The 263,375-nt window shown below is 31.4% G+C and overlaps 10 protein-coding genes across 12 annotated transcripts; 8 read left to right on the plus strand and 2 right to left on the minus strand.

Moving 5' to 3' along the window:
• Positions 1-9,637: 9,637 nt before the first annotated feature.
• Positions 9,638-57,057, plus strand: LOC134687365 (WASH complex subunit 4-like). 2 transcript variants are annotated; one of them, XM_063547617.1, is made up of 36 exons: positions 9,638-9,728; positions 11,176-11,315; positions 11,574-11,739; positions 13,828-13,895; positions 14,820-14,902; positions 15,702-15,744; positions 16,420-16,523; positions 17,113-17,233; positions 17,589-17,706; positions 18,115-18,242; positions 18,841-19,001; positions 21,101-21,215; positions 21,943-22,068; positions 22,343-22,450; positions 22,779-22,869; positions 25,608-25,663; positions 26,355-26,434; positions 27,154-27,259; positions 28,958-29,071; positions 29,356-29,524; positions 30,738-30,892; positions 31,880-31,954; positions 32,678-32,782; positions 36,930-37,019; positions 37,724-37,768; positions 38,171-38,279; positions 38,890-39,043; positions 40,852-40,915; positions 41,410-41,493; positions 43,747-43,843; positions 44,258-44,352; positions 45,638-45,739; positions 46,206-46,299; positions 49,019-49,075; positions 49,623-49,640; positions 56,307-56,433. In XM_063547617.1, exons 1-35 carry the CDS (start codon positions 9,677-9,679, stop codon positions 49,625-49,627), a joined length of 3,480 nt encoding a protein of 1,159 aa, XP_063403687.1. In that variant the 5' UTR covers positions 9,638-9,676; the 3' UTR covers positions 49,628-49,640; positions 56,307-56,433. The 2 variants fall into 2 exon arrangements, with proteins under 2 accessions (XP_063403687.1, XP_063403678.1); XM_063547608.1 differs by lacking the exon at positions 49,623-49,640 and having other exon boundaries at positions 56,307-57,057.
• A 12,673-nt stretch (positions 57,058-69,730) lies between these two features.
• LOC134687375 (uncharacterized) lies at positions 69,731-95,125 on the minus strand. Its single transcript, XM_063547629.1, has 3 exons — positions 95,005-95,125; positions 74,835-76,418; positions 69,731-73,885 (listed from the first exon to the last, which is right to left on the minus strand). The coding sequence occupies exons 2-3, from the start codon at positions 76,407-76,409 to the stop codon at positions 71,864-71,866; spliced, it is 3,597 nt and encodes a 1,198-aa protein (XP_063403699.1). The 5' UTR covers positions 76,410-76,418; positions 95,005-95,125; the 3' UTR covers positions 69,731-71,863.
• LOC134687391 (plexin domain-containing protein 2-like) lies at positions 78,784-139,568 on the plus strand. 2 transcript variants are annotated; one of them, XM_063547652.1, is made up of 14 exons: positions 123,920-124,094; positions 125,232-125,332; positions 126,281-126,403; positions 126,922-126,991; positions 129,835-129,960; positions 130,673-130,726; positions 131,177-131,241; positions 131,759-131,843; positions 133,122-133,220; positions 134,440-134,582; positions 135,417-135,632; positions 137,364-137,400; positions 138,699-138,829; positions 139,369-139,568. In XM_063547652.1, the coding sequence occupies exons 1-14, from the start codon at positions 124,055-124,057 to the stop codon at positions 139,486-139,488; spliced, it is 1,410 nt and encodes a 469-aa protein (XP_063403722.1). In that variant the 5' UTR covers positions 123,920-124,054; the 3' UTR covers positions 139,489-139,568. The 2 variants fall into 2 exon arrangements, with proteins under 2 accessions (XP_063403730.1, XP_063403722.1); XM_063547660.1 differs by lacking the exons at positions 123,920-124,094; positions 125,232-125,332 and adding an exon at positions 78,784-79,309.
• LOC134687382 (uncharacterized) lies at positions 111,286-119,977 on the minus strand. The gene is made up of 2 exons (XM_063547642.1): positions 119,153-119,977; positions 111,286-113,174 (listed from the first exon to the last, which is right to left on the minus strand). Exons 1-2 carry the CDS (start codon positions 119,529-119,531, stop codon positions 111,622-111,624), a joined length of 1,932 nt encoding a protein of 643 aa, XP_063403712.1. The 5' UTR covers positions 119,532-119,977; the 3' UTR covers positions 111,286-111,621.
• A 3,733-nt stretch (positions 139,569-143,301) lies between the features above and the next one.
• On the plus strand, positions 143,302-158,718 carry LOC134687406 (plexin domain-containing protein 2-like). Its single transcript, XM_063547672.1, has 14 exons — positions 143,302-143,512; positions 144,211-144,311; positions 145,874-145,996; positions 146,316-146,385; positions 147,898-148,023; positions 148,516-148,569; positions 149,438-149,502; positions 151,047-151,131; positions 151,731-151,829; positions 152,358-152,500; positions 153,410-153,520; positions 154,671-154,707; positions 157,417-157,544; positions 157,914-158,718. The coding sequence occupies exons 1-14, from the start codon at positions 143,473-143,475 to the stop codon at positions 158,034-158,036; spliced, it is 1,305 nt and encodes a 434-aa protein (XP_063403742.1). The 5' UTR covers positions 143,302-143,472; the 3' UTR covers positions 158,037-158,718.
• Positions 158,719-163,815: 5,097 nt separating this feature from the next.
• LOC134687411 (plexin domain-containing protein 1-like) lies at positions 163,816-181,260 on the plus strand. Its single transcript, XM_063547688.1, has 14 exons — positions 163,816-164,126; positions 165,812-166,242; positions 166,948-167,070; positions 167,922-167,991; positions 168,602-168,727; positions 169,066-169,119; positions 170,835-170,899; positions 172,593-172,680; positions 173,364-173,456; positions 175,853-175,995; positions 176,655-176,759; positions 178,190-178,226; positions 178,515-178,645; positions 179,604-181,260. Exons 1-14 carry the CDS (start codon positions 164,066-164,068, stop codon positions 179,724-179,726), a joined length of 1,650 nt encoding a protein of 549 aa, XP_063403758.1. The 5' UTR covers positions 163,816-164,065; the 3' UTR covers positions 179,727-181,260.
• A 5,550-nt stretch (positions 181,261-186,810) lies between these two features.
• LOC134710560 (uncharacterized) lies at positions 186,811-198,815 on the plus strand. Its single transcript, XM_063570935.1, has 15 exons — positions 186,811-187,199; positions 188,004-188,110; positions 189,622-189,767; positions 190,433-190,541; positions 190,871-190,977; positions 191,273-191,379; positions 192,444-192,583; positions 193,159-193,326; positions 193,811-193,938; positions 194,750-194,892; positions 195,252-195,328; positions 195,861-195,987; positions 196,981-197,265; positions 197,559-197,762; positions 198,561-198,815. The coding sequence occupies exons 1-15, from the start codon at positions 186,947-186,949 to the stop codon at positions 198,767-198,769; spliced, it is 2,310 nt and encodes a 769-aa protein (XP_063427005.1). The 5' UTR covers positions 186,811-186,946; the 3' UTR covers positions 198,770-198,815.
• Positions 198,816-207,343: 8,528 nt separating this feature from the next.
• LOC134710568 (uncharacterized) lies at positions 207,344-224,321 on the plus strand. Its single transcript, XM_063570946.1, has 2 exons — positions 207,344-207,380; positions 223,404-224,321. Exons 1-2 carry the CDS (start codon positions 207,375-207,377, stop codon positions 223,788-223,790), a joined length of 393 nt encoding a protein of 130 aa, XP_063427016.1. The 5' UTR covers positions 207,344-207,374; the 3' UTR covers positions 223,791-224,321.
• Positions 224,322-231,819: 7,498 nt separating this feature from the next.
• LOC134697523 (uncharacterized) lies at positions 231,820-243,803 on the plus strand. The gene is made up of 11 exons (XM_063559837.1): positions 231,820-231,825; positions 232,360-232,480; positions 233,062-233,267; positions 233,494-233,683; positions 236,289-236,410; positions 236,967-237,134; positions 237,479-237,629; positions 238,988-239,148; positions 239,998-240,172; positions 241,145-241,367; positions 243,518-243,803. Exons 1-11 carry the CDS (start codon positions 231,820-231,822, stop codon positions 243,693-243,695), a joined length of 1,701 nt encoding a protein of 566 aa, XP_063415907.1. The 3' UTR covers positions 243,696-243,803.
• A 10,003-nt stretch (positions 243,804-253,806) lies between these two features.
• On the plus strand, positions 253,807-257,285 carry LOC134697622 (melanocyte-stimulating hormone receptor-like). The gene is made up of 2 exons (XM_063559939.1): positions 253,807-254,508; positions 257,085-257,285. The coding sequence occupies exons 1-2, from the start codon at positions 253,807-253,809 to the stop codon at positions 257,283-257,285; spliced, it is 903 nt and encodes a 300-aa protein (XP_063416009.1).
• The last annotated feature ends 6,090 nt before the right edge of the window (positions 257,286-263,375 follow it).

Genomic DNA, 263,375 nt, shown 5'->3' on the forward strand with positions numbered 1-263,375 from the left:
TAGCTTTTCGGAGACCAGCAAGTCTAAAAGACTTATTTGTAAAAGCTGCCGTCTCCTCAAATAAAAGCTGTTCAACTACAGGATGGTGCAAGTCGTGTGGTAACAAACGATGTCTGACTTGCCAACAATAGTGAATACTCAAACATTTACTTGCCAATCCACTGGGTCTATGTACACAATGTTTTGTAATGTAACTTGCAAAACCCAGAATGTTGTATACATTCTTCGGTGTCGATGTGGCATGCAGTATGTTGGCGAGACAGAACAGCCATTCAACAAACGCATGAATGGTCATCGTAGCGACTACACATGCAAGCCCGACCTCCCCGTAAGTCGTCATTTAAGATCACATGGGCACGCCCAAGCTGATCTTAAAAAACTTACCATCACTATCATAGATCACAACGAGGATTGGTCAAAGGCCGACAGACTTGCTCGGGAAAGTTTTTGGATAAGAAAGCTGAGGACAGTTTCCCCAGAGGGCATTAATGAAAAAACATAGAAGAGTCACTCATTTTTCCTACCATCACTAATGTCCTGCCATCACTTGTGGCCAGTTACTACGGCTTCCGTACTGGACCTTTACATTTTTCAGGAATTTTTGAATTATATTAGTTTTGATTACAGTTGGCAAGGATGTGTAAGTACGCAGCCACGTTCTTTTACTTAACCATAGTAAAAAAATATTACTCAATTTTCCTATCATCAAATTAATATATTTTTGGGATGTTTAAATATGCAGTCTCTGACGCAACTGCCCTACCGTTGTCATATTTTAGACATCATACCAGTTTAGATCGGTCAGGACTGTTTATTGGGACTGTATCTCCACGCAGTTGTAACATCTCAACTGCCAACCCCTTTGGGAATTTAGAGTTGTGCCAGTTCACATCGTAAATAACTTTTTTTTTAATTTTGGCATATTTTTGTAGTCTTTGCGGTGTGTTTGGAAATTTTAAAATTGTTCCAGCGTTTGCTTAAATTGTATAAATCAAGATTTTGATAGAGTCTTAATTTGAATTGACATGATTCATTTTTCATCGTGCAATTACCGAAGAAGGATATCTGTTATCCGAAATATCTAACATATTGTTCGTTTTATTGTGTTTTTGGTGATGTTTTATTCTTTTAGACTTGTTATATATTATATTATGTAGTGTACTGCATCATGTTTATACATCGCCCCGTAAGATTTATCGTTGACTATTTATTCAGTCATTTTATATATATATATATATATGACCATATCAATGATAACTCATGTTAGCACATAAGTGCTAACTACTGGGCTGCAATTGACTTTATATAAGTATTTTATTATCATATTGTCTACGTTTTATATATATGTTAGCGGCAATAGGTGAAATTAGGCATCAAGCTTAAATCCTAGGCAATAAGCTAACGCCTAGGCATTAAGTTATTGCCTGAAATTTTCAGGTATTAAGCTTATTTCCTGAAATTTTATGATGATTATTCATCCTATTGCCGAACAATATTTTAGGCGATAAGTTATCTCTGGAATTTATGCATATTTGGTGATTTATTCTTAATATAAAGTCGTTTCTTAATTATATTTCTAATATTACATGTATAAATACACATTCATTTAACAGATTGTCAAAAGTAAGTTTATTGTTAATTTGAACAGTTAAAAGACAGAAGTAACTCATACTTTTTCATGTTTTTGAGGTATTACAAAATATTTGAAATTAAAAAAAACCGATTGTATCCAATTAAAAAAGGGGGAGAGATTCTATAGAATAGTTATTATATTTATTTGAAAATTTGTGCACTTCACTAGCCGAGCTGGTTTGAACTGGACAAAAGTAGACAATATTAAGATATGAATTTTTTTTGCTCACGCCATGTTCCAAAGTTTTTTTATTGGATAAGTACATTTTCTTTGTTAACAGTTCCCCAAGTTGTGATAACAAAATGATTTCAACACAAAATTCTATCAAGTTTTCATATTTTTAAACTATTATTTGATGCGTTTTTATATACATTTTAAATAACATATTTAATTAGTGATTTTATTTACGGTCTCTAGTGGACAGTTGTCTTATTGGCAATCATACCACATCTTCTTTTTTATATTTAGGATGAAACTGGGCCCTGTAGTTTTGTATTGCTAAAATTAGATTATTTTTATCTATTGCAATAATAAAATAAAATATTTGAATTACTCAATATGTATATAAGAGATGCACGATTATATATTTAATTTTATCAACTATTTACAATTAGTTTGTTCAATTCTAATATAAAACGTAGGTACATTTTTTTACTTATGGTTTGTTTCAAAGAGTTTTAATGTACAATTACAATATCAAAATTATGTATAACTCTTAAATTTAAAATTATTTATTATTTTCTAATAATTAATCGGTTTTTAAATTAAAGTTGTTGATTAAATTTGATACAATATTTCATTTTTTTCTTTTGCTATATTTTTTACGCCAATACTTTGGACAACGGTTTGAACATCCTACCTAAGATAATCCTCAGATACTTGTAGCTACGATTTTCATGCTGAGACATGTCGTAAGTCGGTCTTAACTTTATCATGTTTTCTGTCCTAAGAATGTCTTTTATAACCGATCTTAGGACAGTTTCGATAAACAGACCCCATTTTCATAATGATATTATGTAACAAATATATATTTTTATTTAAATGTCTTTTATTTAGTAGCATTTATATGCTAGGCATTAAGCTTAATGGATGCAGAAAATTGAGAATGGAAATGGGGAATGTGTCAAAGAGACAACAACCCGACCAAATAAAACACAACAGCAGATTGAAGGTCAACAACAGGTCTTCAATGTAGCGAGAAATTCCCGCACCCGGAGGCGTCCTTCAGCTGGCCCCGAAACAGATACAGCCCGTAACAGAGAAGTGATCGAATTGGTGTTTCTTTATCGTCAAAATTAGCTACGTTATCGACAAACTAAATTGAGTAGTGACCGAACTTTTGGTACTTTAACGTTAAAAGATTGACAATGCTGACAAACTTTCATATGTCGATAATCAAGTTTAATACCGATAATATTGAAAATAATTCTAATAATATGAAACAAAATATTTCCAGGCATCATTTCGATTGGGCGAAAAGTAGTCATTTCTTAAAAGTCAATACAGAAAAAACAGGTTTATGGAAGGACGTCTTGATAGTATTATTTCCTTTACAATTCTACCCAAAACTTAAAGAAATATACTGGTAAACAATTAAAAAGGTGTTTGATAGGAATGATGTCCTTTATTATGTGTGATGGATTTGAATTCAATCAATAACTTTGAAATGTTTTCTCATATGTATACACAAAAGGGAGGACTGGTATTTGTACTTCTGTTAGAATATGTCTTCGTCCGTTTCGCATGCCAAATTTTTGTCTAGTACAGTTTAAACGGGAAAATTTTGATGAATTTTTTTTTAAATATGACAAAATAACTAGTAAAACTATTTCTTGCAATGGCACACACAGAGAATATTTTTTTAGTAAAAATCAGTAAAAATAATTTCTCCAAAATATACCATGGCCAAAACCTAAGGTTTTTAGCAGTGTACAAATAAAAATCGTCCTCAAAACTGCGCTTGCTGTCATTTTGATGGATCATGCAACATTTCACCTATTACCCATAAACAACATAGGTTCTCAATTACTATAAAAAAAAGTTCTATACGATAGTTTCAAATCAGAGCAAGCATATTAACTTCCTTATATACAGTCGAATATGTCTATAGGTTACACAAAGCTAGTTCTTAAAACGTTTGTACCAGGGAAAACATTTTTCTTTGACTCTTAAAACGGATTTCTTAACCATTCATTTATAATATTCCGTATTTCTGATTTTTTGTTCGATAACAAAATTATACGACTTTTTTTATGACTACGTGAACTTGTACCATTTATTTTTGCTGGTCTTTAGGAAGACAATTTACAATTTATTGTGAACGGAGGTACTTATACATAACCTTATAATTCTGTTTGGAAACAAAAATAAATTCCCAATATATAAATATACATGTATGAATATACATGTATTATATGCCGTGTACATGGTTGGATTTTGTAGATATAACTACCGCACAGAAAAAGTATCATGTATTTCGAGGCTTTCATACTCAAGGTTTTGAATTCTACCCTTGTTGAAAACCTGTGGAGTTCGCTACAGTTCCTTAAAACATCAAGTACTTTTTTTTGTAAATTAAGTGCCGTCTCCCTTAACATGCTAACATTTAAGTCATATCTTTTCATTTTCATATTTGTTTCCCTGTTTGTCTCTGTTGTCTTGATTGTTGGAACGATTAGTGGTATATCTAACAATATTTACGAAACCTTTCTGAGAATAATGAATATTTCTTCTCTGTCAGATATATATCATTACCAATGATAAAATGAAATGCCGTACATCACATCTTATAAAGGTTTAAATTTCAAATATTCGTCAATAACTTAAGATAAAGAGCAATTTTCAAATGTTAAAGGGTACATTTGTATTTTTTGCTTCGATTTGAAAGAAATTTATTTCAGTTTTTTTCTGTGACAAAGTACAAGCATAACCGTACGATTACCTATAGTTGTGAATGTTTGTGTCCTTTGGGTCTTTTTGTGGATAGTTGTCTCCTTGGCAATAATACCACATCTTCTTTTTTATATGTCGGTATTGCAACAATGTATGCTTGACATAATCCCAGGGACATAATAAATAGATAGGTATGAAAAAGAAAAAATATGGGGTATTCTGTATCAGACGAAAAAAAAACTATTACAGTGTTGAATCCCATAAATATTCACAGTGCAAGCAGTGTATAATAAGTAATCGGTGATTTCTAAAATTAAATGAACCTGGATAAATAATTCTTTATACTAGTAACAACTTTCATAGAAACAATGTATAAACTACAGCATGTACAGTGCAATTCGTTTTTGTTGTATGTAAACGTAAGCTATATTTGCCTTTTCATGGAAACGAAAGTATAGAGATTATAGACGATATAAAGAAAAAAACTTCGACCTAAACAATGAAAACTTACACATTGGACATGAAATATTTAGTCGATGAAGAAAATTAAATTATGTCACTTCTGAAATAAGTTTGTCGATAACGTAACTTATTCTGACTGTAAAGAAACGCGAATTCAATCACTTCTCTGTTACGGGCTGTATATACTAGTCCTAGAATTTAAGACTAATCCCTGACATCATTGAGGCAATAGACTTACTGCCTAGGCGTTAACTTATTGCCTAGGATTTAAGCTTTATGCCTAATTTCGTCAAGCATCTAGTGCAAGAAAGTTGGTACCGTTAATTTTTTTTTCACTTATTGCCGCTAACATATATATTGTTTGTGAATCAATGGTGGAATGGTAGTTTTGTATGGTTAAGCAGTGCCAAAATGGTAATGCCCCCTCCCCCTCCCGTTAATGATTTTTAAAATTCGTTTGTACAAAAATTGTTATTAGAATGAAAGGTTGTTTTGTGAGTGAAATGAAGGCATTTTTCTGCAAGTTATTTCCTACAAAAAGTTGTCCTGAAAATTAAGGACATGATATTAACATTAAAGGAGCACTAGCTACGATATATATAAAAAAATAAAGTATGATTTTTTTTTAGATTAATCATTAACTAAATCGGAATAATGAAATAATAATTTGCTTTTAGCAATCAATTTGCTTTAATTTTGTTGAAATAAGCGATTATACATAATTTTTGACTGATTCACTTGCAAGTAAATACGTCATCATCATTCTAACCGGTATTCATGTGAACTTCAATTTAACCCCCTAGCTAGAGACTGACAACGCATGCATTGTACGTGAACTGGTTATTTAAAGAAAAAAATGTCAACAATGAAAGTGAAACTACGGTAAATCATTTGATTACTAATTCGATCCACATAAATCATTCTTATACGGTTGAAAACAATGAGAAACTTATATTTCAAATCTAAAAATTCAAATCAAACAGACCTATAAAGATCCAATTGCACGTGCTGGTTTAACCTATTCATATCTTTATTTGTGTTTACATCGCTTATATGGTCATCTGAGGTCAAATCGATAGTTAATTAGATGGCATCTGGATTTAAATACACACGAAACGAACCTAAATATCATCTACCCCATGCTCTGTAAACTGTTTATTTTAAACGTTTGATAGATTGGATACATGTTTTACATTGTTATTAATCAAATATGAGAATTTGAGTCAAATTGGTGACCAAGAATTTGACAGCTAGTGCCCCTTTAAGAAAACATATAACACAGTTAAACCCGTGAACTTATAGTTTCTTTGTATGTCAAATTGAAATTATTTCAGATTAATGAATTAATTGTCAAACGATGCCTTCTTGTTCTTTAAGAACCAATTCTTTTCAACATTCATTGTCTATTCATGCAAAAGTTGTAATGAAGAAAAAGTCAACTTTCTTTACAATATCACACAATAGTGTGCAATAATTATAGAATTTGTCAGTTAACACAATTTTAATGATAATACGTGTTTATTATTTCGGTCAAGAGAAAAAAATCATCAGTCGATTAAGACCGAAGTTTTTATTAATCTAAAAGAAATTTTATTCTATTCATGCACAAGCAATAATAAATCTGTGCAAAATTGTATCAAATCTTTATAAAAGAAAAAACATTTCAACATTGCAATTAACCCTGAGATGTCTTTCGGTTATTTGTGTCTTTTGACTGCAGACTCATTGACATAAAACTGATGTATTTTTCTAAATCAGATTTATATAAAAAGTCTGAAATTGACATCATCAATATGTTTGAACTTGTTTATAGATAACCTATATATAACGTATACAGTTCACATTTAAAGACGATCGGGATTCCTATGGGAATTAAATGTCTTCCTTTATTGCCAACATGGGCATTTATTTAGCTTTATCCTGCAATTGGGTGTCTAACTATATACTGTATACTATACGCGAATCGCGTTTAATGAAAGCTAATTCAAATCCAGTTATAACTATATGGACGTATGTTAGTTATATATACGTCCTTGTTGTAACTAAAAATAAATAAATCTAACGGACTAATGCTGAGTTCACACGTAATTCGAATTCAATTCTTATTAACTAGTAACGTTAAGCACGTTATTGCGTCCATTCTGTGTATTCAACAAGTCCACACTTATAAACAGCTTTTCTATAAAATCATAACAGTTAAGACATGTAAAACTTATATCCATAGACTAGACAGGTAAATACTATTTCGAAAAAAAGTGCAAATTGTTTTTTCATACTTTACTTTAGTCTAAAATAAGGACAACATCATATTGACAAAACGTCAAAAATATGCTTGTCAGACGTAACAGACTATATTCATAATAACTTTAGCAGGGGTGTTTGTGTTCTTCAAAACAGTTTTATATCCACGAAAATTCGAATAAATGATATGCTTCATATATAAAGTATTACAATATTACTGAATATGCGTTCCTGTAACGATCAACGCTATTTTTTTTGGTAAAAAAAATAGTGGTCATTGTGGTCAGATTTTGGAAAATGTTAAGTTATCAAAATGTATAGGTTTTAAAATATAAGATTATATGATATTTCGTTTGTGTAAATTATGCTCACAAAAGTACATACATAGACCATATCAGAATCGAATTTTTGCAGCACTCACACTTTATATAAAAATGCAACAGCTTCTGGCAAAAGTCTTGCAAGATGTCCAATGCCGGATTTTGCCGCTTTTTACAAATAAATTGGCACTTGCGACGCTATTCATTGCAAAAATAGATTAGTTGCATGCTTCATAGTGCTTTTCCGTAATTGTGCTTACGTTAACTTTGCAAAACAGCTACATAGTTTTTAATAATTTGCGTAGTCAAAACGACTTCGTTTTCAAAGAAATGAAAAGTCTTGCAAGTTTGTCCACTGGACGATTTTCATCCGTTTTCGACGTTGTCTATTCGGGGTACGCTATTTATGGTGGATCATCTGTATATTCCTCAGACAGAATTTTCTTGATGGTCAGATACTATCAATAAGACCACAAAGTATATAAAAAAATCCGATGACTGGGGTTGTTCGTTTAGATGAGGTTCTTAAGTTGTGAGAAAGTTAGTATCATGGGAGGATAAAAAATCCTTTTTTTCAAATTTTCAAATTTGGGAAGCGTTAAACTTCTAATTTTTTTTTATTTCTCTGCAATAAGATTCATATGTATAGAACTTGAAAGTGAAAATGAAATTGGGCATAAAGCGTGCCATTGGCTATATACCTCTCCACATCATACAAAGCTTGTAAATATATGAGATGAATTATAATTAACCTTTTATTTCTGACAATCGTTTCATTTCTTAATCTAATTGTACCGCTATAAGAAATTGAATTTTATAAGCAAGACCCGTTTAACTTGTAATTCCCGACAAACTTTTTACAGTAAAGCAAAATATATATCTTCCTCCTTTTCGGATCTAAATGGTGCAACTTGTGTACAATTTGGAAATTAGTATGGCGTTCATTATCACTGAACTAGACTTTTGTTTAAGGGCCAGCTGAAGGACGCCTCCGGGTGCGGGAATTTCTCGCTACATTGAAGACCTTCTGCTGTTGTTTTTTCTATGGTCGGGTTGTTGTCTCTTTGACACATTCCATATTTCCATTCTCAATTTTAAACATTGCATTTTATTACGTTTTATGTCAATTGGTCTCTGGTAGAGAGTTGTCTTATTGGCAATCATCATACCGTATATATCTTTTCATTTCATATAGATTTATGCATTACCCAAAATTTATACGATATATTTTGTTGTTTTTTGCTATATAACCAGTGTAATTTTGGTTCATTTTTTTATATTTTTTTATATTTTTGTAAAAGGGAATTACAATGCGCGTCAAAGTCGCTTTACAGTACTGTCCAAACGACGTTAACTTTTAATTCGTATTGACAAAAACGTATTTCTAACTCGAATTGGGTAATTCGAATTAGCTAATTCGAATCAATTCGAATTAAAAAGGAGGAGTGTGTGAACGCGATTAGCGAATTCGATTCGCATTCGATTCGAATTCAATATGAATTAAATGTCCGTGTGAACGAGGTATTAGTGTAAAGACGTCATAAATTAACAGTCTGGGAAACACCCTTCTTCAATATAATGTACATTAGAGCAAATACAACATGAGGAAAACTAATTAGCAAAAAAAAAACCGGCTCAAGCACTCCTTAAAAGAGAATGACTTTTGTGCATGACTGATTATTAGTTTTCTGATTACTATTTTCGCATTAAATATGTTCGATCACACCATGTATGACATGTATATCACTGACAATACGACTGGAAATAAGTTTAACAAAACTGAGAATCGTGCAGATTGGAAAGGTTGTATTATAAAAGAAAATGCGATTCGTTGATTCAGGAACATATCATATATTAACATATATATACTATTCCCAGGTCAGTGATTTGAAAAATAAAAAAATATAAAAACATGGCCTCGTTTAAAAACAGAAACATAATAATTTATATCCGAATGAGGAAGTTTTTTGAACTGTTGTAGATAAATCAACAAAATTCTGACTTGTCAGTATGAAATGGGCTAAATTTGATACGAATGTATTTAAGTGTCGAAGTAATTTAGGGCCGTGTTTAGGCTGTAAAGGTTTTTAGCGTAACCGCTGATCATGTGATTCTGAGAAAATTCAAAATGTCGGTAGATGGAGGGTGGGAGTTTGATAAATTTGATGATGGTTCTTTGCGTTAGTATAGTATTTTATAATGATAAGTTGTCGATGCAGTTTAATCAAATATTCTAAAACACTTTACACTTACTAGCACGTATTTTAAGGTTTCTCAGAAGGACAATATTTTGACAAATATGGCTTTGTTTACACCTCAATGTTAGACCGATTCCTTCTGTCCTTATAATGCATATATTTCTTAATTTCCATTAGCTTTTTATTCATTTTGCTATTTGCTTTTTTTTAGTGCAATATAGAAGCAGAAAGCAGTGTCCATTCAAAAAAGGAGATTCACATACAATTTGTTTGCATTTCTTTTTTTCGCGGATTTTATACATTTTTTCAGTCACCTGTAATTCACTATTAGATAATGTTTATTCATATTTGTATGTGCCTCACTATGAACAATGATCTCTCTAAGCCTAGAAAATCTTTTATTAGCTTGCCCAGAATAAAAGTAGAACGTTACAAACATACCTGCCAACTTTTCAAAATGCCCATGGGGGTTTTGCATGCAAGATGGCTGTCATAGTCCTAAAAAACCTTCAAGGGGGTCTGCAAATGCTTTTTGATGATGTTTTTTTAGTTCTTCATACTTTTATAAGCCTAAAGTCATTGTAAAATTATTTGTTTTGTTTAAATTGTGGACAAAAGTGCTCTTTCAAAATTTCAATTTGGGAGCCTCCATGGGGGAAATCCCCCGCAAATAGTGACAGTTGGCAGGTATGAATAAATGTTTAAAAAGAGGATTATCTAGACTCAAAAAGGTTGATGATCATTGATTATATAAGAAACCCAAATATCTAATAGAATATATTAGTACAGGTGGCTGAATAACATTTAAGATCAGCGAAAATCAAGTACAAACAAATTGTATTCAAATATCCTGTTTTGAATGGACACTGCTTTCTCTCTTCATATTGCATTTTTTTTTAAACAGGAAAAATCAAAATCAATAAAATCAATAAAAAGTAAATGAACATTAATAAATATGTGCATTACAGGGACAGAAGAATTTAATGACTTTTGGATCTACCAGTAACCTGAATATTTACAAACCATTCATATAGAAAATATTAAAGGCTTATCATGATCTATAAAAAAGAGAGATGCATCATGTTTCAGTAAATTAAAAACTTCACCTTACTATGAGGTTCACTGTATATCTGTACAGCATCTCTACAAAATAAAACCAAAACACAAATCCACTCTGAAGTGAGAAAAACAAGAAAACACAAAAATCAATCATTCAGTGATTGTTTAAGAAAAGAGAGTATGTTTTCCCTAATAAAATGCTAAACCAACTAAAATAGTGACTGCACATGAGATAAAGAGTACTAGAGAGCTCATTAAAATATAAACACATTTTTTTTAATTTCACATAAAGTTCATGATTTTCTGGTAAAAAAGATGTGTTATTAAAATGTAAGTTTTATATTTCAAATAAATGTGATTGATGTTGCAGAAATTGTGGGAGAGGTGCAGCTGAAAAAGTATGGAAAATTTTTAGAAGATTATGCTACCCAACTGAGAGAAATAGAAGAGGCTTTGGATGATTCCATTGGTGATTCGTGGGATATGACCCTTGACCCAATCTCTCTACAGGTTTTACTTCTTGTTTTTAAGTTGTATAATTTATACATGTTATAGTTACATACAGAAAAGTTATGAAATTAGCAACAAAATCCACAAATATCTTGAATATTATTTAAAAAAAAACCACCATAAGAAATTAATTAAAAAAGTAAATACATCAGCATTTTATTTGTGTGTTTAAAAATATACATGTATCAATGCAATATTGTAATTGAAAAACGTATTAGTCTAAAAATCAGGGAACTAAAAGTGAGTGTATTTTTTCAGCTGTTGCCATATGAACAGACATCACTACTTCAGCTGATTAGGACAGACAACAAAATCTTCAACAAAATTATCACAGTATTTGCAGCATTATGTTGTGAGATGCAGTCACTGAAACATGAAGCAGAAAATAAGTTTTACGATGCATTGTTGTTCTATGGAGAAGGAGGTAACTCTACTACTCATATGATACATACAAACCATTTAATGAAAAAAATATTGCAAGTTTTGACTTTTCAATATAAAAATGCTATAATTGTTGAAACATTGTGTCATAATATATTATATAAAAAGAGCACATGTCTCTATCATTAGTTAGTTTTACACTGTAATTTAGAAAGTTGCAATGCTTTAATCATTGCCAAAATGTCAAAAAATAGATGTCACGAATACAGACAACAAGTAAGAAATCAACTTATTACCAATCAATCTTCAGTGATTCATATAGATTCTCACATGATTAAATTGCAAAATTATCATGGTGGAATTAAAACAGCGATTATTTTGTCTAAATTATTGTTTTCTCCAAAGAATATGAAATCTGTCTACCCCCATGTACCATTTCAGTTGTTTTTTTAATGAAATGATTAATATATCCTTTCTGTTTATTTGATTTTTTACATCAAAATAGAAATTTACCAATGTATATATGTATGTTTGAAGTCCAGGTGGAATAGATTTAACTTATGATGGCTTAACCATGCAGTATGATTTAAAGAAGGGGAATAGATTTAACTTATGATGACTTAACCATGAAGTATGATTTAAAGAAGGGGAATAGATTTAACTTATGATGGTTTAACCATGCAGTATGATTTAAGGAAGGGGAATAGATTTAACTTATGATGACTTAACCATTCAGTATGATTTAAAGAAGGGGAATAGATTTAACTTATGATGGTTTAACCATGCAGTATGATTTAAGGAAGGGGAATAGATTTAACTTATGATGACTTAACCATGCAGTATGATTTAAGGAAGGGAAATAGATTTAACTTATGATGGCTTAACCATGCAGTATGATTAAAAGAAGGGGAATAGATTAAACTTATGATGACTTAACCATGCATTATGATTTAAAGAAGGGGAATAGATTTAACTTATGATGACTTAACCATGCAGTATGATTTAAGGAAGGGGAATAGATTTAACTTATGATGACTTAACCATTCAGTATGATTTAAAGAAGGGGAATAGATTTAACTTATGATGGCTTAACCATGCAGTATGATTTAAAGAAGGGGAATAGATTTAACTTATGATGACTTAACCATGAAGTATGATTTAAAGAAGGGGAATAGATTTAACTTATGATGGTTTAACCATGCAGTATGATTTAAGGAAGGGGAATAGATTTAACTTATGATGACTTAACCATTCAGTATGATTTAAAGAAGGGGAATAGATTTAACTTATGATGGTTTAACCATGCAGTATGATTTAAGGAAGGGGAATAGATTTAACTTATGATGACTTAACCATGCAGTATGATTTAAGGAAGGGAAATAGATTTAACTTATGATGGCTTAACCATGCAGTATGATTAAAAGAAGGGGAATAGATTAAACTTATGATGACTTAACCATGCATTATGATTTAAAGAAGGGGAATAGATTTAACTTATGATGACTTAACCATGCAGTATGATTTAAGGAAGGGGAATAGATTTAACTTATGATGACTTAACCATTCAGTATGATTTAAAGAAGGGGAATAGATTTAACTTATGATGGCTTAACCATGCAGTATGATTTAAGGAAGGGGAATAGATTTAACTTATGATGACTTAACCATGCAGTATGATTTAAAGAAGGGGAATAGATTTGACTTATGATGGCTTAACCATGCAGTATGATTTAAAGAAGGGGAATAGATTTAACTTATGATGACTTAACCATGCAGTATGATTTAAGGAAGGGGAATAGATTTAACTTATGATGACCTAACCATGCCGTATGATTTAAGGAAGGGGAATAGATTTAACTTATGATGGCTTAACCATGCAGTATGATTTAAAGAAGGGGAATAGATTTAACTTATGATGACTTAACCATGCAGTATGATTTAAGGAAGGGGAATAGATTTAACTTATGATGGCTTAACCATGCAGTATGATTTAAAGAAGGGAATTGATTAAATAAAGTCTCCTGTCTTTGCAAGAATTTCTTCACCCAGACTAATGATATTTGACCGATTGGTGAACTACCAAAAACTAAAAGTCAAAGCACATATTAATAGCAGAAACTATATTTTGTAGAGCCAGATGAAGGATTACAAGATGGAGATGCACAAGTACAAATGGGAAAGATGATGTCACTTATACAGGTACTTTAAATTCTGTAATTGTGTGGCTCCAGGTAGTTGGGAACAAAATGATGTTTCCTGAATATAGATAATTCAGGGTTAATAATTTGTCGCACAATGTAACAAAGCATCCAATATTTAGAATTTTGTCTCTACTCATCAAACATCCATACTCTCACTGATCCAGACTTAGAGAAACTGTCCAATAGGTTATTGCAAGTAAATCTTCCATGACATTTAGTGATGTGATGTCATTATTTACAAAAATGAGTACTGTGGATTCATTTATTTTCGTGGGTATCAATTTTCGTGGATTACTAAAAACTTACATATTCGTGGATATTTGATTTCGTGGTTTCGCCACTCTCGGTATACAAAACCTATTGAAAATATGATATTCTTTGAACATTTGAATTCATGGTTCACCTGTACCCACGAAACTCATGAAAATTGGTATCCAACGAATAATGACGAATCCACAGTAGTATCCTTGACATGTATGTAAATTGAACATACCTAAAGGCATTCTCAATATGTGCTAAATTGTTTGTTTATATTTTGTACATTCTTGTACATGTAGCTTTGAGGCTGTTAGACAAACTTTGCACCTCACCTACTACATGTATATATATATAACTACCATGGTTAACAAAAGCTGTGTAACTTTGATAGCAGAGATTTGCAAAGGAACCAGTTTTTTGGTATAAAAAAGACCATGAGTACCTCTGTGTAAACTGGGAACAAACCATTAAATAGTAGTAACATTTCTGATATGCAATTTATTTTTGTGTAAAATAGAATTTGTTACAGGATTTAAAGATTCACAATTTTTTGCAATATCTCTTCAAGGATATTTTGTTTTTATACATATCTGTCTCCCATATATTGAATTATTTTTTCTTTTATATTTTTCTATGTGTTTAATTGATAATTTATATTTTATAGGAGCTGTCATGTTTTGTCACCAGAAGTTATGAAGTGGTTAAGAGTGTTGTACAACAGTTTTCATGTTTATACACAGCTTCAAGGTAAATTAAAGAAATAAATTGTTACTACTAGAGTTTCTCAAGGGTATGGAACACTGCATGTAACTTGATAAAATAAACTTATAGATTTTCACTTAAAAAGGTGTTTCTTTAACTTGCAATGAGTACTTATCCTTATGGGAAAGCAAATTATTTTTATAAAGACAGGTATTTGATAAAACTATGTGTTTAGTCAAGGCATATATTGTTTAGTTACGGCAGTCGTTGAGTAAAGACAGGATAACTGTACGTAAAATTGAGAAAGGAAATGGGGAATGTGTCAAAGCGACAACAACCTAACCATAGAGCAGACAACAGCTGAAGGCCACCAATGGGTCTTCAATGTAGCGAGAAACTCCCACACCTGTAGGCGTTCTTCAGCTGGTTGAAAGATTATGTCTTCATCATATGAAAATCAGGCACAATCCCTCCTGTAAGGGGTTTAGTATCATACTATCATAAAATATATTATAGTATATGAATGAAGAAGAAATCTGAACCTTAGAAAAACTGCATTTATATTTATTTTTTAGAATTAGATATATAAGCAATAGAATTAGCAAAAATTCCAGCCTATGTTGTATATTTCTTTCAATGACTTTTTTCATTATTTTTTTCATTTACGCTTACTCAATATTGCCTTTAACTCATATAAAAATAGATTTTTGTTTTCTATGAAATATGAATCCTATCTTTATTTTAATGCAAAAACTGCCTCCATTAAAACAGGTGATTTTTGTGTGTCTTTCATGTAATGACAATAGTAAATGATTATATCACACTTTGTTTTTACTAATTTTAGGTCAGGACCAAAGCTGATAAATGTAACTGACGTTCATTTTCAGGTATGTTAACTTCTATATATAAATACTGTGGACTCTGTGTTTATGGCATCCGTTCTTTACTTCTATGATGACTTAATGATTTGCCTAGCGCAAAAAGTGTAATAAAAGTCAAAAAAATTGACAGTTCAATAATGTGGTATGAATACAAATGAGACAACTATATGGAGTTCAAATGGCTTGGGTGAAAGCAGCTATGGATTACTGTTGTCTTAAAATAAATTCATTTATGCTATTTTACGAAATTTTCCTCTGATCTTACTGACTGATAATTTCCTTTCTCAGCACAGTAAAGTGATATGAAAAATTATCGCTAGAAACTAAGCATGCACATGCCATGGGTAAAATAGTGTGAAACAGATTATCATTGGTCATCTGCACTCATCTGCTTTTCTCACATTAGACTTTCCTGTTCAAGCGGGAAATCAATCTTGTTGAGATGATCAATGATAATCTATAATTACAAAAAGTTTTTTGTTACAAAATGTACAGCTTTTCAGAAAGAAATCATGTAATAGAGGTTAAGAAGATAATTTTTTTCTCTCAAAATTTAGTTAAGAGTCAGTAGGTAAAATCAATTAGACACTTCATATCTTGGAAATATTCTATTGTCATGATAGTACTACATGTACTAAATTTTTGATAATTCAGAACTCTTTCTTTTTTATCTAAATTAAGGTTGTGTATGAACATCTAGGTGATTTACTGACTGTATTAATAACATTGGATGAAATCATCAACAATCATGGCACCCTGACAGATCACTGGACTCTGTATAAAAGGTCTGGTTTATTTATTTTACTCAATATACAATGTATCAAAGTTAGGGACTTTGCTAAATTATAAAGATTATGCTTTATCCAAAAATATTACGTTCAGAAAAATTCAATGTAATTTAGCATTCTTAATAAAATTTTCATTAATCTTTCAAAAAAATAAACAAGCCTTGGTGTCTTATTGACATATCTTGTACATTTCAGAAAATACTGCATATCTTTAAGAATGTGATTCGGTCAATGAACATTGTTGTGTGCAATTTAATAAATTGCTACATACAAATGATGCTGTTAAAATAGACCAATTTCGAGTTACATGTTATTTTTTCCTTGTCATAGATATAAACAAGAAATATTGCTTTTAAGTTTCATGATGCAATGACAATGCATGTGTGATTTTAGAATATAAATGTTAACATTACATTTTGAACTGATATAAAACCTGAATTTGTTTCCATATTTGGTAGATAAAGATTTCAAAATTTATTTATGATCAATTGTAAACCAAATCTGTTATTTAATGAGGATCTGAGCTCTCTGCAAAAATTGTCTTTCATGTAAATTGGTAAAACACATGCATTTTCTATATATTCAGAATGTTAAAGTCAGTTCACCATGACCCTGGAAAGTTTGGTATACAGCCAGACAAAATGAGACCGTTTGAGAAGCTTATGATGCAGTTAGAAGGCCAGCTGTTAGATGGATTGATATTTCAAGTGAGTTTTTACTTTATATTTAAATGTGCTTGTTGCAGCTGTAAAAAGTCTTATAGTAGACGAACAAGGTATTTAGAGTTGAATGAGAGAGAAAAAACAGGCACAAAAAATGTTTGATTGTAAACAGACTCTGTCATACCATGGATAGGGGCAATGATTCTATAAAATATTTTATAATGATAAAAAAAATCAGAAAGTCAAATGAGAGCTACAATACTACTGTTTAGAAAAGAAAAAGGTTTATGACTTTAATTTCATTAACTTTAAAGAAAAAAGTAAGCTTTTTATCAATTTCTGTGTAAACATTCAATTTGAATGCGAAATTTGAATATCAATGTTATGTTTTCCTTTTTAGAATTGTGTTGAGCAGACATTTGATAGCCAGACTGTGTATGTTACTAAGAATCCGGTGTTTGCTGAAGAATTTGCTGCCAATATCAGAGAAATTTTACCAGATCTGGAACAGAGGATAGGTATAATTATTTGTAGAAAGCAGACTTTTATATCACCACAAACATTTTTGGGGGTTCCGTATAATTATTAATACTATGATGTTGATGTTGTTGTCAGTGTCCGAAGACATGTTTGGTTTCCAGACAATAACTTAAGTTAAAGTGAATGGACTTCTAAGAAATTTACAAGAAGGTTCAACACTACTAGAGGAAGTTTGGGATTGATTTTGGTGGTTATGGTACCAACAGTTTATGATATAGGAGCCAAACACAATCATTTTTGTAGTCTATAACAGTAGAGTGTTTTTGTTTCACATTAATAGATTAAACTCTTCAATGTGCATGACAATTACTCATAATAACAGTTGTCATGATCATGATTTATAAATGATGGAATATTTATCAGCAGTAAAATGTTATTTCTTTCAGGAGAAAACAATGAAATGGACCAGAGGTACAAGTTTGTTGGTCTGTGTGGACTGTATGTTCTTCACTTCCAGATTTTCAGAGTCATTGATAAAAAAGTTTTCAAATCAATGTGGGATGTTTACAAAAAGGTAAATGTGTTTTCTCTGTAACAAGATACTCATGGTATTCATGGTTGATTGTTAGGTCAGGGCTATTCTAGAAAAAAATGTATGGAGGGGGGTTAGAAGGCACATTGTATTAATAATTCATGGGTGATGGGTATCAGAGTAACTTTTCTCACTATAATGCACTATAATTCTCAATTACAATTGTATGGGTGGCGGGTGCTGACAAAAACTGCCTTCCAAGCGCCCCCCATACATTTTTTTCTGGAATAGCCCTCAGTCAATTCATACCTGTTTTGGCAGACAAATATGAAAAATAAACTATATGTTCAAAATGTTTATTTATTTGCATGAAGAAAATATAATTTCTCTCATTTTATTTCAATATGAAAATAACTTAAAACATTCCCTACACGTATCAATTCTTAGTAGAAATCCAGAAATTTAAGTATTTGTAGCTAATTGAAAAATTTAGTGAAAAGTCAGATTTTGTGTATGTCAATTGTTTTATTATCTGTCAAATTTATGTCTTGTTTTGTACAAAGTTCTATACTTTTGCAATGGTATGAATGCATGACATAACTTAAAAACTGAATTAAGATAAAATGATATATGATTTCAGATACCTTGTGTTCATTTAATGGGAAATATGGTATGGTTTCCTACCCAGTTCTTGTTAGAGAAGTTACCACAAATGCAGAAAGTTTTGGACAAGAAAGCCGAGATGGCTGTTACTTCAGGACAGTCAGCATGGTTACAGCAGAGAAATCAAATGCTTTCTAGGTAAATCAATATGAAAAAACTGAATGTTATGGAATAATTATTATGTATCTCCTGATTTTTTAGCTCACCTGGCCCGAAGGGCCAAGTGAGCTTTTCCCATCACTTTGCGTCCGTCGTCTGTCGTCGTCCGTCGTCGTTAACTTTTACAAAAATCTTCTCCTCTGAAACTACTGGACCAAATTTAACCAAACTTGGCCACAATCATCATTTGGGTATCTAGTTTAAAAATTGTGTCCGCTGACCGGCCCAATCAACCAAGATGGCCGCCATGGCTAAAAATAGAACATAGGGGTAAAATGCAGTTTTTGGCTTATAACTCAAAAACCAAAGCATTTAGAGCAAATCTGACATGGGGGTAAAAGTGTTTATCAGGTCAAGATCTATCTGCCCTGAAATTTTCAGATGAATCGGACAACCCATTGTTGGGTTGCTGCCCCTGAATTAGTAATTTTAAGGAAATTTTGCTGTTTTTTGGTTATTATCTTGAATATTATTATAGATAGAGATAAACTATAAACAGCAATAATGTTCAGCAAAGTAAGATTTACAAATAAGTCAACATGACCGAAATGGTCAGTTGACCCGTTTAGGAGTTATTGCCCTTTATAGTCAATTTTTTACCATTTTTCGTAAATCTTAGTTATGTTTTACAAAAATCTTCTCCTCTGAAACTGCTGGGCCAAATTTAACCAAACTTGGCCACAATCATCATTGGGGTATCTAGTTTAAAAATTGTGTCCGGTGACCCGCCCAACCAACCAAGATGGCCGCCATGGCTAAAAATAGAACATAGGGGTAAAATGCAGTTTTTGGCTTATAACTCAAAAACCAAAGCATTTAGAGCAAATCTGACGGTGTTAAATTGTTCATCAGGTAAAGATCTATCTGCCCTGAAATTTTGAGATGAATTCGACAACCCATTGTTGGGTTGCTGCCCCTCAATTGGTAATTTTAAGGAAATTTTACTGTTTTTGGTTATTATCTTGAATATTATTATAGATAGAGATAAACTGTAAACAGCAATAATGTTCAGCAAAGTAAGTTTTACAAGTAAGTCAACATGACCGAAATGGTCAGTTGACCCATTTAGGAGTTATTGCCCTTTATAGTCAATTTTTAACCATTTTTCATAAATCTTAGTAATCTTTTACAAAAATCTTCTCTGAAACAACTGGGCCAAATTTAACCAAACTTGGCCACAACTATCATTGAGGTATTAAGGTTAAAAAATGTTTTGCGTGACTGCTAACCAACCAAGATGGCTGCCACAGCTAAAAATAGAACATAGGGGTAAAATGCAGTTTTTGGCTCATAACTCAAAAACCAAAGCATTTAGAGCAAATCTGACTCGGTGTGAAATTGTTCATCAGGTAAAGATCTATCTGCCCTGAAATTTTCAGATGAATTCGACAACCCATTGTTGGGTTGCTGCCCCTGAATTAGTAATTTTGAGGAAATTTTGCTGTTTTTGGTTATTATCTTGAATATTATTATAGATAGAGATAAACTGTAAACAGCAATAATGTTCAGCAAAGTAAGATTTACAAATAAGTCAACATGACCGAAATGGTCAGTTGACCCGTTTAGGAGTTATTGCCCTTTATAGTCAATTTTTAACCATTTTTCGTAAATCTTAGTAATGTTTTACAAAAATCTTCTCCTCTGAAACTACTGGGCCAAGTTAATTATAGGTAGAGATAATTGTAAGCAGCTAGAATGTTCAGTTAATTAAGATGTACAAACACATCACCATCACCAAAACACAATTTTGTCATGAATCAATCTGTGTCCTTTGTTTAATATTCACATAGACCAAGGTGAGCGACACAGGCTCTTTAGAGCCTCTAGTTTAAATAATTTTTTGAGATACCAATACATATACATATTGTGTTGTGTTGAAGTTGTGAATATGATGCTATAATTTCTACAAAAAGAATGATATTTGGAAATTTACCAGGATGCTATATGAAATTTGTGGGGAGTACACTAAAAGTTGTTTGTTAACTTTATGTTTTTGAAATATCTCATAAAATCAAATAAACATTATATGCTTCTATTAATTGTTAATTAAATGTGTTTTTTTGTGTGTTACTTTACAGAGATGTGCAGAATTATCATACAACTGTATCAGCCTGGATGATAGAAATGGACTCCAATATTTCACAGAAATCTCTCATGGAAGATCTTAACAATAAATGTGTTCTCTTCATTCAGGTTAGTTTTTAGAATTGAATGTTGCCTGTAAAAACTAGCTCAGTACTTTGATAACAATTCAAAAGCAAAGTGGTTTCCCTAGTCAAATGTTCAATACAAAATTACAATTTATCAGGAAGATACCAAGAGGTAAAAGAATGTTAATTGTACCTAAAAAAAGGACATCTGGAACCAAAAATATTTGAGTTCTTTACAGACCTCACAAACTACTGTCTCCTCCAAGTTATAGAATTACATTCAATGAAAAACAAGGAACAGCATTTAGTTTAGATAGCCAATAGGCCTATTTACACCCCCTTTATCACTATAAGAAATCCATCATGACTGTTTTTATGAGAGAAACAATCTTCTTAATCATGTCACTCTATGAAAATACTTGTTAATGAGAGCTATGTCTGTTTTACCCCCTTATTAAACTGAATAATGGTACATTTATACATGTATAAACCAGTTTTCATGAAGAAAATTACAATTTTTTTTAAAATTATAAATTTCATAAATCAACCTATTTAATGTCAAATTTCGATATAAAGTTGCAGTCAAAATAATATGCTTAAAAAAGTCATTTCTTGCAACTGTTTTAAATTTGCATCAAAGGAAGTCGTTTTCGCTACAGCAAACTTAAAATAATTTTGCACTGTTTTTTAGTTTGTCTGATTTTGATACAGTTATTATACAATCATGTTAAAACTTGATATAGATAATGTACAATGGTGTTTATTTACAGGGTTTACTATATGCCAACAACATCAAACATCTTGTCAGAACTGTTATGAATCTACATGTAGCCTTACAGAAACCAATGACTAGAACTGCAGTTATCTCCCTTTGTAGACTGATAGAATTGTTAAAGGTATGATAAATTATCTATTACCAAGATATTATTTTCATTTTTCTTTGCCTTTCTAAAAGGTTTTAATTTTTCAACTTTTTGAGAATTTGTTTTTGATTACTATTCCATGATTTAATAATGTGCCAAAGGAGTACAGACATATTTTTTTTTAAAGTTTTTCATCTGTTTTGGAATAGATACTTTCTTTAGGCTTGTCTTTAAAAACAGTTGAAAATAATATTTTGTCATACATTTGCATTAATGATTGAAATAACTGAAAATTGACTATTTTCAGGCAATAGAACACACATTTCACAGGAGAACAATGTTGATATCAGATTATGTTAACCATATATCACAGCATTTAGGTTTCCTCCTTCTTTCATCCATATCAACAGCCAAGGTAAGGACAAAATCTTAAAAAAGGGGTTGTCAAAACTTTTACTGGAGAAAATGAAATAATTGACATTTACATATAGATAAAGTTTGCTGTCTACTTGTACAAGTTAAGTGGAAAATTGAATTAATGAAATTATTTACTACCCTATATATTAGTTTGAAAGTGTGCAAATATTCCCCGGAAAGATCCTTATTTTAAATCAAGAATTTGAAAATAATACATTGACATTTATATACTGATAAGTTTTATTATGAAAACAAATTATTTGAAATACTTCACTTTAATTTGTATTTTTTTTTACTTTGATTTATATTTGTTTCATTATTCTCAGAAAAGGATAACATCAGACAAGAGATATAGTGAGAGAAAACTAGATGTATTGTCTTCTTTAGTGTTAGCAGAAACAGCATTAAATGGGCCAGGTATTAATTTACTGTTATCATAGTCATTTTAAAACGTTTGTCTAATGCCTATTCATTATGTTCAACTATATAAAATTTGTTCACAGTTATGTCAGGGTTTTGTTTTATGAAAATGTTGGGTTTATATAAAAATGGACAGCAACCCATCACATCTATTTACAATCTTTAGCAATAACCTGAATACTATACAATTATTTCAAGCTCTAAGTAGCACTGAGTCTAAAATAAGTTGTTAATTAATAAAACACACTCAATGCGATTGGCTGTAAGATATGAAAAAAAACTACAGCAGAGATTCCTCAAAGGTCTCAATGGAAGAGAGTTTTGGACCAATCTCTTATCTGGGTCAGATCAACAACTTTAACATGAGTTCTTGTAAGATCAAAGTTAAATTATGTTCTTGAAAGGTAGGGTAATTAAGGAATAACAGTACTGTAGTTGAAGAGTTGCCACCGTCAATTGTAGATTTGACGGTTGCAAATGCAGTTTTACTGGCGACGCGGAGCGGAGACAGTAAAACGGAGATTTGCAACAGTCAAATCAAAATTGACGGTGGCAACTCTTCAACTACAGTACTGTTAATCCGATTCTAATGCATTACAAAAAGAAAAAAATCCGATAAAACTTAAAAAAATGTCTAAATTTGTCAAATAAAAAAAAAATCCGTGAAACTTCTTAAATAATTTTGGCACAAAGACGTCATGGCTAAACGTGACGTCATACAAACGAAAACTTACAAACTGGAGGTTATTTCGTTACCTGTTCGCTTCAAATTTGGATAAAATTACATTAAAACGGCAAATTCGAGGTAGGTGTTATTTTATTTTTAGCTCACCTGGTCCGGCGTCCGTCGTCGTTGTCCGTCGTCGTCGTCCTGCGTTAACTTTTACAAAAATCTTCTCCTCTGAAACTACTGGGCCAAATTTAACCAAACTTGGCCACAATCATCATTGGGGTATCTAGTTTAAAAATTGTGTCCGGTGACCCCGCCAACTAACCAAGATGGCCGCCATGGCTATAAATAGAACATAGGGGTAAAATGCAGTTTTTGGCTTATAACTCAAAAACCAAAGCATTTAGGGCAAATCTGACATGGGGGAAATATTGTTAATCAGTTGAAGATCTATCTGCCCCGAAATTTTCAGATGAATCTGACATTCTGTTGTTAGGTTGCTGCCCCTGAATTGGTAATTTTAAGGAAATTTTGTTGTTTTTGGTTATTATCTTGAATATTATTTCAGATAGAGATAAACTGTAAAAGGCAATAATGTTCAGCAAAGTAAGATCTACAAATAAGTCAGCATGACCAAAATGATCAGTTGACCACTTTAGGAGTTATTGCCCTTTATAGTCAATTTTTAACCATTTTTCGTAAATCTTAGTAATCTTTTAGAAAAATCTTCTCCTCTGAAACTGCTGGGCCAAATTATTTGAAACTTGGCCACAATCATCATTGGGGTATCTAGTTTAAAAATTGTGTCCCTCGACCCCGCCAACTAACCAAGATGACCGCCATGGCTATAAATAGAACATAGGGGTAAAATGCAGTTTTTGGCTTATAACTCAAAAACCAAAGCATTTAGAGCAAATCTGACATTGGGTAAAATTGTTAATCAGGTGAAGATCTATCTGCCCTGAAATTTTCAGATGAATTGGACAACCTGTTTTGGGGTTGCGGCCCCTGAATTGGTAATTTGAAGGAAATTTTGCTGTTTTTGGTTATTATATTGAATATTATTATAGATATAGGTAAACTGTAAACAGCAATAATGTTCAGCAAGGTCAGATTTACAAATAAGTCAACATGACCAAAATGGTCAGTTGACCTCTTTAGGAGTTATTGCCCTTTAAAGTCAATTTTTAACCATTTTTTCGTAAATTTTATATATCTTTTACTAAAATCTTCTTCTCTGAAACTGCTGTGCCAAATTGATCCAAACTTGGCCACAATCATCTTTGGGGTTTCTTGTTTAAAAAATGTGTGGCGTGACCTGGCCATCAAACCAAGATGGCCGCCACGGCTAAAAATAGAACATAGGGGTAAAATGCAGTTTTTGGCTTATAACTCAAAAACCAAATAATTTAGAGAAAATCTGACATGAAGTAAAATTGTTAATCAGGTCAAGATCTATCTGCCCTGAAATTTTCAGATGAATTGGACAACCTGTTTTTTGGGTTGCGGCCCCTGAATTGGTAATTTTAAGGAAATTTTGCTGTTTTTGGTTATTATATTGAATATTATTATAGATATAGGTAAACTGTAAACAGCAATAATGTTCAGCAAAGTAAGATCTACAAATAAGTCAACATGAACGAAATGGTCAATTGACCCCTGTAGGAGTTATTGACCTTTGTAGTCAATTTTCAATCTGCTTCCTTTGTTTAATATTCACATAGACCAAGGTGAGCGACACAGGCTCTTTAGAGCCTCTAGTTGATTATATAGTAGTAATCAAACATTTGTTTATTCATCAATTCAAAATGGCGGGTCTCTCCTTAGTTACGCCTGGTCAACTGTGGATTTGACGGCAACTGTTAGCCAATGAAAAAAATTGTTACATCCAAATTGTATTAGAATAAGAATTCTTGTGAATTGAGAGTTAATGAGCTGGTTCATTTTCAAAATCTGATTGAGGATATTCATGAAGTAAAAAGCTTTTTATTACCACAAAAATGCATTAAATATTGACCATTTTATGATAAGCAACCATCATTGAATATGACATCTCTTTTTAAAGGTACAAAAGAAAGAAGACTCATTCTGCAGTTAGCCTTAGCAGTTGGAAAAACCATGGTTTGTATTATATAGCACTTGTTAACATTGTATAAGGATGAATCATGATTTCAGGTAGAATTCAGAGACAAAAAGTCTAACCAAAAGTGAAATAAATATAGGAATATTAAGAGGTCAGCAGAGAGGTTTTGTCTGATTGATTTATAGCTTTTAATATAAAGGTATTTTCACCTATTGAATCTCAAAATAAATAATCTCATTATATCTTTACATTTTTGATCAATTTGTTGCTATCATTACAACATTTAATTGATATTGTTTTCAATTCTTATGTTGAAACATTATCAATCTAGGTATTTTAAATGATGTAAAATAAATAATCAGATTGTTTGTTTTAAATACATGTATTGGATTATTTTTAAAATGGAGATGTGAGTTGTTTGCCATTGGAAAAGAAGCCTTAATGTTTGGTCAGAAAATTTGTCTGACAGCTTGTCACTGATGGACCCCTGTAAAAGAACTTCTGTGAGGCATGTCAATAAATTGCACCAAACAAAGTACTACACTTTATCAAAGATTTATTCTATCTAGCATGACAGCCTATTTAATCATATAATAGATCCATACAGATGAACACTGCATGATTTAATTACCGAAGATTAACATGCAGGTGGACGCTTTTACTGTGTTGTTGAATTCTTGAAATATCAGTATTTTATTTGTGAATTGGAAATTCTCTTCTTTTGTGTAGAAAACCTTCAAAGATGATGAATTAAGTACAATGAATGGAACCTTAAGGAAGCTTGATGCTATATGTGATTTAAGAGAAAGGTAAAAAGTCTAGAAGACCATAAATTATAATGCTCTTGTATATTTTGGCACATTGCAATTGCCATTTGCATCAATTTACAAAAAATACAATTTTATACTCATGGGCCACAAGGTCATATTTCATTTTGGCCAAAATTCAATACTTTTTGAGCCGTTATTCAGAAACATAAATGAAGATAATAGTTTCAATGTGTGATGAAGCTCATATCAGAAATTTTGTAGAGTATCCTGTATAATTTAAGTTAGTGCATACTCATTTAAAAATTTGGTGTTTATATTGTTTTGTTACAAGTTTTAATATTTCATCAGGAAATAAATAAATAACATGTTCTATTATAGAGTAGGATGATTTAGTTTTAATGTTACCTACCAATATTGATATATCCGCAGAATAAGAAAGAAAAAAAAAGAAAATGTTTGATATAAATTATTTGAAAAGTCAATGTATTTTTGTTATAAAGAGAAGATATTACTACTGTGTATTCATTATTATTTGTTTGATACCGATTTTCGTGGGTACATATAAACTATGATTTCAAATGTTCAACAAACAACAAATTTTATATAGGTTTTGTATGCAGTGATTGGCAAAACCACGAAATCAATTACCCACTGAAATGCAAGTTTTCCTCAATCCATGAAAATTGATACCAACGAAAATAATAATTCCACAGTAATTTATTCCTACATTTAAAACTATAATCTTGTTTTTTTTTCAGTGTAAGAAAGGCTTGTGATTGCAGTTTTCTGTACTGGCATAGAGTAGTCTTTCCAATCTATCTGACAGACACGTTTGACAACCTTGTGGATCCTCATAGAATGCATGTATGTACATTATATTTATATATTAATACACTTTCTTACATTTAAAAAAAAGAAGATGTGGTATGGTAACCAATGAGACAACTCTTTACAAGAGACCAAAATGACACAGAAATTAACAACTATAGGTCACCGTACGACCTTCAACAATGAGCAAATCTCATTCTGCTAGTTAGCTATAAAAGCCCCCAAAATGACAATGTTAAACAATTCAAACGTTAAAACTAAAAAATGAACAAAAAAACAAATATTTAACACATAAACAACGATAACCACTGGATTATTTTTAAGAATTATAAATCTTTCTTTTGGAAGTTATGGTTATACAAATGTATCAGTTACATGTTTTTTTTATATTTATGAAAATTTTGTTTCATTTGTCACTATATTTGGTATTTATACAATACTATATATTTGTCAGTATATGGTTGTAGTCCAGTCAATCTAGCATAAATTTGACCCTAACCTGAAAGTAATTGCAACAGAAGATTTTAAAGTTTTAATCTTTAGCATTATACCCCAAATATACACAGAAAAAAGTCCCATAAAATATAACTTGAGGAAAACTAAAAAAATCACCATTTAAAATTCCTATGGAGATTTGCATTGAAAAGGGAAATAACTCTTGCAAAAAAGGCAGAAATATCAATAAAAATTGATACAAAATTATAACTTTACCGCTTCTATTTATCAGAATGTATTGATTCTTGATTTTTTAGCAATCTTTAGAGTATTACAAACAACTCTAAAGGTGTTTTCATATATTTTATCAAGCTATACTCTAGATTTCGTAATTTATAAGTTGACCATTTATTGAAATTTTTAACATGTCAAGGTAAAGAATCTCAAATTTAATAAAAATAATTAAGCATGTATTCTTCTTTTTGTGGTTTAAAGTTTCTTTAGATAAGTAAGTTGCTGAAAATATATAATATACAGATATAAACAATACCAAATTTTCACATTATTTTTTCAAAATGGTTACAAAGCTTCAAATTTGCAATTTCTTTAATGAAAAATTCATGAAAAAAATTTAACTACCCATAACATTTCGGTTTTGTACATTTCATGAGCAGAAGATTATACAATTTAGTCAAATACAAACTTATAACCCCATCAAAGTATCATATTATACATAAATTTAAAGAAAAACAACAAAAAACTGACCCAAAAAGACTAATTTTTGCAAGAGTCATCTCCCCTCCCAATGTTAATTTCCATAGGAAATTTAAAATGCTGATTTTGAGTTTTCCTCACGTTAGATTATATGGGACTTTTTTCTGTGTATATAAAAGGCATAATACTATAGATTAGAACTAAAACATTTTCTGTTGCAATTAGTTTGAGGTTAAATCTTAGTTTGACTGGACTATTGGTATTTCTACAATACTGTACTATATATTTATCAGTATATGTTTGGTATTTATATAATACTGTATTATATATTTGTCAGTATATGTTTGGTATTTATACAATACTGTATTATATATTTGTCAGTATATGTTTGGTATTTATACAATACTGTATATTTGTCAGTATATGTTTGGTATTTATACAATAATGTATTATATATTTGTCAGTATATGTTTGGTATTTATACTGTATTATATATTTGTCAGTATATGTTTGGTATTTATACAATACTGTATATTTGTCAGTATATGTTTGGTGCTTTATGAGACTGTATTATATATTTCTCAGTATATGTTTGGTGCTTTACGAGACTGTGTGCCTCCTATGGCAGCTGTAAAACACATTACTCCTACAGAACTGATGGGGAGGTTTGATAAAGAAGTCTATGGCAATCTGAAGGAGGTATTTTTATTTTATTTTATTCTCTCAAATGAATTTCTGTCATGTGTTGTAGCTTTACAAACAGTTTACACAGTATGCTTAAAGAGTTACAGATCATAAATTTATTTTGATTTTGTTACTTTTCAATTCTTTTTGTAAAATTGTACATTTTCTTATTCATCTTTTAAAACCAAATAAGATAAAAAAAAAATTGTGCACACAGTCATCTTGTTATTTGAAAAGAAAGAACATCAGTTTATGCTGTAAAACACTTAAAACTTTCTGTTCATGAATATTTATTTTAGTACCTGTTGGACCCTTTGTGTAGAGAGATAGAAACAGATTTACGATTACAGATACATGCACATCTTCAGCTTGACGACAGAAATCCTTTCAAAGTAGGCATGAAAGACATGTCACAATTACTGAAAGTCCGACCAATCAGATTCTTTGATAGATATATAAACATCAAAGGTAAATTATAACATGCTTTACATTATAGGTTTGAAGAAAACTAGACCTGTAAAAATATGACTTGTGTTACATTGGATTTCTTTAAGGTGATACCTTACACTACAGGGAGATAACTCTGTAAAATCAGCTAAATGTTTTAATTACGTCGTGTTGTAAGGGGGATATTAAGCATCTCAATGATCAAAATAACTGTTTGTCAAACTGCTTTATAACCAGTGTAAGTTTTCTGATAAAACAGTTGGTTCTATTTTTTTGAAATTTTGAAATACCTTATAAAAATTTTATGAAAATTAAAGGAGCCTAATTAATTTTAGTGAAGGTGTTGGGTACCACCTTGAGTGAATGAAAATAGCTCAGCTGCAGAGGTTGTTGTTGGGATACTGTTAAGTCAGAAGACTTAAGGTAGATTCATGGTATACCGCCATCTTGGATTGTGCAATTGCAGTTCAAAATAGGTCTAGGTATTTGCCCAATCTGCTAATTTTGAGACAATTTTCTCACAATTTTTTCAAAATTTTATCTCATAGATTTCTTTTTATGCACACAAATGTGTTATTTCATTAACTATCTAATAACCAAATTTAAGCTATTTTCAACGACTCATAGCTAGGAAAATAACATGTTGACCCACACTGTTTATTGTATTTTTAAAAAAAACATTGTTAAATCTTCATTAGGGCCAGGTATAAGAAAATTTTATATATAAATAAATAAACGTATGATCTACCTCAAGTAAGAAATAGACATAGACATAAACAGTAGGGCACTGTGTATAATATTGTTTTTGTTTGTCCAATTTCCAACTGCTTTTAATCTGATATGACTGAATCACTGTAGAATATAATAACAATCATTGAAGAATTGTGAAATATTAAGATGGTACCTAATACTACAGGGAGATAACTCTGTAAAATCAGCTTATGTTTTAATAACGTTGCGTTATAAACGGAATATTAAACTTCTCAATGATCAATATTAGTGTTTGTCAAACTGCTATATGACCAGTGTAATTTTTCTGATAAAATGGTTCGTTTTAAATACTTTTAAATTTTTATATTTTTGTCAAAGGGACAAAGTTAATACTATGTCAAAACTTTATGAAAATTAAATGAGCCAAATTAATTCTAGTGAAGGTGTTGGGTACCACCTTAAGTGCCAGAAAATTCAGCTTCCAATTTGAATGATTTTTGTTAAATATAAATTTTGTTAACAGGTTATGTAGAGCATTATTTGAACACAACATTTTACAATTTGACAACAGTAGCACTCCATGATTGGAAAACCTACGGTGAAATGAAACATATGGCAGAACAGAAGTATGGTCTGAAATTAATAGAGTCTCATCTACCTAGTCAAACATTGGAACAGGTAAATTACCACACCTACCTAGTCAAACATTGGAACAGGTAAATTACCACACCTACTTAGTCAAACATAGGAACAGGTAAATTACCACACCTACCTAGTCAAACATTGGAACAGGTAAATTGACCACACCTACCTAGTCAAACATTAGAACAGGTAAATTACCACATCTACCTAGTCAAACATTGGAACAGGTAAATTACTATATCTACCTATTGGAACAGGTAAATTACCACATCTACCCAGTCAAACATTGAAACAGGTAAATTACCACATCTACCTAGTCAAATATTGGAACAGGTAAATGTCTACATCTGGTATAATAAGTAACAGTTTAATTATGGAATAGGTAAATTACTTCATAACTATGGAATAACATGTAAAGATTAAGTCTTGGAATAGGTAAATAACATCTTTTCAATAGAGCAGTAGGACAAGAAAATCACTACATCTAATATAATCATTGGTATTATTAAAATTATCGAAATACACCTGTATACTCAAACCAGAGCTTGATCTGAAGCTAAGGCATTTTAATGAATGTACATAGTCAAATTACTATAGCATGCTGATAAAATGAATAAAATTAATAGCTGAATTCCATTTTTTTGGATACACATTGGAATATATAAATGAGCTCTTCATATAACATCTTAACATATAAATCAATTTTATGTCTTCAAATATTAGAATAAGTAAACCCTAACTTTAAATGCTTATGTTGTAACTAACTTGATATAACATTTTCATGTAAAGCATTGCTTTGCACTGCAATCATAATATTTCACAGTACAATGACTTATAACAGCCCATGCTAAACTTTTAAAGGGATGTACAATCGTCAAAACATTTCACTCATGAAAAAACATCTTCATTCCACCACACATTGGCAGACATTTCAGATATATGCATATATTTGGTTAAATCTTTTTTTTTTAAACTGTTAAATGGTCTTCGTAAAATTATTGACTTTGAATTGATTTGTTTCAGGGACTAGATGTTCTAGAGATTATGAGAAACATTCATGTATTTGTGTCAAAGTTTCTATATAATGTCAATAATCAGGTAAGTTTCATTTATATAATAAAATAAGAATAACTTCTATTGCATGGATAATAAAATAAGATATTATTTTGTTTTTAACCTCTTATAGATGAATATTTATTTACTGCTGTATACCATATGTCCACTCTTGAAAGTTAATAGTCATAGTTGTAATGGTTCTTGATTGTAAATAACTGAATAGGAATGCTAGAATGTATACTGAACTATGATAAATGCATTTATATGAATAAAATTGTTAATTGAAACATGGTTTGTACAACTAAAAGTACAAAGAAAAATAGATTATTGATTAAGAATTTTCTTGTAATAACCCTGGCTGATGCAAGAAGCCTTTATGTTGTAATTTGGATAATTTAATCAACCATGTGATTCCAAAACAATTGTTATAACCCTGCTTTTAAAAATGTGGTTATACCCCTGCTTTAAAAAATCTACTGTCTCATGAATATTTTTTGTCACATCTGTCTCAAGGATTACATCATAAAGATTTCTAAAAGTTGGATTTGAGTTGATATAAGTCAACTATATGGTGTGTGTTTTCAGATTCATCACTTAACAACTTCCTGTTTACCGAACTCTTCCATATTTTTACACTATTTGAATGATCTGGTTGCAGTGGTGGTATCATCAGTGAGCAGTAGCTTGCAGTTTCACTTGTTTCACTTGAATTGTTATGTCAGCTGTCTATACACTATTTATAAGTAATTGTGTTTACTTTTTCAGATATTTGTAGAAAAGTCCAGCAATAACAAACATCTAAATACTATCAACATTCGTCACATAGCCAACTCTATCAGAACTCACGGGACAGGAATTATGAACACTACAGTAAGTTTTACTGTACAAGCTTTATAGCAAATACGCACACTTATCTGAGGGATCATGTGTTTATCTAGGTAATAATATACAATTATGGCCTGCTGAGGTGGTGAATATCCAAAATGGTCACATGTTACATGGTTAGGATTATTCCACCAGGGCTTCTATATCCTTCTTATCCATTAACATTTATAGAATTTTATCAATGTAATATATATAATTTATGCTCAGATTTTCAAAACACAAAATGATGTTACACTTGTCAAGAAAATTACATAACTTTTGCAAGGTGCAGGAAACAAATATCTGTTCTCAAAATAGAAAGATGTCATTGTTAAAATAATCTTTGAAAAATTTTGAGTTATCTTCCTTATTTTAGAGTTGCTGTTAAATCAACTACAACCAATGCAATAATTAATTTTACTTCCCACTGATAAATTGCAGCAATCTTTACTGTTCAGTGCTTACAAGCACTTTGATTATTTTTTTAATTTTTAATTTTCTTTGCCATCTCATTTTTTTTTACTGAGGTACAAAAGCTGAACTATGCATTTACTGGGAAAGTATTGTATGAAAATTCTTATAATTGTATAAAATGAAATTTCTCACTCATATCTTATCTTTTGCAATACATTGCATTTTCAAATTATTATATTTAGGTTGTAAGTATTTAAATAGACTGCTGTCTTTTAAATTTGAAATAGTTCAAATTGAACAGGTAGAATTAGGTGTTTTGCATTTTTAGTGTTTTCTGAGCAAATTTGTTTTGAACCCTTAGTCTTTCTATATATTTTGTAAGGATTCAGTTTACTTGGTTTTTGTTATTCCCTTCATACATGAATTGACAACCATCTTGAAAACACAAATGAAAACCTCACAATAATAAAATTCTAACAAACTACAAAGCTTGATATCTATGAAGAAAATGTCACCTAAAAATACTTTTAAAACCACTAATGTGACGATGCTTTTTACAAGAAAGGTAAAGCATGAGGTAACACTGAATATAAATTTTATACATAATGAATATGACAGTTGTGTGTTTGAACTGTTATTTTTGCCATTTGATAAAGTACTTTCCACTTGTATGTTCTTAGAGAATTTAAGTTAATTTACGTTTAAGTGTTGTAGAAACTAACTTGATGTTATATGACCTGAATAAAGAATGAAGAACTGATATACTGATATGCTTATTTTTATTCATAAATACAAAATAGCAATGGAAATTGCATAAAGTAATGAAAATGCATGAACTGTTAACTTATACAGTCAATAAATTATAATGCTAAGCACTAAAACAATATTAAAAATCTTCACATGTAGTATTGAAGCACAAAATTTGATTCAATATGTAAAATGTTTTGAGCACTATTTCTATAAATATCAAAAAGTGTTTATCTGTAGTAACTACCAGACAATAGACGGCTGATGTAGACATTGACATCTGTTGAAGCCATTCTAGATGGTGTCAGACGTGGAAGTTGAAGTGTTGACTTCTTTGTCTGTTTTGTCTGTTGCCCTGCTGCAGAGTTCTTTGCCTGTTGGCTGTGACGCTTTATTCTGTTTAATCGCCTATTATAAGTACTCCAGTGCTTTCTCAACGGACTGTTAAAAGAAGCTGGCCCAAAAGCATTGGTTGGTTGTTCTGGGTCTGGCTTTACTTGTCTTTCACTAGTTTTTTCTTGCTTAACAAGGCCTGGTGAAGGTGTGTTACTTGTGCCTGGCTCTGTTTTGATGTTGGAAGCTGAATAAGAGCTGTCATCAACGGGTTCTTGTTTAATGTTGTCAGAAGTGGACTCATGGTCAGGCTCAGGCTTAATGTTTGGTTGTTGACCTAGATGTTGTCCAGTAATATTGTTGTTCTGGTCAGTGCTATCATTGCCAAAGTGCAGTATAAGGAAGTGACCAGTGGCTGATGTTCTGGTATGCTGGGTAACGTTTAGTCCCTCTGGTAAAGTGGTCAAGTAGTTCTGGACAGAGCTTTGGAATGACTGGAAATAAGACATGCTGGAACAGTTGTGGTATAATGATTTATGGTTTGTATCATGGATGAAACATTATTTATCACAAAGTTTCTGTATCAACAAAGCAATTGATTGGTCTAGGGGAAAATGTTTCAATATCACACAGAATCTTATTGGTCAGTTTTGTTAAACTAAATTTATTGGATCTAAGTTGGGCTTGGGTGTGTATTTGGCTTGATTAAACTTTGAAGTAATTATATTTGTTGATTGTTTTAATTAAATGTTATCTCAAAACGAAAAGCACTATTCATTATCCTTTTATGTTTTACTCATTAAATTATAAGCTTGGCCAAGATTACCACATTTTTTAATTGGAAGCTTATTTCAGCTTGTTAATGCTATTTTAGTCATTATTTCAATTACTCATCTTTGTTAAATAATTAATCTTTTGATTTTTTATTGTACTTGAGAATCAAGTTTTATTATTTGATGTTTAACTTCAAAGAAATGTTAAATATTTTGTTTTAGGACATATCTCAAATTTTGATGAGAAATGAAAAATTATCTAGATTAAAATATTTTGCTAAAACATTAAAGACAATATCATTTACTGTCAACTGTTTTTATTACTTCCTCAGAAGCAGCTACATGTATATAGAAAAAAACATGTCCTTATTCATATACAGAATTCTAAAAAGAAATGCAAGAACTTTAAAAAAAAAACCAAAAAAAACAGTTTAACCATGTCTAATTTTATGTGCCTGTACCAAGATCATTTTGAGAAGTTGTCTTATATCATTTATTACTGTTTTCATGATTTGGAGAATAAGGTCAAATGGCAGATCTTTGATTATATCAATGAAATTTATTTATTACTTTACAACTTCAAAGAGTTTAATATATATTTTGAAAACACTTGTCTATTGTTGAAGAGAAGTATGTTGGCCTCTGGATGTCTTTTGGATTATTTTTGTGATATGGTTGTTGTTTTACTGTCATATACCCAGTACTACTGTAAACTGAAATTTGTGACAGCAAAATCAATTTATATGAAGGCCAAGCTTAAAATATAATACAGTTATCTCCATTTTAATGCAACATGTTAAAATAAATTCCATTTTATTAATACTTTGGCTTAAACTGACATAAATTAATAAGTCTGTGAAACTGTTGCATTGTCTTTGCATCTAAACAATGTGACGCCATATGTATTTTCACAATGTCAAACATTGACACTAGACATATGTATCCTTTTTTAGGCTTCAGAATGGTTTCAATATTGACAAAATAAAGATTGTGGATCTAAATGTTATTTTCTTGTTTATTTTGTGAGAAATTACATTAAAAAAAGTTGAATTCAAAATGGTGGCTTTCTTTAAATTTGTCACAAACTGGTAGAACATGGAATGATCAATCTAACCTTTCAAACATTTGTTAACATCCAATATTATTTTTTATATTTTGTTTAACTTCTTTCTTTTTGGAGTGTGCAGTGACAAAACATTGACATTGCTTATCTCTTAAATATAGTTATATATTGTGGAGACTTATTACAAAAAGGGAATTTAGTATGATTGCCAATGAGACAACTCTCCACAAAAGGGCAAATGACACAGAAATAAACAGCTATAGGTCATCATACCTGCATCAACAATGAGCCATGCTCAAAGTCAGCTATAAAAGCCCCAAATGACAAATGTGAAAACTATCAGCCTAATTTATGTTCAAAATAATGAACCAAAAACAAATAAGTTACACAGCAACAAACAACAACAACTGAATTACAGCTCCTGACATGGGACAGGCAGTTTTAGAATGTGGCAGGTAATACTAGTTCAAAGGCACCAACACTCACCCGAAACTTGGGATAGTTGAATTGTACAATATAAAAACCAATTAAAAAAGACTAAATTCATCGGAGGAATAAAAATAGAAATACACCTAAAAAACACACAAGTGTACATGGTATGCTACTTAAATATCCCCAAACAAAAAGACACCAAGTACAGATCTGTTAAAGTTACTTGGACATTTTTTCATCTAGTATTGTCTTTTGTATTATCAACTAAAGAATTTAAATTTTGTCATGAGATCATTTGATAAGAAGAGATTGTAATTTTTCTTTTAATTTGAATTTGTAAATAATTTCATATTTTGCATGTCATTTTATCAAATTTTTATTTTTATTTCAGGTAAATTTTACATACCAGTTCCTGAGGAAAAAGTTTTTTATTTTTTCTCAGTTTCTGTTTGATGAACATGTTAAATCCAAACTAATAAAGGTACTAATTTCAAATTTCACTTAAGCAATTACATTGGAATCATAAAAAATATTTCTTGGTTTTTCTTGGGTTTCATCAAATTGTGTGTCGACAAATTCAAAGGTTCAACAAATAACAGATTTTCTATAGGTTTTGTATGCAGAGATTGGCAAAACCACAAATTCAATTATCCATAAAAAAGTTTTCCTCAATCCATAAAAAATGGTATCCACGAAAATAAAATAAACAACAGTATAGAGGGATATATATAACTGTGTGTAGGAAGTCCAAAAATACATTAGATTCTTTTATAATCATCACTGATCTATGCAATTATTGATCTTGATGCTGTTTGTTAATTAATGAATAAATTTTTCTTACCTAGCGATTTTCCAAATGATTATCAGTATGTACAATATTTTAACAAAAACATTGTTGTATTTCTTTGAAATAGTGAACTATCAAATCTATATGAAGGTAACTCTAGGTTTGAATTTTAACTTTGAACCATACGAGGGAGAAAAAGATAAACATTAAGTAGAAAAATATGAAATTTTTGGTTTTATCATAAGATAAAGATAAAAAAATATTTTTGAACATCCCTCTTAAACAGAATAATGGGCATGCATTATTAGGCTTCAATTTGCAAGAGATGTAGATATGTTTACCTATTGTTTGTTAGTACGGATATTATGTTAATACAGGTTTATGCAAATCATTTGTAGGACTGGAAATTTTTCAAAGAAAATCATCTACAGACAGATCAAAAGGTACAATAATTAAAGAAACAAAATGTAAATGTCTCAACTGAATTAGAACAGTGGAATTTAGTGTTATCTTGTCTATCCACTCTATTTTATCTTTGAAATATTTAAGGTTACAAGATATTGGTCATAAGAAACATAATTAATTTTTGAATTTATAACCAGAACAGGGAAAAATACTGATCCTTTTATTTTCCAATTCAGATCTTTTGCAGGGAGTCACAGTAAAATATATACAAAATCAAATAAGTGAACAAAATAGTGTCACAATATAGATTAAATTAGCAGTAAGAATTTTGTTTTTGAATTGCATCATATAACAGTAGCATCTGAAAAGAATTCAAGGTGAATTTATATCCTTTATTTCTTAGCTTCCAGATTTAAATTATTGTGACTTTTATTTTACAGTATCCATTTGAGAGAGCAGAGAAGTTTAATAAACAAATAAGAAACCTTGGTTTAACACCAGAAGGGGAAAGCTATTTAGATCAGTTCAGAACACTTATTACACAAATTGGTTAGTATGCTATAGGTACATGTATTACACAGTATTTGATCACCCTTTATCACTTCATTGTAAATGACTAGCAAATTTATTGATAGAATTGGAAAACTGTTTAGAACTAGTAATGTTGATTTCAAAAATGTCCTGTCAAACATTTTCATTCATCTTCAAGTCAAAGCATACATCTTATTGCTATTTAGAAATTTGTCCAGGTTGACTCGAAAATCAATCCTGCTTGAACTCATATATCAATCACTTTTCCATTGTGGAGTCAGATATTTTGTATTATGACATAACAATTTTACTGGAACCTTTGTGATGTCGAGAAATGGTGGACAAATAGCGATATGTTACTTATATTGTAAACACTTTACCAATTAAAAAACATATTAACATCTTTAATATGCATTTTTAAAAGAAAATGAGGTTAACCTGGCCTGATTTGTATGAAATATAAAATGTTGACCTCAACTAGGCAATAGCATGAAAAAGATATAACAAAGTTAAAATACAGAACTCAAAATTTATGAAATTTCTTTCAAAGTTAAAGAAGGGTTACACAAGAATGGGAAGTATCTGTTACTGTCACAGCAGTAATAAATAACTATGACTTTCTTTCAAGGAAATGCTATGGGTTACATTAGGATGATTAGATCTGGTGGTCTCCATTGTTGCAGTAATGCTATTAGATTTGTACCAGATTTAGAAGATATTGTAAACTTTGAAGAACTTTGTAAAGAAGAGGGATTGTCATTGGAATGTCAGACTGCTGCTAAGTAAATAAGCTATGTCTTAATAGAAGTATAACACTGTATAAATATCTTTTCAAATATGTGCACAAAATTTTCATGTTTTTATGCCCCACCTATGATAGTAGAGGGGCATTATTTTTTCTGGTCTGTGCGTCCGTCCTTCCTTCATACCGTCCGTTCTGGTTAAAGTTTTTGATGAAGTTGAAGTCCAATCAACTTGATACTTAGTACACATGTACCCTATGATATGATCTTTCTAATTTTAATGCCAAATTAGAGTTTTGACCCCAATTTTACGGTCCACTAAACATAGAAAATGATAGTGCGAGTGGGGCATCTGTGTATTATGGATACATTCTTGTTTAAAAGTGTATGTTGATATGTAATCTCAAACTAAATTGTTAAAACACACTTTTTTTCTAATTTAAAATAATGTTAATATTTGTTCAACTTATAATTGAGTACATTCAAAGTTGAATATTTACTTTATTTAGAATTGTATTGATATGTTTTCTTTTTGGCAATCCATACTCAAAATTTGGTTAATTCTTTGTCTACCTTGTGATGGCAAATGATTTTTATGCCCCACCTATGATTGTAGAGGGGCATTATGTTTTCTGGTTAGTGTGTCCGTCTGTTTGTTCGTCGTTCTTCTGTTCCGCTTCGGGTTTAAGTTTTTGATGAAGCTGAAGTCCAATCAACTTGAAACTTAATACACCTGTTCCTTATGATATGATCTTTCTAATTTTAAAGTCAAGTTAGACTTTTGACCCCAATTTCATGGTCCACTGAACATAGAAAATGAAAGTGTGAGTTTCAGGTTAAAGTTTTTTGTAAAGGTAGTTTTTGATGAAGCTGAAGTCCAATCAACTTGAAACTTGGTACACATGTTCCCTATGATATGATCTTTCAAAATTTAATGCCAAATCAGATTGTTCACCCAATTTCAAGGTACCGGTACATTGAACATGGAAAATGGAAAATGATAGTGCGAGTGGGGCATCCGTGTACCTTTGGCACATTCTTGTTTTTTTATGGTTAGATATATGAAGGAAAACGAAGATTACATAGGTGGTACTTATCTTATGTTGTAGATTGTTGGTATTTGGGGGGTAGGTGGTTGGTTATTTTGTGATTTTAAAAATAGATTAGTACCACAAAGATTGTTTGAAAATAAAGATTGATCTTTTAAATTAAAAAATACACAGTACTGAAATGTACTTTGAACAAACAGCAAAAACATTTTTTGATGTGTTAAAAAAACAAAGGCAAGCCAATTTCATTTAAAGTTTTTTTAGAAACATATGATATAAAAACAATAACAAGCCTAAGTTTGTGAGGTAACATTTTGAGTATTATTTTATGTAACAACAGCCTTTGAACTTCAAATGACAAAGAAATATAATTTTATAAGATCTTTTACATTGTTATTATAGTCTTCCAAATAAATCATAATTGATTTAATTTATATTAACAAATAATTATTTGTTTATTTCAATATATCTTAAACAAGAAAAATCTTAAAAACCATCATATTGCTATTGTAAATATTGTTACTATAATACAATTTTTAGATATTTAAAAAAGAAACACATAATGATTGTCATAAAAAAAAAATACAAAATTGAATTTACACATAAAATAATCAATATCCAGCCTTAAAAATCTTACTGATGAGACTATAAAAATAAACAACTTTTATATAATGTAAAAAACTTACTATTTGTTTCCTTATAATCAATAAGATGTGTTTGAATCTTATTTTGAAACATTATCATTTTAAATTGAGATATGTTTGAAATATTACTATTTTTTTCTTTTTTCTTTTTCAGGAATTTAGATAATGTTGTAAATAATCTAGTACAGAATTTTGCAGAAGGAACTGAATATTTTAAAGTAAGTGTTATGTATCTTTTTCTTAGAAAGATATTTAAAAATAATTTGTTCCTTTGCCATTTTTTCAAGTCATTGGTTTACTTTTGATTCATTTAGAGATTGAACCCATGACCTATTCATGAGACAAGTGCCCCTCCATGAGATAGTTAATTCAGTTGTATATATACATTCAATAAGACATCAACCCAAGAACAAAATGCAGCAAAACATCAATTGGGTAGCATACAGCCTACAACAATTGACATGAGTCTAAATGTTTTGTCAAGCTCCACATCATCTGAATTCTTGAAAATGTGTAAAAGAATATTTATCAGGGTTAAAACCTTTTATATAGTATTTTATATAATATTCTTCAAAAAAATCTTAAATGATAAAGTTTTTTTTTACATCTTCCAGTACCATCATTTTCTCTTAATAACTTTTGAAAGATTAAGTATGAGTGAGACACTTTCTAATCTATACTGATTTGAACCATGCCCTTATTTACCTTGCAGATGTTAGTAGATGTTTTTGCACCAGAATTCAGAAATACAAAGAACATGCATCTGAGAAACTTTTTTGTCATACTTCCGCCATTGGTAAGTCTTGTGCTATTTAGATCATTAGGTCAAAGATTATAAATTTTCAATCTGACATACCTTCCCAAGGAAAAATTTAGATATAAATATCCAGATAAAAAAGTTTGTTAGGTAGGCAGACAGATAGGAGGCTACAGTTTCCTCAGTGCAATTTCTAATGAACTGTTGAACCAATGCTTTTCAAATTATAATACGTTATCACAAATTTGCTTATTTTAAACATCCTTGTTACTGTGGATTCATTTATTTTTGTGAGTATCAATTTTCATGGATTGGTGAAAACATGAATATTCATGGCAGATATTTGATTTTGTGGTTTTGTCAATATCTGTCTTCAAAGCCTATTGAAAATATGTTGTTTGTTGAATATTTGAATTTGTGGTTCACCTATACCAACGAAACCCACGAAAATTGGTATGCAACGAATAATAATGAACCCACTTAATTTGAAACACAGAGCACATACAAGTACCATACTATTACATGTATTTACATTAACCCTTTCCTCCATAATGAGGCCTTTTGACGCCACCCCCTTTACTTCATAATGACGCTTTTTGATGCCTGTGTAGTACCTCAGTTGAAACGCTTTGAAAACAAAATGTCTGCATCAGACTTAAAAAAATTAGTATTCAATATATAAAGGATATTCATGAGAATATCAGAATTGAATTTCATTGATGAATATTAATTTTCACAATGCATTAATACTTTAAACCCGATGATTTTTTTTTATTAAAAAGATCTTATGCAAATCAAGTATGTATTATTCTTACAGTAAGAAAAAAAAATTTCATGGAGGAAAGGTGTTATTCATATATATGTCATGTACAAGTTGCGATTTTGTACAGGTTATAACATGTACAAAAATGTTGTACATGTTATAACTTGTATAATGCAAAAATACAAGTTATAACATGTACAAAATTACCTCATACATGTTATAAATTGTACAAAATATTGCTTAAAAATGGTTTTAACTTGTACAAAATTTAAGATAAATCTAAATGAAGTAAAATATACATTTAAATTCACCAATGCATAAAGAACAACAATAAAAAGGCCAGAATGTGTCTTTTTCCGTAGAGGACAATGATCACAAAGTTTCAGGAATATTTGTTTCATGACTTATATTGGCAAAATGTGTTTTCATGTAATTGTATGTTTTATGCAGTCCATCATGGCTTAAATAAGTGTGACACTATTTACTATTAGCTTGCATTTCCTAAATGACAATTACATTAAATACTAGTTCTAGTAACTAAATTCTTCCAAAAAATTTAAGAACAATAATTTTGGGTAATATTCCTCCCTCTCGTTGTATAGCATGCAAAGACTTAAACAATGTCTTATATGCTTACTCTGTAAAAGCAAGAGAGAGCTGAAATAGTTTTCATTGGACCACGCTTCATGATCAATGTCTTTGGATCTACTCTTCAACATTTTTGGCTTTCAGCATGTCACTTATGTAAATTTATAACTCATTTTTTTATAAACTATAAGATCATTGCATGAGGCGAATGTCATTTTGATGTTTTAAATATATATCCTCTACTTTGAAAACATGTTTTTGTGGCATTTGGAAGTTCTCCAAACATGGGCGGGTTGTTATCTTTTAGACACATACCCCATTTGCATTCCCAATTTTATTTGTAGACATCTATCCTAACTATCTTCTTATGTCTTTTAGTGTCAACTAGAATGAAAGTATTTTAATTTTGCCTTTAAAGTGGACACTCACAATTATAATTCATCAAATAAAGATCATAGACCATAGATAGACATAACAGGATCAAGAGACATGTTCTAAGATATATCATAAGATATGTTCTAAGATATATCATAAGATATGTCCTAAGATATATCTTATGACAGGTCTTAGGAATGCTTCGTAATACCGACCCCTGGCCATTAACTAAATCAAAAAAGGACATAACACACTAACATGAAGGAATAATAAAAAAAGTTATGAAAATATTTTTGAGGTTAATAACGTCTGTTACGATAATAGGAACATATCCTTATTTTTGATTTTGTACAAGTTAAAACCATTTTTAAGCAATATTTTGTACAGGTTATAACATGTACGAGGTACTTTTGTACATGTTATAAGTTGTATTTTTGCATTATACAAGTTATAACATGTACAATATTTTTGTACATGTTATAACCTGTACAAAATCGCAACTTGTACACGACATATACATACATGTATAACAAACAGTATGGTAAGATATTTAAGTCTTTTTTCAGACTGTTAACTTTGTTGAACATTCCATAAGTTGTAAAGAGAAAATGAACAGAAAGAACAAAGTAGGTGCTGCATTCACTGATGATGGACTTGCTATGGGTAAAGTATAGATAAAATTTATAGTTTCAATATATTTTTGAAATAAACAGATAAAATGCAGATACATTTATGTAATCAAGACACAAAATTTATGTCAGAGCTGTTTTGCAGATTATCACTTTTCAGAATATCATTATGAAAAGATATCAGTGTCTCTCTTAAGTAAAAGCATTCGCAATTCTATTATATCATAAATTGAACTAATTTGGTCTCTTTCTGTATAAAAAATTATCCAAAAAAAAAATTATTTTAATTTCTGTATTTCTGTTGTAAAAAACATTTTCTTTTTTTTCTTTTATGATGAACATTTGACACATTTGAGCAACATTCTTAATTCTTATGGAGAAAATTTATAAATTTTTGAATTTCATATCGAAATACAATCTTTAAGTTTTATGAATATACTATTTCCAGGTATTGCCTACATATTGAAGTTATTAGATCAGTATCATGAATTTGACTCTCTTCATTGGTTCCAATCTGTCAAAGATAGATTCAGGAAAGAAAAGGTACTTTTCATTTATTCTTAATTTTATACATATGTATTAAATGTGAGAATGCTGTATTGTGCGATTTCTATTCATATCCTACTATCTAAAACTAAAATATTCGAATTAGCTCTCGCAGCGATATAGCCTATTTGTGCTAATGTGGTGTACAGCAACCAACAATCAATCAATCTATCTAAAACTTCCTTTTTTTCAAATACATATAGCAATTGGCATCAATTGTGACATTAGTTCATAGTTCAACTTGTTGTTACTGATATCTAACTGGCTAATGTGTCTTGAAGATTCCAAAGATGCTAATTTGATAAAGGAGAAGGTTCAGTAAGACCCCATTTTGGCCCCAAAATATAGCAGTTTTAGAAAATTGTGAAAATGTAATCTTTATGCTATATTTTGGAAAGTAAAAGGCTTCTGCTACATAGATATGAGCTGTTTTTGACAATACATTGCACACATATCACGTTCTAGCATCATTAAGTCATGCTAAATTACTGAAATCCTCAAAATTGTAGCATTTTGGTTATTTTTTTGACAGTTTTCGTCTTAAATCAAAGTGGCTGCATTCGTGCTCATTCATAATATTGAAATGTAAGTTGTATTTGATGATAATACAAAACATATTTAAAGATTGAGGATGAACACGTATGTGGCCACTTTCATTTTTGACAAAAACCATCTGAAAAGTGATTTTTTTGGGCATATTTGATAGATTTTTCATATTTAACCTTGAATCAGAGCGTTTTTTAATGACTAAATCAGTTCAAATCTTTCACAAAAACTAATGGAATCAATTGAAATAGACACTTAAGTGTTTAAAAAGTGTCCAAAAACTTTCGTTAGATGAACTTGAAATTTGACGCCAAAATAGACCCTTTCCGTACCTACTCCTTTATGATTAAAGTTATATTGTTTGCTTCTGACACCCTACTAATCCTCTGTGGATGGACAGAAGGTCAGTAAAGAATCATGTAAAAATAATATCACATATAAGACTTTTCCTGCTAAGTTATATATAAAGATAAGCAATGAAATACAATAACATAAATCTATCACATTACCATTCATAGTTAACATGACATCATAAACCCCTTATGAAATGTATTGACCCCTTAGGGATCCATAGAGGTTCCTTCATGATGACTCCAACCAATCATAATGTTCTTATTATTTGGAGTTTCTACAATTATTCAGAATTTTAAAATTGAAGGGCTCAAACACTGTTTTAATTATATTGTTTGCTGGTTATATTTAAGAAGTATTTATAATTGATAACTTTTTGTTACAGGAACAAGTAGCGAAGCAGCAGCAGGCTATGTCAGGACGTCCTGATGAGAAACTGCAGCAGACTATGACACTAACAATCAAAAGATTAGACCAATATATACAGGTACAATCAGTATTGACTTATAAAAACTAAAAGTTTGAATGATTGATAGGTTGTTGTTAAATGCCACTTTCAAGACTTTTGTACTATTTCATGGCAGTCAGTTTTTATTGGTGGAGGAAGTCTGAGTCTCTGGAAAAAATCACTGACCTTTGGTAGTAATATTGAAAGTGGGTGTTTTTTTCTGGGATTGAAAAGGAAAAATATGGGCGAAACTTGAAAGGGGTAAAGTGTTAGTATAATGAGGAAAATGTGGTTAGTTATTTGATAGACTTTTAAAATAAATGCTGTCTCTTCTCATTCTACAAATTATTAAACTTTCAAGATCAGCAACTATATAAACATTACATTTTTCTACTTGAGCGAATAATAATAATATTTTTAAAAAATCAATGTTTATGTTTGTGTTACAGTACTTTTCGAATAGCAGTACCATTACACAGATTATCTTATTTTCTCTATATTTTAGGAGTATGATTTATTTTATTACTCACTCAGTAGCGCCAGAATATTCTTTAGAGCAGACAAGACTGCTGCAGAGGAAAGTGAAGAAAAAGAAAAAGGTAGGAACATTAGTATTATCAATTATATTTTTGGAAAAAGGGTATTGATAAATATCTGATTTTTAAATGAACTGTGTAGGGAATGAATATTTTTATCAATCTTTGATGGCAGAAAAAAAAATCATTGATTTTACATCAGAAATATGTTAGTATTTTGAATGTATGCGTTTTGTGAGCAGTTTGTCAAAACTATTCAAAATGCAAATAAAAAGTCAAGAATGTTATGCAATTTCTAAATCGTTATACAATCAATCTCAATACAATAGTTAAATAATCAAATAATCGGTGTTAAGAACACTTAAATAGTATAAATAAATATCAATAGCTTGCCAAATATAAATGTGGAAACCCCCTAGTTTAAAATAACATTGACATTAGACTCCAGAAAATGTCAGTCACAGATTTCACCGTTTTATGATGAAATAAATACTGGCAATCTGTTAATAAAATACAAATACGTACTTTAATAAGGTTCCGATAATTGATTACTAGATCTAAATAAATCCCCATTTTAGAATTAAAGCTTTGCTTTCCGAAAAACATCCGATCAGCTGGGCATTTAAATTTAAGCTTCCCAAGTTTGTTTTCCAAAGTTTTGGCTGACATCAAAACACGCCTTTTTAGCTCACCTGGCTCCAAGGGCCATGTGAGCTTATGCCATCAATTGGAGTCCGTCGTCGTCTGTCGTCGTAAACTATTTCAAGAATCTTCTCCTCTGAAACTACTAGGCCAAATACTTCCAAACTTTAACTGAATGTTCCTTAGGGTATCTAGTTTATAAATTGTATCTGAAGTTTTGATCTGTCAACAAACATGGTCACCATTGCTAAAAATAGAACATAGGGGTCAAATGCAGTTATTGGCTTATATCTCAAAAACAAAAGCATTTAGAGAAAATCTGACATGGGGGTAAAAATGTTCATTAGGTAAAGATCTTTCAGCCCTGAAATTTTCAAATGAATCAAACAACCCATTGTTGGGTTGCTGCCACTTAATTGGTAATTTAAAGGAAATTTTGCAGTTTTTGGTCATTATCTTGAATACTATTATAGATAAAGATAAACTGTAAACAGCAAAAATGATCAGCAAAGTAAGATCTACAAATAACTTAAATGACCAAAATTGTCAATTGACCCCTTAAGGGGTTATTGTCCTTTAATGACAATTTTTCACAATTTGTTCATCATATTTGCTAACTTTAAAAAATCTTCTTCTCTAAAACTACTCAACCAAATTCAACCAAACTTCAACTGAATGATCAGTAGGGTGTATAAAATAAAGTTTGTGTTTTATTATCTATTTTGTCAAAAAACATGGCCGTCATGGCTAAAAATAGAACACAGGGTAAAATGCAGTTTTTGGCTTATATCTCAAAAACTCCAGCATTTAGAGCAAATAAGACAAGAAGTTAAAGTATTTATTAGGTCAAGGTCTACCTGTCCTGAAATTTTCAGCCGAATTGGGTAACTGGTTTTTCAGGTATGATGCCCCTGAATTGATGATTTTAAAGAAATTTTGCAGTTTTTGGTTATTATCTTGAATATTATTATAGATACCAGATAAACTGTTAATAGCAAAAATGTTAAGCAAAGTAAGATCTACAAATAAGTCAATTTGACCAAAATTGTCAATTGACCCCTTAAGGAGTTATTGCCCTTTAAAGACTTTTTTTCACAATTTGTTCATCATGTTGACTTACTTTAAAAAATCTTCTCTTTTGAAACTGCTGTGTCAATTTCAGCCAAACTTAGGCTAAATGAATTTCAGAGTATCTAGTATAAATTTTATATTTTATTTCCTTGTATGTCAAGAAACATAGCTTACTATCGTTAAGAAGAAACCTATTCAAAAGGTTGGCATGAGAGTAACCCTTCTATTTAATGACTACACCTTACATGTATGAGGGATCAATTCCAAGTGATAAGATGCTTCGTTTTGTTGTAAAAACCACTTCTTTTTAAGGAGGGGGCTGGAAAAAAAGGAAAATGTTAAAAGAAAAATATATTTGTGTTACTTGGCGAAAAAAATAATAAAGTGGCGAAAGAGGTGGCGAAAAAAATAATTGGCCCAGGGGAAACCCTGCCTATGACTAAAATAGAACATAGGAGAAAATGATTTTTATTTTAAAAATAGGACGATTCAAAGAACATTTAAATAAATTGAAAAGCCAAAATAATCATTGATGAGAGATTTAACCAAAAAAATTAAGGTGAGCGATTTAGGCTCTTGAGAGCCTCTTGTTTCCTGTAAAACCAAATGACTCACGGAATTTCTCAATAGGAACTTAAAGTAACTTAACTACATGTAATACACAGACTAACGTAATCATTTCATATCAATTATCATACAATATTTACAACACACATTCAACCAAGTTATTCATGAAATATTTACCATTCAAGAAAGAATAACCCAAAACATTGGGGTTTATATAACCACCAGACAACGATCACGTACTGGAATACGATCACAACATCAGCAAAACTTTTTTTCTCACCTATATTTTTAAAAAATGTCAGATAAATGTTTGTGAATTAATTAATATGTAATATGTTTTAAAAAAAAGCAAAGGGCTGTATGTTTTCTTTATGAATATGTTTACATTCTCAAAGAATACATGATCCATAGTCTGTGACATTTTGATAAAAGACTAATTATTGATGTCATTTGTCTCAAGTTTCAATATTTAGTTTTTCCAGTGTTGTCCTTCTATTTACAGATGTATCTAGTAGTACTGCACCAGCAGATTCCTCCTCAACTACCCAAAGTTCAACAGGTATGCTTCAGAAAATAACAATCTTAAGATATTTCTTCATTTTACTTTCTTTATAAAAAAGAAGATGTGGTGTGATTGCCAATGAGACACATAATTCATTTAGATCTTTCTAGAACATATTATTGACAAAATAGAATTTAAGTATAAAGAACCAAAAAATATGGGTATAAACTTATGTCAATGAGAAAGCAAACACTTAAATCAGAAAAAAACTTTAGGAACAAATGGTCTTCAATGTGAGACCTGTGTGTATACCATAGGTCAAGGTCAGTTTCTACATCAATGCATTTATTAGAGTCCAGTCTCATGGTTCTTCTTTTTTTAAATGAACCTTGAATTTTTCTCAAAAATATTGTTGGAGAAAAAATGTTAACTTGCAACATTTCCTCCTGTGAAGTCAACTAAAGCTTGAAAGTCAAAATTTTGTAAAACTAAAACTAATCTTTTATTCATTTTTGTAAGAATAATAACTTTTCATACAATGGATATCTATCACATAGTGAAATAGACGAACAACAATATAAAAAAATAATATTACTTTTGAAAGCCTGACCATGAAGGACTAGTAAGTTTTATTTCTATTGTATGCATGTATATATTTTTATGCATTTATGTAGACTATTAAGCATTGTATCTCTTAGCTCTGCTTTTACCACTGTTATATTTAAATTACTAAAACAAATGCATGAAGATTACTAAACATTAATGTAACAATTGTTTAATATATGAATGCTTATATTGTACTTATACATACTGTAATGAGCTGTGTAGAGATTTAATTTGTGAGTTGCCTCTTTCACTGCATTAAAGGTCCTTCGAATTTTCATCCAAAGACATAGTGATATTATACAGTTGGTTTTAGTAATTATATCAGCTAACATTTTACGCTACCAAATGTTCTGCTATTAAATTTGAAATAGTTGCATGAATTACAAAACAGGCTTGATATACATATATCATGGTGAATAGTTTGTCTAGGTTGATTATCTGGATTATTGAATCTCATAGAATATTTGAATGCATAGTGTTTACCCCCAATACATTTGGATTTTGCTTTTATCTTAGATGTCACAAAGGAGTAGGCCCAAAAAGACCTTTTTTGGCCCCAATATATATATATTTTTTATAAATTTGTTAAAATAGAAACTTTAAGCTATTAATTGGAAAGTAGAATACTTCTGTTCAATAAATATAGTCGATACAATGCACATGCATCAGGTAGTAGTATCATACATTTGTGCAATATTGCTGAAATTGTACAGTTTTAGCATTTATGTTTATTTTATGACGGTTTTAGCCTAAAATTGAAGTGGGTCCATTCGTGTTCAGTCTTAATATCAAAATATATGTTGTATTTGATGATAATACATAACCTATATAAAGGTTAAGACTGTACACAAATGAAGCCATTTCCATTTTAACACTTTCCTTACTGAATTGTTTTTTTCCGCGACGTTGTGTGACCTGATCAAATTTCCGCGCGCAGTTTGCCTGGCCTGAATTAATTTGACGTGTGAATGGGAAAAAAATGACGCTTTAATAAAAACGTGTGTATCTTTGTTGTTTCTCATCAAATCGGTTTCAAACTCGATATTGTTACACTTAAGTATGAAAGGAGTGTTGCAATATAAATAAATTTACATGACAATACCTACTTTTGATTTTTTTTAACCTTTTGTGGAAAGAAAATGACGTTTGATTTGAGAAAATCTATTTTTTTTTGTGACCGGTTTATATTTTGCCTCCGATCTTCTAAATTAACAATACAAATGGTAATTAACAATTTCGAGTGTTCCTTTATCATAGTTTTATAGAAAAAATAACTCCAGAGTCAAAATTCTAGCTTATTAGTCAGAATAAATACGAATAAAAATGGTTTGACAAATTCCGGCGGCCATTTTTTTACCTGTACAATGCAATCACCAGATAGGAAGTTGTGTCCCTGGATAAGTTGGAGTTGTCTTTCTAAGCCGTATAAGAAAAGCAAAATGAGAATGTTAAATTAATGTATGCCTTTTTGTGCTTCTTTGTTACATTTGTTGTTTATGTAGAGATATTAAGATGATAACACAATATTGACTGTTGTACCCCTATTTTTGACATTTTTACTCTTTGAGTATGTTTGTTTTGTTCATGCATCGTTGACAATTTAATGGAATTTGATGCGACTGTCATATAAGTGAGAGGTTTAGCTAGCTATAAAACCAGGTTCAATCCACCATTTTCTACATTAGAAAATGCCTGTACCAAGTCAGGAATATGACAGTTGTTACCCATTCGTTTGATGTGTTTGGACTTTTGATTTTGCCTTTTGATTTTTGATTTTCCTTTTTGAATTTTCCTCGGAGTTCGGTAATTTTGTGTTTTTACTTTTTTCTTTGAATTTTTGCATGAATATTGATCTAAATTGACTATTGGGATCTTTTGTGGAATTTTTAATATTTTAATGGAGATATCTAATGATATTTTTTTCTGGTAAAATCAAAACTTTTGAGATTAATATGTGCTTTTTTTTTAATGTGCAAATATTTTTTTCTGTTTTTTTTTGTATCAAACCACTGAGTGCATGGAAATATTAATAAAATGTAAGATGACCTGACACACTTATCCATGTACATTTAACACTTTAATAATGTGTTGATAAATTAAGTGAGACATAATTAAATGTTGAAAGACAATCATGAACTTTCAAAAAATAAAATTACTTTGAAAAAGTCAATGATTTATTTTTAAAATTATTTATTATACGTGTCCTGACTCCATGGGATGCTAGAATTTCCACTGTCTTTGGTTTTTGTATTGTTCAATGATGAAAATAATTTAATGTTCCTTATTAAAAAAAAAAATTAAATGAAAATGTCAACTGTAACAACAAATATAAATTATGAATATCCTTTCAACAACTTATCTGTGAAAACCTTTTCAACAAATTATGTATATATAATATCTATTCAAATTAAAAATTGTAACAAAGTAACTGTTAATTTAAGAAGTTTAATTTTTGACTGAGTGGGAGACAGTGAAGCAATGGGGTAGGCAAAGTGGTTTTCTACATTCAACACAACCATATTTTCAAACCTTTTTTCCTGTGTACCTTTAATAGCTACCCTAGCCCAGCATATGTGACACCTTATCTTGTTTCCCAAAGTCTACTGGCAAACATAGTTAACCTACATGTGTTTGATCTATCTTGACATGGTAGATTTCACAATATGACATACACCATGTCTGACGCTACCAAAACCCAAAGTTTGATGGCCCATTTCTTTGTTTTAGAAGGCATGAATTGCTTGAATGCATCCCTCCCTTTGTAAGATATCATGAATCGTCACCTATCGTTTGGGGACATGTTGGTCTCTCATTTTTTGTCTGTTAAGGGGGTCTTAAATTTCTGAGTTTGTAAGATACATCATTATTAGTCTCCCATCTTTGCTCACCTCGCTGGTGCGTATCAGTGAAGTGAAGATACCTTATTATCTGCATTATTTCGTCCATTTCTTTGAAAAATTAGAGACCATGACTTATATTTTTAATAACTATAAACATGATAAAGCCTTCAAGTGTTGGGATTAATAAATTTCAGGATAAAAACAATATATGTACATTGTCAGAAAATATAACATTTCTGTCCTAAATTCTAAAGCTCATACAATTATGTTTTATTTTCCGTCAATGTACATTTATATTGAATATGAGAATAATTGCCTGTTAAAATAAAAACATAATTGTTATGGCTTTTTTACTCTAATATATGTGTGTGGCTCTGATCTGGCTGCGGTTTAACATCTTAAAATTGAGATTTATATATGATTTATGAAAACATTACCGGTTTTATGTTAATTATCAAATCATTGCAATATTACTTTGCTCTTTATGGGCCCTTTAATTAGAATAAAAATTTCTTATCTCTGGAATCAAAATATCCTATCTTTGGAATAAAATGTCTTATCTTATCTAATTATAACTATCAATTATTTGGTTGTCAGATAGAAACATCTGGAAAAAATATCCTTCTTTGGGTCTCATATGTTTTGTGGACCAGTTACTTCTGGGATAAATGGGGAAGACCTCTTTCAAATTTCAATATATAAAATTCTTGGTGCCATCAGTCATTGTTGGGGGACATCAGGGGCATTATTTACATCTGTCAGCTGTCATTATTTTCATCTGAAAGTTCGCTGACCCCTTCTCTTTCAACATCACTTCAGGAGTGATCATGAAATCATCACCGATGTCATTTTGAGGTCAATGCATTTCATACCGTTGACCAAGAAGATCTACTTCTCCCACCAAAAATCGCTCAAACTCGTTCTCAAAACTATCGGACATTTTTATGTCTCACAATGTTACAGACACGGTACAGACCATGAAACGACATTTTACTAATATTTACTATAATTTTGCGTCCTTGACATCGGCAAGTGAGAGAGGAATGTGATTGGATTGTTTTATTTAGAACTTCCATAAAAGGAGTGCGACCTTTTGCACTCGTGGGAAAAATACAATTACCGCGCCGACGGAAGTCGGATTATTAATTGATTTTATTCTCCGTGCAATTGTTAAAATCGTTTTATGTAATTTGTACCATAATGTTAATCAAAATATTCATGAAATTAAATTTAACTTTCCTTCCAAATAACCTTTTCTCGACGAAAAAAGTCACATGTTCGCATCACATGTTTTTGTACAAAATGGCGGCGGCTTATTTTGTATGTTGACGCTACCGATCTTTCATTGTATTGAAGTATATATAAGGTATCAAATTCAGTCAGAATTGGTATTCTTTAACTGTGATATACAAGCTTCCTGAAAACCTATATATGTATAGGTTAAACATAGCTTTACGGGAGGAAATGAGTTAAAAGACAAAAAAAATATGATTATCACGTGATTGTCTATGCCTGAAAGCATTGTTCGGCCTGGCTACGGGGATGCCTCAACACATTGTTCGGCCTGGCTACGGGGATGCCTCAACGCATTGTTCGCCTTGAAAGGGTTAATTAAACAAAACCATCTGAAAAATGATGTTTTATGGCATATTTGACAAATTTGTGTTATGTAAGCATCTTTAGTGACAAAATCAGCTCAAATCTTGTACATAAACTGATTAAATTGACTGAGGTAGACACTTAAGTGTTTAAAAAATTGTCTTTAAAAAAATATCAATTCTATCACTCAAACATGGTCAATTTTTACCTTGCAGCCTGAAGATATATTTAAAATGGCCTGTTTCCTGTGTCTTTTAAAAATGTAAAAAATCTTACTAAATTTTTTAACATGCTGAAAAGTAATGTTATTTATTTACATTTTTGTCTTTTTTATTTATTTATTCTTTAGGATAGGGGATGAGGAGGGCAATAGGTTATTTTCTAGAAAAAAAAGAGAGAAAAAAAGATATTTTTATTTATAAGTGCACACTTCTTATTTCAATTGCCTTGAAAGGAGTTTTAAACTAAACATTGGTGATAGCTTTCTTTATTATTATCAAAATCGTAAACGATTTTATTAATATTCTGCAGTAGTGTACAGCTGATGCAAATCAGTTCATCGGTGGGTAGCATATTAATGAGTTAGACATAGAATATAGATACAATATATCAGTTTAATAGAATAAACCTTTTACTAATTAATGGGTATCAATTGTGTATCAGTGAGCTTGTATATAGCTGCAATATATCAGTTTATTAGAATAGAGCTCTTACAAATTAATGAATATCCACTGTAGTATATAGCTGCAATCTGTCAGTGTAAAAGATAGAGCTAATGCAAATCTGATTATAATTTTAGTGCTAATGTAGTATATTTATAAACTTAGTCTTATAGTACATCTGTAAAGAGCTACAACAAAGCAGTAGAATAGAACTATATGCTTTGAATCTGAAAATAGGATGATATGTTTTTAAAGTTATACTATTTCAATTGTCCATTTTTTCAAATATTATTGTACTGAATAATTTAATATTCAGACATTTTGGCCACTGACTTCAGTTTCATTTTTGGAATTTGTATACAACATTTTAAGATAAAGTGACTATCTAGAAGTATGAGGATGCTTGCTGCATTGTCATATTTGAGAACACATTATTGCTGCTTTGTATTCATCTTAAATAGGGTAAAGGCAAAAACCAGCATTTTTAGTTGACATTAAAAACTATTACTTAAAAAGGATAATTACAGCAAAATTCTTTGAGTGTGTTGGTAAAGGTAGAATCTTTGGTTAGCTTGCTTGCTAACTGTACCGGGAAGTTATTTTTAGGTTAGGTATACTATCCTCCTTTTGGAGTAATCTTGTCCTACAAATAGATAGATTGGTTATGTGTTGGACAAGTCTACTCTTAAAGGAGGATAGTTTACCTTCCCAAATAATGAGTTCAAAGTTCAGCTAGCAAGCAAGCCAACCAAAGATCATTGCTTTTACCTACACAATCAATGCATTCTGCTGTAAAGGTCTGTTTTAATTTTGAATTTATAAGCTTTGGACGAAATAAATAATGAGATACCAGTCTCTAAGTGCTCTTGTTCTGTTTAATTAATAGGCTTTATTTCGACCATAACATATGGGATTGGGAAGTAAATTTAAAGATTAACAATTATTTGCAATACTCTTTCTTTGGCTGTTTCTGAATGTTTTAGTTCGGTAATATTTGCCATCTAAGTGCTTCAATATTGGCAAAATTAAATGTTACATTTTGTCTAAATTTCCTTAATTTTCGTAGAACAATTTAGTTTTGCTAAATGTAGGTTACCAGTCCATCAAGGATCATCAAGCAAAGTTGACTCGAGACAGGGTTATCAGTTGACTGGTTCAGATAAGGTGAACACTTGTCATACTGTATGTGTTATGAGCATTATTATATCACCAACAAAAGTATTGCGGTTGTCAATGCTGTTATGAAAATGATTCTATCTTGCTCAAAAATATTATGTAGATATAGGAAGATGTGGTGTGAGTGCCAATGAGACAACTCTCCATCCAAATAACAATTTAAAAATTAAACCATTATAGGTTAAAGTTATGTGTTTTTTTTTTCTTGTAATTATCCTGATCCTGATTATAATGAAATCCATTACATTTTGTTTATATTTTACTAGTAGAGTTTTCTATTATGACTTGAATCTGTTGAACTCCTCCTAAATGTAAGATTTTTTAAAATTTTTACTGATTTGAGTTTTATTTGATCACCCTTGTGCATGTCTAAATTCAATTATTTATTCTAATTTTATTTTACAGGTAGTGACCAGACAAACTCAGCTGGACCTCCACCACCGCCACCAGATGTTCCAGGCGTTTCAGCTCCTCCCCCACCTCCTCCTCCAGGTGGTGCACCACCACCACCTCCTCCTCCCCCTCCCCCTCCCCCACCACCACCCCCTCCACCACCACCACCAATGTAAAACATTTGGTGGAAATATAGACAATGAAAGGATTTTTAAAGGAGGAATACAGAGATTTCTGTCCTTTACTTTGGACAACTTTATACTGAAATTGTTCTTATTTACTAATGAGATTGATCTTATTTACTAATGAGATTGATCTTATTTACTAATGAGATTGATCTTATTTACTAATGAGATTGATCTTATTTACTTTGGACTAGAAATAGACTAACATTGTTCTATTAATACAAAAAAAATGTAGCCTATTTATTGCATAAGTCTCATTATTTGTCACAGATATTTTGTATTGTTATATAAAAAATTTTATTTATACAGTCAAACCTGCCATTAGATCAAACATTTGAATTTTAAACTGGTCTTGCCAGGCCACCTTACTATTGTCTTGTGTACTATTTTAAAACCTTATTGCAAAGGGCACAACCTCTATTTTAATGTCAGTTTAATTGTGTCTGGAAGGTGACCTCTATGAACAGGTTTGACTATTCACCTTATGGATGTATTTTATTGAACTTGAAGCTTGTTAAGTTATAACATATTTTATTTGTGTTATACTATATTGTTATTATATAAAAGTCCATACTATATTTAAAATTTGTTGTGTATTCTTGTGTCTCAACCTATAATGATATTAAAGATATTCCATTCTGCACACAATAACAAAATAAACTCGCCATAGATACCAGAATTAAAGTTTTGTATTTGTGTCAGACACACAATTCGTCTACAAAAGACTCATCAGTGATGCTTGAAAGAAAAAAAATTTAAAAAGGATTTGTACACACTGCAATAAGCAACGATGCATATTTTGAACACATATAACTCTTCCATAAGTTTTCCATTTAGCAACCTGACTTATCATTATTGCCTTTACCTTGTCTGGTCAGTTAGATCTTTCTTTTGTTTTAGAAAGTTTCGATGCCTCTCAATTCTTGAAAATTGTCCGTCTGGCATTATTGTTTCAATTTGCTAATATTGTTTTTCGTGTCATTTTACTTTCTTAAACATGGCTACTAATTTGTTCTTCGATTTGTTGCACATTTTGCTTTTCATAAGGCTTTTATAGCTAACCATACAGAAAGTTTTTATTTCACCATTGAAGATCGTGCTGTGATCTGCATATTGTTTTGTAATTTTTAGTTGCTGCCCTCATTAACTGAATCATACATTTTCTTACTGTTATATTATGTAACAAGTCCTATATTTGTCGAAATGTAATCTAATTGGCAAATATCTTGTCTGTTTTTGTATGTGCTACATTATAAATAGTATAATTAAATTATGTCATGACCCATATTTTTAATGACAGAAGACAGAATGTAAAATAAATACAAGGTAGATAAGGTTAAACAAGGGAACATATTAATCACGTGATATTAATTTTGTTGAATTACATTGTCATGTATTACTTAGCTAGGTAAATTGTTACCTGGCTTGAAATATTATCATTAGTTTTTATAATCAATCCTCTCAGCTCACCTGCTCCCTAGATCAACGACAAAGTTAAATCACAAAAGTACTGAACTTCGAGGAAAATTCAAAGCAGGATCATCCTAGCATTCAAATGGCAAAATCAAAATGCTCAAAAACATCAAATGAATGGACAAAATTTTCACCACCACTTGTCTGATATGAATATTTTCGAATATTTTCGAAAAAAAATCTTACTAACTCAGATTACAAAAAGATATTACATCCTGACTATGTGGTATGGGATTTGCTAATTGTTGTTGGCCATAAGGTGACATATATATCTATTAATTCTATTGTATACCTTTACTTTTTAGTTTTTACTGGCAGTTAAAACATTTTTCTAATTTTCTTGGTTATCTACCGTTGAGAATTTTTTTTCTCTTAAATTTGGTCTTATTATGCATTCACTTCTATTACAATATTGGCTACGACGGAATATAGAAACATATTCCCTTAAAATCTCCGATGAAATTTATATAGTTATTGAGTATACTGCAATAAAAGAGCACGAGATAAAACCAATCTATGAACATGTAGAATGGATGTACGACAATATGAAACTTTCTTCAAGATTAAGTACGAGTGTTAAGGTTCTTTTTATGCTTGGTCTATTCATAGACTACTCAATTTCTTCTCATCTGTCAAACACAAACCCGTGTAATCTTGTTGGATAAAACGTCAAAATTATACTCAGCCCTCAACAGATCACAGTAGGCTGTACATATTCATTTCTTAACATACAAACGTCCTGAATTTTACTGTTAGACATCTAGATATCAAGCAGAAGATCATATAGTAAGCCCATCTGACTCGGGGTTTTAGATCAGAAGATGTAAAGCCATCCAATTACTTTGTACTGTATCTGATGTGAAAAAACGTTCCTAGGAATTGCATTCAATACATCAGATTTATGGATATACCCTGATTTTAGAAAGTTATTCCTAGGTAGTTTTCTCTTATATGTTGTCAAAAATATAATTTTCTAAAATATTCTCTTAAATGCAATGGTGTCAGTAATGTACTACATGTGAACTTTTAATACAAGATAATAAATTCAACTGTACTTGGTGCTTACTTGTAGTGTTAACCAAGTAGAAAAAGGCTGGTTATGTTTACGAAAACAGATTTGTGCAATGATATTGTTCCACTTTGAAGTATATGATTAAATAGTCATAATATGACATTTTGCATATCAGATGTATGATCAGCCCTCGAGCCTTTTGCTCTTGAACTGATATCATAACCTAGATATGATTATACACCTGATATATAATATAATAATCTTGCAATGTACATCTTTTGCACTAGAATAAAATGTTTTGTACAGATTTAAATGTTTTAGTTTAGATACACTCTGAAAAAATGATCTAAAATATTTTTTTTAATTTTAACTATCGAAACTATAGTACAGTAAACGCGAATACACCGACATAATGAATAACAAATGACGAACAGTTTTGTTAAGAAATCTTTGATAGATGTATCTGGTACACAAAACAGTACGATTATGATATCAGAATATACAGACACTGTTAAACTATAGGTTTTTTCTTTTAAACGATATTCTTTTTACTTTTAACAAAACATGTAAATTACATATGCATATTGAAAATTGCATCTTTAACCATCATTATGAATACTACTAAATCACTGCTAATGTATTTATTACATAATGTTGTAAAAATTTATGAAGATTGAAGTTGGTCATATCTCGAAACAATTACTATTCTATCTACCTGGATAGACTTAACTTTCAAAATGATAACGTTATCATTTATTTGGCCTCCCGAACCGAGTCCTGAATTTTGGTATCGGCATAATCAATCGGATAATTGACAGATCAGTAAAATTTCTGATATACTAGTATACGACAGGTCTCTCGTCATAAAGAGAGATATCACTTTGAACGTATACTAGTAATTTAAGACACAACTGACTAGACTATTTGCCTTATTTCTGGGCTGTTTTCTGGAAAAATGACCTCGACGGTTGACTTCAAAAAAGGCTCAATGACGAATTAAGTAATTAAAGAAACATGTACCATGTTCATTTAAATAGATATATACTGCGGTAATAAGCAACTGGACGTGATATAGTATTCTTTTATTTGTAAAATATTGCTTGTACTGTGTAGTTATTTTTGGTAAAAAACCGATTTGACGTGGTCAAAACTTGTACATCACGACATTGTGTTATTGTGCTTTTGGAAATTGTTTTTCGTTTATGTTAATGTGCTTTACTTATATGCCTTTTTTATGACATTTTTTTTTATAGTGATTATGTCTGTTTGTTTTGTTCGCACATCGATATCAATATATTAGAAGTTTATGCGACTGTGTTACAAATCGGAGTTTTATAGCTAGCTATAAAATCAAGATGAATCCACCATTTTTTTCCTAAGAAAATGCCTGTTCCAAGTCGGGAATATGACAGTTGTTTGATGTTTTTGAGCTTTTAATTTTGTCATTTGATTAGGGGTTTTCCGTTTAAATTTTCCTCGGAGTTCGGTATTTTTTGTTATTATACGACCGCAAATTTTGAAAAATTTTTTTTACTTTGTTATAGGTTCTTTTATTCTTTGTTTTGTTATATTGCTAATGTCCTGTCATCTCTGTTCATCTGAAAGTTTTATACTACAGGCTCTTGTTCAATTTTAAAACCAAAACTAAAACTTAAACCTTTTATCTTGAACCGCCTGTGTGGTCTCGTGGTTGCGTCCTCGACTCGTATACAGGAGCTCTTTGGTTTCGATCTACGGCAGTGTCAAAACATTGGCATTGAAATTTGTATTTGTTATTCTCCAAAAGACACATGCCATTTAGGAGTAAGAGTAAATACTGATCAGCTTTGAATCCTCCTCCTCCTCTTCCTCCTCTTCCTACTCATCATCAGCAATCAGCATCATTATCATCTGGTGATATGTTCAACCCCGAAAATTCTGAACGTAGAATCGAAGAATTGCGAATATATGTATAAATAAGATTAACGAGATTGAAATATCGGTGACTTTCCGATTTGTATTTTCCCCGGAGTACGATATTTTTGTTAATTTACTGATTTGAACTCGTGTGGATGATTGTCTTTGCCTTACATTTTATAAAATTGATTTAATATGGTATTGTGGAATATATGTGTTGTAATCGCATTCTAATGATATTACCAAATTCGACTTATTGCCGGATATTAGCTTTAATTAGACACGTTATGATTGATGGAATGAATCAGAAATGATTATTGTTCAGGTTTTTGTTGCCAAATTAATAGTTTTCTATGTAGGTTTTTTGTTGAATGCCTTATGTCTATCCTTTTTTTCTTTAACCAGAGTGTGGTTAGTCTTTCTTCGACTTCTGTTTTCATTGCCACGAACCCCCTTCCCCCTTCTGGTCTATTCAGTTTCGTCTATGTTTTATCTGATACTGCTTAAACGTGAAAATTATGTTTCTAAAATTAAATTGTGAAAATAAAACACAATATAATTCTTCATTAATACATTTGTTTAACATTTATACACCTCTCAGAATTTACAGAAAATATACAGTATTTTCAGACTGCCTCTTGATTATTTTTTTGTATTTTATATTATTGTTTTCTTTGACAAACATCGGAATACAAATACTACTATACACATTAGTAATGTTTCTATGTGTATTGGTCTAATATGATTAGTAACTAGACATGATTGGGTTGTCATCAGCTTCATATGGACTCGTTCCGAAGACGGACACATTTATGTATGTTACAAATGTTATATCAATGCACTTCAACTTTGTACTTGTTTGGCTTTATAAATTTTATTTTATCTGAGCGTCACTGGTGAGTCTTATGTAGACGATAGGCTATGAATTATAATCATGGTACCTTTGATAACTTATGACATTTTTTACAAAATGTATATAGGTACTAGTACAAGTTACATTGAAATACAATAGAACCAGCAATTATCTGCTTTCGGTATCTATCGTATGTTTTTCGTAACGTTAACGTATAACAGTTCGGTAAATTCAGTCATATATATGTCGTGTACAAGTTGCGATTTTGTACAGGTTATAACATGTACAAAAATATGTACATTTTATAACTTGTATAATGCAAAAATACAAGTTATACCATGTACAAAAGTACATCATACATGTTATAACCTGTACAAAATATTGCTTAAAAATGGTTTTAACAAAGTTTAAGATTAATCTTAATTATCTTAATGAAGTAAAATATACATTTAACTTCACCAATGCATAAAGAAGAACAATAAATAGGCCAGAACAAGTTTTTTCCTTAGAGGACAATGGTCACAAAGTTTTAAAAATATATGTTTCATGACTTATGTTGGCAAAATGTGTTTTCGTGCAATTGTATGTTTTATGCATTCCATCGTGGCTTGAATAAGTGTGACACTATTTACAAAAAGCTTGCATTTTCTCAATGACAATGACATTATATACAAGTAACTATATTGTTAATTCTTCCAAAAATTTTAAGAACAGTGCCTAATAATTTTGGGTAATACGCCTCCCTATTGTTTTATAGCATGCAAAGACTATATGACTCTGTAAAAGCAAGAGAAAGCTGAAATAGTATCATTGGATCACGCTTCATTGTCAATATCTTTGGATCTACTCATCATAATTTTTGGCCTTTAGCACGACTTAAGTAAATTCATAACTCATTTTTTTTATAAACCGTAAGATCATTGCATGAGGCGAATGTCATTTTAATGTTTTAAATATGTATCCTCTACTTTGGAAGCATGTATTTGTGGCTTTTGGATGTTTTCTACTCCATAGGCGGGTTGTTGTTTTTTTTGGACACATACCCCATTTCCATTCCCAATTTTATTTGTAGACACATCTATCCTGGCTATTCTCATATGTAATTCAGTGTCAACTAGAATGACAGTATTTTATTATTTCCTTTAAAGTGGACACTCACAATTATAATTCATTAAATAAAGATATATTCATAGATAGTTATAAGAGGATCATAAGACATGTCCCTAGACATATATCTTATGACAGGTCTAAGGAAAGCTTTGTAATACCGACCCTGAACGTTACTTGTATCAAACTAGAGGCTCTAAAGAGCCTGTGTCGCTCACCTTAGTCTATGTGAATATTACCACAAAGGATGGATTCATGACAAAAGTGTGTTTTGGTGATGGTGATGTGTGAACTAGTAGTTTCAGTGCAAAATGTAAGTGAAAAACAATTTTTATGAAAATTGTTAAAATTTGACTATAAAGGACAATAACTCCTTAGGGGGTCAATTGACCATTTTGGTTATGTCGACTTATTTTTAGGTCTCACTTTACTGAACATTATTGCTGTTTACAGTTAACTCCATCTATAATAATATTCAAGATAATAATAAAAAACGGCAAAATTTCCTTAAAATTACCAATTCAGGGGCAGCAACCTAGCAATCTGTTATCCGATTCATCTGAAAATTCCTGGGCCGAACGATGTTGACCTGTTAAACAATTAAACCCCTGTCAGATTTGCTCTAAATGCTTTGGCTTTTGAGTTATAAGCAAAAAACTGCATTTTATCCCTATGTTCCATGGCGGCCATCTTGGTTGGTTGGCGGGGTCACAGCACACATTTTTCAAACTAGATACCCCAATGTTGATTGTGGCCAAGTTTGGTAAAATTTGGCCCAGTGGTTTCAGAGGAGAAGATTTTTGTAAAAGATAACTAAGATTTACGAAGAATAGTTAAAAATTGACTATAAAGGGTAATAACTCCTGTAGGAGTCACATGACCATTTTTGTCATGTTGACTTATTTGTAAATCTCACTTTGCTAAACATTAAATTATTGCTGTTAACAGTTTATCTCTATCTATAATAATATTCAAGATAATAACCAAAAGCAGCAAAACTTCCTTAAAATTACCAATTCTTGGGCAGCAACTTATAAACGTGTTGTCCGATTCATCTGAACATTTCAGGGCTGGTAGATCTTTAATTGAAAAACAATTTTTACCCATGTCAGATTTGCTCTAAATGCTTTGGTTTTTGAGTTATAAGCCCAAAATGCATTTTACCCCTATGTTCTTTTTTTAGCCATGGCGGTCAACTTGGTTGGTTGACTGGGTCACCCTACACATTTTTTTAAACTAGATACCCCAATGATGATTGTGGCCATGTTTGGTTAAATTTGGCCCAGTAGTTTCAGAGGAGAAGATTTTGTAAAAGTTAATGACGACGGATGCCAAGTGAGCTAAAAAGGACAAAACACAATAGCATGAAGGAATAATAAAAAAGTTATGAATTTCAAAATATTATTGAGGTTAATAACATCTGTTGCAAAAATAGAAACATATTCTTATTTTTCGATTTTGTACAAATTAAAAGCATTTTTAAGCAATATTTTGTACAGGTTATAACATGTGCGAGGTACTTTTGTACATATTATAACTTATATCTTTGCGTTATACAAGTTATAACATTGTACAATATTTTTGTACATGTTATAACCTGTACACGACATATACACCAACAGAATGGCTTCACAAGAGGATGAATGACAAACATCAGGAAATTGAAAATATATAAATAATAATGCAAAGCAAATAATACAATATATATACTGTTTTAATTTTTTTTAAACTTTGGTGATCGCATGTGACAGTGTGGCAACTTTATACTATTTCTGCAATTAAGGTCTGTCATCTGTTGTTTTCTTGTATTTTAAATAAAGAAGTTGAGGCTGGTGAGTTTTTTACTTAAAACTTTTAATACAACGATATATTTTGAAGTAAAAGCATATGAAATAAATATTATAAAATTGACATTTTAAACATTAGATGAATGATCAGCCATCTGGCTTTTGGCTCTTGGGCTGATTTCAGGAACTTGGGTTTGATCATACATCTGATATGAACCTCATTAGGTAATAATCTGAAAATGTTCATCTTTTGTGAAAAAATTATTGTGTAAGCGTAAAAGGCAAATGGTTAATACAGAGTAGTACACCAAATAATAAGTTATGTTTTGTACAGTTTCACACGTTATATATAGCATAGTACCGTTTTTTATTGAGAGATCTTTTGATTTCTGACTAAATTACAATCAAACGTTCAATAGATAAACTCCGAAGTAATACATGTAGTATACATTCTTTAACTTTTGACAAAACATGAAAATCACATATCCATACTATGAGATACACCTTTATGTATCCATTACATAATTTAATTAAATTTTTTTTAGGAAACATTGATGTAGTCACGTTTCACCACAATTACTATTTATATCTGTTAAATTGCTACCTAGGTATTCTTTGCCTTTATACTATTGATGTTTATAATTCGTTGTCTTATCCCGAACTTTTTGTATAGATCTAACTAATTGGTAAATTCATAGATCAGTCAACAATATTGACATCTAATAACATATACGATGAGTTTATTTACTACCACTGGATCGATGCCGCTGCTGGTGGATATTTATTTCCCCGAGGGTATCACCAGCCCAGTAGTCAGCACTTTTGTGCTGACATGAATTATCATTGATATGGTTATATTTATAAATTAACTGTTTATGAAATACTAAGGCTTTTCTACCTCAGGCATAGATTACCTTAGCTATATTTGGAAACAACTTTTAGGAATTTTGGTCCTCAATGCTCTTCAACTTCGTACTTTATTTGGCCTTTTTAACTTTTTTGGATTCGAGCGTCACTGATGAGTCTTTAGTAGACGAAACGCGCGTCTGCCGTTTATACAAAATTTAGTCCTGGTATCTATGATGAGTTTATAAACGAAAATAAACACGTCTTTCGTAAGAAAGATGCCATCTCCCTGATCATGAAATTAAAGATTAAACTGACTGGCCTATTTCGTGTCTGGATCTTTACTTGAAACTGACACAGAAAGGCGACTTCAAACTAGGATTTATGAGAAATAAAGTTTAATCAGGAAACGTGTGTCATTGGTACCGACATTGGTATACTTAAAATTGAGGATGGAAATGGGGAATGTGTCAAAGAAACAACAACCCGACCATAGAAAAAACAACAGCAGAAGGTCACCAACAGGTCTTCAATGTAGCGAGAAATTCCGCAACCGGAGTTTAGAAGCAATCTATCAGGTTCTGCTAACTGGTTAAAGTTATGATGTCCTGTAACTCATTAACCCAAATATCCCAGTAAACTTGAGAATAATCACACTAACACTAAAGGAGATTTTTCAACTCTTGACATTTTTAAATGAAAATAGACGGGTGACTTGAAACTATAATATACACGAATATGGCAAACGTAACGATTTCAGTTTCCCTTAACCTGTGGTAAAATACCCTCTGTTCTATCGTATTTTGTGAACATTTTTCATTTGATACGTTACATGCTCATAGCACACTTTACGGATTTACTTAACATGGATTTGCTCGTAACGCAAATATTAGTAGGTAGGCCTATGGTTTTGAGGAATAATAAATGATATTGATATTTCACGAATGTTACGGTCACAATCACAAAACGATGTGTATGTGTCTCATTTACAGCAGATTTCAGCGAGTATGAAGCTACAGGTAGATTCTTTTGTTAGCTTCCTTGTTAGCTCAACCATGAAATGATTATTACCTTAAAATTGGGAGGAGCATAGCACTAATTCATCATCCAATGAAAACACTCATATCAATGGCTTAATTGTTTATAATATGCATGTTTCATACTAACATGTTTACCTAAACAACTTTGCAAATTAAATTTTATTTCATAAAGAATGAAAAAATTCTTTGTATTACAATAAATTAGAAGCAGAGTTACGGTTTATGTTTTGTTCAAGGACAACATTTAGTGTTGATTCAATACTAAACAAATGGATATTTTATAGAAAATCCACAGCGTTCCCCTTGAACTCTCATATTTGGCAATTTGGTGTTTGATAGACGGAGGATTGCAAACAGTGCTAGCAATGATTTCCTTAAAACAAGTTATATGGAATTTTGGATCCTCAATGCTCTTCAACTTTGTATTTGTTTGGTTTATAACTATTTCGATATGAGCGTCACTGATGAGTCTTATGTAGACGAAACGCGCGTCTGGCGTACTAAATTATAATCCTGGTACCTTTGATAACTATTATAAGTTGCGCTTGACTTTTGTGACTTTAAAAAAAAATATTAAAGGTTCTTTAGGACTTTTTGTAAGCAATTAATGCTTTAGTCACATCATAGAAAATCAAGTGAGTAATCTATATCTTTGACTGTCCCTCTGGCATCTTTCGTCCCTCTTTTTATGCTAAAACTTGTATAACAAAAATACCTTCTCTAAAAAAACCTCTTGGTTTATTTGACACAAAATCCCGTTTAACTTTTAAATGCAATGAAACTATAAATAATAATGCTTGCTTGAGGTTTCCCCTTTAATTTGTATATGTTCAAAATAGCCCATCTTTATTATTCATTATGTTTGCTGTTTTTATACTATTGGAAGTTTGATAAATTCGTAATTCAAAGGCAACAGAAGGGGTCATAAACGCCGTAATTGTAACCATTGTAAAGTACATACACATACATGTAACAGGATTTATAAATGAACTGAGTAATTGATTGAAATAAAATTGGCAAATCAAACACACCTTCAACATGTTATCAATAAATTTTTAATTTAGATTGAAAACTTATTTTTAAACTGACTTGTAAAACTAGTTTTACAATGTTTATATTCTGTCACTAGTTCTGATTGGTCCTCTTTTTAATATTGACTCCACCCAAAGGCTTGTTTACCTTACCTAATAATCATTTCATGGTTGAGCTAGCAAGGAAGCTAACCAAAGAATCTACATGAAGCTTCATACTCGTTGGAATTTGCTGTAACTAGAGATATTTTCTAGTGTTGACTGAACCTGGATGTGCGTACCGAGTGATTCATTTATAGTAGGAGAAACATACCATGTGGATACAACAGCTGTTGCTCTGTGTCAATAAACTCATCATAGATACCAGGACTAAATTGTGTATATACGCCAGACGCGCGTTTCGTGTACAAAAGACTCATCAGTGACGCTCGAATCCTAAAAAGTTAAAAAGGCCAAATAAAGTACAAAGTTAAAGAGCATTGAGGACCAAAATTCCTAAAAGTTTTTCCAAATACAGCTAAGGTAATCTATGCCTGAGGTAGAAAAGCCTTAGTATTTAAAAAAAATTCAATATATACGCCAGACGCGCGTTTCGTCTACAAAAGAATCATCAGTGACGCTCGAATCCAAAATCGGTAACATACTGTAGCCGCTCATTTATTTCTTTTCATTTCAAAGCTTCGTTATACAGGTAATTGCTGTAAATCACCGCTACAACAACGCTTCAACAAATATGACTTATTTGTTCGTGTGAATTCACATTACTTTAAGACGTGTCACGGTACTTTTCTATTCCAAATTCATGTATTTAGTTTTGATGTTATTTTAATTATTCTCATCGGATTTTGTCTAATGCTTAGTTAGTTTCTGTGTGTGTTACATTTTAATGTTGTTTCGGTGTTCTCCCAGGTTTTTTTTTCTATCAATTTATGAGTTTCGAACAGCGATATACTACTGTTGCCTTTATTTAATAACATCAGAGATAAAATAAAAAACAAATAATGACCAAGGGGACATGTCTTAATACGTCTTTGTACTTTGAAATTAGCTGGAAGTTGAAACTCTTGGCATGTGTGTTTGATTTACTCACGAGCATAAAATCATTATGTTTTAGAATTCATCTAGAATGCGAACACATAAACGTCTTAACAAATAATTGCGAACGGTTCAATGAATATATGTAGTATTTCAAAACAAGCCATTCAGTGCTACACACACACTTTTGATAATCTATAACAGAGTCTATAAAATTTGATTCGATAGACTTTTTGCTGTCTTTCCCACATTTTTTCTTGTTATGTTATTAGTGTTTAGACAATTTGCTTTGATTGATAATATACTTTTCCTTTTATATGCATGTCATTTTTTTGTATGGAGCAGTTCTACACGAAAAGGTTGTATTTATACATTAAATTCACGTTCCGCTATAATGGTGTTGTCCCTTCATTGAACTTATATTAAATGAACATACAATTGGTCTGCGTCACAATTTGACTTATATCGAGAACGTTGAGGATTAAAATTAATGCCGATATATTTGATTTAGATTTCCCATACAGTCATTTCTTTTTTTGGTGGAAACATTTAAGAAACACACGCAACATAGTATTTACCACTTAATTGATACTATATCCCATGGCTTGTATTTGATATCATGATTTTCTTGCTACAGTGTTTCTGCTAAATACAAGAAGGAAAATATACAAATGGGTCATTCAAATACACTTTAAAGTTGAAAAATAATTTGAAAAAAAAAAACATTTATGAAAGGGAAAACGCAACAAATACATTATTCCTGCCACAAAACACTAAAAAAAATTGAAATTAATTGGTCGTTGTCGTATATTTGTGTTGCAGATGACCACGGACTACTTTTTTATGCTTTCATACTACTTTACCGAATGCAAAATGCAACCCAATGACGACGGAGTTTAGCATATATAAGCAGCGCCACAGTTAATACAAGAAAAGTGGATATTCTTTTTCAAACCTGGTCCATGTTACCCAATTATTAGTTTTTTATGTATAGTTTTAAAGTTGTTTGTCTGTTCTGGGTTTTTTTCTTTGGTCTAAGTGTTTGTTCGTCTTTCTTTGACTTTGGTTTTTACTAACCCCCCCTTGGTATCTCCTAAATTGTTTCTCACATATAAAGCTCAAATGCTAACCTGTTCACGATGTTTTTAAGAATAAAATTTTCAAAATAAAACACACAAAATAATTCTTTATTAAAACAATGAAAAAACATTTTGTACACTTCACATAATTATATACATTATTTGCAGACGGTTTCTCGAATATTTATTTATAGCAAATTTCTTCGACGGAAATTGAAATACGAAGTACAACTATACAGAAATGCAAACCAAAATTTTTTAGTTTGTTTTATTCTGATATTAATTTGTTGATTGACCGCTCTTTGCTTTACTCCAAGGATAAACATTTCATGAATATTCAAAACGACAAGTATGGGTAATTGATGGACGTGTAATATTTGAACCGATCACACTATTATGATTTGACTTCAATTAAATTTCGACCATGTAGGTTAAACACATAATGGTGTAAGATCTACCTATTTAGTTTTTAACCAAATGCCGAACTAATTTGAAACTTTATTTTTCTACCCTTGGGCATAAACACCGTAGCAAGATCGAAAAAAATGTTTGCTTTTGTGCTCTCCATTGCTTTATTAAATACATCTTCCAACTGTTTTCATTTGATCAACAGTTATGAATTTTGTATAGAGGAAAAAAGTAAAAATAACAAAAAATAATGAACTCCAAGGAAATTCAAAACGGAATGTCCTAATCAAATGGCAAAATCAAATGGAAACACTCCTCTGGTGTACTACAGTTTGAAACCTGGTATTCTTAATGGCATTGTTATATTATATCTATATAACATTAAATCACACTGATGCATGGAGAAGAATATAACATTTATGTACTATTATATTGTTCTAAACTTGGAAGAATGTTCAATCTAATTAAAATACAAGATATGTTAAATGAATAAAAAAGTAGGACATAGGAAAAATTATTGAAGCCAGAAGGTTTCTAAAGTAGCATAAACTTTCTTTCTCTTACATACCACCCCATTGTGATCTCAATTCTCATCAGTCGGACATATCTTATCAAACCGTTTGAAGAAAGATGTTGAACTTGTCCTACTCATCTGAAGAGGGGCGTTTGGTGTACAAACTTATAACGATATTTGATGTATCGATTAAATTATCATGTCGTAATGTTGCTAGTTAATGCTAGTTAATGTCATTAAACGCACAATAACCGTTTTCAAATTATAAAGAAGAGAATGTAAAAAGAAACCCATAGAAATGTGGTTAAAAATATATATATTTATGAAAATAAACTTCAATTTCTGCTTTAAAAAGAGTTACATGATCGTTAAAAACTGCATTCTATTTACAGATGATTTGCACAAAAATAATATGTCCCATTTAGTCGCTCATTTATTGAGTAATACTCATGCGGAATGACGAAATTCCTTACAGAACAAAAACATAACAATTAAACGTAGTGTATCTATATAATCATTCAAATAATAAAATATGTATAAATTTGATATGTAAATAACAAATTATTCGTATGGTTACTTATTTAGTAAGTGTCCATGGGAAATTTGTTGTTTCATATTAAACATATACAACTCGACTAGATAAGCACACACGAATTGTAAACACAACCTATCAATATATAATGCAATACAAATAATTTATACATGACTAGATTAGCACACTCGAATTAAATATTTCACAACCATAGCTTTCATTCCTCGTTTTCGTCCAAACATTATAGTCCCTCTCTCACACGCACCTAATGATTCCAAATAATATATTAAATGATTAGCACTATTTTACAATACGATAACTCTGATTGGAAATGTTTGAACACTGCACAGTTTAAAATATTTCTCAAAGCTTTATTCGATAACAATCGAGTTCCACATTCACAAAGAAAATCAATTTTAAAGATATATTTTGATTCTACATCACATTCTGGAAAAAGTAGTTGTTGAAAAAGGGAGAAACATAAACTCCTACACGTTTATGTTTTTGGTAACAATGATATTTACAAACAGAACAAACTAATTGTTTTTGGTGCTATGTTTTCAAATTTACACAAAATCCTGTCTTCAATTTTTTTCTTTGACATCTTGCAGGATCGTTTTGTAGCATTAAGGCACATATAAGATAACAGTTACTGCGATATTCCTTTTTTTAAGTTTGACTGCAGAATAAGTTATTTTTCTACAATCTCTAACACAATAATTATCCATAGATATCTATATAATTCACCAGTACATATTTGTAGATCTATAATTAATCCAGAGCCACCTCGTTAGAAAGAACTTTTACCCTAAAAAAGTAGGGTATTTTATTCTTGTTCACTTCATAGGTAATCCAACTTTTACCTTGTATCAACTGACCATTTGATTTATCACTCCACATACCTTCTGGAAAATATATCTTTATTTGATTTACATCTTCACACAGAACGGGTGCAACTAATATGTTATCTCCTACCAAGAACTCATCTGAAACTTTGAACGCTTCTTCATCGTCTGGAAATACCCACCATATTGGTCTTATTATCGGTAAACCAGCTTGGATTTCTCCCTTTAGCGATAAAACGGTCCCTGTGATATACAATTTGTGTACCTTTGTCATATTTTTGGCAATTTCTATAACTGATTGATCATATTCCCACGGCATTATACTGTATCGCATTGCTGGAAAGAAGGCTGATAACTGGATCCATTTTATATACAGATCCTTAGAGGGTAGTCTTCTCCTTTTATTCGAGCCATCTGGAAACAGATCCGAGACAACAAATGGATATCCTTTGATACCCAAAGCTAATGTTCTTTCTATCACACCAGTTAAACATAGTTTTTCCTTACGCATCGTGATTTTTGCTGGAACTGGTATAAGGTGTGGAATATTCTGCGAGTTTGACGTTCCTTGAATTATATCTGAATCTGAAGTTGAAACGACCGAAGAAAACATTTCAGAAAACTTTTCACGAAGTGTACTGGGATTAAGATTTGATGCATGAAACGACGGATTATATGGTATCCAATAGGGTTCCCCGTATATAACCGAAAAACTTTGAATATTGTATCGTTCTTTCAGCTGTCCTAATTTATATTTCATCCAATCACTTGCATCCGTTTCAGATACATCCAGCATTGCATTCATTTCATTTCGAAAATTTACAATTCCAGGGGCATGTTTTCCCGAATCTTTAATGAAATATCCTTTTTTAATGCCTTCTTTGAAATTGGAAGACAAAACATCAAAGTAAGGATTAATCTCTACTGAAAGTGAACAGTCCCTACTTGTAACTAATTCGCTTATATTGAAAATATTGTTTACTGTATTGTTATTAAAATCCAAATCCCCAAACCGTTTTTGCCACTGTCCAGCTATTTCAAACACGCTGCATTTCAAATTTTCATCTTTGAGTTTTTGCAGCATAGTTGTAATTTTTTCCTTGTCTATATCGATAGTACTATTGATTCGAGCCGACCATATTGGTTTTTCAAGAACTGATTTCGAAGGTAATATTTTGGGTAATTTACCCATTAGTGTTCTTGTATATTTGTAGGTTGTAACAGCATCTTTCCCACTGCAAATGGTGTAATTCAAGCGTGCGTTTTCTAACGTGTGACCTCCATAGAAATCACCTGAATATTTAGAAATCAGGCACATTTGACCCTTCCGTTTATTCCATTTAACTTCTAGGGGAACATCATTTGGAACAAATATAGCGGACCCTCCAGAGGAAATCCAGTGGTAATCAATCGCAGAACTAAACGTGCCAGCATCAAAATGTCTGGACATAGATGCACTAAATTCAAACGACTCGGACTTCAAAGGCCAAAAAGGGCTTGACTGATTACCTGGTCCGTACCATTGATCTGCTCCGAGATCAAAACAGTCGAATGGTATAAGATCATGCTTCAATTGTTCCCATGAGATGTTATAACAATTGACATCGGGTCTTTCAAAGTAAGATATTCGGAGAATGGCACCATGTTTCCATCTTAAACATGTATACGTGGCTTTTTCAGCCTCCGTATGACAATGGAACGGCAATTGCCACGTTGGCACATTAATACCTATCTTACCATTTAATCTGTGTGTATCTCCTGGGTTTGATAAATAAATTTCATGTGTTGCTGGGTCAAAAAATATTCGCTTGCCAATTTTCTCTATTTTACTAGATCTATGATGAAAATGCCATCCTACAATGACGATTGCCAATAGTGCAATAAATATGCAGATTACGCACAGATGAAGCTGGAACTTCTTCCAATTCGACAACGCTTTCTTCCACTTCTGAAAAAGTAATAATATGTGTATCATACATGGAATTATATAAATTTAAAAAACAAAACAAAACAAAAACAGGAATTTTGAAATAGAATTAAAAAAAATGAAAATTTATTTTGTTCGAACAGTTTTTGAATTGAAAACAAACCCACATCCTGCATATATTCACAAGATATTATAAAATATGTAGGTGTGGTATGATTGTCCCTGCGACAACTATCCAGCAAGTCCAAATGATGTATGTACTATTCAAAACCCGGACATAATGAAAGGTCAAACAATTGAAACAGGGAAGTCAATCGCTAGATTTATGACAAAACAATAGACGGGGGAAAATGGCAAACAACAATCAACGGAAACAACTGACTTAAAAGAGGCACAATTAGGGTGTTTTGCAATTAAACATGTAAATGAGCGCTCAACCTTATCTATAACCTGCGACAGTGTAGTAAAAGCATAATATAAGAACTGACATGACTAACCAAATTGGCACAAAGCTAAAACAAACCATTCAACTAAAGGACAAAAGACACAAAGAACCGATATAGATGTACTCGGAGTTCATACTGAAAAATAATCTGGCAGATATCATATTAACATGTCATTATGTGATTTAACTTTGTCTAAAATATTTGACATAGTCCTTCACGCTACTGCGAAAAAGAGTGTTCAAACTCACTTTGAGTTGTCGTCAGAAATAACTGATATTACCTACGGTCTTTTTCAAAAAATAATTTGGTTACTTGATATTAAATGCAAACGAGTTGATAGGTGTAATACATACTTTTTGGTGTAGGGTTGGTTCTCATGTTAACTGTTACCAAAAGCGTTGTGAAAAGATACCAACCTATACCAATTTATATCACTTAAATTATTCATATACATGTATATATCATTGGGATGTTTGAAAGATTTTTTTTCTATATTTGCCTTTTAAATATATGTATAATCTTACCGATTCTTTCATATCATAATCACATGAGTTATAATGTCGATGAATACTTTCAAGCTGGTGAAGTTTCTCACTAGTCAGAGCAATGGAATCTTTCCTGAGATGTGCAGAAAAGTTTTTATTTATTATATCACAGTCGTCGTCAAATATTAGACTTGGTCGCTTTGAAAAACTTCTCAATTCGCCATTTGAAAAGTCTTCATCTGAATTTGATCTTTCACAAGTACCATTTTGAAAGCTGACGCCGTTTTCCTTTTCCCGTTTAACGAATTGTCCTGTTTCAATTCCAGGTTTCGAGTTTCCATCTGTATAATTTTCATACTCATTGTCATCATATAATTCAGAATCCTGATTATAGAAATGTCTTGTTTCTAAACTTACTTTTCTCTTTTCAAGTTTATCTTTGAATTCATCATGAAGATAACCATAATTTAAATGTCCCGTCGGTTGTATATGTCTAACCATATGCGACTCAAAACTAGTTCGTCGTGTTGGTGTTTTTAGAATAGGTTTCGGAGATGCAGAGCCAACGTCTATTGTTAATGGTGATATTGTTTTATCATGTGGATCGGGAACATGTAAAAGACGGTGTTCAAAACTGACTTTTCTATTTGGATACTTCACAATAAGTTTATTCTTATCTTGAAATGTCTTAGCACCTGAAAAGTCTTCTTTTTCTATGGTATGTCTTTTCAGTCGTTTTGGTCCCTCCTCATAATATACATCTGGTGCAGCTTCAAGTGGTTTATATGTTGCCTCGTTTTCATATGTTGCCTCGTTTTCTTTTGACGTATTTTCTTTCTCCAAAGGATCAACTGCTGTTTTTGTTGGCGGAGGAGTGCCAATAAAGAAATTTGCTTGTTTTGACGAATCTTCCTCATTAACACTGTTGTTAATGTCAGCCTCTTTCTGAATTAAATCTAGTATATCATCATTATTTACATCTTCTGTTGAACTTTCTGTAGACAATAAACGTTCTATGAAAGTTGTATCATTCACCACACCTGAACGGCGAGATCTAGAAGGACGTCTAGGTACGTCGGAATTTACAAATTTTGTCTTTTGTAAAATTTCTTCTTCATCGGTTTCCAAACTTTCATCAGATGACTTCCTGTTATGATTTTCAGTATCGACATTGTTGCATTTATTTTCGGATTCCTTTGGTTCATCTATATGATTCACAGTATCTTGCGGTGATTCTAAATTCTCATCTGTATGGTTTGAACTGAAATCAGTTTTATTTCCGTTTCCATTTACACGTGTTGAGTGGTTCCCGACTGAATCAGCTGTAGTTTTATCCTCATTGTTGTTTACCTTATCTTCTTCTTGTACGAACTCTCGCTGATTGTCGTTATCGTCTGTGTTCACGTCTTGTTCTTCATTTTTGTCGCTTTTAAGTTCATCATCCTGTTCAAAGTCTCCATTCGTAGGGTCTATTCTATTGCCTAAACTATGTGTATCAATATTGCGAACATTGCGAAATCTCTTATCTACATTATCGAAACCTTCATCAGTATTGCACTTTGTATGTTTTTTCTCGTTACCGGAATCTATGTTTTCAAAACTTTCATTGTCCATGTTTTACTTCTGTAAATGAAAAAAATAAAAAATATTTAATAAATACCATTCACATGATACAGTTCATACGAATAAGGCACATTTATAACTTTATCTGTTATTTATTCGGTGGTTAGCAATTCGCCATTTCAGAAGCTAAAGGATTATTGTTGATTTTTTCAATGGTAGCACCCTGAAATGAAAAGTACATCATATTATTGGTTATGTTTATGTTTTTTTTTGTTATGACGGTGTTTGTCAATGACATCTGTTATGTATACGCTTTTGAAAATATTACCTAGAAGATCTGAAACGCAAATTAAGAAAAACGTAAATGCTTTACTTGTTGTTTTGTCATCAAATGGTTTATAGTTTTTGTTTTCCAAGATGTTTGTGAAGAGACATTTTGGTGAAGATTATTTCGGGAAAATGTGTTTAATTAATCATAGATATAAGAAGATGTCGTACGCGTGCCAATAAAACAACTCTCCATCCAAGTCACAATTTGTAAAAGTAAACCATCAAAGGTCAAAGTACGGTTATAAACACGGAGCCTTTGCTCACACCGAACAGCAAGCTATAGAGAGCCCAACAATGACTTGTGTAAAGCAGTTCGAACAGTAAAACCAATAACCTCATCTATTTAAAGAACGAGAAACAAGACACACTTATGAACCACATCCACAAACGACAGCTACTGCACATCAGGTTCCTGACTTAGCTAGACGAGTGCAAACAAATGCAGCGGAAGTCGAAAGCAACAAAGAATTAAAAATATGCAACAAAGTTATGTCTTTCTATATGTGTCGACAACTGATTGCTCCGCACATGGTGACTGCTAAACAAATACCTCATAGTTCTAATAACATAGATATCTAAAAGTAATTCCGCATACGAAAGGTACGTGTAATAGTTCTGTACGGATCAATATCAACCAAGTTTATCAAACGATCTGCAAAGGATAAATACAAGAAAGAAAATACAGATAACAGTGTCAAATTCTGTCGACAGAATAGATAAATACTAAATTCGCTAAATACAAAATTCGCGGGAAGGTTACAAGAACCCAATGTCAATTCAAGATTAATACACCAAACAATTAGCCTCTGTGGTAGCCCCGAAAGTACGCTGGAGATCTAGCTTTATTAAACAAAAGCATTGTATTAGCTTTTTTCATACCAATTCTGCATCAGGTTTAAAGAGGAACAAAGACTGTAGTAAGGTTAATATGATATGCCTTCTTACGTACGGTTACCATGTAAGCAATTTAGTGTGTTTTAGCATCAGTGTAAGTGTATATTTTCATAAAGGTATACTTCGAACTCATATTGTTCAGGTTATGAGTGAACCAGTTTTCACCAGATGTTAAGCAAACAACTATCAATCAATCTTATATAAATCTTGTATTCATCACGTTGCTTGCTTTAATTATTCCAGAACCTTCAATTATTTAGGACCCAGTTTGAATGTATGGGATATAGACATTTGCAGTCACCTGTGGTCGCATACGAGACGTTATATTTGATGCCTCCTCAGACCTGGAGAACAAGTACCCTTCTCTCTGCACATGAAAGAACACCTTGCAAAATCTCGGAGAGGTCCATATCTAGCTTTTTAAAATAACATTTCTTCACACATCCTTTTTAATGATAAATATTCCGCCTTCATTTCATTTTACCCGCCTTTTAGAACCTATGTATTAATAGGTTATTTGCATGAAATGTTTGCCACTGGGCATTTAACAACTGAAACATCTAAGATGAATTTCTACAGTAACATTGAAAAGTCGATGCTAACTTGTGTATTTATTTTATTTTTAGATGTGATTGAATTATTATTATTTTATTGACTTATTGATTCGTGTTTATTTTCATATTTTAATGTCTTTTTAATGTTATTAACCATATATTTGTAAAAACAATTAATTATTGTATAATGTGTATTGATTACAGTCCGAAAGTGTTCAGTTTCAAGTGACTAATTGATTTCATAAATGAAAGCAATTACATATTTTGATAATTAAACCGTGAAGTCAATGCTGTCAAGTTAATTGAATAACAAATAAAAAAAAGTATTAAGCTATTAAATTATGTTTCTGAATAGTACAACTAAGTTTGATTAAATTATCCCATTGGTTAAAACTAAAAAAGGTTCCTTAGAAGCCAAAATATATCTTTATTTTTTAAGTTTTTTATTCGTTTGACGATAAAGATAACAATTATATAGAATCCTTATTTGGTATAAATCTAATTTCAGAGAAAATGACGATCATTATAACAAGGATGAAATTACAAGCGTTATTTTATCCGATTAAAAGATTGTCTATAAATACGTATTTACAACAAGTTATTTGTTATTAATATGTGAATGTATCATGTTTATACAAAAACACCGATATGGATAACTAATATAAGATCATAAAATTTAAATGTTGAATTGTATTTCATATACGATTTATTTGTTAGAAATTGATTGAGCAACTGAACAATAAATTATTCATTTATTTATTGGTAGTCATGGAGTTATTGCATTAAGTCCCGAGGAGTCACGAATTCAGGTAAAAGTTTTATCTCGGCATAGACCGTTCACCTGTGTTAAACGTCTATTAGGTAGAAAGATCAATGGTTAAACAATTGGATTGATATATCAAAAATCATTTGTTCGATAAATTCGGAACTTAGTTCATAAGAAAAGATATATACTAGTTCAGAGAATCAAATGTTATGAAATAAGTTGTTTTTCAACAATTAACTAAGATTTATTAGTTTATAATGGAACATGAATGATCTGTGTGCACAAGAAACAGGATGTAAAATATTCAAGGAAACCTAAATGCATTGTCAGTATGGTCTTGGCACATTGTGAAGATTCCATATATAAAGAAAAAGATCTTGATGAAGATTTGGATTACGAAGACGAAGGTAGGTTTCAGCTTTTAAGTTATGAAAAGATTGTAAATCCATGTACATATTCATAGGACATATTATATCTTTAAATCCAGGTACACAATTTATGACGTGTTAATATTGTATTTAAAGTTCAATTAAGGATAGAGACTTTAACAAGGGATATCATATAAACATGATAAACAGCTGGACAAAATGTTGTATTATATTTTGAATGTCAATAGTTGTTTAAAAGTGGAAACAAACTCTATGGACATACATGAAGTCCAGAAAAGGAACTTTTCTTTTGCAAACAGGGCCCCTTATTCTCTTGTCAGTTAAAAGAAAGCAACACAATACTAACATTCAAGTTAATACAGTGAAATTTTAGAGACGTTATTACGTCAACTGTGAAGCAACCCTTGGTTTTAAGTGTTATACAGATACATTCCGATTGCAAAATATGCTTCCCTAAAATTTTTAGATAAAATAAAATTGAGAAAGGAAATGGTGAATGTGTCAAAGCGACAACAACCCGACCATAGAGCCAATTTTAATAACAGATTTTATATCAAAATACGAACGCATACTATTTATTTGTTTAAAGATCTAATCAATCAGTGAAGTTTGTATATTTAGACTTGAGGGGAAAGCTAACAGAAGGTTATATCGTAACTGTAACCACTGCCTACAAACAGAGCTAATCAAAGCAACATTGCTGAGAGGATCATGATGATAACACATTACAGCCTCAAAACCATGCCATCGTAATTGAAGGCGATAATAAGTGAAGATGAAGATATACCAGTACACATGTTGATCTGGTGCAATCAGATAATGATTGCTTTTCCTATCTATTTTAAACCACTTAATAACATAGTTGAATTAGTAAATAATAATATAAAAGAGAAAAACAATGTTAAGTTGTTTTTTAAATTTTTTCTTTACTTAAGCCATTGCTCTGTCGTGTACCGTTTCTTTTTCCTACCGAGGTGGTTTTAACTAACTGTAAAAAAATATGAAGGGCTATGAACATTTTCTATGCTGAGCGAGGAAGTACATAAACGCTGCGTATTTTCTGTTAGGATACAAGTATAATTTTAAAATCATACTTAAATGATAAAGTATTTACGACGTAGTTTTAAAAAACGCTTAACCATTTAAAAAGAGATACATTAGGTTCAGAAAATAAGTATATTTATATGTATGGTTTTCAGTCGAGGTAATACACCGTACGAATTATTGATAGCCCATATTTGAACAATACTGTGACGTATTAGCTCTTTACAGATAAGCATACTATTGTAATTCCAGTATTGCGTATGTTTATTCAGACGTTTCACTTAGGATTTAACTTTCCATATCACTATTTAAACAAATGTTTTGTTTAGATTTGTTTGCTATTAGTGTCAGTATCAGACATTAATACGTCTATTTTAAAATAAATACCCGTCTTCGATTTCAAACTATATAGATTTATCATGGTTTTAAACAAGTCTTTTAAAGCCTTATTGACTAATATATCTATTCAATGTATTATTCATTGATATTTTCATATATGTTTCATTTTGATTGAACCATTGTTGGAACAATGGAATAGAGACAAACATACTAAATAATTAAAACAAAGGTGCACGTGGTTTGGAGAGATAATAATCCAAAGAAAATAATAATAAAAATAGAAACTTGAAAGATGGTATACAATACAAAGCACCTGCCACAAGGAGATTAAAGATAAATATAAGGTTCACTGTTACTAACTAAGAGAACCAACTGTTTCGTTATAACTGTAATATTTACAATGTGAACATATTTTTAAAGATGTTTTTCCTTTCCTAAAGCAGGTAAAAATGGTTATTCTCTGTAAAACTGTTACAATTGTTGACATATACAACAACAAGACTGTAAAGAACTTGTTTCTTCATTTGAGAGAAATCAGGAAGTAAGGTATCTAGTGCTTCGGACGTACTCATTTGCCAATATCCTAAGTTCCGAACTATATATAGTATACGTTGATACGTTAATGTGGAAGTGGGTATCTGTTTGCTTCATTAATCAATTTACTGGCATATTGGTGTGTGTTTGCTTATATGCATAGGATAGAGATATAGCCGAGGGAGGGGGAATTCTCTCTAAGCATGTTTAACCTAGCCGAATATTTTGCGCCTGTTTCAAGACAGGAGTCGCTGGTCTATGTTAGTCTTATATGTTTTTAAATTTAGTTCATTTATATGTTTAGGAGTTTAATATGACTTCCATTTTCACGAAATTAGTACCAATTTTTGTTTAGTGACCAGCTGAAGTTTGCCTCTGGGTTCGGGATTTGTCGCTGTGTTGAAGACCCATTTGTGGACTTCGATTGAATTTTTTACCTTTTTGGTCGAGTTGTTGTATCTTTGACACATTCCCCATTTTCATTCTCTATTTAAAATACTCATTGTATCACGAGATTATTGTGTTCATATCGTTTCACTGTTTCAGTCTTTCATCTCTTTGTCTATCTTTCCCCATAACGCTGCATGTGTTCAAATGATTAAACAGTTTGAAAGCTAATACAAATTTGACTTTTTTTCCCGATCAGCCCACCTTCTGTTACTTTCATTAGATGAATTCGTACCAGTATAATGTTATGTGTACTATAAATCGCCCAGAGTAAGGAAAAGTAGCATACAAAATAATATTTTTCACAAAACATAACTTTCTTAAAAACAAGAGTGACGAACATTTCAGTGCTATTTAAAAAAAAATGTAGATGAAGCGGTAAGAATGAGATTACACATTCTAGCAAGGTACTTAAAACAGTTTAAAACATTGTTGAATTGTCGATACCATGCAGGTACCTCAATAGTACGATATTGAAACTGCAATATCTGATTGCATTTTATGCAAACCATTTAGATTGTTTCAGAGATAATAAAGTAATTAATTGGAAACTGTTTTGTCACAAATTATTACTAAATGTAGGATATGTATTTCATTTGACATAACTGGAGCAACGTATTGTTTATATATTACATCTCGATTTGTAATCCCGAGAGAAATATATGTACTATGCTCAATAGAAAATAAACTCATCATAGATACCAGGACTAAATTTTGTATATACGCCAGACGCGCGTTTCGTCTACATAAGACATCAGTGACGCTCGAATTCCAAAAAAGTTTAAAAGGCCAAAATAAAGTACGAAGTTGAAGAGCATTGAGGACCAACATTCCTAAAACTTTTGCCAAATACAGCTAAGGTCATTTATGCCTGAGGTAGAAAAGCCTTAGTTTTTCAAAAATTCTAAATTTCATCAACAGTTAATTATACAGACCAGTCTTGTAATGGTACAGAATAAAAACCCATGCGTTAATTTCAAAACCGTCAACAATTTGTTATAAGCAGCACACTGTATAGATTTAGTTTGTAGATTTTGAACATGCTCTCAATTAATATAATTCAAATTTTAGTGATGTATGGATTCAAATATTCTTACTTTCTTTTAGGACCATCACTTTTTATCTCCATGTGTAGTTTAATTTAAATATTTTGTTCATATAACTTGTTTTCTAAATTTTGCTTTCAAATTATTCAGATGGAAACGAGCTGTTTTTTGTTTATGTATCAAAAGTCGTCAATTAGATTTTTTTCATAATAAAGTTTTTTCGGTCTTGTTACAGATGACGAGCCTATGGGACTATGTTGTATGTCCGGCTGTCTGACAGGATGTTCGTTAGGACTACTGTTTATAGTAGTGCTTCCAGCTGGTACGTAAAATAAGCATAATAAAAAGTATAAACATTTAAATGCAGTTCACGTATTTTTAAACAATTTAAATAGAAGGACATGTGGACCAACGTCAATAGTACAGAAACCTAAATAAATAACAAGTTAACCAAACAGGATATTCAGAGGTCAAGATATGGTCTCAACAACAGACACACATTTGTAATGTAACTAAAGGAGATGTGATATAAACATTAATGTGACATCAACCGAACAACAATGAGTATCCTTTAATCACATTATGGTCTATAGTCAATACAGAGGATTTGAGACAGTTTAAAAAAGAAGACCAAATAATTCAATATATCCAAACTTCACATATTTGTAAGCACAATCGAGAAGGGAAAATATAAATTGTTATGAAATTATATTAACAATACCCGAGATCGATGAAAGCATTTTGATTTCTAGTGGTATATATATACAATTTCAATGGCGATATGATCAAAATAAAAAGGTTGTCAATTCCTGCCTGCTTGCAACAAATAATGTATGTATATATAGGTAAAGTTATTTTTAACAGATGTTATGTACTTTAAAGGTGCTGAACCAAAAACGTCCATTTGATTTGTTAGGCCAAATGTGAAATTATTGGTCCAAAAGGAAAACAGGAAACATAATTGTATTTGATTGTGAAATAAGAAACCAAGATGCATGAAATTAAAAAAAAACACATTCATCAATATACATATTTTGAAACTTTGTGATCGATGTTTGAAAGATAATTAGTTGATACATATATTCATGATATTGTTACTATAATTGATTTAATTTGTAGGTATACTGTTGTCGTTATACTCAATAAATAACAAGGACTATGGGGTACTATCAGCTGGTATAATACTGATTCTAGTACCAATGATATCTATACCAGTATTAATAGTGTTATATTATAATAGAAGGCGACTGCGAAAAATACGACGGTTTCGAAAGACTAGAATTGATTTGGTACCTGGTGTAAAAATGGTTGAAAACAACGAAACAGTCAATCACAGCCAAGTTATTTCAGCAATAGAGACGAAAACGAGATTTTAGGTCAACATAAAGGATGTTCAGAAAACTTGCTTTAAAAAATTAGTTGCAAACCTCAGGGAGAAAGAATTGGCGTGTTTCGTCACGAGTAATTGTGTATGTTCTAAACATAAACAAGCATTGCAATATAATTCAATATATCTTTTCTGAAAGTACCACACATGTATTTCGAGTAACATTTTTTTATCACTGTACTTTTTGAGTTTTATTTATATCTTTTTATTCTTTTTTGGGGGTTATGTTGCTTACATTTATTTTTCAAGATTTATTTTAAATTTCACATATTATGATCAAAATTGACTCCACATTATTTTGTTAACTTCTTGTTGTTTTTGAAGAGTCGCCATGCTGTTATATTTTGAAATACTATTTGGCACTATACTTGTCTACTAAAAATAATTCATTTTTACTTATTTTCATATGATATTTTATGTAGAGAATTGTTTTTTTTTCCCTTCTTGATATAAAAATATCCATTGAAATCCAAAATGAAACGATGTAGTGTTAAAAACTTCATTGTTACATGTATAATGTATTTACAATATATAACATATGTCAACGGTACTAAGTACGTTAAATTAAGATTAATAGCTTCAAGCACCAAGGTAAATTTAACTGAAATAGATTATTTTTATGCAAAACACGTTTAAAAGGTGAACGTCTCAAAACTTCAGTTTAAAGATAAGCTGCGCGATAAATAAAACATATTTCCCATAAGTGATGATGCTAATTCTTGTCAGAAGCAGAATGCACAGTCAGTTGTGTTTCTGGAGATCCCACATTGGAAGGAAGATTGCACAGAATTATTCTCCCTTTAAGAGGATGTCAGAAACAGAATACGCGGTTGTGTTTCTGGATATTCCATATTGGAAGGAAGATTGCACAGAATTATTCTACTTACAAGAGGATGTCAGAAACAGAATGCGCGGTTGTGTTTCTGGATATTCCATATTGGAAGGAAGATTGCACAGAATTATTCTACTTATAAGAGGATGTCAGAAACAGAATACGCGGTTGTGTTTCTGGATATTTCATATTGGAAGGAAGATTGCACAGAATTATTCTACTTATAAGAGGATGTCAGAAACAGAATGCGCGGTTGAGTTTCTGGATATTCCATATTGGAAGGAAGATTGCACAGAATTATTCTACTTATAAGAGATGCATGATTGTCTACTTCTTATCAGTGATTATATCTTTTCTTTCAAATAAGCGAGTTATCTGCATGGTAATTGATCGTCCTGAAATCTTGCTAGTGATAATACGACAACAATACAATTGCTCTGAAGTTCGTCTATAGACGATAGTTTCATGATAATTGTAAGAAACACAGATCGATCAGCCAATATAGTTATCACCTTGATATTCAAAAATTTTACATTCTTTTTGTTATTCTCATCGATTTTCCCGATTTTATTATTTGTTGAGAATGGTAAATGTCAACCAATTTTAACGAATTAAAGCATGTCGTATATTTGTATGATAGTTGTCCTTATCTTGCTTAGAGGATCTTCGATCTACTGTGCAGCATATTAAGCCATCGTTTTGCAGACAATTGACTAGAATCTGGAGTCACACTTAACAATTGTTGGCCTACATAAAGTATTTTTATATGAAATTAAATACTTTATAAAACATGTCATATTTTTACATATATATTCATGATTAAGTTTTGATGTTGACTTGTTTACTTTATTTATGATAAATGACATGTGTATGTATATAAAGAAAATTATAATATAATTATGTTAATTTGTTAAAAACAAATGTTTAAAATGTAAGCTACACAGTTTTTCTCAGAAATCAAACGGTTTATTGTAAGCAAGTTTTCTCCTTTGGTCTGATTTTTACCAAATTGTACGACTTCAATTGGGGGAAGATACTGATCGATTGCTGTTTAACGTCCAGCGGCAAATAAAATGCATATTAAGGGCGAGAACATGTTAATGCAATATGGTGGATATTTATTAGGAGCAGTTGTATTACACAACTAACACAAGAGTGATTTTAAAGAAACTAACTGTAAAACTCAGGTCACTACATTACGCTAGAAGTATGATATTTTTCGGTCCTCGTTCTTTAGCTTGTTCAGAGTCGAACCCTTTTAAATATTACTTATATTATTTTGTATATGTTGTGTACAAGTTGTAATGTTGTACAAATTATAATTTGTACAGATTACAAATCATAATTTGTACAGATTACAAATTATAATTTGTACAGATTTTTTGTAAGTTTATAAGCCAAGTGTCAAATCATGACATACAAAGGCCCCCATTTAAGAGTTTACACCCTCTTGGTAATGTTATTTGTGACCATAATTGTTAAATATGAATGCATAAATCACAATAACATTTATGTTTTACATTCTTTTAAAAGCATATAAAATAAGACTTCTGTTATGCATACAAAACATTTTACCGCTCTTCAACTGTGTTATTGTTGTATATGAAGGTCAACTTTCTTTATTCTGACAATAAGTTATTTGTTTTTACTTGGACTTAATTATAAACTTAATCATCTTTCTAAGTCAGATATTGCAGTAATTTATAGAAAATGAGGTCATTCAGTGTATATATTTTCTTTCATACGTGACAAATTTAAAAATATTATTTAAGAGCAATCATTGATCAAATAATTATTGACAAATTAAAAAATATATATAAAATCATTAAAACAAAATACTAAAGTTCAATGATATTCGTGACTTCATGTGTCTTATGTTACTCGGTGCACTATTTAAATGGGCCATCATATGTCCATGACATCTTGTATATTAATTTACAAACAGTTATGCAATAACGTTGAGTGTAGATTAATTGTATGCAACTTTTCATCCACGAAATTTTCGATCGGAACTCGTATTTGAACAATTAAATTCTGCGATGTCAAGATGACGATTTTCTCTCGACAGCAATCTAAATTAACTTTTAAACGCACATTTTGCATTATCGAGCTCCAAGGAATACATTGTATTTGAAATTCTTTGAGAGTAGTTTTTTCACCGATCATATTGGTAGTATAAAGAATAATTTAAAAGCTTTTTTTCTATAGCATTTCCTTCATGAAAAAGGGAAAAGCTTTTTCAATTCAGATTATGTAAAATCATCTAGTAGTTGGCTTTCTCCATTGGATATGTAAATATGCATGAATGCCTACTGTACGGAATGACACTTCAAATTCCAGTACAAATAATTCAAAAGGTATGAAAATTAACACAAGATTCAAATTAGTGGTTTCTTCCCTAATTATACAATTGTATACCGTGCAATACTAGTCAATAGTTTTTCCATGTTTTAAAGTGAACAAGTTGGTATTGATTTGTTATGAGAGCAGCTGGTCTGCTATTTGTTTATTAAAGATATAAATATTATGGATTGTTGTTTAAGTGATCAATTCTGTATTTGTTATATACTCATTAGACTGTGTTCGGGATGTGTGAACAATTTCTTATTTTTAGTTGATGTGTTAAATATTCTGACAATCAAAACGTCTTTGGAATAATTCCGAAGAAAAAACTTCATGTTGTCTATACACCTTAGAAAAAAGCATTTTAAATCTATTTATCATATGGGAAACTTATTTCACATAAATTTTCAATAATTTGTATTAATGCGTGTACGAGACATGAATGCATTTTGATCTGAAAGTTACATTGAATATGTTTATAAGTGATTTATTGAATGGTGCCAATGGATGAACATTTTTTTTTTACTTTGATTGTTCTCCTTCACAATGCAAATCTGATTATATAAATGTATATATAAATCTTAGTGAGAAACCATGTGTGTTTGGTTTTACTGATAATCAAATGATTTCAATATCTCAACTAAGTGATTTTTTTGTGAGTTGTAAACTTTGGTAAAAAAGAATACTGTTTTTACCAATTTGTACTTTTAGTTACATGTATGATTGTGTTATTCTTGTCTAAAAAAAATTTTCTACACGTAAAATATTAGGCAATTAAACATGTACAGCAGGATGCACCTTGTCGCTCGCTTGTTGTAATATACAGATTTCGTCAATTAATGCGCTGCACAATAAAAAAAAGTATGACGCATTTCATCTGGTAAACAATTAATAAATGTTAAAGAGGGGGGGAATTAAGAAGTTAAACTAACGAATAACTATAAAATTATGGTAACTAATGCATTGTCTGATTTAATTCTGATATTAAAATATTAAACATATTAAATAACATATTATCTAATGTTTGGCAATGCTATACTTTAGAGTGATTCAAAAAATACATTTTGAACTATTTTGTTTTGATGAAACAAGAATTTATTTTGATGTGATGTGCAAAAAGAAAAAAGAAAAAAAAAAGAAAAATGATATGGCCTTCCTCCTTTAAATGACATTCAATTTACACAGTATTTCAATTAAGGTTCCTTCTACGAATCTCTTTGATTCAAGTACTTTTGTTTTCTTTCAAAAAGGGTAAAAAGCACAAATAATTAATGGGATGATGCAATCTTTACTCATTGTTTTGCAAGTATGAATGTATGACTGATTGTAATTTGCGTGGGTTACTGCAATGTTTACTCCGTCTCGTTGTTTTTCACGTGGAAGTATGAATGTGTGGTTGATTAAGTTTGAAGCGCATGCTGCAAACTTAACTCTTTTCACAAGGACGTATATGGGTTTTATGGATGATTGTTATTAGCAATGGTATGCTGCAGTGTATACTTGTTGTGTTGCACGTGAAAGTATGAATGTTTGGCTGATTTTTATGTGCGTGAGATTCTGCACTCTTTATTCTTTGTTTTGCACATGACAGTATGAATGTTCGGTTGATTTCTAATTTACGTGTGATGTTGCAATCTTTACTCGGGTTTTTCTAATGAGGAAGTATGATGGTTATGATAATTGTAATTTGCGACGGATGCTGCAAACTTTATTTGTTTTGCAAGTGGAAGTATGAATGAATGTTTGGTTGATTTTAGTTTGCGTGAGATGCAATAAGGAAGCATGATGTATGGTCGATTGTAATTTGCATATATTTTCCTTGTTACATGCCTGCCAAGTTATTGTTATGTGGACGCTGAATTGTAGATTATATATGTCCATCCTGTTTAAAGCATGTTTGAATTTATTGATGAATAAAGTTATTCAAATTTGACAATACTTTTGTTATGCATATTAATTAAGTTGTTAGAAGATAAGAAGCGATGATATTTATCACAGTGATCGATATGTATTCCATCTAAATAAATCACAGAGTTAACGTGTACCTAAAATATTATTCAATCTCATCAATAAAAATAAAAACATTTACCAAATATTACTTTATACAAACAAATGTTACTTTTTGTACCTGTCAGCCTACACTAGATTTCAAACAATATTTTGTGTCATAAAACTATCTTATTTAAACAGACAACAAACACTTTCCATGTTTTCATGTTTTTGTGCACATGCACGTATTTATGGATATCAGACATTTACATAGATGCTATGTGTTAGGAAAAAACTACGCTCTCTGCAATTGAAGAAACCTTACAATATTTCTGTATTCGAGTGTTGAAGGTATATAACGGCCAAGCAAAATATTAGACCTTTTAAAGCATGCTTGCGTTGTCAAGTTGCAGTTTAATTTTTGACTAGTTAAACGAATTCATCCACTTCTAATTGATTTATTATATATTGTAATCGTCGTGTAGTATTTGCCGATGGACGTTAAATAACCGACAACTAATTAGTTAACTCTTAACTTAAATCTGCCACATATTTAGCTGTATGTCGTAAATGCATAAGGAGACTAGGTTTCATGTCAGAAATAGTCAGTTGTTGTCAGTCTCTGTTTTGTATGCTTATTGTTCATTAAGAAGATTATGTTGCTGGATTTATGCATTTGTTTTTATAGTTGAGTTCGAGTTTTCCTTTTGGTGTAATGTGCATTTCGTTATATTCAAAGCATTGCCATTGCTAAAAGCAATTTTTTACCATTAGAATTTTGTGGATTTTTTTTTTTATCAAACACAATTTTTGGACAAGTACTCTTTAATTTATGTTTTAGGGCCGTGCAATATCAGTTTCGAGGTTTTTTTTAATCGACTCTCGTAATTAATGCAGAATATAACAATGAGTGAACAATTCGGTTATTATTCAAGTTGTACATTATATTTTAATCGACATGACCTTTAAAACGAACACTTCAACGACACATTTTTGCTGTAGGACAAATCTTGTCAACAAAGCCCTATCTAATTATAATGATAATTGATAACATTATTTACAAAGAAAAAGGTGATGAAAATTAAAAAGGAAAACAAGCGTGTAGAAAAAAAATATTTAGCCACGATGGATCCGATGGATAGCCATGCAAATTTATTCTCAACTACTTTAACCTTATTTATCTGAAGAGTTGTGCAAAAGTTAATAATATTTTTAAAGTCTTTTGCATTAAGCAATATTTGTTCCAAATAACAAGAATTGATATTAAGAGATTTGTCAGCTCTTTGATCACAAATGGTAAATTAAATAAACGAACTATTTTGACAGACGGAATTTGAACTGAAAGAAACCACAAAAATTCGCAAAAGTGTAAATTTCAGTCCTCCTATGAAGTGAAACCTTTTCAAGGATTCACAAAGAACCCAACGATATCGCAATCAAAGCTGATGACAATCATCATCTCCATTAAGTTTTTTTTTAGCTTTTTTATTTGGTTTTTCCTTAAATATGTTAAAGGCATAAACAAAATAAGAACTAACTTCAAGATACAAAACACTGATATCAAATGATTCATAAGACCTTTTGAAGATACTGAATTAAAAGGACCAAAAATTGACCTGATCATATCTTCTCCATAGACATATCTTTACAGTGCTGTAAGGCATACTAAACATTTGGAAAGTTTGGTTGTTATGTTTAATCATTTGGTTGTAGTGTGTATTTTGCGTAAAAATTGGTCTCTTACGCTTATGGGCTCATTTCTAATATGCGATAAGCGTAAATGATGGTAGTTTTATCACAATGCAATGAAGCAGCAGTTGCTAAAAATAACAGCTGATGCGGTAAATTCGTTTATTTTGCTTGATATTATCTGTACAAATATTCATACTGCGGTATCCTTCTATAAACTATGTTTTTTTAGTTTTCCTTTGACGAAACATAATGTATTAGACAAACTAAAGATAGTCCAAGATATGTGTGAAAGTAAACGAAACGTCTGCGTAATGGAAAAGAAAGAATATTGTGTATTCATTTCATGACAAAATACCCACATGCACATGAAAAAACGAATACGTATCAAAGAAAAAGTTCCTATATATAGCTGTTTTTTTGGAAAAAATTTAAAGATGGGCCAGGATATGAGTGATCGTACACGAAACGTGTACGTAATAGAAGAGAAAGATAATACATATATTCAATTCATGACAAAATACCCACATGCACATGAGAAAAAAAAATAAAGGCAAAGGACCAGTGTTTATATACAACTGTAGCTGTTCTTCATCTTAAAGTCACAGTGAGGTCTAATGACAGCTGTTCTTCATCTTAAAGTCACAGTGAGGTCTAATGACAGCTGTTCTTCATCTTAAAGTCACAGTGAGGTCTAATGACAGCTGTTCTTTATCTCAAAGTCACAGTGAGGTCTAATGACAGCTGTTCTTCATCTCAAAGTCACAGTGAGGTCTAATGACAGCTGTTCTTCATCTCAAAGTCACAGTGATGTCTAATGACAGCCTGTTCCTCATCTTAAAGTCACAGTGATGTCTAATGACAGCCTGTTCCTCATCTTAAAGTCACAGTGAGGTCTAATGACAGCCTGTTTGAATCTTTGATTAAGTCACAGTGATGTCTAATGACAGCCTGCTTGAATCTTTGATTAAGTCACAGTGAGGTCTAATGACAGCCTGTTCTTCATCTCAAAGTCACAGTGATGTCTAATGACAGCCTGCTTGAATCTTTGATTAAGTCACAGTGAGGTCTAATGACAGCCTGTTTGAATCTTAAAGTCACAGTGATGTCTAATGACAGCCTGCTTGAATCTTTGATTAAGTCACAGTGAGGTCTAATGACAGCCTGTTCTTCATCTCAAAGTCACAGTGATGTCTAATGACAGCCTGCTTGAATCTTTGATTAAGTCACAGTGAGGTCTAATGACAGCCTGTTTGAATCTTAAAGTCACAGTGATGTCTAATGACAGCCTGCTTGAATCTTTGATTAAGTCACAGTGAGGTCTAATGACAGCCTGTTCTTCATCTCAAAGTCACAGTGATGTCTAATGACAGCCTGCTTGAATCTTTGATTAAGTCACAGTGAGGTCTAATGACAGCCTGTTTGAATCTTAAAGTCACAGTGATGTCTAATGACAGCCTGCTTGAATCTTTGATTAAGTCACAGTGAGGTCTAATGACAGCCCGCTTGAATCTTTGATTAAGTCACAGTGAGGTCTAATGACAGCCTGCTTGAATCTTTGATTAAGTCACAGTGAGGTCTAATGACAGCCTGTTTGAATCTTAAAGTCACAGTGATGTCTAATGACAGCCTGCTTGAATCTTTGATTAAGTCACAGTGAGGTCTAATGACAGCCCGCTTGAATCTTTGATTAAGTCACAGTGAGGTCTAATGACAGCCTGCTTGAATCTTTGATTAAGTCACAGTGAGGTCTAATGACAGCCTGTTTGAATCTTTGATTAATAAATGATAGATATAGCTGAGATATTTAAATCGGTATTATCCTTTCTTGTTACAACCTTGGACGCAGTTGCTCGTTTTATAGACAGGGGTAGAATGCTTTAAAACTTAAAGTCAATGTTCAGTAGAAAAGACTGGATTCATTTGAAAATTACTTTTATGATAAGAAATTAAATTCTTTAAAATCGAAAAAAAACCCAACATTAATCATTATGTTCTACACGTAAATGTAAGAACGCCAATATTTACACTTATTCTTTTATTTTTGGATATCAATATTTAGATCCCTACACACCTTTAACCTCCATTTTTATTATGCAGAATAAACTACCGTTAGAGTTTTCAAAACAGTAAAATATGTCTTTCTAAAGAACATTATGTCAAATTTAACAAGTATTTGTCAATAAAAAAACAGAGACGTGGTATGGAATCAACCCATTTACCTTATGCGCTAACTGTGTAATTGAAACCGTTTTGTTAAATGGTAGTAAAAAGTCTTTTTGGAGATGTCCTCGACATGTGTTTTTCCCACATGACATGTATGATGTACATGACTTAACAATACAATGAAGTTATATGATGGATTAAGTACTGACTGTAAACAATTCAAATGTCACTCGGATGTCAAAGACAACGGTTTTTTGATATATTATGTTGTCTTATCCAAGCATGTATTGGTATGTTTTAAATACATTCAAGTTTTTTAGGTGTACATTATTGTTTCAATTTCGAGGTACATTGAATGGGCATTTAAAAAAAGGCATACGACAGATAAGGGACAAGACAAAATCTGATGTGAAAGAAAGACGAAAAAATAACAGACAATAAAAACAGTTTTTGATCAATTTTTGATTGCCTCAAGATTATGAACAAATAACAGTACATATATGGAAAAGGGGCATAGTGCAGGAGTATGTATTTGTTTTCAATATAGTAATTGAATTACTAGTTGAACAACGCGAGTGTATTCTATTTCGAATCCTGCTTTCTATGATTTCTCGCCAAGGCTTGACTTGATTTCATAATGGAAACTGTCCGTTTAGTAGTATCTGTTTTGGGATTAATTATGATTTATTGTGACCATGTTCTGTAATTTTTTTTATTGATGTATTATATTGGGCTGATAAAACTATCTGCTCTATAACTATCGTTCGGCTTAGAACACGATTTGCTAAGTATGATTTTTTACTTATGAACATAAAACCGTTCTTACCACTGATGTTAGACTGGTAATCCCGAGGTTATCTCAGTGCTCCGGTGCTAATATGATTAATAACAAAATTTTCATTCTCTGTTGATGAATTACAAAATTATTAACTAAGGTTCAAAATGCCCCAGGCAAAGTTGCCTACATTTATTTCTGTCCCTTTTTGTTTCAAAGCTCTTCATGGTCTTTTATTTTGTTTGGGTTTTAGCTTTTCTGATGAATGTAAAACAGAAATGAGATTCGGACGCACACACTTCAAAAAGAAAGTTAATTCCATTTGCACTCTAAGCCTTGCTTGTGACATAGATATAAGAACAAAATACGTTTTACTTTGGTTTGCTGTTTAAATCTGAATCAAACGATATGGGTTGTATACGCCAATTATACAACAAACACACGACAGAAATACATATCCTGGATCTTGCATCAACGTGAATATCATTGAGAAATGACACAGGACAATCACTAACGAGGTGTCTGACATCTGACGGACAGACATTTTCTTATATGGCGTTGATTGTTAAGCTAAAATTTGGAGAAGAAAACCCAAATTCTTATTTAATCAACTAGAGGAATAAATGTGCATAAAAGAAAACCCTACAGCTACTAGATATAGTATCACGGTTATATTTCATAGCAAATATCCTTCTACCATCCATGTTCCATCAAATAAATAATGTGTTTGTTCTATATGATCGTATATATTGTTACTAGATTTATTTTGAAAAGACAGATATCGCAATTTGTTCATGTTCTCAACAAATCTGCTCCATCGAGAACGGCTAAATATAGGCCTTTCAAAATGGCCTGAGGTAAAACGATTAAGGTCAAAGCCGTCTCTGGGCGACTCTGCACGGAAATTATAGCATGAATCATGTTTTTTTAATGTTAGTTTTGTAAACTGAAAATTAATACAAAATTTTTGTATTATCAATCATGGTCAAAAACCGGCGTTTGCTACAAACCTTGCCGCACACTGTATAGCCAAATGTGAAGCTGCTAAAACTTGCCAATACGAAGTTTGATTGTTCCATGATAAGTCCGGATGAAATTAAATTAATTAAATATCAATCTTACCGTTAGGTGTTTTCATATCACTACCATCTTCATTAACATAAGATAAAGTTCTCAGATTTCCTCTCAAATTATGTCACAGACGTCTTATCGTGTACTAACTTTAACACTATCCCGTCCTATCAGATGTAAGAACATAAGATTGATGCACCTTTTACATTTGCCCTCAGGCAATGCGACAAGATTGTGTCAAATTCATATTGTCTTTATTATTGTTTATTAATTTCTTTTTTTGACAGAATAATTTGGACAAACTTGTCTTAAAAAAGGAAAGAAGTTAATTTTATCTACAAATGGAATTATTTTGGCTTTTGATATACTTTTTGTTGTTGCTCATTTGCATTTTAGGACTTGTGTCGTATTGCGATTCAAGTCCGTGAATTAATGACGGATATTAGTCATATTACAAACACATGTAACAATATTTCAAAGTTTCTTTTAACTGTTTAAGTTGTAAAACAAGACTTAGATTTTATAATGTATTGCCTAATACTAAAAAGTTAATATTAAGTTGTTGATTTGAAGACCAGCGGTGAATATTTCATTCATATCCAAGATGTAAATGTTAACAATTAAAACAATACAAATGTCCTTGCTACTTGATAAGAAAATTGTAAAGAGATTGGACACATACGGACAGTTGATGGAAGATGGGTTAATTTTGATCGAGTAATATAGCATTTAACAGACACCAAAGAGGGTTTTTCATTTTATAAAAAAAGGATCTCAAGGCAGTTGGTGTTGGATAATGGAACAGTTTTACATCGTGATAACCCAATCTAATAGAAAAAGAAAATGGTGCATGATTGCCAATGAGACAACTCTTCACATGAATCTATATAGCTAAATGACACAGATATTTTAAAACAACTATAGGTCACCGTACGGCATTCAACTATTAGCAAAGCCCATACCGCAAAGTCGGCTATAAAAGGCTAGATAAAATGCATGATATCGATTTAGAAAACTGTTCCTGACAGGCTTCCAGAAGACATACATCGATGAGTCTGCGATTCATCTACCAACAAAACAGCGACATGGTTAGCGCCATTGGGCAATACGACTATTTTGGAATTGAATTTGGGATAATTAAATAGATTTTTTTTCTGAATCTGCTAGTATTCTCATATTTAATGGCAGTGTGTATTTCCAAATGATTTGATGTATGTGCATTTTCCTTGATGTCTGATGGGTCTTCATTGCAGCGAGAAACTCCCGCACCGGGAGGCGTCCTTCACCTAATCATTAAATATTTATACTAGTTCAGTTATAATGGACGTCATACTAAACTCCGAAATATACACAAGAAACTAAAATTAAAAATCGTACAAGACTAACAAATGACCGAGGCTTCTGACTTGGGACAGGCGCTAAATTGCGACAGGGTTAAAACTTCTTTTTTTTTTAGATCGCAACCCTCCACTATACATGAAGCCAATGTTGATAAACAAACGCATAACAATACGCACAGTAAAACTCCGAGTCCGATTTCAGAATATGAAACAAAAGAAAATAGTATCTTTCACGCGTTATTGCTTTCACAAAACTATTTCTTCAATAGTATTTTTTTTCAATTAAACTGTGACAAAACGCCATTTTGCCATATCAATATTTTTGCGACCTTGTTTCAATTATTGTTTAGCTCACCTGACCTAAAAGGGTCAAGTGAGACTTTTCTCATCACTTTGCGTCCGTCGTCATCCGTCGTTAACTTTTACAAAAATCTTCTTCTCCGAAACTTCTGGACCAGTTCTTGCCAAACTTGGCATCTAGTTTTTAAAATGTGTCCGACGACCCCACCAACCAACCAAGACGGCCGCCATGACTAAATATAGAATTAGGGGTAAAATGTAGATTTTGACTTATATCTCTGAAATCAAAGCGTATAGAGCAAATCTGACGGGATAAAATTGTTTATCAGGTCAAGATCTTTCTGTCCTGAAATTTTCAGACAAATCCGACAATTGGTTGTTGGGTTGCTGCTCCTGGATTAGTAATTTAATGGAGATTTTGCAGTTTTTGGTAATAATCTTGAATATCATTATGGATAGAGATAAACTGTAATCAGCAGTAATTTTCAGCAAAGTCAGATCGAATGATATGTCAGCATGACTAAAATGGTCAATTGACCTCATAAGGAGTTATTGCCTTTAAAAGTCAAATTAACAATTTTTCGTAAATTTTTGTAATCTTTTACGATAGTCTTCTCTAAAACAACTGAGACAAATTTGAGCAAACTTGGTCACACTTAGTATTAGGGTATCTAGTTTAAAAATGTATTGGTCGACACTGCTTGCCAACCAACATTACAGACATGGCTAAAAATAGAACATAGGGAGAAAATGATGTTTTCACTTATATTTCTGAAACTAAAGCAATTGATAACGGTTGCATTATTCCATGCATTAATTGTAAATAAAAATATCAGTTGAGCGACACCGGCTCCTTGGAGCCTCTAGTTTACATTTGGCACATGATTTAACTAGATTATCAAAATTAATGAACGATTGGTCCACATTTGTTTCCATAGCAAAAAAGGTTCGTTCAACATTTGCCAACTTTTCAAGATTTAGCTTCGAAATTGTATGAAAAATGTTTGCATGTCATAACATTTTTTGTAGTAAAGATTCACCATTAATTAGAAGCCAAGAAAAATATAACACAAAGTTTAAAAGTAGCGTTTAAGTATACTAAAAACTACTTTTTTAATAACATGTACTGAGGAAAATGAAGGTAATTTGACATGTTTCTGATCTCTTACTGTAGACAAAATGTGTGGTTTTTTTTCCTCAAAAACTGTGAACTTATTGTGAACTTGTATATTACTTAATTTTCTGTATTTCGTATGTAGTATAAACACTGTGATATATTATTTGTTAAGAATATCTCATATTGTGGAAAGTACAATCATCATATCTGACCTTTCCAGAACTGACAATTTCTGAAGGGATCCCACATAGGCACGTACATACATGTTATAACTTATATACATTAAAATAACTATATTGCGACTCATTCTTCCTTGACATATTATAATTCAAGATATATATTAAGTTGACCTTTGGAATAAACCCTCTAGCTCTGTCAAAAAATACAACATGCCCATATATTATTAAAGAATCGATACATCAACTTTAAAATGATGTAGAAAGTAAATAAGATTTGGATAACTATCTCAAGACTTAGCAACATGTCAACAAGTGAACACATCTTGTACATCAGAAATTTACAAATAATTTTTTCAATTTTATTTTTTAGATCATCCTCAGTATGTTATTTCATATGATGATCACAATTTTTTGTAAAGTATTTAAAAATGTATTATATTTTCTTTTTTCAAATTTCAGATTTAACGTCACATAATTTGGCAAGTATAATCTTTTAATTCCACAGGATTAATTCTAAATGCTTATTTCATCTGTTAACTATTATTAATTGTTACTATACCACCTATTGTGCTATGTTTGTTAGAAAAAAAATAAAATGCTAACAAAGGTTAAAGGCACCATGAGAAACATGCAGGTTCTGTTAGTTCGACGTACTGTATAGTGGGTTGTGTTCTCGGTTGTAAAATTTCGCGATTTTCCTTGAAAAAGGTATACAAAATATTTTGGCAGTTATTATTTTGGCGGGTTCAAAACTTTCACAATACCTTTGCATGTACACTTTTAAATTGGCGGAATTTATTTTGGCGATTTTGTTCTATCCACGAATATAATCGAAAGTTTAACCGGCTATACGATATCTCTTAGTAATCACTCCCAGTTTTTGGTAGGGTCGTGTTACTCTATCTTTAATTTTCTATGTTGTGTTTTGGGTACTATTGGTCTTTTACTATTGTAGCCATGGCATTGTTAGTTTAGTTTTGACTTATGAGATTACACCTTGGTATATTTCGCATGTCATTTGGTGAAAGTATTGAAAGTATGGTAACAGCGAAATTATGAGAGTTTGCTGATGAAAGAAAGGGATCTCAAGGCAGATTTCAACATTGTTTATAGGGAACACTTTCCGCCATACTTGTAGAGCCATGTTGCCTCGGATATTGACAAATTGAATATAGCCAACAATACCAAGAAGTTGCCTCCATTCTAATCGGACGTGGCAGTGTATGTATACATCCCACACAACCAAAAGGAATCCCTATTTTGTCAAGGATTCACTTCCGGTAAGAAGGTACAAACATGACAATATTTCTATTTCCGAGTCACCCTTTAAGACTTATGTTGTTTTGTTCCCGTTACCCATTTTGTTGGTGAAAAGTAATTAACAAAAATACTGAACTTAGAGGAAAATCAATTCGCAAAGTCCATAATCACATTGAGACATTTCCGAATTAAATCTCGTAAAACAAAAGACCTTTATTATACACTCTCACCCATCAAATACTAATCATCTCAACATTCAAACAAAATTTTGATTTTGATCATACTACCCAGTTTCTGGTAGAAAGACTGAACATGGGAGAGTGGGTTGTAATTTTCCTCTTTTTAAAAGTCTAGTAGGACTTAATGCATTTGATGTATAATTTTGTTTCGTATGAAAGCCAATACTATTATTTTTTTAATGGAATTTGGCTAGAGCATCTGATTATCATGTTGAATGGTATATTATGTATTTCGATATATTTCTGTATAACCAAAATTATCTTTATTACAGGTAGTTATAGAAACCTGAAGGTCAGTTAATTAATTTGATGCTAATCTCCTACTGACAGGAAAAGTTTGTTTTTTTGAATACTGTAAACTTATTATGGATTGATATATTACTGAAACCTCCTGTATTTTCATATATAGCATATATACTCTGATAATTAAAGGCAACCATATATACTTTGATAATGTAAGGCAGCAGTAGTATACCGAACTGTTCGAAATCCATAAATCGTTTGAGGATAAAACAAATCCGGGTAACAAACTGAAACTGAAGAAAACATATCAAATATAAGAAGAGAACAACGACACAACAGAAACACAACACTAAATGCAACACAAACAGCAACCAACTATAAAATAACAATGACCACCTCCCTGACTTGGTACAGGACATTTTAAGAAAAAAATGATGGATTGAACCTGGTTTTGTAGCTAGCAAAACCTCCCGCTTTTATAGAAATGTTAAATAAAACATTAAAATGACAACATTGCATGACAGGACTACAATACCTATAAATGAGAAACCATACAAGACAGAGAACATGCTATAATAATAGCTATCAAAAGGAACCAAGCTTTTAATTTAATACGCCATACGTGTTTTTCGTCTACAAAAGACTGATAAGTGACGCTCATATAAAAAAAAGTTCGAAAGCCAAAACAAGTACAAAGTTAAAGAACATCGAGGACCAAAAGTATCAAAAAAATGTATCAAATACATTTAGGTTATTTGCCTGGGATAATGAAATTCTTAGTATTTAGAATAATTCATACTTTTGCAAACAGTAAATTTATAAAAAATGACTATATAATAGATATACATAAGCACCGACGTGGTGACTAACTACAGAATTAAAAAAAAACGAATAAGTAAAACAACCTAAATCAGCACATTATTAAGACACAGCCGAACAACGTATTATATGTAAGCCGAAGAGATCAACGCACATATTATAAACTGATATTATTTGTTGCGAATATCTCTTATTCTGGAAGGTACAATCTTCTGTAATCATATCTGACCTTTTCAGATCTGAAAATTTCTGAAGGTGTCTGACATATGCAGGTTCATACATACTATATAAATTAAAATAACTATATTGCGAATCATTAGTCATTTGCATATTGAAATTCAAGATAGGATTTAGTTGACCTGTGCAGCACTTTATTGAGAAGAAATAAACGTAATATGTGTACCATTTTTTTCTTAATTATTGTCAATTTCAACAAAGTGTTTAATATGTTTCTAATATGTAGAAATCGAAAATAAAAGAAATACCCTCTAGCTCTGTAACACATAGTAAAAAGCCAGCATTCATATATAAGTATTATTACAAAAAACGATGAAGCATCGTTAACATTTACTATAGAAAGTGAATCATATTTTGATTACTATCTAGCCTAAGGCTCAGCAACATGTCATCAAGTGAACACATCTTGTTCATGAAGAAATGTTCAAATACATGGGTTTTTCCTTCTTTTTTTTTATCATCCTAAGTATTGTACATGTATTTCATATTTAGAACAATAAAAGTGTTCTTTTGTATTATATGTGTCTATTTTTTTAATTTCTTATTTACCAACACACAATTTTGCAAGTATATTAAATGTTATTCAGGTCTCAAGGTATAAATATGACATTACCGGCTAATAGTTTATATCACCTGAGCCGAACCCTGTCTGAGACCTGATACCTGAGACTATAGGATTTTCTTGTATCGGACATAGCTTACCTTAGCCGTATTTGGCACAATTTTTTGAAATTTTGGATCCTCAATGCTCTTCAACTTTTTTCTTGTTTGGCTTTATAAATAGTTTGATATGAGCGTCACTGATGAGTCTTATGTAGCCGAAACGCGCGTCTGGCGTACTAAATTTTATAATCCTGGTACCTTTGATAACAATTTACACCAATGGGTCGATGCCACTGCTGGTGGACGTTTTGTCCCCGAGGGTATCACCAGCCCAGTCGTCAACACTTCGGTGTTGACATGAATTTCAATAATGTGGTCATTTTTATAAATTTCCTGTTTACAAAAATTTGAATTTTTCGAAAAACTAAGGATTTTCTTGTATCAGACATAGCTTACCTTAGCCGTATTTGACACAATTTTTTAGAATTTTTTATCCTCAATGCTCTTCAATTTTTTTCTTGTTTGGCTTTATAAATAGTTTGATATGAGCGTCACTGATGAGTCTTATGTAGACGAAACGCGCGTCTGGCGTACTAAATTTTATAATCCTGGTACCTTTGATAAAAATTTACACATATATTACGGATTACCCCTGACTTAATGTTATTTTCCAGTGCAGGTATTTGTTCACAATGCAGTAGAATCATATTCAAAACAATGTGGTCCTGGCCATTGATTGACGACCTAAATTATCCCATTGACTGGGTCAGATTATGTGAACGTTTGTCTGTAACGACCATTGCTCACTACTTTCTGATTATAGATTTTAAAATGTGGCGTCACCAAAGGTTCTTAACGCCTTTAATAATAACATAATTCGAAAAATTATTCAAGAATAACCTTTATGTTTTGATTTATATTATTGATATAAATCAACACATCGTATTATTCCGGATTCGTTTTTCGAATTGCTTTATTTAGGTGTTGAGAACCTTTGGTGACCCCACAGATTCAGTGTCTTTAACAAGTACATAGTGAGCAGTGATTGTTACCGACAAACGTTCACCTAATCTGTCCCAGTCAATGGGATAATTTAGGTCGTCAATCAATGGCCAGGACCACACTGTTTTGAATATGATTCTATGTATATTCATTACATGTTTGGTTTATTTTTAAATATTTTGAGAAATCCATTTAAATGCAACTTTTTTATCTTGACAATTTTTTTCCGTTGTGAAATAGTTTCAATAAAGTTTTAAGATATCAGATTTTGTGTTTGTATGTGTGGGTGGTTTTGTTTTTTACAACACATATATTGAAAAATCCAACCTGATATGTTCGGCATACGCGAAGGATTTTCTAATTTGCTGTGAACAAAGTTTTATCGTGTATGCAATAATTTATAATAAAACTTTTAATATTACATTTAAGTATAAAAAGAGTGTAAGTTGCGTTATTTGGATTTAAAATGTATTATTGACTGAAGCAGTGAAGCACGTCATTATTTTCTCTCTGCGTCGTATATACCCTGGCAGTTTCCTGAATATATTCTGAAACTCTATGTTTTTATCCAATCAGAAACCTCGACACATTTGTAATCCGTCATATAAAATGCTATTGTTTTGTTTAATTCTATAAGCGATAGTTGAAATGCACGAAACAAACTGACTGTATTTAACATGCAAGCTATTGTTATAGCAACATTTATTGTTTTGTTTGTTGGGAAAGGGTTTTCAAATGTTAACAAACTAGGTTGAATGGGGTTCGTATTCCTCAGTCTTTAGTTTGCTATGTTATGTTTTGTGTTTTTTGTTTAGTGTATCCTTTATTTTTTTCCTTTGCATTGTCAGTTTATTTTCGAACTATGAGTTTAGATATACCTTTGGTATTTGGTGGCTGCCACTGCTGGTGGAGATTTATTTCCCCGAGGGTATCACCAGTCCAGTAGTCAGCACTTGTGTGTTGACAAGAGTTATCATTGATATGTTCATAATAATAAATTTACTTTATTTGGCCTTTTAAACATTTTTGATTCTAGCGTCACTGATGAGTCTTTTGTAGAAGAAACGCGCGTCTGGCGAAAATATTAAATTGTATTCCTAGTTTATTTGCCTATCTTCTGGGAAATATCTTGATTCAAATCTTTCGACTGGTAACGTTGATGATTTAAAGTTTACTTATGAAGGATGACAAAACTATTCTATCAAAGATCGTCTTAATTGAAAATCCATGATCTGTCAGTAGACATTAAAAAAAACTAACAACAATAAGAAGAAAAAAAGCAATCATAAGCAATGAAAAGAAACAACGCCCAATAGATTGTATTATTCTCCTCCTGTAATTCATATACGTATAGATCCGTATAGGGTGAAGCATGTCACAGGATATTATACTTGTAACACATCTGTTAATTTACCTCCTAAACTTATACTAGTATTAAGTTTTGTATTGCTTACGCTTAAATCAACAGAGATGAAAAACACATGAAAATTCGACACCATTTACGGTTATTAATTTCTATAAAAAATATATTCTTTTTAATTAACAGTATTTTGTGAACCTTTCTGTTGTTACTTATTACTGTTTCTGTCAAGGTTTCCATATGGTAAGCTCCTTTACTAAACTGGTCGATAAAAAGCATAACTCGTAAATGATGTCAAATGTCATTCATATTGACATTTTGTAAATAAAGCATTGGTGATCATTCCTGCTATTTGCATGTTCTCTCTATCTATGATTATATAGATATAGGAAGATGTGGTGTGAGTGCCAATGAGACAACTCTCCACCCAAATAACAATTTAAAAATTAAACCATTATAGGTTAAAGTACGACCTTCAACACGGAGCCTTGGCTCACACCGAACAACAAGCTATAAAGGGCCCCAAAATTACTAGTGTAAAACCATTCAAACGGGAAAACCAACGGTCTAATCTATATAAACAAAACGAGAAACGAGAAACACGTATATATTACATAAACAAACGACAACTACTGTACATCAGATTACCATATATAGGCGAGAATAGTATTATTAACGCACTATCTTTTATAAGGAGACAATTGACGATTCAGTGTTGACGCAATTGTGTAGACATTGTATCGTAATGGGTCATTCCAGTTAATTTCTGACAGGTGGGGATGGATGGGGAGAATTTTTTTAAACGTACCAGAAAAAACATCATGAAAAATTAACTATCTGATCTAAAAATTACAAAAAATGTAAGACCTATCAGACGTAGAGATTCTGATCGTATTGGTTGGATGGGCTTTTATGGGGAAAATTGACCTATCTATTTACTGCAGCAAGACCCTCAGAAGTTTAATGTGTATAATTGTACGTGTCAGATGAAAAAAAAATAAAGTTACACACCTAACATGAATAGATTTTACACCCCTCAGAAAGGACCATCAATCCCCCTTTAACAGACATTAAGGTCAAGTTACAGTAAATGGGCTATGTCTTAGATTTCAATAAAATTTGGCATACAACTCTGGATCAATGAACTTCAACTGAAAATCGAAATAACAATGCATTCATCTCAATTATCATTTGAAATATTACTGATTGAATTCTTACAAAATGGTTGAACATGTGTATAGAAAGCACATAAAATCGGCGAAAACCCAACTAAAATTTGTCTTAAAATCGCCAAATCTCTTATTCTACTCCATAGATTTTTCTTAAAAAACTATATGTTGTTGATACATAACTTTCCGTTATAATGATGCAAAATAAAGATAGGGTCACCGACTTCATTTTTACGGTATACATCATTCAAAGTTGCGTTCTTTGTGAAAAAATTCAACGAAACGTAACGCGTTGCAGGCCGTAAAACGTTGATTTTTGACGTTTTTTACTACCAATAAGGTAACAAATTGATTATTATACAAAAAACGAAGTCGGTGACCCTATGATTATTTTATATCATTTAAACAGAAATTTATGTGTCAACAATATATAGTTTTTTAAGAAAAATCTATGGAGTAGACTTAGAGATTTGACGATTTAAATACAAATTTAAGACGGGTTTTCGCCGATTTTATGTGCTTTCTATACAAATATTCACCCATATTAAAAGAGATCAATCTGCAATTTTTCATATCATAAAAGAGATAAATGTATTATTTTTTCGATTTTCAGTGTAGTTCAACGAGCCAAGGCTGTATGCATCTTTTTAGCAAAATCTTCGACATAGCCCATTTACTGTTCCTTGACCTTAAATGTATCTGTATCTATTATAATTACCAAGCATTAGGCAAAAAGACATAAAGGGCAATTGCCAGGTTACTTTTGATGCTGCTGTTATGGTTTCGGTTGTGTTATATCTTATCGTTTGTATTTGATATCCTGTTGTGTCCGTCGTTGATGGATTGTATCCGTTATTGTTCTGCAGTTTGCATATTGCTATAGCTATTGTATAATTTGTTCGTACGTTTCTCTGTGATGAATGTCCTTGTGTGTGTTTGTTTTGTATTTCTGTCACGTAGTGTTGCCATATTAAGCGATATTTTTAAACATTGTCATAAAGTGGGATGTTTGGCTTGCCAATAACACAGGTTTAACCTTCTTTTTGTCCTCAAATGTCCTATACCAAGTAAGGATAATGGCATTTGCTATCAAATAAATCGTTTCTAGTATGTATGTTGGCGTGTGTTTTTGTTTCAAATCAGTGTTCTTGTTGTTTCTTTGTTTTCCTCTTATTTGGCTTGAAGATTATTAGTCACATAGTGTCCTACTGACCTAATACGGTATATATGGGATTATATGGAATTCACTGACCCCATATATACCGTATTACGTCACTAGCACACTATGTAACGAATTTATATTACCGACTATCTTAACGTTTAAAAAATTAGACTTGTGATCTATCAAAATAAGCAAGTCAGTCTTCAATACTGTTAGCATTAAGAAACTACTTCCATTGATCCTACAAGAATAACCAACGATAATAACTTGTTAGGTTTGAATGTGTTTAATGAATTTATATCAATCTTAATCATCAATTTCTTTGTCTGTTGAAACCTTTAAGATTTTTCTCAGTTCCTTTTTGTTTTTATTAAGGGACGTAACACCACTACTAACCGTGTATGAAATAAGTCCCGCCTCCCTACTACCTAATATAAAATATACCCGATCTTCATGTGGACGTTTTTAACCAATCACATTCCTAGAAATGTATAGGAGGTATTATCTATTGAGCGTAATTAAACGACTTCTTGTACGTTTCGTACCAAATTAGCTAAGGCGTCTAGTTAGATTGGGGGAAATTAAATTTCTGTATGTGCTAAATGTCGACAACACCCTATCTGTGCATCGATAAACATAACGTCGGAGTAAAACTTACTGGCAATGTATTTGCAAACAAATACGGACATTATTTGATCAATTTGACTCTCGTTAAAGAAAGATTAATTTTAAATAGCAATGGTAGGTTAGAACATACATGTTATTCGGATAATGAAACAGTGAATTTGTCAAATCACTGCATATGAAAAATTATGGAATTGGTAAAATCACTTAAAGTTTTTTTTTTTTTTTTTTTTTTTAAATCAATGAACTTATTCGATACTTTGTTACACCAGTAAAATTATTGCAAATGGTTTTGAAAAATCATTCTAGATGTGTAACATAAATATATTTTTTTAATACATGTATATAAACAATTATTTTTTGATATTTTAATATGAGCGTCTCTGATGAGTCTTATGTAGACAAAACGCGCGTCTGGCGTACTAAATTATAATCCTGGTACCTTTAACTATTTTAACTATTTTGACAGACATTACCATTATATCTATTTGACAGTGACCATGAGCGAGCGAAGAATCTTCCAATTGTAAAAATGATCCACAAAATATATGAGTCAACCTGGAAGAAATATTCAATTAACCTTGATAGAAATTTTTTTTACATATTTTTTTATAATATTATTAAAGTTAGAGAGAAAGTGTAATATGCATAATGTTCATGATCAACGAAATAAAATCTAATAATGAAAAAACATGGCTGAAATAATCAAATATAGGATTATCAAAATTGAGAATGGAAATGGGGAATGTGTCAAAGAGACAACAACCCGACCAAATAAAAAAAACAACAGCAGAAGGTCACCAACAGGTCTTCAATGTAGCGAGAAATTCCCCCACCCGGAGGCGTCATTATGCTAGCCCCTAAACAAATATATACTAGTTCAGTGATAATGAACGCCATACTAATTTCAAAATTGTACACAAGAAAGTAAAATTAAAATAATACAAGACTAACAAAGGCCAGAGGCTCCTGACTTGGGACAGGCGCAAAAATGCGGCGGGGAAAAACATGTTTGTGAGATCTCAACCCTCCTCCTATACCTCTAACCAATGTAGAAAAGTAAACGCATAACAATACGCACATTAAAATTCAGTTCAAGAAAAGTCCGAGTCTGATGTCAGAAGATGTAACCAAAGAAAATATAAAAAATGACAATAATACATAAATAACAACAGACTACTAGCAGTTAGCTGACATGCCAGCTCCAGACTTCAATTAAACTGACTGAAAGATTATGATTTCATCAAATGAACATCAGGCACAATCCTTCCCGTCAGGGGTTTAGTATCATACCATCATAACATATATGAGAAGAACATAACCCGTGTCATGCCAACAACTGTTTTTAGAATAAATGTGTTTAGTTCCGACGCAAAGACCTTATCAGTGACTCAATATTAACGCCAAAATATGCAATCTTTAATGACTTGACAACAGTATCGTAATTATATCCCTTCTTAATAAGTCTATTCTATTATTGCATTTAAAACTTTGTAAGAAAACACGATAGAAGAGGGGCGAAAGATACCTGAGGCACAGACAAACTCGTAGATCGAAAATAAACTGACAACACCATGGCTAAAATATAAAAAGACAAACAGAAAAATAATCGTACACAAGGCAAAACATATAAAACTAAAGACTGAGCAACACGAACCCCACCACATACTGGGACTGACCTCATGTGCTCCGGAAGGGTATACAGATCCTGCTCCACATGTGGAACCCGTCGTGTTGCTCATGTCATTACAAACCCGGTACATAAACTAATTCTGTAGGTCACATTCGTGAAAAGGGAAGAGGTTTGTAGTTACGACATACCGGTATCCGATATTTACGAAGGAATGATTTCAACTTCACCATTTCGAACTCTTGGTTTAATAGCTTTCTTGTGAGCAGTAACCCCATATCAAAGAAATGATAATAGGAAATACAGGACCGGGAATATCGTATCAATTTAGAGATATAATATGTGTGCAGGCGCTGCTGGAATATTACTACATAGAAATGGAAAGTTTAAAATTGGAAAGCTACAATTATCTCTTTGCAGTAATTGTTGTTTTCAGCCGACCCTAATTGTCAAAATCTAGATGTAAGTCAAGATATGATGCAGCCTTATCTGTATAGTTTATATCCTTTATCTCGAAAAGATAGATGCGTTTTACATTGTCACCAAATTTTGAATCATTTAGATGATGAGAGAACATCATCGATATAGCCGAAAGTAAAGATAAAAGATATTGCTAACTTCTTAGTTTTCTTCCTAAGAAGTTCCTGTATGAAATAAATCCAGTCATAATAAAGGAATAAGTCGGCAAGAAGAGGGACAACGTTGGTTCCCATTGGAATGCTGACAGTCTTAAAAACACTTTAAATAGCAAGATGTGCAGCCCAATAATATCTTCAAAAAACGAAATGGCTAAAATATTCAACATAGTTCTTATAAATATTCCATATCAACTTCACAAATAATATCAAATGGTCTTGGGGTATAGATTCTGGGTACTAACGTTGTTTATCATCTTTATAACGTGTTAAATTATTCTTTTATTTGGCCTTATGAATATTTCTTTTACTTTTTAGATCCATTTGACGTGACTTTGTACTTTAATTAAGGGAGCAGGTTTAGTAAGACCCCTTTTTGGCCCCAAAATATAGCAGTTTTACAAAATTATGAACATGTAATCTTTAAGCTATTTATTGGAAGAAAGAATGCTTCTGATGCATAAATATGGGGCTGTTTTTTGACAATACAATGCACATATATCGGGTACGAGCATCGTACGAGTCGTGCTAGATTACTGAAATCTTCACAATTTTAGCATGTAAGTTAAATTTTAGAGGGTTTCCGTCTTAAATGAAAGTGGACGCATTCGTATTCATTCATAATATTGAATAATAATGAAAGTTGTATTTGATGATAATACATAATATATATGAAGGTTAAAGATGAACACGGATGTGGCCACTTTAATTTTTAACAAAAAACATTTGAAAAGTGACGTTTTTTGGCATATTTGATAGATTTGTCATATTTATGCTTGAATCAGAGCGTTTTTAATGACTTAAGGTGGTACCCAACACTTTCACTAAAATAGATTTGGCTCGTTTAATTTTTCAGAAAAAATTTTCAAAGTATTTACTTTGACCCTTCAACAAAACTATTAAAATTTCAAAAATTTTGACCAACCGTTTTGTCAGAAAAATAACACTGGTTATGGTGTAACACCACTAATTCAGGCCCGGCCAGAAAGCACACACAAAAAACTAGTACATATTAAACACAAAATAGTTCCTACGCATGAGTGTAACTTTCAAAATATGTAGAATATTTAGGTATTTTTGGTATCAAATGAAAGCTGAAGGACTGTTGATCATTGTAGATCACTTTTGGACTTTTAATTTTGAATATAAAAAACTGCACCAAATTTTAAAAAGAGGGTTCATTTTGTCTGTTTGTCAGATCTGAAGTACCTGTTTTGGTACATCTGAAGTTCTGGGAACCAGTTCTTTCTTATATGCCATTAAAGGTATGTTTATTTTTCCAGTACAAAACACCATTAAGTGTTGCTTTGAAATGCAATGATTGCCACTTTATTTGAACTTAACACAAAAGAGGTGTGCCTGCTTGAAACGGAGGAACTTAACATAGAAAGCAATGGGACAATGAATTAGTGGTGTACTTCCTTATATAGCAGTTTGACAAACTACAATTTTTTTTATCATTGAGAAGCTTAAATATTCCTTTTACAACACACCGTAATTAAAACGTTTAGCTGACTTTACAGAGTTATATCCCTGTAGTTTTAGGTACCACCTTAATCAGTTAAAATCGTTCACATCAACCAATCGAATTGAAATAGACACTAAAGTGTTTAAAAAGTGTCTAAAATCTTCCGTTTGATGAACTTGAAAATTGAGGCCAAAATCGGCCTCTACCGGACATACTCCTTTATACATCCCGTCATTGTATTAATGTTCCAGGATAATTTTTGTATAATTGTCTTTCATTTTTGATTATGTGCTTATGTGATTTTTTCATATGCCTTTTTGTGTATCTTTGATTCATGTAGCTCTGTACGAATACATCTCGTCTTTGTGTTATTTTACTATAATTGGAAGTTTTTGTATTCTTGTCTTTCAGTTTTGCTATGGTGCTTCTTTGTTACACATTTGTTTGTTTTTATAGTGATTAAGTTTGTAACACAATGTTGACTGTTGTACCCTATGTTTGACATTTTTAACTATTATGATTGTTTACCGAGTTCAAACAGTGTTGTAAATATAATGGCATTTGATGCGACTGTCATACAAGAGATAACTATATAGGTTTCTCTAGCTATACGATCAGGTTTGATCAAACATTTTCTTCATAAGAAAATGCCTTTTCGAAGTCAAGAATATGACAGTTGCTATCCATTTGTTTGATGTGTTTGAGCTTTTGATTTTGGTTTCTGCTTAGGGACTTTTCTAGGAGTACGGTATTTTATCCATTTTACTTTTTGATAACACAGGAGAACTAAATATAGTGTTGTCTGGATATTCTTACTGACTTAATAGGAAGGCAAATAAGGTTAGTGTTTTTTTAATTAAACCAAAAGCAAAAATGTGTTTCGTTTAATCAGTTTAACTAAACGATATTGACGGGGAAAATGATATCAGGCAATGCCGTATGAATAAATACAATGTTTAGGACAAATGCTGGACCACTATTCATTTTTAACTTTGGGATACCAGTGTGTGTAAATAAAGAAACAAAAGGCAATTGCGGCTAAGAATTTTCACAAATAACTGGTTTGATTGACATCGATGTAGCCGTTTTAGACCATGACAAGGAAAATATGCATTTCAAATATCATAGATACACTTATAAAGTTGTTATATTTGTAAACATGAATAGAGAAACAATTCAATTACATTATAAAGGAAAACACAATTTAAGAATTTAATGTTTGTTCTGTATGCTAGTAAGCACGGATTATTAAAATAGTGCAATTTAAGATTACAGAGAAAATCAAAGTGAGTTTGAAAGCGGTCTTACAACAACAAGCTGTCCTCCATGAAAGACTATTTCACACCAATAACACGGTGCATTGTCGTCCATATAACCAATGACCTGTTCAAACTGTCGGCATTGCCTTTCCCCTTCAATAACATTATGGGGGTTCTTGATTGTGTCAATGATACAATCAATAAAAATCATAGGAGACACAAATCGTGGAGCAGATCGAGTTGCTTCAAAAATATATCTTGAAATATTTCTTCTCAATGATCTTCTTAAATTGTCGTCGAACCTTTCAAGTGATATTCTTTCTGGTTTTACCTTTTCATCAACAAAGTTTGAAAAATGTGCATAGGCAGAAGTTTTAATTGCCAAAAAACTTCTCGATATCCAATACATCGTCTCTTTTCTTACAGAGTCAGAGTTAAGAGGTCGCTTATACCATCGTGAAGAATGTCTTTCATATTGATCTCCTCGAAAAACATCGTTCACGCTCGACCTTGGTATATGGTTTCCATACAAGTTTGAATTAGGTTGACAATTTGGCAAATTCACTCTCTGTCTTCTGCATGCAGGGAAATGTGAATATTGACATCTTTGTTGTTCTGGAAATCTTTTGTTGTGAATATTGTGAATATCCGGTTTTCTGAAAGCATGTTTGTTACGACGGTTCCGACTGTTCCTACCTCTGCTTACTGCATAATCATTTGATCTTTTTTCGGGATCATTTAACCAAACATTGCCATAGAAATAAATATCAGAAGCATCAATTTCCTTAACGGGGTAGTCTTTTTCATCATTATCATCTTTCGAATATTGTACAGATTCTACGGTTTTTGAAAGATCAATTGAATTTACTCCATTATTGTGATTCCTTCTGTTTTTTATTTTGTCATTCGAATTGCATTCTTTCTCGTCGTCTTCCCCAATACTATCTTCAAAACACAGTTTTTCAATAATATCATCGAAAGATTTAGAAACATCTTTAAAATGATCTTGTAAACTGGCATGTTTGGTTGTTTTATCAAAACACTTTCTGTTTATGTTAATATCATTATTTTGTTGCATCTTTAAAGTACATCTTTTCTCTCCCATTGCAGATGTTGTATTTGAACTTTTCTTTAAACTAATATCATCCTTTAATTTAATAACACGTGTGTCACATTTGTCACTGTCTACGATGTTAAAGTCAGTTTGAAAATTTAAAACTAATTTTGGAGCATACGTTCCTTCATTAAAGCGTCTAATTTTGTTTCCTGCGCTTAGTGACTCTTCTACCAGACAGTGCTTCGAAACCTTGTTGATTACTTCTTTTGCATCACATTGTATGAGAGGTTTATTGAATTTGATTTCACTGTTGTAAACCATTTCGCCCTGTTGTCCGTATATAGTTTTAATATCATTATGTTTTAATATTTCATGAATGACATTTTGAATTTCAGGATTTTTTGTATCCGGCAACGATTGACACTCAATGTTATCGACATTTTCATCTATATTGCATTCTATGGTAGATGACGCTTCAGGATAAAAATCAGAACGTCGTCCGTAACAGCAATTCTCGACTGGAAAAGAAAATGTCAGTTTTGAAATAATTGAATCGATGCATTAGGAAGTTGTATGTTTAGTTTGATAGTGCAATTAATAATTTATAGGAAAGATGATGTTGATAAATTGAACCAACCTAGTCATCAAATACAGTTACGTCATTTCTATTCCCAAAGAATAAATCATGACACCACATCTTTGTATTGTACCATTCGTCGATTATAGAGCTTTTGATTATATCTAATGATTAACATATGTTTTTAAAAAAGGGTGAACAATCGTTTACTTCGCCGATTTGCTTTTGCGCCGATCTGCATTGCACTAGCACCGATTTTTCTTTCATTTGCGTCGATTTGGTACAAGTAATTTACAGGTGAATGTTGAGTTTTATTTCCATTTTCCGTTAGCCAGTTGGAATACGCCCGTTTACTTAATCAACCATTTTACCCTTCCGGAGCACCTGAGAATACCCCTAGTTTTTGGTGGGGTTTGTGTTGCTTATTCTTTAGATTTCTGTGCTGTGTTGTTTGTCTGTTTGTCTTTTTTCAATTCTTAGCCATGGCGCTGTCAGTTTATTTTCGATATATGAATTTGACTGTCCCTCTGGTATCTTTCGTCCCGCTTTTAAAGGGATTTAGGAACCATTTTGAAATTTGATAATTTCCTTTTGTATACTGAACACTATAAATAGAAATGAGAAGATATGGCACGAGTGCCAATGAGACAACTCTCCATACAAGGCACAATTGAAAAAAGTAATCAATTATTAGTCTAAGTACCGTCTTCAACACGGATAAAAGAAACGTGTTTCGGTTATGTGTATAGTTGGGTTGCTGCCTCATTGACCATATAGTCGATATTTCTTTTTAGTCATTAAACCAATAAAATAAAAACGAAAAGGTAAAGATGTAGACAAATGATGTCCTTTGAAAATTACATGGTCTTGCATAAATGACACTATACCCGTGGACAAATAAAAAGTATTAAAATGAAACGAGGTAGGACCAATTTTCCAATAATTTATTTCACACATGGGCCATCTTGAACAAAACATGAATCACTGACTATAGCCAAAAGTGCATTTTTTTTTAGTCCTTCTTTACTTGAAAAATTATTTTACTTACTAACCGTTCATGTTTTCCCCTTTGAATTATTACTTTCCTAAACGAAACTTGGACATTGTCTATTTATATGCGATCTACTCAAAATCAAATATAGGTTAGAAATCGGAGACATATTCAAATCTAGAATAAATTAAGTAAGCGTTATAAACTGTTGTCTAGTTTTGTTATTTCAGTATTTCTTTTTTTAACTTTTTTAGTAGATGATGAATATGTTCATTTTTTTACATAAATAAGGCCGTTAGTTTTCTCGCTTGAATTGTTTTACATTGTCTTATCGGGGCCTTTTATAGCTGACTATATGCGGTATGGGCTTTGCTCATTGTTGAAGGCCGTACGATGACCTATAATTGTTAATGTTTGTGTCATTTTGGTCTTTTGTGGATAGTTGTCTCATTAGCAATCATACCACATCTTCTTTTTTTATATGAGAAGACAAAGACAGATATGCATAAAAAAAATTACATAGAACCTTTTCAAATTTACATTTTTTTTCCTTTTTGAGGCAATATGAATGTGTTAATCTGATGAACAGAAAGTTTGTGTTAATAGCTTTCGTTTAAGATACATTACGGCCATTTTATTGTCATCATATCATCTAAAACCGTACTAATGGTTTGACTGATGTAACTTTTGTTGTTTCCAATGACAGATATGACAATGTGGATAGATCTGCCTAATGAAGACAAAAAACGTACCAACAATGGACCAATGTCTTTTCACAGAAATTACAAATAACAGTTTTATTCTACTCAGTAAGAAATCTACAACTTCATTGATATTATGAAAAAAGTTTATATAAAAAAGAAGATGTGGTATGATTGCCAATGAGACAACTATCCACAAAAGACCAAAATGACACAAACATTAACAATTATAGGTCACCGTACGGCCTTCAACAATGAGCAAAGCCCATACCGCATATAGTCAACTATAAAAGGCCCCGATAAGACAATGTAAAACAATTCAGACGAGGAAACTAACGGCCTAATTTATGTAAAAAAAATTAACGAAAAACAAATATGTAACACATAAACAAACGACAACCACTGAATTACAGGCTCCTGACTTGGGACAGGCACATACATTAATAAAGTGGCGGGGTTAAACATGTTAGCGGGATCCCAACCCTCCCCCTAGGTGACCATTTACATTAATATTCGCGGTAGCGATAAACAAGCTCTTGAAGAGAGCACAAACGAAAGATATTCAGTCTGCCATTCAACAATTTTTCAAATTTCAAACTGGGGTTTCCCGCAAAAGTTATCTGAAATTGCTAGGGTACAAATACCACATTTCTGGTCAATTTGTTAAAGGATATAAAAGTTTAACTTGCAAATGTTCATATTGTTTAAACGTGTTACATGTAAATAGCACAAACAAACATTTTTTCATTGCACAAGATCATGTTTTTCTCTGACTGTCTTTATGAGGCCTTTACACTGTATCTATTCGATGCTAGTAGTGTACTGATTGATATGTAAGTCTTAGATAAAAGAAAATATATTAGGTGTTAGTTGTTATTGTCTTTAAACTACCTTTTATTTACTGCGAGTACTTTCAGATCTGTTGTTCAGGGGAGCTCTTCAGGAATTGTGTTTGCTTACAAAGACACGAATACAAACTATTCAGGGAGCTTATTCACAAAGCATCCGTTATGTAATATATAATTGTTTCCATGGAGATGACCTTGCACCCTCACTCATTGTTCATTGAAATTGAATATAGGCTTATAAATCTATGAAGGACCCCAAAAAGACTAGCGTAAAACCACTCAAACAGGAAAACCAACGGTCTTATATATTTATACGAGAAACGAGAAACAGTATTATTTAACGATTACAAAAAGCGAGACAACTCTATGTCAACATTTTTTTACTAATGTTTATCGATGATTTTTTTTTTATTTTGAATCGGTTGCAGGTTTGATGAGGTTCAAATTGAGATCGTTTGTCAAACTCTGCAAAAAATATACTCAGTCGTATTATTTCGAATTTCTCACTATAAATAATATTTATGATATACTTTTTAATCAAAAGCTACAAATATAATAATTTGAATCGAAACTGCAAAAAACTAAAATTTCGTATAGCTGTGTAAAAATTGTGCAAGATCCTGAGAAGTAGCAGGAAGATTGATTGATTACATCATTGATTGATTGATTGCTAACGCCGCATTAGCACAAAAAGGTAATTTGGCGGAGGGTATTGTAGCAGGAAGCAAGGTTACTTAGAACACTTTGTAATAACACTAATTATGAGAGTTCCAATTAATACCCGTATGTTCACATATCAACAATCCAGTAAGAGGGAGAAATGTTACATATAACCCTGCGTAATACCAATTACAGCTCCAACAACTTGACTTAGCTGAACTTTAATTTGCGTACCAAATGTGTACAGTTCTAATAACTCAATGTAATCTGTATCAACAATCCAGAAGCCGGATGAAAGGATTGCTGACATACATTTCGTTGAGTATTTAGAACTGTACACGTGTGGTTATCACGCAAATTACAGTTCAGATATATTGTATTAGGGGTGACATACTATTTTTTTAGACCAGTAATGTACAAGCTTCTTGGTAGGGACATATACACAATATTGTGGATTTAAAATTTTGTTTGCGCCAATCTCTCTTCCTTTTTCCAAATCTAGGGACAGTGGTGTAATAGTATTACTATAAGTCCAGAAAGCTAGTTAAAATACAATTACAACTAATAAATAAATTGCATTCGCCTACAGTATGACACATCTTACGAATATATTGTGAAAATGTTATATGCAAACTGAGACCATTACCGTGTGCAATGTCAAAATATTCGTGCAACGTATCGACATAATTATAAGTTTGAATAGTAACTGTATATTAGATTAAGGATGTTGGCTTGTCATGTTTTTTTATTTTTTGTCAGATTTTCGAAATCTTGCCCATGAACCTCCGTTTTTCTTTTGATAAATCTTTAACAAGTATAACTATAAGCCATTTGTAAAAGTTTTATTAAATTTTATTTATTCTTTAATAGTTTTTGAGACCTTTAACTGGTCAATGAAAGAGCTACGAAAAGTCAAGAGAGAACATTTTCCCGCCAAAATTCCAATGGCTAATATCTCGAAAACAAGCACATCATTGACCCCTATATTTTTTTTGTTTTTTGATTCTGCAATTAATGCCCTCAATACATCAATGTATACTGGTCTTGTGGAAAGTTATTTATTTTGAAACTGAGCAGCGAACTTCCTTAAAGACAATGCTAGTATCGATAAATAAATTTTCAAAGATCTTACTACGGAGTTAAATTGATAGCATTACAAGACTACACAGGGGGTCTCATTGGGGTGTTCTGATCCCGGATCCCACTTAGTGTTTTGTCATATTACCGTATACCGCTTACACTATGAATGAAAGCTATTCTTAGTTTTTTTTTGTAATTTCCCGAGTCCCGCTTGTTTTCACGGCATCATAATTTGACTTTCACGTGTCACGCTTACAAAAATCGGTAATTCCACGTCACGCTTAGACCCCAATAATGCCCATTACACAGGTCGTAGCTCTATTTTATGATATAATTCTGCGTTATCATTCTTTGTACGAAACGAATACTCATGATACTTACAAAATATAAAACCAGTAGACTAATAGATAATCTTCAAGTATATCTTCCAGTTTAAAAGTTACATGTTCTTCCACTTAATTTGTCAATTGATTATAGATTAAAATTCAAGATCTAGGTGATGTTATTTCGAAGACTTTTTATAAAAGGTTTCAAACTGGACTGATTCAAATGTCTACTTGGACAACAACGTTGGCTGACAAGCCAGTTAATTCAGTGGTTTTCGTTTGTAAATGTGTTACATATTGGTTTTTCGTTCATTTTTTTACATAAACTAGGTCGTTAGTTTTCTCGTTTGAATTGTTATACATTTGTTATTTCATGGCCTTTTATAGCTGTCTATTCGACGTGGTTGTTGCTCATTGTTGAAGACCGTACGTATGGAGACCTATAGTTGTTAAAGACTAGTTCATTAGTAGCAATGAATGATTATCTAATAAAAAATTAAAGCAAACCATCCCCACTTTTAACTTCAAATGTCCCGAATAAAAACGTTAAGTGGCGTTATATCTAGTCATAGATTATTACAAGGACCAAATGATGAATACGCTAAACTGCTTGATGTTAGCAAATACTAAACATATCAAATCAATAGATTAAGCTCCTCACGTTACACAACGGCAAAACAGCTTACGCTCATATTTTTTTCCACTGACTCAACGATAAGTTTTCTGTGTATATATATATTTATTTTTCAAGTTATTATTTAGTTTTTATTGGTCATGGTGACATCCCTTTAGTCTGACAACCATTATTCCAACATCCCATTATTCCGACAGCCCGTTACTCCGACATCCCATTTTTCCGACAGTCCTTTATTCCGACATTTTTACATATATTTCGTTGTGTCGATGTATTGCTTTTTTATTCACGTATACCCCATTTTTACTTTTATTCATATTATAGTATTGCAACTAGAATCACAATATTAGAAATTGGTTGTGGTTTTTAATTTGATTTTGAAAAAAATGTTCAGAATATTGTGCGTTTTCAAATTGTTATCATACATAAAATAAATAAGAAGTTTAAGTGCACAATTAATACACGGACCGTGACCTTTTGCTGTCGTCTGCTCTATGGTCGGTTTGTTGTCTCTTAATTTGGCACATTCCCCATTTCCATTCTCAATTTTATTTCCGATGTATTTCGTGCATGATGTAATATGCATTTTTTTGTAGACATATTTTATTGATTCTGTCTTTTTCTCTCAAAGATGTGCTTAGTGTGCTTTCGTTTAAAATTCATTGTATATGTACCTTACCATTATCGTTTAATATGCGCAGGCCGTTCGTATCCGATGTGTCCACGTGCTCGATTATCCCCATATTTCGGTTAGTCTTACATTTGACATTCTGACCTAATCCATGAAGTTCCTCTCTATCTCCCATATTCCTTATCACTGGAAATTTACACCGAGATGGCAATATTTTTGGATCTCGATTTCTTTCTGTACATTGTCTTTTACTGAACTCACATAAACTCGACATACACCGTTCTTTCACATCTCTATGACCATATAAAGCTTTTTTGTCAGATTTACCATTTGTCTTCTTTTGTTCATGAAGTAATTCTGGCTTGACAACATAAACTGTTACTTGAATTTCTGTATAGTTACTTTCGCATTCAGACATCTCAAACATTTATTTGTAAGTTAATCAGAAATCCTTAGCTAGAATGATCATCTCGTCTTTAAATGAAACATATTGTTCCGTGTACATATTGTTCCGTGTACATATTGTTCCGTGTACAAATTGATAATGTGTGTATCTTACATACAATTATATCCCAGGAAGAGTGGACTACATGTACAATGTCACTGCCACGGGCATAACATACACAAATGTTATATATTCAACCTGTCAGACTAAAATGAACACAATAATGACCCTTCGGTCTACATGTTTTGCTTTATTTTCACCTGTTAGTCTACATGTATTCCTTAAATGGGATAAGCGCTGGCATCACGAACATTTTCCAAATGTGATTTCAACAGGTCACGTGCCAAAACTTTGCTTATCTGATATGATCACGCTTTGTTTTACTTCGGTTGTGATATTTTCTGTATCTTGGGGATTTGTCGTAACAAGGATTTATTTAGTTGGATTGAATTCTAAGTAGTAACGATACACATCTTTAAAAAGAACCAATAAGAGGCGGTATTTCATTGGTTCATCTAGATCTGTTTTGGTGACGTTTACAATAATCAGAACAGATGGCAGACCGTATCGTTGTCAGATTAGCCATGACACAATCTGTATATATAAATTTCAGACGGCATGACATTTCCCGCACTTTTCTAATTCTAGTTTCTACAAAATTACATCTTTTAGTTCCATTTCATGTTAATAAATTCCGAAAATTCCTACAATAAAATAAATAATTACGCTTTAAACTTAGATTTAAAAATTAAGATCAAATATAGGTGTTAATTATATCGTATTTTAGGACATGCAAAATTATAAATACCAAAAAACAAACAACCGAATAGCAGACTCCGGAAAAGAAAGAAGTAAAAAAAACACTGAGAATAATAACATTTTGATTATACAAATATTGACGTCTTGAGTTAGTAAATAAAGAATTCATTTTGTCTCATTAAAGATAAGAATAGAACATAATTAATTAGATAGTTTGAAAGTTAAAAAAAAAAACATGATTCCGCACTCAATTGACTAGAATCTTGAAAATTTTAACGATGTTTAAAATGTAAGACCTGCTAATTTAAATTTGTTGTGTCTAAACGTTCGTCAGTATTTATCTTCTTTCGGGAGGCTCAAACCCAAAGGACTGGAAGCCAAGTATGTATAAAAACGTGACGAACTATATAATCAGAAAGGGAAAAGTAGATGTGCGCATTTAACAAAATCTTAAACTCTGAAAAGGAAAACAATCATAATGTTGGGTATAATCTGAAGGTTCGATGATACAACTACATGTAGAATGCAATTTAAGATGTATTGTTTTATACCCAAATATCACATCGGTCATTCGTATTTTCGGATATTCATATTATTATCATATAAAATATATATACTGCAAATGAGACAACGACAACGATCTGCTTGCAAATAAGCTTCAATATGCATGTAAATTAGACACAATCCAAGAAAACTTTTTTAAAATACAAAACAAGTAAGCATTTTTCGGGATCAAATTAAAAATATATCAAGCTTTTGAATTGATTTTAGTAAACTACCATTTTAGGTAGGACTGTTGCTTATTTATATATATTACCGAAAAAAAAATGTGTTTAATTTGTCCACTTTCTGAGGACACAGTTATATACCATATGACGTGTTTACATTGACCAACTAGGCTTGACTATCCTTTTTATATATGTATAACATTTACAAGTTTGAAAAGATTTAACTATTCTTTTCATATTATTTATGCAATTTCAGGGTTAAAAAATGTTCGTGAATTGCCTTCTAAATATTTCATAAACTTTAAATTTGTTTAAAGATTGGAAATGACACAAGCAAAATATGGCCATTGTTGGTTTTGGGTAACGACTGATGTCCACTTGTTTAGGATAATCACAAACATACATTTGATACCCAAATGTCAGGGATCATGCTTACCTGATTGGAGAAGAAGTATATCCAAGAAAAACGAGCTGTGCATTAAACTTTTAAATTATACGGTATGAAACTAAAATGGTCTTTTTTCATGTATGACATCAGTGAATGCGAATTTTCACTCGATATTTACTTGAAATGAGCATGCAACGACTGTAAATATTGGGAAAGGAACCGCTTGCCCTTCAGGATTATCTGAATTATTACAGTATTGTGTGAGTTACGTTGCTCACTCTTATAATCTTACAGTTATCAGGTACAACTAAATTTAAATCTGCTAATTATCAGTGTGCTAGTCCTGAAACATTTGCCTCTGAGTGTGAGCGGTGAGCAACTAACATTTAATTATTCTAAGTGGACAATTTAAAACCTTATGTTACTAAGAAGGTCAGCATACGTCGATTATTTGCAATTTCTACTTAGCTCAAAATTCAATTTAATGTAAATATAAAAGAGGGTCAAAAGATACCAGAGGGACAGTCAACCTCATAAATCGAAAATAAACTGGCAACGCCATGGTTTAAAATGAAAAAGACAAACAGAAAAATAACAGTACACGTGACACAAGTCAACATAGAAAACTAAAGACAACGCAACACGAACCTCACCAAAAACTGGGGGTTCTTTCAGGCGGCACCGGAAGGGTAAGCAGATCCTGCTCCACATGTGGCACCCATCGTGTTGCTAATGTTATTACAAACCCGGTTATATGTCTAATTCGGTAGGTCACATTCATGAAAGGAAAGTGGTACATGTGTATATTTGAACAGGGAAAAAAATGTTTTCATTTCAAGGCATGGAAATGAAAACACCGGGATAAATTTTTCACATATCTAATGCTTCACTGGTCAAACTATTGCCCAATTAAGCTGTGAATGTTTAAATTGGAGTTATTTGTAGAGCAGATTAGTAAATTGAATGCAGACATGAACAATAAGGACATGGATACTTCTTACAGGGAAAACGGTAGTATTACATTTTTTCTAGCATTAGGTTGGCCTTTTGTGTACCCAAGACAGGGCGTAGGAAGTCAACTTAAGAGCGCTGTGATTGGATGTAAGGATACAATCTATTTCTTATTTATCTATTGATAACTGCAGTCTGTATATTTACAATATAAATTTTAAAACTTATTGAAATATTTTCTAGAGAATTAATCGAAAAGGCTTCCAAAATTTCATAAATTTTGTGTAAAATGACGGTGAGCATGGATAACATAAACCAGCTCCGTTGGAAATTGGTCATGATACTATTTGGCTTCAATTTTTAAAATAGAATAATAAAGTACTAACACCACACATAACTGTTTTATCCAGGTTTTTATTATAAAAAGTGGTAAATTTAGAAAATGTTAGTATTGTCGACTATGGCAAAATAAATAGTACCGTTTTCCCTACATATACATTTAAACTTAAATAACCGGTGAACAATGTATTTCACAACAATTAATAAACGTCATCATATTTCACGGCTATAAATATCTTATCTTTTCATACAAAGGAGTATATTTGTACTATGTAATTTATAAATATGACCGTAAGCATAACCCTTTTTAAATTGAAAATGTTATTACATGATATGATTAATGCAGTCGTCATAAGGCTAGTTTGTCATGTGCAATACTCTGTGGGAATTAATACGAATTTAAGGTTGTGGCGAAATGCAGAACATATTTTACTATGTCTCTTTCGTATGAGAAGGATCGAAAAGAACATGGCTGATACCGTCTTTGTGAATGATTTGGAGCAAATAATTGTTGTATTCGACAACTTTGTTAATTAGGGTTGACAACCTGCCTACCACTTTGTTTTAACTTGATTTTTAATTGTTCCCTGCAAAGAACCCATGGAAGATTTTTGTTGTTTAACTTGTAAAACATGGCACGGGGCATTTCATTTAATTTCCACGTGTCAACCGGGCGTGGCTGCTAGTTTGTGCATCCCGAACTGTCAAACTCTCGGTCAAACTGAACGCTTTTAAACATATTCAAAATTAACAAGGATGTTCTTCCGGAACAGGACATTTCCGCGGATGACCATATATATTCTCCTCTATATATACTTGTTGAAGGTCGTACATTGACCTATAATGGTTTACTTTTATAAATTGTTATTTGGATGGAAAGTTGTCTCATTGGCACTCACACCACATCTTCCTCTATTTATGTAATTTTGACTTTATGATTTCTAACGGACGGTTTTATGCCAATTTTACTGCGATGTGAAAGATATTGCTGCTAGCATCAATTTAATCATATTGGTAAGTTTTCAGTCAAAAAGCATCTCCTGAAAATCTAATAGTTTCAAAATCACACGAAAAAAGATACATGACACCATCAACCATGATGAAATGTAAGAGGATATGAATGTTATTTTCATAACTTGATTTTTATGTACTTTAAATTGACTTCAATTATTACTTGAACATATATGTATGATACGCAATACCCGTCAAGCATAACCTGTTAAAGTGATGTGTTTACAAGGACACTTGCGTTTCATTTTTTAAATAAGATAAAATCACATAGAAAACCTTTTCATAATAGAAGATTTATATCCTATTTGTTGAGTTGATATTGATTTACAATGGAGTTTCTGGTATTATACATTTGTTTAAGTTTTGCATGTGAGTAAATAGAGTTAAAAGTTACTGTATAATTATTGAATGAAAAGTAAAATCACAAAAATACTGAACTTAGAGGAAAATCAATTCGGAAAGTCCATAATCAAATGGCAAAATCAAATAACAAAACACATCAAAAACGAATGGACAAGAACTGTCATATTCCTGACTTGGTACAGGCATTTTCAAATGTAGAAAATGGTTGAGTAAACCTGGTTCTAGCGCTAACCCTCTCACTTTAATGACAGTCTCATCAAATTCCGTTATATTTACATTGATGCGTTAAATAAACAGACACAATAAATAAATAGTCAAAATATGGGTACATCAGTCATCATCGTATAACAATTTAAAAAAAATTTGGAAATGAAATATTATCAGGATGACCAGTGTTGTAAACATCGAAAGTTTTACTTGTCTGTAACATCTGATAAACAATGTCCTCACGAACAGGAGACATAGAAGACATGTGAGGTAACTCATGAAACAACTGTCAACTAGGCTTTAAAATGTTTTGGTCGTCTCATAATGTCCTCATTGTCTGTTCGAGCTCCTTGTTCCCATCTTTGCACAGTTAACGTAACTATTTATTAGCTTAATCTAAGTTTAAAGTACTGTCGAATAGGTATAAGAAGATGTAGTATGAGTGCCTAATTACTGCCAATGTACGTTTCATTTAATTTATTTTAAAGTAGACAACATGCTTATACAAGTCTTAGTTTCACGTGATGCTGTATTCGATTTGTTAACGTATTTATTGTGTTTATACGTGCTTTTTGTATGTGTGTGTGTTACCTCTTTTTTCTTCTTTTACAACAGGTTAAAATATTAATAAGGGACAAGGTTTAATATCTGATTAAAAATTGAATAATTATAGCTGCTTAGAATAAAGATGTTTTGAAAGATTTCTACTTTCTTGTATCAGCACTATAAGTTAGCCTCTACTTTAATTAATAAACATTCATAGTTTTTTTTTAAAGTCTCATGCGTTTACAAAGTCAAAGGTTATCAAATGTTTATAATTTTTATTAAATAGAGCAACACCAACACAAAAAGAACGAAATTCTACCTGTTATGAATATTAAAAATAAATCAGACCGAAATCTATTGAATATACATATTACATGTTTTACTTAACAGTTATTGGTGTTATGTCAACAAATCATGGTCCAAACAAGGTCATTTACAAGGAACATAATATTGTAAAAAGACAAGAAGCACCTCCAGACAATGTTACAACGGTAATTCAAAATGCATCATTCATTTAACCAATTTTATTTGTTCTTATAAAGTCTATTTTGTTTTATATGCAATTAGATATTTTGGAGCATTCTACTTTTCAAACGTTGTTATCGAGAGTACTGATTAGGATTATTCTAAGAACACGTGTCCCATATACTCAATTTGGTATCATGTTTACATGTACGGGAAGCTTAGAATTGCTTCGACGTTATGTGAAAAGTAACAAACACTTTTGTTAGAATTTCTCGCTGCATTGAAGACCTGTTAGTGACCTTTTGCTATTGTCTGTTCTATGGTCGGGTTGTTGTCTCTTTGTCACATTCTCAATTTTCATTCTCAATTTATACTACAGTTGTATATAATTGATCAAAATGAAAAAAAACGTCTTTCTTTTTAAAGCAAACTTTATTTTTGAATGAGGCATTGCTTAAAAAGAGTATTTTTTACTGTTTTTGTCATTTTTGTTAACAGTCTGAAACCTTATTGCAGTTATGAAAGATACCATTTAGATATATATTTTCCTATATAAGTAAACTGATATCTGACCGACTTTGTCACGAACATATGAACAAGGATGTTATTTGATAGATTTATGACACGTTTTGATTTTCGACTTCACGTCCTCCTTATAAATTCTTCTATAGCGTGTTTGATAGATGTGTATTTTGGAAATGTAAACATCTTTACCTATATTTGTGCTGCAATTTTTCCTTTGTTTTAAATAATAAACACCCGATTCATAGGTCTTTATTAATAAAGCATTTTATTTTTTATGATATTGTGTTTTGGTCAATCCAGTATTAATTCAGTTAATGTAACTTCAAATTTTTACATCGTAGTTCTGAAGATATATTTGAAGTATTAATAATGTGATTGTATTCACTTATAAAAGTAGATTGTCAATAATTCTTCCCCAAGTGTATATATTGCTATGTTTTCTTTTACAGATTTCAGATCACCATGATTATTACACATCTAGAATTATATCTGATTCAGAAGGCGCCTACTGGAATGAGTTGGAAAATCACACAAGACATATACTATCAAATGACCATCGTCGCAAATATTCGGTAATATTTAAATATTATGGTATATAATGCTTCTTTCAACTTAGGTTGACGAATTAGCCAAAAAATATGGAAATATTGAAGTGATTATTTTCTTCTTCATCAATTCTTTTTACTATCTATTATCAGCCACTTCTCTTTTCTTTATGTTGTCTTCTAATTTCGCCACACCTCATCTTTTTCAGAAATTTTCTCCAGATTTCAATAATTCTTCACATCTATCTCATCTATGTAAATAAATTACAATTCAAATTAAAATTCATAAAATTATACTATGATTAGAGAGTTAAAAACTATCAAGCTAAGTTTTTATTTTTGGTAAATATATCTTTTGTGCTTGTTGAAAATATTGACATTTTTTATATAAAGTTGGTAATGGGGTTTGCCAAAAGTTTTTCTATCAGCATAGTCCAGGAAATACAGGACACTAAAACAGCAAAACTAAGTATTTTTGTACACCCTGACTTTAATTATTTTTTTTTTAAATTGTTCTAAGAATGAATTATTTCTTTTCATTCCAGTTAAAAAGGATTTCATTTAATTTTCCTTTCTATGGACGTCCAATTAATACATTTGCAATTACCACACAAGGTAAGCATTGGATATACTAATTATAATCCGTAATTGAAATTAGATTTTATATTTACATAAACATTTTTTTTTTTTTCATTTGGTCTTTATTGACACATACAGATGTTTTGCAAGGTTGCCATTTATTGCCTTCGTTGTCATACACGACTATTCAAAACGGTGACTTTAGTTTATTAATTAAAGCCAAATTTCATCAAACTAAACTAATCACACGTAACTTCATTGAACGTAGAGTAAAAAAGCAGTTGCCTTTCTATACTTTTCCTACTGTCCCCCCCGTTATTTGTAATGTTTAAACACCTAACCGTACCTATTGATTGTCTTTCTGTAACTCATATTTTCAATTTCCAGTTGCCTTTCTTTCCGTCAATCCTAATTCCTTAACCACATTTTATAAACCTTAATTTTGCAACTGAGAATCTTTAAACATGACCATGCTTCAAATGACCCAAATGGTACATCACAAACCCCAGTTTTTGGTGTGATTTGTGTTGATTAGTCTTTAGTTTTCTATGTTGTGTCTTCTGTACTTTTATTTGTCTGTTTGACTTTTTTATTTTAAGCCATGGCGTTGTCAGTTTATTTTCTATCTATGAGTTTGACTCTCCCTGTCTTTTAATTAGATGGCTGGTTAATTGTAATGTCAACCTGATTTTGGTTTACCATATTCAGAACAATTTAATGTCAGTGTGATATAAATATATCTTTCTTTGCATTATACCCACTTATATTGTTTAATTTACTGGCCGACAAAGTAAAAAGGAAAAGGGGATCAAACGATACAAGCGGGACATTCAAACCCATATGTCGAAACTAAACAGACAAAGCCATTGCGTAAAAAAGAAAACAAAACGAACAGACAAACAATAGTACAATGTACACAAAACAAAACATAAAAAAAAGTCTGAGCAACACGAACACCGCGATGTGGTCCGGAAGGGAAGAATCTGCTCCAAATGTTGCACCTGTCGTGTTGTTCATGTTAATATAAAACCTGTAAAAAGTCTAGTGCGGTAGGTCACATCTGGGAAAAAATTAGTAAGGAAGTATTCCAAAATAGACAAAATATACTGACTTTGAAACAACATTTTTTCCTAACCCTTACATACAGCTTGCCAAGAAAATCTTTAATTGGAAGTGTCTTTCGTGTGACCAATCAAAAGATGTTTTCAACCATTGTGCTTAGATATACCTTGTGTTCCTGGGTGACAATTGGGTTTTATTTGAATTTTAGTTGTTTTTTTGTAGGAAAATCTCGCTTTGAATTGTTCTTGAGGTGGAACCTAACACTACAGGGAGATAACTCTTTAAAATCAGCTAAACATTTTAATTGCGTTGTGTTGTTAAGGGAATATTTAGCTTCTCGATGATCAAAATTATTGTCTGTCAAGTGCTATATAACCAGTGTAATCATTCTGATAAATTGGTTGGTTCAAATGTTTTGAAATTGTTATATTTTTGTCAAAGGGTTCAAAATTGTATGAAAATTAAAGGAACCAAATTAGTTTTAGTGCAGGTGTTGGGTACCACCTTATTTTTTTTTTTAAATCTAAAAAAAATGCAATTTGCGAAGGATTACCTACAAACTATGCAGCAAAAAGGATAAGACATTTACACAGATTGAATAGTTTATTAAAGAAAGATATACTGAAAACAAGAAAAATATGTTGATATTCTATTTTCTTAAAATGAATATAGGAGACTATATAAAGTACATGTCATGAATATTGCCCTATCCAAAGTAGTAGCAACAATAAATGAGATGACTTTTCGAGAATAAATGAAGGCGACTGTAGTTTACCGATGTTCAAATCTTGTAAATTGATAAGAGGGAAACAAACAAAGGCAACGAACAGAAACTGATGAATGCTTTTCTTACTTCTTTGAGAATGATCTATATAATTCTTGCGACAGAAGAGTACTAAAACAAGTCCGTCTGTGATGGTTTAACGTAGAGCAGGTTTACAATAAGAATATATTTAAACACCGAATGTCAATTGATTTACACAAACAGATAATTTTAATGCACTTCTTACAAATAATAAAAAAATGAAATGTGTAATTTTATGCATATAATCAACTATAATAGTTAAAACGATTAACTACAGTTAATATTTAAAAGAAGAAAATATCGACTTCCAATGGACATTCTAGACTTAAAGTCGATCATAATCATTTACAAAGTCTTTTTTAAATAATTTTTTGAATAATCGAATATAGAATCGGAATCACATTAGTAACATGGACTGTTAGTGACCTTATACAATATATATGAGCTCGAATCCCCATATGGAATTTACTGACCCCATATATATCGTATTACGTCAGTAGTACACCGTGTAACGAATTTATCTTATCGACGTTGTTATTGTTGTTTTTGGTAAAGACAAATCGAGGTAGGTTCTAAACTTGTTGAAACTAAGAATGGAAGACTTAATCACTTTGATAGCCCGCTGGTCTAATTACAACATGTGAAGAAAGTCTGTAGGATAAATTCGTTACACGGTGTACTAGTGACCTAATATGATATATATGGGGTCAGTAAATTCCATATGGGGATTCAAGCCTCGCTCTTATCCCATATATATCTTATAAGGTCATCAAAACACCAAGTAACTAATACTATATTCTATTAGGTTTGTTAATTTGTATCATATACTTATAATCTTTTGAGTAAATATATGAATTTGTTAAAGTGAGTCAAAACTGGATTACAGAAATAATTTTTATCTATCAATTTATCAATATAGCGTAATTATATTTTAGATGCCATTTCTTATTTCAATATATATGTAAATGCTGTCTTTTATTTCCTGAATGGTAGTATCATTAACTTTTTTCAGGATTTCTTTATATGAGTACTTTCACTCACCCGCAGTTAAACTGGGCGTTTACCCATCATATTGCACCGTTAATGGGTAACTTTGATACCATTGGAAATGACTCACACATTCTGTACAAAGACGATGGTAAGTTTGCTAACAGGCCAACTGATTACATTTTAAAAACTGTACACTAAATGAAAATTCAAGAACAATGAGGGAAAACTTATATTGTCAGTTGAAAAGTTGTATGAAAATTCATATTGATAGGTACATGATCATGACTGTCTACCGTATTTCAAAATGTCTCAAATCTTTACATTATATTGCACCGTTAGTAACTTTGATACTATTTGAAATGACTCACACATAATGTACAAAGACGATGGTAAGTTAATGTATGTACAGTCAAATGATGCTTTTTATTAATTATATTTGAATGTCATAATTACCAAAAATAAAGTTATTCCACCAATTGCTGATATTTTGGATAGAGTCGATTTAAGACTCCACTAGTCTGAGGCGGAATTGTTGGAAGAACCACAATCGAAATCACTCATCGAAGAAAAACTGACATATCTTTCGATTTAAAAGGAAAAAAATGATAGAAATACACACACACAGTCTGCCAAATAGTACACCAATATCTAATTTGGTACGGATAACACATTACTCCTGTTCCTTATTTAATTTTTAAGCTGGCTAGACGATTATCGGTATTGTTAATTTTACTCGTAATCAAAATGTTTAACATTTATATATAGGTAAACTATGGTATTTAGATAAAAACAAAGACGTAATACAATTGATAATACAAAAACCTGTTGTATAGTTTTATCTCTCTTTATTTTGACTATAGGACACAGTTTTGTAGTAGAGTGGCGGAATGTTGAGCTGAATGACCAATCTGAGAGTAAGTTATAAAGAATTGAACGGTAATGCATTATTAGTTTCAAGAAAGGTAGGCATAACATCCCAATACTACTATATTCACTTGTATTGATAACTCTTGAAGCCAAACATTTCAAACTCAAAGATATATTAAAAATGAAACAGTGGAAGAGCTTTGTGAAGAAAAAACATAAAAGAATATTGCCAAATCCAAGAAATAGACAAAGTGAAATTAGTCTTATATAAACGAAACGCGCGACTGGTAACTCTGATAAATAATTTCAGACTTGGAAATACATCATACAGGAGTAATGAAAAATGCATCCAGGAATAATATTTTATAATAGTATATTCTTTACGATTTAATCAGAAAACATGCTGAACAGATAAACCCCTTATTATACGCTTTTCTTTTAACATTCTTTAATTGTTTAACAATAATTCAACGCAACGACGTTTTTGTATTTAACAGAAGGACCTTATACCTACCAGACGACACTGTTTAAAAATGGTACAATACTGTTTGCATATAAATCAGTAAGTTTTTTCGACATTGCACATTCATTCAAATTGAAAAATACCAAATAAACTTTGTAAAATATCACAGGATTGAAAGTTGAAATATGCTTACAACTAAACAAATGGTAAGAAAAATAACATGCATACTAAGACACAATACCATTTTATTCTTTAAAACGATTGTATACACATTGGTACAAAGAATGAAATAATAATACATAGTATACAAAATAAATTATGCACATAACAAGATAAGAATGTTACAATTACTATACCAAAAGAAATGTACTAGTATTTCTAATTAAATTGTGTATCTAAGACATGATGTCTTGCGTATTTTGCAAAATGTCGAAAACATATAAATTGAGATGGACCTTTTCAATGTGTCTTTTCACCTTTCAAATCTTGCTTGTATAGGTTCGAACACTAAAATTTAAATTTTGTAATGATAGTCAGAATTTACATTAAATAGTGTATAATTATTTACGACTATTTGACGAAAATTATAAAGTGAATATCTTCTTTGTTTTTATAGGTTCCCGATACCGACATATCTGGTAAACTCTGGCCAGTTAAGGTTGGTGTTTCTGATGCGTTTTACTTTGACCGTGATTCACCATGTAAGTACATGGAATACTATTACCTTTGCTGTATTTGGCAAAACTTTTAGGAATTTTGGTGGTCGATGCTCTTCAATATCGTACTTTATTTGACCGTTTTAACTTTATTTTATTCGAGTGTCACTCGTGAGTCTTTTGTAAACAAAACGTGGGTCTGGCGTCAGTACAACATTTAATCCTGGTATCTATGATGAGTTTATATACAGGTGTCTGTAATAGCTATTACTATCATATGAATCATATGATACCTATTTAAGTGCACACAAGCAATGCATGTTGTATTGTTCTTTTTTCACAACATTGCTTTATCGTGTTATACAAATTAATAACAAATGTTTGCTTCAAAAAGATTGACAATTGAAATAGTTGTCATTTGGGCTTCTATAGTAAAGATCCACAATAGAAGATTTATTTTTTCGGAAATTAATTGTCCCTTAACTGCAATACTATTTATGAATATATATACAAATAGTTATGACTTGACCAGGATGAACCCTTTTGATATTCATATCTTATTGTGTAAAATAAAAGAAAGTGTGAACAGAACATTTGATCTGTTGTAAGCGTGGTTAATTTATTCAATCCAATACTTGTCGATAGAATCCAGCGGGTTTAATTTGTGAACAGATTACATTTCTCTGTGGTAGGACATTCTGGAACTTGGTCTAGTATGAGCAGCCGTAGAAGAAGTAAGAATTAAACTACCCTTTGGAGATACCTTATTTTCGTTCAATGATTTCTAAACATGACAAAAGTATCGAAATTGTTCGTCAAATGGCATGCAGTTGTAAACTTCGGAGTAAAAATTCGGTATCATTGAAATAGCCCATTGAACATTTTTGGAGGCACGTAGATTATACGGAAGAAAAACAATTATTTTTTATTATGAAAATTAGTGACCCGTAACAGCAACGCACATTGCTACAAAAAAACCCTCGATATCCAAAATGTAGATTAAGGTACAAAGTGAAATAAAAAATGTGATTCAAAACTCAAAATTCGCTATGTATTTTGAATATTTATAGAATTTAAAAGATTTAAAACGTCTTTTATAGGAAAATACGAACATGAGGTATATACCAGTCTTATTTAATGTGTTTTATTTAAGGTAGCATGCATAAGTACTTATAATTTGCACAGGTATACATTGAATCGTACATCAACAATTTTAAATATGAATACAGGATATAAATTTACATAAAAAATAATTAAGATTAAAGTGCTCATAAAATTGTGAATAATGATATGTTGTATATTTGCATTTCTTTTCTCTTTCAGTTGGCGGATATACGAGATTTGTAGTTCGTTACCATCTAATAAACTTAAACGTGTCATATCTTGCTAACTACACTGCTATTGTGTTAGATCCTTTACCGAGTAAGTTCATGATATTAAGATAACATATTTTTATAATGATAACGATATTAAAATTCATTACATTGGTTGCAAAGAATTACATTGATTTTTCAGGTAAATAAACGTGGTTATTTCACTCTCTGACGTCATACAACAATAGGCGTTGTCAAGTCGTCGATAACGGCGGATCAAAACAAATTGTGAATGCGTAGAAAAAAGATATAGTTCCTTACATGTTTTACATTAATTTCTTTAAAAAAAGCCATTTGCCAATGTTATACAAAGAATAACTAATCAAAGAATTCAAATATCGAAAAATATTCAACTCGTAACCGAACAACACTGATAATTAACTTTTTCTCTATTTGAATTCTTCGATTAGTTATTCTATAACTTTATATTACCTCAACTTTGAATGATCAAATTTTAAATCTTAAAAAATGAAATTAAAATATATAACATTTATAAGATATGATGAGAAACAGCATTGATTTATCTGCCCTGTAAATTTACCACACTGTTTAATCCTTTTCTTAATCTTTATTTTTTTTGCTGCTGACTGCTGTTCAAGTTATTAACTTTGTGTTTTTGTTTTTGAAATGTGAAAGAGTGTATGTTCCTCTTGGTCGGCATATCAATTTGACATTCAAACACTCATTTGAAATACTTATGTAAAAACTAAAGTTTGCGGGTCAATTTTCTGTTGTTGTATTTACATTATAACTATGAGGAAAGAGGCAGAAGATAGCCCCGTAGACATATACAAAAATAACCTGTCGAAGAGAAACTGACAAGTGAACCAAAAACCTAAATAGATAAATCTAGATTGAACAACAATAATTTCACTAAAAACGTTGGGAGGGGAAGAGGGTTTTAATATGAGGAATGTATCCGATTTTATTCCTTTTGATGTTTACGGGGATACCTTGTAGTTGTTGCTTACAATGTACTTGTCTAACCAATGGTCTTTCTTATTTATCTTAGTAACTTATATAGTCGGATTCGTACATGAATTCTTTTAGCATGACTGTAGACAGTTAACACTTTAACTGACATTCTCCTTTCATCGTGATTTCATATTTTTGTTAATTTGATTTCGACATGAAAAGCCACAGAATGGCTCTCTTTGTGTTCTTTAAAATCTTGTATTAGAGATTTATGTCGGTATATGTATTCGCAAGTTTCTGCTTAGTAACATTGACATCTTGAAATAATAGGGTTTCTCCGTTCAATATTTTAGCTTGTAACGAAGCAACAACATGTGAAAACTGCACGTCTCTTAACATTGCGTTTAATTGTTCATGGTGTCACGCAGCATCAAGATGTTCAAGTGGAATTGATTGGCATCGACAAAATTGGCGTAATAAAAGATGCGATGAAAACGTGAGCTTATTAAATTTTAAGATTATTATAACCATCTATCCTTACCGAAACTGTAAAAAGAAATAACACGAAGGGTGCCGTATACGTTGCAGGAAATGCTTACCCTTCAGGAGCACCTGATTTCACTCCCGGTTTTTAGTGTTGCAGGAAATGCTTACCCTTCAGGAGCACCTGATTTCACTCCCGGTTTTTAGGTGAGCTCGTGTTGTTTCTTATTTATTATCTATATTTGTTGGTGTAAATATCTTTTGGTTTTGTGAGTCTTTGTTTACTCCTGGGTTTGATTGTGATTGTCTTGAGATGATTGTTAAGAACTATTTTGTAGTTTATTCGCTGTTGTCAATCGTCATATTAGTCCTATCTATTTTAAAAATTTCTTCAACCAAACCAAACTAAACGGAGGTGTACTTTAATAAAAAAAAATCATGATTTGTCGTGGCCGTAATGGTTTTCTGAAGAATAGTCTTTTTTATGCAAAATATATATTATGGTGACCTTCTGCTGTTGTTGGTTTTTTTCTTTGGTCGGGTTGTTGTCTCTTTGACACATTCCCCATTTCCATTTTCAATTTTATTCAACATATCGTAATTGCTTCTAACTGTTTTGTCGTTTCTCGTCTATGTGTACATGTCCTCATCATGGCATTCACACATTATCCCTACTGCAACAGTTATAGATTAACATGAATTTTCATTTGCATTTGTTTCATCGTGCATAAAAGTTTATTTTCCTTATTTTGAACAAAGGCTATCGTCGAATGAATGATGCCTTTTGATATTCATTGTCTTATAAATCACATTTTCTTTTTATTTGTTTATCTTTATAATGATATAGTCTGTTGGTACACCTGAGCAGTGCCCAATACCAACAAACATACCCACCACTACCACAACCACAAGTAAACCAACGACACCAATAGCCACTACTACTAAGGCCACGACTACAATTCCGTCAAAACCAGCATCAACGACAACAAGGCCGTCGACGTTGAAAATCACAACAACAAAAATAATGTCGACTACGGCGGAGCCTCGAACCACATCTACTTTGGTAATAATAAGAAAATCATACTTACATGTCCATTACGACCAGTCTATATATCACTTATTCAGTGTTTTTCTTGTGGTTGCTTTATTATTTAACCGGCAATGAGTTTGTATTAAAATAAGGATAATTGTATGATTGTAAACGAGACAACTATCCACCAAAGGTGAAATCAAGTTGATAAATTTGTTGACTTCAGTTCTTCATTGGTCAATGTTTCATTGTGACATCATATTTTTTTCTTTCCTCAGATGACGCTACAGTTATGTGACATAAAAATCAACCGGCTATGCATAATTTAGTTACAAATAAAGAACAATTAAAAAAATCAGTTGTTCATTGAAAACGAAAGATACAGTTTATCTATATATCTTCTAAACACCAAGAATTAAACAAGTCTCTCAAACCCATTTCTTGCGAAGTTTGTACTCTCGATATATATTTGTTTTTCATTAGTGGATAAGTTCGTGAAGCATCGCCTTTTGAATGTAATGTAAGACGTAGTCTGTTTCCCGGCCGTTATTGAAAATCTTGACAATACTATGTTAATATTTGCATATTCCGAAGGTATACTGAATAATTTACGTAAGGGACCAACCTATGTAAGACGTAACGGTGTGATTTTCTTTTTTTAAAGTGTCCTTTGGTAATAAAAATTTCGATGCTATAAATTAAACCAATAGTTTACATTATACATCTTTTCAATAAAATAAACTCTTTCCAATAAATAGGTATCTTTCCACATCCAGTAGCATAAACTATGTGAACAGCAGTTTACAAAAGTTCAAATTTCGTAGATCGATTATGAAATTACTAATCAAGGTAACAAACAAAAAAGAACATCAGCTCCAAATAAAGAGAGCGAGACCGGTTGTTGACAGGATATGCAAAACTTTTAGGAATTTTAAATTTGGTCCTGAATGCTCTTCAACTTCGTACTATATTTGGCCTTTTTAACCTTTTTGGATACGAGCGTCACTGATGAGTCTTTTGTAGACGAAACGCGCGTCTAGCGTATATGCTTAATTTGGTCCTGGTATCTGTTATGAGTTTATACACATCACTCATTATGTGAAATAACACGCAGTCAAACTCTTACAATCAAATATACTTTGTAAAAATTCCTCTCTAATAAAAAAAACCCCATAAAATAACACATCATTTCTATGGTTGATTTATTTATTGACAACATATTTACTTCTTTTTGAAGACATCTTTTTCAGGAACAATCTAAATAACTATAGAAATAAAATGTGCCCCTCTTCTTATCGACCTGCTCCTTTCTTCACATGAGACAGACTCCATACAACAGCTTCTCGTGTAGAATGAAGATAACCTAGTACTATCTTTACTTTATGAATTTAAGACAAATAGTCGGTTTGCAGATTGTCTAATTTTTTTTTCTCTCTTTAATTTTCCTCTAAATATATTGGCAACTATGGGAGACGGGTAGGTTTTTATTGTGCTTCAATTTTCTAACTTTCAGTGTCATCTTTGCTCCTTTTTTTATTGATTGTTGTTTATTTATCTCGTTTCCTTTAAATCATCACGATTTCCTTTTGTACATATGGAAAGCTCTGTTATTATTTACCCGATGAAACATTAAACATAAAATGTGTGTAATTTATAAAGAAGTTTTAAATTTAGAAATTGATTTGAACATAATATCTCATCAAAATATACTAGAATTTTTTTCGCGGTAATTTTATACTACATTGATTCGATTTCTTGATATAGGGTACAGTAAGAAGTGATGCAGTTCGCTCTAAGAAAGGTGAGGTTCTATCAAAGACATTTCATATCTTGATATTTACTTTATACAAATGAAAATACTACCACAAACTCGATATTCATTATAACTAATGACTTTCTTCATTTTTTCATTTTGTGATTATTTTTTTTATTGTTTGGTAGTATAAGTGATATAAAGTATAAAAATACTGAAATCTGTGGAAAATTTAAAACGGAAAGTCCCTAATCAAATGGCAAAATCAAAAGCTCAAACACAGCAAATAGATAACATTTGTCATTTTCCTGATATATAGGCATGTTCTTATCTAGAAAATGGTGGATTACATCTGGTTGTAAACCTAGCTAAACCTTTCACCTACATGACAGTCGCTGAAAATTTCATTATATTGACAAAGATGTGTGAACAAAACAAACAGACATCATAGGTTGAATGAATTTCAAGATTCCATCGGTTTAAGTATGTAAACCGGATATGTTTCTTCTAATCAATTGATGAATATTTTGAACAGCGGTATACTACTGTTGCCTTCATTTATTTGTTTTAAATATATTATACCACAAGGTTGAAATTTTTACCTTTTATTCCTGTTTGTATTATTTAAACATCGTTGTCATGGTAATGAAATTTTTGCCACTGATATACGAGTGAAAGATTTAGCTATTTCTTTCCACGAAAAATGTCTGGTCCACATCAGGAGTATGACAGTTGAAATCCATTCGTTTGACGTGTTTGAACTTTTGATTTGGTTATTTGAGAAGGGAGTTTCCGTTTTAAATTTCATTTGGCATCGGTATTGTTTGTTACTTAACTTTTTATTTGACATAACCGCTATAATGAAGATGTCGTATGATTGCAAGTGAAACATCTTTTCACCAACGTTCATACGAAGTTGATCTAATCAATTATATACAACCGTACGACCTTTAGCAATCAGACAAACCTCTACGGTATAGTAAAAAGCCGTGCCATGAATTAAAAGAAACATTCAATTGGGAAAACAAATGGTCTAATTTAAATACAAATCAATTTACTGAAACCAATATGACAGACGTAAATCAACGACAAATGTTAAACTACAATATATGGACTTTTGACATGCATACCAAAATATTTTTAACATTATTGTTGGTGCCAGACCTTCCCCTTACATGGCTCCGTGATAAAAGAATACAATATGAGAAAACTATTAAAATCAGTAGAAAAGGGCTTAACCCATAATACATTGTAATATTGAATCTATTCAACAGCTAACGAAGAAGAACTTAAATAAACAGATACAAGTCAACAGTTACTATTTAAATGCTACAATCACTTTTCAGATTCCAAATCGGAAACAGCTATTGTTGTACCACTTGTTATTGCTTTGGTGGTTATTTTGATTTTATGTGGTGCTTGGATAATTTACGCACGGACACATCCAAACACAAGATCGGGAATATGGCTGATTGAGGTATGAATTTCAGTCTATATATGAAAAATTGAACAAAAATATGTAATGACATACGTCAAAATCTTAACAATTGTCAATTATAGTTAAATAAGAAATGACATAATTAATCAATATGTGTAGATAGATACGATAGATACATATTGTAAATTTGCTGAATTAAAATTCTAAAACCTCAGTTAAATCAAATTTAATCAAAGAATATAAATTGACTTGTGATTGAATGTTCATTTTGGTCTAGTTTTACGTTAAAGTTACCCTTCTTATTGATCTTATTGATCTTATTACTTAAATTTCTAACCTTTTGTGATTTAGAAATACCTTATAAAGATACATGAAGCCCCTGAAGCACTTAATAAATTGAAGAAAAAAACCACAAATGCGTCTCGTTCTAGTTATTATTGCATTTAATTTTCGACCCCCCCCCCCCACCCCCATCCCATTCTCCATTACATTGTAAGCCAGTTTGTCTAAAATCAACTAACACTGGTACGAAAGATGGGATTCTATGTTGTAATTTTTCTTTTTCAATTTGATTTTAGCATTCTCCAAGAAAGATGAAAGAGAAATTTTCTGGAATATCGTTTTTCAAAGATTCCAAAGAAGATACTAGTACTATTCATTCAAAGTATGGAGTTCAGAGCGATAGCAGTACATTTTGATAACATTGTCAAATATTGTTAAACAAATTAAAAAAAGAATTGATTATATTCAAATATATGTAACATGTATATAAATAATTCAGAAAGTTCTTTGACAGTGGAGAAAAGATTAACATCTGTAGAACAAATTTTGAGTAATGGTTCAAATATTTGTAAATGATTAATTTCTACACAAAGTGTTCTCCACCTATTATGAAACAAGACGATGTTATCATCAATGAATATCTAGATTAATTTAAACATTGAATGAGCTGTTAGTGTGCAAGTAACCGGTGAAATCTCCTTGATTACTCGTTTCAGCTTATTTAAACGTGTGAACAAACGGTTATAATTCAGATGATGAAAAACAATGACCTGTGTGTGTTTTGTAGGACATTTTGTTGCTTAGTAGAACATTTATCTTATGAAGCTGCACTGTACAGTATCTTTTTTATTGATTCTTAAATGGTTAATGTTTACGTTGCAATCAGACACATATGAAGACGGTCGAAGGACAGTTGTATGCTTTATTTGTTTTCCTTATTTAAATACTTAGACGCAAGATACTTATATTTGACAAGAAAATTGTTTTCATCTAACAGAAATATACTTTTAGGCAAAACTTTTAGTAATTTTGGTCCTCAATGCTCTTCAACTTCTTACTTTATTTGGCCTTTTTAACTTTTTTGGATTCGTGCGTCACTGATGAGTCTTTTGTAGACGAAACGCGCGTCTGGCGTATATACAAAACTTAGTCCTGGTATCTATGATGAGTTTATTTATTATACATGATTATTAAGATACATTTGGAAACAGTCTTAGTATCTATTATTGCTCGAATGAGTTAAAAGGTCAAGTTAATTTCAACATGTTTAAATGTTGCAGAAAGCTTTTTGTATACTAGAATGGCTATAAGTCGTCCATCGATACGTGAATGTTAACATATCTTTTTGTATGTGTTATTGATAACAACCAATTGTTTGCATTATATTTGAATTAAAATAAATAAATGCAAATGTGTTATTAACCTTGTATTTACTTTAATATTTTAAAGTTCGATGTAAGCAATATATCTTACGTATTTATATATATGACTCGTCTAAACATCAACCCAACAATGTTAGATCTGTAAATTTGCTTTCGCAAATGTTTGGTTCTTCCCTCGCCGGGATTCGAACCCATGCTACTGAGATATCGTGACACCAAATCGCCTGAACTGTAGCCGTCCCGCTAGACCACACGACCACCTGGGCTTCATAAAAATGAAGCTTTCGGTGGCCGGTTGTAACCTTTCCACGTCAGTTTTAATCTAGCGTCGTACTACAGTACATATTATATATAAGGCATGCAGATGTTATTCTTACAGATCAGCTAGATTATCTATAGTAAAGGATTCCACAAATTAATGTAAGATACAGTCACAGAAAGTACGTCTGAGCCGGTAGATACAGTTTGAAATGTTTACAGACCAGATCAGAAAGAAATAGCCTTATTCAATGTACTGATACAAAAAAGGAGATATGGTTTACTTTCAAATGGAACAACTATCTATAAAAGTCCAAAAGGATCTGTAGGAAACCTAAAATTTTGATTTGATCCTCGCATATTAACTTGAAGAACAATTTGCATTCTTAATATATCCACTTATAAGTTTTATTAAAACAAGAATTTCTCCATAGTACACGGATGCCTCATCTGCACCATCATTTTCTATGTTCAGTGGACCATACAAATGTGGTCAAATCTCTAATTTTGCATTAAAATTAGAAAGATCATTTCATAGGGAACATATGTACTGAGTTTCAAGTTGATTAGACTTCATCAAAAACTACCTCGATCAAAAACTTTAACCAGAAGCGGGACATACGGACGAACGAACGAACGAACGAGCAAACGAACGAACGAACGGACGAACGAAAGGACGAACAAGCAAACGAACGAACGAACGGACGAACAAACGGACGAACGGACGAACGGACGTACGAACGGACAAACTGACGCATAAACCAGAAAACATTATGCCCATAAATGGGGCATAAACAGTTTTGTCTTTTTTTTTGACTGCTTTACACTGGTTAAGCAATAATCGCTACAGTTGTTTTACCCATTTCGAATAAATCAAGATTTTAAGGGGTAGATCCATGATAAATGAAGAATCGTCAACACATACTTAAACTACGTTTGTGACAATTGTTGAATGGTTTAATATTCCAATATGATGTCATGTCAAACTTTATGAAATTGTAAAATTACAAGATTGAAGTCACGTTTTCCTAATTATAATATAGGGACATGTGACCATCACCTTTTAATTTGGGAAATAGATATGTTTATTTTTTACCGGATTCAATATACTATAATATGAGATGTATCCGGGTTTCAGTTGGGTTTTTTTTAAATATGCACTGTAAATGTTGATACTTAAATGCTATAACATGTATATATATCCTTAATTTATTTAGTTTTTAAATATATTTTACATAACGAAATCAAATTATTTTCAGGGGAAAGAAGTACGATTGATTTGTCGAAAACTGGTTTAAACCCCGCCACATTATTCATGAATGTGCCTGTCCCTACTCAGGAGCCTGTATTTCAGTGGTTGTCGTTGGTTTATGTGTAACATATTTTTTTATATATAAATAAGGCCGTTAGTTTTCTCTTTTGAATTGTTTTACATTTTCTTATCGGGGCCTTTTATAGCTGATTATGCAGTATGGGCTTTGTTCATTGTTGACGGCCGTACGGTGAACTATAGTTGTTAATTTCTGTGCCATGTTTGTCTCCTGTGGACGGTTGTCTCATTGGCAATCATATCACATCTTCTTTTTCATATTAACCATCGGATTCAACCCTGCCAAATGCAATTGTTAAAAACCAGTCTGTATAGGACTTTACAAGACTGATAAGTTTTGTCTAGGATTAAGTCTGGCGATGGGCTAAACACGAGGAAGAAGACGTACAATCTATTTTCGAATGGATTAAGACTGTGAGGTCTTTAATAATAATCACAATTAAGAAACTTGATACTCTATTTATACCATGCTACATCAATCCTAAAACACAAAATTGTTGCAAAGTACTTGTCTTACATTTGTTCCATAAAATATAATGGCCAACGTTAATACAAGTATCTCGTCTGAGAACAGTTAAATCTGATTCCAACAACAAATATTCTTCAATTGACATTGTCTAGAAGTTTGATTTTTGATTGACAACATATTTAATTGTTACGTTTTGATGACGTCTTCTTCAACAGTAATTGGCATTCCAATGGGAACAAACTGTGCCCTCTTATTGCCGACTTGTTCTTTTATTCATATGCCGCAGAATTTATAACGAAATTTATTCAGAAGAAAGAAATGAATGTAGAAGTTTTTTGTGGTAGATTCACACCGTATCTTCTTATCAAAGTCTTTATTTGTTTTGTAGAAAGTGCGAATAAAAGTGTTTGTATTATATTAAGTATAAAAATGTTGATATCTGTTACAAGTATATATATGTTTTAATCCAATACTTTATCAAATAATATGAATGGCTATATTAATAACTCAAAAACATCATTCAAAATGGGGATTAATGTACTCTTAAAAAGCAAATTTAAAAGGGGACGATTATTTTTATTTTCAAATAAAAAGCAACACACAATTAATAGAGGTCTGCTGCTTTATTCTCATTTCAAAATATATCAAACATTACTGGAATAACATATTATAATTGCATGAAAACTCATTTAACAAGAATAATTGATGCATGCGATATATGTATATATGTCATTATGTCTTTGTTATATCTTTGTATTTTGTATTTAAAACAGGAAGAATATAATTGACTTTAAAATTGTGTGTCTATATAATACGCAACACCCGTAAAGAACGTAAATAAAATGTATTGATGCGTTCAACAGATTTATTTTTTAGACTAGGAAGTATTATATGAAATGGTTTCTATTGTGAATACTTAATGACAGGGCATACATTTTTTATTATAAGCTGTGCATGACATATGGAGTACCTTTTGTTTTATATCTTCTATATTATAGCATGTAAGTATATAGAAACTTTACGATATAATGTACTATACCTATACTGAATCAGGACACATGATTTGTACACTAACAATTTATGGCATACGTATTTTTGGACCTCTTACAGAAATCAGATTTGGTAAACCCTTTCACCATACGTCTAGTAAGTGATGTATCTTACAACTATAAGCCCACATTTTAAAGAACCGTTAGAAATGAGAAAAATGTAACCAGTATCTTGACCAGACAAAAACTGATGAAAAAACAAACATTCCCTATGTTATTTTCAAATGCTGTAAAAATTTCGAGTCCATTACTTTACCATAGCTACTTTTCAGATCGGTTGATTATTATCGTGTTTTTGTGTATCACTATATTCAGTGCTTGTTCACAACTACACGTTTAACAACCAATCAACAATTCACGTTACTTGACATTATACTTTACTATCTAGTAATCATTGTAAAATTATAAGCCTTGCATATAACTTATAAGTAATGATAATGTAAACGCTTCATAAATAACTTGGGAAGTAAGAAAAATCAACAGAGACGAGTGAAAAACATCATAAGAACAAAGTTTTATTTCAGTGCATTTATAATGTTTATTTACATGCAATTAAAACATGAAACAGGTCATTTTTCATTTATTGAAAGGAGTATTTAAATACCTTTGGAAGAATTCCAATAAAAATAACTCGGTTATTTTTATTACAGTATCGTGTGTTTTGTCAATAAAACATGAGCATAGACAGTTGGTATACAAGGAGCATGAAATCGTAAAGAGACAAAGTGCACCTCCAGACAACGAAACAACGGTAAATGAAAATGAAACAAACTCTTATTTCTTTGGTCATATCTGCTGTCTTAGTTCTGAAATAATTATGCTGAGTTCTTTCGTTTCCCTACGACTACAAAATATGTTGTAAATTGGTATGGATAATAACTGTGCTTTTTGCCGATCCATCTGATATGGTGCCGAGTAGAGACAGAACAATATTGGTTATGGGGTATGCCAGTTGCTCCTGTTTCTCAAATAGGATTACAAAACGTTTTTCATTTCTTTTCTCATTTATTCTGCTCATATTCAATAAATGTTACCTGACTTTTGACATTCATAAATTTTCCCGATTTCACTAAATGATGTTATTAGAGAAATAAGTGTTATTAACTTGCCTTTCGGTACCAACAGTTACTCATCTATTCAACCATTAACAATTCCAAAATATTTCGTTCGTCAAAATTATGTGATATGTCGGAAGTTTATTTATATTTCAGTCTCTTTACAAGATCTTGCTTTTATCTGGGTTTTTTTACCATTGGGGATTCAAGTCTTATGCCATCTTCTCTAGCCAAGGGTTACTATCTACTTCATTCCTCTCCACCCTTTTCAGAATAAGTTTTTGTAATAACATTTGTGATAACAATGTTCCGCCATCTATCGGTAAATTAAAGTCACCATTCCAAATACATTATTCTTGACCAATGGTAGCACCTGAACTCTTCAATTTGGAAGTAAAAACACGGTAGCGTCTAGATTCTGAACACTTGGTTAAGCAGGAGACAAAAATATACGTTGACATTCATGCATTTGTGCAAGATACATGCAGAAACTTCTATTAATTGATTAAAAACATTCAAATTGTCACTAAATATAGTCGTATGGTAAGGATGTAATGACTTGTTGCACAATAAGCACGTTGCAATTGTTTACAAACACTTTCTACATTTACTAATGCTCATGTTAAAGTAGCTTTTTGATTGGATGCAGCGAGTTTCTACTGCAAGCAATGAACATCATTACATTGTGTCTCCGAAACTCTATCTCAATCCGCCAAGAGAGAAGAGGATGAACGTAACCCTTGGTTAGCGAAGATGGTCTTATGCATCTATCTAATATCAATGACCGAATTTTATTTTTTTTTCCTTTTTTCTGATTCATATGAAAACAACATTGTTGGGGTTTTTTTACAAATGTAAGATAGATGCTGTATGTGCTTTGGTACGGAAAGTCATATCCTTTATGGCGTTCTATCGAAATTAACGTTTTGGTATTGAAAGATAAGTAAAAATAACCGCATTTATTTTACTATCATATATTGACAATTATCAAATAAATCGTAATTGATATTAAAAGCATTTTAATGTCAATAACAGAACCTTCCCTTTTTTTGTAATGTATGGAATACATTGAATTATAAGTAAATCACTTATTAATCTATTATTTTGTTCTTGTTTTCTAGTATTTGTGTGTATATCCATTTAAGCAGGAATGTATTTACTTAAGTTGTTTGTTTTCAGTGATATGAAGAATAATTATCAAATGAATTTCACTACTAATATTGCAAATAAACTAAGCTGGAAATATATTGTTATTCAGATAACAGACACCCATGACTATTACACATCTAGAATTATATCTGATCCAGATGAAGCCTACTGGAATGAATTGGAAGGACACACGAAACATACCCTATCTAATGACCACCATCTTCGATACTCGGTAATATAAATAGTAAATGTATAAAATTTAAGTGTCAAGGTTTTGATATCTCAACTGTTTTATTCGTTTAATACAAAATTTAATCCTGGTATCTATGATAAGTTTATTTATTTTTACAAATTATGCATTATCATTTTGGAAGTAACAAAGCCTTCATTCAAATTATTTTTCAAAACTCATGTAATTGAAAATGTAAGATTTAAAAATCTAAATGGAAATTTATCAAAATTCAAGTTCTGACAGCAGTTCGAATAACTAAAAAGCTTTCGTATAAAAATGTTTTTGTTTTTTAATCAAACGTTTGGATTTTTTTTCTCAGTTTGTTACAGTGTCATTTCAATTTCCCTTTTACGGACACCTGATGAATAGATTTGCAATCACAACACAAGGTAAGACAGTCTACATTACCAGAGTAATCGTTCTTAGTGCGAACATATATGCATATGGAGCGTCTGGATGACCAAGAATATATTAACCCACGTCTTAAAAAGGATAAGATAACATAGATCATCAAAGATATTATATCATACAATAGACATGGTATAAAATAATTACACAAATACAAAGAACACAATAATATACAATACCACATATACCAAAGGACATGGTCGCAGTTACTTGTAAATAGTTGAAAATTATTTCCCCTCATACTGTGGATTCATTAATATTCGTTGGGTACCAATTTTCGTGGATTTCGTGGGTACAGGAGAACCACGAATTCAAATGTCCAACGAAATACAAATTTTGTAAAGGAATGAGTGTAGACTTTGCCAAAACCACGAAATTAAATATCCACGAATATGTAAGTTTTCCTCAAACCACGAAAATTGGTACCCACGAAAATAATGAATCCACGGTAATATAAAAAGTAAAATAACAAAAATACTGCACTCTGAGAAAAATTCAAAAACGGAAAGTCCCTTATCAAATACCAAAATCAAATGATAAAACACATCTAACAGATGGACAACAACTTTCATATTTCGGACTTGGTACAGGCATTTTTCAAAAGTAGAAAACGGTGGATTGAACCTGGTTTTATAGCACTAAACCTGTCACTTGTATGACAGTCGCATCATATTCAGTTATTTTTACAACTATGTGTGTAAAATCGTGTCGTCGAACACTCTTATACCAATGACTGCAAACAATAAGACGATTTCATACAGCAACACCAAAAACAGTAAAAGAATTTGATAATGTTAAATATAAAAAAAAAGATGGGAGAATTCGATCCATGACAGTTGCAAAGTTATATAGCAATAGCTCATATTGACCTTTTGCTCAAGTGAATCAAAACTAATCGTCTCATAACATTTATTCCAATATCCAAACTTATACTATCAATCAAGATATAGAAATTTAGACAAGATTCTCAAACAATTGGTCCGAATAACAATCCTGCCAAAAAAAGCTCCTATTAGAACGAATATTGATACGAATATAAATAAGACACAACACAGAGTTTTCACAAAGCACATATTTCAAAGGAAAACATTGATTTGTTGTTCTGGTTAATGCTTTGTTGAGGTTCAGTAAACTGACGTTTTTGCAAATTAAAAACGATGAAGGAAAAACATTCAACACAATGGCTTAAATGAATTTATATATATTTATATATATATATTTATATGCAAGTCAAAACAAAACGTCCTGAATCGAATGACAAATGCAAAAGATAACATAATCAAACGAATGGAAAACAAGGTTAGAGATACTTTATAGTGCCAATTCTACGTCTTTAATAATAGCTTCATGTTTTCGTTTTATTAAAAAAAAATTTTTTATGGCTTATTGTGATGATGTGATAGTTACACCATTATAACCAACCAGCGAAGTTTTCAAATGCACCCAAGCTCTAATCAGTTATATAACTACATGTTTAATATTTTTTATTTCAGGATTTCTTTATATGAGTACTTTTACTCACCCTGATTTAGACTGGGCGTTTACCCATTATATTGCACCGTTAATGGGGAACTTTGACACCATTGGGAATGACTCACACATTCTGTACAAAGACGATGGTAAGTTTTCTGACGTATATAGGCCAACTGATAACATTCTAAAATTATAAACTAAATAAAAATGTATTTTTCAAGAACAATAAGGGAAAAAAGTAATGTCAGTTGCCAAATCATGTTGAAAGTTAATTAAGTACATCACTTGTATAACTTCAAAATGTGTCCAACATGCAGAATTAAACACTGAATTTTGCAATTTAATTTGTCAAAATTTGTTTTGAATTCATTTTCCTTTAAGTGTAGGTAGTACGGCTATATTAACAGATCATCATGATAATAAATAACATTTGTTTTATCGGATAGATATTTCCTCATAATAAATTAATGAATATAAAATTGGTTTCGATAGGATCATATACATGTACTTATTTCAAGAACATGTTGGATATTAAGTTTGTACGTATGTCTGTTTCTTCTTTATACATGTAAGACACAGATTGAAATTGACTTTAGTCTTCATTGATTTTCATTAATGTTTTTATGTTATAATTGTAGGACACAGTTTTGTTATAGAATGGAGAAATGTTGAACTAAATGACCAACCTGAGAGTACGTAGCTATACACATATTGCACATGTTACAATTATATGTCTCTAATTGGCATGATTGCGTTTGGTTTTTTTTTGGTGGGAGTTATGGAGCAATTACCATCAATATCTGTAGGAAATTTTTTTATAAAACTAAACTTTTATCTTTTTCTTTTTTTGCACTTATATGTTTCTGTTACATGTTTCATTGTCTTTTTCTTATAGTTGATGCGTATCCCTTGGTTTGAGTTTCGACTTCTGAATAGCGTTATAATAATGCTCTATTTGTTTAATGTTTTTAAAAATTAACGAACTATTGTTTAGGAATATATTAACTAAGTTCTGTATGCACGTTATGTACATTTATAAGAAATGATTGATATATACATTGTTATCAAAAACAAATTGTGTATGGTCTTTGCTGCTAATTAACTCTCTGGTTTTGGTGTCGAAGTTTTTAATGAACCATTTTCATTTAAAATTATTTCTGTTTTTACGTGTTTTATATCAAACTTAGGTCTTCTAGTATACAAAATGTATTGATCTTGTTGTTACATTTTAAGGATCGTATGACTTGAAGTGAAGTTTCGGTAGACATGCATAATAAATTAAAGCTCATTTGAATTTGTGGGCATGTGTCACAATCAAATCATGTGTAAAGAGGTAAAACAATTAGAATTGCTACCAATTAAACCAGTTTTGTCAATAATTTATCAGTATTAAGATATTCTTTTTTTATAATTAAATGTACTGTAGAGGTAATCACTTTAAGCGGAACACTAACACATTCTGCATTCAATACTAATAAAAAAATGTTTTCTTCGAACACAATTTTGTAAAAAACAATGGATGATATGTTGATAATATTTCAAACATGTTTTTCTTCATAGAAGGGGCCTACACCTACCAGGCCACACTTTTTGAAAATGGTACAATATTATTAGCTTATAAGTCAGTAAGTATATTCATGAAACATTTAATAAGCTTTGTTGCGTTGCATTGTATATGTTTATAGCTGTTCAAAGCAAAATCCTAAAATTCTTCCGAAGCTGTGTCGAAACACAATACAATACAGATACTGCATATTCTTGAATAAAAAATCCTCTTGTCAAATGCGTTTAGGACTTTGTGCTATATGTATACCCTTATATTAACTAACTAAGCTACCTTGTCATGCTGTTTTGATGCTGTAGTTATAATTTCTACGTTGTTGATATATACTATTTGCTCACTGATGAGCCGAAGGCCTTATGATGATCTCTAGTTTAATACTTCTGTTTTATGTGTTCTCTTGTGGATAATTGCCTCATTGATATTAATACCACATCTTGTTTTGTTAAATAAATATACTTTAAAAATGTTGCACCATGATTGTTTTTGAGAAAAATTTCCTTTTTTTTTCCTTTTCATTGTTTACATGTATGTAGCTATTCCTAAATGTATTTTTAATGCGAGAATGTAGCATTTTGTACTTTTATCAAAGTAGCATTGTACTCCAACTTTTGTAATGGTCTTCTGGTTCTAGCATTGAAGTGTGAGTATTTAAACTGATGTAAGGGGTAAACAATCATAACTGTGACAATGAGACCAATCATAACATTAAAGGCATTGATAATTTGCTCGGGGATTTTTATAGAACGTGTCGAGATTTCATTGTCAGAAACACCATGTCCCTTTTAATTGAGTCATTTGTGAAAGAATTGTCGCGATTGGCAAGAAAATCAATACTGGTATCTATGATGTCTGTGTTACTAACAGGTATACCTAAAGTGATATTTACTCCATTTTAAAGTTTAGCAACAAGAGTACAAAAAATAATGCTTTAAGATTTGTATATATAATTTATGTAAGAGGAATTGAGATGTTATTTCTATGGGTTGCACTTTGTAAATACAGCTGTTTCTCAAAACACGACGTTTTTGGAAGATCTTCAATATTCATAGAAAATTAATTTTGTTTACATACTGGTTCCCAGTTATGCTCTCTGTATTCCATCTCACAGAGACATAACTTGGGAATGTTACCAGTAAATAAACATGTGCATATTGTGTACATTGAAATCTGTGGTAACCTTTCATTCGAGGTAGGGGCAGTTAAGACAATTGGTGTTAGTTTAAACTCTGAGAAGTTCAGTGCATATAAACGTTGAAAATATGCCGCACAGCCCTAATAATTGTTTTGCATATAAACTTTCAATTCTAGGATAAGATTTTTTTCACCACTTCAAAGTAAAAGTGGTACAATTTTAGCCGTAAAAAGAGTTCCTATAGGAAATTGCATGCAGTGTCAATATTAACAGAAATACAACCTTTAGAATGTAATTCCTGTTTCTTCTATAATATAATCCAATCTTTCATTCTTTAAAAGATAATCTCTAAATATTTCTCAATGCACAATTTTTTAGCATTTATGTGAGAATAATCTATTCTAAGTGTATATCTATTTAATTGATGTCAGGAACAATCTAGTAGTGAAAACATAATTTTTTACCTATTACAGATTCCAGATACGAATATATCTGGTCAGGAATGGCCGGTTAAAGTTGGTATATCGGACGCTTACTACTATGATCGGGAATTCTATTGTAAGTAATTGGAATACTGTATGCATATGTGGAAATAACAACGATACATTGATTTAAAGTTAGTCTACATTATGTGTTTTGAGCATTTTGAATAGGACAGTGCTATTTTTATTTTATACAAATCCCAATGAACAAGAGTTGTAGATTTTATTGGTTAGGGCTTCATTGTTATTCTTACAGAATGAATTCATAGAATTTGGAAAGGAATATAATAATATTCACCGAATTAAAATCGCGACTGAAGGAGTTAATATCTTTGCTTTTAAACACATTAAATATACTAGACTTATAACAAAGGGATTAATATAATTTGCCAAATTTGTTTCCCAATCCACTATAAATAAATATGTTTAAATAAAATGGGGTTTTAAACTATCAATTGCTATAGATTCCAGATTCATTTAGGACTGAAAAAGTAATTCAAATTCTATTTAGTGACTGTCTAATGCTTTTTGTTTTATATAAAACTTCAAAAATACCAGGTACCATAATATTCGTCAAACTTTTGTTTAGAGCGAATAAAAAATAGAGCTCATTATGAATTATTGTGATTTTATTTCGGATTTCGATATTTTAGTTTTTTTTACTTTTTATTTCAGTTGGAGGATACATCAGATATATAGTTAAATACCATGACATAAAAATAAATGTGACAGACCTTGGTGATAACACTGCTGTTGTATTGGATCCTTTACCGAGTAAGTCCAAAATACTAGTAGTTTAGAATTATATACGCATTTGATTGATCTCCGCTCTTCTCTATGTCTTATTTGTGCATAGGGGACATGGTTTGTAGAAGGAACTGTTCTATTATGTTTACCATGTGAAACCCCTATTGGTCTTTATTTGCAATGATGATGCAACCTTCAAGTCGATTAATTAGATATAGGAAGATGTGGTGTGAGTGCCAATGAGACTGTATGTTATTTTCCCTTAATCAAGCATCCTTTGGTAGATTTGTACTCATCTAATTCAATGCAAGTAATATTGCTACAAAGAACAAATATCATGAACTTTCTTATTCTTTATCACACTTTTCAACCTCTCTCAAAAGATATCCTTTTTTTTCTATTTTGCAACTTTTTTAAACATCATTTAATAACACTATATATCTATAACTCTGTTGAAAATGAGAGAGGCATTGTACTCATATTTAATTATTTCCATCTGAATTGCTACTAAATTTTGATAAAAAATGCGTTTATTTGATGTAAAACAATTTTCAGCTTGTAATCAAGCTAGAACATGTGAAGATTGTACATCATTGAATATTGGGTTTAACTGTTCTTGGTGCCATGCAGTATCAAGGTGTTCTGATGGAATAGACAGGCATATGCAGGCATGGGAAAATAATGGCTGTGCAAATAATGTAAGTTGACAAAATCACTGGTACTTTATCACTGTAGTGTCTGCATGATTTTTTTTTAAAAGAGCAATACAGACATTTGTTTAGAAATTAAACAATCTGATTGGATAACAACAAAAAATGTTGCATAATCGTCATGATATTCACATAAAATCAATGCTGGAAAACACACCTATTGGACAGTGTTTAGTGCGGGGTTCAGACAAGAAGAACGCATAGCTTATTTCAACCTTGTTTCCATTCCAAGTTGATTATTATGTTTTCCATATAAAGGGTAGGTATGTATTGTGATAACTTCTTTGTAGTAGTATCTTCTTTACAAACGCACCAACTGATATACATACAATTATGTAGGTGCTATATAGAGGAAGGAGAGTTCGTTTTCTAATATGCTTTAATCTAATCAGACAGTTTCGTACAAAAAACAGATGGTAGAACAAACCAAGAATGGCATTACAGGACGAAAAGACAGAAGACTAATTAAATACGTCATACTAATATAAGAAAAACTCGTTTGTGTATCCATGGCGAGAGTAAATTCGTTGAATGTCTCACTTTAATATTTTTGACACAATCGAGGACAAATATATCCTCTTCTTATATTACCATTCGTTCGCTATAGTAGTAAAAAATAAGGAAATTATAAAGGAACACAATATGAAAGGAAACATTGAAAGTTCAGGAAGGTAGCAGCAGCTATTTGTTTGACAATGCTGCTTAAGATAAAAACAAGATAGCCAAAAATTATTAAGGTTGTGTGAAGATTCACCATACTACATGTATTTGATTAAAATTAAAAGTATTTTATTGATGTATAAATTTGTTGTTGTTAATTGTTTAACATATCTCAAATGTGTTCGTAATGTTAACGTTATTCTTGTGACATGTAACTTTAAATTTATAATGACCTAGGGCTTTGATACATTGGATAAATGCACGATACCACCAACAACAATCCAATCTACAACAACGACAAAACCAACAACTACGAGAATGCTACAGACAACAATAGCATCACCAAGGGTAATTTGATTAATATATTTTATTTTACTGAAAACTGTTTGTGTGCTTTTGTATAGCTGGAAATAACACATCTTTAAATGATTTCAAATTTGTTTTTTCAAAATGAACATGTTTTGGCAATTTTTTGTTGTTGTATACATAAGTAAAGAATTTCGCACATTTCACGATTTAAATCCTTTAACTCTTTATATTGATTTCAAATCTTAGTTTCTAATTCAGTGTTCTAAAACAAAACCATTGTAAATGCATGCATAACGAATCAAACCCAGAAAAAAGTTATATTTTTAAAAGTCATATGAAACCTCAAATTAAAAAAAGAGTGGATATGGGTGTTTTTTTATAACAAAACGAATAGTTTTCATTTTTAAACTTATGTTCATATACTTTTTCCTGAAGTTGACTGTTTAATTTATTTACATACTTTTTTTAACTACATGCTTCCAAGAAGCAATTTGCCGACATGCAAGTGACCTTAGCGTAGCCCTTTTCGTAAAAATCTGCTGATCGCAATACGCATGGACATGTCACTGAAATAAACTATTATCTGAGTGTACATGTTATTCACGTGCTCAGTATCCATGCCTCTTTGTTAATTGTTTACTTTAAGGTGACAATCGGTATAGGACGGCTTCAAAACACGACAATTATTGAGCTGCCATATTTTCACATCAAAAGTGTGTCAGAAATCATATCTGATATTCTTCCCCCAGTCATAATAACCTTCCATCATTACCGAACTGAACAAAGAAATAACACAACGGGTGCCGTATACGGCACAGGAATTGCTTACCCTTCTGGAGCACCTGATTTCACTCCCGGTTTTTAGTGGAGTTCGTGTTGTTTCTTCTGTATTATTTATAACTGTTGATGTAAATGTCATTTTTTTTTCTTAGTCTTTGTGTACTCCTTGGTTTTGATTGTTATTGTCTTTGTATCACCTTTCGAGGCATCAATGTTGAGCTTTTTCACATAATTGACATAAACCAATTTCTTTTACCACAAGGCGTGTATCATCACATTTTGCTTAAGAGCCAATAGTCATTCAGCATATAGTTTAATCAGGAAAAAAATACAACATATTTTCTACTTTATTAATTGTCAGCAATATATCATTTGACAACATATACATTTTGTCTGCTCTTTTTTTCAGAAACAACCCCAAAGTGATGCAGTTCGTTCCAGTGATAGTAAGTTTGCTGACTATTTATAAAAAAAAATGCAGCTTAAGGTAGATCACAAGTATATCTTTTTTGAGACAGATTTTTTTTTATAATTTGCCAAAATGAAGATTTAACTATGCTTTTTTCAAAAATTAAATAAAAAGTCTGGGTCACCGTGCTATTTTTCAAACTATAAGCCGTTGAAAATTGCCAAAATTTGGTTAGTTTGTTCATGAAAAAACACATCAGTGTTCAGAAAAAAAGTTCTATGAGAAAGAATTTTGAAATAAATTCTGAGAAGAAAGGTTTTATAACATGTTTTAAGAATATAAATAAATACATGGTGTCACCCAACTTGTTTTCTTGCTAGTAGTAAAAATTTTAAAAAATCCATATTAGCCCAATATAAATTTTGTACTAAAAGAGTTATCTCCCCTTAAATGGCTCCTTTGAAAAAATGATTTTTAAAACCAAAAAAATGATATTTGTTAAAATATTTTGGATAAAACCATTAATTAACAAGTTTTCTTTAAAAAGAAAAACAGTCTTACCAATGAAATGCAAATCTGTCTTCAAATTTGCAGATTTATGCAAATAACTAGACCGATTTTGTACTGATTGTACAAGTCAAGATGGCTGTATACAATTAATCTACCTCAATAAAAAATCACTTGTTTGATGTCTTTAGATATTCTTTTTTCTGCACTCAGTTGATATCAATTCTGATTTTGTTTATAAACTCGACATAAGCAATACTCATTATATAATTAATGATAACAGTCAGGATCCTACTTCGTCAAAATTATCTCCCCATTACGCCAGTTCATTTTCACAATCGTAGAAACGGAAGCCATTGTAGGGATGACGCGCTACCAATTTTACTCTTGGAAACCAATAAATTTATCCACATTGCACCATTACGATCCTTATATGTCAGTTGTATTTTTAAAGACAAATGTATCAACTAGCTAATGAGCATAAGTTAATAATCTTGTATGTATTGATTCAACTTAAAACTATTGTCTGATCGGTTGTCAGGTGGAATTTTCGAAATTCATAAACATTTAAAAAAAAATCGAATTAAATATTTCGTGGAAGGGCAGACTAGATTTTTTAAGTGTATGAAGACTATAAACTCTAGTTATCACACAAAAAAAAATAGAATTTTTCGAAGATATGCATTTTCATCATCCAACTTGAAAGACTGTCGTCAAGTACTTTCAGTAAAAAAAAATAGCTATTCGAACACACCTTCTCTGTTTTTGTGACTCATTAGATAGGTTTTTTATTTGACCCATATATTTCATCTTTTAGTACTGTGATTTTTTTGTGTTATAACGTCAACCTGTAGCTTTAATATATAAAAATGATAGAATCTGAAGCGAGACGATGTATGAAATATTCTTACTTTGTACGATATCAAGACAAAATACTCAACTCAAACACGCCCTAATATTAAAAGGCGCACTCGATTTTCTCTTTTTGATACAATTGTTACCCATTTTTTGGATTTTTTTCTTAAGTCACATAATGGAAGGGCAGACACGAAAATTACTGAACTAATAGATTGATATGTTTTCCGTCCGTGGTATTTGTTTAAAAAAAATCGGAGGTTATGCATTTTTGTCATCCAACTTGAAATACCCATGTCGTCGACTTGATATCTAACTGTTCTGCTTAACTATAAACTAGATAAATTGAAAACTTATGCAAATGGGGTTTTTAAAATAAAACACCTCGTAATTGAAAGGAAATTGCAATTTTGTTTGTTTCTATTAACTTTTAAAATTTTTGTCACTATAGTAAACAATACAGTAAATATTTATCGCCTTCTCTAATAAAGAGCTTCGATTCTTTTGTTCTATTTTAACCTGGTTTCCGACTGTAAGCATACATGAAATTAAAGAAAATACTTATCCATGAAATACATGTGCATGTAAAATCAAACCAAATGAAAGGCCATAATTTCCTAGAACAAAAATCATATAACGTAACATGTACTTGTATATCTAAAACAATTTAATATAGTAAGGTCCGACAAGTTTGACTGTCCCTCTGGAATCTTTCGTCCCTCTTTTACCATTAATTTAAATAACCTTATCCTAATGTTATAATATCATGAAAATGTATACTTTAATGAAATAAAAACAAGGCGATGAAGCTTTATAAAGAAGTGAGGTACCAATGAGACTTCTATCAAGAAACAACATTACACACAATTAAAGAACCACACCTTCTCAACGAATTAAAACATACATGATCATGAATTCCATTTGACCCACTTTTGTTGGAGAAATTACTTTCCCTTATACTGCGAATGAGCAAAACATTTGAAAGTCAATATTTTAAATTTTACCAGCATGTAACAAAAAAGGACTCTAATAGAACAAACACAACCTTCGAAGGTATATATCACAGTATTAGATAAAAAAAAATCTGATGAATACTGTGAATTCATTAATATTCGTTGGATACCAATTTTCGTGGATTTCGTGGGTACAGGAGAACCCCGAATTCAAATGTTCAACGAAATATACATTTTGTAAAGGAATGAGTGTAGACTTTGCCAAACCACGAAATTAAATATCCACGAATATGTAAGTTTTCCTCAAACCACCAAAATTGGTACCCACGAAAATAAATGAATCCACAGTAAAAAAGAGATAAACCAAATTGTTTTGAAATATAATAACTCTTTTTTAAATCATCTAGCTTACTTCCTTTTTATTTATTCAGGTTCCAATTCTGCAGTAATAGCTATACCAATCGTACTATTTGTAGTGATTATTGTTGTCTTACTTGGTGTTTGGATATTTTATGCACGCACCCATCCTAATACTAGATCCGGTATATGGTTGATTGAGGTAAATAGCTTATTTCAATTTATGTTTGTATATCTTAATATTACATTCAATCGTCTCAGAACTGCACTTTCATTCAATTATCATCATTTTCCTTTTGATTGTTTATTTGAACTGACAAGATATACGATAAAAAGCGTAATTGAACAAAAACATTACAAACAGAAGAAACTATAACTAATATTAAAGGTGGTGAATGACGATATAAATGTTTGATATTAATTACACAACTATAGTGACTAACGGTCACAGTAAGTAAAATGCTTTGTTTTAATTATATGTTCATCTTTTCAAAATAATTGCTTTTATATAAAACTGCTAGATTTGTATTGCCTTTGAATATTGTATTTTTATCTATTTTTGCTGTTTTAGAATTCTCCACGGAGGATAAAAGAAAAGATTTCTGAGATATCATTTTTCAAGAACTCATCCAAAGAAGATAGTGTGCGCATAAAATCTAAATACGAGGCTCACGAAAATATAAGCAACGCTTGATTTTGCAAAGTTTCTTGGTGTAAGATGGTGTCGTCGATTTAATTGTATTGTAATCATTTTCTGCTATAAACAAATATGTATCATATTAAACAACTTATAAAGTGAACCAAGTTAATTAAGAACGTGTATTTTATGATTCAATGAATCCAATATAAATTATGTTTATAAACATAAGTCAATTTGTCCTTGTGCTATGGTCAATTAATATGTGCCACTAGAATATTTCAGTGTGGAACTAGAGTACTTTCTTATATTAGCAGAGGCGAGAATTTGACGGGTTTTTTTGTAAACTCTTGTGTAGTTTGCTTGATAAATATTCAACACTTGCAAAATACTATCTCACACAGACGAGAAATATTTCAACATTGTTATAAAATTATAAGTTTCTATGAAAGGTATGCAACAACTAACACAAATAATATTTTTTAAAAGTTTTCAAATCTTTTAATTAATAAAGTCGCCCATATCACAGCTTCATGTGAGTACTTTAATGTTTTACTTCTTTTCTGAAGCATGTGACCACATTATCAATGTCAAAAGATACTGGGGCTTGTGATAAGATTTTGGCAAATATGGGTGTATGTCAAAAATAGCGAAAAGACCATAATGAGTCTTTACCATCACCTATTCTATCATTTTATTCTATCAGAACAATATCCACGAATTCAGCAATTTTCTGTAGTTAAGGGTGGATGTCCTTTGTTGCGGTTCGATAACAAAAGATGTACTCATTGAAAAAATAATTCCATGGGATAATCATAGACAATCACACTCCGTGGATGCAATGTGTTACGTTAAATAACAAACTGATTACCAGTATTTTGGATACATGCATCTTTTGATTACATCATGTTAGCTTTTAGGTAGGTTTCATTATTCGTGTGTTTCTCTGTCTTGTATATTCTTCCATTTATTTGTATTGTAGTCCTGTCATGTATTGTTGTCATTTTAATGTTATATTTAACATTGTCCTAAATGCTGGAGGTTTGGCATGCCACATTGTCATATTATATTTGATGCATTCCCCTAAGTTTTAGTTTGAAACCTGGATTTTATTTTTTTTTCAATCGATATATAAGTTTCGAACAGCTGTATACTACTGTTGCCTTTCTCTATCTTCACCCATCCGATATGAACCTGCAGACGAAACAAATACACAGAAAATATGTATTAACAGATATGTTTTAAATATATTATTTTAGAAATCTTTACAAAATGTCGGAGTCAAATTCAGGAAGATTAAATCCAATAATAAAAAATAAAAGTTCCATAAGTATATAATCATTAAACTTTTAATATGTAAAAAGCTGCATGATATCAAACAAAATTAGTAAGTATCGACCTAGGAATTGTGTAGTAAGTCTTATTATCGCTATTTTGTGCATTTTTCGTTTGATCTTTTTTTGTGATAATTTTCATATCATGCTACTCGCTTGAGATGGAATAATTATCACTAGAAACTAAGGAGACCACGTGGCGTTGCTAACGAAATTGACATGAACATGATGAAATTGACAACGTCGTCATAGGTAAAATAGCGATAAATAGATTATCATTGGTCATCTCAACTCGCTTGCTTTTCTCACTTTCGCTGTACCAGCTCAAGCGAGAAGAATCAATCTCGTTGAGATGATCAACGATAATCTATAACTATACAAATCCTTTGTATCGACGTTTCATTCAAACTATCATACAGTATATTAATGATAATGACAATGTGCTTTAGTTTGTTGACAATGTAACCCTGAACTTAAATATCCTGTTGACAATGTTACCCTGAACTTAAATATCCTGTTAACTACAATTGATCGATGGGGTTTATCTTAATTATTTTCTAATCAATCAACTACCATACGACTTTATGTAAATAGATGGTTTATCCCCCGGAGTAGCAATACTTGAATTAAATATAATGCATTGTAACTTATAAATTGAATGTACAAAAACTATTCTTCCAAGTATTTAGGTCTTCGAAGGGACAATTTCAATACAAATTTAATGGGCAGTATATGTATACTTTTTTGTTCACAAAATCATGAAATGACAGATCGGACGTGGGTTATACCCCTTTTTTCTAATTTGTTTGTCTTTCTTTTCCAAAGTCCAAATTATAAACGGCAGTTCTGTAAATATTAACAGCATGTACATGTCATGCTATAATTATATCCTGATTTTTTTTTATACCAACAACACCTTTTTTTTAATTGTATATTGGAGGTTAACGAGTAAAATGCAATGTATACATAAAACATGCAGTAACTTCTCAGAAAGTATGAAAAGAAGCTAGTATTATCCTTTTACTCCAAGTTCCGTAATACATATCTTGTAAACTCATCAAATAATCTATAGCTTGGTGACTATGCCAACCACATATATCCCATAAAACACATCTATCTAATCGAGTTAAATGATAAATCAAATACACTTTAATAATAAGCTTGCCTTTTATCTAGAGCTTGACAAAAATATTGGTCGTTAAGGAACTACATTTAACTCGTTGCTCGTAATGTCAAATTATTCAAGCAGTATGAATCATTATATCTCGCAGTACTAATGAATACTACTTACTTACAATACAAAAGACTTTTTTTTATAAAGGATTTCTGTAACGAGGCTATTGAAAGAAGCTTCACAATGGTAAAATGGAAGTAATCTCTCGAAAAATTTACGGACCTTATCATCATTTGATTGAAGATTATCATGAACCCGTCCACCTTCAATAAAAGTTGATAACCGATTGCGACTTATTTCATACCTGCCAACTTTCCAAAATTCCCATGGGGGTTTTACATGCAATATGGCTCTGTAAGTCCTTCAAAACCTTCAAGGGGGCCTTCAGATATATTTAAATGTTGTTTTTGGGCTTCTCCATTCTCTTACAAGCCTTGTAAAATTAATTGGTTTGTTTAAAATTTGTTGACAAAATTGCTCTTTAAAAATTACCATTTGGGAGCCTCCATGGTGGAAATCCCCGCAAATAGTGAGAGGTATGTTAATACCTTACTTTGAATTTATCTGTTTTCCTTTCCTTTAAAGATGCGGATACTCCGTGTCTTGTTATGTTGCTCAAACTTTAGTTTTCCTTGCGTTGTCTTGTGAATTGTTGTATATCTTTAATATTTTTTCTTTTTAGCGACGCTATAATTATTTTTTTCCAACTAATGATTTTATTTTGTTCCATTTGTCTCCTCTGTCTCTTCTTTATACAAGTGTTAAAATTAAAAGTTGTGAACAGAGGTTATCAAAGATCACCAAATGCACTATTTGATAAAAAAAAATTCAAGTAAAACACAAAACAATTACTGACAAGGCTATTAACTGAATTAGAATAGGTGTAACAATGAAATAAAACGTTCAACCAGTGTTCTCTTTACTTACGGTAAAAGTTTATTACATCTCCCAGGTTTTTATCCAAGACGGCACACACAACTTAAGTGGGAGGAGTATATAGACTAAGATAATTTATTTACTGTGAAGTTTACTCAACTGAATGGATGCATTCCTTTACCAGGTGCATGAATATCAAGTATGTAGCGCTGTTATCTGAACTCGCGTGTTATTGCAATATAACGATTAACTTTAAAGAATATACATTAAAATCAGTCCAACAATTATATTAGGGATAACGAAAACAAGTAAGCAAGACATTATTAAGCTAATGTGAAACTGTCAAAGTGATTCTTATATGATAATATTTGTATTCTGGTCTTTTCTTTTTGCTAATATGCGTTTTTGTATGACTTTTTGTATTTCTTGGTTACATATGACGTAGCTCTGTACTTATTCATCCCTTCAGTGTGTTATATTTTTTATGATAATTTCGGTATTTTTTCTTTCATTTTTGCTAATGTGCTTTGTCTGTGTGCATTTTTTTGGTGTTTCTATCGCGCATGTTACGTTGCTCTGTCATTGTGGCACTTGGTTATGGTAATAATAGTTATTAAAGGTACCAGGATTATAATTTAGTACGCCAGACGCGCGTTTCGTCTACATAAGACTCATCAGTGACGCTCATATCAAAATATTTATAAGGTCAATCAAGTAAAAAATTGTAGAGCATTGAGGATCCAAAATTCCAAAAAGTTGTGCCAAATACGGCTAAGGGTATCTATGTCTGGGATTAGATAATCCTTAGTTTTTCGAAAAATTCAAAGTTTTGTAAACAGGAAATTTATAAAATGAAAACATAATTATTATTCATGTCAACATCGAAGTGTTGACTACTAGGCTGGTGATACCCTCGGGGACGAAACGTCCACCAGCAGTGACATCGACCTTGTGGTCTAAATAGGTACCAGGATTATAATTTAGTACGCCAGACGAGCGTTTCGTCTACATAAGACTCATCGGTGACGCTCATATCATAATATTAATAAAGTCAATCAAGTAAAAAGTTGTAGAGCATTGAGGATCCAAAATTCCAAAAGTTGTGCCAAATACGGCTAAGGAAATCTATGCCTGGGATAAGATAATTCTTAGTTTTTCGAAAAAATCAAAGTTTTGTTAACAGGAAATTTATAAAATGAATACATTATTGATATTCATGTCAACACCGAAGTGTTGACTAGTAGGCTGGTGATACCCTCAGGGACACAACTTCCAACAGCAGTGGCATCGACCAAGTGGTTTAAATAGTTATCAAAGGTACAAAGGTAAATGTTTATTTATATATCTGTTTGTTTTTATAGTGATTAAGACAGTAACACAAAGTTTACTGCTGTATCCCTATTTTGACATTTTTACCTTTTATGTCGTTTGTTTTGTTCACACATCGTTGTCAATATAGAGGAATGTTATATACGACTGTCATACAAGTGAGATGTATAGCTAGCAATAAAACCAGGTTTAATCCACTATTTCCTACATATGACAGTTGTTGTCCATTCATTTGATGTGTTTGAGCTATCGATTTTTCCATTTGATTAGGGACTTTCCGATTTGATTTTTTTTTTAGATTCCGTATTTTGGGAATTTACTTTGTTAATAAAGTTATGATCAACTAAATATAGTTATTAGATGTAAGTTTATCTGTTAATCAGGTTTAAAAAAAAGAGGGACGAAAGATACTAAAGGGACAGTCAAACAGTCAAAAATCTAAAACAAACTGACAACGCCATGGCAAAAAAGAAAAAGACAAACAGAAAAACAATAGTACACATGACACAACATAGAAAACTAAAGAATAAACAACACGAACCCCACCAAAAACTAGGGGTGATCTCAGGTGCTCCGGAAGGGTAAGCAAATCCTGCTCTACATGTGGCACCCGTCGTGTTGCTTATGTGATACACACTTTTACCGAATAATGATCTTCATTTGGTTCGACATTCACATCCTAATGTTGTCTTATAACGTTACAAACAAAAGCATTTCGGAAGTCGTCTTATGTATACCTGTATTGTATGTTCACATGTTAAAGAAATTACATTGCGTTTTACAGGTTTTAAAAACTGTATCGTAGGTATCAGCACTGTCTATTGCACCTTGTTTTCTAAACGTGTTTTTGTGTCATAGCCTTTTGGTGTTACGGTTTAAAACTAACCCCAAAGTTTACGTTTATTCAAATACATTTCGTGTGTATGGCACAAATGTCCTAAAATCACATGAACATGAATTTCGTATATCAGATTTTGTTATAAAGACCTCTTCTGATGCTCTATTTGGTTGCATTTTTTTTGTTTATTTCGTGATTTGATAACAATACTATCCTATCTATTTATATATTTTCTAACATTTAAACTAACATTAAACGTCTGTATATAGGTAACTTTAATTATTGGAATATCTAGTGATGCATAAATACATACCATACATAAAACCTTATTGAATATCTCAATGTCGGGTGTATTGAACCTATACAGTAAAAATATCGATGAACTATAATATACACATTATTGAGAACAAGGTAAAAATATAAATTATCCAGGACATATTAATTTCATAATCCGTTACATGTATTGATACATTGTGATCATACTTTCTTAATCTACGTAGTTGATAAAATTCACAAGCTATTAACAAAGAAGAAAATGAAGACCATCAAACTGAATATATCAGCTGCATATCAGATGTTGTTTATTTTGTTTACAGGTAAGTAAACATTCTTGTTTGCATATTATATAAAAATGCTTTATATTACAGAAATTTTTATTATTTTAATCATATATGTAGTTTTTGACGTATTATTAAATGCATTTACAACTTATCCAGTGTTGTGTGTGTGTTTGTGTGGTTGGTTGTTTTCTTTGTTGTTTTGTTGTTTGTTTGGGTTTTTTTGGGGGGAGGGGGTAATTTTTGCTGACTGTATATGGTGTAGATGTCTTGTATATACAGAGGATCACGAGGAGCATCGTTGTTTCAAAGAATTTTACTTCTTGGTGATCGATGTACATAAATGGAAACAAAGCAGATTATCTCATTATCACATTGATTCCTGTCATTAAATAGACAGTTAATCATAAAATTGCATTTTTTACTCCATTAAAACCATAAACTGTATTGGAATTTTTCATAATAAAATCAATGATAGTAAAGCTTTTTATACAGATACGTTTGATTATTTTAGGCGTATTTTCATTCAGACGTGGAGTAATTATATAACGAATGTATGTACCACCCCCCCCACTCCCCCTGTCCCAGAGGAAGCTGATTGAACGTGTTTAATTTATGCAGCTAAAATGGATTACTGAAGCTTGGTATTTCGTAATGTCAGTTTAGTTTGAAACCAGGATATCTTGTTCTTTCAATTATTAATCTCTGTCAAAAGCATATAAAATAATAGTATTATGTTTGTTTGTGTCAATGGCATGCTGCCCATCAAAGGTCCTGAATTGAAACATGAAATTTTCTTATTCTATTCTTATTCTTTTAACAACATGTAAGGTATGAGTTGCTATTATTATAATGTATCTAAATAAATTAGCAGTGTAGTAACAAGAAAACTTATGATAGTCAAACTAGTTTGATACGGTCTAACTTCCTTGATACATGTAAATTGTGATTTCAATCTTCCTGTGGATTTTCATATGACTCGAGATATTTTTTAATACGTGGTAAGAATATCGTGAGTAACACCATGAATACTTCCTTGTCATTACCGGTGACATTATACAATCGACACAATACAAAGTAGTTTATTTATATATCTTTTCTGGTTAATAACTTTAAATAAACGATATATTTGTGAAATATTGAAAAAAATGTTTAGTCATTCAATGCGTTAAAAATATGACGACAAATGCTTTTTAAGTTATTTTCCCCATGATAGTTTCGATACGGAATTATTGCATTTCGGATCTGTATGTCTTGTATTTATCTTCTAGGTTACGACTTAAAACTCCCATTACTAAATTTACTGTTGCCATCAGAACGCGATTAAGTATTTTGTTATATCGGATCTCAGTAACGGATACGATCCATTTGTTGTACTTGCAATTCCATCATCTGAATATTGTGACATAAGCAACATTTGGTTTCAATGATTTAAGTTGGGTTATTTTATGACTGGTTTTTTCTTCTTACATTTTCCATTTGACCCCCATCATTATTGTGCAATAGAAAGAAAATAGGGAAATATTGAGAAAGTATTTGAAATGAACTAGGCGTACGTTTGAATAAAATAAACTTAAAATTCCTCTGATGAACAATTTAAATGCCAATGTAACCTTTATAGATCTAAGTCCATTCTAAAATATAGTCTATGTTTGTTGCGATTTCACACATGTCTCGATTTAAAATAATATATTTATAAATTTACTTGTTTTGTTTTTCTTCAGTGGTATCCTGTTGCAATTCTGTAAGGCACAAGAAGGAAAAATACATTACACACGTGAAGTACAGAGAACACAAGCTTGTGAAAAGGGCCGTTTCCGGTCCAAATACGACAGACAGTACAGACATTTCAAATACAACGCAAAGCACAGACAGTTCGAATTCAACACTCAGTGTCGTCAACATTACCTCGTCAACTGGAAGTGATGTGGCCACAACAACAAATAGTTATGAGACAACAAATAATAATGAGATTACAAATAGTAACGAGACAACAACAAAATTTGAAACAGCAAAAAGTTTTGAAACAACAAAAAGTTATTCGACAACAAAAAGTGATAGCGCAAATTCAACAGCAACATCAACAGTTACACCAGAGACTACAACACAGAATATACCAATTGGTCAAACAGACGGTCCATCAAATACGACAACGGTAATTTTAGAATAGTTATACTGTAAATATTCAACGATTAAATATGATGGAAAATGAGTATTAATTTAAAGCACGAAATCCTTACTCACACGCAAAAACTTAAACCAAAGATTAGTGCTGTTCAATCTCTTAACGTCACAATGATTGATGCCTTCAAAAGCTCACAAATCACTTGCAATTATAATAACATAGGATTTGTTTTATGAATTTTCAATCTCTTTAGTCAGCTATTGTTTGGAAGAGTAAATTAGTTCATGACACATGAGACTAAATATCATATTCATTAAAATCTGCTATTAAAATATAACAATAAAACAATAGCGAATTAGATTTATAGAATCACTGATTACAGAAGGAAATAGTTAAAAAAAAACATGTTTTATTCATATCTGATGTTTATTAGTTTCTTTTCGTTGTATTCTTTACATACATGAAATTTTAATGATTTGATATTATTATTGATTTGTACACATAATTAAATGAGATTTTAATGTCTATTTTGAATTGATATGAAAATCACTGTGAAGATAAAGTATATACCTTTAAAATGGTTACACCGAAAAAAAAGAAGAAAAAGGTCTTATTTAATGGGTTTTTTTTTCACTTGATTGATGCATTTTTCCAATCTAAAGTTCCAAAAAAGTTATTAAAAATAATAATTTTATTGTACGTACTTGACCATATTGATAACTAGCCTTTTTGCAGACAACAGACCACCATACTTATTATAAGTCGAGAATGTTTTCCGACCCGAAAGGGGCCTATTGGAATGAGTTGCATGGACATACGAGACATTCTTTATCAAATGACAAACATCTTGTGTACTCGGTAAGAATTTATTAGGGGACATCTAGTCTATTAACCCTTCTTTGACCTTTAACGTTTGATCACATCAAACGAATTAAATTGAATTCCTTTTGTAAATAAATTCTCAATGGTTCAGGTATTAAATCTGCTAGCTGAATAATTTACAATATCTTTAACATAGAGATGGACTAAGACGTTCACAGGGATAAAAATGATCAACATGTCATGTCATGGTATAAGAAATGAAACATGAAAAAATCTTCTTTTCTTTTGTCGTGTAGCTTAGATACATGTAGCATTTATCAACAGTAGTATATGGAATTTCGGATCTCTTTACATATAAGTTTAATAACATTATAAATGAACGGTATACCTGTATAATATTCCTTATTTCGTCATTTTTCATATACCTTTCAAAATGCATTTACATGTACACAACTTACAGTATAAAGGGAAGATAGGTCGCTCGCAATCGCTATTATCCATGCACTTTCTTTACATGTAAATTTATTTGTCTTTCCCAAGTCAGGGGCCTATAGTTCAGGAGTGTCCAGGGCACTTAATACATTCATTTTTTTGTACCTTTGCTATCCGTAATACAATGTTCTTGTAAATAAAGGCAACAGCAGTATATCAGTGTTTAAAAGTCATAAATCGATTGATATAAACAAATCCGGTATACAAACTAGTAATTAAAGGCAACAGTAGTAATCCGCTGTTCGAAACTCATACATCGATAGACAAAAATAAATCCGGGTTACACACTAAAACTGAGGGAAACGCATACACCCGATTGAAACACATCAGCTATAAGCGGAAAATAAAGGAACAACATAAACATTTGAAGTCATGCATTTTTGTTTCTCTTTTAGTTTGTTACAATATCTTTTGAATTTCCATTCTACGGTCACATGATACAGAAATTTGCAATTACGCCATTAGGTTTGTACCATACTAGTATATTTAACTTTACCTGTTGAATTGGCATCTTTCCTTGTATGTTAAAAAAACTCAAGGGGAACTGGTGATTAGAGATATGATAACGTTTGTGTCTTCTTCCGACCGGTAGTAAAACGCTTCCCAAAATATTTTGTACGTTTGGTTGTGCGGGATAAATAAATACGGCGCCAGGTCAGATTCGGGATGTGTTGAAGCTTCAAATTTGGTGTTGCCATCTGATTATGGACTTTCCGTTTTGAATTTTTCTCGGACTTCATCTTTTACTGTTGTTGTTATTTTACTTTTAAGTCCAATGCCTCGTGTCAATGTTAAGCCGTTTGCAACAATTCTTTGAGACACAGTGACGAAGTTTAATAGATAAACAGCAGCAATATATACAATTGAATGACATTTTAATTTTATGGAAATTAATTAGTTATTAAAACATATTTTAAGTATGATAGGATCAATAATGGTAGACTCTTCAGTACTCAATCTTCAGAACGGTTACACATGTAACAACATTGGCTCTGAGACTAAAACAAATTTAGCGGAAATTGGTCAATCTCTCACTTATTGCATAGGGTATTAATTGTTCATTGACTATTTCCAGGATTTTTGTACATGAGTTCATTCACACATCGACAACTGGATTATGCATACACCCATTACATCGCTCCCCTGATGGCAAACTTTGATACCATTGGAAATCATTCTGAAATATTGTACAAAGATAACGGTAAGTTTGTGTAAGATATCAAATGATTTGAATTACTCTTATTGTATTATTGATATCATTACTCAATTGTATAGAACAAGAACATTATTTAGATTACTATTAGTAGCATGTATTTACAAAGCGATTTTGTGTATTCATAATACTTTTTAAGGAGCCTTCCAAACATTTTTTAAAAATTTAAAATTCACACCAAGTAATTCCTATTGAAATTCACAAGGACATCTACTCCAAACAGTTAAACTTGAAGTTACAACTTTCTCTCGTACGAAAACAAAAAATGAAAATAATTAAATGTATAAACTTCATGCAAACTATATTTTTTTTTTATCAAATTTCAGGTAACAGTTTTGTAATTGAATGGAGAGACATCGAATTAAATGACCAAACAGAGAGTAAGAAAATTAAGATTATTTTACAGGTTTTTCTAGGCAAACATTGAATATAAAAACATTTTGACGTTTTTTTTAATTTGTTCTTTAAAAATTTGTGCTTTAACTATACGTGTACACATAACGGAGGACATATTGTTTAAGACAGCAATTAATATCATTTTTTTATATTTAAGAATTGAGTCTTGTAAATTACGTTATTGTCCAATGGATAGCGCATTCCTCTTTTGTCGGATCCCTTTCGATTGTACAAGACTCATTACTAACTCTAAGATGCTGACTATATTAAAATTGCGAACTCTGAAACCATTATGATTATCTTATGGGAATGGTGAGCAGCGTTAACTTAAGTAAAGGTGTTGAAGCCTTAGCTTAATTATATCATCTAAAAATCGGAAATGGGGAACCGATTTGAGAAGCAGGCAGTGGGTAGCCACTAGGGGGGGGGGGTTCATAGCTATTTCTGATCGTTTTCTTTTCAAAACTAAGTTATCGTTCCGATTATGCATGAGATACTTGTCGTAGGACTCGGGGCAAACTAAAAATCCTCAATTAATCAGAATTATACATAAAGTTACAAACGGACTCTCAATGCTGTGAGATAATGGATGTATGTTAAAGTGTTTATATATCTCAACGTGTACGATTCGCTCGTAGATTTTAACTAGAGAAATTTATGTATTACTGAAAAATAAACATCAGGGTTTTCCGTATCACAAACTAATCAAAACATTTACTAAATTTTATCATCGGTATAAGGACATCATTCGTAAATATAGCTCAACATGCAGACTTCTTATACGTTCAGGTATTTCACATCCAATTTTGTATGGTAATATTCTTTATAAAGCACCAAGGTGTCAGTATTCACCTCAGAAACTTAATGTGCATCGGAACTAAACACATTTATTTTAAAAAAAAAACAATAATTGGCATGACACTGGTTATGTTCTTTTCATATATTTTATGATAATATGATACTTAACCCCTCACGAGAAGGATTATGCCTGATATTCTTATGATAAAGACATACTAGTAATTTTTCAATCAGTGTAATTGAGGTCTGGAGCTGGCATGTCAGTTAACTGCTAGTAGTCTGTTGTTATTTATGTAATATTGTCATTTTATTTATTTTCTTTTGTTACATCTTCTGACATCGGACTCGGACTTCTCTTGAACTGAATTTTAATGTGCATATTGTTATGCGTTTACTTTTATATATTGGCTAGAGTTATAGGCTGAGGGTTGAGATCTCATAAACATGTTTAACCCGGCCGTAATTTTGCGCCTGTCCCAAGTCAGGAGACTCTAGCTTTTGTTAGTCTTGTATGATTTTTAATTTTAGTTTCTTATGTAAAATTCGGAGTTTAGTATGACGTCCATTATCACTGTACTAGTATACATATTTTTAAGGGGCCAGCTGAAGGACGCCTATGGGTGTGGGAGTTTCTCGCTACATTGAAGACCCATTGGTGGCCTTCAGCTGTTGTCTGCTCCATGGTCGGGTTGATGTCGCTTTGACACATACCCCAATTCCTTTCTCAATTTTAACAATACGAAAAATGCAAATAATCTACCAAAACGATATGTAAGTATGTCGTACCAATGGTTTTAAGCAAGCAAGAAACAATTATCACCAGGAATAAAATATATATAGCGAGAATGACCATTTATCTCAGATATATATTTTTATATATTTATCCTTTTATTTTTTGCAGAAGGGAACTACACGTTTCAAGTAACACTTTTTCAAAATGGTACAATAATGTTCGTTTACAAATCAGTGAGTATTACAATAGTAATCGTGTGCTGAACAGAATTGGATGCAACACGAATAATAAAAACAAGAACTATCTTTAAAAAAGATATCCGACGTATTTAAATTTGAGTATATGTTTAAAACTATTATTTCGATAACCTTCAGAAGAACGATGACTTAATGATGCAGGACCTCTTTAATAAAATCTCCATCTTAATGTAACTACAAGAAATTCTTTACTAAGTCTGGTTATATTAAGGCAATAATATATAAGAATATTGTGATGACACCTAAAAAATTTATTTGTCAAAAAATCTAGTGCAAATAAAAAGAAACAAATATACATTAATTTACTACTGTTTATCCTAAACTTAATTCATGGTTACCAAAGCTAGAAACTATTGGTAGTAAAAGTAGTATCTTTCTGTTTACATTCACAAAAATCCCGCGGAAATCTCACATGCGTATGTGCGTTCTAAAAGTTTACATTAAAAATTATATAATTGTCCCGAATAAACAGCTGTCATGGATGCAAAGAGCTATTGGAGAAACAATTATTTTAATAAAAATATAAATCTCTGTAAGATTGTAAGATCTAGTTCAAATATTTATAGTTTTTCACTTGCTTTCCATCACGATATAATTTTTGAGACGTTTTTTCAAAAACAACCAAATCGCCCACTATGACAGCATTTTGTCCAATCACAGAAAGGATTTTCGAGCATGCGTAGTCTGTTGCCATAGTGAAGCGTACTTAAGTTCAAAGTGCACAAACCGAAACTATACCGACTACGTCGGAAAAAACAATCAACGTTCATCATATATACAAATGTTAATTCTCAAACCAATTCATACATAAAATGGCTGTAAATTTAGTTAAACACAAATTATTTTTTTCCCAAACGACAAGTTGTTAGTTTTATAACAAAGATTAAATTGCCATCGGTTTATATAATGAATGTACATATCAGATCTTACTTGTTAGTTTTATAAGAAAGGTTAAATTGCCATCGGTTTATAATGAATGTAAAGTTTTGCTCTTCCTCGAATGCCTATACTACATTATACTTTGAAAAGACTTTAACTCCAAAGACATGTTAAAAACATTACTTAAATTATCAAGGTTCCTTAAGATATATTATGTGAACAAGATATACAAGTAAAGGTATACATAGAAACTTTGTATTTAAAATAAGCAACATCACGGAAGCTACGTGTAGCGCTTGGTATTTTATCTTCACCACGGAGTACCTAATATCACCCCTGTGACGTGTCTTCAATCTTTGGAATGTATGTACTTTTTTTAAGGTTGCTCGTCTTTTCGTCGTTTCTTTCGTCAAAACTTTGCCTGTCTCTTTTAAACTTATTTATCTTGATTCTCCCTTGATTTTTGGTTCTGCTTGTCGTACAGTTTATAATTTATTTTTGTTGTATGATTAATAAGCGATTAGCTGTTTCCCATATAGAAATACAATACAATCAATACAATAACTGCATAAATTTGACATCGTTATACTGATATTATTTAGAAGGACAAGAAATCTAATGTCATTTTTGTAGATTAAATATATTTTACATGACTTGTATGATCCCGTAACGTGTTGTTATTTTATCATTTTCATTTAACACCGAACGACAACAAGTAGAAAGCAATTAACAAAAGTCACAAATTAGATGATATTTTTTTTTTCTAAATTGATACCATTTTACTGTTTAGATTCCCGATACTAATATCTCGGCAGAAAACTGGCCTGTTAAGATCGGACTGTCTGACGCTTTTTATTATGATGTTGACAGTTTTTTCGGTAAGTGTTTTTTGTTTGTGTTTTATTTTTAATATATTTACTGTGGAGACAATCGACAGTTTTCAAACAGAAATAGAGTTGCTTATTATTTAGCGTAATATTAACAAAACTCCATGCCTACAGAAATATATGTCGTTTTTTAAATTTAACCTTCTAAATTTTAAACAAACAACAACTACGACGAATTGCTTACAGTATAGAATGATTTGGGTTCTAAAGGGATTTTCGTTTCGTTTTATTTGAGATATTTACATGATAAACCTTCGTTGACAGACAGTCATTCCGTTAAAAAATATTTGCCTATTTTCTCAGACACTGTAAAAAATGGCTTAATGGGAGTAAAGATATATAACCAAAAAAAAAACAACCTTATGGATTGCTTTATGCTTTTGTCAGAAGCTGAGCACTGATATGTTGTAACGAGTTGTAACAATGTGTTCAATATATTGAATAACTCAATGTTTTCGTCACACATCAAACAGAATGACATCGCATCTGGTATGCAGCTTGAGAGTGAAGACGAAATCACTTGTTGTCTCTTACTTCCTGTTTTCCAATACTTTGAAACACAAATGGGGGTATGCTTTGCGCGACAACGCGTGTAACTCTTTATTTGATTACAAAATGAAAACTAGATTTTTGTTAAATCTAAACGTTTAGAGAAGATATCTATTTGTTTTTAGGATTCATTAGATATATAGTTAAATACCATTCTGTTGAATTCAATTTGACGAGCTTGGAAGATAATAAAGTGATAATTTTGGATCCTGTACCAAGTAAGTAATAAAATGTGTTTATCTAAACGATATGTTTATAGTTTCTATATATGGAGAGTGAAAGGAAATTCAATGATTCCTTGGTAATGCCCTTAACACTGAACTTCATATGATCTCTGTAAACCCAATATCGTTTTTTTATTGTTATTTTTCTACCAATTGAAATGTTTATTTCTGGGAAAGCAATGATAACAAAAACACATAATTATAAGATGAAGACTGTTTTATTGCAGTAGTCATGAAAGGTCAGCAGTCTTTCATCTAATGCTTAAATTCCTCACAGACAAATAAATATCATGACAAGAGTCTTTTGTTTTGGTTTTTTTATGTTTGTTTTTTTCTCATTTTAATACAATTTTATACCATTCTCACCGAATTATTGTGTTAAGGTATAACAAGTTTACTACTTTATAAGAAACCTAATAAAGTCAACATGTATTGCCGTATCTTAAAATAAAAACATCATTATCATATATGTAACTTTATCACATAAGGAAACCTGATAAGCAAGTTAGGGATGGAGCATACCGTATAGCGGGTTATTTTCGCGGGTGTAAAATTTCGCGATTTTCATTGAATAAGGTATACGGAATATATTGACGGTAATCTTTTGGCGGATTCAAAACTTTTATCAATACCTTTGTATGTACATTTTTAATTTGCCAGAATTTATTTTGGCGATTTTGTTCTATCCGTGAAAATAAGCGAAAATTTACAACCCGCGAAAATAACCCGCTATACGGTATTTTTTTCAAAATAACAAAGGAAAATAAAGGAAAATAAAAACAAAATGATCCAATTACACCTTCTTCTAAATATTAAACCCTATAGTGGGTTGCTTTACGGGAAAATTTACAAAATCATATAAAAATCTAATTAGGGAAATATAGGGAAAGGTCTTCAAGGGGACCTACTAAGTATAGCTATGAACCTTTACTGGTTTTGGCTGTTCTCTTTATGGTATTCTGTTTATTATAATCTCTAAGTCTGACTTCTGTATGAATTCCTGGTTACAAGACTTACACGTGCTGTTCACTGTGGCGGCATGTGTAGAATATCTTACAGTTAGTCAATGTTTTCTTTAGGGTTATGTGAACAGCTAGTTGTCTTTTTGTCGTTTTTGTAGTTGTCCCCAGGTAATGTTGGTTTTGTCTTCTAATTATGATTTGCTGATTGCCACTATATATATGTTTTCTTTCTCATCTTTTTCATGATGTTTGTTGTGCAGTTGTATATGTTATAATGATTGCACATCTCATTTCCGTAGAGAAAATCTGACCACATCCTTTGTATATGGTTCATTTTTTCCATGTTTTAAAAAGTGTTATGAATTGAATCTTATCATTTGCATCATACTATGTACATTAGTCACATTAGACCATAGACTTTAGAGAATGTAAATGGGGAGTGTGTCAAGAAGACAACAACCCGACCAAAGAGCAGATACCAGCCGAAGGCCATACATGGGTTTTCAACACAGCGAGAAAGACCTGCGTCGAAAGGCGTGCTTCAGCTGGCCTCTAAACAAAAATGTTTTTAGTTCAGTGATTATGGACGTTATACTAAACTCAGAAATATATAAATGAGCTAAAATTTAAAATCATGCTAGACTAACAAAGGTCAGAGGCCCCTGAATTGTGATAGGCGCAAAAATGCGGCGGGGTTAAACATGTTTTGTTAGATCTTAATCCACCCCATATATCTAGCCATTGAAGGAAAACAAACACACAGCAATACGCACAGTAAAACTCAGTTTAAAAGAAGTCCGGATCCAGTGTCATAACAGGTTACAAAAGAAACTAATCAAAATGACAATTATACATAAATTAACAAAGGACTACTAGCATTTACTGACATGCCAGCTCCAGACTTGATAGAAAGATTATGTTTTCATCATATGAACATCAGGTACATTCCCTCCCGTTAGGGGTTGAGTGTCATGTCATCATAAAATATATGAGAAGAACATAACCCGTGTCATGCCAAATACTTGCCGTGTCATGCCAAATACTTGTTTAAAACATCTTAAATAAATGTGATTATTTTCGATGCAAAGACCATATAATTTTTAATATTAATTAATATTAAATTAATATTAAAGCCAAAGCATCCCATCTTTAGTGACCTTACAGCAGTATCGTAAATATATTCCTTCTTTATAAGTCTGTTTAAAGGTTTGGTTATTTTTTTAGGTGAATACCGTAATTTGTTTGGTCTGTAAAAAATATTGCTGGAATAATACTTCATTCCATAAACACCATACTTTTGTAAGGCTAGATGTATAAAAAAGATTGATCAATACAAGGACATATATTTGTATTAGGATGCATATTAAATTTTGATTTCATAAACGTCAATAATAGAACCTTGAAATGTTCATTCAATTCCATTTCTAGCATGTAACCTAGCAACTACATGCGAGGAGTGTACAACTCTGAAAATAGATTTTGAGTGTGCATGGTGTCCGAGTGTGTCCAGATGTTCAGATAGTCTTGATAGGCACAGACAAGAATGGTTGAACAAAAAATGTGAATCAAGCGTAAGTCTTGTTAGTTTAGAAACTTTGAAAAAAATCATTTACGTCTGAGGAATTCTGAAAAGTTAGATTGTGGTTCTCATATTATAATCAGCTATGGGTACGAAAAATATACCATTGGTGGTCTATTTAAAAAAAAAGAATGATTCTTTGCAAGATAAAATGAGGAAATTTTAATTATAATATGTTCCTATCGGACCTTTGAAAATATAGATCAGCAATTGCGACTAAGTCATGCATACTATGCAGATTTAGAATTTGGAATACAAATGACAGGATAAGATATAAATCTCCCTATAAAATATGCACAAGTATTTATATGCTTATTTTGAAATAAATTGTGAAACATGACATTCTGATTCAGTGTTTGAGAGAAAGGGGGATTGCCTCCCCTTACTCACTGCAATGACGAATGTTCTACGAATTAATTCAATCTATCTTCAACAGAGGAGGATTTGTAATAGTCTTCGCCTTTTTATTAATGCCTTTGGTTAAAAAATACTTTGAATTGAGAGGAAGACAGGAAAAATAGCTACAAATTTATTTCAAGAAGAAAACCACTAAAAAGACAGAACATCTAATTTAAATTCCTGTTTTGATTCAAAGTAAAACATTCTTACTCCTTTTAACATAATATATTTGTATCATGCTTTACACTACAGGCCATAACAGATAACAGTTCTTGTTTTGCGTCGACCGGATCACCACCATCAGGTTCTGTTTCAGACGATGATTCACCGGGATTTGTTTTTACCTCAGATGACAAGGTATATTTATTTTATTCTATGATAAGTTCAATATTTTATTTTATTTTATGTAGATGTTACTCAATGTATTGTAAAATTTGTACTTGGGATTTTTATGTATAAGATAGAGTGTAACGTGAATTTATGCCCCATTTATGGTCAATAAGTTTTCTGGTCTATGCGTCCGTTCGTCCGTCTGTCTCGATTCAAGTTAAAGTTTTTGGTCGAGGTAGTTTTTGATGAAGTCCAATCAACTTGAAACTTAGAATACATGTTCCCTATGATATAATCTTTCTAATTTTAATGTCAAATTAGAAATTTTACCCCAATTTTACGGTCCACTGAACATAGAAAATGATAGTGTGAAAGGGGCACCCGTGTACTTTGGAAACATTGTTGTTTATTCAAATATGTTAAAGAAGTTATTGGTAGATTGTAAATTTTAAAAATATCGCAACCAGCTTTGCTTAAAAGTAGTTTCAGTTCAAAACAACGGGATTTATAATATACACACAGCCACACCCAGTTTGCAGGTTACATACCACTGAAACAACTCTTAGAATCTGACGCATTCAATTCTTTATTAACCATTGGCAGTTGAATTCAAAGCCTTCATATCTGACGATATACTTTGCGAAACTTTCCGTATAAACTAATTTATACATTGTTCTCTTCCTGAACATACATGTATATGACATACAGTTACTTTCTACTGGACGTTTAGAACACTGTGTTCAAAATCAAAGTAATACTTTTTTCAAAGGCATATGATGTTTCTAATTTATTCACATATTTATCATTTGTGGTAATTAAATCTGGAAAAGATGGTCAATATAATTATCAAAGGTACCAGGATTATAATTTAGTACGCCAGACGCGCGTTTCGTCTACATAAGACTCAACAGTGTCGCTCATATCAAAATACTTATCAAGCCAAACAAGCACAAACATGTAGAGCATTGAGGATACAAAATTCCAAAAGTTGTGCCAAGTACGGAACCCAATAATATTCAATAGCATATTTACAGTAAACCAAATTTCACTGAGGAATAATTATTAGCTGAATGTCCAGTGACAAATATTGCACGCTAATTCAGACGTAGCACATATTGATTATCATCGTCTAATATTTTAACATTTCAAAGTGAGTGGACCAGAATAAAAGAAGTTCACTTCGGAATGTCATTGAAAATTATGATATTTTTAATAATGCCCACTCACAAATTACTGCAGAAGTGTCTGACGTTCAGAGATTATGACACGTTTACCATACGAGGCATTCAACAATTAACCTGTCATCAATAGAATTTACAGCAAAATCTAACCAAATAATATTTACTGTGTCCAACATTTGCTGATTTATTTTTACATGATAGAGGCTTTGGAAGAGTGAAGTAACACTCATAAATGGAATGACCAAAAGCGTTAAATCAATATTTATTATTTTACAGGACAGTATCAAGAGTTCTAAATCTGGTGAAAGAGACGGTAAGTCACTTGTCCGCAATTAGTTTAAAGTTTCTGAATTTTTAACAAAGAAATATCTTCTGGAATAAAAAAAAATTTGAGCAATTATGACCTATTTTTATCCTACGGCTTACTAAACAATATTCATAACATATTTCCAGTATACGTTTTCATCATTTTTTTTTTAGTTTAACTCATAATATATTATATATTCGAAGTAAATGGATCTTGGTTAAACTGTCTACCGTCAACCTAGATATTGAAATTATTAACATATATAACACTCTAATGGTTTATAATTGTGTTTAGGAGCCAAGAAGACTGCATTAATAGTTGTACCCATGGTAGCAGCTGTTGTTCTTATAGTTGTGTTTATTATTGGATGGGTATTTTACGCACGAGCAAATCCAACTTCCAAATCAGGACAATTTCTCATAAAGGTACATAATTTACTTCATCATGGTGTGTCTTTGCTGGATGGTTGTATCATAATATAAAATCATACTATACCTTCGCATTTTTATAATTTATTTGATTAAACATCCATAGGACTAAACTTTTCTTGATATGCATTATACGCCGTACATTTTCATTCATCAATAAAACTGAAGTAATGTTAAGGAGACAATACTTACAAATAAGTTGATGTATTATCAAAGTAGATTTGAAAATGTTGGAGTGGTTTCAAAAGTTACCCTCTGAACTAACAAATTACGCTTGATGTCTCACGTTTATAGGTATTGCCCTTTTTTTACACTTTGTTTTCATGTTGAACTGATATATAACGTTCTCAAGTTATGGTAGGGCTGTGTGCTCACAAACTTTTTTACTGTTTTGTTCACAAATCAAGCCGTTGATTTCTAAGACTTGTTCGAATTGGTTTACACTTTGTCTTGTTTGAGCCTTTAATAGCTCAAAATTATTTTGTCAGGTGTTTCTCTGTCATCTGATTCACAAAGTAGCCTACTAGAGAAATATTAAATTCAAATCATAAATTTGTAATACTCAACGTTATACTTGAATTAAATCGAGACACCATATAGATTGGTGAATTCTCGGATTTTGTCATAACCTAATTGAAATGAGGCGCTAACAAATTGCGACAGATCCGTTCCGCGATATCTGTGGTTTAAATCAAATAAATATATATCAAATTTACAAATGTGATGCATTAAGCAAACTATGCAAAAGTTTTGATTTAGGAGAGCTATGGTATATGATAATTATAAATGTTACACCGTTTCTTTTTCACGATTATTATCTATTCGTTTGATGTGCTTTTGATTTTGCCATTTGACTACGGACTTTCCGTTATGAATTTTCCTCAGAGTTTGGTACTTTTGTTATATGACTTTTTTCAGCAATATACATTTATTTTAGCCTATTATTATTTTTCAGAATCGACCAAGTCAACTTAAAGAAAAGTTTCATAGTGTTAGTTTCTTAAGTTCGGAAACAGGACAACGTGTTCGAATACACGATGAAATGCCCGACGTCGAACATCCAGCATCTGACACGTAGTTTTGAGAACATTTTGACTTCAGTAAGATTATATTTAAAGGTGCTTTCACCATAGTGCTTTAAAATGAATTGATGATTATCCAATCATTGCCTAGTTTGTTTTACTGGTTACTCAAAATGACAATCACAAGCTGTTTTTATCTGTGATACATGACTTGTTCTTCGATACCCTCTGCGTTTTTCTTCACATGTTAAAGAGGGTAGTAAGGTGAGCAAATGTCAACTATTTTCCGTCGTCTTTTTATTTGGACATAATTATGTCAGGTATTAAATCTCAACTAACATCGATCATTTATCTAGGCATTACTCATATTTTCAACAATGGTTTATGTGTTTAATGTAAACAAAAAAAATTATTAAATTTCCAGATTTGAATTTGGTAGACCATGGTTTTCTGATGTAACATGCTTTTAAAATTTCTGCTTCACCAGTGATTGTGCTAATTGATACTAATATTGCAATGAATTTACTGTAATAATAATATTTTTAAAAAGTTTCAAAGTTTAAAATTGATATCCGAATAAATTAGATTCGTTACAACTGTAAATGTTGGACATTGAAGAGCATACAATAGTTATGCAGATAGCTGCTTTTGAAGATTTACTTTAAAAAAAGCGTCCGGGTGGGTGATAATATAATCCAACTTGAAGATTCACCAGCCAGAAAATTTGAAGGTAAATTTCACTTCTATACTTTAATGTATTCTTACATGTATTTGCATCATCATTGTCTGTTGTGCAAGAGTACTGGAAACGGTATACATCTAGTTTTTACGTCTCACGTCATTAAAATAGATGCCATAAACCATTTATACATTTTTGTACTTCTCGTTATTTTTACATTTCACGAATAGATATTTAGCATTATCACCTTATCAGTCAACTTATTTTATTTTAACGAAAATCAAATTTGATTAAATTGTTTATCTTTGTTGATACAATTTTTGAGATGGAATATTATATATTCTTAATCTAGTATTGAGAAGTTTACTAAAATGACTTCCTAATAGCATTTGTGTTGTTAAAACTTGTAAGTAAAGTATATTTCAAAACCATAACAGATAAGATATAAACGTAGAAATGAAAGGGACTTACAAGTTTCACTTTTAACAGTGTTTTATTGCATTATTTTTGTAATATTTGTTATCACTTGTTAAAAATTCCAATATATGTATTTGTTACATGTAATTTACAATACTCATCAATTGTTGATTTTTTATTTGCTCGATTGCTATGCTGTTCTACTGTTAATAAAACAAATAATTAATGTCTTACATTTGGGAGAGGGGGATCCGTGGGACCTCCATAATAAGGTAATTATTTTTTCAATATTATACGGACACCTGACCTGACCTTTAGTATTGCTTTTGCATTTTCATGTGATATACCTTCTTCTCTTTTTTCTAATCAATCGACCTTGACAGTCTTAAGAATGCCGTCCTAGAACTACTTTACTTATTATATTTATAACATTTGTCATTGTTTCTTGTTTTTGTTATTGTCATGGTTACCTTGAATAAAATATTTATATATTCGTTAAAATCAATTTGTAATTAATATAAATCCAAAAGTTTCATATATATCTATCATTCATGTATTGACTGTGATCAGGTTAGACATATCTTTTGTTTGATCTTTACAACAGATTTCATGGCACTGGCAGTATAAGCATTATAAGTTTTAATATTCAATTTCTTTAAAAACCGAAAACATTTTCAATATGAAATAAGAAGATTTGGTTGCGTATGAGACAGCTATCCAGTGAAGTTCAAACAAAGTTGATTTAACTTAAAGAAAATATAGGCAACCTCCAACAATGAGGAAACCCATGCCGTATGGTTGATAATAAAAAGATCGAATGATAGCAGAGGGACAGTCAAACTCATAGATCAAAAGAAACTGACAACGCCATGGCTTTAGAGGATAAAGACAAACAGACAAACAATAGTACACAAGAAACAACATAGAAAATTAAAGACTATGCAACACGAACCTCACCAAAAACTGGGGGTGATCTCAGGTGCCCCGAAAGGGTAAGCAGATCCTGCTTCACATGTGACACCGTCGCGATAAATAGTCTAATTCTGTAGGTCACATTTGCGAAAAGGGAAGAGGATTTTAGTTACGATATAAGGAACATATCTGATATCATCTGTGAAACGGTTATTCCATAACGGTCAACCAACTCGTTATGGCGTCCGTAAAATCTACAAAGGGATGATCTCAACTTCACCATTTGGAACTCTTGGTTCAATAGCTTCCTTGTGAGCAGCACCCTCTACTATCAAGAAAGAAAAATACAAGTCCGGGAATATCGTATCAATTAGGAGATACATAATACTCCGTATGCAGGCGCTGCTGGAAGGTTTCTACATAGAAATGGAAAATTCACAATTGGGAAGTTGAAATCAGCTCTTTTGTCGTAAAGTTTTGTTTTCAACCGACCCTCATTGTCAATTTCTAGATGTAGATCAAGATATAAGGTAGACTTAACTGTATCTGTTGTATCCTTTATCTGTAGTTCGATGAGATCAACTTAGTCAACAAATATTGAGTCATTTAATGAGAGAACATCATCTATATAGCGAGAAGTAAAGTTAAAGGATATTAATAACTTCTTATCTTTCTTCCTAAGAAGTTCTTGTATGAATTCAGTGTCAAATAGTAAAGGAACAAGTCGGTATGGAGAGGAGCACAATTGGTTCCTATTGGAATGCCAACAGTCTGTTGTAAAAAAAAAACTCCTCTAAAAGTAGAAAATGTTGTCAATCAATTAATCAAGCATCTTGATAATAACAGTTTTAGAGAATTTTTTGTTAGTAAATCTTTGCAAAGTATCATTTATCCCTCCATAAGACAGATACTTGTATCTACGTTGCCCATTCTTTTTTTTACGAAACAAAGCAATACCAACTCTTTCAATTTTTCTTTTAGTTTGGAATAGGAAATACTTGTGTAAAGAGCAGAACAGGCCCCGACATGAATAATATGAAGCAATTTTATTGAGAAAACCAACGGCTTAATTTATAACAAAACAAGTGATGCTTCAGATGTAGAAAAAGGTACTTCAAACGAATTGCAGAATAACGTTGACTTTAAGCTTTCATGCATATAAACCAATAAAGAGCGACTTTTTATATTGTGACCGGTCAACAAACTCTTTACATTGCGTCGAGGATAATTTTACCATTAAGAAGTTTTTATTTAGAACGTATGTGGAAAATTAATGGCAATGGTAACACTCAAGAAAAATATCCACGTTTACTGATGTTCGTTGTTACTTCAATTACATGTAAATGTGGTTTATGGTCATGAACCCTGCTTTGTACTATACACATGGAAAAAAGTATTGCAACACTAAATTGAAATTGAAATTTAAAAAAAAACACTCTTTATTGTTTTGTGATATGATTTGTTAAAATAGAACTAGTTAAACATTTATTCATTTAAATATCACCTGAGTTTGATAAATAATTATCGACTCTATAAGTTATTATCTACACATGCAGCTACTGTACCCGTAAACAGCAAAACAAGTGGTTTTATCCTCATTGTTTTCAAAACTTTAAAGAACCAAGTTTATAAAGTTATGTGATTGGCACCTTGAAATGGGTTCTCCACAACTCTTAACTGCAGCAAGATGGCAGATTATCAGCATGAGAGAAGCAGAAATGTCGCTGTGACAACCACACGTTTTATTGGTCATCACCATTCCACTATTAGTCGTTTTGAGAATAAAAATCAGGCAATACACGATGTTAAAGACTGTCAAAGATCAAAAAGACCCCCTATGCCATCTGCTAGGGGAAATCAAGCATAATGAAGCTTGGTCAGAAAGAAACCCATTGCATACAATACAATCCTAAAAAGAGAGTGGTGGGCATACATGAGCCTTTTAACACAAATTGTTCGAGATCGACTCATCGCTACTAGTTATCGTGCGATAAGACCATTTCGAGGACCTTTGCTTACGAACAGACACACAGTTGTCCGTTTCCAATGTAGTGCAGAGCTCGCCAAAGTTGAAAATTGGCATCGTAGAGGAAGATCCATTGTTCCAATTGAATTCGGTTTATCTTCCTTGGCCCGATCATAGCCCGCATTTGAACCATATCGAGCATATATGGGACACTATTGGGCGAAATGTGCGCCAAAAGACACCCCAGTCCAAACACGTGATGAAATAAACAATGCCCTTCAACAGAAATGTTTGCTGCTACCTTAGCAACAAATTAGTCGATTTATGGTAGGAATCAGAAGACGTCAAGTGACGGTTAACCATTTGAATGGAGACTGCGCACAAAGAACTAATTCTTTGGCGTATAACGTTCAACCATGATGTGAACAATCATCTTAAGATTAATTTTGAAATGTCTGACATTGTAAAGTTCGACTACAGTAAAAGTTGTAAAATGCATTTTTTTGAACAAAAAACACTTCATTTTGTTATTAAAATTGTGGTTAGATAAATCTTTTTTGTTCGTTAAAATGCCAATATGATCATAAACTGTGTTCAATATTATTTTACAAATATTTTATCATATTCAATCCAAAATAAAAGGCTGATTTTTCAAGTTTTAAAAAATCAAGGTATTGGAATACTTTTTTCCATGTGTATAGATAGGCACAACACAACAGTGTATAAAAATATGATCACACAATGAGGAAACCGCCGAGTTTATCTTTAAAATAACAGTAGTTTTTTCTTTTAGTTTCATCTTTTCTGCTATTTCATCACATTCAAAATAAAGCCTTCAACGTATGCGATGCTAATCTGGCAAAATAACAAAACATCATTCTACATAGATCTTAAAAATGAAAATGGTATCATGTTTAGCCTTTAATGTTAGTGTTCTACTTGTAGCAGCTACAATTCCTTCTCATTGTAACTCAACAAAAGGCGACTAATCGTATTTACAGGGACAACACATCGGTTGCTACTAGTGAAAAAGGCGCTGTTTGAAATTCGGAAGCACTCGAACTGACACGTAGTTTTTGTATCAATTTTAAGTTTTGTAAAATATACTTTTTTACTATCTATTAAAACTAGACATGGAGGTATTAAAAAGCTCATTGTTAGCTTGAAAATAATTGCTTTCGTCTGTTCTTGTGTTTGAAAACTGAATTCTCAAAACACGTAGAAGATGACCCTACCAAATATGAGTTATTATGTATATAATCGCAAACCTCCAAAAAGGGCACCACAGAGGAAACGATTCATCTACATGGAGGAATGAGCGAAATATATCGACTTTCCCTGATGAAAAAAAGATAATTGTATACTTTATTTACAAATGCAGGTGCAATTGTCAATTGCTTTTAAACACTTAAGCGTTTATTTATACTTTCTATTTTGCTTACTCATCAACGTAAAAAACATACATTTCTTATTCATTGTCTGAATGAAATTGACAAAAGAACCCCTACTGCTAAGTAACGACAGTGTAACAGTTAACTCATCAATGTCAAAGCAAATACCATAATTACTCTGAACCGGGGTAAAGTTTGTTGATGATTAATTTATCTTTTGTGAAGATACTCTTTAGACAAAAATATTTTTCAGTCAGAGTAGTGTTTTTTTCTCTCAGGTAAGCTTAATTTTTATTTTTATTTTCTTTTGCAAATTCTTGAAAATTGTTTTAGAATGTAAAGCAGTAATAGTGTTTACGAATATTTGTTTCATCCGTGCACCACTTTTACTTATGTTTCGGCATTTCACAGGGTCATGTTTTTCCCCCGATCTATTTATTTATTGGTTGGAGTTTGCTTTGACCTAGAAATGTAGCTTTTAGAAGTTGCGAAAACTACAGGTACTAGTACCTTGTTTTCGTTTTGTTTATTTTTCTTTTTTTTTAGGAATTGTGTGTGTTTATCGCACGTCTGTGTCTATTCAACTGATTTTTATCATTTGATTTGCTGTTACACCTGTGTCGCAGTTTAGAGGTAGGGTTTATCATTCAAATAATTTAAACCCCACCACATTCTTTATCTCTCTGACCCAAGTTTGTTATTCAGTTGTTGTCGTTAGTTTCTTTCCGTCATACTAGTTTTTTGTTTATTGTTTCTAGCATGAATTGGGTCGTTGGTTCTCATTTGATTTGTTTCATATGCTTCATGCAAGGGGCAAAAGTTGTTTTAGGAAACTTGCATAGTTAAATATTACAGAATACATTTTCAAAAACTAGAGTAGCAAAAAGAGACATTTAAGGTGGTATGGGTGTCTTCCTCCATCTTGGATTGTAAAAAAACAGAGGACCGAAGGTGCATATTTTCTATTAAGTTAGAAAAATGTAATGCAGGAATGCAGATATGTAATGTGAATATTCATCTAAAAGAACAAATTTATAAGAATATAACTTACAAATATTAATATTTTTGCAAATATTGATTAGTTTTGGTTGTTTTAAAAAAATAATTAAATTGGCATTTCAAGGGGAGGTAACTCTAAAATAGTGCATTTCTGAAGGATTCTGCATGAAATTTTCCTATTTTATATTTTAGCCGGTAAAAACGTACAGTGACCCTATCTTTTCTTTTGATATTCTCAAAGCATTGTCTGAAAGCTATGTTTTCCTTAAATATTTAACAATTCTATCATTTTTTTTAGTTTCTAATCACAAAATGGTGTTTTTTTCCTGTATAAGCCATACAAAATGTGTCATTTTGTTACGTCATGTAGCTTGAGAAAATGCACGGTGACCTATAATTTTTATTATATTTTTCAACATATATCAATAGATACTACGGTTTGGCAAAGTATGAACAAATTCTATCATTTTTATTTTAGACTCCCATACCACCTTAAATAAAATGTTGAAAGCCATATAAAAACAGATTTTTCTGTAAAGTGTTCTTTCTGATTTACTAACAAATCGTAATTTACACTTGCTTTTTGTTAAAACATCGTCGTCAATATTAATTGAAATTTTTACGACTGTCATACCGATAATCCCGGTTTATCTGAGCTTAATGTAAAAAATTGAGATAATACTAGTTTATTTGAGAAAATCCTGGTTTATCTGAAATAATCTAGGACTATCTATGAAAGTGGTTCAGGCGTGCCATAATGGCTCCAAACCTTACAATTACATTTTCTCGTCCAGATATGCATTTGAAAAAAAACCAGACTACTACTAGTATTAGATATCATATTATGGATCTGAGCGATAACCTTTACCTCTAAATGCATGTTTTTATTACCCTTTCGAAGGTTTTGGAAAAATGGATAGTTATCATTTAATAAGATTAAAAGTCATCTGTATAGCATTTGTCAAAATCTATTGCTTCGATAATGTCATCAAACCAAGTTGTCAGCCTGATGAAGAAATCTGTGAGTTTCATTGGACAGTTGCATACTTCCAAACGATGACAGTTATCCTGCCAAACGGAAAAGGCTCAAGATCGCCAATAGAAAATGTCAATGGCACACTTTATGTTAGGACTAACTGTGGACCACTGGACAATATGAGAGAAGGTATTGTAACTATTTACAAATAATAAATACATGTATATTCTCAATTTTATTTATGTATATAAATCCAATTATAATTATGTAAATTCATTTCAAACAACACATATAAATACGTAAAATAGAAAGATTCGTACATTATTTAAAAGTGCTTAACCTGTGGTTGCAATTAATTTGGGCTCAGTTTATAAAGGGCTATTCTGGTCATAATTTAATTTGCTTCACGTAGGCTCGAGGTACACTTAACAGTTTGTTGACGTATCCTACAGGTACACGTAACACAGTCAAAAAATATATTGTAAGAAAAACTATATATGCCTTTCGGGTACAATGCATGATTTATTTAGATTTGGGATGACTTTCAGTGCACAATTTAACAAAAACATTAAGCAATTTTGTTTAAAAATTCCTCAAACAGCAGCATGTAGACGCCTCCGGGTGCGGGAATTTCTCGCTACATTGAAGACCTGTTGGTGACCTTCTGCTGTTGTGTTTTTTTATTTTGGTCGGGTTGTTGTCTCTTTGACACATTCCCCATTTCCATTCTCAATTTTATTGAATATCATTTTGATATTTTGAACAAATATGTAAAATTGTAGATATTTTCATATGCATGTAAAATAGACTCGAATATCAAAGTTCCAGAAAGGTTTCACAACTTTCATAATTTGACCCTGTTGCTTAAACAACTGAATACAATGGCAATTTGTCCAACCTCTTTCCAATCAAAAGAATACAATAGCAGGTCACAATTATGTCAGGGCCTAATTTCTTTATTATATTTTAACGATATTTCTGTCTTTTTATCAGTTACTGATAATGACTATTTCGTATCCGGCGATGGACACGTAAAGTTTATGTTTGCCATCAACGATCAAGTTCCAGGACCTTCAATTGTCGTATATGAAGGTCAACAGGTAATGTTATTGTTAAATAATTCTTTTTCTCCTATCAAATGAGCATTTTTACTTAATAATAAATACAAAATACAAAAAAACTGGTTTTTTTAAATTCAAAATCGTCCTGAATGCATGATGCATGCATGAAATATTTGCCACTTGACTGTCAGCAACCAACAATCATTCAATCAATCAATACCGGAATAAACATTATGTAACGACAGTGAAGTGGGCATATAAAAACGGTGATGTGATATAATTACCAACAAGACAACTATTCATCAGATACCATAGAACGAGGACGTAAACATCTACGAGGCAGTGTATCGTCTTCATCAATTCATAGAATCAATATTTGATTAAACAGATTTTAGATATGTGTTTGCAAATCAAAATTATTCGTACAAGATTGATTTATTTAAAATGTCAATTATCTTCCAGAGGAACATTCGCGTCAAGTTCTTATATAAGATTATAATTCCGAATAACGCAAGAATCTGAACATCATAAATAAGAAACTCTATTCCAATTGAAAATGAAAGTCCTCAACTTGATTTCTCTCATTAAGTAGTTTCACAGTAATAGACAGAAGTTATAGCGTGATGAAATTTCTGTACCACAGACGACACTCATATGTCTCTAATTGACCTGTCCTCCTATCCCGTATCACAGAATTTGTACTTATACATATGTATATGAGCAATACGCTTATTGCCAGATGCAAACATGATCTGCCTCTCCTCCGGAGCACCAGTGCTCATCATAATCCTCATGGTGGAGATCGTGTTGCTCGGTCTTTAGTTTTATAAGTTGAGGTTTGTAGATTTATGATTGGGTTGTTTTTGTCGTTTTTTCTTGTTTTGCCCTTGCGTTGTCGCGTAATCAGACAAATGTGATATCATTATCATAATCTAATTCTAGATAATAAACTTTTATAGTTTAATTTGAAACAATAAAGTTAGACTTAATGCTTCGCTTCTTTAGTTCAATTGACATACAATGTTTTTGGTCAACAAACAAAAATCTCTCAACACAAATAGAATGACAGTATTTAACAGATCTTACCCAACGAACAAATATTCGACATGATTGACGCGTTGTTTGTCAAATGAGTATTTAAAAACTGAAGACTAAAGTCAATCAGATATCTGGCATAAGAAAACACTGCTTACGTTCCATTGTCTGCTTAAAGAAAACAAATGTTGATCCAATGTTGTATTTATATTTTCCAAAATATAGACACCTTCGAATATATTTTAAATAGTCACCCAATACTTTCAGCAAATAAACATACAGAGCTATGTAAGATTATATCTAGATTCTAAGATACAAGAATTTAGACTTAAACTCAAAGTATTCAAATATTCAAAAATTATACAAATTTATAATATGGAAGGGTATAACACACACACACAAACGAGGCGGTAACACTGTTACAAAAATAAAATACGCTATTCCTAAACAATATTTGTCATTCAACATAGTTGTCTTCATAATAAGATTTTAAAGCTTTATATTATTTGTTTTAGATTGTAGTGCATGTTCACAATAAGTTAATGATGGAAGGAGTATCTATTCATTGGCATGGCCTGTTCCAGAAAGGTACACCTTTCATGGACGGCGTGGCTAGAGTTACGCAGTGCCCTATCAATCCAGGAGAAACTTTTACCTACAGGTAATACATGTGTATATATTATGGTTTAATATGGTGGCCGGTTAAAGCAAAAAAGCGAAGTCGAAAACGCGAAACCGATTTCGCGTTTTCGACTTCGCCTTTTCGCGTTTTTTGCGTTTTCGACTTCGTGATTTTACGTTTTCGCATTTTCGCCCTATAGAATATGAAAGGCGAAAACGCGAAAACCCGAAATGGCCTTAACCGACCACCATAGTTAAAACGAATAACGGTTATGAATAACTTCAATGTAATTTGTCCCAGCCGCCTGAACTTATAAAATGAAAATAACATGATGTGGTATATTTGAATTCCAATGAGACAGCTCATCCCCTTATACTAATCGACATTAGAAATTAACGCACACTAGAATATTACTTATTTTACATTATTGACGAAAACCATACTGGTATGCGTTGCTCATGTTTCATTAAAACAGAAAGGGATAGTTGGGATGCAAACCAATGAGATAACAACTAACAAAAACAAAAGCGAGGTAAAATTATAGAAATGTTAAGGTCGACATGTTTTTTAAGGATAAACGCAAGTCCATACCATGCCTTTGTTAAGGTATAAATCGTGTTAAGTTTGAATGATAGTTGAACGAATTTAACTGTTTCTTTAAAAAAAAAATCGAAAAAGAAATACTGTGATGTCTTTGTATTTAGATTTGAAGCGCTTCCTTATGGAACATTTTGGTATCATTCACATCTTGGGGCACAGAGATCAGATGGAATAGCCGGTGCTTTTATCATTCTTAAAAGACCGCAGTTACCAGTACGTATTGCCTCATTATAGTATTACACATGCATGATTTATTGAAATATTAAATTGCATGCCTTTCACTAGTTTTTTATTATAAAAGTTGACTATTTCCTCTCAGTTTTCTTTAATAATATTTCAGTATAATGTAGTCACATAAACATAAAATAAGAATTAATAAAGTCAAGAAGCTAAAGTGTTTTTATATTTGTTTTCTATATTACAATTCAACATTGTTTTTCTTCCCGTGAAAATTGAAATACATAATTATGAAATACATGTATGCAAGCTTATTATTTATCATAGTGAAGCCTTAGAGTAAATGTTATGTGGTAACATTTTAGACTGACACTGTTAGACAGAATGAAGAAGAATTTGTTTTCCTCGTACAAGACTGGTTCCAAAGAGGTTTTACACATGAAGTTAAGTTGGCTAACTGGCATTTAAACAAGTGAGTCAAAAGAAGTTTAATATGTTTGATGAATGTTAATAACTGTTGATTCTAAGTAATAAACTGTAGTTCAGTTAACCGAAAAATTAAACCATTTTTACTTTTTTTTAAATACTTGAACGAAAATTTTCAAGGCTGTGGTAAATAATAATAAGAGACATAATAATCAAAACAATAATATGATAATAGCACATGCAACTAAGAAAACCATACACATAACTTATACAAAAATAATACAATCAAGTAGGGAAATAGGATGATGAAAGCAGAATTATTTAAAAGTTTTTTGTAACAGGTACATCAAGACATCCAATGGTGAATCGTGTACTGGTATTAAAAAGACATATGACGGCTCAATAATTGGACAGAAAGGAATACAGACCCCATTGATTAATGCAAAAGGTACATTTTGGAAATGTATCAAGAAAAAGAACAAACAATGTATCTTTGAAGAAGAGCATTGCAACACATTTGTATTAAATTTTCTTTTTTATGAAGTCTAAAACCTAGTAAAAAAAAATACCAATGGGAAATGCAAACTCATAAGTCTCGAACAGTTTAAAAGACAGTGTACCAATTAAAAAACTAGAAAACTAAAAACTGAGAAACTGAGAAACACGTGCCCACAAAACATTGAGGATGGCTTCAGGTGCTCCGGTAAGGTAAGCAGATCCTGCTCCACGTGTGACATCTGTCGTGGTACTCGAACATGACAGCGGTAAATAAAAATCTCATTTCTTAGAGATTAAAAACCACAAACGTTTAAAAAAATAATGAATTTTATGTACTAAAACTATATACAATAAATAACAAACAGTAAAGTTTAACTATAAAAATATCGACACAAGTGGGTTTTTATTTGCCCGTTCGAATTGTGTTTAAAAATTAAATGACGAAATACCAAGGTACACCTCTGGGTGCGAGATTTTTCGCTTTGTTAAATACCCGTTGGTGGCCTACGGGTACAAATACTGATGTTAACGTATGTTACTTATTTATAACTACAGCGTGTACTTTAAGGTGGTACCTAACACTACAGGGAGATAATTCTGTAAAATCAGCTGAACGTTTTATTACATTGTGCTGTTAAAGGAATATTTAGCTTTTCAATCATCAAAATTAGTGTCTGTCAAACTGCTATATAATCAGTGAAATTTTTCTGATAAAATGTTTGGTTCAAATTTTTTGAAATATTTAGATTTTTGTCAAAGGGTCAAAGTAAATACTTTCTCAAAATTTTATGAAAATTAAACGAGCCAAATTAATTTAAGTGAAAGTGTTGGGTACCACCTTTAAACAACAATGTCATTGATTATTCATTGTTAATTCATATTGTTTCAGATCAGTAAAAAAACATGTTATTGTCCGAAGATTAACCCACCGTTCGTACAACCATTTTATTTGTTTTACCTGAATTAAGGATAATCACTTAAAGTTGGCATTCTTAAGGTTGTTTTCTATTTCAGGACGATTCCAAGAACCTTCCACAAATATTAATGCTAACTATTTACCTTTGGAGACCTTTGTTGTTACAAGTAGACAGAAATACCTGTTTAGAATGATTGGTATACAGTCAATAAGTACTTACCGTATCTCTATTGATAACGTGAGTACAGGAACACCATTTCAGTTCCATGCGATGTTCTTATGATGGAGACCACATCATTTTAGTTTTTTAAATCTTAGATTTTTAAGAAAAGTCTTCAAAATTAATGCAAAGGTTTTATTCGAAATTGTTTGCTTATTAACTATTCTATGATGATTAGATATAGGAAGATGTGGTGTGAGTGCTAATGAGACAACTCTCCATCCAAATAATAATTTAAAAAGTAAACCATTATAGGTTAAAGTACGGCCTTCAACAGTTTATTTATCATGATCCATGTCTGATTGTGAATATATTGAATTTCTATAAATTTCACATATTAATTTCTAAAATTGATCAAGCTTTGAGCTTTTTGTCATGTGCAACAAAGCCTCCAGTAATAGTCATATCTTTTCATTCGATAAAGTGGATTTTAAAAAATTGATGCAATTCTCCTGTATGTAGGATTTGATATATGTCAGATCGACCTCTCTGTAACGGTCATTGTCCTTGACATTTTTGATTTACGTTTCAGAAAAATAATGATAAACAAGATAAACAATTGCTTAAGGAAACTTTAATGTTTTATGATGCAGCACAAGTTGAACGTCCTTGCTATTGATGGAGCTGATATAGAACCTGAGGAGACAGACTATGTAATAATACATTCTGGTGAAAGATATGATGTCGAAGTTCTAAGCAATGCACCAGTCGGGAACTACTGGATTAGACTTGAAGATTTGGCGAGTCAGGATATTGCAGGGGTATTAAAATATAGAATCAATGTCTCTGTATCGCATCTGAATGACAAAGTCAAAATACCTTCACTTTGTATAGCTTTTAACTAATTTGTTATCTATCTTCTCTCTTAGCAATGAGTAAATAGATTCATTTCTGCCAGAACATATTAATCATTATAATATAAAAAATGTGATTTTTTTTCTCATTAGATAAAAAGAAATACTTAAACAGACTAAACCAACAGTTAAAATAAATCTCATTCAGATAATAGTTTAAACGGTACCATTGTTCCTGTACAGGGTGTGCATTTCGACAGTAAATGTCTTTTCAGTGATGCTCGAGGAAAAAATATTCTAAAAAACCCAACCACCTTAAAAAAAAAAGGACGAAAAGTATAGACTAAGCCAGACAAGGAATCAAAGAACTAGAGAGGGAGATATCGTCCTTCGTTTACATTAATTTCCAAAATAATACATGACCTTTCTAATCGTTTTATTTTCACTTCAGAATCCAATACCGATGGTAGTAGGATATGGAATATTAAGATACGATGGCGCACCTAAGGAGGATCCTATTAGCTCTGGGAAAGATTGTACAAAAAGAAATCCATGTCGAGTTGTAAACTGTATATTCGGGTATTTTATCTTTCTGAACAAAAATGTCGTCAATGTATAGTACAGATTCAAAGATATTTATACATACCTACATCAACATTTTTCATACATTAGTATGGCTTGGTGTTGATACTGTTGTAACATACGACTTACATAAGACTTACTCTTCCGGGGCACCTCATATTACCCCAAATTTTTGGTGGTGTTCGTGTTGATAAGTCTTTAGTTTTCTATGTTGTGTCTTTTGTCTGTCTGTCTTTTTTTGTTTTTTTTGGCCATTGGGTTGTCAGTTTGTTTCCAATCTATGAGTTTTGTGTCTTTCGTCCCTCTTTTAAATTGTTAACTTGCTATTACATATTTATCTTATCTATGATCATCCCGAACACTTTTTTCGTATAATCGTTTTTAAAAGGTAGATCCGAGAGGGAATCCTTTTAACAGTAGCATCCACCGAAGAAAACACTGCCAATCAAATCCTTAATTCTGTGTTAATGTGGTAAATTTAAAGTCATCTCTTCGACAATTTTACAGAAGCCATCATGATTTAGTTGACTGTTCTGCAATATCTTTGTTATATATTACAACGACCAAATACTAGATGGGTTAGTTTTTCCATTTTTTTTTATCGTCCACCTACCAAATGTTTAAAAGTTAAAAAATGAGTCTTAATGTTCATTGCCTTTGTATTTCTCAATTTCAATTTTAATTTGAATTGTAGGACAGTACTACAAATTCTATTGTTATGTGTGTAGAATGTTTTCAAGCAATTTTGTGTTATTTTTTCTTGTAATATATAATTATAAAAGTGTGCTCTCAATAACCTTCACTCCAGAACTTTTCCTGCCGATGACTATACATCTTGTATTCCTGTTTCCAAACTGAAATCAAAAGAACATGAGATAGAAACCAACCCAGTACCAGTCATGACTAGTGAAAACGATCTGCAGGAATTCTTTCTTAGTTTTCATTACTCGTGTAAGTACAGGAATTTACAAAATAAATATAAAAATGTTTAACCATAATATAATATAATTACTGATGTTCACTGCTGGCATAACTGTATATATCGCATAACACACGCACTAGCAACACATGTGCAGAACTCAAATGAATATTTATATTTTATTGAAAAAAGTTGAATATAAAGACAATATTTTGAAATCCCAACGCCGAAAAAATAACCAATTCAACCTATTACCACCTGTATGTATATTTTTCTCAATCCTGTAAATATACATATCACATGTAGTGAGTATTGCTGAAAGGATCAACATTGAAATTCCAATGAATATATTATCCTTTTTTTTTTAAATTAACTATTTTTTTTCTTACAGTACCAGAAGACAACCCGGGCTTGGTAGTATCTACGATAAACAACTTTCGGATGGTTTTACCAACTTCTCCACCAATGGTAAGTAGTGTAGAATCAAAACATTGTACATGTTTTTGGTTACTCATTCAAGGGGACAATTTCAAATATGACAAACATACTGAGGTTTACAAACACTCAATACACCAAAGGGAAAATATTCAAAAGTAGATATAATACAAGACCGAGAAATTGACAAGCATGGTACTTTCAAAAACAAATTTGGTATACGAAATTAAAACTAAAAAGGTATGAAAAAAAATGAAAAAAACAGACAACACAAGGTTCCTTGTTGAAGACCGTAATTTGACTTATAATGGTTTACTTTTACAAATTATGATTTGTATGCATACTTGTCTCATTGGCACTCAAACCACATCTTCTTATATCTATATGACACATTATAAAATAGAATATTTCAAGTAATAAAAAACTAAATATTATAAAACACGAAACAGGAGTGCGCTGAATGAGGAAGTTAGAAAGACTAAAACAATGATACGGAAAATGAGAAAAGAAAAAACTTATTTGGAAGACAAGTACTTTTTACAATTTGAGTTTGTTAATATTTTAGTTGCACGAGGCTGATTTTGTACCAGAAAAAGCTTGCCCAAAAGACTTCACAACATTTGCATCTCAGTGTAATCACATTTTGGAGTTGAAATTAGGAAATGTAATACAGTTTGTTTTAGTAAATGTTGGTATGTTTGTGTGTCTTTGTATGATGTTAAGTTTACATATAGATAATTAAACATTTGATGCTTTTAAAATCTTTGCAAAAATAAAATCTAAATAGAAAGTTCAATATTGGCTGCTGCTTCTTTGGTCTGGGAATAGTTTTATCGCCGTCCAGTGGTAAATTGTACATGCATACTATGAAGAGAAAGTATATGATATAAATATGAATCCATATATGTACTAGACATACATAGTGACCTGGAATTGTTTATGTGTTATGTCACAAGGTAACATTTTCCATGACGAAATGCCAACTAACCCCCAAATTCAGATTACGAGTTGACCAGTGTGAACAAAGTCTGCTCTTATTCCTAATCGTTGCGTGCTTAGTGGAGAAGTAGCAAAACTCATTTTCAAGTCATTGGTTTCACTCTATCGAGGATCAAACACAAAACCATCAACACTAGAGGCGAGAATGCCACCATAAGACCATCCATGCAGCTTGTGAGGGGAAGTTTGGGGACTGTTTTGCTCTGGAATTGTTATAGAACAGCGTTAACATGCGTAAAAAAAGAAAATACTTTATAGATAATGCACTTTATCGATATTTTTACGAAATTTTCCTTTGAACTTGTTGACTGACAATTTCTTTCTCAACAAGTCGAATGCTATGAAAATCATCGCTAGAAACTAAGGGGACACGTGGCGTTGCTAATGAAATTGACAACATCGGCATAGGTGAAATAGCGATAAACAGAATATATATTTGTTTAGGGGCCAGCTGAAGGACGCCTCTGGTTGCGGTAATTTCTTGCTACATTGAAGATCTGTTGTTAAACTTCTGCTGTTGTTTTTTTTGTTTTTTTCTTTGGTCGGATTGTTGTCTCTTTGACACATTCCCTATTTCCATTCTCAATTTTATCATCATTCATCTCAACTCGATTGCGTACCTCAAAATCAATCTCGTTGAGATGATAAACGATGATCTATAAATATATTTTTTACTGCGTTTTCAGAGACAAAAGGTTTTGGAAGACCACATCCAATTCATATTCACGGACATCGATTCCATGTAATGAAAATCGGATTTCCGACATATGATCCCATAACTGGTAACATGACGGAAATGAACCAAGATATAGTTTGTGAATCTCAACATTGTGACCGAGCTCGATGGGCGGATCCATCATGGTCTAATGGGAATGTTCCAGGAATGAACACCATGAATCCTGCTATCAAAGATACATTAGTTTTACCATGGGGAGCCTACGCTGTAGTCCGCATTCTTGCTGATAATCCAGGTATTTATATATCGAGATATTTATGAAGTTAAGAAGAACTTCAAATAAGTTTTTGTTGAATAAAAAACAATTGAAAAGAAGGCATTTTTGTAATGGCTTGTTTGACAGTATCTATATGTTTTAACATTTACAATAAGAACAGGAGGTTTCCAAAGGCTTTAGAGTTTTAATGTAATTACTTTTTATTGACCAGTCAAAAAACAACATGTGTATTTTTTTCATAAAGTGTACATAAAATTCTGTTTCTTCCTTGGCTGAAGAAACTAATTTTAAGTTCTAAACCTCCCTTCTAGGTTATTGGTATATGCATTGTCACATTGAGCTACACAACGTAGACGGGATGGCTCTGATTTTACAGGAAGGTGCTCGATCTGACATGCCCAAACCAGCTGATGACATGCACTTCTGTGGAAACTCGAACAATAATCAAACCATCAAGCCACAAACAGTGCTTAACAATGTAGTGGAAAACCTATTAGTCGATGCTGAAGAAAAGGGTATACAAATTTATGTTTTTTAAAGTACTAGTATCTTGTTTACAAACCTTTATTTCGTAAGAATTTGTGTGAAATTTATACATTTTTGTAAACAGTATTCCGTTTCATGAAGTCGTGTAATGTCAATACGCTTATAATGAGATGCCAACAGTTAGATAAATGCAAAACATTGTGATTTGTATTATTTGCATACATTGAAGACACAACCAAGTCCTACTGAGCATCATTTGTTATTCTTAAGTTCGACGGTCAAGGCTTAAAAAAGGTGTGTTTTATTTAGAGTCCTTGAAGTTATATAAGGGATATTTGAGGTTTTGTTTGAGTTAGTCAACACATTTATGAGAAAAATAGACATTAAAAAAGAAAGTTTGACGTGAACTGACATAATTTTAAATTGCAACCGGGTTTTTACCGATATTACAAATAACGGTACAAAGCATACAGTAAAAGAGTGACGAAAGAAACCAATGGGATATTTCATCTCTTAAGTCGAAAACCTACAATGCCATGGAACAAAACAAACCCAATAAAACGGACAAGAGACAAACAACAGTTCACAAAACTAACCCACAAAACGGGGGATAATCTAAGGAGCGGTGGAAGGTGTGAGCTAAGGCTCCGTGTTGAAGGCCGTACTTTAACCTATAATGGTTTACTTTTTAAATTGTTATTTGGATGGAGAGTTGTCTCATTGGCACTCACACCACATCTTCCTATATCTATTATAAGCAGTTCCTATTTCACATTTGTATTGTTTATTTGCAATTGATTTGCTTACTGAAATTTAATATTTCACAGGACTTACAACTGAATCAAAGGTATCTGTGTCTTCATTGGTTGGCACCATTGTTGTCTCTGTGGTGATTACTTTATCACTTGTGTTCAATGTTGTTAGCATGATTATATTACTAAGAAGAAAACTATATACATACCACTCCTATATACCAGAGGTGAAGATATCACAGTATCATCATGAAGATGAAGAAACTATTAAACTATTGAAATGATACTAATGTGTCAACCGTTATATATTGGATTAGGACCGATTGTTTGCTTAGCAATACATATATTGGTTCTATACTTGAAATTGAGGATGGATCTTTAATATTTGGATACCGCAAATGGAAACGTCAAATGTTCTTTTGACGGTTTTTTTATATTATATTTTGTATGACATATTATAAAACAAAGAATCAAAATGTAAAAATAATAAATACTAAAAAGTATGTGCTACTAATATTAATAAATACAAATGGAAGGAGGTAAGGACAACAGTAGCAAACCAGCTGCATTTTGGTATAGTTGTGGTTTTTGACAACTTCTCTGTTTCCATTCTCAATTTTACTTCAATATTCAAATTCGTAAATCAAGATACAATCAAACTAGAATAATAGGATCAACTTCATTTGAGCGAAACCGGTTGCCTTGACAGGGTCAGCGTCTCCTTCTTTTTTTCCAAATTAATGTATTGTTTTTTGGAGAGGGGTTCGTGGTGCTTTGGTTTTCTATATTATACCTTGTGTACTATTATCTGTCTGTTTGTCTTATTCATTTTTAGCCATGGCATTGTCAGTTTATTTTCGATCTTTCAGTTTTACTGTCCCTCTTTTAAATAAGTTAGGACTATATCAAATTCATCATTACCATATTCGGATTTTTTAAGAGATTTACCCAAAAAGAGCCAGTTCATAGACTTTCTCTAAACAATACCTTAGAATTTCTACAATTGTTATTCTCTATTTTCTTTTTGTAATGCATGGAAAAGATTTAAACCACTAGGGAAAAGATCAAAAGAAGCTAAGGAACTATTCTACTATTTCAACAGGAATGATAACTTATAATGCATAGTCTTATCCAATCGAAACAATTGAAACATACCAGTGACATTCAAACTCAAAGTCGTAATTGAAATTAAGGGTAAAACACAAAATAATCGAAAAACGACAACAATACAAATACAAGTATAAAAAGCTAGAGACAAACCGATTAGAATCCCAACATACACCTCTCATGTGCTACTGAAGGGTATGCAGAATGTATTGCTGTTTTCCCTTCCGCTTATCTTGCTTTTTTAATCATACTGACTTTTCACATATGTATCTGATTATCACTCAATACTGAGGAGAGATTTAATGAAACGTGTTTGGAGTGCTCTCAATGTGTTTTGGTTGAAACAAGCATCTCGATATCAGTACATAATGCGTTTTAGTCCTTCATAAAAACAATCGTTTGCATTATTTATTTCATTATTCAAATAAAGGTCATCTGGAGTGTATCTGTATATTATGTGATTTATTGTTAATTCAATAATACAATTTTTGCCGGAAATGTAATAAATATTTAATATGACTATATCAAGTAACACTCTCGGTGAAATAATTAACAATCACTTGTTCATCGATATGTAAATATGAATATCATCGACATAATAGTTGATATATTCCATCTCACTTACTATGTGTTTCCATCAACGTACTACGACATAATCAACAAGATAGCGTCCCAATGACACATCCAGGGTGACTAACGTGGTTCGGGGTATCATCCTGGAAAGGGTCTTCACATATAAATGTTAACCTCAGATCTGTGTACGGCCTCAAATCTGTGTCCGTTTCTCAAATATATGCCCCATCGTGACGTCAACCACTAATCTGTGTCCGTAAAAAAATCGGTCTCAAATCTGTGTCCGATTTTCAATCGTGACGTCATTCGCAAATATATGTCCGTTAAAAAAATAAGGACTAAAATCTGTGTTATTTTATAAACCTTTTTTTCCAATTTGTTTTGCCTTGCGCACATCTTAATGCCCAACTTATAAGTTGGGTCGTATAGTTTGTTTTTTTTGTTTAATTAGAGGTTTATTAACATCATACGAACAGACGAAACTCTACGAACGTATTGTTATGGAGCAGTAATTTTGTAAAAATTAAATCCACGATAAATTTCCTCCGATATCACAGAGTGTTTACAGACAATAGTTGTCAATTTCTTAGTCTTTTTGCAACCTTGCATTTTATTTTTGGGGTTTAACATTAGTGTTCAAATTTATTTTCTGTTGTTAAATGTTACGTATTCTTACGTTGAATTGATTTGCTAACAAGTCGTACATGTATATGCTTTTCATTAATCTCCCTTATCCATTTTAAAAGATCATTGTTATGTAATGTTAATGTTAAAACAATTGGCGCGTCTGGTTTGTATTTGATTGATTGTTTGATGTTAAACGTTCAGTGGCAAGTATTCCATGAATTTCACGACGTGACTGAATAATTAGCGTTTGATAACGGATTTAAAAGTGATTAAGATGACACAAGTTTATTATTTTTTCTTTTATTATATAGACACATCCTTTATTAATATGGAACGAATAAGGGAGGATTGTTTGGGTAAATACTGTCTCCTAGAATAAAGCACCAAACAGGATAGTCTTAAGGTGTACTAGGTCCAAGTGGTCCGACTTTTTCATACGAATGAGCGTCATTTACTTTCCCAAGAGTATCTTCGATAAATATGTCGTGAACACCACTATTTATTTAAAAGAATATTATCTATTATAAAAAGGTTACAGAAATATAAAGGAGCACTCGACCAATCGTAAAGTAATACAGTTTTGTGTATTTTTGTAGAAAGTATCATTGCTACAGCACTAATAGTTCTATATTTTTATAAATGTCCTTGGTCTAAATATTTCATATTCTTCCACATAATTTTTTGATCAATTAGATTTTCAACTGTAAAGGATTGAACCGGAAATTGTATATTACATGATTTATATCAAGTCAATATGATATGTACGTGACTGAACCTGGTCTTAAAAATACAGCATGTTTATATATATTTTTTTTTAAATAAAAGACATTTCGAAGGGAAGAATAACACAGCCGATAGTCTAATATTAATAAACAAATTAATGCTCCCTCTTTTCTCGTTCTGGCAAGTAACGTTAAGTTTGGGCAATTTTCGGGCCCAATTTTCGTTCGTTCGCGCCCAATTTTCGTTCGTTCGCGAAAAACCTTAAATAAATTAGTTCCAATAATGTAATATTGAGTTGGTATGTGTTCTCTATGTGTGTTCAAGGGCTCAAGTATAGTATATGTTTAAGTAAATCTGACTAAATTATTTCGCTGGTAATTATAATATTGTTTAAAGTACGGTCTTAAATGACTTTTGTTTTATTAAGTCATTTCTCCATGTGTGTGGTAAAAATCTTTACATGTGTGTGCTATTATTGTATGCCGTCTTCAAGAACGAAACTGCAAATATTTATTTTACATAAAAAGACAGTAAAGAACGAATATGTGTTTGCAACATCGACGTACATGTACCACATCTTCTTGTTTACAGGACATACATTTGAGACAATACATTACATACATTTGGAACGTCTATGACGCAGTATAAAAAAGAACATAGAATTGCGGAAAGGACATAGATTTGAGACAATAAAGGACATAGATTTGGGACGTCTATGACGCAATATCAAAAAGAACATAGATTTGCGGAAAGGACATAGATTTGAGGCCGGACATAGATTTGAGGCTTTTTTTGAACCTCAGATCTGTGTACGGCCTCAAATCTGTGTCCGTTTCTCAAATATATGCCCCATCGTGACGTCAATCGCTAATCTATGTCCATAAAAAAATATTTGGTCTCAAATCTGTGTCCGATTTTTTATCGTTACGTCATTTAAGGAATAATAGTACTGTAGTTGAAGAGTTGCCACCGTCAATTGTAGATTTGACGGTCGCAAATGCAGTTTTACTGGCGACGCGTAGCGGAGACAGTAAAACGGAGATTTGCGACCGTCAAATCAAAATTGCCGGTGGCAACTCTTCAACTACAGTACTGTTATTCCGATTCTAATGCATTACAAAAAGAAAAAATACGATAAAGCTTGAAAAAATGTCTAAAGTTGTCAAATAAAAAAAAATCCGCGAAACTTCGTGAATGATTTTGGCACAAAGACGTCATGGCTAAACGTGACGTCATACAAATGAAAACTTACAAACTGGAATTTATTACGTTGCCTGTACGCTTCAAATTCGGATAAAATTACATTAAAACGGCGAATTCGAGGTAGGTGTTGTTTTATTTTCGATTATATAGTAGTAATCGAACATTTGTTGATTCGTGAATTCAAAATGGCGGGTCCCTCCTTAGTTACGCCTGGTCAACTGTGGATTTGACGGCAACTTTAAGCCAATGAAAAAAATTGTTACATCCAAATTGCATTAGAATCGCAAATATATGTCCGTTAAAAAAAGATAAGGCCTCAAATCTGTGTAATGTTATAAACCTTTTTTTCCAATTTGTTTTGCCATGCGCACATTTTTAATGCACATCTAATAAGTTCGGCCGTATATGTTTTTTGTTTTATTAGAGGTTTATCAACATCATACGAACGGACGAAACTCTACGAACGTATTGTTATAGAGCAGTAATTTTGTAAAAATCAAATCCACGATAAATGTCTTCCGATATCGCAGTGTGCTTAGAGACAACAGTTATCAATTTCTTAGTTGTTTTTGCAACCTTGCATTTTATTTTTGTGATTAACATTACTGTAGTGTTTCGATTTATTTTCTTTTGTTGAATGTTATGTATTCTTACGTTGAGTTTGATTTGTTTACATGTCGTATATGCTTTTCATATATCTCCCTCATCCATTTTAAAAGATCATTGTTATGTAATGTTAATGTTAAAAACAATTGGCGCGTCTGGTTTATATTTGATTAATTTGATTGTTTGATGTTAAACGTTTAGTGGCAAGTATTTCATGAATTTCACGACGAGAATAATAAGCTTTGAACGAATATGTGTTTGCAACATCAATGTACCACATCTTCTTGTTTACAGGACATAGATTTGAGACAATAAAGGACATAGATTTGGAACGTCTATGACGCAATATCAAAAAGGGCATAGATTTGCGGAAAGGACATAGATTTTAGGCCGGACATAGATTTGAGGCTTACATATATATTTTTTTTGTGTATCCTCATGCCTTATTTTTGAAATTCTTATTAAATTATTTAGTATATAGTCTCAAAGGTACCAGGATTATACACATTAATACGCCAGACGCGCGTTTCGTCTACATAAAACTAGTTGTAGAAGAGAAACAAGTATAAAGTAAGAGAGAATAGGGGACACAAAATTCCGAAAAGTAGTGGCAATTATTATACCTCAGTATGTTTTTTCTATATAAAAAATAATGAAATAGTTGTGCTATTTCATTCCACAGACTATTTGCTAGTCAATAGTTTCAAAGACTATTACTCCGGTTAATAGTTTCATAATCATCTTTCCCGTACTTTTTCATGCTTAGTTTTCATTGGACAATAATGATGTCATTGACTATTTTGCTTGGCAATGCCAAACTCTAATATTGTAAACAGTATACTCTGTGTGAGTCGATTGTTATTCCACTTACAAGAAGCAATTATAAAAGAGAGAAAATCTTTGCGCGCATTTTTTAAAGATCTTTTTCTAAGATATAGTACCTTATTCATAATATGGGGGCGGTAATCATATTTTAAAAGTGAATTTGCGTTTGGTGTACTTTAAATTAGCTTGAATTTATCATATGCACGGAAAATTTAACACACACCAATTTCTAGTGTTGATTGCAATTAATGAAATATTTACAAATATAAAAAGAACTTTAAAAAAAAAACCGTATAGTTCATCTTGTGCATGTCAAGTTATGTGACATTTTTTTCTTTTCTTTCTGATGGTATATGCATGTACACTTTTAGAAAATTAGTTAATTTGGTATATAAAAACACTTAATGACTGTGTTGTTCAGTATAATAGATCACCTAATGACTGGGTGTGCGGGTAATAGCAAGTTTGTTGTCCCTGAGATACCAACTATTGCTCTCGGCTTTGCCTCGAGCAATAGTTGGTATCTCAGGGACAACAAACTTGCTATTACCCTCACACCCAGTCAATAGGTGTATAATACAGCTACGGTAATCTATTCCTGGGATAAGAAAATCCTGTTTTTTTTCGAAAAGTTTTAAGTTTTGTAACAGGAAATTTATAAAAAATGACCATTTGATTGATATTCATGTCAACACCGAAGTGCTGACTACTGGGCTTGTGATACCCTCTGGGACGAAACGTCCACCAGCAGTGGCATCGACCCAGTGATGTAAATAGTTATAAAAGGTACCAGGATAATAATTTAATACCCCAGACGCGCCTTTTTAATTATCAAACAGTTTACATAATCAAGGGAGTATATCATGTATAGATGGGCGTATATTATATATCAACAGATACGCACTGCGAGATTATCATTTAATGTTTAGTAATATATCACTCATTTGACTTTTACCTATGTTTTAGGCTAAATTATTTTCGACATTTTTTTTTAATACATTGATTAATCAACTGATTGAGATGAAAAAGAGAACGATTAGATTCAAAACCCCCTTCAACCCCTTTACATGCTTTTGTATCTGTTCAATGCCACGACCATTATCCCTCATTTTCTTAGTAAATTTGTGTTTTAAGAATTGTGTTTAGTTTAAAATAATGAAAGTCATTACTATTGAAGACATTTGTCTAAAAATATTGCAAATTGATTTTGTTTGATTTTTACAAAAGACAGAAATTTGTAATAAAAGTTAATTAATAAGTATCTGAAAGACGGAAAATATCTTAACATATAATGAAAGTTTTTTTTTTTCTTCTTATTGGGAATTGGTTTAAGTTTTATTTTTAAATAATTACCAAATTCCAGTTTTGGGCCATCATTAATAATTTTTTAACTCTACATCATTTTTAAAATGACGTTTTATGATATGGGAATCTTTGAATACACTATGAAGCTGCTATAGGGTTATCATAAATAATAAAAAGATGTAGGAAGATGTGGTGTGAGTGTCAATGAGACAACTCTCCATCCAAGTAACAATTTAAAAAGTAAACCATTATAGGTTAAAGTATGGCCTTCAACACAGAGCCTTGGCTCACACCGAACAACAAGCTATAGAGGGCCCCAAAATTACTAGTGTAAAACCATTCAAACGGGAAAACCAATGGTCTAATCTATATAAACAAAACGAGAAACACGTATATATTACATAAACAAACGACAACTACTGTACATCAGATTCCTGACTTAGGACAGGTGCAAACATTTGCAGCGGGATTAAACGTTTTAATGGATCCAAACCTTCTCCCTTTTTCTGAAACAATAGCATAACATCACAACATAAAAAACACACGATAAAATATCAATTGGCAGACTTAACTCAATCAAAAAACGTATGATTACACAATGAACGAATAAATTTGATCTGCGATATCTGGATACAAATGCACAGTTAATTAAATATTAGAGACACACATTCATGACCAACAATTTAAGCTAACAAACAAATTCAAACAAAGCCATGACAGGACATCACTGAGAAATATTTAACCAATCAAAATTCACTTTAGAAAAAAAAACGGTTTTAAAAAAATAATTATAATCTTGAAGTTTATACAAATGGAGTAAGAATAAGTGAAAAATTGAAGATATTACAAATAATCACAGCTGGTGTACAGACAAGATTTAGACGTTTTATGATATGAGAATCTTTGAATACACTATGAAGCTGTGATAGGGTTATTATAATTAATGTTTCAATTTTAGAAAAAAATGTGCTCTGATGAACAACAAAAATTTACAAAAAATTAGCAGAATAATTACAACAGGATGTACATAGCTGTGTTATTTGTTCTTCCATGTTAAGGTTGGGGTGTTTTCAATTGGGGATATCTAAATCTAATTTAAAGGTCAGTGATCAAAGTGGTTTATTAAGCATGAACACAAAAGACCAACTTTGTTTAATACTTAGTATATAAAAATAGATATTACTAAATTTAATAGGGGTTTGAAATAGTAAAAAATTAAATAAAATTGACAAGGACGTCCTTGTTTTAAATGTAAAAGACTTATCTATTTCAAACATGGTGGTAACTTTATACATAAGAGACGCTTACCCTGGTGCGACGCATCCGGTCTAACACTTTATTGGGTTCGTTCGATTAACTTCGTATATGTTTGGTATCTAGATTAACAATCAATCGACTGACGAGATTTTATCATTGATGAAATACTCTCGCATCAATTTAATGGGATTACGTAAATATATTATAATAAATAACGACAATTCAGTTATTTTGCGTTTTATACATAGTTTAAAGAAATCAAAATGTATGTTTATCATTTTAACAAATGCTACAGATGTCAAAACTGTGATTTAGGGAAATCTGCGGGACCAAAAAGCAAAATGAATAAGTAGTAATTATTTTTGATATTGAAATTTGTAAGTAAATATGCAAATTACAGAAAACATAATACCATGTTATTTTAACTCTGATGGATTGTTGTCCAATTGGCAATCATACCAAGATCTCAATATTTGTATAATCTAGATTTATAAGTTCAAATTAAATCATAAGCTTGTGTGTTAAAGGTATCGAGCTAATTTATCAAAAATAAAAATAGTTCTGATCTATCAATATAATTGTATTTAAAATTTTCTACACACACTTAAAATAGATCTGACGAAATATTTAAAAGAAAAGGCTGTTAATGGTAATAAGCTGAGAATGGAGGTATTTTTCTATATGGCTGAAGCATTTAAAATATATAAGTATATTAAGTAGTTTTATCATAAATTTATAATCTACTGCATGCAATGATAATATAAAAAAAACGAAAGAAAGTGAAACTAAACAACCGTTTTCCAAAAGTCTTAAAATTATTGACTATTAGTTGATACGACTGTGTGGTGTAATCATTTAGCTGTAACTTTATTATTTTAAAGCATACATAGCACAGTTGGGTCATTATAAGCTGCATTGTCATCACTTGACAGCTTCCTCGTCGTCGTGTATCGTTGACATAAATAAGGCCATACAAGGGAAGCAATCTAATTCATAATCTTGAGACACAAAAAAAATGGAAAAGATAAATTAAAGCTCACTTAAATTACACAGAAAAGTTTGAGTAAAACTAACCTCACCAAAACAAGAGTGGGAATTTCGTTGACGTGCAGCCTAAGAAGTTCATGTGTCATTTGGTTCATTCGTTATATTGCACTAGACTTGTAAATTAGCATTTAAGGTACCAATTTTATTACACTAATTTTGCATTTCGATATTTTTTATATTTTTATTGATTTTTAGTAGTGCTCAAGGACAAATCTGTCTAAATGGAAAGCTAAATTTGGACATAACATGATTTTTATTTCAACATAGGATTGAAAATAAAACTTTATTAATCGACCTTTCATTTTAAAAGATTGTTTTATTGCAATTCAAACTTAAGGTAATTTATGCACAGATTCGTATAGAAAATAAAACCTCATTTTGGTGTTTAAAAGTGGGATTGATGTTTTGAAGTGTGAAAGAAAAATCAGTCAAACAAGTGATCAGCCGAGGAAAATTCGATAAATTTAAATGAAATAAAATTCAATGATAATTTAAATTTGTTGTCAATTACAAATCAAAATAAAAAAAATTCCAGGATATAAATACAAACGTCTCTACAATTGTTAGATCTTTTTTTCTAGGAAAATTCAATAAATAATGTGTTATAAGTGATTGCAAGAAATTTTAAGTATTGCACAAAAAAAATCCTAGAAGAAACTTTGACATCGATCAACTACACGACCTTTGTTATAATATGCAAAGATCGTTATATAATTTTTAACAATGACGTTACTAGAAATTTTTCTTAAATATCATGAGTGCACAGGATGAAATGTCTAGACGGGGTGGTATATGATAATTTTATGATATGTTAAGTTTTTGATATAGAGCCTTAGGTCTTAATTTAATTTTCAACAAAACTTAACTTACTATTTTTAAAATAAAGACTGCCAAAAACATTTTTTTAAGACAGATGATGCATGCCAGTTAAATCTACGTGCCCTTTCTCGTTCCATTTTGGTTCATGGTTTTCTCTCGGGTTTTTTTTTTCTTTGTTTATATTTATGAGTTTAAAACATTTGTTAACGACTGTTGCATCTTGTTTTATGATAATTATACGTATGAGCTAGTCACTTCTTTGCATTAATAGGACATACCATTAATTTTTGAATTAACAATTATATCAAAGAGTTCCAAAACGACCAATGAGATACAAATCACACGCAGCTGGCCCAAATAAATTAAACATATCAACCATACTGTAGTTGACTCTGATGATGTATATTCTAAACCGATAGCATTGTTTTAATGCTCCCTTGTCCAAGCAAAATTTCAGCCGCCGTAATTGAACATCATGACGTTCTCATAAATCAAACAAATCAAGCATATCAGATTGATCCTAACAAAACGGTAATTTCCAAAAGTTATAAACGTTAGGGAGTCCCAGGCTTTAAATATATCACACTCATACATCGAACTTGATATAAAAGATGGTAAAGTAATTTGCATTTTCACTACTATGTTTTTGTATAAAATTTAACGCATTTGTTTTGTTGATTATGCTCTTTTTTTTTTTAAATTCTGAAAAAAATAAATTCAGTGAATCATTTGTTCATATATCATAATGAATAACGACAATTCAGTTATTTTGCGTTTTATACATTTTTTTAAAGAAATCAACATTTATTTTTATCATTTTAACAAATGTTACGGATATCAGCACTGAGATTGAGGCAAATCTACGGGACCAAAGAGCAAAATGAATAGTTATTATTTTGGATAGTGAAATTTGTAAGTAAATATTCAAATTACAGATAATATACTACCAGGTTATTATTACTCTGTTGAATTGTTGTCCAATTGGCAATCATACCAAGATCTGAATATTTGTATAATCTAGATTAATAGGTTTTATTTAATTCAAATTATAAGCTTGTGTGTTAAAGGTATCGAGCTAATTTATCAAAAACAAAAATAGTTCGTATCTATCAATAAATTAAATTTAAATTGTTTACACACACTTAAAATAGATCTGACGAAAAAGATGTTAGTGGTAATAACATGAGAATGAGGTATTTTTCTTTTCGCTTAATAATTTTAAGTATATAAGAATACATGTGTTAAATCCTTTTATCATGAAATGATAATCTAGTGATTTTGATAATGTTGTTAAAATATAAGACAATAGAAAGTGAAACTTAACTTTCATTTTCCAAAAGTCGTAAAACTATAGACTATTATATGTTACGACTATGGTGTGTAATCAATTAGCTGTAACTTTTTAGTAAAGCATACATAACACAGTTGGGTCATTATAAGCTGCATTGCCATCACTTGTCATAGGCCTTATCGTCGTGCATCGTGAAGATTAAAAATACCATACCAAGGAAGCAAAATATAGGAAAAGATAAATAAAAACACACAAAAATTACACTGAAAATAAAAACTAATATCAACAAAATAAGGGCATAAATTTCGTTGATATACAGCCTAAGAAGTTCATGTTTCATTTGTGTCATCCGTTATATTGCATAAGACTTGTAAATTAACATTAAAGGTACATATTTTATTACACTAGACCTACATTTTGATAATTTTTATGTCTGCAGTAATGCTCAAAACAAAACATTTAAAGTCATATAACTAACATTATAGATCAATCAAAATGGAAAGCCAAATTTTGATATTACATGATTTTTATTTAAACTTAGAAATGATAATTACATTTAATTCATCAACCGTTCGTTTTTAGAAGATAAAGTTTTTATGTAAGGCAAAGATAGTTTATGCACAGATTCATACAGATATAAAGATACCTTTTTAAATGTTCAATAGAGGAAATAATGTTTTGGATTGTAAAAGACAAATCAAGTCAAGCAAGTGATCAGCAAAGGAAACTTCAATAAAATCAAATGAAATGAACATTAATATGTGTTGGTAAAGACAAAATTCAATAAAGATACCAGGATATATATACAAATAATTGTATCCTTTCTAGGAAAATTCAGTAAAAAATGTGTTATAAGTGATTCCAAGAAATGGAAAGAAATGAAATTCCCAGAAGTAACTTTGACATCAACTACACGTCCTTCGTTATATTATGCAAAAGTCGTTACATAATTTTAAACAAGAAAGGTCCGATACTTCAATGATATAACAATAAGTATTTCCTCAATATTATTAGTGCACAAGAGGAAATGTCTAGCCTGTTCGATCATAATTTAGTTATATGTTGAATCTTTAGATAAGGCCTTAGGCCTAAATTTAACTTTTAACAAAATTTATTTTACTATTCTAAAAATAAAGACTGCAACAAATATATGTTCAAGACAGATGAAACACACCAGTTAACTCTATGCTTCCATTCTCGCTCCATTTTGGAGTACATGGTTTTCCCTCAGTTTTTTTTCTTTGTTTATAGTTATGAGTTTTAGACATCTGTTAACGTCTGTTGCCTCTTGCTTAATGATAAGTTATACGTATGAGTTAGTCACATGTTTGCATTAATAATAATAGGATAGTAGCATTAGTTATTTAATAAACAATCATATCAAATAGTTTCAAACAACAAACGACTAACCAAGCGCAAACAACCAGCATCGGAAGTTGGCCCAAATAAATAAAACATGTCAACCATACTGTGGTTTACTGTGATGATCTCTATTTTAAATTAATAGAATTGTTTTAATGATTCATGTCCAAGCAAAATTTCCGCCGCCCTTAGTAAATATCATGAGAGAAAATAATGTAATTTTATCAAATTGTCTTTCACTACTCTTGTTAATCAAACAAATCAAGGATATCAGATTTATCATAACAAAAAGGTAATTTCCAAAAGCTATAAAGGTTAGGGATTCCCAGCCTTTAAATATATCACACTCATACATCGAACTTGATAGAAAAGATGGTAAAGTAGTTTGTATTTTACTGATATTTTTGTGTAAAATTTATAGCTTTTGTTTCGTTGAACATTTTCTATTGATTTTTTTTCTGAAAAATTAAATTCAGTGTATCACTTGTTCATTAGTTTCTTAAAGTCGTGTAAAATCCAAATGCTTGTTAATAGTTTTTTTTATACAGAAACACGTTTAGTGAATACATTCTTTCGATCGGCTTTGTTATATTCTTATATTTTCTCAGTATACAAACCCGGGGAAAACATGCGTCTTGCTCCTAACGCTTTTGAATAAATAGAGAAAAAAGAAGAACAAAAACATGATAAAAAATGAATAACTAACCAACTGCCTGTGTTTCAAACACTAATCGATGATTTAAGGGCATATAAATAGGAAGCCAGGTGCACTTTTCGTCCTTTTGATATGTTGTCATGAGAAAGATTTCGTTATTGTAATAGATTAAGGACAGATAAACAATGTACTATCAAACTGAGAATCCTTTTTACATTTTTTCTTTTATTATGCCTTTTAACCTTAAGCTTATATGACAACTTTCACTCCCCCTCTCTGGTGTCTTTTGTTTTAATTTTGTAAGTGATGCACGTATTTGAAGTGTGGAGGCAAGTTTTTATAGTTGTTTTGAAACAATAGTAAGGGTCAAGTTACAGTTTATGCGTTTAATGTCACATATTTGGCTAAAAGAATTCATACAACTTTTGCTCGTTGAACAGTTGAAATATTTTCAGTTTAAGTTAAACGAGCCAAGGCTGTATGCAAAATTTGTGACAAGGCCATTTACTGTTCATTGACCTTAACAATATCATATTTTCTTGTAAATTGTAGCCTTCTTGTAATGTATCAAACAATATTTACGGGACAATGTACAATGTTGTCCTGACAGGTGTTACTACGCATTGCATTGGTATTTACAGTGTTTTAATTTACTTGTCGAAACTAAATTGTATACCCATACATATTTTCACCTTAACATCAAGGTTACGACTAGGCAAGGTTAGGTAGAAAACAAATTAAAAACTTCTACAATTAAATATATAGGTAATGTTACTGTGCCCATCCAGTATAGAGGTCGGGAAAATGAGGGTATGCTTGATATGCTTGAGGGACCATAATATTACCTTGTAACTGAACACATTTAAGACCATATATAGTTGTAGCAAGAGTTCTTAATGCATAACGAGCTTTGCACTTTTTTTACACGAGTATTGGGTTCAACGTCCACATGCTGACCGGACGTTGCTTTGCATGTATAGATCCCACACATCGGACGCGCATATATTTTCACTTACCCAGTCACATTTGTTGTGTCTTCCGAAAGACATACAAAATACCGCACAATCACCAAAAGAAGTGAAACTCCAAAATAATATACAAAACGAATAGCGCACGCCCCTAATGTCTTGCCTGCCTAAATTAAGTATTCATTGTATAACAAAATTTGAACTAGAGGTCGCACTATATGAACACAATGTCTTAATATGGTGAATAAACTTTGGACAAGATGACAGACAGTTCCTTCCAGATAGACGTAAATATTTAACTCTCTGTTATTGTGTAATTTTGTTTTGTCGTACCTATTTATTTAAATATCATTCCTCGATCATACATTTTAAAGAGTATATGCAATTTACCCAGCCTTGATCTATAAAGCGAGGTCAATTGCTCGTACTCCCTTCTAGAATGTGTCAATGGCAGACTATCCAAATTTCTAGTTTGACTCAATAAGCTCACTAGCACGTGGCAAATCAACTCGGTTAATACAAATGTTTTATAAATTTAACCTGTATATTTATGAAATCAATTACGAATTGATGAAACATTTTTGAATGACAAATAACGCGTCAATTACTTTCGGATGTAAATACGTATAAATCTAAAACAGTTCAAGTGAATTGCATGTTTTAAATTTTGTATGTCGATTTTTATTTTCAAATTAGGATTTCCAAGACAAATAGATGTACAAAGGAGAGTGTCCTCATAATATCATTGAAACATTATTTTCAATAAAATTTTGGGAAAAAGATAATTACTCAACGTAGAAAATTATACAAAAATAATATTGGAAAGAGTCACCGGCAAAAAATGAGTTCCTCTTCTGGATTATTAAGCAACAGTTTAATAAAGGATTATGTCCAACATGTTGATATTGCAACATTTTCAACTGCTTGACACAGGATAAAACCTTTTCAAAGTAGAACACATGAAATTATATGAAACTGCAATATCACATTCAAGTATAATTCTTGTTACTCAATTTTGAAGTTTTATGATTCTATCTGAATCTTTTTGTAATAAATTTCTTTAAACTGAACTACAATAGTCTATATATGGTAAAATGTATATGCAATATAAAATATTTGTCTTGTATGTATGGGAAAATATATTCTTTAATTTTATACTGATATTGTATCTAATGTAATATTACATAAACGATCATAATGATCTTTCCAGCTTAAATTTCCATTAATGTCATTTCTATTTAATTTGAAAGAATGGACATCTTCAGTACATGTTTCGTTGATGGTAATACATAATCCTGATAGTTGTGTAACTTTATGTTTTGAACCCAATGTCATACAATTTTTTTAACTTTTTTTTTGTGCATTAAAAAATTACTTGAGTTAAAGAGACACAAGTTACAGTGTGTCAATTTGCAGAACGTATGTTAATCGGTATGGAATATCTGGGGTCTATTATTTCTCTCATAAATATTTGTCAAAAAATAAAACATTTTCTAAAATAAATATCAAAACTCCATCTAATGAAAAAATATATTTGCTTCAATTTTGACTACGTTTGCACACATATTTCCCAGCGGACGTTTGGTAAGTGTTAGTAATCAGAATTCTTTCTTTTATTGCAGTTCACACTTTTTTTATCGACTAAAATTAGTTGGCTTCCATATATTTCAAAACTCGTTTAAACAGTTCTAAGTCAGCAAAAAAATGTTACGTGAAAGGATTTGCACTTTGTTGAAGACAAAACGTTTACTTATAAATGTTTACTTCTTTGTAATTTTTTGTTATCTCTAAAGAAGAGTTGTTTCATTAGTAATCAAACCACATCTTCTTAACTTTATATGTTATTTCATCTGGGTTTGTTTCACTGTTTAACGGTTTCACATATTTTTTGTTCATTGACCTTATAAGTATGTCACTATTTTCACCTTCGTGTAATGTATCCAATAATCAGCACATGATAAGCAATGTCGTCATGGCAGGTGTTTCCATTATATTGTATTGATAACTACAGTTTTTTACGCACTTGTCAAAATTAAAATGTATACCAATACATTTCTCCTTCTATCGAGGTTACGACTACATGTGATTTATCGTCATCCTATTTTACAAATTCAGCTTTATGTAATTCCAAGTCGATCATACAAAATCCTTACAACCATTTGATTGACCATCAGTGTATGGTGAAAACAAAGAAGTCACCAATCAGGTAGATTACTTCAATCAAAAACAATAAGGTTTCTCGTTTTAAATACAAAACACAATAGTTAGCTGGTGTATATTCAAAACACATTCTTGATATACGGATGCAAGTGGTTGCCAAAAAGCAGGGACCAATAGACAACAATATGTCTTAACTATCCCGATAAAATGTTTGTACTTGATAATATCTAACAGATACAATATACATTGTAGGATTTCTGTTTACGTTATAGATAATGCATATTTTAAGGTTTTTCTTGTCGTAGAACACACCGAGGGGTGTCAGGATTGATCAAATGAAAGACCGACCGGAGGGAGGTCCGTCTTTGAACAATCCTGACACCCCGAGGTGTGTTCTACGACAAGAACAACCTTAAAATATGTATTATCTGACTTATATACCGTCAAAAAATATTCATTTTATAAAGATTTGTAAAATTTATTATCCTATTTTACCGACAACACTAAAGTTGGATATTCCTTTCTAATGCGTTCAAGTTGTAATACGCCCTGCGGCTCATTTAAAATGTGAAATAAAACTCACTAAATAATTTAGATATAAACCTTTTAAAAATTGTTATCCATACACAATAAAAATATTACTGTAACTGCATGAAGTAAGACACAAATGTATTGTTACCATCCGATAACGGTGTATGACAAATACAAGACACATTGTAAGTTTTTTATTGTACCAATTAGCTTATGGAAAAGGGGGAGGGGGTATCTTTTTCGATTTGTTATGTTATTTCTATCGCGGAAAAGTGGTTATTTTTTTTAACAATTTTACTTGAATCGAATGAAAAATTCAAAACGATTGTCTTTTGAAAAGCAATACATTTTATTAAAAGATAATAAGGATATAATGATATCCTCTCCGCACCCGACCCTTTCGTGAGTTACGTTATTATGTTTTTCAATAGAATATAAGATTATCTTATTAGTTGATCATTTTAAGTAAAAGGTATACATAAAGTTTTTAAAGTTAAGAACTGACACGAAGACGAATATAAATACATGTAGGTCTCAGTATGATTTCCTCTTCAGTGTGTATCGTTCTGACATGCATGAAATATTTGCCACTGGACGTTAAGCAAGCAACCAAAAATCGATCTACCTATTCAGTATGACTCAACAAGATTTTCAAAATCTTATACACGAATATGTTAAATCTGGATTTATTTGGTGAAAGTCTACCTTAAAAATCATCTGACATATATGATAATGTTTCTTTATTGTAGCGATAAATCAACAAAACTTCACGTTATTTGTTTCTAACATTAAAATGCAGGACTACAATGACAGTTTCTTTTACACCTATCATCGATTGATCTTTAAAAAAAAATATTTCCAAATGGGCAACAAAAAACTATAAGACGAATAAAGTTTTGAGGTAAATCATAGATTGCATGTTTATCAAGGAAAATAATGACCTTACACAGGTTATTATTTTATGCCTTGGAGCATATGCCATTGAAACCTGGTATCGTCCGGGTTGATTCTGAAAAAGAATGACCTGACGTTCTGAAAGAAAATAACTCCATATAGGTATATAATTATTTGTTATTTTTATGAAAGTGCAGAAATTGAATAATTTAAAAACACAAAAATTACTTGAGTTAACCAGACACAAGTTACAGTGTCAGTTTTTTCGATCGTATGTTAATCGGTATGGATCACCTGGGGTCTAATTTTTCTCATAAATATTTGCAAAAAAATAAAACATCTTCTAAGATAAATATAAAAACTCAATCTGATGAAAACATATATTTGCTACGTACGTTTGCACAAAAATTTCCATGCGGACGTTGTGCTAATTGTTAGTAATCAAAATTCTCTCTTTTATTACAGTTCACACTTTTTCATCGACTAAAATTAGTTGGCATCCATAAATTTCAAAACTCGTTTAAAAAATTCTAAGTCAGCAAAAATGTTACATAAAGGATTTGCACTTTGTTGAAGGCTATAAGTTTACTAATAACTGTTAACTTCTATGTATTTTTTTTATCTCTAAAGGAGAGTTGTTTCATTAGTAATCAAACCACATCTTCTTATCTTTATAGGTTATTTCCTCTGGGTTTGTTTCACTGTTTTACGGTTTCACATATTTTTTGTTCATTAACCTTATAAGTATGTCACTATTTCAACCTTCGTGTACTGTATCCAATAATCAGTACATGATAAGCAATGTTGTCATGGCAGGTGATTCCATTATATTGTATTGATAATTACAGTTTTTTACGCACTTGTCAAAATTAAAATGTATACCAATACATTTCTCCTTCTATCGAGGTTACGACTACATGTGATTTATTGTCATCCTTTTTAACAAATTCAGTTTGTTTTGATTCCAAGTCGATCATACAAAAAAAACTTACAACCATTTGATTGACCATCAGTGTATGGTGAAAACAAAGAAGTCACCAATCAGGTAGATTACTTGAAACAAAAACAATAAGGTTTTTCGTTTTAAATACAAAACACAAGAGTTAGCTGGTGTATATTCAAAACTCATTCTTGATATACGGATGCATGTGGTTGCCAAAAAGAAGGGACCAATAGACAACACTATGTCTTAACTATCCCGGTAAAATGTTTGTACTTGATAATATCTAACAGATACAATATACATTGTAGGATTTCTGTTTACTTATTTGTTATTTTTATGAAATTGCAGAAATTGAATAATTTAAAAACAAAATGGCAACAGTAGTATACCCCTGTTCGAAAATCATAAATCGATTGAGAAAAGAACAAATCCGGGTTACAATCTAAAACTATGGGAATCACATCAAATATAATAGGAGATCAACGACACAACAGAAACGCAACACTAAAATGTAAGACACGAACTAAAATATAACAATGCCCATTTTAAAAAATCAAATGGTGAGTTGAACCTTGAACTTCGCACTTTTATGGCACTTTTATGGCAATGTTAAATATAACAGTTAAATGACACCATTAAACGACAGGAATCCAATACAAATATTTTTCTTGTGTGTATAGGAAAATATATTCTCTAAGTTTACACAAAAGCGATATTGTATCTAATGTTATATAACATATACGATCATAACGATTTTTCATGCTTAAATTTTCATTAATGTCAATTCTATTTATTTTGAAAGAATGGACATTCTTTGTACAGGTTTCGTTGATGGTAATACATAATTCTAATGGTAGTGTAACTTTGTGTTTTGAACCAAATGTCATGCAATTTTTTTTAATTTTTTTTTTTGTGCATTAAAAAATTACTTGAGTTTACCAGACACAAGTTACAGTGTCAGTTTTTTCGAACGTATGTTAATCGGTATGGATCACCTAGGGTCTAATTTTTCTCATAAATATTTGCCAAAAAATAAAACATCTTCTAAGATAAATATCAAAACTCAATCTAATGAAAACATATATTTGCATAAACTTTGACTACGTACGTTTGCACAAAAATTTCCATGCGGACGTTGTGCTAATTGATAGTAATCAAAATTCTCTCTTTTATTGCAGTTCACACTTTTTCATCGACTAAAATTAGTTGGCTTCCATAAATTTCAAAACTCGTTTAAACAATTCTTAGTCAGCAGAAATGTTACATAAAAGGATTTGCACTTTGTTGAAGGCCATAGGTTTACTAATAACTGTTAACTTCTATGTATTTTTTTTTATCTCTAAAGGAGAGTTGTCTCATTAGTAATCAAACCACATCTTCTTATCTTTATATGTTATTTAATCTGGATTTGTTTCACTGTTTTACTTTTTCACATTTTTACTGTTCATTGAATTTATACGTATGTCACATTTTTTTGGTAAATTTTAACCTTCGTGTACTGTATCCAATAATCAGTACATGATCAGCAATGTTGTCCCGGCAGGTGTTACCATTGTATTGTATTGATAATTACAGTTTTTTTACGCACTTGTCAAACTTAAAATGTATACCAATACATTTCTCCTTCTATCGAGGTTACGACTACAAGTGATTTATCGTCATCCTTTTTTTACAAATTCAGCTTGTTTTAATTCCAAGTCGATCATACAAAAAAACCTTCCAACCATTTGATTGACCATCAGTGTATGGTGAAAACAAAGAAGTCACCAATCAGGTAGATTACTTGAAAAAAAAACAATATCGTTTTAAATACAGAGCTGGTGTATACTGTATAAACATTAATTTTCGTGGAGTTAAAATTTCGTGGTTTTGTATCCAAAAGTAAGTTCGTGGGGATTAATTGTCGTGGTTTTTAAGATTAGAAAACAATTATGTAAATGTAACTTTATGATTTACAATATTCAATTAAACTTATCTGAACTTTCACCGTTGGGAAAAATCAATAATTGCATTTTTTAGTAACAGTGAGCACTAATCAAGTGTTGTAACCTACACACTCTAATATTGGCTTTTACACACCTTTGATGTTTTATCCAAGGACAATGATTGTGTAATAAATTTATTACAACTTAAGGGCATTACAGACGCATTAGACTGTTGAATGACATTGATTGACAGTTATTGATCATTACTTATTACTGTACAAACAAAGGATTAGGATTATCATATGACGTAAAGAAAACCTTTGAATATCGATGTCTAATCAATTAACCTATTTTCATTTTAATGTATGCATTTATGTTCATCAGTTATATAATTGTCAATAAGATGTTGTCAGATCATAAAATAATCTAAATCTACAGTTAAATTTTCGTTGGGGTTTCAATTTCGCGGATATTTCTTATCCACGAAATAAACGAAATTAAATCCCCCACGAAAATTTCTGCTTCTACAGTATTCAAATCTCATTCTTGATATACGGATGCAAGTGGTTGCCAAAAAAAGGGACCAGTAGACAACAATATGTCTTAACTATCCCGGTAAAAATTTTGTACTTGATAATATCTAACAGATTCATACATTGTAGGATTTCTGTTTACTTATTTGTTATTTTTATGAAATTGTAGAAATTGTATAATTTAAAAACACAATGGCAACAGTAGTATCATTATTCTTACATACTTTTGATTTTTTAACCCTGTATGCGTACATTGCCTATGTAAATTTTAAAATTGTTTGTATGCACATTGAACGACAAATTTATGTGACGTATATAATTTTTCTGACGTCGGACACTCAAGTAGATCCATGTGTTCGTGGATAGGTTTTTGTGTCCTGTTAAATTGTTCCTTTTAAAAGTTTTGGATTCTCATAAATTCTATGTATAACTTTTGGACTAGTTTGATTTCTGTAATTTATTCTTACATACTTTTGATTTTTTAACCCTGTCTGCGCTCATTGCCTATGTAAAATTTAAAATTGTTTATAATCCAGGTACTTTTGATAACTATTGTATTCACATTGAACGACAAATTTATGTGACGTATATATTTTTTCTGACGTCAGACACTCAAATCAATCCATGTGTTCGTAGATAGTAGATGTTGTTGTGTCCTGTTAAATTGTTATACGATGATGACTGATGTTCCCATATTTTGACTATTTTATTGATTGTGACTGTTTATTTAACGCATCATGTAAATGTAACGGAATTTGATGAGACTGTTATTAAAGTGAGAGGGTTAGCGCTATAGAACCAGGTTTAATCCACCATTTTCTACATTTGAAAATGCCTGTACCAAGTCAGGAATATGACAGTTCTTGTCCATTCGTTTTTGATGCGTTTTGTTTTTTGATTTTGCCATGTGATTATGGACTTTCCAAATTGATTTTCCTCTGAGTTCAGTATTTTTGTGATTTTACTTTATACCACTGTTCGAAAATTATAAATCGATTGAGAAAAACACAAACTCGGGTTACAATCTAAAACTATGAGAATCACATCAAATGCAATAGGAGAACAACGACACACCAGAAACACGACACTTAAAAGTAAACACACAGAAACGAACTAAAATATAACAATAGATATAGGAAGATGTGGTGTGAGTGCCAATGAGACAACTATCCATCCAAGTAACAATTTTATACAAAGTTAACCATGTCAATTTTAAAAAATCTAATTGTGGGTTGAACCTGCAGCAAGCCAAAATTCGCACTTGTATGGCAATGTTAAATATAGTACAAAATGACATCATTAGATGACAGGATACAGTATAAAATATGCAAGAACATTCAGAACAGAGAATTACAAAAATAAACAGTACAATAAAGAACTCGTAGACTAAGAATCAACAGAAAGTCTGAAGTGAACAAAAAATAAACGACATGCAACACACTCAGAAGCTATACGAAAACAATTGCGATTTTCCTGACTTGGTACAGGACATTTTTTAAAGAAAAAATACTGGGGTTGAACTTGGTTTTGTGGCTAGCCAAACCATGTTTCTATTGTCGATCGTGAGATTTGAAATGTTCCATGACCGTTCTAGATTAATGTAGAATTTAGTAAAAAAAAATCTTACCATGATTTCGTTTCCTCGTTAAACGGATTTTCCTTTGTCTAAAAGTATGACTGGATATTGGAAAATCTCGAGTCGAAAATTTTTTGGCCTGGTAGTTAAGACACAATAAGCAATGGTTGATTTAACCTAGCACACACTTTGGATTTCCCATGTAAATTTGACTACAACAGATGAGAATGGCATGTCTTGCTGTTCCAATTATCAACGACAAACGCAAAACGAGCCTTGATATCTTGTTTACGCCTTTTTTTCCGACAACAAATTGTAAATAGTAATTTTGTAAACATGATTAAGACCATCCCCGTATTCACAATTTTAGGATATAAGGTTCTCCTTTTATATTTGATGTGTTTTCCTCAGTTTTTGTTTGTAACCCGAATTTGTTTTTTTTCTCAATCCATTTATGAATTTCGAACAGCGGTATACTTCTGTTGCCTTTATTTGTATTTATTTGCAACTTAAAAAGATAAGTTGCTAACCAGGGGTATATGGGAAATATGGTCATATTGGTTATTCAGGCGGTTAAACCCATCCTGAGGAGGTAGGAAATCATTTGACACTGATACACATCCAAATCCGGTCGGAATAAGTATACTTAATCAAATGTCTAAAAAAAAAAAGGATAGTTCTACACAATCAGCACACTAATATAGCATACACCAACTCTCTTATGTTATCTGTTGCATTGACATATTTCTACTATACCAAGTGAACACTCTTTTGCCTCTGGCAAACCAAATTTCCTGCATTTTCTGGTTAAACCACTGTTTCCCTCCTACATATTCGATTTAGTGTTAGATTGTTACCTTAATGTAACTAAATTGCAAATATGCTTAACAACACATCCGTATATTACAAATAACATGTTTTAACTTTACGGCAGAAGAGATGATTTTTGCTTCCCACAATAGTTTAAGTAGCAACTTTCCATCAGTACTTTCTGTATATGGAGTGTACATCATCAAGTTGATACGATAGTCCAGGGCTTGCGTTTATCATCATGATTTCTCTGATAAAGGGTTGCTGCTCATTAGAAGGCTAACATATGCCAAGAGTTAAAAGTGGCAATAGTGCAATCATCCCTTCAGGCATTTGACGAACGACATCCCCAGTTTGTTACGGAATATCTAGTTCTCTTCTCAGATGACGACGTATTTGTTTCAATTTACAAATTTACAAAATCAACCACAAACTGTGCAATTCTTTTCCCCCGAAAGTGACCTACCGAATCAGATATATTACCGGGTTTGTACTTACTCAGATGACGACGTATTTGTTTAAATTTACAAATTTAAAAAATCAACCACAAACTGTGCAATTCTTTTCCCCCGAATGTGACCTACCGAATCAGCTATATTACCGGGTTTGTACTTACAAGAGTGTCGGGTGCCATATGTGTCTCATGATCATACTGCCTATCTTTACAGAGCACATGCGATCCTCCTTGGATTTTAGTGGGGTACGTAATAGTTTGACTAACGTCTCAAGTCTTCCTTTTTTGGCCTTTTTTTTCTTGCCATGTTGTTGTCATAATATTTTCAACTTATGAGTTACAATGTCCCTTTAGTATCTTTCACCTTGCTTTACTTAGTTTTGAAAAACTTAACCCTTTTGTTAAAAAACGGATGCATTTGATATATTCGAATTACTCATTTTTGTAATGTGACTTTTTGTTGTCTGTTTTACTAGTATAATAAATACTCCAGTTCTTGATATATTCTGTGATTGTTTCATGTATAACTAGAAAAATATAAGTTGTTTATTTTTGTGATATTTGCGGGTAGGTTTTTTTGGCAATAATTGATTAAATTTTTATACTCCGTGCAATATGTATATGATGTCGTTAGCGTTTTTATCGGATTTTAAAACTTATTACAAAATTCAACCGTATACCTTGTTATATCATAAAGCTTTAATTCTAAGCAATTATTTTTCAGGCTCAACGAAGTTGCAAGGAATATAAATGTGAGATTCTAATAAACCAATCCAAGTCAACATGCGATTTACCGGAACCTGAAACTAAAGGCATATTTGCAATAAAAGAGAACGATTGTGTAATTTACGTTGGCCAATCACAGGATTGCATGAGAGAGAGGCTTCTTAGTCATTTATCTGGTTACGATTCGCAGGATATTGGAGAACATTTGAAAAATATAGACAAAGAGGAAAAGGAAAGGTCTATTACAATATCTTGGGTTGATATTAAAAAACCTAGATTTGAAGAGCACCATTATCTAAAATGTGTTGCAGCGCGTCAAACGATATGGCCAAGATTCAACCGAAAACGTGGGAGACCAAAAAAGAACTCCGTTTCATATATGTAGCTTATATTTTATCATGATTTAATTCGGTGTCTTTCTATCACATATGATTGTGGATTGGTCCTATAAATTTCAGTGTGAAAGGTGTTTATTATACATAGCCACATTCTGTATGTGCTTGTCCCAAGTCAGGCATGCAGAAGCCCACAGTTTAAAGCTTGTAGTTGGTTGATGTCCGTCATATTGTTTTTTGTATCCTGTTTTGTTATAAATTAGGCTGTTAGTTTTCTAGTTTCGAATCGTTTCATATTGTCATATCAGAAACTTTTGTAGCTAGCTATTCAGAATGGGGTTTTCTCATTGTTGATGACCGTACTGTTGCCTTTAACTGCTTATATCCACTGCATTTGAATTTTTGTGGACATTTGTCTCATTTGCAATCATACGTATCTTTATTTTCATATGATATGGAAAAGAGTGCATATTTTACAATTTAAATATATACAAGTAATATAGTCAGTGAGTATGTACACATCTTCACAACTACAAGCACATTTGCATCATTGAATTATTCGCGGTGAAAAACCACAAATAATATAGATAATGAAATACGAATACAATATAATGAATAAATAATCTAATACTTATGACTTGAAAATAATTGTATTAATTTATAAATTGTTTTTTGTCTGTGTTTTTGTTTTGTATAAATTGTTTATTTCAAAATATTTGTTACATACTTGCATATAAAGGTATTCATCTTCAATCGGATGTTTCTTACATTTATTACCATGTTCTCGTTCAACTCTCAATCTATATCCTCAAATATATGGCTTATACATGTAGGTAACACGTCTGCCTAGTGCATTCCTACAAAGTTGACACTTTGGAAACTCAGAAAATAACCGTTTATTAAATGTTAAGGTGTACCCATGCATCTTGATATCAAACATGAAATACTGTTTCATAAAACAAATACCAAGTTGTGTTTATCAAGGTTTTAAACATAACCTTTCCAACATAAACACCAGAAAAAAGGGGGAAATCTCAGATGCTCCGGGAAATTATGCAGAATGATACTGTTTTCCCATGTGGCACTTATTGTGTTGCTCAAGCAAGTACCAACCGGATGATAAGTCTAATTCAGCAGGTCACATTGGAGTACGTCAAAACAGTTTCATCTGGATAACTTCTTTACACCAATATTTAAGAATTCTGCATACCTTGCTGTTAATCAATAAGATGATATACCCAACTCACTATACACCATATACAGCGATGCAACCATACGAGTTTAAAGACTCTCTTTAAATGAAACGTTTATCCAACTTTTTTAGAATTTATATATTTATATACTGAAGAAGGTTCGGATTGTTGAAACTATTGGTTAATAGTATTACTGTGATCATAGGACTAGTGTTTCACCTAAAGCGTTTTAGATCAGCCTGATCTGAATGAAACATGTGATGTAAAAACATACCTTAGATATTCTTGATTTGCGAAAATCTAGTATTTGACAAAAACACTTTATCGTGGTAATCGTTATCTGAGTATGCACATAATAGAAATTGTCTTCATCTCTTCAAACATTGTTGTATAACATCTGCACTTTCTTAATTGTATTTTATATGCAAAAGCCGTGAAGTCATCAGTGTTAAATTTGTTTCTTTTGTAATGTGTGTACTCAGCTTATCGGTCCTAACTTCAGGATATTTATACCTTTATTGATATAAATCTTCAAAAGCTATTCATTTGTAGACTTATTCCCTTGTCAGTCTTTATACGGTCGCAAACACCTAAATTGATAAACAGCAAATACTGAAATCATGTTTGCATTAACGTAAAAACTCAAAGTTTTTTTTACATGAGTTCAGTAGCTAAATATTTACGTAGTGTTCACAAGCAATATCAGTCGTTAACAGAACGTGCCTATTGTTTAAAAATTTACAAATAACACATATTTATCATTTGAAAAGATTCAAGTTCAACATTTGACAAATGCGAAAAACCTGAAAAGATTGTTATGATTGCATATAAACGTTTTGATACTGGAAGGAATATTGTAATGTAAATTCATGAATGATATGCAATAGGATTATCAACAAACAAATCGTACAAATCGTCTCTATGGATTGATTTAATCAAAACTCAAATATTAGAATTATATTTTAAATGGACTCTTTAGTGGTATATAACGCTCGGTCTTGTCAGTCCTTACATTGCATAATCAACGATGTGGTCGACGAATGCAACACCGAATTGTGAGCTCACAACATTTGAAACTGGACGTGCTTTGAATTTGTCTCTAATGTCGAACTCCTCTACTGCTGCAACATCGTACATACCCAACTGTTCGTGGCACCTTGAGATGATTGAATGGGTGAAAATTGCATTTATGTTGATAGGTGTCATAGGAAATAGTCTGACATTCATTGTGATAATAATTAATAAGTCATTACACAATGTTACATTTTCCACGATAGGTCTTCTTGCCTTTGCAGATTTTCTATATTGCATTTCTGCAATATTATGGGAGTTATTCATGGTAGGCTATATGGACACTGAAAATAATTTTCGGAGATATTTGCAGTGTGTTAATGACGCTTTCTACACATTTATAACGAAGTTTGTTGCAAATTTACTGTCTGTATCTTATCTGGCGTCGACTCTGCTGGTTGCAACATTATCTGTATTTCGCTTTATAGTAATTGTGCATCCCTTAAAAGCAAAGCTGATTTTGAACAAATGTGTTGTCCTGACGACATTTGTAGTGGTGTGGATGTTGGCAGTATTAAATGTTATTTGGAAAAGTTCAAGTGTACATGACCTTAACAGTACTATTGCGAACATAGTTGATTTTCAAGTAACGTACACCATTCCGTTAGCTGTCGTTATAATTTTTCACACACTAAAGTTAAAGTCTCTAAGAATGAATCAGTTTAGAAATACAGAAAAGCAAGTGAAGAAAATGGAAAAGATTGTCCTTGCAATCATTTTGGCATGTATGATCCTTCCTTTGCCATGGCAAATATTACGTTTTCTGCACGTGATATCAGTTTATGACGCGGATTACATTCCACAAACTCTCAGTGGATTTTTACTCCTTATAAATAACTGCATCAATCCAATTTGTTATGCTTTCTTATCAGCAAATGTCAGGAAAAGGATTATCTTGATGTTGGTATTTCCATGTCGACATATTTGTAAATGCGAACACAGTTGTTTGTCCTCTGTTCAACACAAACAATCTACAATATACTGTGTTTCCAGGGACACAACCTCTTCTACTATGACAAGAGACACTTTCAAAAACGTTGAAGAGTAATTCAAAAGTTGTAAGTTAGAAAGGAGTGTTGACCTTTTTCTTCTTATTAAAGTACTGATGAACCTAGATTCATAAATAAATATGCTTAAACTTAAACTAGAATTGACTGTAACATTTTGAAATGATTTTGTTCTTGAATGGATTGCTTTGTACATAACCTTTTCTTTAAAATAAATTTGATAACGTATTTGTGTCCTATAGAGCTATTGTCATGTCATATAAAAATTGCAATTCCACTTATTCTTTGTTATTAGGACTACCAAACAAAAATCTGGCTACATATTGCTATTCTATCGTTTCTTTTTTTATAATCATTCGGTTATTCTGCCATTCTGTTGAAAGACTTTTTGATTTTGTATTAATAACTAATTAAGTTTATCTATAGCCACTATTGTTTCGCAATATTTTAAGTGCTGATATTGAAACAACTGTGCTGTTGAAACTTAACCTGTTCTAGTGAATACTTTTCTGCAAGGAAGTTTTCTCCTCGTATAATGTTTTTTTATTCCTATACTGGCTTATCATTATCTCCAAAGTTGTCGTTCTTTCCTCAAGAAGATTTTTTTTCTAATTTGGACGGAAATGGGGTGTAACAATGTAAAAGAGCAGTTCCCCTTGTTCGTGCTTGACATGAGTTACATGTTATCCGTATACAGAAAATTGAGGTCAAAGTCGTTTTCCGAATTGTTGTGACAGCTCATTACTACATACAGGTAGTCTAGTCAATAAAACTACAATAATGTGATGTGCCTCCAGTTAAACATCAGAAGGCCTTTATTACCAGGCTGACAATAAAATATTTAAATATAGATGGGATGACCTCAAACACATTATCCATTTACCAAAAGTGTCGTTATAACTGAATAGTTTTTCAACCAGAAACATAAATGGTCACATATACTAGTCTTTGAAATTATTTTTGATACATTTTGATTACGCGGTTGTCCTTCCAATGAAACTTGTTATGTCGTAAATCTATATTCAATGTGTCTATAATATGGTGTATGATACACCTAAACTTGTTGTCGCAAACATTAACAGATCTTCCGGGTAAGTTACACATAATGTATTGTTCTTCTCAAAGCAAAATTCCAATGTAAATCGCAGTAAACATTCTAACTTAAGCAACGAGAATTTCCGTCAAACGTTGTCTTCACGTGTCATCAATAATACGATGAATATATGAAATAGACAAATTTGAGCGTTGAATGAGGTCATTACTGGTCATTTCCTATCAGTTCTTGGCCAGAGTAAAAGAAAGTACAGCCATTTGATTCACATATTAAGATAAAACTCAAAGGGAGAATATGCTTGCAATAACAAGAACAGCGGTCATCAATGCTCTTCAAAATATTTTTATCTGAGCATCACTGGTGAGTTTTGTGTAGACGAATTGCACGTCTGGGGTATCAAATAATAAGCCTGGTACCTGTTGTAATTATTCAAACAAAAATGTCATTACTAAAGTGGCAAAGAGCGTGGCCCTCTCTAAACACGAGGCATATGATGTTTCGTCCCTATTCCCATCGTGCATTGCTGCGTACTTATATGAACGGATGCTTCATTTAGACAAGTGTTTTGTTGCCAGTCGGAGGCAGACCTGTAACCCTTTGTGGTGTGAAAGTAAAGGTCAGAATATAAAGAAACTTTTGTGATATTTTTTTAAATACAAACAGGAATCTTATTACTGCACAGAGATCCGACTAATGACATATCTTAAGATAATTACAGGGACACCTATTTTGTTCGGTGTTGATTTGTCTTCGAAAACATCCAAATAAAACTAGTTTCATTGTGATTTTCCTCACTGTCAAAATTTTAATGGCCAAATGATTAATTAAAATTTATACTCTAAAATACGATTTGAGTTCCATAACGTCACATTCAAAGTCTACATTATATGACATCACGGAACTCATTGAAGTGCCTATTGGTTCGAAGGACACATATTTGTATAAAAATGATACAAATGTATGTCTCATGAAAGAAAGGGACATTTACGCGAGCTTGAACATCTATGTCATTTTTACAAATATCTACCGGGTGAACTGTTTAAGAGTTACAATCCTAAATCAATCGCAGAAAACATTTTTGAGACATAAGTTTCAAATCTGCCTAATGAAAACTGGATTTCTATCTTCCAAGATCAAGGAATATATATCATTACTAGTAAATTTTATCAAAATAATTAAACCTTAAAAATAAATGTTTTTTTGTTTGAAAGCGAAGGTAGAGGCTCAAAAATTTTAAGTGACGTAAAACTAATCGAATTGCATTCAAACGGTTTTTTAATATTTAAGTGATGACACGAATTGTTCATTCGACAATGTGACGGACGGATGGATTAAGTCAGTTTTTAAGTGCTCTTTGACAATATGATCCAAAATCAAAAAGCACAAAAAATGTGTTCTACGATTGTATTTGTTTTTAAAATCGGACGGATCTTAACAAATTATGGATTTTCTCGACATAAAACACAAATTATGTTTCTACCATTTATTTATTTTTTCAGAAAAAGAAACACATAATAAAAATACGATGTATCCAATCTTTTAATTGATCATGGTAGTAATGAGTGAATAGGGTAGAACATTTTAGGAGATTTGATATTACTGCATAATTTTGGAAAAAGTTGATTAAGATTTTGCAGTCGATCTCCTTTCTTAAAAATCATATTTAATTGTAAGATTTTATAAATATTTGTTTTTAAGAAATGTTGTATTTAGTACGCAAATTCTTATAGTGCATTTTCAATATGTTATTGACCTTTTCATTACTTTGCAAAAACAATTATGTAGGGCATCCATTAATTAAAGCAATTGATATTAAAAAAAAAAAATAGCCTTGTATGCAACAATACTTGTACTAGCCATATGTTACGTGACCTACACGTACAATTTTACGTGGGTATATACAGGACTTACCAGCGTAATTTTTCAGGGCTCTCTTATAAAGCGTCGTACGTTTGAAGCTCATTAGATTTGAGTTTGTTTGGAACTTTAAATGTAAGTTTGATTAGTACTAAGTTCTTTATGTTTATGTTTACAACATCAGAATAGTCGTTTGTATGTTAATTCTTTGTCTTTGTTATATTCCCGTTTGTTTCATTATATCTTTGTCTAGATTACCATGGTTTCATATGTCGCAAAGCTAAATATGATGACGGATCTGAATTGCTTTTCCCCAATTTAATCCTAAAATTGTGAATTCAAAATTTATTTACGAAGTCTTAATATAAGTAAACGGCAGCTGATTGCATACCACAATACATTTAGGTCAGACCTTGATACAAAGATTACACATTCAGTGCAGATTAGTTTACTTCTATCGTAACATCATCATTACTGGGCCGCCTGTAATGCTACAAAGGGAACACGAATAAATTGAAATATGTTTCAGTACCATGTTTTATTTCATGCTCATGTCTTTTTCGAAGGAGCAACGTTTTTTTAGAAGAGCATAAACATGGAGAGGTGTGTTACTCGTTTCTCCGAACGGTTTTGAGAGCTTTCAAAAAGCCCGTAAATGATTTTTATACTATACAGTGGTCACTTCATTGACAATATTACTGTTACACGTCATACTTATCCTCAGGTACAAGACATAACGAACCGTTTAGCTTGAACCCATTTTTTTTAAATTAAGAATGCAAATTAGAGAGTATTTTAAATAAATAACATTTAAAGCTTTGGCTTAACAGACTAAAATATATTATGAGAGTCTCAGAAACCTAGTCTATATACGTTAACAGTTTTCCCACTAGTTCCTCGAGATTTCACTTTTTTATTTTTTTTTCATTTTAGAAGTTTTGTAGTATTAGGAATGACCTTTTGATAACTAAACATATAATGGGTCAATTAAAATTACCAAGTTGGTATCGGCTTTGATAGTTCGAAGTAAATAAAGTTAAATTACAAATACTCCGGGGAAAATTTAAAAAGGGAAGACCCTAATCAAATGTGAAAATCAAAAGCTCAAATACATCAATCGAATGTATAACAACTGTCATATTCCTGCGTTGGTACATTTTCTTATGTAGAATGTTAACAAAGGTACCAGGATTATAAAACTGTGGATTTAGGTTAATAACTTCTTCTGTCGGCAAGTGTAAATGAAAATTTTCAAACTGCTATAATTTCAAAATTGCATTAATACGGATTGAATGTGACATAATGTGCCATTGTGTGCATAAAACAATCAGAAAAGTTGTTTAAAAGACCACAATTTATTGTTTCATTGCGATTAACAACGGACATTTCGTGATAAATTAAACTAAGATTTTTGCAGAAAATCAACACATTTTTTTATGAAAATGTTTGTTATGAAATTATGAATATAGATTACTCACTGATTTGTCAATGATGTCGAAACATTTATTGTTTACGAAATATCATGAACAACCTTTACAACCAAAAGACCCTCGTGCTTAGTCAATAAAGACGAGCACACCCTAGAAGGTGTACTTGAATCAGTTCTTATTTATACTTAAGGGGAAATTATTACTAGCACTGCATGCAATAATCCATGTCTCTTATGCACTACATTTTCAAACATAAAAGTACAAGGGGAAATGTTGTAGATTATTTATTTTTTTTAAATTATCATATTTTTGGCATTGGAACAACAAGCGGGATCATTATTCTAAATCATTTCTTGAAAAATGTTGTCAAAAAAAGCAATCAGAATTTAATAATAATAAAAAAAAAGATAGCTAATCTTGAAATAACAGTCATTCCAGGTTTAATCAACCATTTTCTACATATGAAAATGCCTGTACCAAGTCAGTTGTATGGCAGTTGGTATTCATCCGCTTGATGTGTTTGAGCGTTTGAATGTACAGTTTGATTGGGACTTTCAATTTTGAATTTCAACGGAGTTCAGTATTTTCGTTTTATACCTTTTTCAAACTAAATTGATGAATCCAATTTTAAACATATCATGCAATTTATGCTCCACCTCGTCATGCTGCAATAGAATTGACCGCGATACCTAATTTTATTGGTAGCAATGTGAAAATGCATCACATGGGATAGTATGGTCACATAAATCTTGATTTCAATTTGCTAGACGCTCTGATTTTTCTTGTTAAAAGAAGCGACATAAACTTGATGAATAGAATGGAAAGACACACGTATCATCGAATACCTTTTCCTTTAGAGCTCAGGATGAAAGTATTATAATAAAACGTAAAATAACAGACATAGCATTTGCTAATTTTACATCATTTGTGGTATAGATTTTCTTGAGATACTAGTATGTATAAATATACATATTAATGTATATTAAAGTAGTGTTTCTTTTTTGTAGATGATTCGACAAACACTTATTATCCTCCTGGTTCTACAGACCATAACGAGCTGTGTAGCAAGCACTTGCGATGATAGACCTTTACGTCGACCTCTGCGTTCATCATATGATTATATAATTGGTAAAACAAACATATAAAATTATCATCACATTATCAAATATATTTTCAATACGGTAGGATTTGTTTAGCCGGATAATCGTCCAAATGCATCGACCACGGTGTATTTTGTTAAGTTCTAGACAAATTAAAACTTTTTTCAAGCTAGACAAATATAAAGGTAAATAACATTTTAAATCAAAAATTACGAAACAAATTACAAAATAAAGTCCATACCTGTCTGTGTGTGCACAAAAACCATATTCTTGCGGAAAACATTTTATGTTTAGAAAATATACAAATAAGTTACTATATACTTGATACTATGGTGTTAAATACAATGCAAAAACTAATAAACATGAATTAATACGTATACAGCATATTCATTTAAAAATTATATCTGCTCAAGTAATTCAGTAAACTTGCACGAAAAATGATTTGTCTGTTACACTAAAGAGTCTTCATCTTAATTTAATAAATTTGTGACATACTTTTAAATTGAGCATACTTTTCTTATGAAGAAGCTGACACTTCAAGGAAGGACTAATATATAAACAAAACCGCACAGCAAGTATTTACTTTATAAGTTTACCCATTTTTATTAGTTGGCGGAGGAACATCCGGTGCAGTGTTGGCGTCTCGGCTGTCAGAGGGATCTGACTCTGTGCTGCTGGTAGAAGCCGGAAGATCTGATCTAGAAAACGCTTTTGTTCCTGTACCAGCATTTTCGAGCACTATTCAATTGACACCAGACGACTGGAACTACTTTTCTGTACCGCAAAAGAGAACTGGATTAGGTTTGAATGATAGGGTAAGAAAATAATCCAAAAAATATATCTTGCTTTACATAAAATGCATATAATTTTCTTGTTTTAAATTCAAATTTTATGCGATATAGTAATCTTATAATATGTATATGTCTACGTCTGATAAATAAAATAAAAATCACATTTAATATTTAATTACTCTTATATGTTATTGCAAAATGCTGATTCTTATTAAACGCTTTGCTTTTACTTGTACTCTATTTTTAACAGCGAGGATATTGGCCACGAGGTAAAATTCTTGGTGGATGTAGTAGTACTGGATATCACGCTCATAACAGAGGGTCAAAATTTGATTACGATGAATGGTCAAGAGAAGGAGCAAAAGGCTGGAGCTACAAGAATGTCTTGCCTTATTTTTTGAAATCAGAAGACATGCAAATTCCAGAGTTGTCACAATCGCGTATGTAGTACATCATAACAATAGTGATCAAATTAATAGCATTAAAAGATTATTTCAATCATTGATATATTAAATGTTAATATTATAATTCACTTTTGTAATATCAAAGAATCTAAAGGGGCACTAGCTACGAGATATATAAAAATCTATTATATTATTTGTTTTGCTCAATCATTAATGCAATGCAAATGGTGAAATAATAATTGATTTTAGTAACCAGTATGGTTCAATTTTGTCTAAATAAGCCAAACACATTGATTATGAAATATTCACTTGCAAGTGAATTAATCGACATCATTGAATTCGTATTCATGTGAATTTCAATTTAACCCCTTAACTTGAGATGGATAACACGTAAATTATATGTGTAAAGTTTTTTTTGAATGAAAAGAAGGTCAACATTGAAAGTGAAACAAAGGTATACCTTATGATTAACTGATTCGATTCACACAAAAAATCATTCTTTAACAGTTAAAAACGATAATAAAAATGTATTTGTCATCTATATCAATATCAAATTAAATAGACCTATAAAATTTAAATAGCACGAGTTTGCTTAATCTATTTATATTTATATTTATGTTTACATCGCTTGAATGTTCATCGGATGACTAAAGATATTATCTCGATAGATAATTTGATGGCGTTTAGTCTAAAATACACACTACACGAAGCTACGTATTGTCATGCACGTGCCCTGTTCCTTGTTAATTTATACTTTTAATAGGTTGGATCAATGTTTTCTATTGTTATAAATCCAATATAAGAATGTGATTAAAATCGGTAAATATGAATAAGAAAACTAGTGCTTCTTTGAAAATTCATAGTAAAGGACATAGTTACAGACTTGTTTTGGGTTTGAATTTATTTTCTGCATATTCAACTCGAACAAAACACTCAAAAAATATTATAAATTTATTTATTTGGCTGAAATATTTATTGCAAATGTTATGTCATAAGGATATTTGAAAGAAAAGACGTAAATTCGGTTCAAAGGTATTTATATTCCATTGAAAAAAACATTTTGGCAGCTTATGTGTCAATATTTGTCTTTAGTTTCAATTTTCATAAATTTTGTTCAACATTGGCAGCATATCATTCTACCGGTGGACCACTTACGATAACGTCTGGTGCTTCAACGCCCATACAGCAGTATTTTAAGGCAGCTTCGTCTGAATAATTGTTTCCTACAGAAGCCTGTAATGGATCAGACAGGATAGGTATGATATATACTTTTTACAGTTGATGCAAGATATTGATTCATAAGTTTGCTATGGCTGACAGAAAATCGACTATGAATTACTAAATCAATAATATAATTAATAGTATTGTTATATGGTGTATGATGGTGCTGAATAATATATGTATATACATTTATATGATATATTTCTGACTGCGCACAAATAATCAAAAAAAGTTATACCCTATCATATTATATAACTGTAAATTCCATATTACAATGTTGCATACATCAGTAAAAGACATTTCAACTTCCGAGTGCAATACTATTGTCATTATACTATGTTGTCTATGAAAGATAAAAAAAAAATTACGCACACATGTAGATAGAAGTATGATTATCCGTAAATCAATTTGTATACTGACAAAATTCATTGATGAAATATCAGTTGGGATCGAATAAAAGACTGGTGGTAGAACACAAAAGATAATAGGAAAATATTCAACAAGTGACCAAACAACACATTAATTCAATAATGCGCGTAGCAGTGTTGTTCGGTCACGAGTTGATTTTTTTCTATATTTGAATTCTTTGATTACTCATTCTTTTTATTGCATTGGTAAATGGCTTTTTCTGATATTAAAGTAGAACCTGTAACTATTTGTTTTGGTCTATCGTCGTGAACAACGTCTTGCCCTCGCCTATTGATGTATGACGTCAGAAGAATGAAACAACCACTTTTATTTCACATGTGAAATAATAGGTTTTTATTTCAATGTGAAATCAATGAAATTCATTGCAACCGATAAAATTGAGAATGGAAATGGAGAAACAACAACCCGACCATAGAGCAGTCAACAGTCGAAGGCCACCAATGGGTCTTCAATGTATCGAGAATTCCCGCACCCGTAGGTGTCCTTCAGTTGGCCCCTAAAAATGCAACCAATGTATACTTCAATATAAATGTTAACACTGCATAACTTAATCATTCATTCTTAATTGAAATATCTTAAATTAAATTCGATTTCAAGCTCCAATAAAAATATAGCATACGTTAATTAAACATGTAAGTTCTCACTCGAAACTACAGAGGCAATTTACATTTTAATTTGATTGTAAGCATAAATTGGAAATTAAAAATCCAAGTAGTGCTATGAAGTTATCACAATTTGTAAATAATGATTGTCCCAAATAACATTTATGGTATATTTGCACACATTATATGCGTGTTTCAAAAATTAATATCTCTCCAGGGATGCTCGATGCCGAAATACCAGAAATACAAAGCATATTTGAAGTGTAAAGAGCTTATGACCAAAAATGATAAACAAAAGTATAGTCAACGCCGGACGGGGAATCAGAGCTTTGTGTTCATGATATATTTTTAAGAAGTCGTACTGATTTAAGTAAATTTAAACTTTGTAGGTTTTTGTCCAATGCAAAGTAACATCAAGAATGGGACGAGATGTAGTTCTGTAAGCTGTTTTTTAAGAAGAGTCCTGCATCGTCCGAATCTTCAGGTTTCTGTAAAGACACACTGCTCAAAGGTAATTCAAATAAATAAACAATTTATATACTTTTGGCAAAACTCTTAGGTCCTCAATGTTCACCAGCTTCCTACTTTATTTGGCCTTCAACACTGTTTGATTGAGCGTCACTGATGAGTCTTTTGTAGACGAAAATCGCATCTATCGCAGATACAAAATTTCAATCCTGATATCTATGATGTTTTATTTACTGATATATTTTTTCCTCAAATAAAAAAACGATCGTAATCGTTTGTGATCAGAGCGTCACTGATGAGTCTTGTGCAGACGAAACGCGCGACTCGTGTATCAAAAGTCTCATACCTTTGATAACTAAACTATTTCCCTTGAACATCGGTAAATTACTGTCACCCTAATTAACATCTAGAAATAGACAATAAGGATAGTTCGGTGAAATTTCTACCTAGCTACATACAACTTACGACTGCAGGCATGAGATGATTCTATATTTCATAACTTGCATCTTCTACAAATGTGTCATTATTTGTCTAGTAGAGAGTTGCCATTTGCCCTCGGGTCGTGATTTACATGTTATATACTTCCATCCATATTTTAGGTTCTTATCAGAAGAAGACGAGCTATTGGTGTTGAAGTCATAAAGGATGACAAGCGTTTACGTATATTTGCTAACAAGGAAGTTATTTTATCCGCTGGAATTATCAATTCTCCACAGATATTAATGTTGTCTGGAATTGGACCAGCATCTCATTTGAGAAAATTTGGGGTATGTTTTTATTGTAACATTTGTATGATTTGCATTTGTCTAGACATATTCTTGTATTACGATTCAAATGATAGAGTATATTAACAATGTTAAACTTTTATCTTACAAGTCCTTGATCTTAAAATTATTATGCAGTAAAGGAAAATGTACAGATTGCAAGTAGTACATATTATCATGTGTATATATTATATGTAAAATTTGATATATTTTATATTCCACCAATATCTTCAAAATCATGTCTATTGAAAAAGCAAATTTATACTTCCAATAAAGGAAACAGCAGTATAAGGATGTTGTTTACCCACTTTAGAATATCAGAGACTAATACCTTTATCTATTTTCAGATACCCGTGATGTCAAACTTACCAGTTGGAAAAAATTTACAAGATCAACTATCCATTATATTGCATTACACCATTGATGACGATATCACTTACACATCGGAAAAACTTACTGATTCTGCAAATTTTCAACAATGGAACGCATCTAGAACAGGTTATAGCCAGTTTTATTAAAACGTAACACATAATATTACATAAACTAAAACTTTGACCAAAAACACTTACTGTTATATACATTAAGTGACCAACTAGTATCAGACATGATATCATCGTTACTGTGGCCATAACTCTATTGCTGACATGTAATATCATTAACGTGGTCTTTGTTTTTTCTAGTTCGAATTGGATTCGACTACCATATAAGTGAGAGATTTAGCTTCATACAAAACCAGGTTTAATCCACCATTGTTTACATCAGGGAGTGCCTGTTCAAAGTCAGGACTATGACAGTTGTTTTAGATTTGTTTGAGCTTTTTATTTTGTCATTTTTTTTTATAAGGGACTTTTCGATTTGAATTTTCCTTGGAGTCTGATGTTCTTGTTGCTTTAATTTTTAATAATTTTATCGATAGTGTAAGGTCATTCGTTAAAGTAAAGTTTTAACTATCTAAGATATAGATTTGAATCTACTCATTTGATTATATGGTGAGTCTTGTGAAGACGAACATTCGTCGGAGTAACTTGCATTTTGATTATAAGCTTGATATATTAACGTGATACGTGATACATCGATAATGTTAGATTGTCCTCATCAGTTGATGGTCTGCAAATCTAGAATTACCATTAAGCACTGACCGTATCCTTCAAGAAAAAAAGGAAAAGACTCCGGGTCACGAAATCACTGTTAAAATTATATTTAACATGAAAAAACTAACAAACAATTTCTATCAAGTATTGACTTCAACAATACCTTAAGAATACAGTGATAGTAATCTATACAATCATGCTTTACATCATTGTATCAAACCTTCCAGCCATGTTTCCAGTTTCATCATTTATCCAAGCTAATTAAATTATGCTAGCCTAATAAGCAATCAATCGGAACTATAATTGATTTTAGTAATAATTTTGAAATCGGAGTGCATATCGACTGAAACGATTCTAACACGGTCTGGTTCCAACATTTTTCAACAATGATACTACTTCAGAGGAATAAACTAACAAGTTACAAAATGATATATATTTTGCTTTAAAATGATACTTCTACAGAAAAATAAACTAACAAGTCAGTAAATGACAAATATTTTGCCATACAAAACTGCTAGCAGTTATAAAAGATACACAATGTATGATTTGCAAATTCAGAATTCATTCAGGCTGCTGAATTTCTACGACGTCAACAAATATACAAAAACAAATAACTACATTCAAACCACCTTATTTTGTATGAAAGAAAACAACAATTTCAGTTTTGCTTACAAATCTTTATTGGGTTACAAGGCACCTTTATTAATAATGTTTATGAAAAATGTTATAAAGTATTTCATATCATTTCTGTTGTTAATCCTGCAGGAATTCTTACTCGAGCTGGTACAGATGGGACCTTGTTTGCCAAAACAGCACCGTCTTCTCAAACACCAGATAACTATCCAGATGTTTGGATATTAGGTTTCAGCTACGCATCTGATGTAGGGATTATCGAAAGTGGCTTGAAGTTTAATTATAAACCTAATGTAAGTTTACAAAAGATTTCTTTGTGTGTGTGTTCCTTTATATAATGATATAGAGCTTAGTACAAGGTACTAAATAAGATCAACAGAACCTTTATAATTTTAGGTTTTATATAATGATATACATGTATGTGTATCTATTTTCCCTTTATAAACAAAATACGTATTTCATACATTTTTATTATAATAAAACCACAAAAAAATATATTTTGGTTATAATTGATGAAAAAGAGACGACTTTTGTAACAGACTAATAAGACATCATTTTTACTGTGAGTTAACGTTATCTCGTTTTTCAACATTAAATCTTATAAGAGATGACAATATTCAATTAAAAATACAATCTATACATAGTTAGAAAATCAGTTTTATATAGCTACCCAATAACACATATACCCAATAAAGGCAACAGTAGTATATCGCTGTTCTAAACTCATAAATCGATTGAGAAAAAAAACAAATCCGCGTTACAAAGTAAAACAGAGGGAAACGCATCAAATATAAGAGGAGATCGATGACACAACAGAAACACAACATTAAAATGTAACACAAACAGAAACGAATTATAATATAACAATGGCCATTTTCTTGACTTCCAAAACTATTTTTCAACATTGACACATGACATCACGATTGACCAAAACTCTAAATCGCGCAAGTCTACAAAAAACCTGGAAACCTGGAAAAAGTCTATTAAAAAATACCATCAAATCAAATATCTTAAATATCAAATATACAACCAATGTACATTTAAAGTCAAAAGTTAAGACAATCTAGTACTGTCTTGTGGTACATTAAATAACATACTTGTGATATCTGTTATGCTTTTTCATGCAGCTATTGATATTTTAGGTTATTGAAAATCAAGTAAAAAATGCTGATTCATCTGGATTCAACTTGTTTCCAACACTCGTTCGACCAGAAAGTAAAGGAACTGTTCGGATAAGTTCGAACAATCCATTTGTAGCACCAACAATCACGCCTAATCACTTAGCATCTGCCAAGGACATCAAAACGATGTTAAGAGGTAAAGAGTAAAATAACTTTAAAAAATAATCTGCTGCTTTTATTGATAATATTTAATTCCAATACTTCTTATGTTTTCAATTACATTGTTTGCTTATTCCTACAACCCAAAAGGGAGACTTGGAAATGAAACTTGTCACTCATGGTCCTCTTTCAACTGGCCATAAAACGTTTTCCATAATGGGATGTCCGTTTGGGCTGTGCGAGATATAAAAGTACAGACCCCGACCTGCGTTCAGAGTTGGGATGTTACATCTGATAATTTGTGTGATGTAAATGCTATGCTATATGGCAGGGATAGGTAATCGTAATCTGTAATCTTAGTCGATTGGAAATGATTTTTTTTCATTTTTTCCAGTAATCGACAGTAATCTGTTATCGAAGACATTTTCGATTACATGTAATCGTAATTTAATCGATTACAGCTTAAATTGTGTTGGAATCATCGATTACTTTTCGATTACATTTCGATTACTTTAGTAAAATAGTTTGATGGAATATAACCTATTATAAATGAAAGTATGTATGTATTCATCACTTTAAAGTACAGATAAAACCAGAACCTCTGACTTGCTTTCATAAACTTGATAGCCAAACTTTCAACAGTCACTACACTGGTACGTACAACGAACACTTGATTTTGAATAGCTACTTTCAATCAATGTGACAGTTTGAAAGTAGTAAACTGGATAATGGCAAATCCGAAAATATATTTCACAAATGTGTTTAGCAAGCTAGACCTTCCTCAATTTCGACTAAAGAGATCTCGTTATTTTGGGCGTTTTTATCAATATGTCCAACTAAACATGATAATGTGAAGTAGCGTATTGGCACTTTATCCTATTAAAACGTATACATTGTTCGGATTTAATTAAATATGTGCTCATACCATTACACTGGGGGGAAATATTATGAGCATCATATCATCAATACTATGATATGTTTTCTGATTCATTTTTCATTGTAATTTTAGGAATAAGATTGGCACAGAAATTAGTAGCAACTAGATCTTTTCAAATGGTTAAACCAAGATTTTTAAGGAGAGATTTTGGGAGAATATGCAAGCAACGATTTAATTCTAATGCGTACTGGATATGCATGTTGCGTCATTTTAGTGTTCACATCTATCATGCTTGCTGTACCAATAGAATGGGAGCGAGGAATGATCCATCGGCTGTAGTTGATCAAAAACTAAGGTTATTAAAGAAAAGTATTAATTTTCCAATAAAAAAACGCTTTTTTACACGGATAATCAATTTAACAAATATTATGACACTATCTCCCTGATTATAGACGGGTCAATTATACAATTTTATGAAAACAAAGTTTGTAACTCTCTCGTGTGAAATTCAAATCAAGACAATTTAAGCTGATCTTTTTATGCATTTCCATTGTAAGAGTCTTCATGTTTCATTTTTTTTGCATTATTAGTTATCAAAGGTACCAGGATTATAATTTAGTACGCCAGACGCGCGTTTCGTCTACATAAGACTCATCAGTGACGCTCATATCGAATTAGTTATAAACCAAACAAATACAAAGTTGTAGAGCATTGAGGATCAAAAATTCCAAAAAGTTGTGCCAAATACGGCTAAGGTAATCTATGCCTGGGATAAGAAAATCCTTAGTTTTTCGAAAAATTCAGTTTTGTAAACAGGAAATTTATAAAAATGACCACATAATTGATATTCATGTCAACACCGAAGTGCTGACTACTGGGCTGGTGATACCCTCGGGGACGAAACGTCCACCAGCAGAGGCATCGACCCAGTGGTGTAAATAGTTATCAAAGGTACCAGGATTATAATTTAGTACGCCAGACGCGCGTTTCGTCTACATAAGACTCATCAGTGACGCTCATATCGAATTAGTTATAAACCAAACAAATACAAAGTTGAAGAGCATTGAGGATCAAAAATTCCAAAAAGTTGTGCCAAATACGGCTAAGGTAATCTATGCCTGGGATATGAAAATCCTTAGTTTTTCGAAAAATTCAGTTTTGTAAACAGGAAATTTATAAAAATGACCACATAATTGATATTCATGTCAACACCGAAGTGCTGACTACTGGGCTGGTGATACCCTCGGAGACGAAACGTCCACCAGCAGAGGCATCGACCCAGTGGTGTAAATAGTTATCAAAGGTACCAGAATTATAATTTAGTACGCCAGACGCGCGTTTCGTCTACATAAGACTCATCAGTGACGCTCATATCGAATTAGTTATAAACCAAACAAATACAAAGTTGAAGAGCATTGAGGATCAAAAATTCCAAAAAGTTGTGCCAAATACGGCTAAGGTAATCTATGCCTGGGATAAGAAAATCCTTAGTTTTTCGAAAAATTCAGTTTTGTAAACAGGAAATTTATAAAAATGACCACATAATTGATATTCATGTCAACACCGAAGTGCTGACTACTGGGCTGGTGATACCCTCGAAACGAAACGTCCACCAGCAGAGGCATCGACCCAGTGGTGTAAATAGTTATCAAAGGTACCAGGATTATAATTTAGTACGCCAGACGCGCGTTTCGTCTACATAAGACTCATCAGTGACGCTCATATCGAATTAGTTATAAACCAAACCCATTAATCAATGTACCGAATTGATATTTTTTTACGACAAACATGCGTTTTGTCTAGAATTTGTCAAATTGTAAAAATGCAAATCAATTACGAAGAAAATATATAATGCGTTCTAGCGGTAACTTAGTGACGGTTGAAGAAAAAGTTGTCGTCTGCCCTTAAAACCTTATCTCACATTTGATATATATATATATTACATTTGTAAGCTACTTTCATGTACCACGTGTCACAACTTTCTGGTTAAAATACATCATAACAGTACTCATGACTAAAGTATTAAAAAAAGTATATTAAATATCAGGATTGTTATTAAAATCTAAGGAGCGCTACAAATAGTATTTTTTTGTCAAATTTTTCTAAAGATGTCTTCGCCTGATAGAAGAAAATACTTAGCATTTCGATTGATGTGAACATTCCATGAACGGTAATTATACTTAATGATTGCATCAATCATATTGCATGTCAGTTCAGGACTACTGGGCTACTAACCTTCAGCCATTGGTAGTGGTATTGATTCATAAAAATGCCTTAAAAATTGTAACAACAGAAAACTTATTGTCTACATATTCGGCGCTCTAATCCAAACAGCGAAGATACAAAATCAATTAGTAATTCAAATAACATTGAAAATAAACAACCAACTATTTCATGTTTTGCAAGAACTTGAGAATACAATGCTTAAAACTTGAAGTTAGTATGAAATATTCTATGATAGATAAAATATGATATGTTATAAAGAATAGCATTTTTTCATACTAGGGTGAGAGGAATTCGAAACTTGCGTGTTGTCGACGCCTCTGTGATGAGAAATCAGATTGCTGGTGACCCTCATGCTGTAGCTATAATGATTGCGGAAAAAGCAGCGGATATCATCCGATGCACAGATACTGTTGGTAAATGGAGACGCCAAGTGTCATCGTTATTTCAATGCCACTAGCGTTAAGACTGTTTACAGTTACAACAAGCAACTCACGATATAACTTATGTATCGGCATTCGACAAAAATTTCTTTTTTCAAAATTAACAAATCAACCAAGGTCTAGTATTTCTATAAAACTCAATTTAAATAAGATTTAAAGAAAACAAATAAAATGACGAGTATCATTGTAGCTTCTTTTTGAATAAGCACGTCTTTGTCACAGTTTGTAAATGCTATGATATTCACTAAATAAAATTAATATACCGGTTTTTTGTATTGTTAGTGGGTTTTTCTGTCGGATTATGTTTTTTGACTGTATGTTAAAAATGTTTTTCTGCTGTGCCTTTGTTAATGACAGATCAGCAACAAAACCAAAGTGTCTTGCAAACAATTAAGACATAAGCTCTGGTTTAAGTTTGGAACAAACTTACCACAAATACCAGTCTTCGAAATTGCGTACGCGAATTTCGTCTAAAAAGACTCATCAGTAGCGCCCGAATCAAAAAAGTTCAAAAACAAGATGAAGATGAAGACATTTAAGAACCTAATTCTGAATTGTCACATGTACAAAATCGTACACTATGAACAATAGGAGAACCAACACCTCAAAAACATCAAAAAAATAAATGTCTCATCGTTTTCTGTGTAGAATTTTCTAAAGTATCTAAATATAAAAAAAAATGAGGAAAATCTCAGCACTGTAGAAAGTTAACTATACCTTCAGCCAAGAACGTTGTCTTTTTCTTATGACTGATGCATATTAGACCTATGACGTGTCGGCTTCATGTCAGAAGTTGTAAAAGGTTAATGTCTTCTAAACTGATTCGGTATTTACTTTGTTTCTTTAAAGAACTGATCTAAATTCACCGTTTAAACACGAAACGTATTTACCTTTCAATGGTTATCACACTACATTTCAGTCTTTCGAGCTCTTACCTACCAATCTCGACCCTTGGTTACACTGTTTCCAAATAATTTTATAAATCGCTTTAAAATTCGATTAACTGAAGCGTTAATCACCAGAAACTGGTCTGGTTATTAAAGCAATTGCAATTAAGGTTAATATGTTTTCATAACGTTTTAAAATCTGTGTCCCTTAGTTAATAATGTCCTATCCTTTGATGCGTCAAAGACATCATAAATCAATGTGCTTCATTTTCATCCAAGTTATGCCTTATCCTATATTTCGTCAAATGTACAAATGATTTAATTGGTGATATATTTAACTAACGGAGTTTTTGTGCAGCGATACGACTAAGGCGTTTAAGTCGGTCCGTTCCAGTGTTTGCTTGCCTACAAAAAAGTTATTATGCAGAAAACTCCCACGGGATATATCTTTCCAACGCCTGTGAAATGCAATATAGTATCTGTCATCATTTTGTAAGATGTATTACAGTAGAAGGTCCAAGAAAACAAGGTAGACCTGAACAAAAATGTAAATTGATATTTTCCCAAGGCATTGTTAGTGCCTTTCGAATTATGAACTTAATTATTCTTTATATACATGTCGCCCGCCTTTTCAATAAATCAGGGCAACAGAAGTTACCCGATGTTCAAATCTCATTAATCGATTAATCGTTAAGGAGTAGACAAATCTATAAAAAAAAAAAAGAGGTAATCGCATTTTCTGAAAATGGAACTATACCGGGGGTAGACATAAAAAGCGTCTTCTGCTATGCATGCATCACCTGCTACGTTAATTCGCACTTAATCAAAATGTTATAATCGGTAAAATTACAGATCTGAAAACTAAATTAACAGACCTCGAAAAACAATATCGCTGATGACACAGACCCAGAAACAATGACTTGATATAGAACTTGAAAGTCATATAGAACTTGAAAATCATAGCAACACTGGATATCCAACATATATCTCTCTATCATTCACCAAAGAGGAGATTTGAAATAATCACATATCAATTCTTCTTTCCTTTTGGTATATACTTAGATAACTTCACTTAAATCCTTGTAAAGAAATGTGTAGAGCCGGGTATCATGATGTTAGACAATATTAGTTACACATTGTGCAATTGTCGTAATACGAGAGTTTATCGGGTTAATAAAATTCAAGCCAAACCCGATATGAATTTTATTGACCCGATAAATTCCGACAAATTCCGTATTTGGACAATTGAACACTGTGTAACGAATTTATTCTGATTTTGTTATATTACATATTAGTATATTCAAATTCAATATAGGGACAATATAAACTAAATGTTTTAGATATTTAATATAAAACTGTGAATAATTAAAAATATTAGGAACATGAGATCTAAGCAACTCAATTTTTTTATTAGGTCAATGGTATAAGGGAGATAATTCCAATTGACGTAATAAATAATTGTACTGACATTTATTTGGACAATATCAGCCAAAAAAATTGCGAGAAGTTATTCTAAATTAAGATAACTGTCCTTAACACGATTCTTTTCTACAGTGTAACTGATCGAAGCTATATGTGACGGATTTTTGTGTAGTTCTGTGAACCAATACAAAAAGAAATTTTTATTATATGTATAGATTACCGAGTTTTCTACACATTTATATCGTAAAAAAAAGCTGCGAGCCACAATGTCAACCTTTTTAGGCGGGCTAAAAAGTTTTACATTGTGTCGAGCGGCTGATATTTTATGATATCTTTATGAAGAAAACACGATAATCTATACATATAATTAAAATTATTTCATCTCCCTAAGACAGTTTTACGCTTGACGAAAGCAAGTTTGATAACGTCTCCTCTCGCAATGTCACGTCGCTGATAACTTCACCTCTCACATTGTGACGTCGCTGATAATGCCTGATCTCGTTTTGGAGTCTTGATACAAGAGTTACTGAGCGACAGAGCAGGGTTATATAGGCGGAGGCAAGGACGATGAGAGGAGGTCTTACGCTGAAATTTGGTAATGATATGCTGTCTTATTAGTTAATTATCTGTGGAATCTATAACAGACCACTAATTACAAATCCGTTAAACCCAAGTATGCAATTTTCATATCTTTCTTGATATTTTACATGTTTTACCTGAAGTTTAATTTTATAGAAAATATATTTAAAAAAATGTGGTATGATTGTCAATGAGAAAATTCTCCTAATGAAACCAAATGACACAGAAATTAACAACTATATGACACAGAAATTAACAACTATATGACACAGAAATTAACAACTATATGTCACCATACGGCCATCAAAATGAGCTAAGCCCATATCGCATAGTGAGTTATAAAAGGCATCAAAATGACAATATAAAACAATTTAAACGAAAAACTAACGCCTAAATTTATATTCAAAAAATGAACGAAAAACAATATGAACAAGGTATAACTTGAATCGTCCATGTATCACATGTTTCTGCATGCCAATTTTCAACCTAATTTTAAAGTCCTATAAGACAACCCTGACCTCCAAAATATAGGTATTAGCATAATAACCCCTGGTTTTCTGAAAATCTTAAACTATTATTTTATGGAGCTCATTAATCCTAATTTTTTTATGCAAACTTTTAGACGAGTAATTATTTCTGTATCACCAAATAATTCATTTTTGCGAATTTTTTGGTAAGTTTAAGTAAAAAAATACTTCAAAAGCACTATTTTTGGGTAAGGGTAGGACTAATTTTACATACGTTTTGAATTTGAGGTATTGGTTGGTGGTCTAACACCTCATAGGACTGAAGAATGTAGAAGAGCATAGCTTTCATTTTAATGACCTTCCTTAAAGAATTTACATAATTCCAAATCTACTGTGTCGGTGGGTACAGCTCATATCGCTTTGTAAGTAATTAAAGGTCTTTTACTTGAAATGGGTTCTTTTTCTATCTTTTTTTTCTTTTAGTCTTGTGTTTTTTCTTTCAATTTGTTTTCTTGGTTTTGTTCTTTGAATTCTTTTCTTGAATTTGTTCTTTACTTTCTTCTCTTACTTTATATTATGAAATAGAAATGGGCTGATAATGATCCTTTTATTTTATGTCTAAATCGTTTTCAAATGTAATTTCTTATTTTTCTCAATTTTGTTCACGTTTAATTCAATAGGATTACACAAAGTATGTAATGATTAGACGACGATCTTTCGTATCACATATGAAGGATATATCCATTCAAAGTTGGTTTTTTTCTTATCATCCGGAGTAAGGATGTTGATCCTTCGTCCCCAATGTAAAACTTCATCAACAAAGTATGTGCCTAGAAGATAAATTACAATAAAGACGATGACCCTAGAGTAATATAATATATAAAAAATCAATTTATAAAATGACATAGCTGTACATAAAGCTATACATTGTTCATTTGTACATTAAAATGCAACAATGTTTCTTGGCAATGGAAGCTCAAAATATGTCGTTGAAATGCAAAGTTCTACTACGTTTTCAAATTCTTTAATAACTGCGCTATGGCACAATAATGTATGTACATGGAATCTAGCGTTCGTAGAATGGATCAAAATAATATTTATGCTATTAGGTGTCATTGGAAACGGATTGACCGTTCTAGTAATAATAGTGAACAAGTCTTTGCACAGTGTAACTTTTGCTACGATATGTCTTATTGCTATTGCAGATTTTCTTTATTGTTTTTCTGCCATTTTATGGGAAGTATTCATAATAGGATTTATTGACGTCAAAAATGATTTTCGAACTTTTGTCCAATGTGTTGATTTAATCTGGTATAAAATCATAACAATATTTTTTGGATATGTACTGGATATATCTCATATAATGTCTGTATGGCTAGTTGCAACATTATCGATATTTCGATATATAATCATCGTTCATCCATTGAAGTCTAGGTTTATTCTCACGAAATGTGTTGTCTTGCTGACATATGTAATATTGCTGTTGATTGCAATAGTAAGTTCTGTTTGGAAAAACAGCAGTGAAAATCTTAACAAAACTATTTCGATCATAGCTGTGTTTATGGAAACATATATCGTTCCGTTAATTGTTATTATTGTTTTCCATACTCTGAAATTAGTGTCTATGATAGAGAACCAGTTTGGAAATACCAATAACTATGTCAAAAAAATGGAAAAATTAATTCTAGCCATTATATTGACGTTCGTGATATTTCCGTTACCATGGCATATATTTCGACTTTTGCAGATATTGTCTGTTTACAAGGCTAGTTATATTCCCCAAACTTTAAGTGGTTTGTGTTTTCTGCTTAACAATTGCATTAATCCGATATTCTATGCTTTTTTGTCATCAAACATCAGAGACAGAATGATCCATTTGTTAATTTTTCCATGTCGACTCATTTGTAAATTCGAAAACTTCTACTGTATATCTTTTGGCATATTGAGAAAAACTACAGTTTACTCTGTTTCAACAGATATTACATTGTCATCTGTATAAAAGGACAATGTGTAAAAAGTTGCTACAGTAACATGCTGAAGATAACTTCTGAAGTAGATAAAAGCATTTGACTTTCAGAATTTTATTGACGATGTTCATTGCATAACACTTTTGTACAAACAAAATATTTGAATAGCAATGCATGATCTGACTTCTAATTTTTTTGTTTCATCATTTGACATCGTCAGTAAACATGAATATCATTTCAAAACTATTGTGACATAAAGTTTATGAATTGAAACAGTATAAGTTAAATAGATTACCTTAGTCGTATTTGGCACACCTTTTGGGAATTTTAGGTCCTCAATGCTCTTCAACTTTGTACTTGTTTGGCTTTACAATTATCTTGATCTGAGCGTCATTGATGAGTCTTATGTAGACGAAACGCATGTCTGGTGTATAAAACTATAATCCTGGTATCTTTGATAGCTATTAACATAGTATTGATTAAACCAATAAATATACTTCTATCATAATACTCGTGCACAAGGCTCCTTTTTCAGGATTACACTTTATTTTGATTGCTACTTGTAAGACTTCAAACAATGTGTACAGTATTAATGTGGTATGTAGTATAATGTTACAATTGTCACAAAACCCGAATGTAAATTGATAAAAAGTTATAAAAGATTGACATTGAGACAGAAAATCACAAGAGACGACTAAAAGTTTTGTTTACTGTGAGCAAAACCCATTAACAAGAAAATTACACAGCATAACAAAAATAAAATACTACTTTTATGGAATAACCATTTTACAGATGATATCGGATATGTTCATTATGGCGTGAATACTCTTCTCTTTTCACGAATGTGAGCTACCGAATACAGTTTGTGGTGTACATGTGCATTTGTATGTAATCAGTATCTTCCGTAGATTTGATTTTCAAAAGTTAAAAGGGTGAAATATAATCCTTTTATGTGTATCCATGGCATCCTTCTGCATTTATCTACCATAAAATATTGCAAAAAAGGGGGGTGAAATTATCACGTATCCACCAAAATTTGGATCAAACTAGAATTTCAATGCCATTGAGTGATCCCTTTTTAGAAACTATTGACATTTATCTTCTAAATGATTAAATAAAAAATGGTATCTTTCGCCTCTCTTTTTCGTAAAATCTAATCGCAAAGTTCGTGCGACAAATATATATGTTGAAGGCCGTACATTGATCTTTAATGGTTTTCTCCTTTTTAAAATTGTTATTTGGATGGAGAGTTGTCTCATTGGCACTCACACCACATCTTCCTTTATCTTTGTTATATACGGGAGATAATTAACAATTTCTGGTTGATAAATGTTACTTCAAAATACAAAAGATATGTTGTGTAGTCCAAAATGTCAAAAAACAGAAGTTCTTTTTTTATGAAATGAAACGTAATTTAAGAAATAAAAGTTGCAGAAGAAAAGAGAATATCAGAATATCATCAAAAGATCTTAACGATGAAAAGGTGGATTTGGTTTTCAAATTTAAGAGCAAATATATCATTTTTAAAGTCTTCAAAGGGCTCGGTCAAAGAGCTCTTAAGAGCTCATGTTCCTTAATATTATGTATTTATGCAACCCGACTACAGATTACTTTGAATTAGGATTACTTTGAATAAGGATTACTTTGAATAAAGATTATTTTGCGTTGAGTTGTGGAATTGACATTTTTTTTATTGGTTCTTTTTTCTGACTTTATATCGTGAACATTGTGTAATAGTAATTTTAATGGGTATAACTTAAACTTAAATGACCTCTTAGGAGTTGATTCCGCTTAAAATTTAGTTGTGGGGTTTTATTTTATTTTTATATATTTCTTTTCATGTTCTGTAATCCCGTTCTTTTTTCAGCTTTTTGATTGCATTCAACTTTTTTAATATGTGATTACGTATTCGGCTAAAACGGATTCATTTTAAAAGTACAATAGCTACTCAATATCATATGCTAATTATAAATATTTGGTAAAAAAAATTGTGAGCTAATAAAGTATCTAATAAATCATGCCAGTGCTAACGCACTGACTAAGCCGATACTGCTAATAAAGACTTGCACTTTGTCAACAACGGTATCGACTCAGTGCTAAAAACAAAAACTGTGTATGTATCCGACAGTTCTTTTCGTGAATGACCATCATCGAGGAAACTCTAACCAATAAGGCTAAAGATATTTAGATACTTGAATAATTTAGTAGATGTCTGACCAAAATTAGGCAATCCGCTTGAACGAAACTTTTCTTGTGGGAGTCTTTAAAGCATTATCGGATTAAAATATTATTTGATAGATTTTAGACTTATAAAACAACAACTTATTACAAAAATCAACAGATATAAGAAGAAGTGGTATAAATGCCAACGCGACTCCATCTAAGTCAAATTATGAATTGAAATCGTTTAAAAAAATCAAAAGAAATATCACTAGACATATCATCATGTTTGTTTGCTGACCGTATATACAAATAAACTCTTTAAAGATACTTAATTGACATTTTGTATTTACGCCAACCGTGCGTTTAGTCTACAAAAGACTTATCAGTGACGCTCGAGTACATATCCTAATAGAAATAACAGCTTCCAATTAACATGTCTGAAATTTCTTACAACTCGACTGTTCAAGTATGATGTTTGTCTCATTAAACAAATACTGGTGGCAAGGTGGGACAATAATCTCTTTTTTCAAATCAACTCATAAAATTATTCAGAAGTATATAAAGCTCTGTTAAGTTCATTTGCACGTTCACATGCCATAATGTTTCCTTACAATGAGAGTTCAGAATTCAATGTTGTCAAGCAAAATGAAACAATGTTTTCAAATTCGTCATCAACCCCATAAGCGAACAGATACACATGGAGTCTTCCGATCGTAGATTGGATAAAACTTTTTATTTTACTAACAGGTTTCATTGGAAATGGGTTGACCATTCTAGTCATAACAATCAACAAGTCTCTGTAGAGTGTTACTTTTGGTACAATTTGTCTTATTGCTGTAGCAGATTTTCTTTATTGCTTGTCTTCAATTTTATGGGAAATATTCTTAATAGGATTTATGAACATTGAAAATGATTTTTGAAATTTTGTGCAGTGCATTAATATTATTTGGTATAAAATCCTAACAATATTTTTTGGATATATGCTTGATATATCGTATTTAGTGTCTGTATTGCTAGTTGCAACGTTATCAATATTTAGATTTATGAAATGATATGAGCAAATAAGCCCTAATACGGATAAATCAGCATGTGCAATACTAAAAACGTTCCACTGTCGATATAAATCAAGATTTAATATTGCTCTTCGAACAGGGCCAATACGGAAAAAAACAGGGTCAATACAGAAAAAAGCGGGAAAAAAGCCGTATTAGCCCTACAGGACGTTCACTTCCGGTTTTCAATTTTCTTACGCCATTACTTAACTTTGGAAGTATCATTATGCATCAAAACATTTGTATAATATTTTTTAAATTAAAGTCATAAAATAAACAGGTTAAATGATGTGCAATGTTTTGTAACGTCTTAAAGTTTTGAAACGGAAAATACAGGGCCAACACAGTAAAAAGCGGGAAAAAAGCTGTATTGGTCCATGGGCTAATACGGGACGTTCACTTCCGGTTTTTAATTCTCTTATAATCATTTAATAAAAGTGTTATGAACTGGCTGTTTCTGTATTGGCACTGGTATAGATTCTCGGTCAGCTGTATTGGCCCTCGACCCTACGGGTCTCGAGGCCAATACAGCTAACCTTGAATCTATGTCATGGTTTAAAATTTTTGGAATTTGCATGATTCTTACATAGACTGGAACTTAAATATTCGATTAATAAATAGTTATCACAGAGATATGTCTCGCTTTTATGTAATTTATGTAATTTGCATGATGCAAATGTTGAAATAAAAAAAAGCAGCACTTTAACATGTAAGTATTGCAAATATTCAAAGTCAATAAACCCTGACTGAAGGTACATGGCTAAACAGTCTCCTTGGAAATGAGATTTGCCTATGCTAATATAACTGCATACCAAATACCATTGACTTATCATAAGTAGTTTACTTAAACAAACCGAATACATGTAAACTACGCAAAAGTCAATTGACAATAACTGAGGGACGGGTCAAATAATCTCCATGGTAATGAGATTTGACGATGTTAATTCAACTGCATATCAAATAGCATTGACCTACCAATAGTAGTTCCTCAAAAACCGACCTAATCTCAAACTAATAAAGTTTCAAAGTCAATAGACCATGACTGAGGGGCAGGGCCAAACATTCTCCATGGAAATAAGATATGCCATTGCTCATACAACTGCATACCAATTATCATTAACTTACTACTAGTGGTTCCCCATAAACATAATCACAAACTAATACATGAAAACTGAGCAAAACATACAATTTAAAAGCCAAGGATATAAAAATAATAATTGAGGAGATTTCAAATCGAAAGTACCTACAAAAAAGATAGGCAAATCCACTTGAACCAAACTTGAGGGAGTTTTAAAGGATTATCCATTTAAAACATTGTTTCATGTTCGTTATAATTTCCCCTAGGGCTATGTGTTTGCTAATCTTTTCTACAAAATACCCTGATTGAAATATCAGCTTCCCATTAACAGGTATAAAACTTTAATCAAATCGACTGTTCATGTATGATGTTTGTTTGTCTCATTTATTAATCACAATAAATACTGATGTCCTAGTGGGAAAATAGTGGTATCTGATTCAAAATAAACTCATTAGATTATTCGGGTGTATATATAAAGCTCTCATATGTCCATTTGTACATTTAGATGCCAAAATGTTTTCTGGTAATGAGAGTTTAGAATTCACTACTGCAATGCAAAATGATACAATGTTTTCAAATTCTTCAACCACTCCATTTGCAAATAACCCTAGATGCACATGGAATCTTGAAATCGTAGAATGGATAAAATTGACAATCATGCTGACAGGTGTCATAGGAAATGGATTGACCTTTCTAGTTATAATAGTCAACAAGTCCTTGCACAGTGTAACATTTGCTACAATTTGTCTTATTGCTGTTGCGGATTTTCTTTATTGCTTTTCAGCAATTTTGTGGGAAGTATTCATAATAGGATTTATGAACATCGAACATAATTTTCGAAATTATGTGCAGTGTATAAGTTTTATTTGGTATAAAATCATTACAAAATTTTTCGGATATTTACTGGATATATCGTATTTAGTGTCTGTTTGGCTTGTTGCAACATTATCAATTTTTCGATATATAATTATTGCTCATCCTTTAAAGTCTAAGCTTATTCTAAAGAAATGTGTTGTCGTGTTGACATTTGTAATAGTGTGGTTGATTGCAATAGTTGGTACCATCTGGAAAAACGTCATTGCGCTCAACAATTCAGTGTCGACCATAGTTTTGTTCATGGAAATATACAGTGTTCCTTTAATCATTATTATTATTTTCCACACACTTAAATTAGTGTCAATGAAAAGGAATCAGTTTGGAAATATAGATAAACATGTTAAAAAAATGGAAAAAATAGTTTTGACAATTATTTTGACGTTTTTGTTTTTTCCGTTGCCGTGGCATATATTTCGACTTTTGCAATCTTTTTCTGGTTATGAAGTCGGCTACATACCCCAAACTCTCAGTGGATTGTTGCTATTGCTTAATAACTGCATTAACCCGATATTTTATGCTTTCTTGTCCCCAAATATCAGAAGGAAAATATTCCGGTTAGTTACCTGTCCTTGTCGACACATTTGCACATGTACAAAATCCGCCTTCCTCGGAAAATTCCACAAAACAACAGTATACTCTGTTTCGACCGATACAAAATTGTCTACTATAGACACAGATATGTAGAATACCAGTGTATACTCATTGTGTTACAAATGATTCATAAACAATGAAAATATATTATATTGAAGACATTGTTTTGAAAGAAAATAATTTAGCCATTAATTGTATTTACTGAATTAAAATGTTGTGTTATATAAGTCTTCATTCAATTTTGATATTAACAGATACACATTTAATATAAAAAGACCGTCCAAAAGTATAATGACGATTTTTCCTTTCGATTTTCATGTCATACTTATAAAAAATCATTGGTGTACCTATAACCTTACAAAAAGGAATATAATAGTTGTTATCAATTCGTTTGATGTGTTTGGGCTTGTGATTTTGCCATTTATTAAGATTTTCAATTATGAACTTTCCTCGGAGTTTAGTAATTTTGTTAAATGGAATCAAATTGTTGTTTTACAATTCATAAATGTATCTGCAAAGATAATGAGCTTTTTCACCAAATTAACCCGAACTGACTGCAATAAACGAATCAACAAATTACGTCTGAGTAAAGGATCAAGACAAGACAAAAACATGCTATATTTGGGTTTTTTTCGATTTATTGGATTAAATAAGAGATTTTCTGTACTGATATCATCGCTTTTCTTGTATGTACCTTTTGTTACTTCACCCCTGTGAGATTATAATTTTGGAGGAAGTCTAACAAACTTTTAAAAAAAAAGATCCTTTCACATGTAGAATGTCTAAGTTTGTGTAAATTTCTTGTAAAGGTGTAACTTGAAAGGATTTAATAGTAGTAGAAACGAAGATACGGGACAAGAGCGAAAGACATTTAATGTCTATGTATCCGACCAAAACATTAAAAAAAATATTTGAAAAAAATCTTCTTTTTGCATCATTGTTTGGAGATCATCAATATGAATGAAACAAGAAGCTGAATTTTAACAAACAAATTAATATAAAATAAAATTTAAAAAAAAAGGAAAAGCATAAAATCCTAACTAAGCCAGACCGGTACGTGGACAGTTTTAGTGGTGAACTCGACCTTTAGATTATGGTGTTAATACGTTGTTTCAAGTATTCAAGTAGAAAAACGAACTAACGTATTTTCATGAATGACAATTTTCATTGAAATGGTTAAAAAGCTCGACCTTTCTGTATGATGTCAATAACTTCTAATATAAATATGGGATCGAGTGTTTGTAATCTTGAATGAAAGTTTTAACTTACTACAAATCAAACATTCGTGGGTTTAGTATGACTGAACATTCAGTGTCATTGTGTTGACGGAAGTACAAAATTTGTTTGTTATTAGTATAATGTAGGTATAAAATTTTTAATTAATAGAAAAATATCACAATATTACCAAATGTTTTGACAAAATTTTGTTTCTCAAATACCCGAAAGACCAATATTAAGAACTTGTTAACAACCTAGTACAGTGTGGTACTCCGGGCACCGTACTGTACCGACAATCATATCAACAATACTATGAAATCTCACAAAACAATTTTATCCGCCTCATTTGTGCGCCTGTTCCAAGCCAGGAGTCTCTGATCTTTGTTAGGTTTGTTAAGATGTTTTGGTATTTTAGTTCACTAGTATATGTTTTGGAGTTTAGAATGACTTTTTTTTTCAATGAACTAGTACCCATTTTTGATTAGTGGCCAGCTATAGTTCTCCTCCGGGTGTGGGATTTTCTCGCTGTGTTGAAGTCCCAATCGGTGGCCCTCGGCTGTGTTTTGCTCTTTGGTCGTTTGTTTTGTCCCTTTACTGACACACTCCCCATTTCCATTTTCAATTTCATTTGCTTTATCAAAATCTTTGCGATTTGAAATCGTTTTTGTTTTCAAAATCTTTGTAGTGACAATTGAAAAGTCAGTCCGAATGACAAAGTTATCTCCCATTTCGTATATTTTATTGAAAAACGAAATGACAGTCGGTAACGTTGCTTTCGCAGGGAAATTTGAATATTTTGACCTGAGGAAACGAAAATAGAGAAGGTGTGTCGTTGCTCGGGAAATCAATGCACTCTTCTGATAGAGAACTAGAGATAAAGGATACTACAGATACAGTCGAGTCTTCCTCATATCTTGACTTACATCTAGAAATTGACAATGAGGGTCAGTTGAAAGCAAAACTTTACGACAAAAGAGATGATTTCAGCTTCCCAATTGTGAACTTTCCATTTCTATGTAGCACTATTCTAGCAGCGCCTGCATACGGAGTATACATCTCACAATTGATCCCTGAGCATGTATTTTCTATTATGATTTCCATGATAGAGGGCTGCTACTCACAAGGAAACTATTAAACCAAGAGTTCCAAATAGTGAAGTTGAAATCATCCCTACATTAATTTTACGGCCGCCATCACGAGTTCATTGGCCGTTATGGAATACGCGTGTCACAGATGATATGGGATGTGTTCCTAATGTCGTAACTACAATATTCTTCCCTTTTCACGAATTTGACTTACCGAATTAGTCTACTTACCGGATTTGTAATAACATAAGCAACACGCCGGGTGCCACATGTGGTACAGTATCTGCTCACCCTTCCGGAGCCCCTGAGATCACCCCCAGTTTTTGGTGGGGTTCGTGTTGCTTAGTCTTTAGTTTTCTGTGTTGTGACTTCTGTACTATTATTTGTCTGTTTGGTTTTTTTTGGTGTTTTTTTAACCATGTCGGTTTGTTTTCGATCTATGAGTTTGATAACCGAGCACCTGTGCACTAGACTTGCAAATGTTCACATTTGTCCTATTGGCCTTTGTTGAATAGTTGTCTACTTGACAAGTTGTCTCATTATCTCATTGGCAATCATATAACATCTCATTATATATTCATGTGGTTCTATTAACTTTCACTGATCAAAATGGACGCATTAATTATTTCAAAAGTAATTTGTCTCCTTAAATTCCCTGACATAATTGTTCTTAATGGAATGTTGCGCTACAAGGTCTTACTTTCGAATTACCACATTAATTATTCTATATTCCTTATGGTTCAATCCACCATTTTTTTATCAAAATTTCCTGTTCCAAGTCAGGAAAACGGCAGTTGTTATCTCATAGTTATTTTCTATGTGTGTTGCATTGTCATTTTTTATTTTGTCGCACTTCAGTGTTTCTTGTTGTTTCGTTTGTTTTCCCTCTTTTTACCTCAGTTTTAGTTTGTAACCCTATTTTGTTTTCTCTCAATCGATTTTGACTTCTGAACAGCGGTATGGCCTTAAAAGTTAATGTTGCTTTTTTGGCATTTTGTCTGATGCTTGTTCCGTTTCTGTGTGTGTTACATTTCAGTGTTGTGTCGTTGTTCTTCTCTTATATTTAATGCGTTTCCCTCGGTTTTAGTTTGTTGCCCCGATTTTGTTTTTTGTCCATGGATTTATGAGTTTTGAACAGCGGTATACTACTGTTGCCTTTATTTATAAGTATATATAGTAACTATTCGATGTCCATATCATTAAGAATTGACATTTTCGAAACGAAAGTCTGCACTCGTAATTCAAAGTAATAGAAAGCGCACACAACTAATAGCTGTTGAGCTGTTAACTAAATATGAAGGAATTTAAACAGTTCTTAGAAAACTGTGACGAAAATATTTGCTTGACAAACGGCAAAACGGATTCACATTAATTCAATAAATGTTCCGTACAACAAATATTTTTTGTTAAAATTGCTGGATTCAAATAAACAAGGTTGTATAACGAACAGTGTCCGTCGAAAACGGATAGATCAAAGTACCTATATAGATCAGAAATTTCCAAGTGTCAGTTCATTTTTTATTATATTTTTGTTCATACATTACAGTTTATGTTAAAACAAAAATATAAATGTCCTAAGTATACTATTCATTAAATAACATTTAGCCATTTTATAGAGAGTGTGATTGTTTTCAGAGAAATACAAGTAAGAGTGGAAGCGTGTTCGTTTGCAATTACTTAATATTAGTTTTCTTTTAAATGGAATCTGCAATGGAAATGTGATTTGTATTATAGTTGAGTCAACTATAATATATGAATATATCGCGTTGAACGACAGAATATTGACATAATATTCGATAGGTCAAGTTTATCACACTCTACTTACATTTTGAAAAAAATCAATTGTTATAATTAAAAAAAAATACGGCAACGACTCTTCAATTTAAAGTTACTTCTTGTTGACATACCGATCTCATATTGGTATCTAAATAAAAGAATGTAATGTACAGAATAACAATTATTTTTAAATTATAAAGCCTAAAATTGACAATGAAATATATGCTATTAAGTAATAGGGTAATATGAAAAAAAAACTATATCTTTTAATAAAAAGTATGCATTTTAGATGAAATCCTTATCGTTGTGTGTTTGAACATGATTTAGCATTTAACTTTAGAAATTGTTTCTGATTCTGCAATTTACGTTTTGTTTTTGGGGTGGTTTTTTTTTGTTACATCAAAGAAAGAGGAATACAACAAAATACACTGAAAATTTAACATTGGGAAAAAGCCGGAAAAATTACCAAAATAAAATAAAAATTCAAGGTGGAAGACAGACAGTCAACACCATTGCCATTACAAAAAAAGACAAACGGTCAAACAACGTTCCACCAAAAAGATAAATAAAAAACACAAAAAAATAACGAGTGTGCAATTACACAACAAATTGGATGAATTCGGACATTTCAGTACTTTCCAAGCCATTGGCAGTCGTTGTGTTGCTCACTACAAGTAATTTATATTTACGCAAGTATTTGTGTTATTCTATTCTTCAAAAAGTATGTGTTGTTTCAACAATGAAAGTCTTGTCTGTCTTTGTCTAGAACAATTTTGCTCTAACTTAAATATTTGGTTATATAAATATAAGCGTCAGAGAATTTACATGCAGAGATATTAAACAATGAACACAAAAATAAGCGATTTGTTTGTATATATTTAATAGTAACAATTCTAAATGCAACAATTTATAAATAACAAAAACTATCAAAATAGGTTTCATAAAATGATGAACACATATTGGCTTAGAATGAGGTCACACTTGAAACAAAACGAGCTTACTACGGAAACTATAAGATATTGTTCCTTTTCAAATATCGCATGCTTTCATGGATTGCTCACATGTTTTGTAACGTACCTTGTGTACACATACGCACACTGTTGTAATAAATGTTTATTGACTAAAGGGTAGTCTTCCATTTACCGACCATAACGATTCCCGTTCATTTCTTTTAGTATGGCTTGAAGAATTAACGATCCATGTGGTAGTTTGCCTCTGTCTATTTTACCCAGTGAAGTCTGCACATCTTTATGAACATTTCTTTTCTCTGTATAAAAGATTTTACGATGTTCAACGTTCTCTAGAATTGTATTATGCTCGATATTCAGTAAATTATTTTCTGCGATAATGTTTGCTTCACTGTAAACACACGCCATGATTCTTTTTCTTTCGTTCAAAGATCAAGTTATCCGCCAATTAAAACAAATGCCGCAGTACTGTACTTTCAATTAGTCTCTACAGTTTTGAAACGGTATTCCCTGATAAAGTCCCAACAGTTTTAAAATTGTGTACTTAAGTGAAGTCTCAATAGTATAAAAAATGTGTTCCTTGGTGATCTAACTTCCTAATATGTAGTAGACACTGGTTAGCAGTTTATTATTTATACATAGAGATCGGAATGTAAACAATTATGGTGGGATAAACAAAATAAGGTTATTGACGCATTTTTATTTATTATGACTTCTGTTTTAACGTATATATATATAAACTTTACTGACCTTATGCTGTCGAGTCAATAATTTGTAGTTTAAATAAGATTTAGAGTTTTTGTGATCTTTGGTATTAATAAAACTTTAATTTACTACAAGATAAACATTGAACGAGTAGGTATGAGGAGCATTACATCAAGTACTGGGTTTGGTATGTTTGAATTTAAACTTTATAGTGTATGCGTGCGAAAGCTTGTTCAATTGAAAACAATGTTTGAACTTATACAAGTGGGAATAGAATTTCTGACGATTGTAGTTTTTTAAAAGTTAATGAAACAACTTTTACATTAGATCCGTATAGATAACTGTTCAAAGAACATAGTATTTTATGGTTACAGTCCAATTGATTTTTACACTACATTTATTCTTATGTCACGAGATTTTCTGTGTTATATTTTTTCTGCTATGTATATATTTGATATGTATAAGTTTAGCCATTTTCAATCGATTTATGTAGTTTTTTCTTGCGGTGTGCTTAAATGCTATTCTCCATTGTTAGGCAAATGGTTACAAACATTTTTAACCCGCCGCAATCTGTATTCGCCTGACCGAAGTCAGGAGCCTGTATTTAAGTGGTTGTCGTTGGTTCAAGTATATTGTATTGGCATTCGATAAATTGTTTTGTTATAGATTAGGCAGTTGGTATTTTTCTTGATTAAATTGTTTCGTATTTTTCATATTTGCAACTTTCATAGACGACGAAACGGAAAGGAGTTTCTTATTGAACGTAATACTGTTACTAATATGTAATAGTTGAAATAAATAAATGTTGAATATGATGGTGATTTACCAAAAAATATTGTATTTCCAGTATAAAACGAAAGTTATATTTAAAATCCTGGTCTTATAAAATTGAGAATAGAAATGGGGAATATATCGAAGAGACAACAACCAGACCAAAGACCAGACAACAGTCGAAGGTCATCTACTGGTATTTACTGGCGTGCTAGCTCCAGACATCAATGAAAGTAATTGAAAGATTATGTCTTCATCATATAAAAATCAAGTAGAATATCTTCCATCAGGTGTTTAGTATCATACAACCATAAAATGTATGAGAAGAACATAACCCGTTTCATGCTAACAACTAGTTTTAGAATAAATGTGTTTATTCCCGATGCAAAGACCATATGATTGAATCAATATTAATACCGAAATATGCAATCCTTAATCACCTGACAACAGTATCGTAACTATGTCCTTTCCGAAAAAGCCTTTTTAAAGGTTTTGGTTAGTTTTTGAGGAGGATGCCAATATTTTGTTGTTTGTAAAGTATATTACCATAATAAAATATTGGATGTGAAATACCCGAACGTATAAGAAGATTGCATGTTGATTTATAATAACGAATGATGTCCTTGTAACGATGATAATATTTAGTAAATGTTTTGACTAGTTTGTAATATCAAAACCCTGGTGTAATAATTTTTCAGTAATTTATAGATTTCTTTCGTTTAGATCAAATACGTTGTTACATACACGAGCGAATCGAACAAGTTGAGATATATAAATAGCATCTAAAAATGGATAATTAATAATAGGAAAATGAAAAATCATCTTTTATATCATAAATTGTTGTATTAATCTTCCCGTTGAAAATATAGATCCAGGAAAGGGCAGTGCTGACTGTGAGAATTAGCTTTATTTAAAGTCAGCTCGGTAGGATAAATCTCTTTAGTGTACATACTGAAGTCTTCCTTATTGAGAGCCAATATATCATCCAAATATCTTGACGTGACATTAAATTTTTGAATCAGATATTGTTTCGCTAAGTCTTTACTCATAAGAATACAGAAACAGGTCCGCTATAAGTGGTGCAGGTTGTCCCCATGGGAATTTCGATAATCTGACGATAGACGGAATCTCCATAACCAACAAAAATGTTATCTAGTAAAAATTAAAGGGTATTTTTCTTAATAATATTATGAGGCAAAGTGGTTTATAGGTAGAAAAATCAAAACTTTGAACAGATTCGAAATCACCAATATAAGCATGTAATGTCTCGTGTACTTTCATCGATTTTTTTACGGTTCTTAGGTAGTCAATTCCACTATTTTCAAAAACCTTATTCGAATATTTTTTTCCAGGTTTTTTATTGTACCAAATGTTCCAAGTACGCTTAACAGATTTCGAGCATTTATCTTTATAAAATTGTCTCTGATTTTGATACATCAAAGAATTAGTAAAACTGAGAGACACTACAACACATTACACTAATGTTCAACATTGTGAAATGAAAAAGCAAGAATGAATATCCAAAGTCAACGAAAAGCCAAGTTGAAGACGGAGAGAAAACACATGGCCTTACGGTCATAAAACTTTCGAGCAAGATTTTTGTGTTCAGACTAGAGAATCAACCAATCAAAATACAGGGTTTGGTGTTTCGAGCATGATTCTTGTGCTCCAAGCACTGAGCAAAGTTTTAGGACTTCAACCCCTGATTATAAAATAAACAAGACAAACAGATAGGCAACATTATTTTCAAAAGAAACCAGGCAAACGGACAGACGACATTTTATCAAACAAAAAACAAAAAATGAAAACTATTGGTTGATGATTACCACAAAAAGTTGAATGAATTCAAATATTCCAAAGGGGTTGTTCCACCATTGCCAGTCGTTGCGTTTTTTACTGCAAGTCGAAAAAGACATGTCAAATATACCAGAGGTGGATTTAGGGGGGGCCAGGGGGCCCGGGCCCCCCCTTTTTGGGGAAAAATTTGGTTGCTTATATAGGGATTCACTGAAGCGTGACTGGAGCGGGCCCTCTTAGGTCAGTCAGTGGGCCCCCACTTATGAAAATTTCTGGATCCGCCACTGTATATGAA

This window comes from Mytilus trossulus, chromosome 1, assembly GCF_036588685.1.
Source record: "Mytilus trossulus isolate FHL-02 chromosome 1, PNRI_Mtr1.1.1.hap1, whole genome shotgun sequence".
In the NCBI taxonomy this organism is placed as follows: domain Eukaryota; kingdom Metazoa; phylum Mollusca; class Bivalvia; order Mytilida; family Mytilidae; genus Mytilus; species Mytilus trossulus.

Excerpts from the sequence above, each read along its gene's own strand:
- LOC134687365 (XM_063547608.1), top strand. The coding sequence starts at position 9,677 with ATGTCGGTAGATGGAGGGTGGGAGTTTGATAAATTTGATGATGGTTCT. Across the intron at positions 9,729-11,175 it reads ATTTGATGATGGTTCTTTGC|AAATTGTGGGAGAGGTGCAG; the intron begins GTTAGTATAGTA and ends TTGATGTTGCAG. Across the intron at positions 29,525-30,737 it reads TAGATATATAAACATCAAAG|GTTATGTAGAGCATTATTTG; the intron begins GTAAATTATAAC and ends TTTTGTTAACAG.
- LOC134687375 (XM_063547629.1), bottom strand. The coding sequence starts at position 76,409 with ATGGACAATGAAAGTTTTGAAAACATAGATTCCGGTAACGAGAAAAAA. Across the intron at positions 73,886-74,834 it reads ATTATGATATGAAAGAATCG|AAGTGGAAGAAAGCGTTGTC; the intron begins GTAAGATTATAC and ends TTACTTTTTCAG.
- LOC134687382 (XM_063547642.1), bottom strand. The coding sequence starts at position 119,531 with ATGTTTGAGATGTCTGAATGCGAAAGTAACTATACAGAAATTCAAGTA. Across the intron at positions 113,175-119,152 it reads GCGCATATTAAACGATAATG|TCGAGAATTGCTGTTACGGA; the intron begins GTAAGGTACATA and ends TTTCTTTTCCAG.
- LOC134687391 (XM_063547652.1), top strand. The coding sequence starts at position 124,055 with ATGGAGTTTCTGGTATTATACATTTGTTTAAGTTTTGCAT. Across the intron at positions 129,961-130,672 it reads CATTCTGTACAAAGACGATG|GACACAGTTTTGTAGTAGAG; the intron begins GTAAGTTTGCTA and ends TTTTGACTATAG. Across the intron at positions 130,727-131,176 it reads GCTGAATGACCAATCTGAGA|AAGGACCTTATACCTACCAG; the intron begins GTAAGTTATAAA and ends TGTATTTAACAG.
- LOC134687406 (XM_063547672.1), top strand. The coding sequence starts at position 143,473 with ATGGAGTACCTTTTGTTTTATATCTTCTATATTATAGCAT. Across the intron at positions 153,521-154,670 it reads CAACAATAGCATCACCAAGG|AAACAACCCCAAAGTGATGC; the intron begins GTAATTTGATTA and ends TCTTTTTTTCAG. Across the intron at positions 154,708-157,416 it reads TGCAGTTCGTTCCAGTGATA|GTTCCAATTCTGCAGTAATA; the intron begins GTAAGTTTGCTG and ends TTATTTATTCAG.
- LOC134687411 (XM_063547688.1), top strand. The coding sequence starts at position 164,066 with ATGAAGACCATCAAACTGAATATATCAGCTGCATATCAGATGTTGTTT. Across the intron at positions 170,900-172,592 it reads TAATGTTCGTTTACAAATCA|ATTCCCGATACTAATATCTC; the intron begins GTGAGTATTACA and ends TTTACTGTTTAG. Across the intron at positions 178,227-178,514 it reads TAAATCTGGTGAAAGAGACG|GAGCCAAGAAGACTGCATTA; the intron begins GTAAGTCACTTG and ends AATTGTGTTTAG.
- LOC134710560 (XM_063570935.1), top strand. The coding sequence starts at position 186,947 with ATGGATAGTTATCATTTAATAAGATTAAAAGTCATCTGTATAGCATTT. Across the intron at positions 189,768-190,432 it reads GGAGAAACTTTTACCTACAG|ATTTGAAGCGCTTCCTTATG; the intron begins GTAATACATGTG and ends CTTTGTATTTAG. Across the intron at positions 190,978-191,272 it reads GCTAACTGGCATTTAAACAA|GTACATCAAGACATCCAATG; the intron begins GTGAGTCAAAAG and ends TTTTTGTAACAG.
- LOC134697523 (XM_063559837.1), top strand. Across the intron at positions 233,684-236,288 it reads TCCAGAGTTGTCACAATCGC|GTTTTTGTCCAATGCAAAGT; the intron begins GTATGTAGTACA and ends TAAACTTTGTAG. Across the intron at positions 239,149-239,997 it reads AGTTTAATTATAAACCTAAT|GTTATTGAAAATCAAGTAAA; the intron begins GTAAGTTTACAA and ends TTGATATTTTAG.
- LOC134697622 (XM_063559939.1), top strand. The coding sequence starts at position 253,807 with ATGTTTTCTGGTAATGAGAGTTTAGAATTCACTACTGCAATGCAAAAT. Across the intron at positions 254,509-257,084 it reads TTGGAAATATAGATAAACAT|AGGGCTGCTACTCACAAGGA; the intron begins GTTAAAAAAATG and ends TTTCCATGATAG.